This window comes from Diceros bicornis, chromosome 7 (assembly GCF_020826845.1).
Source record: "Diceros bicornis minor isolate mBicDic1 chromosome 7, mDicBic1.mat.cur, whole genome shotgun sequence".
Classification (NCBI taxonomy): domain Eukaryota; kingdom Metazoa; phylum Chordata; class Mammalia; order Perissodactyla; family Rhinocerotidae; genus Diceros; species Diceros bicornis.
The window spans coordinates 45968484-46256841 of NC_080746.1; the positions used below are offsets into that span (position 1 = coordinate 45968484).

At 43.1% G+C, this 288358-nt stretch overlaps 3 protein-coding genes across 5 annotated transcripts; 1 reads left to right on the forward strand and 2 right to left on the reverse strand.

The window, feature by feature from the left end:
* Positions 1-34189: 34189 nt before the first annotated feature.
* ME3 (malic enzyme 3) lies at positions 34190-215963 on the forward strand. Its single transcript, XM_058545451.1, has 14 exons — positions 34190-34372; positions 118046-118179; positions 121165-121314; positions 152712-152787; positions 161663-161824; positions 171149-171252; positions 193688-193797; positions 207246-207343; positions 207644-207757; positions 209429-209534; positions 210144-210286; positions 210845-211018; positions 214261-214359; positions 215732-215963. The coding sequence occupies exons 1-14, from the start codon at positions 34190-34192 to the stop codon at positions 215891-215893; spliced, it is 1815 nt and encodes a 604-aa protein (XP_058401434.1). The 3' UTR covers positions 215894-215963.
* Positions 215964-222922: 6959 nt separating this feature from the next.
* LOC131407932 (protein tyrosine phosphatase type IVA 1-like) lies at positions 222923-223435 on the reverse strand. 2 transcript variants are annotated; one of them, XM_058544524.1, is made up of 2 exons: positions 223322-223435; positions 222923-223252 (listed from the first exon to the last, which is right to left on the reverse strand). In XM_058544524.1, exons 1-2 carry the CDS (start codon positions 223433-223435, stop codon positions 222923-222925), a joined length of 444 nt encoding a protein of 147 aa, XP_058400507.1. The 2 variants fall into 2 exon arrangements, with proteins under 2 accessions (XP_058400507.1, XP_058400506.1); XM_058544523.1 differs by having other exon boundaries at positions 222923-223435.
* Positions 223436-231915: 8480 nt separating this feature from the next.
* On the reverse strand, positions 231916-272967 carry CCDC81 (coiled-coil domain containing 81). Of its 2 annotated transcripts, XM_058544525.1 has the most exons (15): positions 272889-272967; positions 260349-260410; positions 258801-258957; positions 254987-255243; positions 252145-252224; positions 250234-250355; positions 248624-248747; positions 247230-247323; positions 246660-246806; positions 244418-244522; positions 242010-242182; positions 240716-240794; positions 240262-240482; positions 234666-234791; positions 231916-232418 (listed from the first exon to the last, which is right to left on the reverse strand). In XM_058544525.1, exons 1-15 carry the CDS (start codon positions 272965-272967, stop codon positions 232277-232279), a joined length of 1968 nt encoding a protein of 655 aa, XP_058400508.1. In that variant the 3' UTR covers positions 231916-232276. The 2 variants fall into 2 exon arrangements, with proteins under 2 accessions (XP_058400508.1, XP_058400509.1); XM_058544526.1 differs by lacking the exon at positions 254987-255243 and having other exon boundaries at positions 258814-258957.
* Positions 272968-288358: the final 15391 nt, after the last annotated feature.

The following is a 288358-nucleotide window of genomic DNA, read 5'->3' on the forward strand; positions in this document are numbered from 1 at the left end:
AAGCATGCAAGGTGGCTGGGGACACAGACACAGACAGACCATTTCTATCAAGTATGCAGGTACTGGACTAGAGTTATGCGCAGGGCACTATGAGGGACACTTAGGCCAGACTTGGATGCAAGCAAGGAAAGGGGTCGAGAAATGCTTCCTGGGAATGATGTCTGGCTGAGTCTCAAAGAATGAGTAGCAGAGGGCCCACGGGAGATGGGGAGTTGAGGGCACAATATCGTGGTCTTGCCAGATCCTGAAGTAGGAGCTGAGGAGGATCTGAAAATGAAGCTGGAGCGAGAGGCAGGGCCAGGTAATCGAGATGTGCATGTGCAAGAGACATTATTACCCCCATTCACAGATGACGAAAGTGATGCTCGAAGAGCTTAAATCAAATGCCTATGATTTGAAGTCAGGCAGTCCTAAATTCAAGTCTCAGGTCTGCAATTTACTCACTGAGTGAACATCTAGCGAGTTGACTTCTGAGTCCCAGTTTCCTCTTCTGCAAACCAGAAATAATGACAATACTCACCCAATACCCAATAGGGGTGTTGTGAGGATTAAATGAGGCAGTGTACGCAAAGCCCTGAACGTGGTTTCAGCATATTGTAAGCACTCAATAATGATAAAAATTAACTTTTTAAAAAATATAAATCTGCTCAAGATCCTACAGTAAACGGTAGAGCATGGATCTGAACCCACCTGCAGTGAACACCCAGGGCGACAGTGGGAATGACCTGCCCTGTGTGCTGGCAAGAAGGGGATGCAAGCTCGGTGGAGAATTGAAAAACTGTAATAAAACTGAATATACTTTGGTCTGCTTTTTGTTATTGTCAAGCATAGAGAAGTCCAAACATCGTCAGTGATAAAAAACTCCTTCTCTCAATATCTTTTCTTGGTCTAAGAATTTTTCGACAATTGCTGTGTGGTTACTGTTGAGTTTCAATAATATATATGAAAGCTGCAGTGGCCTCAGACACATGTGGTAAACTAGAGAGCCACACTGGACCACATTCAGCAGAGCATAGTTTTCAAATGATCACTCCAGCCACTTTGTTTCCCTGTTTTAAATTTTAGAGAGAGAAACATTCCAAATGATCACAAGGGTGACAGAATTGAAGGGAGTCAAGTTCCGTTTCTTTATCTTTTCTAACACTGTGCTATCATTGTTTATTCTGAATCCATTGTTTCAACCAGGGAATATGTACTCCCATAGTGATTGGAAACCTGAACTGCACCAAAGTGTGCTCAGGTGATTGTGAACTGTTAGGAAACTATAAGGAGTTCTCCGAATTCACTTCCATGTAGACAAGGTGTTTATTAAGAATGAGGAATAAAAATGGGCTAATTTAAAGCTATTTACTGCAAAGTTTTTCATATAGAGGAGGGTGTTAAAAAGCTATCTGCTCCAGGTGTCAATACCCACCTCTGCAAGTCTACCAGGCTCCAACACCCCTGCCAGCGTTTTTCCTGTTCATTCCTGACTCCTGCAGGGCTCCAACTGTCCCCGTGTCTCTCCTTCATCCTGGAACCCTGACACATCTCTCAGTGGAGTCAGTTACTCAGGTTCAGTTGTGTCCATCTGAGGCCTCATTGAAATGCAAACTCATCAACTGAGATGGGCAACACCTTAGTGCCTAGTGGCCGTGACAGCTCAGGGGGGTTGCTGCCCTCTGGAGCAGAGAGCTCTACATGAGGCATTAGAATACGAGATGTGGAGAGAGGAGAGAGGCTGGGTTCAGAATGAGGGAGCTGATCACCTGAGGATGACAGTGGAGGAGATGACCCAAGTGGGGAGAGAGCCCAGGAAAGAGAGGTGGCTTACAGATTGGGTCGGGAGGCATCATCAATGATGAAGTTTTTCCACTTCACAGTTTTGCCCGAGGCAGAGGAATATAAATCTGCTCTTTGGGTTCTGCTATGTTGGAAGAATTCCAAAAAAATCCCCAGAGCTTTGGAACTAATTACAGCAGATGATGGGCACTCTTGTAAACATGTGAGGGATGGCATGCTTTTGAAAACAGAATTTGAGTAAAGTAGCCAAAAACCTGACAGTGACAAGATTGTGGTATCTAGGCACAGAGACCCTACAAACCCTGCTTGTTGGAAGCCTATGTATGTGCCGGATCTACCGAGTAATTGGATTTTAGGAAGAATTTCATTATGAAAGATATAGACGTGATCTACAGAATGACAGTTTACTCCTGAGTTGGCCAATCCAGCCAGCTCTTTTTAATATCTCGTGCCATGAAAATTAAGTCAATTAATTAAGTCAACAAATACAGGGTGACTTTGCCTCAGACACTTTGCCTGACCCTGGCGATGCAGTTATGAATGAGAAAAACACAGTCCTATCCTCACAGGCATTAGAGTCTAGTAGTGGTGACAGGCCTTAAACAAACTATTACACATACAATAGCAAATTAAATGATTTCAAGTGGGCCAAGGGGTGTGAAGGAGAAGTACAGAGTGAGATGGGAGTGTATGGCGGAGGAGGGTCAGAGAAGCCTTATCCGACTGCCGCATGATTAGATGGGTTAAAAATGTAATGGGTTGGAGGAATTTAACCATGGCAAATCTTAGTAGGAAATCAAGAGTGATGTGAGGTTAGAAGTAACATAGTGGGGTCATATACCCACAAATAAAATCCCTGACATTTGCCAAGGGTGTCTATAGGGAGCTCTTTGACACACTCGGACTGAGATGTATTTAGGAGTGACTTACACTCACATAACTGTATCTTGGGGAAATTAACATTGGTGGATAGAAAGTATATTTCTAAAGAGCACACAGGCAATTAACACACAATGGCAGCAATATGCATGATGGAAAAGCCAACACTGGCCGAGATACTTTCAGTGAGGACTGGATAAAATTGGTGTTAGCCTAGGGTCCCTAGGGCAAGCCAAATGCACTTATAGTGAAGGAAGACAAAATGAAGAAAGAGACTTACAAAAAGGATGTTTTCCAGGAGGAAGGGAAAGGATGTAGCCTGAATCAACAATTTAACATTTAAAAAATGGATACAACAAACTCAACAAATCATTAGATAATATGCTAGAGGACATAGACGGGCAAGACTTTGCACAACGCCTCAAGAAGGACTATTAAGTAAACTCATTCAGATGAAAACAGAAGTAGCTAAAAAAAGTAGACTAGGATTTTGGCAGCAGAAGCATAGGGAATAAATCTATGGTTTTTTAAAATATAAATATGTATAAAATTTTATATGAATATATATAAAAATATATTTTTATATGTATTATATATGGTTTATATATTATAAAAAATCTGGTTCCCCTAATCTGTGGCAAATCACAAATGGTGAGTACACTTTACGTAGGTGTTCTCTTACTGCCAACACTCCTCACTTAAAGAAAAATAAGAGATATTCAATTGTACAGTTGGTGGGAGATATAGGAAGTTTACTAAATTTGACTGAGCGTTGCCCCTAGACAGAAGATGAACCTTACTCGGAGAAGAAAATGGTAGTTCTCTCTTCATGGTATGGAATGATTTTATTTATTAGTTTAATTTTTATTGTAAAAGTCTCCCTACTCTAGTGTGTATAGTTTATGAGAGCCAGGACATTGCTTGTCCGGTTCACAGGTATAGGCCCAGCTTCTCAGTCCTTGGAGCAGAGCGAGCGCTGAAATAAGTATTTAAGAAATGACTGAGTGATATGACATCAAGACTGGGACCTAACAAACAAGACAGATTTGGCCAGGCAACGAAGGAAGCATATTCTAGGTAGTGACACAGAGTGGAGACCAGTCCACGTTACTCCACTGGGGAAACCTCTCACACTGAACAAGCCCCACACTGTAGTTCTGCACGTCTGCCCATCTGTGTAGGAGATGAATAAAGCATGAGAGAAGCTTCACTCTTCCAGAATATAAGCTGAACCTTACAGAAAACTAAAGAAAAATCAGGAATATAGTTTTGGACATGACAAGTTTGAGATTACCTATTATCCATCCAGGTGGAGTTACTAAGTAGGCAGTTGGATATACAAGTCTGGAGTTCAAAAGAGATGTTGAGGCTGGAACTAAGATTGGAGAAGATAGATATTCATTTATCTGAATGGTAAGGTGTGGGGAAGGCAGTAGTGGAAGACAGGGCTGGAAAGGTAAGTTGGGAAAACATGTTAAAGGAATTTGAAAAGAAAGATACATGATGATAATGGTGATGATGATGATGATGACGATGACGATGAGGACTAACTTACCTGCTGGACCAGAGCAGACATGAGGGTCAGCACTTGGGGTTGGGAATAAGTGCCTAAGCCCGTGGGCCTTCAGAGCTGGCATGCTCAAGCATAAGGACCTAAGGAAAGGGAAAGGGAGCAACAACAGGTGAATATGATGACACAGTGGGCAGACTCCCTGCACAGTCTATCTCCTGCTTAAAAGGGACTGGATGTGAACTTAGCTATGTAAAAACATACAGCAAGTGATCTTAAGGGGGGTATTGTGATATGGTGATATAATAAGAAATATATATTTGGTCTTGTCCCTGGTTCTTGGCATAGAGCTCCTAAAACCCTTGAAACTTCCTGAATGATAGGGGTGAGAAGAACATCTTTTGTTATTCATAATAATCCCCTTTCAACAACACCTGAGTTCATGCTAATGAGGATGGGGGCTGGCTGTCAGAGGAAACAACGTTGTGATTAAAAGGTTGAAATTTTCAGCCCTAACCTCCCCCAGACCTCTGGAGAGGGGAAAGCAGCTGGGGATTGATCTAATCACCTCTGGACAATGATTAATCAATTGTGTCTATGCAATGGGACCTCCATAAAAACTCTAGTAGTCCTTCTCTGTTCCTTTCTCCTTCTATACAGAATTGATGGTCTCTTTAGTTTGACTTCTGTCTGAAAGTTCTACTCTTTAACTCTCCTCCTCCCTCATTTTATGTTTTTGATATCATATCTAACCTCTTTTTTGTGCATTTGTATCCATTACCCTCTTATCATGGAAATAGATAATTTTTCCTATTTGCGGTCTTCTTTTTTCCCCTTAAATCAGTCCCTTTAACATTAGCACTGGTTTCTTGTTGACAAACTCCTTTAATTTTTGCTTGTCTGGGAAATTTTTGATCTCTCCTTCCATTTTGAATGATAACCTTGCTGGGTAGAGTATTCTTGGCTGTAAGTTTTTTCCTTTTAGCACTTTAAATATATCATGCCACTCTCTTCTAGCCTGCAAGGTTTCCGCTGAGAAGTCATCTGATGGCCTTATGGGGTTTCCTTTGTATGTAACTTGTTTTTCTCTTGCGGCTTTTGGGATTCTCTCTTTATCTTTAATTCTGGACATTTTGATTATGATGTGTCTTGGTGTGGGCCTCTTTGGGTTTATCTTGTTTGGGGCTCTCTGTGCTTCCTGTATCTGGATGTCTGTTTCCTTCCTTAGGTTAGGGAAGTTTTCATCTATTATTTCTTGAAATAGATTCTCTGCCCCTTTGTCTCACTCTTCGCCTTCCAGGACATCTATAACACAGATGTTAGTGTGTTTGATGTTGTCCCAGAGGTCCCTTAGACTGTCCTCACTCTTTTTAATTCTTTTCTCTTTTACCTGTTCAGCTTGGGTAATTTCTTCTAGTCTTTCATCCAGCTCACAGATCCGTTCTTCTGTATCCTCTACTCTGATTTGAGTCCCTCTAGTGAATTTTTCACTTCCAGTATTGTATTCTTCATTTCTGATTGGTTCTTTTTTATATCTTCCATTTCTTTGTTGACATTCTCACTGAGTTCATCTATTCTTCTCCCCAGATCAGTGAGCATCCTTAACACTCTTTGTTTGAACTCTCTGTTGGGTAGGTTGCTCATTTCTGTTTCACTTAGTTCCTTTTCTGGGGTTTTGTCCTGTTCCCTTACTTGGAATTTATTCCTTTGCCTCCTCATTTTGCCTCTTTCCCTGTGCTTGTGTCTACATATTAGGTAGGTCAGCTACGTCTCCTGCTCTTGGATAGGTGACCTTATGTAAGTGATGCCTTAGGCGGCCTACAGTGGGCTTCCCTCAGTTCTCAATGTTCCAGTTGTGACCCCTATGTGGGCTACGTGTGCCCTTCTGTTTGTGGCCTCTTTGCTCTCCCTGTAGGTGCCCAGGGAGGCTGAGTATGCTCCTGGCCAGCTGTTGTAATGTTCAGCTGCTTGTAGTTGTTGTGGGCCCTTCAGTCTCTTTATCAGGTGTGGGGAGCCCCAGCACAGTTGGCTGCAAGTTCTAATACCACATTTGTGTTGCAGTATTTCTTTTAAGTGAGTAGGCCCCCAGCGTGGCAGGTTGTTAGGCTCAGGGCCTTACAATTGCTATAAGCCTCCAGCCTTTAGGTCTCTTGTCAGCTCTCTGAGGATTGCAGCTGGGTGGGGCTGGCCTCAGGCACAGGAGCACCCAATTGTTTCAGGCTTTGGAAGGTGGGGCAGACCCGCTATGTGGGTCTTTGAGAAGCACGAGTCTTCTGCAGGTGACAAGCCCTGCTGCCCACAGGTCCACACACACAGTCAACACAGTCCTGCCCTGTGTGCTCGCCCCGACCTCCTAAAGTGGACCCAGTCTCTCCACAGTGGGAGCCCCACACACTTCACCACCGCCCCACACTCTCCACCTGCTCCTTGTGCACGCCCTGCCCCACTGAAGTCGGCTCAGTCACCAGGCTGCAGAGAATCCAGTCACCAATCTATGCAGGCCCACAAGTTGCCTGAGGGCTTGTTGTTGGGTGGGGCCAGTCATTAGGGTGGGCGGCCTGCCCTGGGTGAGCTGGATTAAATCGGTGCTCTAGTGGGTGGGGCAGGCCTGGGCTAGCAGGTCCCAGGGAGAACTCCAATGGCTCTGTGTCAGCACGCCCACACCAGGCCACAACAATGGCCGCCGCCAATGTCCCAGTCCCTGGAGAGGTCTCACCTCTCACTGCAATGCACTCAGAGCCTATCAGGTGAGACTCATTTCACCAAAGCACTGTGCACCTTTCTTGCTGGTGATTTTAGGTTGCTTTCCGAAATGGGTGAGTTTGTGCATGGGCCCTTTAAGAGCTGGTTTTAATTTCTTTGTGAACCAGCTTTTCTGGGGGTACTCCCCAATGTTTTAGTAGCAGGCAAAGTCAGATATTATGCCACTTGTCTCGATTGTGCTGGGTCCACAAAATGCCCCCAGCGGGGGCGTTCCCCAGCTCAGGGCCCCGCGCCTCCAGGGAGGCTGCATACCTGTGAGCTGCTCCCGGGCAGCCGTGAGGTGCTGCGGCTTGTGAAGGCGGCGTTTTTCCTTTCCAGATGGGAGTTTCTGCCTCTTCCACCTCAATTAGGATTGTCCTTTGTTGCAGGAATTCCTCTTATCCAGCTTTCAGTTCTGTCTCAGGGGTAATTTTTCCACGAGTAGTTGTAAATTGGCTGTGTCCATGGGAGGAGGTGAGTTCAGAGTCTGCTTATGCCGCCATCTTGACTTCTCTCCATGAAACTCTAAATGAAGGGGTTTGGAGAGCTTCCAGTTTGGTGAGCACATAGATGTGCTGGGAGGGTGGCATGACCAGAGAGGGCATAGAAGCTCTGCACCACTTCCCACATACTTTGCCCTATGCATCTCCTCCATTTGGCTGTTCCTTAGTTGTATCCTTTATAATAAACTGGTAATAACAGTAAGTAAACAGTTTCCCTGAGTTATGTGACGCTGTTCTAGCAAATTATCAAACCTAATGAGGGGATAATGGGGACTCCGGATTTATAGTCAGTCCATCAGACCTAGGAGAGGCCCAGACTTGTGATTGGCATCTGAAGTGTGGACAGTCTTGTGAGACTGAGCCCTTAGCCTGTGGAGTCTGCATTAACTGCTGGTAGTTAGTGTCAGAATTGAATTGAATCATTGGACACCCATTTGGTCTCTGGAGAGTTGGAGAAACGATTGATGATGTGGAAACAACCCACACATTTGGTGTCAGAAGTGTTGTGAGTAAACAAATACTTTTTCTTTTAGGTTTATAAACCTGTTCTCTCAGCTAAGAGTGAGGAACTATAGGGCCCTGCTACCATTTTGTGTGCTTCCTGCTATGACCAGACACCAAGAGTATGAATATACCAAGCACTGGAGCTTAGTGATTTCTTTGATTCAGCCGAGGGTCAGAGGCAGCCAGCCCACCAAAATCCTCTGCAGTGGTAGCCACATCTGCAGAGCAGCAGCAATAAAGGGCCCTGCAGCCTTAGAAGAGCCTGCTAACATGGCTCTGTATTAAGCCCTTTCTGCATGCCAAATCCTTGCTAAAAGCTTTATATACAGTATCCCATTTAAATCCAACAGCAAATATTTTCTGGTGGCAGAGCCAGTACATACACATCAAATCATAGTTGTGACTCCATGATCGAACCCAAGGAGTGCATTCTAAATGGAGGACTATAAATTTTAACTCTGTGAAGACAAAATTTTTCCATTAAGAAAACTTCTGTGTTTAAATTCAGTTGACAAAATCAAATCCTGCTGCTGAATTGTAGTTTGATCCATAACCCTAGAATTTGCTTACGTGCTCCCTAAGGCTATGGAACAAAGAAATATGCGTTTGAAAGTTTCCATGAAATAATTAATTGCAGCTCTAAAGATGCACAAATGTTATTTCATGATTTTTGGCCTACTTGCTCTTCGTGGGTGGGGTAGAGAAGGATGGCATGTTTTTCATTTTCAATTACTTAGGAGTGCTAATGAGTCTTTGACTCAATATGCTATACTGCTGAAAAACTGGTCCTTATTTTAGTAACAATTGTGAGAACTGGGTGAGCCGTATTTCTGCCCAAGAACTTTCTCCACTCTCCGTCTTGTGTATGACAGCATTGTTATACAGAAAGAAGAATCCCATTGCTTTGCCAGCTTAAGTCTCATGACAGGACAAGGGCATTTCTATTGCAAGCTTTTGACGTTCTAGAAAGATGTAAGAGTTTTTAAGCCAGTCTCCAGGGAGATCCATGGACCTATAAAGTTGCAAGTGATATGTGTTTGTTATAAACGTACATTTTTCTAGGATGGGTCTGTAGGTTTCATCTGAGTCTCAAAGATGTTCTTGATCTTACCAAAGTTTAAGATAACTGCTATAGAAATTTCTAGAGGCATAACTAACCAAATACATGGAATAGGGACTCCCTGTAACTGGATGTATTGTAGTAGTTTCATGTAAACACAGTGTTGCAAAAGAGTATGAAATAAGTTACATGGTCCATGTTTGTGATTCACAAGTTTTTCTCTCTCTGAAGTTCTCTAAGTCTAGCCCTTTGTCATCAGTATCCCATCTATACCCCTGATTTTATGTAAGAATGGTGTCTTTTGTTGCTGAGATGTGGTGTAGAGGTGGTATTTTTATTTTTTCCTTCCAGCAGAGAGAATGGTCTTGCTCCTACACTTGTCAGTTCCCCCTTGATTATCAGAAAGCATTTATTAGAGAGTTGATCAGGCTAAATAATGTGTGTCTACATGAAAGCATATAGATGTATACACAATAGCTAATGTTGAAAAATGCATGATATTTAACATTCGGTGTGTAACCCGTAAGTCTCAACTGCCTAGTGACTTCATCTTCGCGTGGTTTCACGTTGAAAGAAACTTGGTCCTACATCCAAAATAATCAAGGAGAAATTTAAATTTTTATTGAAGTCTTTCATATAGCACCAAGTGGGAAATATTGAAAAAAATAATTTGATATTCTCTTTTCCCCTCTCATGTCCTTTTGTCGTCTCTCATGCATGGTACCTACTCCAAAGTATTTCTCCTCCACTACTCCAAGCTCTCCAAAATTTCCCCCAATTCCGTGCACTTAAGCTCTAATACCTCCTCTCCTTTCTCCATCTTAATTCTCTGTTATATAGATCAATTTAATCTTTCAGGTTTCTTTCTTTTGCCTGTTTTGTCATAACCCCAATTCTTCCTCCTTGCCCTCTCCCCCCAAAAAGCTGATCTAGCAAGCAAGAGTCCTTTCTAGGGGGTTGGGGGAGTAAAGGAGGGAAGAAGATTTATATTTGCATCTTGAGGCATTTCTTTTGTCTCTGACGTCAGTGGAAAGAAAAACACCACACTCATTTGAGATCTAAACATAACTTCAATTTGGGATTTTATCTTTCTTAATTAACTTGTCTAATTAAACTGTTCACACCTGATTAATTTGATAAAAGGAACTATTTACACACATTAGTCAATATATAGTTGCTTTTTATCCTCAGCGAGTTCATTCATTGCGTGTAACACACACATGCACACAGACACACACATGCACACACACCCCCCACATCGTCCTTTCAATGTTTAGCTTTTTGTTTTAATTGAACCAATCTTTCACTCTGAGGACCCTGGTTGAGAGCTTGGTCCAGGAAGGAAGATCTTTAAGCCCCAGGCAAATGGAAAACTGATCTGCATAAAAGCATCTCTGCACCAGTGAAAGTCTGGCACATTCTAAATCCTGTAAGTACTTAGCCTCTCTTTTCTTTCACTATTAAAACCTGGAAAACAAACCTCCAGGGAAAACATCGTGATGGGACATGTGGAGTAAAGCACATTGGTAACTATAAATTTTGGGAGTCTTTCGTCTTTGTTCCCACAGCAAGGCAACCCTATATGCCACCCGCCATGAGGCCATGGACGTGCATACACATGAATTTCAGAGTGTGACACACTTGTGTCCCAGAAGCCAGTAATCCCAGGGATGATTGCTGCTGAAACCTGCCTGGGTTTCAAAGACAAGGAGAACAGCATAGGCCATCAAACTTGCAAATATCTCTCTGAAAATTTCCATCAGTAGTAAAAACAACTTGAACTTGAGAAGTCAACAAGTGGCCTTGGGATGACTGCATTACAAGTTTCCCATCTGAGGCAGGAAGTTTATCTTGCCAGAAATAATTATCACTCACTGCAAAGAAATCCACAATCAATCAGTCAACAGTGATGTGGAGCACACACAGAGAGAGCCTGAGGTCCTGCAATAAGCACCAGACTGGGAGTTGGGAGACAGTTCTTTTTCTGGCTCTGTTGCCAATTACTTGTGTGACCGTGGCCTTGAGGAAGTCTTCCAGTTCTAATATTCTCTGATTTGAACACCGTCATAATCCACGATGTAGAACCAATGTACACCAAAGGTCTTTGTGTAAGACAGACAGCAATAAAGACAATTCTGGCTCTGGGCTTTGAGTTTATCATTTGTAAAATGAGTGGAAGCAGAGGGGAAAGCTAAATTATCTCCTAAGGTGTGGTTCAGCTTAAATATGTGGGCCTGTTTTTACAAAGAAAACGCCATGACAGAAGCTCTGTGTAAAGACACAATAATAAAAAAAAAAAAAACTCTGCCCACAAGAGGGTTCCCATCTAGCTAACGAGAGAAAATGTATCTTCTCTTGTTAGCCAGATTGGAACCCTACATATATGTGTATATATATATACACACACCAATCAATTTATAAACAAGAATTTGACAATCTCATATATGTTAATATTAGCAAATATCTGATTGTTTGGAGCAGGCTGTTAGAAATAATAGCAATATATAAAGAAGTGTTAAATGTGTAACACAGAAAATGGTATGAAAGATGGTAATCCTGCATTCTTTGCCTGGCTCTGAGCCAGTGTTCAGGCCTCGCTAACTTTTACGGGTGAATCTTATAACCCTCATTTGCACGGAGCTCCAAGCACTGCAGTCAATCCTCCACGTTGAGGGAAATGTAAAATGCCGTGGCAGTGGTTCTCTGTCTCAGTAAGACGTTACTCCTGCCACTTGTCTCAAAGTTGCCTTGATCCCCTTGCCTTGCACTCTCATTCATTCATTCATTCATAAGAGGAGCTAGGTACTTTGTTAGGTGTTAGGGTGCAAAGGAAAGTAAGTCTCAGCTTAAACATCACTTCCTCAGGGAGGATGATCCCTCAGTGTAGGGTCCCATGGCTCCTGTATCTCTCTTGAAGTCCATTCAAGCTGTTGTATGTATCAGGAATTTGTTCTTTTTTATTGCTAAGTAGTATTGCATCATATGGATGTACCAGAGTTTGTTCAATCATTCATTCGTTGAAAGACATTTGGGTTGTTTTCAGTTTTTGCTATTATGAATGAAGCTGCTATGAACGTTTGTGTACAGGTTTTTGTGTTGACCTAAGTTTCCATTTCTCTGGAATAAATGCTCAACAGTGCAATTACCAGGTTGCACAGCAAGTGCATATTTACTTTTTGTAAGAAACTGCCAAACTGTTTTCCAGAGTGGCTGTGCCATTTTTCATTCCCACCATCAATGTATGAGAGATCCAGTTTTCCTGCATCCTTTCCAGCATTTGGTATTATCACGATTTTTAACTTTAGTTGTTCTCATAGGTTTGTAGTGATATCTCATTGTAGGTTAATTTGCATTTCTCTAATGGCTAATAATGTTGAACATCTTTTTGTGTGCTTTTCTTGCCAATCTTACCTCCTCAGTAATGAAATACCTGTTTATGTCTTTTTCCCCACTGTATAATTGGATTGTTTGGGTTTTTTACTGCTGAATTCTGAAAGTTTTTTTATATATGGTAAATATAAGACCTTTGTCAGATAGGTGTTTTGCAAATATTTTCTCCCAGACTCTAGCCTGTCTTTTCATCCTCTTCTTAAGAAGGTCTTTTGCAAAATGAAGCTTTTAATTTTGATGAAGTCTAAGTTGGCAGTGTTTTCTTTTATGAATTATGCTTTTGATATCATGTCTAATAACTCGTCAACTAGCCCTAGGTCCTGAAGATGTTCTCCTATGTTTTTTTCCTAAATGTTTTGTAGTTTCTTGTTTTACATTTAAATCCATGACCCATTTTTGACTTAATGTTTAGATACGATGTGAGGTTTAGGTGCAAGTTCTTTTTTTTGTCTAGGGATATCCAATGGTTCCCAAACAATTTGTTGAAAAGACTATCCTTCCTCCATTGAGTTGTATTGTACCAGCAATCAACATATTTTAAAATTGACTTTCATGAAAGCTGGAGTCCATGCCCTCGTGGAGCTCACAGTCTCCTGAGGGAGACAGCAGTAACCAGAGCACCTTAAGAGAAAAGCTAGAACAGGGGTGTGCACAGGGCACTGGGGAAGTGAGGATGCTGGGCCCCAGTGGCTGGCTTCTTGTCCACTTCCTTGCATCCACATCTCTTGCAGCTGAGCGTCTGGGGCCCTGAAGTTGCTTGCAGGCCATCCTGGACTTTTATTCTTTAGCCTCAGCTTAGAATAATGAGATCTAACCAGCTGCATTAGAACAATGGCCCCTGAGCTATGCTTCCCGATTTTCACTCCAGATCTCTGCTCCCTCCCTCAGCAGATTGACTAGACTCTCATTCTAGGTCTACTTCAGTCTTGGCCATCTAATGTCATCTGAGATGCTGTATTCCAAGGTATGGAACCCATTGTTTCTCCCCAGTTTTGTTTGGGGTTTCCTATCCAGGCCAAGGATATCAGGATCAAGTAAAGCACAGAGGTGTGCATTCTTCAGTGAGCTGGTGTTGTGCAGGCAACCAGCCAGGTATACTCTGACTACAGATTATAAGACAGTGAACAAAGAGAAGAAAAGGGAGTTTCTTGCTAGACTGACAGCCTACTCCCTTTGAGCTCATTGGCCCTCAGTGTGCAAAATACAGATTAACAACAGTAGTAATAGCAGCAACAATAATCCATTGTGTGGCCTAAACTACCTGGAGTGTTGATCTATGAAGTTAAATAGATTAGCCACAGAATTGCCCCACTCTCCCCATCTGAGGGTTTGTTTGGCACTAGTCACATTTAGCTATCTCTGCTTAACTATTTATGGCTTGATCTTTGAATCAAATTCTTTGAAGAAAACTTGTCCTCACAAAAGCAACTAGTGGGGGTCCTGGCATGGAGAGCTTTTCTTCTCTGGCCCGATGACTGCTAAACAACAAGGAGAATTTTTTCTTCCTGGAAATGTGATTAATCAATTAAGGGCTGGAAACACTGGCCTCTTTCATCATGCCAAATGCCCAGGATGCTAATCAGTCAGAGTCATCCTATTTCCATGGCAAACCTGGCTTGTAGTCAAGACTTAAAAGGAAAAATTCTAAACATGACCTGTTAGTACTGAAGAACTTTCCCTTTTTATAAGACCTATTCATTAATGAAGTTCTCCTGCCTTAGAATATGTGCTAATTAGTCGTAAACTAAAGAGATAATCCCTGTTAAGGTAATGCTAGCTTCTGTTAACACATAAACTCCAAAATATTAATAGCTTAATAAAATAGAAATGTGCTTCTTGCTTACTTAAAGTTCAGTAGGTGTTCCAACTTAGTGGTTGGTTCTATTCCAAGTAATAAATAAGAACCCAGGTTCCTTCCATCTTGGAGCTCCTCCATCTTCACTATGTGGGTTCCAAGATCATTGGCTTGGGAGAAAGAGCTCAGAGGATGGCAATTAGATGTTTTTATGGGTCAAGCCTGCAAATAGCTCAGGTCACTTCTGTTCACATTCCATTCATTAGAACCTGGTCTTATGGCCACACTAACTTCAAGGGTGCCTGGGAAATGTAATAAAACTGTGTCCAGGAGGAAGAGGAAACAGGGTTGGCTGAACACCCTGTAGTGTCTGCTGTAGTCCCTGAATTCACTGCACGTCAGCAATCTAAAACCAGGTAATTTGCAAAATATTTGGAGATCTTCCATGGTATACAGTCCTATATAGACTAACTTGCTGAACATGATGATAATGAGCTGCGAGAAGAGTTGTTAATGCATCAATGAATTCCTGACAAGCCAGTGAGCTCACCACCAAGACTTGTTCAGTTGTCTTGCTTCTTTAAATCTGTATATGAGCGGGTGTATAAATTGGTCAAATCTTTCCTTTACAAGTGAAATAAATTAATAAGTGGTCATTAGTACGATCTGCATATCTTCATCCAGAATTAATACACTGTCTATGAATTAAGCAATTCTTTGCCTAGAGAAGCAATATAGTGTAGTGGCTATAAACATGGCCTGGAATTATACCTGGGTTCAAATTCTGTCACAAGCTGTATTAATTAAGACTCTTCAATTGCAAGTAACAGACAAACTTGAGCTAGTTTATGTAAAAAGGGAAATTTATTATAAAGATATAGATGTATCGTGGAATTCAGGGATAGGAATACAGCTAGAGCTCAAGAAGGGATGGAAATTAGGAACTGAAAGAGCATCATGACTCTGTTTCTCTTCTCTGCTTCTCTCTCTGCAGCTGTTTCATCCTCATTTTCTCTGCCTCCTACACTTCTCCAACCATGTTACTGGAAACTGCCTCCCCAAGGCTGTCAAGTCTATGTGTTCCAGGCACAAGCATGGACTTGGCAGTCTCTGAATTTTAATTTCAGATTTCTAGGTGAAAGAATTTGATTGGCTCACCTTAGGTCATATGTTCATTGCTGATCCCGATCAATAATGACAAGGAAGGCAGGGTTCTATCCAAAAATAGCTCCCAGAGGCCAGCTCCTGTAGATGTGGGCTCAGTTCCTGGGATGGGGGTGAGGGATTGAGAAGGAGAAAGATCTCTGCTAACAATTGTCTTGGCTCTCTGAGCCTCAGATTCCTCATCTGTAAAATGGAGATAACATCACCTAACAGAGGGTTATTTTGAGGATTAAACGAGACTAGATATAAAGTCTAGCATAGTACCTTACACCAAGAAGGTACTCAATAAATAACGAATGAATCAATGTCTATAAAATAATAACACATCACTCCATTTATCAGAGGCTGCAAGCATCAAGGGATAAAGTTGGATAAATTGGTAGAAATTCTGATATGAAGTTTATTGGGTTTCAATGTTATGAAACTACGTTTTTCACGCTGCAATCCTGAAAACTTGAGATTGTTATGCATATACAATGAAAGTTTTAGGATCTTGAACCCTGATATAGGTTTGCAGCCTTACCAAATTCCACATCTGAGCTTTTAAACAAGAATTTATGGAAGTGAAAATAAGCCTATTACAACAGGAAACTATTATTGCTAACGCATGTGATTTAATGTGCTCGGGTCAAGCAGATGGATGAGAGTAGAGAAGCTAAAGCATATAAAAAGTCTACTTTGGGTTGGACTATAATATATTTTTATAACAATAAAGAAATATAAGTTTAATATGACTGAAAATAGAAAGGTAACCATTATCACAAAAAAACATAGTGGAACTCCCATATTAAATAATAGAGGAAAAAATGAATTAAAAAAAAACTTGATCAAACTAGCAAAAAGAAGAAAACAGAGAAAGAGAAAGTGACAACAAAAGAATAAATAGTATGTGTAAAATATTATGGAAGAAATAAAACTAAACATATCAATTATAATTTTAATAAATTATCCCATCAAATGACAAAGGATCAAAAATTCAGAGAAAAATCCCCCTTATAAGAAACCAAAGAAAACAAAAATACCCCAAAAATGATTTTAGAAATAGTTAACTAATATGGCATGGGAACTAACCAATCAGAATAGACATTTATTACAAGAAACTGATATTGGTGCATCAGTGAATATCAACTTCCTGCTAGACCTGTCAAAGAAACATTGAAAAATGAGCAACACGTATGAAAACCAGACAACAGCAAGGAGACAAAATTAGTATCAGCAGAGCAAAAGATTCAATAAGACAAAAGGATATTTTGAATGATAAAAAGAAGATATGACTGCCATATGCCCTTATGTACCAAAGAAAATTGTAGTGAACCGTATAAGGTAAAATCTCTTAGAAATAGATGGAGAATTTGATAAAAGGACAATCAAAACCATATTTGGGTTCTTTCCAGTTTGAAGCTATTTGTTTATTAAGAATAAGTCTGCTACGAGTATTCAAGTAAGTATATTTGTGGACAAATGTTTTTATTTATCATGGATAAATACAGAGGAGTGGAATTGCTGGGTCATATGATAAGTGTCTGTTTAACTTTATAAGAAACTGTCAGACTGTTTTCCAACGTGGTTGTACATTTTATGTTCCCATCAGCAATGTGTGAGTTCTAATTGTTCCACTTCTTTGTCAGCACTTGGTATTGTCAGCAGTTTTTTTATTTTAGCCATTCTAGTGAGTGTAGTAATAACATGATACTTTCAAAAAGATTGAACGAGATAATATTTTTAAAGTATTTAGTCCAGTATCTGGCAATATAAGTACTCAATAAATATTAACTATTAGAATTATCATGTAGCAGAAAAGGGATTAATAGGCTTACAGTAAAAAGAATGTCTATAAATTATTAAGAAAAGGATAATAGAAATATGGACCAATGAAACAAATAGTTTATAGAAAAGAAATTACATATAGATAATAAAAATATGAAAAGATTCTCCCTCTCACTAGTGAACAGAAAAGTAAAAATTAAGACAATAATGGAGTATTATTGTTTCCCATCTGGTTAAATAAAATAGTGAGACATAGCATCAGCGTTTTGTGAGTGTGGAAAGAGAGACATTTTTATATAGCACTGATGAGAAGGTAAGTTGTTATAACTTTGGGGAAAGTAACGTGGCAGTATCTATTAAAATTTTAACTGTGGATTTATTTTAAATTGGCACTTCCATTCCTAGGACTTTTGTGATTTATCAATAAAAGCATGAGGACATGATAATGTAGTTTATCATAGAAACAATGAAAAATCTCCCAGACACCCATTAATGGTAGAATGGAAGAATAAATTACATCCAACCTTACTAGGGAAACTATGCAACTATTACAGGAAAAGGTAGGTTGATATGTATTGTCTGGGGAATTTTTGTATGATATATTGTTAAGCAAGTCACAGACTAATATTTACGGTATGATCCTGTTAGCAAGAATGACCTTCATGGGCCACAAACTCAGATGTGCAAAAACTATACAATTGTTTTTATTTTTCTATGACTGAACTTAAGTACTATCTTGAGTCCCCATTCTGCCTGATGATGAAAACTGAATCCTAGTCAATACAAGATTTCTGCTCCCTCTCCATTTCTCTCTTTTCCCTGGCGGTGGGGTTGAGTTTGAGGAGACACAAGGCCTTGAAGTATGTGTGAGGGGGAGGCACAGGGCAATTGGTCCTTGGTCATCATCTGCTAGTGTGTCCTTCCCTCAAGACTGCCAAGTCCCTCAGGTCTGCCAGCAACTGGTGCCTCCCCCTCACTGATGGCAGCACAAGGGAAAACATTCTGCTGCTCACCAAGGAACACTGAGGGGCACAAAGACTGTGCATGTGCCACAGTCCTATTCTACGCTGCTTTTCCTTTGAGGCATTTACTCATTCAAAAGCAGCGAGGCGTGAAAAAGGCTGAGCAGAAAACAAGCAGAAAGCAGCAGCTGAGCAGAGATTTGACAGTCTTATGGGGAGAGCATTCAAAAATTAGGGTTTAAGGTTACCAAGGGCTATGGACTGAACAGTTCGTGTCTTACCTCTCCCCACCCCTTGCTGCCCAAATTCGTATGTTGAAACTCGAATCCCCCATGTGATGGTATTTGGAACTGGAGCTTTTGGGAGGTAATTAGGTCATGAGGGTGGAGACCTCATGATAGGATTAGTGCCCTTATAAGACAAGACACGAGAGAGTTTGCTCCTTTCTCTCTCCACCATGAGAGGATACAATGAGAAGATGGCCATCTGTAAACCAGGAAGAGGGCCCTCACCAAGAACCCAACCATGCTGGCACCCTGGTCTTGGACTTCCAGTCTCCAGAACTACGAGAAATAAATGTTTGCTGTTTGAGCCACCCAGTTTATGGTATATTTGTTATAGCAGTCCAAACTGACTAACACACCAAAGCATGCAGCCCTTGAGGGGCTGAGAACCTTGTGGGAAGGAAAATGCAAAGAAGTGAGTCCTTGAGACATTTGCCAAGTCCTAAGTGGTCTCAAATAGAAAGCAGCTGATAGGGGGCTGAGAAGCCTAGATGAGCTTGCCCAAGTGTCTTATTACCTGAAACACAACAATTACAGTTCAGGGCCCTTTAAGGAAGAGGGACACTAGTAGATATTTCAAGTCCTCTGTTGGGGCCCCAAAGGGCTATACTCTAGACATAGGGGTGAACTAGAAACAGTGAAGATCTTTTTAAAAAGGATGAGATTAAGAATTCCTTGTCTTTCTGACTTTTTTCTAAACCCTTAGCACAAGAATTTGTACCTTTTCCGTTGTGGTCAAAATTCACTTTGAAAATGTTCTTCCAAGTCTATTCTTCAGACTTTATGGACAAGAATCATATTAATTAATTTTCTTTTCATTTCTGTTGTAATAACTTTACCCTGTGGATAACCAGTGTCAAAGGCAAGTTTGAACAGAGGAAGGGCATCAGGTTTAAAGAGAAAAAATTAATTGCACAAAAATATAAATCTATATGCATTAGATGGAGATTATAAGACCTATGCAAAGCTGTTGGTAGAATAGAGATAATTAATGTAAAGTGTCTAAATGAGTGCCTAGCACACAGTAGGACTGCAATAAATTATAACTTTTATAATTCCCTCTTTAAAAGTTGTTTCTGTGAGACTGAAGATAAGACGTGTTCCTTTCAAGGTCAGCCAAGTGTGTGTTTGGAAAGGCAGACACTACAGTTGGCTCTGAAGTTTTCCCTTTAATAGCTACTATTTGACATTTTGGACAGGCATCCGTGATCAGTGTTCTTCTGGAACCAGAACCTTTGAATTTACAGCAATGTTGAATACAGCTGAGGTTCAGTATGAGAAACAGGGAAGCTTAGAAGAGAGGTTCCTCATTCTCACCTTTGCCCTCCCAGAACCTTAGGGGTTTTAGAAAGTAAAATTGAAGGTTCAAAAGCTATTTTCAGCATTAAATAAAGCTTTGCAGAAACCGAAAGCTTGTCACCCCAGCTGAAATGAAAGTTCAAGTTTCTTCAGGCTGAAATAGTACCAACCCTGTGTTAACACTGCTTAGCTCCTGCTTGTCAGTAGCTTTGATCGCTTGTTGATGACATCATTAGAATTTCTAGGATGCAATCAGTGAGTGACATGTTTTTATAGACACATATTCGGTGGTTTCAGTATTCCAACGGAATATGTTCAGAACAGGCATGACCTTGGACACAAGTATAGAGCAACAGTTGGAGTTAGGCCACTCACTGCTGATTTAACTTTTCCCTCATTATTATAATTAGTGCCACGACCATGACAGTGACTCATGTGATTATGCAATTCATAATACTAAATTAAAATGACATTATTGATAGTTATACAATAGCTGCCCAAGCAAAAAGTACTGATTGAATAGATGAACTTTTTCTTAATAAATACTGTTTACTTGGAAGATGCCCCTTTTCAAAATGTAGAATTCATAGAAGGGAGACAAGGTCTTTGGGGACCAAGATTTGAGAAATCACCCTCTTGACACACAGACCAAGACCTTGAATGGTGGAAGTTCTGAGAGGTGGGAACTCTAAGCAAAGCTTGGAGGGTAAGGTGGCATATAAATTAGGCCTTGGAGAATACCTATGATTTAGACACTGGCGAGCAAAGTGCTCCAGGAGGAGGTAAGTGCTTGAATGAAAGCAAAGCAGAGCAAGGTGAGAGCACTTATGGGGAAATCTAGAGCAGCACTCCTCAGTTACCAAGCAGAAGAGGCCAGCATCCACACGTCCCCGGTGTTCCCGCCTCAGAGAAGAAACTCCATGAAATACATTGTTCAACATGCCCTTTCTTGACAAATCTAAACTGCAGACATCTTGAAAGATAATTATGACATTGTTAATGCCAAAGCAAGTAAAGGCGGATGTTATATTTCCTATTCTGTATCTTATGCTGATTTCTAAGGCTTCTACTACTTTGGGCGGTTCATTGTAAAAGCTTTATGTACAACGAACCAATAAAGAGGAAAAACAATAATGTATAACTTGTTTATACACCATTTATTTGTACACATATTACCCACACACACACACATACACACCTATTTGTTAGCTTTTAAACACCCTGTCACCAAAGCACTGATGTTTATATTTGCTTTAAGAAATAAACAAGCTGTAAACCCATTGACATTGATAAACTTGGGTTAAATATACCCAGTGTTAAGATTTGGTTATAGTCTTTCTTCCTAAGCTTTTATAATATCCTAAGAACCAAGTAACTGTTTTAGCCTCATAAAGGGGATCACTGTTGTCTACGATTTTTAAGCATGGAAAACTTGCCCTATGTTCCTTTGTGGCAACCAAAGGCTTTAGCATTAAGAGTCATTTTATGCTCATCTTTTCTGTTTTACCAATTTTGGCATTTGGATGATTTTGCCTGTTGGGACTCACCCTGTACTGGCCGTATGAGTCAGACAAGGTCATGAGCAAATCTTCTTTGGGCTCCCCAAGGAATCGAGACTGTCTGGAAAAGTCTATGTGGTGCAGGATCCCAGGCACTGTCGGGATGTCCAGGGCAGAGGCACCCAGGGGTTTTCCTGTGTCTTCATGATGTTTCACTAATAGCAATAGTGAATCAGGAGGACCCACGCTTGGCATGGATTGTTGAGTGAGATTCAAGTGTGAGTCATATACATAGGAAGGCTGCATCCAAATCTATATTTCCTATACTCAGTAATTCTTCTTAATGCTTTGGAATCATGATGCAGTATTAATGTAGTTAATTAATTAATTGTAATCAATGTAATTAGTTGCTTCATCTCTGAACTTCATGCATTATCCACTTCTCTTGTCAGTTCTTTCTCTTGCTAAATTCTCTCTGCCCTCCAACCCCTTTCTTATCAGACCCCTAATCATCATTTAAAGCGAAGAAAAGGAGAATAGGTCAATTATACCAAAAAATCAGAGAATAGTAGTACCTGGACAACTGATTTTTCCAGCTAATTCAGGATTAAATGAATCCTTTCTGGGTTTTCACATCTCGTTGAAAATGAATTAATCCACTTTTTTTGTTTTTGCCTTGAAATTATTGAAAGTCATTAAACTGAACATGAATCCTCATTTGCAGACCTGTAACTAAAGAGGTAGAAGGGAAAGGATATTGGGCAGAATGTGATTGAGTCCAGCCTTACCATGTCATTTTTTCTTACTGACTTTGATATTATCTTATTTTGTTGGTGTTTCTCTTTCTCTGAAATGTCCAATGCTGCAAAAATAACTAAATGAGGACTTCTGAGTGTGACCTTTTAGCTGACTGACTACTAAATCAATGTTCCCCACTAGTTCACCACAGAGCTCTGTTCCATCCCAAAGTTCCTGTTAATGCAGTCCCAGAACACCAATTTACCAAATGTATTTGTTGTTAGTGCTGTCGAGTCAATTCTGACTCTTAGTGACCCTGTACAAGCAGAACCCAGCCTGGTCTTTTTGCAGTGCTCCACTGCATTCACAGGGTTTTCATGGCCAATTTTTTCAGAAGTGGGTGGCCAAGTCCTTCTTCCTAGTCTGTGTCAGTCTGGAAGATCCGCCGACCTGTCTGCCACGGGTGACCCTGCTGGTATTTGAAACACCGGTCACATAGCTTTCAGCATCACGGCAACACGCAGCTGCCACAATATGACAACAGACAGATGGGTGGTGTGTTCCCTGACCAGAAAATGAACCCAGGCTGCAGCGGTGAGAGCAAGAGCATGGAATCTTAACCGCTAGACCATCAGGGCTGGCTACCAAATGTATGCGTGATGCAAAACTATGAGCAAGAGCTAAGACTTGGATAGCAAAGTCAACATTATAAAGATTGCAATAAGCTAAAAACATGATCCCAAATAAACAAAATTACAGCTAAAAGGCATGGAAGACTAGAGAGGTACTTAGGTTAGAAATTTGCCATAATCTCAAAAAAATTAATTGTTCAAGTAGACAATTGCCTCTTCAGTTCATTTGACCTTGGGATTTCCATTAACAACAACTCAATCTAGCCAGCATTGTGACAGAGCTCTCACAAATCTCCAGTGATATGAAGCTGCATTATTAGAATTTTGATGGATTGGGGCAGCAAAGAGGCCCACTGTACTCTCCATACTAGTCCATGTCTGGAGTCGGTGGTCAGGTAGGTGAGTGAGAACCTGCTGTTAAAAGAACTACTGTTCTCACTCTTCCTGCTTCAACGATTGACATTTAATACAATTTAATAGTTTAGATTTCCATGGATATCTTTCCAAACACCTAGTCCCTTCCTAATATGATGGTCACTGAGAACATCTATTAGCATGCTTCACCTCTAAATTGTGCTTTTCTTATTGAAAAAAAACAAACCAAGGGCTTTTCTATTAAAAAAGCATAAACTATTAACTAATATTAGTGTAACTGGTTGATTGAGTATGCTGATAGGAAGGAAACGCCAGTTTTATTCCTTCCTATTATGGCCTTCAGTTATGCTTGGTCAGGTCTCCTCTTCATGACACTTGAGAAAATCTCCGGCAGATCTTACAACTGCAGAGTTACTTTGAGGTAACAAAGGTTTAATGAGGTACAATTTAAAATTTCAATCTCACATTCACTGCAAAGATTCTTCCCCCAAGCTCGAGCCTGTTTCACACGTTTGTGGGAAATCTCTGGGGGAGAAAATGGTATATACAGTTTATTGCTTTTCTTCTCTTCCTCCTCACCCTGCAAATTCTGGTCCCTACCTGGCTGGAGGAGGAAAGGGGGACAAGGAATGTAGTGGGTTGAGTTGTTATCCCAAAAAAGATATGTCCTAATTTCTGGAACCTGTGATTGTGAATTCTTTGGGAAAGGTATCTTTGCAGATATAATTAAGTTAAGGGTCTTGAGATTATCCTAGGTTATCCAAGTGGGTCCTAAATCCAAGGACATGTCCTTGTAAGAAACACACGGAGAAGAGGAAGGGGCAATGTGACCATGGAGGCAGATTGGAGTGATGTGGCCATAAGCCAAGGAACACCTGGACCCATCTGAAGCTAGAAGAGGCAAGGAAAACATTGTCCCCTTACAGCCTTTGGAGAGAGTGTGCAGCCCTGCTGACGCCTTACTTTCAGACTTCTGGCCTCCAGAATTATGAGAAAATAAATTTCTATTGTTTTAAGCCACCAAGTTTATAGAAATTTGTGATGGCAGCCCTAGGAAACGAATACAAGGAGCAAAAAAGCCTTTGTATTAAGACAGTGTTCTTTGTAGTTCTCTCATGGTTGCCAAAGCCCTCTGTGTGGCAAGTGTCCCAAAGCTGGCTGCATCGTCTGATGCAAGAGTAAGTTGTCTTGGACCCCTTTATGGGGACCAGAAGTGGGTGAAGAGTTCCCTGGCTGATCTCCTGTGATCTTCTGCTCTGTTCCTGGCCAGAGTGGTAAATCCCACAGCCTCTTACTGCTACAGTCTCTTCCCCTGAACAGGCCACCCCTGTGGATGTCATACCCTTACATGGCTCAGGCCCAGCTACTTTTTATGGTATCTCCTTAGCCTTTAAGAATCTCCACTCATCCTGGCTAGTGTGAAGAGTGGAGGTCACCTCACCCTGCCCCTGATCTCTCTCCTCTCTCACCATCACTGACTACTCCAATCAGCCTCTGGCTGCAGAATGTCCCACCTCCCAGGGCTATGGTTCAGACTGTCTTAGGAGCACCTCATGGTGCTCCACCCTGGTGACCCCACCGAGATGCACAGCTCACTAAGCATCTAGCCAGGGATTGAGACACTCTCCTGCCCTCTTATAGCAGCATTCATCTGCAGGTGTACCTGCTGCGAAGTTTCTTTCTTGGTCTACCAAAAACAACAAAAGAGCCCTGGGCCCTAGTCTTCTGCCAACGGGGGTGAGAGTTGGAGTGTCTGTTTGGCTACTCCTTAGAGCACTGGAGGCCGTGTCTGGCAGCTCCTTAGTTTCTTTACAGAATGTGGGATACTACCTATTGTCCTTAGCTTGGGGCTTTAGCTGAAATCCTGAGATAATGAGAAAAATTCTATTCAATATCCTGTCATACAATATATAGAACAGTAAGCAAGTCTTAAGAAATGCAAACATATTGTTCCAATTCGATAGCTTCTTGACTAATTCTCATCTGTTATCAATCACTCCTTATTCTGCCCAGGATTTTCATCTTCTTGGTTTGGTGAGAACTAGTTGGGACTGTTATTAGATCTAAAATCCCCAATTTAGAGTCTGTTAATTGTCATGAACTTTCTCTCTATATGAGCTCCAGTGCTCAGTATGTGGATTATTTATCAGTCCAGTCTCTCACTTTCTTCTTATAAAGGAGAAAATGTCTTTCTGCACCATGAGGCTTGATAAAAGCTGAAAAATAAGAGGAGAAAAAATAAGGCTGCTGAGTATGATCATTCCTTTTTAATCATAAGGAATGGTTTTCTTTCACAAAGGAGAGAATTTTCCCCACTTCATTAGAAACTCCACTGCAGAGATGTGTCTTCTTCCATCCAGAAAGCTGTTTCCAGGCAGCAAAGTTTCTATTCTTGGCACCATCACTGATTTGTTATAAAACCTAGATGATCTCTAACGTGACTTCCAATGCTAGAATTATGTAATTTCACATACCATGTAATTACCAGAAGTTTTAGAAAGCTTCCAGCTCAACTTCAATACTTCTCCTGGTTTATAAATAAACTCCAATCCTCCCTTCATTTCTGTCACACACATCTTGTTAAAACAAATGTTTTTAAAAGCATGTGGCAAGACATCCCGACTGGATAAGAGCTCAGAGTTGGGCCCAAGTTTGTTGAATTGCACAGCTTGTACTGGAGGGCCTCCATATGTTCTAGGCAGACAAATGTCTTAAATGTCACAAGATACTAGGGACATTTAAATTGCTGTCTGGGCACATGGCTGATTTGCATGTGACCTGACAGCCTCATGAAGAGAAACTTGAGCCTACTTACAACTGACTGACATAGATGTCTATTAAACCTGGTGGGCCTACTGAAGCTCGAGGGAAAATGCTCTCTTCCAGAAAAACCAGAATAGACAAAGAATGTTTTCAGGATAGGCTAGAATTAGAAGTCGGGATGAGAGGAAGCAGAGGTTCAGAGTACGGTATGTCCTGGAATCCACTGTGGCCCCATCTTCCCCCAGGACCATGTGTGCACTCCGAGAAGGGGAGAGATATAGTAACTGACTTTGTAGAGGCCTGTGCCAATCTGCTGGGGACCTGCCCTCTTCCATGGGGGTGGTAAATCTGAAAGAACCATGTTGAGAGGTGTCCTAGACCTTCATCTCTACCTTCTCCTGCCTCCACCAAGAGAGCTAGACTCCAGGAGTCTCTAGCAGGAAAGAAAAAGTGGGGAACCACAGAAATGCAGAGACAGGTAGAAATAGCAAAGAGTTTCAAGCAGCACCAGCTGCTTCCCTGAGGGCTTCAGAAGTGACAGTAGTCAGTCACACTAAGCACGGATCTGAACAGAGTTTTAACAGTGCTGGGGACTGGAACAGGTGGCCACAGCCCCAGTGTGCAGAGGAGAGCAGAGGAGCCATGGGCGTAGCTCAGATTATAAAACCTGCCTCTCTGCTGGACAGACTCCTAGATAATGCACAGGCTTGGGGTGAGCTGAGGTCCTGGCATTTGATAGGTGGAGGGAGATAGATCTAGCGAACTAGAGGCCAGTGGTGCAAGTGAACTCACCTGCAACATGAGATAGCTGGGGCCCAGGGGACAGTCACATGACTCCAGTTTTCATAGAACCTGACATAGTATCTAAAAGATTTATACTCTGCATGTGTTCAGATACGTATGTTCTATGATAATTAAAATATAGCTAAACCTCACTGCACATTCAGCCTCTGCCATTACCTGCCTTAGAGATATACCAATATGTCACACTGAGGCTTTAAAAGCTGCACCTTTGAAAATTCAGTTAAGTGCAATTAACCAAGGTTTATTCAGCAATTATTATGTGCCCAGAATTATTCTGTGGGAATACAGAGGAAATATTGAAATAATAATAATTAATATTTATTGAAGATTTACTCTGTACCAGGTATTTTGTCCTCACAACCACCTTAGGAGTTAAGTACTAATATTATCATCCTAACTTTATAGATAAGAAAACAGGGGTTCAGAAAAATGAAGTAAATCCCCCAGGATCGCACAGCTAGTGAGTGGCAGGGCTGGGGTCCAAACCCAGATGTATTTGACTCCAACGAGAAAGCTCTTAGCTACTATACAAAGAACTTGAAATTCATATTGACGAAAATCCGAGACAACAACCTGAAATAGTGCCCTTGGTATATCCATATTTAATCGTGCAAATTAAAGTGTTAAATAACATGCTGATGGAGCTCAAGTCTCAAAACCTGCTTTGAAACAGCAGGGTCAAGCCTGTAAAAAAATCAAAAGGTGTATAGCTAATTCTGATGCCTGAAAAGCAAAAAGGTGTCTCTCCAGCCCATATCACTTGGATGCTGCTTGATCAGTTTCTGCTTTTACCCTTTGTAAACCAGCCTTTTAGATTTGAAACCAAGCCCCAAGTTCAAACTAAGGAGAACTAAATCCACTCGCTCTGAGAAGGACGCGTATTCCCGATAACAAGTGGCCTGCACGGAACAATTGGTATGACCTGGAGGGAGAAACACGGACCTTTTGCTCAGAATCCACAGTCAGTTTCACAGCCCAGTGAATGCTTGCTCTGTGGGCTGCCTGATGACACAGACGACATCCAGTGCAATAATAAACTACACAAGCTGAAGCCTAACAGGTGAGCCCACAAAGGAAACAAATTACATCTCTTTGAGGGAAGGCTCAGTGAATCCAGCAGAGGGATTTGAGGCTGAATAGGAGCTGAGGGGAGGGGTAGAGTGGTTAAATCTTGGGAGAAGGGAAAACAAAAATCAACTGAAGTGATGAAGAGCTGAAGAGAACCCAGGTTCATAGGAATAGCCTGTCAATCTCATAAATTATACATACAAAAAAATGTACTTTAAAAACACGGAAAATAAAAATAATCCAAACTCGAGTAAGAAACTCAGGATTCCCCCAGAAAGGGAGGAATTATTATTATGACGATGATTGTTGTCCCACTGAGAAATAAGACCATCAGCAGGGAAAACCATTTTTTCCCCAATATGGAAGTGCATTGGGACCATGCAAAGTCAACGAGGAAGCGGGAGGATATGCTCATTACAGTTTAACAAGCTCGAGCCAAGGAGCGAAGGAGCTGGAGAAACAGCCCGTGGCAGGGGTCAGCGGGTGCAGGGGATGCTGAATGGGCCAGATGGGCGAATCACGCAGTGGACAAAGAGCCCTTCCCTTACCCCGCTGGGCCACCGCCCTGACCTCTAAACAAACACTGAGGGCACAAATTTGTTCCCCCGTATCAGCTGCTTAGCTCAGCAGCTGCTGTCATGGATTTCTGTTTCCACGGCTTGCCTTTTTCAAACAGTTGCGTTTTTGTCTAGCTTGTGTGTGAGGAAGGAGGAGGCTGAGGGGCCAGGAGCAGAACGGAGGATGGCGTGGTGGCTGTCAGATGACTGAGTGCTTGAAGGGAGTGTTTCAAGAGGGGCAGAAAATAGTCTTTTTAAACAACCTCTGGGAGATCCACAGGCCTAGAAAATACACAAGAAGTGCTGGTTATTCGTTCTCTCCCTGGTCACTCGGATCAAAGATATTTTCTTCTTGGAATTCCTGTTGCAGGGCAGAAGTGAGGGCATGTATGAAATGGATTATAAGTTTTTTGTGCCTAAACCAGCCATGAAAATAAGGACTGGCCCGTAGGCCAAGTCAGGAAGGGAATGGGGCCTATTGAGGATTAGCGGCAGAACTAAATGGGAATCAGGCAGGGAGTCTGATGAGAAAGAAATGCAGTATGTTGTGCCCTTCTATCTGGAAGCAATTATGTTTGGGACAACAGCTACTCGAGTAGAAGGCTGAATGAGTTTATACACAAAGATTTCAAAGTGTTTTTGTGATAATATGCAGGGGTAACTGAGTCTGGTGGGCCACCTCTATTACAAACGTGGTTACTTCAAAGGTATTCTGTTCCTGTTAAAATTGGGTATTAAAACATTATGGCAATGCAACAGAAGAATAGAGAAATCAAATGCAATGCACTAGAAAATAAGAAACATGTTTTCTTCTGCTACCCGACAAAATTAGTTTCTTTTCCCCTTGTGGCATTTTCAGAATGTCGGAGGACTGTGTATTCCCACGTAACGGGACAGGGGGAGGGTGGCAGGGAGGTGAGGAGAGGGATAGAAGAGAGGGAGAATCAGTTACCCGGAGTCAGCTCCAAGGGACGGGGGTCAGAGGGACTGGACGCAGAGGCTCTGTGGCCCCACTTGCTCCTCCACGTCCCTTTGTAACTCAGGCCCCTTTATGCCACTTTGTCCTTCGCCATGCTGTGACTCAAATTCAGTTTGGCAGGCAGGTATTGCACAGAACCCCATGCTAGGTGCCATGTAGGATGCAAGGATGAATGATGAGGATGATGACTGAACATCAGATGACCACTGTACATTAGTGCTCGCCTGCACCTGGCCTGGCTAAGCACTTCCCAAAGGTAAGCCCTAAGTGTTCTGGCAACCACCACGGCCTCTGGAACTGAGTTTAAATTCTGGCCCACTTCACGTGAGTCATTTGACTTCTCCACATGTGTTTCCTCATCTGTAAAAATGGAGATAATAATTGTACCAACCTGTACTAGGCAGGGTCAGCCAAGAAGACCAGACCACACTAGGTGTATCTCAATAAAAAGAATGTAATGGAAAGAATTGGTTTCACAGGTACTAGGAGGCTGAACGAGAAGGAAGGGAGTGCTAAGGCAACCACAGATAGTAACCGTGGGAAGCCGCTCCCCTCTCTAGGGCTAGAGGAACAAAGGGAAGAGGCCAGGACCATCAGAAGTTGGACACTTGGAGGAAGACACCCACTGCTAAGTTTGCAGGTAACTGGTGAGGCTGGTTCTAGGATGTGGAAAAGGTTAGGACCAATGGCTGTTGGTGGGTGAAGGGCTGTGACTGGGGTGGGGGCATACTGAAAAACCAAGGTGGAAAGTAACATTAGAATACCAGTTTTATCCATAAAGATGATGGGGCTTAAACAGGTCACACAAAATGCCTAAGGTCACACAAGCTCACCACTGGTGAAATCAGGTCTGTCTGAATCCAAAGCTGCTGCTTTGGATGAGCCCCTTTGAAGCTCAGAGAAGACAGGCATATAAATAAATCACTTCACAGAGAGACAGATTGTGCAAGTACAATAGGAGAGGTACCAACAACAGAGTTTGGGGAGCATGCGGGAGGGAGGGCAAGCTGCTTGGTGGCTGGAGAATCTGGGAAGACTTGCTGGAGGATGTGGTGTTTGAGCAGAGTTGTGAAGGAAGGACAGGGCTTCAACTGACAGGTGCTGGGCACAGAGGAAACTGAGCAAAGACCAGAGTGCAGGGCACGTATTTGGACTGGTGAGTATGCAGACAAGGAGGAGATAAATGTTTCTCACCATTCTCCTCTGGTGTAAACAATAGAGTTGAAATATCTCCAAATATTACTAGCAGCAATGAGAATTAAAGAGTTCTTTTAGGGCAATCATGAATATCAAATGTTGTGTAGAATATTATACATTTGTGAAGCAATGGGATTAGCCAAAAAATAATTAATTTTTAATGCACCTCCATTTTTTTTTAACCCATACGTAGGGTCATTAAAATCTGTTTACAAAAGACAAATGGTCTTGTTTCAAGATAGCTGACTGAACTAAAACTCTAATTTGAAGCTACTTTGATTCCCTTTTAACAACGTACCAAATTTGGTTTCAATCAAGTCCAGTCCTTGGAAGGTTATGCACAAATTTGATTCAGACCAATTTTATTTAATTCAACAAACTGAGGGCGTCTTTTGTGCCAGGCACTGTTCCAGGTACTGGAGATGCAAAGAATTGTAAATGATGGTTCCAGTCCTAGAGTTCCTTCAGGACTCAGATAGATATGCACATCTCTGTAATCAGAATGCAAAAGCAAAGCTACTAAGGAATCCAGAAACTCCAGTCAGGGAGGATGGGAATGGAATTCCTTCCCTGCCACCCCAGGAAGCAGCATGACAACCATGGCAGAAGTCAGTAAATGCCACGTGAAGGGAGAGGGGCCAAGACAAACTCTGGAGACTCATTAGTTCTACTTAGTGCTGGATCAGGCCGCAGGGCTGGCTAGCTAAGGAAGTCAGAGTTGCATGGAGTTGGAAGAAGCTCTGGAATGCCTTCATGGCTCTGAACCTGGCCTCTGTAATCCAGTGTTCAGCTCTAAAAGTAAGGAAGTTACCACGAAACCAGAGATGGAAACCACAGTGCCAATAATAATAGCTAACAGTTTCTGAGCATCCACTTCATGCCAAACACTTTAATGTTAAATGAGTATTGTATCTAGACTTGTAGTTACCAGTCCCCAGGAACCCTTCTCTCTTCTCCCTTTTAGTAGTAGACTCCCCCACCGAGCTGTAGTAGAGCACGTACCAGCTTTTCCCCTGGAGACAATATTTCCTGGGCTTCCTTGTAGTTTGATGCGACCATGTGACTTAGTTTTCACCAATAGAATGTAAGTAGAAGTAATGTGTGCCACGTCACTTCCCTAAAGGAGAATTCCTTGCCCGCCACTTCCTCTTTCCCCCTTTCCGCTGGCTGGGATGCTGATGTGGTATTAGTGTTTCCGTGGGGAGGAGGACAATGCCCTGGAGAAAAAACTTGGGTCCCCTGACAGCTCTGTAGAACAGAGCAGTCACCTCCTCTTGCTACTGTCTTCTGCTGCTCCACTTGAACCTGCCTTTAGCACTTCCCTTTACTGTGGCCAAAGATCAAACATACACAAAAGAGAAACAATATCGTTAGAATTATGCCTGGGTTAAGAGAATATAGGGCACAGGTGGGGACATATGAGAGACTCCTATGTAAACTGTACACGCTTTAGTGAATAGATTGTATAAAAAATATATTGGCTTGTTTGGGAACCTTTGTTGTTTACATCCTGGTTTCTAGATGAGTTTCAAACGACTGAGGTTACCTATTAAATGTCCTCCGGGTGAAAGAAAGGTCACTGTAACAAGCAAAGGCAGATTCGTTCAACAAACGGTTTTTGAAAATTTGCTTTATGTCAGGTACCAAAGATGGAAGTGTGCACGTGCACACACACACACACACACACACACAATCTCTACCCTCAAGATGTTTGTCAATTGGTGGGAACACATGCAAATAAAAACAGTGTTGAGAGGAAAGTATCAGTTAATACTCTCGGTTGCAAACAACCAAAAATCTGACTCAAACTGGTTTAAGAACAAAAAAAGATCATTTATGGGTTTCTGTAAATGGACAGTCCAAGAGTAAACCTGACTTCAAGCATTTAAACTCTACTGAATTATAATCTCCATAGACAGGCCTAGAAATCTATATTTTGCTCCCACCCCATCCCCCCACCAGGTAACTTCGATTGTGTTCTGGAAAGCACTGTTTTCTACAGATCATTAGAGCTGCAAATTGGAGACTGGACCAGAGAGGGGAGAGACTGTAGGAGGAGATGCTATTCCTGAGGGAGAGGTGGGAATCCTGAACCCAGGCAGGGGCAGCCCTGAACACGGTGATATCTGCTTTGTACTTAGAACAGGGCCAAAGCACATATTCTGAAGGCTGCTCCCACAGGGAGGAATGGAGGGGAGTCAGCAGAAGATCACGGCATCTGTCTGGCAGTCAGTCTGAGGGTTCACAATCCTTGTAAAAGTGGTTGTCACTTCCTTTCATTCACCCAACAACTACTTATTGTGCAACTACATACCAGGCTACCAGGCACTGAGCTAGGCAGTGAGGATACAGGGGTTTACAAGCAAAGACCCTTTCCTCATGAAGCTTACATTCTAGGGGGAGGCAGACAATAAACAATTAGAAAAATGAGCTAATTACTGGTTAAGTTCTATGAAGGGAAAAACCCTTCACTGTATAGTCCCTAGTGGAGTGGCATTGGATGGAGTAGAGGAAAAGCCTTTGAGCTGACAACTTTGTGGAGACCTGAGAGAATGAGCATTCCAAGTAGAGGCAATAGCAAGTGCAAAGGCCCTGAGGTGAAAGGGGAACTGGATGGGTGGAAACACAAGAAGAGCAAGTGTGGCTAGAGCTCAGTGAGAGGGAGAGTGGAGTGGGATGAGCCTGAAGAAGTTGGCAGGAGCAGGCTATAGGATAACTGGTAGGCCCCAAAAAGAGTTTGGATTTTATTCCACATACAATGAAATGTTTGCTTTAAAAGAAATCTCCTGGCTACTGTGTGGAGAAAGTGCAAAATGAAATTCAGGACTTGATAGACCTCAAGGCCCTTGTCTGCCCCCAACAATCCATGGCAGGCTCCCTTGGGTCCCCAGGAGCCCTCTTAGTAACTGTGGACCCCGTGTCAGCCATGTCCAATAGAACTTTCTGCAAAGATGGAAATGTTCCATACCTGTGCAGTCCAATCCCACAGGTACTATGTGCAAGTGGCTCTTGAGCACGTGAAATGTGGTTAGCACGACTGAGAAACTGGATTTTTTTATTTTAATCCAGATTTTTAAATTTAATCCAAGTTTATGAATTTATTTAAATTCATGGAGCCACACGTGGCCAAGGCTATTGTACTGGACAGCACAATGCAACACAGAGCACAGAGTGCCTGAGGATTTCTACTCTGAATCCTGAAGCCAGGGCCTTCCTCAAATAGTGGGAGAGTAAGAAGGTATGTAGATCCCTAAATGCTAAACCCGTCTGTGCGTTCCGCTTGTCAAGACGGAGAGGCTCAGGGGGCATTCTGAGCTTCGTTTTGTCCCTGGGAGGCACGTGCACGCGGTTAGGAAGCGCCCCACGCGCGTTCTCAGGGGAAACCCCGCACTGCGAACGAAGGTTTCCGGACCGCTCTTTCCAGAACGCACCAGACTCGCGCTCTCGCGGCCGCCGACGCGGTCCAGCTATTGGCAGGAGGGGAACAACGCACCGCAGCGTCTCGCCCCGCCTGCCCCGCAGCGGGGCCGCGTAGACATCAGCTCCGGGTGCAGCGCAGGTGGGCTGGGGAAGGAGGGGACCGAGGCAAGCCACGGAGCGGGCTTGGAGGTTCGGGGACCCCTCGCGGCGCAGTCGCCTCTTCCTCGCGGGGATAGGGGCGAGGGTGACGCGGGCTGTCACCCGCACCGCCTCTGCTTCCTGGCTTGCTTTCGCTTTGCCCGGCGCTTGGCGAGGCCTGCGCACCGCAAGCGCGCTGAGCGAGCCGCGCAGGTGGCCGGGGCGGGCTGGCGCCTTTAACCCTTCGGGACCCCCTGTCCTCTCCCCGAGCACGCGCCCCGGCTCAGGCTCGCTGTCCTGCGGCGCGCGTGGGTCCTGGCTGCCCGCAAGGCGCCCCTGACCTTGGTTTCTCCCCGGTGCCAGGACTGCGCAAGGACCATGGGCGCCGCGCTGGACACGGGCGCGCGGCTGGCTCTCCTGCCAGGCCGGGCCTGCAGCGCCGTCCCGCGCTGGGCCCCTTGCGCACCCGCCCGAGGCTGCCACTCCAAGCCCGGCCCAGCGCGCCCTGTGCCCCTGAAGAAGCGCGGATACGATGTCACCAGGAACCCGCATCTCAACAAGGTAACCGTCCGGGAGGGTAGGATGGCCCACGCCGCGATCCTGTGGCAGGCGGGGAGGGGCGCCCCGCCTCCTGGGCCTGGGAAGGATCCTCCCCGGCGCCCTTCCAGCGTTTTTCCATTTTCGCCTTGCAGAGGCTTGGTGTAACTCGGTGTGACTTTTTTTCTACCCCCTCTTCTGCGTGGAAAGAGGTGAGCCTAATTTCTCTGCAAGAACAATATAGACTGGGTAAGGTCCTCATGGCCGCTCCCACCTGGGGTCAGATCTCCGCTTGATGCTTACCATTTCTGTTGATCTTGGGCGGTTCCTTTAACCTCTGTCAGTCCCAGTTTGCTTATTTGTAAAAGAGAGACAGTTGTCTCAGAAGTGTTGTGAGATTTAAAGAGAAAATGGAGGTAGAGTTCTCAGCACGGTACCTGACACCGAGTGAGAACAAATATGAGCTAAGGTTATAATTATTATTCTAAGAGAAAGATTAATTTGAGAGCAGGGACAAGAAAGTCTAGAATTATAGAACTTTCAGACCTTGAAGGGGCATCAGAGATCCTAATTCCAACCTCTCCTTTTATAGATGAGAAAATAAGACAAAGGGAACTTGCCCAAGGTCACCAGCTAGTTAGTTCTGGCATCTCTGCTGCTGGAATCCAGATATGGATGTCTGGTGCTGCAGTCAAGTTCAGCCCACTGCTAAGGCAGTGGGTAAGTGCACACATCTGTTTCTGGGAGTAGAGTTTAGTATTATTGGTTCAGAGGATTGAGCTGAGAAAGATAGAATGGTGTTAAAACCCAGGAAGCAAGAGATCTGAATTTTGAGGCCTGTCTCCCTACACTTCTTCAAATTAACTTGGGCATCTCCTTTAATTTTTTGAGGTTCAACTTTCTCCTGCCTATGACAGAGCCACCATTCAAACCTCATTTTGTTATTGTGACAGTCAAATTAATTACTGAATTTAAAATCGTATTTTAAATTATATAAAGTCCTTGATAAATAAGTACTACAAAATAAAATTTTGTCTCAGGATTGTGAAATTCAAGTGAGGAAATATGTGTGGAAAAGGTGTTTTTGATAAATGAGAACAATTATATAGATGCTAAGTATTGTGATGGGTTCCTGCAGAATTAATAGAAGCTAAGAAAAAAGTCTTTCTTTCAGCCTCTATGTATCATACTCACCCCTGCCTCCCCCAAAAGAGACGCTAAATCCTTTGTATATTACTACTTTGGTGTATTTAAGGTGTTTTATGGATTTGAATTACTTTGGTAGCAAGTGTTAAAAAACTCAACTCAAACTAGCTTACGCAAATAAAAGCCTCCTTTAACTAAAAATATAAAACGAAATTTTATATTTTAACTAAAACTAGAGGAAGGGTTGCAGACAAGGCTTAACTCAGCAGTCCAGATGACATCCCTAAGGATGCAGGTTCTCTCTGGCTCTCTGCTCTGCTCCTGCAATGTCAGCTTCATCCTCAGGCTCCGTCTAGGGGAGTCTTTCACCTCGATGCTGCTGCAGTCCTCCATCTCCTGTTCTCACACCACACCATCCAGGGATAGAGAGACTCTTCTGGTAGCTTCTCTGGAAGACAAAAGACATTTTCTCTGAAGCCTCAGAAAAAGAACCTTTCTGTCTCATTGACTCTGCTTGGATTCCCTTGTTCATTCCCAAACCACTCACCATAACTTAAACCAGTCAAGGCCCACCCCCGGAGCTAAAGATAGGGTCCAAGTTGGGGCCACCAACACCCACTGGTTTAGAATAAAGGGGATGTGGTTGCCCCACAGTAAATCTGTGTGCTATCATCAGAAGGTGGAGGGCTAGATGCTGGAAAGCAAAACAATAAATTCCCACTACGGACTCCAATTGTTCTGACAATAACTGCCTTAGATGTACTGGCACGTTGCCAATTAGCACTTATTGCTTTATGAATAGTTAAAAAAATAAAGGAAGGGCTCGAATGTCTTTTTTTCAGTCCCAGGCTTATGGCTCCCTAAAAGCACTGTTGCCCCTGTCCCTTGTCCCTGATATAAATTTTTCCCCCATGTAATATAGATGGGACATCGTCCATAAATCTAGGGGACCTGACCTTTTCATAACGTTAAAATTTTTTTTAAAGTCAGTAGATGCCGATCTGGGGTGAGGAAGGTATCTCATGTGATGCTGAGAAGGCTGTTGGCATCCCCCGCTCACCCTAGGGAGGGAGAGGGAGCAATGGAGGAGCGGCCCTGCCTGGGAGCTGCTGCGGATGCCCTGCCCTTCCCCCCGGAGTGCTACCTCTCCCTGTCCTGCTGACCTCCAGCGATTAGAGAGTCTCCAGGGAAGGCTTGAAGCTTGGCATTTTCCATCAACCAGATGGGGAGACTTACTGAATTAAAAGAACAACTGAGATTATCACTGAGAGAAAAAAGAGACAGGCAGCTTTGAAAGGGAAGCTGTGCTTAGTGGGGGGGTCTCTGGGTGGATTTTTTTTTTACTGCGAGACTGTGAGCTCTTCCGGGGCAGGGATTGAGTTTTATGCATTTGTGGCCGGCATGGGATAGTTCCTGAAGGATCTAGCAAGGACGCGAACCTGAAAATTAACATTACGTTCTAGGATTGTGTTCACTAGATTTGCATCCCACTTTTGACAGAGCGGGAGAGGCATTTATGTTGAAGCTTGAAGGCAGAGGGTGATCAGGAGGTGGGATTCTCTGAAAAAAGAGCTACTGAACAGGCCAAGCATTGCTGCTGCTGTGCAGTCACTGGGACGGGTCCCAGCTCTGTCATACCCTTGCTGTGTGATCTGTGATGAATCTCATGAGCATCTCTGCCCATGTCACACCACTGCTGTGAGGACCATGGGAGATAGCCCCTGTGAAACATTTTGAAAACTGTAAGGCGCTAAATATTAGATGATTATGTTGACAGTTCCCAGAATCGGGGTTGGAAGGGCCCTAAGGGATGATCTAGTCTGGAATTGTTCAGACTACGGGTCACAAACTGTGGGACATGAAATTAGCTTAGTGGGTCTAACCAGCATTTTTTATTTTAAAGAAATGGATTAGAATAGAATAACAAAATAGGAAATGCGTTAAAGTTAATAAAGATAAGTATTGTATCAGGTCACCATGTGAAATGCTGATTTTTGCTTGGATGGCAGCAAAAAAAAAGTGTTTTTGAAACATTTGTTCTTATCCAACATCTCGTTTTCCAATAAAGAGACAGGCTGAGGTCAAGCAACTCCACAGATTGTCATTGGTCGCAGAAGTGGGCAGAGGCAGCCTGCCTCCTGATTTTCAGTTCACTGAGTAGCGATGATAATTCTCATTCATGTCTGGTTTGGCTGGTTTAGACATATTCTTGATGATAACAGAATTGGAACTAGATGATTCTGAGTTCCCTTCAGGAGTCTAGATTTTCTGAATGATGCAAATTCTCTGATATATCAACTTCTGTTTCCTTTTTTGCTGATATTCTGCGTTTCTTTTCAAATTTAAATAATGACCTCTTCTATTGATCAACGGAGGAAATCTTTGATTATATGTTACAAGATATCAGCCACATTTTACTCACGTTAATCAGGAAACTATCAACCCCTTTTTATAGCGGTGTCTTCATAGACAGTATTATCCCCATGCTAGTAATGTAGCAAGGGGGCCATCAAAATGTTTCTGGCCTCAGCTTGCCTGTAGCCTCTTTTGGGGAGAGCTGTCCTAGCTCCACTCCCCAGACTAGATTTGAGTCCGCTCCCATTTGTCATATCACTGTGTGTTTATTTCCTTTGGGCACTGAGCACCGTGGTACAATGGCTGGTTTTTCTTCTACACTAGACCTTGAGCACCTGGAGGACAGAGACTCTGTCTTACCACACAACGTTCTCTGTGTGTGACTTGAGATGCTCGATGAATATTTGCTCGTTGATCTCAATCGAGTCATGACCCCTTTCCTCTCAGCTTTATTAATCTTAATGTCACTCCTTTACAGGTAGCCTGATGCTCTCATTGCCAAGAGAAATGCCTACAAATGGTCCACTTGGAGGAAATACACCTACTTGACCCAAATCTTCCCAGACTTCAGGGCATTTCACTGCAGGGGTGTGTAATTTCCCAGAGAGCATCAGCCTCCCCCTTTGACCCACAGGCCAACAATGATTTTGCCATGAGTTTCCACTACCTTCCACCTGCTTTCTGCAGTTTTTTGATCTCTCGAGCTTGATAGCTGGGAAAAGAATGAATGGAAAGGATGCTTAGTCAAATCACTGTGATGATGGGCCAGTGCATTTCATGCAGTGAGGCCCTTAGCAACTACAAGGCAGTGCAGGTGACCGCCTTCCCACGTGGACTGACGCTTTTAGATCAGTGAACGTGTAGAGGCCTGGTGACCAGCACTGCAGCATTGGCTTCACACCTGAGGCTGCACAAGTTTCAGCTCAATCCCTTCCGTATTCAGGGATGATTTATTAGACTCCCACACAGCTAAGATTTGCCTTTGGTTAAAGGATGTGTTTTTGTTCCATGCCAGCTTAGAACTTGATCTTGCCTCCTTTTGGTTGGGGGAGTCTGTCATCACACACCTGGCTCATTGGTCAGTCAGGAGATGATAGAATGAGAAATTTCTTGGTGATGCTGTTTTCTGCCCCAAAGGCAGATAACATAATATGTCTTCCTGAGACCTCTGCTTCAGATGTGATGTTGGATTGGGCCTCCTTGATCGAAAGAGAAGCATGGATTGTTAAGTAAACATCAGTTCCCATACACAGCACTTTGCTCTAGACTTGAGCCTCATGTGCCGTGATTCAGGGCATTGAAGCTCAAATACTGTTTAGATATTTTAAGAACAAATGAGCTGAGGCAGGTTGGAATTAAATCTTTCCCTGTTAAACACTGTCCTAGCTTCATGGGATTGATAAGCATTTGATGGTAGGGCTTTGTGCTTGGAACAACTAAAAGAACTTGTATTAGTTAGGCTAAAAGTTAGGCAACTGTAACAAAGTGAACCCCAAATACAGAGGCTCAGAAACATAGAAGCGTATTTCTCTCTTATGAACAAGGCTGAGTCGGCAATGGAAGCTAGATATGTGGCTTGATTTTGTTACTCTGTCATCCTCAGTGTGCATCTTACATTTCATGGTCCAAGATGGCTGCTCTGGCCTCTGCCGTCAATTCCATACAGAAGCCAGTGGGAAAGGGAAATGCCTTCTAAGGTCACAATTTGGACACTGCTAATGTTACTTGCACTCACATCCAGTTGGCCAGAACTTGGTCATATGCCACCCCTAGCTGCAAGGAACCTGGGAAATGTAATCTTTAGCAAGGCACCCATGTATTCAACTAAAAATTCTACACATTAAGGAAAGAGAATGGATATTGGGGAAACTGTCACAAAATGTTTATCTGAAATTTTTTATTTTTTCTTGTAAATTTTACCCCAACCTTTAAAATCCATTCTCTACATCCCCACTACCCCCAGCCTTGTTCATTTCTTCATCATCTCATGTCTAGATTATGCAAGAGCCTCCTAATTGGTCTTCCAAGGTCCAGTCTTGTTCCTTTCAGCCCACTCCTCTGTGTCTGTTTACCCCACCTGGAGAGGCTAAAACCTTGCACATATCTTTAACCACTCTCTTTCTTTCAGACTCTGTATCCAATCCACCAGATAATCTTGTTGCTCTGTCTTCAAAATAGATCTGGAATTCAACCTCTACTCACCATAGGTCCCACCCTGACCCCTGCCGCCAACGTTTCTCTGCTGGATGACTGCAGCAGCCTCCTAGCTGGTCTCCTTGCTTCCATCAGTGCCCCTCTTGTTTATTGTCCACACAACAGTCAGAGTGATCCTTTTAAAACTAAGCTTAATCTTGTCACTCTTCTGCTCAAAACCCTGCAAAGTTCAAGTCCTTACAATAATGCCTTGCCTAATTTGACCCTCTCAGACTTCGTCTTTTGCTACTCCTCAGCCTCACTCGCTGCCCAAACCACACTGGCCTCCTTGCTGTTCCTCAGGTACTCTAAGCATGCTCCTATGTAGTCTTTGCACTGGCTGTTCCCTCTTCCTAGAATTCTCGTCCCCTAAAGAGCCACGTGGTTACTCCCTCACCTTGTTCAAGGCTTCTCGCTTTCTCATTGAGACCTACTCTGACCATCCCATATGAAGTTGTATACCATCCTTTCAGCCCTCTTGATCTCCTTAACATGGTCTACTTTTCCCCCATAGTATTTGATACTTCCTAATGTATTATTTAATTTTCTTACTTATTATGTCTCTTGTTTGCTGTTTGTATTTCCCCACTATAATGTAAGCTCCATACAGGCAGGGATTTTTGTGTGTTTCTTCGTTGATGTATCTGAGGTACTTAGAACAGTGCCTGGCCCATAGCTGGTGCTCAGTAGACAGTTATTAGATGAGTGAATCATTCAGAGAGACATCTGCTGAGGCTCCTTCCTCTTATCCCTTCCCTTCCATCTCCCCTTCCACCAAAGCCCCCTTCTTTCACTCTGGTACCACTTCTCCCCCAGTAACACCCTCTGTGAGGTTTACATGCCCAAGATCACCTCTGTCTGGAGTGTGGATAAATCTCCCATCAGTCCTTTGTGTGCCCAGAGTCTCACTTATAGTGAAGTCTGGAGGAGCACAACGCAGAGATGTTCACTCTTTATTTCCAGTTTTACCAGCATCAAACCAGCCCCAGGGAAGAAAGAGGCCCTATTCAGGAGACACAGGTGGTGCCTTGGAACCAGAGATGGATGGGGATGTTCTTGAGGCCCATAGAAAAAACAAAGGGGGGGTTGTCTAGGGATTGGATTAGAGGTAAGAAACCCCAGCTTCTGTCAGCATCTCCAACTTCCTAGAACTCCCACCCTCTACTTTGCGTCCTTGGAGTCCTACTCCTTGTTCTGAACCCCTCTGATTCCCCGTGCTGAAGCACCCATACTGAAGACAAGGGAAACCATGTTATGGACTGAGTGCCCCTCCCATTCGTATGTTGAAGCCCTAACCCCTAATGTGATGGTATTTGGAGGTTGAGCTTTTGAGAGGTAGTTAGATCATGAAGGTAGAGCCCTCATTATGAGCTCTTATTAAATGCTCTTAAAAGTGCTCTTATTAGTGCCCTTATAAAGAGACAAGAGAGGGCCGGCCCCGTGGCTTAGCGGTTAAGTGTGCGCGCTCCACTACTGGTGGCCCGGGTTTGGATCCCAGGCGCGCACCGACGCACCGCTTGTCCGGCCATGCTGAGGCCGCATCCCACATACAGCTAGAAGGATGTGCAACTATGATGTACAACTATCTACTGGGGCTTTGGGGGAAAAAAAAAGGAGGATGATTGGCAATAGATGTTAGCTCAGAGCCAGTGTTCCTCAGCAAAAAGAGGAGGATTAGCATGGATGTTAGCTCAGCGCTGATCTTCCTCACAAAAAAAAAAAAAAAAGAGAGAGACAGGAGAGAACCCTCTCTGCCACGGAAAATACAATGAGAAAATGGCCATCTGCAAGCCAGAGAAATGTTCCTCACCAGGAGTGGAATCAGCTAGCACCTTGAGCTTGGACTTCCAGCCTCCAGAACTGTGAGAAATAAATTTCTATTAAGCCACCCACTTTATGGTGTTTTCTTGTGGCAGCCCAAGTGGACTAAGACATCATACCAGGAAGCCCCTCATCTCTTAGGGGTCAGAAAATGGAGGAAGTGTGGGATGAGATGCCAGAAGTACAGGAGGGAGATTTGCTACTCCTGGAACCCAAAGCTGATGCTCAGAAAGTGTTTTCTCATAAATGTGTTGTCATAAATAGTTGAATTATTCTCCAAAGAAAGTATATTATGTGTTAGATTAGCATTTGTGTGATCATTATGAAGATTTCAGAAACGTTGGCTTATGTTTATGAATGCTTAATTCAAAATGCTAAGTGGAATCTATATCCATGAGTGTTACTGTAAAAAGATGTAACTCCGTAAAAAGACTTGGAAATAAATGTGTGAAAATGATTGTGTTAGGGCAGTGGAATTATGGGAGATTTGTTTTCCTCTTTATGTAATTTTCTGTAATGTTCATTGTCTCTTCAATTTTAGGTTACAGTTTTGGTTGGGAATTGAGTTTCTAGAGCCAAGTAAATAACATTCAGACCAATGTTTGGAAGTTGACCCGTGTGTAACACAGGGGTGGCATTCTTGTCCGGTGGAAATCTCTTTAAAATAGTCTTATTTCAAGGTTTGCCTGCATATAATTAGTTGTCTTCTAGAGGCAATATGTTTAGATTCATGTAAGAAAATGTTAACATAGGAAGCTGCCACCTCTTCTCAAAACAGTTGTAAACAGCAATATCTAGATTATGTAAGCAGCAGCCCTGGAGGCCAAATCCCATACAGAAATATGTGTTGTCTGGCTCAGTCTTGGGCCAGTTGGCATCAAAGTCAATCTAAGCCTGGACTCTCTATGTAGAGTTTCTGTGGACACCTTTTTAGGCTCATCTCCAGTCTCCATATTCCCAGTTTTGCTTGGTCCTCTTGGGCCTTTGTAGGCTCTGGGGGTTATGGCTGTATTTTACTTTGCATTTTTGTCATTTCTACCAAAGGTTTCTTTTATCATCTACCCTCTTCTTTCCAAATGCCAGTCTTGTAGTGAGAGGGGATAAAAAGGCCTTTTGATTCACATGGCCATTGCAAAGCGGTCACTAATGTGCAGCATTTTTGTCTGCAAAGACATGGACTGTAGCCAGCTTCCAGACCTTCACTTTGATGCGTAGAAAGTGCATTGGGAAATCCTTTGGGGTGGGGTCTGACTGCCTCTCTGACGCAGAGCACAAAAGATGTTCTATGATTGTGTGAAGAAAATTGAAGGGATATCCTACGATTGGGGGTGCTGGCGAGGTCAGCGGTTAAAAGCATGCATTCATCCTGTACCCAAATGGTTGCCTGGCAGCCTGGTTAAAACACAGTTCCTACCAAAGGGATACAGTAGAGAGTAAAATGTACTCAGTCATTTGAGGAGAGGGATTTTTGATGGAAAGATCATCAGCTGAGGAACTTGAATAGGAGACAATCAAAGCTGCATTTGCTTTTAAAAGTGATATTGAAAGCTAGAGGGACTATAGGGGATAGAGTCGAATGATTAGCAACTTGAGAATCTTATTTTTTTAAAAGCATTTTGTCTGGACTCTGTGTTGTTGTTGGGTAGTGATCTGTACAAAGCCCAGAGCATAATTGGTCCTGAAACGTACTCACCTGTGGTGTAGAGCTCTGGAGACGGCAGACTCTGCTAGTTCCTGTGTTTTGTTTTGCTTTGCTCTTTAGAAAACAGAACTGGGGAGCCAACACCTCCACAAGGAGGCATCCCTTGGGAATTTTTGAGCTGTCCAGGGACTTCCGCAATAGGAGAAAGGCCGCCAGGTCCCCTCAAGACTAAAGTGGAGCTGGACCTCCACTCACAGTAGACAGTCTCCATTCTCTCTTTCTCTCTCTGAAGGCGGGATTGAGGATTCCAACCCAGACTCCATTATACTGAATTTCCTTCAATAGTGGAATGCCTTATGGAGGGAATTCAAGTAATAATTATAAGAGCTGGCATTTTTTAGGACATACAGTGTGCCAGGAATTGTTCTAAGCAGTTGCTATATGTTAACTCATTAATGCAATGCCACAACCTTTTGAAGTACACTGATATATTACAATGAGAAAACTGAGGCACAACGAGGTTAGCTGGCTTAGCTAACTTGCCCAACGTCATGCAGCCGATAGTGGCAGAGCTGGGTCTTGGACCCAGGCCACCTGGTTTTAGGGCCCACATTCTCATCCTCTCTGCTATACTGCCACTTGCGGTGTGCTCTCTCACTGGAGACTAGTGCATGTAGGCTGATGCTCTGGGGTCTCGCCAGGTACTAATAGGGGACATTCCCTGCTGTGGCCCTCAGACTGGCTGTTATCACACCCACTAGCTATCTTCAATCAGAATCTGGGAGTTGTAGGGAACTTTAAAGATCATTGGATGCCTTCTCATCACCCTTTAAATATGTGTAATTCTCCCAAGACTCGTTGGTTTACTTATTATATTTATTCAGTAGACATTTGCTGAGTATTTTAGGCAGTGGAAACTCAGTGGTGAGTACAATACTTCTTTTGCCTTCAAGGAGCTTATAGTAAAGAGGGGTGGAGGTGGACACCAGTTGGTAAGCAGGCAGTTTCATTCAGCAGGTCAATGTCATGAGAGGAGCAGAGGTACAAGTGCTATAGGAACATGGGAGAGGGCTGCAAAAACACCCGTATGGCAGTGTTGTCAGAGCTGACACGGATGGAGGAGGAGCTCGCAGATGGAGGTGGTGGAGGAAAAGCTGTCCAGGTCAAACCATGAGAGAGAACGGCTCTCTACCTTAAAAGGGGCCTCATTTTCAGAGAGCTAAATAATATTATAAAATCTCTAATTCTACAAATAGTTAATGATATATCTCCGGGACTTTGACATGCTCTTTGATTTTGTTCTTTTCCTTGGTTTTGTGTTGTATAACTTCAGGGGGCACCATTAACATTGGGTTTGCGTATCAAAATCTTCATCATACTTCAGGGCTCAGTTCTCTGGGGTCACCTCTGCCACACTGCCTTCCCTGATAGTGCCACATGGAAGTGACTCGTTCATCCTCTGCACTGCTTTGGCATTTAGCTTGTGTAGTCATGGCTCTTCTCCACATTTGGTCTCAGTATACATTTATAGTGTGTATGTCTGTCTCCATCTTGATGTCATGTTCAGAGCCAGGACTCTGTCCTAGGCATTGCATGGCTGACACAATGCCGCCTTCATCGTGTACCCTCGATAACAATTAGTTACCTGAATCACTTTCACATTCTTTCCTGGACAGATCAGAAACCACTATGGTGAAGACTGATAATACACAACCCCATCTGCCATCTCTCCTAAAATGATGGTGACAATATAAATTATATTTAGATCTCTCCATTAGAGCTTGGAGAATTTTGAAAGCCAAGAGAAATCTTTTATTATGCTCATATAAATTTCAGAATCATTTTCTTAAAGAGAGTTTTCTGCTTTGATGTTGTGCCAGGTACACTTCATCCACAGAACAGCACCTTTATGGTGAGATTATATATTCTCATTCTTAAGGCTGCTTCTTTAAGAAGATTTAGACCTACTATAACTAGCAATAAATTAAAGGATTTTGGAGGTGAAGAAGGTAGTTACCTAGAATCAATTGTGTGTGACACCCCTTCCAGCCCCCAAGGGGCACAGTCCGGGACCAGGTGTTCGGCAGCAGAGCACACTGGCTACGATCTAGGGATTTGAAGTCAGAAAAGCCCAAGTTTCCAATTCCAGCTCTGCCATTCACTAGATGGGGGATCTTGGAAAGGCCACGTCATTTCTGTAAGCCTCAGTTTCCTCATCTGTAAATGGAGATGATAATAAAATACACCTACTTCATGGGGTGCTATAATGATTAAATGAAATCATGTATGTAAAACACATTATAAGTGCTCAATTAATTCTCAGTTAATCACATCTCTAAAGCTTCTGCTCCATTCCTAACACAGTGTGAATCCCCGTATGGGCTGCAGAAGAAGTCACAAACAGGGTAGGGTTTAGACCTGTTCCCTGCCCTCTCAAAACATCTAGTCCGGAAGGAGAGGGGAAGACGAAGGGATCCAGACTCATTCTCCATGGGCGTGGATACATCTGATTTTGGCAGAGCTTGATAAGAGGAGTCAGGGAAGAGGCAGAATGGGTGGAGACATCAGTGATAATTTCTCTGTACTTAATGGAGCTTAAGTCAGATACTCTAGATGTTTTTCTGAAAGAAACTTAAAATATCTCTAGCAGTGGAAAATTCAAGGGCCATTTGAAGAGCTGGTACTGCTGGAAGTTCAGGCTGGTGTTGAAGGGAGTGGCTGCCATCAAACCCCACAGAAATCTCAAGACTTTTATCCCAACTTTTTGACACGTTCTAACTAAGATTTTTAAAACTAATGCTGAAAAACAAATCCAAATTTAGCTCAATCTGTTTATCTCTCTGTCTATCTATCTATCTATCTATCTTTCTTTCACCTCTCTGTTTATCTACCCACCCATCTATCCATTCATCTATCTATCTATCTGTCGTCACTACAACACTCCAATCTCATGAGATTATGATAGCAAAACAACAAGACAAGAGAAGGTCTGATATGGTGGTTTAACATAAAAGGTAAGATGTTTCTTCAAATCCAGCTAAATAGGGCGTGGCTGGGCCCACTTCACCCAGCAGGGAGTTTAAGATAGTCCTAAAGTTTCCATACACTCTGCTGTGGATAATTAACAAATATTTGTGTATACATGTTTTAAATGAGCATCTCTCCTCTGTTAGAACTCAAGGTGAGCGTTCCTCAAAAGACTATTAAGACATCATCTTGTCCAACCCTTTGTCTTTGAACAGATAATATCCTAACATGTTACCACCATTTTACAGATAAGGTTTCAGAGGCCAGGAGGGGTTGGGTGTCCCACCCAGGAAGTGAGTGGTGGAGGAGGGCTCTGGCCCTTCTTAGGTGGTGTCCATCTCTTAGACCCACTGCCTTCGATAGGTAGCACTTTTCCTGCCACCTTGAAGTAGTGCCTGAGTTAGCCTCAGTCGACTTAAGCAGAGTGCTTTTGAGTCACTCCATAGAAAGGCAGAGAAGATGCTGTAATATTAAACATTGTCATATGTTGCAAAACTAAACATCTGCTGACGCAGTTCCTGCTGTCACTCCATGTGGGTCCATTTATGATGAATGGGCATGCTCCCAACTCCCACCTTCAGGTGTTCTGTTTTTCTCTGCAGTAGTATGATCTTGAAGACATTCCGTAAACCATCTGACAGAAAGCTCAGCCCACATGTCATACTCTCCCTTTGTATCTCTTTTATTTTTGGTCTTTTCTAGCCCTTAATTATTTGTTTTGACTGGTGAAGTCACTTCGGGTCACAGGACAGTGACTAGCAATGCAGTTGCCACCTGATAAAGCAGGAGTTGAAATAGATGGTGTGGAGAAAAACCTGTTAATAGCCATTTTTAGAAACAGGCTTTGAAAGCTACCCGTCAGAGCTGAAAGATTTCCGCTGTTTTCACACTCCAAGAGCTGCCAGCAGCTTCTCCTCATGCCTGAGGAGCCTCAGAAGCTGCCTAGCCATGCCTGTGGGAGGTGATGCATGGGTGCTGGTGGGGCAGCCGGCCAAGTGGTGCCGGGAGGGAGGGCCTGCAGAGCACAGGGACAGTCCTGCTTCTAGTAACCAGCCTCAGCTGTAGGGCTGCAGGCTCTTGGACATCCTCAGCTATTCTTTAGTTAACTGAGCTGTTCAAAGTTCTGTGACCTTTTACTAGTCTATTAGACACAGGGGCAACTGCCTCCTCTAGGACTCATAATTACTGGAATAATAATATTAGAAATAATAATAATAAACACGTATAATGCCTATCATTTATGTATACTATTCTCAAGCAGAGAAAAAATTGTGAAGAAGGTAAGTTTTGCCTACAACTCTCTTTCTTCTTGTTCCCATGGCCTTCTCTTCCTTACAGATTTCTATACAAGACATCCTGAGGGTCTTTATGATATCCCTAGGCTGCCTAGGGCTGCCAACCTAAGTGGGTCTTTTCATCTTATGGTCCTGCTTCCTGTCCTGGTTCTTGTCTCTTCTTTACTTCCTTCCTTGCCCCCCCCATCCATCTATCCATCCATCTGTTCATCTGTCTGTCCATCTGTCCATCAAATGTTTATTGAGCACCTACTATCTACCAGGCACTCTTTGGCATTGGGAGTAACATAGTAGACATGACAGCTATGATCCATCTCCTTATTGAGTATATAATCTAGTGAGAAAGACAGTAAGTAAACAACCAAAATTACAAAGATGGTTGTTGGTGGTAGGGAAAAAATAAACAGAGCAGTGTGAGAAAATAACAGAGGGTCTACTTCAGTGGTAAGGGAAGATGTCTTAAGAGGTGATATTTGAGAAGAGACCTAAAGAAAGTGAAGCCGGCCAGAGGAGAAGCCAGGGTAAGAGTGTTTCAGCAGAGAAAGCAGCACATGTAGTCTGGAGGCAACAAGCATCTTGATGAGGCAGGTTCTGGAAACTGACAGCAGGCAGTCCAATAGGAGCGTGATGAGCAAGGGGAGGAGTTGCCTAAGATGGGAGTGGAGAGGGCTCAGGAATCAGAGCATGCTAGGCCTTGGAGTGTGTGGGATGTGGGCTGGGTTTCCTCCTCTGAATAACAGGACACCGTTAAATGGTTCTAAGCAGGGAAGTGATATGATCTGTTTTGCATTAATAAAAGATCTCTCTGGCTTCGTGTGGAGAACAGATTGGAGGAGGCAAGAATGGAAGGAGGACCAGTGAGAGGCTCCTGTGGCGATGGGAGCCTGAGAAGGTGGCGGTTGGGATGTGGGAGGTGGCAGGGCAGAGGGGAGAAGTGGTTGGACTGGAAATAGAGTTTGAAGGTAGAAGAGACAGGACATGTCCCCTGTGTCCTCCTCCTTCAGATTCACCAGGACTCAGTCTGTATTTTCCCTGCCGTGCCACCCACCTTCCCTGTGGTTACCACCGCTGTTTATTGCAATTACTTCCTATCCTTCCTCAGCATACTTCACAATAACAAGGAAACAGAATGTTTATACTCTACCTTTGGAGCTTATGAAGTGCTTCCTGATTGGTCATCTCCTTTGATCCCCACAAAAGCCTTGTGAGGTGGGCGTTATGACCTTTGTTTTATAGGGGGGACACCAGGGCCCAGAGAGCCTGAGTTGCCCCTGGTCTCCCAGACAGTAAGGGGCAGCAATAAGACTCAATTCAGATTCCCTGAGACCATTCACTGGTTTATTCAGCAAACATTTATTGAGCACCTACTGGGTTCTAGGCACTGTGCTGGGTTTGAAAAATAAAGGGATGAATCAGTTATGGCCCTTGCTTTCAAGAAACTTAGAGTTCAGAGAAAGAGACAGACGTGCAAACTCATAATGTAATGCAATATTATAGGTTTTATATTAAAAGTATGTTATCAATAATGTCCTAGTAATTTTTACCTTGGTGGGGAGAAGGAAGGGTGAGAAGTTTTCTTAAAGTGGGTGACCTTTGATCCTTATATTAAATTACATAAATAATCCTTATATTAAATTACATAAATAATGTAATTATTATTTATGTAATTTAATATGTAATTACTGTAATTACTATTTATATAATTTAATATGTAATTAAATTATGTAATTTACTGGCATAAAGTAAAAAGGAAGATCTGCTCTGACCGCTCTCCTGAGGTGACTACTTATTTTCCTTGGCGTATCAGTGCTAACACCTAAAAGATGTAAAGGGATTCTCTGGATGGACAAGGTGGGGTAAAGATTTTTCAAGGAAATATAGCAAAACTGCATGGTATGTGGGTGATTCTGAAGGAGGACAGACTGTGTGGAGTGTTGGGGTCAGACATAGGTGGGAATCTGTGGTGGTTCTTTGCCTGGATGAAGAGTTTGACCCTAGTCCTGAAGGTGAGGGGAACACTGGAAAGTGACTATGGGATCTTACCTGTAGACTGACCACTCTGGCCCCAGGGAGGGGACAAGAGCAGATTCGAGGAGACTAGTTAAGAAGGAATTCAGTTCCCATAAGGGAGATGAGGAGGGCCTGTTACGGCCGATGGTGAGGTGGACACAGATGTGAAAGATGGTAAGGAAGCAGAAGACTGTGTACATTCCAAAATTCTTTGAGCTCCATAACAGAAGCAATAGGAGTACAAGATTTATTGTCAATATTCAAAAAACCTAATGGAAATCTTATATTTGTCCATCATAAATTTATACAGTTTAACCAGGATATCACATTCCTTTGTATTGGCCTAGAATTAAGCAAAATAAAACTATTAATACTGGCTATCTCATGCCAGTGTTAGAAGTTCTACTTGGCAGTTATGTGTGTCTTAAATGTTGGAAAACTAGTATAAATGCAAGATTTTTCAAAGTATGGAATTCTTTAAGGAGTCCTTTGGGACTGGTAAAAATGTGAGGAGTTACTGACTTGGGCTTTCCTTAAGTGTTTTATTGTGAATATTGGTGTCATTGGGCTTTATCTAACCACCCATCCTTGTTCTGGTTCTGTTCTCACAAAGCAGCACTCTGGCTATAATTTTATCTCTCAAAGTGGAGAGAAGGCACTGACTCAGCCAATACACGGTAGTGGTAGCAGGTATTTTTGTGATTATGGGGACATCACCCAGCTTCCCATACAGTAACTGGCATCACTGCCTCCCATCACAAAGACATGGGTGAGACACTATTTTAAATCTATAGGAGCTCAAGGGACTTCTTTCTTCTCTGTTTTCCCTCAGTCCTCTGGAAAAACATTAATTCTTTGCATTGAAAATGAAAAGAATGTTCATAGTTTGAAAAGTACATTTTCTAGATGTATATTTTCTACAAGTATATTTTCTATATTTTCCTTCCTGTTTTTTTTTTTTTTTTTTTTCTTTCCGTCCTCTATTTTTTTGAGAAGACTTAGGTGGAAGAGAAACAAGGATTTGAAGTTCATGTGATATGAGCCTTTCACAGATTTGGCCCTCTGTGGCAAAGTGTTGTCACTTTCTCCGTTGGCTTGAATTTCAGCTTGCCTTTCTCTTTACTGAGTCCTGGTTTGTCTTTATAAACCATGATTCCCGGAGAAGGAAAATAGAAAATCAGAAGCTTGCAGGAATGATTTTTTTTTGACTAATTCAACCCAGTATCAGCCACTTGTCTAGGCAAAAAGCTGTTTAAAGACTTTTTAAAAGAGGTGAAGTTTTAATAGAATCAGCAACAAGAATACCATTGTAAGTCAGCTCTTGCTTTTCATACATTTTTTTTGTTATCAGCTGGACAAGGTCATCTGTCACATGATATGACTCTAACCATGAAGCTACAGACATCATAAAGTCCAATGATGAAAACAAGTTTTCCAGAATGAAAAATTCTGGGAGGCTAGTCTTATAGTCTTTGGAAAATTGTAAAAGATCTTTGGTTTTACACCGTGGGTTTCCTAAGTCTTTGATCTTGTGTAACTTACTCTGTGTAGTATAACTGTGTGGTTGTCTTTAATTCATCTCCTCTTCAAAAGAGTGAATTTTTATAATGAAGCCTAACTCTGTAAACATTTCATAATATTGTAGCTTCAAAGAAGGAAGGCTGTAAACACATTTGCATCCATTTAGCTGCTGGTTTATAGATCTGAGAGACTCTTCAGTTCCTACTTTCCACAGGGGAAGCATTTATTTCATTGTCTCTGAAGCATAGTTCCCATAATCTCACTCGTAGAGGAAGTGCTACATTAGCATCTTTGGTCAAATAACCTTTTCTGAGGTACTCTCCTTTGGTTTTTGTGTTATAATTCCATTACTGTCTTAAACTGCTTTGTTAATTTTACTTTACTTTTTTATTTTCCTTACCAAGTAAATGAGAAAACTTTTCTCCTGCTTTCTTCTTTCCTACTTGGTGTCAGGACATGGTATTTAGCCCATTAGAGTTACATAGGGTTACTAAAAATTATACTTAATTTAAATATATGTCATGCATTCATTCTTTTTTTTTTTTAATTTTATTTATTTATTTTTTCCCCCAAAGCCCCAGTAGATAGTTGTATGTCATAGTTGCACATCCTTCTAGTTGCTGTATGTGGGACGCGGCCTCAGCATGGAGAAGCGGTGCGTCGGTGCACGCCCGGGATCTGAAACCAGGCGGCCAGCAGCAGCGGAGCGCGCGCACTTAACCGCTAAGCCACGGGGCCGGCCCTGTCATGCATTCATTCTTTTGAGATATACTAACATGTGCATTTCGTTGACCCCTGTGAAACAGAGAGCAGGTTATGTGTACTTAACTGGCTTCCCAGTTGTTGAACATGATGATGTTAGCCTTTGGGGAGTCAGAAACACCTTTTTTCCTATTCCTTTCCATCAGCACTAAGTGCTCAAGTCTGGAGGAGATATTGAAAGGGCAACATCCTGGAGATGAGATCCTGGGGGCTGGGTTGAGAGGGAGGGATGTATCCTAGAATATCAATGGTGGAAACACCAAACCAAGGAGAGAAGAAAACTGAATGGGGAGGTGGGCTACTGGTGGAGGCCAAGAATTGGATTGTGTATCATGTTGGAGAGAAAATTGAAGGTATAACATGGCAGATAGGAGGAGAGGTGAAGAAAGAGAAGAATGAGGATGGAGGTCTGCAGTAGGTGAGATGAGATAGTTCAAGATCAGAATGAATGACTGCTGGCTACCTATGGAGCATTACTACTTTGGTGGGTCTTGACACCTCTTGAAGAGGTAAGGCAGCACCTTAAGAAAACCAAACCAGGCTGGATGGCTGCAGCGTGCCCAGTTAGTGCAAGAAGGCTGTGGTCCCAGATAGTGTCATTTGAGCACATGGTAGTCATGCTAAAGCTGTTGCCCCAAACATGAGAATCATAGCCACTCATCTCCCCAGACCATGGCATTCGCCCTGTGCAGCTGCAGCTTGCAGGATATCAAGGCCCTTGAGGTTCAAGGAAATAAGACACAAAGGCCTTCTAGCTTGGGAAACCGAATACTCTCTTTCTTTCCATACTGTGGTGGCCTTTAGGGCCAGAAGCTAATATGCTCTGTGGGTCTCCACCAAGCCCCAACTCCCCTGTTGTGGGATCCTGTGTACTAGGAGAGGTCCTTACAAGAGTCTGACCTAAGCACCAAAAGGCTGTCAGGCAGTCTTGTTTTTGTTGTCTCTTCTTATATCAAGGAACTCTCAAATGATTATCATTTAATTGTACCCCTTCTTACTAGTCAGAGAATGGTAGAAGCTGGAGCAAAAACCTGTAGGTGGCTAAGGTTTGGCCTTGAGGCCGTTCTGGCCTCACATCCACTCTCTCTGTCTAGTGTTCCCATCACACGCCCAGAGGTGGGTTCTGATTCCCATCAGCTCCGCTTACTCAACTCTTTCCCACCTCCACCTAACCACACCCTGTGCCTGTTGCCCACTGATACCAGGCATAGTTAGAGGACTGTGACCCAATTATCCACCCATCTTAGAGACTTTGAACCACATGACTCGTAGAGCAAAACTACATTTATAGCTTAATTTGAAAGAATATTCAGGTCTCTTTCACTTTGAAGTTTTCTGCTTTAATGTGGAACTTCATTTGTATTCCATTTAGCATCTCAGTTTATGGAAACTAGAGGGAATTTCTGTTCAAGACATTGAAATCAGCATAACTGAGTTTATGAATTCTTTTTTTCCTCTGAGAAAAAAATAGCTTTGAATCCAGACCCAGTGGAAAGCTCGGGTCCAGGATCTAGGACAGTAATCACCACACAAGCGTGTCCTCTGAGCCCTTTTCATAGAAGTCATCATTTATATCCTGGATACGGTGCTTAGATGTGTCCTTTCTGCCCGCAGGAATCAGTCACAGCAACGTGTGGGGAGATGTTTATCCTTAGGATAAATATTTGGGTGGGAGGTTTGTGTTTCAAGACACTGAGCACTAATTATAAATAAACCATTTTGCTGTGGTTTAATCACTTCTTACTCATTCTTTTGTAGGATCTTGTGGAAGCAGATTATGCACATTAGGAAGACGCAGCTCACGCATTTCCATTGAGTAAATCTGCTAGAGGAAAAGACATTACTTCTCCAGCTCCTTTTTAGACTCAGGCAAGAATAGAAATCTCATTAGCGAAAAAACAACAAGAACATCAGACTTTCGTGGGAAACTCCTGAGACAGAAGACCTCAGCCTGATACAGCTAAAAGAACGCTGGCCAGGGAGAGAAGGGACCTTCGTTAACAGACTGAGCTGCCCTCCTTCTCAGCTGTGGGACCTGAGGAAGTGATCCACACTCATCTCCGAGTTTCTGTTTCTGGGGGACTGGAGTTGATCGCCTCTAAGGCTCCTTGCAGTCTAACATTCTCTGGAGATAGGAAACGGGCACTATGAGAGTGACTTCCTCAGGGGCTTTCCAGCCAGCTGTGGAGGTACAGTCGTTCACATCTCAATAAGGAGATAAACAGGGCAGCTCAGTGGAAGGAGCTCAGGCTTTGGGATTCGAGGGACATGGGTTTGCACTTTGCCCCTGCCACTTACTAGCCGTGTGATCTTGGGAAGTCTCCTTGATCTTTCTCTCCTGTAGTCTTCTGTCTATGGAACGAGGATAACAGTTCCAACCTCCCAAGGTCATGTTGAGGGCTAAAAGAGATAATATATATCTAAAGTGCTTGCTTAACCCAGTATCTGACACATAGTAAGCACCCAGTAAGTGCTAGCTAGCTCCCTTACCCTTTACTAACTTGCACATCATATTAGTAAGAGTTCCAGAAATTTGAAAGACAGTCATCCACCCTCACCCTACACTCCATAAGAGCTTCCATCTTTTTTCTAGTAAGAGCTTTTATTTTAACAAAGGCACGTTCAAACACTACTTATTTCTTTTGGTGCCTGCCGTGGGTTGTGGTCGGTTTTGTTTTGTTTTGTTTGCATTTGTTTATAAAAATCAATACTAAATGCTGAGTTCCCTTTCCTTTGGTAGCTGTAATTGCCGTGTTAATTTAGAGGTCTGATTGCAGAAATGAAGGCAGCTGTTCTGCTCGCGCTCTGCGCAGCCCTGGTGTGCTGTGTGTGTGTGTCCAGGCACGCAGCGCTCCCTGTACTTACAGCGTTTGAGAGGAAGTTTCCAGGACCGCAACCTCACAGGCAGTAGTTAATCACCTCAAACCCAGAGTTTGAGGTTAGCCTGGAAATGAAAGGCCATTTGGGTTTACCACAGTGGAGAAGGAAAGGGATAACATATCTAAAGTAACCCTCCCCCACCCCCGGGAGGCAGCCAGGCCTGGGGGCTCCTGTGGGAGCAGAAAGGGAGGTGTGATTCATGCCAAGGTGTTTCAGTAAAGGCAGAACCAGCTGGTTCTATCTGTGTGTGTGTGCGCACGTAATTCATCGTTTCTCATCTGGACATTTCTGTGGCCTCTGTATTTATTGCCTTATCTCCAATTTCTTCTACCCCTAGTCCAACTTCTACTTCAGTCTCCACTAGGTGAAAATTTTAAAACGTGGACACCTCTTCTTAAAAAGCTTTCTGTGGCTTCCTGCCACCTATACCACAAAGTTCAAACTCCTGAGCACCATGTCCGAGGCCCTTCTCCAGGGGAGTCTCGATCTAGCCTCCTCACCTCCACTCGCCGCCACGTGCCCTGTGCCTGCCTGCATCATGCTCGTCGCAGTTCTCAAGTGCACACCTGGCTCTCATTCCGGGTCTTTGTGCTTGCTGGTCCCTTGCTCCTCTTAGCTCTGACAGCTCCCCTGTCACTTTCTCTGGAAATCCTCCCTGACAGCTCCAACCCAAATATAGGCTTTTTCCGTTGTATCTTCATGTTTGTTCTACTGCCTTGGCTCTTATCACACTCTTGTGATGAGCTTTTTGCTTTTTTTTTTTTTTTTATCTTACCCACTGTAATAGGATCCCCCACTGACAGTGACTGTTCTGTCAGTTTTTTGTAGCCCCAAGAGCTTGGCATAGTGCTTCACACACATAGTAGATGCTTCATAATATTTGTTGATTGAGTGAGTTCATGAAGGCTCACTAAAAGCACATGCATAGATAGTAGTTGTGGATAAAGACCCAACCACTGTTAGTCCCGAAACCCACTGGATTCTGGATACAGACACCATTAGTGATTGCTCATTTTGGACTCCATTTTTTACTTCTTTTATTCCTTATGCAGATGCAAGAATGGTGGGAGGCAAACAGCAAATCTTTTGCACACCCTTGTCCAGATCTTTAGCTTCTCATTTCTTCTGTAGATCCGTTCCTGTGGCTTCAAGGCATCTGAAAGCGTAGAATTTAGACCCCACTCTGCTGCTTACCAGCTGCTGTGTAACTACAAGCAAGGCACTTAAGGAAAAACGGAAACTAACGTTTTTAGGGCACCTTCACATACCTTTCTTGTTTAATCCCCACAACAGCCTTTGATGTAGTCCTTTGTCAGTTCATTTTTTTTTAGGATGAAGAAACTGAGAATCTGAGAAGTTAGGTAACTTGCCCAAGATCACATACACAGCAAACTGAAAAGCCAGAGAACTGATGCAGCCAACGCCCAGACGTGTGCAGGTTCTCTTCGACTGCTTTATCGTCTCTGAATCTCAGTTTCCCTGTCGGCAGCCTCACAGGACTGTTGGGGAAGTAAAGAAGGGATGATGGCTGTGCAAGTGCTCTGCAGGTTGTCACGTGTCTGGGGTGTAGGGCGTGTTGTCACTCTGGCCTTTCATCTGGATGAGGCTCCTCCTGAACCCGTGCTGGCTGCATTGGTCACGCATTGCTCAGCCACTGCTCTCCAGTCCGGGCTGTGAACTTGATCCCTCTCTTTATGAGTGTTTACTCTATATCAGGCAGTGTCCTACAAGCACTTCATGGTCATTATGGCATTTTATGCTTCATAAAAACCCTAAGAGGCAAATACCATAATACCGTAATTAGTCCCATTTTAAAGGTAAGAAAAACTGAGGTGCAGAGAATTTAATAGGCATCCCTCAGATCTTACAGGGAATTAAATACAGAAAGTCTCAGGCCAGATGTCCCTCACCCTGCCCACCAACACTCTTTTTTTTTTTTTTAAAGGTGTTCTTTATTTATTTTGTGAGGAAGATCAGCCCTGAGCTAACATCCATGCCAATCCTCCTCTTTTTGCTGGGGAGGACTGGCCCTGAGCTAACATCCGTGCCCCTCTTCCTCCACTTTATGTGGGACGCTGCCACTGCATGGCCTGACAAGCGGTACGTTGGTGCCCGCCCGGGATCCTAACCTGGGCCACCAGCACCGGAGCACGGGCACTTAACCGCTATGCCACGGGGCCGGCCCCTCACCAACACTCTTAACCACTATGTGGAACTGCATCCTGTTCCTTCAACCCTCAGAAGCTTCAGGCTTCTGCAAGGGCCCAGGTTTCCTTCCTATGACCCCACTGGGCTGGTAAGTGGGGTCCGCCACCTCCGCCTGACACTGTGAGAACTTTAGCCTCAAGCCTTCCTGGGACATGGGGGCTAGCTTAAACAAAGCAGCCCCAGAAGAACCAGGGAGGGAAACAATCAAGTCAAAAGGCCAGGGTTCCAATCCTGGCTCCACCAGTTAACCAGCCTGTTCTGGTCCCTCAACCTCCATGAATCTGTTTCTTTGTCTGTAAAATTGGAATAACAACATCACTGAGCTATTCTGGGAAATGACACAGGTTCTCTATAATCTATAACGTCCTTGTCTTAGTCGGCGCAGGCTGCCATAACAAAATACCATAGACTGGGTGGCTTAAACAACAGACATTTATTTTTCATGGTTCTAGAGGCTAGAAATCCACGATCAGGGTGCCAGCATGATTGGGTTCTGGTGAGAGCCCTCTTCCTGGCTTGCAGATGGCTGCCTTCTCGCTGTGTGCTCACGTGGCCTTTCCTGGCTGCATGTGTCCATCAGGAGAAAGAGCTCTGGTATCTCTTCCTCTTCTTATAAGGGCCCTGATCCCAGCATGACCGCCCTGCCCTCTTGACCTCATGTTAACCTAATTATCTCCCAAAGGCCTCACCTCCAAATACCATCACACTGGGGACTAGGGGTTCAACATATGAATTTGGGGGGACACAAACATTCAGTCCATAACAGTCCTCAACCTGTAATTTTGTTGTGCAGATGTTAATGAGGAAGAGGAAGGGAACTGTAGGGTCAGTCACCAAGGCCTCCCAGTTTTGGGGATATATTAAGGTCACCTGCAAAGCTCTCATGGCTCAAGTCCATGGCAGTTCCTAATTTTTTAACAGTGCCTGATGACATCCAGAACAGAGCAGAGATACAATCTCACCCTTCAAGAATTGCCATGGAGAATTCTGTCTAAATTAGCTTTTCTTCTTCCTTATCATCAATCACAGTTTGTTTGTCCTAAGGGAGAAGCCAAGGATAGTGTTCAAAGGAGCCTACTGAAAGGTTTCCCAGAGAGAAGACAATGGACAAACCAGCTGATACCCTTTTATTTCCAGAATAAAAAATAAACAAACACAAAACCCAGAGCCATTTTCCAGCACGTGAATGTGATCCTCTCTCTAACCTGAGCCTTCATGCATGGTAGACAATGCCCCCCAGTGTGGGATTAAAATGCTACCAGTCACCCTTTGTGTTTTGGATAATTATCTTTCAGAGGCACGATCAGTTATTTCAAACCAAAGGCCACAGCGTTGCTAAGAGACAAGTAAGCATTAGATCTGATTGTAGCTGAGAAATCTGGAAAGTCTAGCATGTAAGGGTCATGCTGCCAATTAGCTGACACGATCATCACCATCAGGATACAGGTTTGTAGCTCATGGCTCTGCCAGCTGCTGGGGGGTTATGAGTAAGGAGAAGCCAGTCCCTGCACGGGTGAAGGTGACTCACATACAGAGGCATGTGCCCCAGGCTCTGGCCCCTGTACTCCTGGTTCACGTGGGGAAGATTTGAATCACTCTTCAGTCACTTCTGACAGGCCAGGTAGAGACTTCTCTGAACACCTCTTTCAGGTCTCCTACCTCCTTCCTCCCTCTTCTCCTCCTCCTCCTTTTTCTTCCATGTCTCATGCCCAAGATGGCTGTGTGCTGGAATGGAAGGAGAGGGGTGTATTTTTGGTGGGATTTGGGGATTGAATTAATGGAATGTATCGGGGTCAGTGGAGAATAAGTGCAAGAAGGAAATTCTGGCTCCTTTTCATTCCTCCTGTCTGGGCTCCGAAGGCAGCGTGGTGGCTGAGTCAGCACACTGCTGTGAGCTGGTGGCCCTGCTGTCATCTCAGCTCTGCCGCTGAAGGTTGGCCAGTCATTTAGCTGCTCTGAGTCCCATCTAGATGGTGCGATATAACCTCACAGCACTGCCGTGACAACCCAGTGAGATAGCAAATATGAATATGACTTAAAAGGCATAAAGTGCTCTTTATGTTAACTCTTATGTTAATTATAATGTTCACTACTGGTCATAGCACTTTCTGTGTGCTAAGTACTAATCTAAGTGATTTACATATGTTAATGCTTTTATATCTCATAATAACTTTTGGAGGTAGTTACTATTATTATCCCCCTTTTACAGAATTTGAAATTGAGGCACAGAGTAAGTAACTTGCTCAAGATCACACAGCTCGTGGGTGGTGGAGCTGGGATTCAAATCGAGCATTCTGACTCCAGAGTCCATGCTCTTAACCACTCTTCTATAAACATCAGCCACAGTCTTACAAGGAGAAAGATGCCTGGGTCCTGGCAGAGTAGACAGTGCCTCACTCCCGTCCACACTGTTCCTTCGCTTTCCTTTGTCCAGTGGCCTCAGTCCTCTCTACTGGGAGCCGTCCAGCTTCTGAGCAGCCCATCTTGTCTGCCACATCGCTGGAATGTGCTCCGTCTCCAAGATTCTAAATTGTCCCCAAACGAAATTCACCTCCTCCCTGCCTATTGCCCCAGATACTCAGGGTAGGCACCTCTGTGCTGTTGACCACTTCTATCCCTTGCGCCCCCTCACCCCACTTCCCCCGCCCACATGTCTCCTGTCCTGAAGCCCTGTGGATTCTTCCTTCCCAGTGTATCTCTCTCTTTTGGATTTTTGGATTTTCGGTGGCGACATCCCGGTCCAGGTCTCGTTGTATGTTGCCTGTCCATCATAGTGCCCTCCTGATTGCTTGCTGATCTGCTCCTGCCTCACTTGGCCACATACCCTGTCCCAAGACAGCTTCCAAAGGCTTGGCTCTGTCATACACTGTCCTGTTTGGAAGGATTCAGCTACCCATTGCCTGACAAATAACACTCAACCTCCTTAGCCTGTTGTTTAAGGTCTCCTATGATCAGACCTCTCCAGCCTGGCTTCTCTCATTACTTCCCTTCACCTGTGCTATAACCTAGGAAAACACGATTCCTCCCTCTTCCTGAAAGTGCTTTGACTTTCCTCCCTCTTTGCCTTTGCTCAAGCCATTCCACTCCCTGAAAGGAGTTCCCCAGACCACCCTCCATCCTCATTTGTGCCTAGGAAACCCTAGCGCCATGGCAGATACTTCTTCTTATGAAACCCTTCATGATGCATCGGATGGACTTGCTCTCTTCCTCCTCTGGGCCCCTCTAGCACCATTCTCTGTTGCCCTCTGCCTGGGGAAGAGCATGCATTTGGGTTTCAGATCAACCTGGACTTGTATCCCAGATACCTGTAAAAATACCTTCCTCTCCCTCACTTCTACCCCTCCCATAGCAGTGAAGTCTCAACGTCCTTTCTGGTCCCCTTGTGTTTCACTTATTACTTTTCTCCTCCATGCCCTTATTTTCTCGTTATTTTAATGTAGACAGTGGAACATGGCATTTGACAACAGGGGCTCTAGAACCAGTATTACATGGGTTCAAATTCTGGCTTTGCCTCCTCTAACAGTGTGACTGCGGGCAAATGGTTTCAGCATGTTGTGCTCAGTTTCCTAATCTATAAAATAGGGTTATCAATAGTTCCCCTCCTGTGGTTGTTATGAGAATGAAATGAGTTAATACTATGAAGCTCTCAGAACAGTACCTGGCACATGGTAAGTGACTAAATGTCAGTCTGTCCTTGGTCACATCTCTCCTGTGTCAACAAGCCGATTGGAGACCGTGAAGCTGCCTTATATGCTGCAGAAAGGAGTTTCTGTGGCCAAAGAATAAGAAACCAAACCCTCAACCAGGCCACACAGTTCTCAATGATGACTCAGTGGTCATTACTGGAATGCATATGAGAGACCCACAGCGTTCTTCTATGGGAACCCGCGATATCCTGACTCTGCGTCCCTGGGCACTGGGGCTTGTGTGATGCTGGGGAGGAGAGTGACTAAGTGGTATTGTTTGGCTGTGGTGACTGACTCATGAATGAGAGGGTTGAGAGATGGGGACTCTAAAGGGCCATGTCTCCTTGTGTGTTTCCTGTCAGTACAACCCTGCTCCAGGTCCTAGGGCTTCCATGGAGAAGCAGTTCCCAAGAGGGGTTCATGTGACTACACAGCTCCCTGGGTTGCCCTGAAGGAAACCACCTGCCTTTGCCATCACTCACACCTCTGGTGGTCACCCAAGGCGCAGGGAGGGCAGTTCTGCCCCCTGATCTCCTCGGTACCCGCTTTGCAGTGGGTCTGCAGGTTGTCACAGACAATCAGTGCATGCAGTGCTTGCTGATGGGGCACCAGGCAGCTCCTCATTTTGCAGATGTGGAGATGGATGTCCCAGGGGAAACAGATAGTTAGCAGTACAGTCAAGACTGGAACTCTAGGGACAGGTTTCCAAGTCCATGTTCTTCTCAGGAAACTCTGTGCAAGTGAAAGGATGTATCTGCTTGGCTGTTGTGTAAGGAGTAGGCAGAAGCAGTACGGGCGAGCAGGTCCCGGGTACACAGCTCAGCAGAGCCCGCTCTACCTGCCTCCACCTGGCTGGCTGGTTTCGCTACTTGGCTCCTCTGTTTACTCTCTCCCCAGCAAGCTGTGAGGCCCTGGGTGAAACAGCCCTCCCAGGAAAGGCACTCTGCTCGGGCTGCGCACACTTGCTCCCAGCGTCTCTAGAACACATCTCTGTTGGAGGTATCCGGTCCACACCACCATGACCTTGGCGTCAGGCAGGCCAGAGCTGGAATCGTAGCCACTGTGGGACGGTGGACAGGGTGCTTAGGCTCTCGGAGCCTCCATTTCTTCTTTTACAATCTTCCACACTAAAGATTAAATGAAGTCATTTATAGCCAGCCCTCAGAACAGTGTCTGGCATAGAGTAGGCATCTAATGTGCAGCACCTATTATTTATTATGACCTGTTATTTTTAAGGCTTTCTCTCAGATCGTCTTTATTATGCCAGTGTTTCCAGATGCGTCAGAATCACCTAAGGAACTGTGTAGACAATACAGCCTGATTTAGTAAGGCTGAGACGTTTTTTAAAATTCCTCAAGGGGATTCTGATGTGCGTTTGGATTGGGGAACACAGAGGCCCCTCATTGCCCACAGTTTTCCTATCATCAATGTTGCTCTGGTTCTTTCGCATTTTTTCATTCCCTACAAATTAAAGGCAGTTTTTTAGGTGGGCTGGCCTTAGCTTTGGAAAATTCTGACTGAGGTCTCTAATTTGTCTGTCCCTCTTAATGAGCTGCGTTGCACCAAGACATTGATGTGCAAAGAAGGGGGCTCTGTAATTTCAGGAGGCAAAAGAGCACAGGGATTGAAAACACTGGGCTTTGGAATTGGAAATCCCTGTGTTCAAATCCAAATACTGTCATTTACTGGCTGTGTGACCTTGGGCAAGTTGCTTAATCTCCCCAATCCAAGTCCCAGGCCCGCCGTTTTCGAACTGCTTGTTAAGCATTTTGTTCTACCCAGCACCTGCAATTCAGTACATAGCATCCTTTCCCCTAACCAGCTGTTCTCCGGCGTCCTGTTTCCCAGGGCCTTAGTGACCTGGGCTTATCTGTGACTTGGTTGGTCCATCCTCTCCGGCATCGTTTCTATTCATGCCTTTCCTGCCATCCTTGCCTCCTCTGTTGGAACAGAGGCATCCATGAGCACGTTCTAACCGGCTCCAGTCTCTCGCCCTGCCCCTTTCCGGGTTCTACGTGGCCCCAGGTCAATCTCCCTTTGGGGCTCCTGGTTAACCTCGCTCCCTCTCCAACCTCCGCTGTCTCCCAGTCCCTCCACGCACATGCAGCGCTGCACGGGCACCAGCCGCAGCCTTTGAAAATCCTGACTCAGGTCTCCGACAGATTACTCACACTCATTAACATGATTATTCAAGAAATAACAACAGTTTCAGAGGAGAAAGGCTGGAAGTTGGTATTCTGAGAAGATGCCAAGAAGCGTGTTTTCTCCAGGCCAAAGGCCTGACTTGATCAAATCTGTTTCATCCTGTTGATTTTTCTTGGCATTTGGACTTGTTTGAGGTAAATGCTGCGAGAGGTTTGGTTTTTCACCTAAAACTGTAATGTTGCTTTTGGGTTTGGAAGCTTGTGTGTGAAGCACCAAGCCACTCTTTAAGCTCTGTAGTAAAGAAAAGGCCAGAAACACGTTCCCAGTGGTCTGTTTCACAGAAACCCAGAGAGTGCAATCCATAGCATCATGAGGGACACAGGAGAGCCACTGCAGACAAAACCCACTCAAGCGTCCAGCTTGGGCCACTGGGGTGGGAGGCCGGAGCCTGCAGAGTCTGTCTGCATTTGTAAAGTGCTTCAGAGCAAATGTTCTCAGTCAGGGCCTTGTGATTAGAAATCTATCCTTGGGCTGCTTGCTCTTTTTTCCTTTATTAATAGCAGAGGTGAGTCCAAGGTGGCTCAAGGCTTTTGTTCATATGCTATTAGCATGGCCTTGAATTCTCTTCATCAAAAGAACTCTTTTGGGAAACTCTGTACAGAAAATAGATAAAAGCAATGAAAGGTTCATCAGGGGATTTAGATCTTTAATGCAAGTAAGTCATTGTTTACGGAAGCTCTGAAGTTCGCAGGTTTCTGGAGCTCTAAGACAAGTGCCCTTGCAGGCGTTATTCAGACGCAGTTTCATCTTCTGTGTGCTTCATACAGCTTCAGTGTCATGGTGCAGGTTTAGCAAAATTAAACCTCAACAGTTCAAATTTACACTGTTATTCACATCCAACTTCAATCACAGTTCTGCACCCATCAAAGCTGACTAGGGAGGCGCCTTGCAGCAGTGGGTGGGTGGTAAGCCCAGCCAGCAGGGTAATTTCTGTAAGCCACCTTATTAGGAAAGAATAATTGTTTTTTGCTCAGAACCTCAGACACCTCTGGGCTGTGTCTGGAGGGCCACGTCTGATCTCTGGAAGCAAGATTGGAAACCCAGCAGATACTCAGGACAGTGAGAATTGACTTGAGGATTGGAAGACAGTGTGGACTGGCTGATATTTTTTCTATTACAGAGGAAAACTAAAGCTTTAAGTGGTTTATCTTCATACAGTGCCTAAGGCTCCAAGTGATGAAGGAAGTTGTAACCAGTCTAAGCACACCGGTTCCTGGTAGATAACAGGAAACCCGATGTCCTTTATCCATGGGGTAGGGGAGGGTCTTGTCCAAAGCTTGACATTTGGTCAATTTTCTTTCTTCAGCTTAGGAGAGTGTCTCTCACTCTCTTTAAAAAACTGTTTTCTAAAGTTAAGGACTTCTTTAAGAAAACAGATAAATGAGTACCAGCCCTGCATCTTTCTCTCGAGTGTGTTTTGAAGCCCCATAGACAAAGCCATGCCCTTGGGAATAGTCCAGCTGCTCTAAATGTTATGACAAAAGAATACAAGTTCAGGGACATGAACTCACGATGCTAGACGTTCTCACGGCCCCTGTGAGAAAGATAGTAGGGCTCCAGTTTCCACGCCTGGTTTTTCTTTCCCCAAAAGACATATCATCATTCAGGGCCCATTGAATTCTTCATATCACCAGTTAGCTCTCACAGGAGCAAGGGGCGTTAGTGTGGCTCCCAGCTTTCTCTCTATGGAGACTGTTTAATTGGGTGTGTTAATGCAGAATATAGAGGAATAAGGTGGACTGGCTCCATGCTTGGGGCTCAGATGATGACCACAGCCACATTTTTGTTTGATTTTTTCATTCCGTATTTGCCAGTACTATATCTAGAGGCTTCTCTCCATGTGAAGTTTCTCCTGTATCAGTCTAGACCTTTTTGTAAGTAAGACTGTGAAACTTAGGCTCAAAGTCCCATTATTTAGTCAAGACTTACCCAGTGGAGGAGTTGGAACACTGGTCCATGTAAATCCAAAGTTGGTATTTCCATCTTCTATCTTGGTTATCTAACCCCTTACCTAAAAAGGAGCTGAGATCTTAGGCAGGTGATTAGAATAGAAACATTATTAAGAGCTTCCAGGTAGGACTGATCTCTGGATCAAGGAGTAGGCCCTGTTATCAAATAGCCTACAAGGTCATGGGCAGACCCACTATAGGACACTGGTTCTCAACCTTGACTACATTTTGTAGCTATTTGATGAATTTTTAAAAATATTAATGACAGGTCTTACCTCCAGAGATTCTGATAAAATTTGTCTGGGGTATGGCCTGGGCATCAGAATTTTAAAAAGCTCCCCAGGTGATTCAAATGTGCAGCCCGAATTGAGAATCACCACTTAGGAAAGATAGAAATGATATCGTAGAACGTGAAGCTGGAGCTGCTTAAATATCTGCTGTGCCAAGGGCAGGACTCAGAGGGGCTCCAGTGGCCCCAGCAGTGTTGGGGAGGGGGCTCGAGATGAGGGTGGGCAGTAGAGCTCAGCCAAGGCTAGTAACCAAACTGTCACACTAACTGCCCATGGTAATCATTGTGGAAGCCAAGGGGTTGACTCTTCTGTGCTGGCTTGTAGTTATTTTGTACTTAAATCTTAACTCTCCAAATGAATTATAAGCTCCCTCAGAGTTTGAGATGCTAGTACCCAAAAGATGTCTACCATCTGCCCATTAAACACTGTGCTCTGGAGGGCAGGACCTATAGTTATTCTTCTTGACAATCTCCCAGGCTGCAGAGCAGAGGGCCTAGCACATGGGGACTGGACATGGAGAAGATGGTGGCAGAGCTTTAGCCAGGGGCATGGTCATCCCTGCAAAGGGTAATATTTTCATGTTAATTCATTCCAGAAGCCATTCTGCTTTCATGTCTGAAATTGGGAATGTGCTTGTGCAGGGTATAACTGAAGCTACCCTTTCCTGGCGAGTCCATGGGCCTCCTGGCCCAAGGTTAGCCTCCTGTGTGTTTCTTTTGGTGCAGGTACACAGGCTTCTGCTGCGCAGTCAATCTGCTAATAAGAATGGCCTTGGCAGAGAAACCTTAAGGAGATTCACTGGGTCCTGAAGGTTGTGATTTTGAGGTTGATACTAAATCCTTCAGGGTGAGGAGAAGGAGGCAGACTTTGCAAGTCAGCAGAAAAGCTGCCAGGAATGGCTTGCCAAATGACTGTGTACATGATTCTCAGAAGCCTGGTAATTTCACTGCATGACTGGCTGAAAAATCAGATTTGTGGTCATGGGCAAGGCAAGAATAAAGAAATAATATACTTAATATTTGTATGCATATGGGCAGAGAAACTTTCACAGTTTGAAAAAGCCATTCTTCCAAAGTTGAAAATCACAGAGGGCAAGCAGGTTTGGTCACAATTTTGTCAGAAATCCAGCAACAGTCCTTGGAGGCATGATACAGAATGGGGATAGAAGTAGATAATTGAAATTCGTTGAGCATCTATTCAATTTATACAAATTGTTTTGTAAAGAGTAGATCATTTAATGCTGGTCACACTCTATATTACCCATGAAGATATTTTCAGTATACAAATATGAGCCTATAACCCATCTGCTTAAGTGGCTTTAATGGCTTTCCAGAGCTTTTAGAATAGAAAACCACATCGTTGACGTGGCCTGCATGGGCTGGTCCCATGCTACTTGTGGTCTTTCTGCTCCGACCATAGCAGTTCTGGAGTGAGCCCTGCTCCCTCCCACTGCAGGGCACTTAGACACGTCCTTCCATCTCCAGAACACCCTTTTACCACTCCCCACCCCAAACCTCCAATCACCCTGTACCTAGTTGGTTCTATTTCTTTCTTCAGATCCCAAGAAGAGTGTATCAGTCAGGGTCCAGGCAGAAGACTGAAACCACACCAGTTATTTGAACCAGTTATTTGAACAGACAGGATATAATATAATAAATTATGAAGTGCAAAGTTATTAACTAGATAACAGAAAGAGTAAAAAGAAAACTCTAAGCCAGGGTTAGAAACTGCGACCCATGAGTCAGATTTGGCTCATGGCCTGTTTTTGCATGACTGTGAGCTAAGAATGGTTTTTACGTTTGTAAAAGGTTGTTAGAAAAAAATACAACAAAGCTAGGCCCACAGAGGTTGAAATATTTACTATCTAGCCTTTTACAGAAAAAATTTGACAACCTCTGCTCTAAGCCATCACAGAGATAACAACTGTAGGACACAGCTACCACTGCTAGGTCTGTGGGAACAAAAGTTGGAATTATTAAAATTTAGAAACTTAAAGGAGGAGCCCAAGAGCCTACAACCCAGACCTTTGAGGAGGGGGCACCAGCCGGCTGGTGCTGCGTCTCTGAGGTGGGGTGTGATGAAGCTCATTCCACCAGCAGTGGAAAAACTGTACACTCTGCCGAGCTGCTGCCACAGGAAGGAAGAGTGTTGCATGGGTGCCCCTCGCACGTACTGGAAACCCACAGAAATCATTCAGGAAGTAGGCAGAAAGGAGCAGGTCCCTTCTCTCTCCTCCAGACTTTCTCTGTCTCCATTGTACCCTCTTGGTAGAGCCGAACATACAGGCAGTTTGCAAAGCAAAAATATGGTTTGCAGAGTCCCGGCCCCTAAATCACAACACAGATCATAGAGGAGTAGGTTTGGAGCATAACAATTTAATAACTGACCCAGGAAGCCTTCCTTGAACTTCATGATGCACTGAATGCCCTCTGTCATATCTTTATCATACTACGTATCTTTTCTCCATAGCTCTTACTATAGTTAACGGTAATAATAGCTAGCACTTACTGTATGCCAGCACAGTTCTAAGTACTTTTCAAGATTTAATCCTCACAACAACTCTGTGGAGATAGATACTCATCTTATTCCCATTTTACAGATAATAAAATGGAGGCATAGAGAAGTGAAATATCTTACTCAAGGTTACTCTCAGCTAGTAGGTAGAGGAACCAGACTTTGAACTTAGTTTGTTCCAGGGTCTGTGTTCTTAACACTCCACTATACTGCCCCTCAGTTTTAGTTTTGTGTTTGTGAATCTTGATTCAGTGTGTGTCTCCCACATTAGACTGGCTCTACGAGGGCAGGCACTGAGCCTCTGCCTGCTGACCATTACATCCCCTGTGCCTGCCACGAGGTCTGGCACACAGAAGGCTCCCAAGGAATATTTGTTGAATGGATGGATAAATGGATGAGAAATCAGAGTCACAGAAAAGTTAAACCAACAGTTAATGTCAGAGCTGAAATTCAAACCCAGGTCTGTTTGACTCTGGAGCCCATACTCTTCCCAGTCATGAGCTGGCCGACGAGTGCTTGCCAGCCGGTGATACATGAGGCTCCTCATGATGGCCTTGAGGCACAGTAAATTCATCAGTGTTCTCTGGATTTTGAACAAATGCTCGTGTTCCTTGTGGTCTTGGGGTTATCCAGAACGTGTGACCGGCTATAATTCTCCCTTCTGATCGTGCTGCATGAGAGAAATCACTGTACTCTGTAAACACAGTCACCAAACCCAGGGAGCTGGGTCTTCTAGCAAAGCTTTCTCAGACACATACTGTGTTAACTCTAGTTCTGTCTGGTGAGGAGTTTGGCAATGGGGGTAGAGATTCTTGTACTATTTATTCCATATACTGTTCAAGTATTCGGATTTTTTTTTACAATGAGCATACTAAAGAAAACATTTTATTTAAAATATTGAAAAAACAGTGTTTCTCTTAGCAAATTTGAGCAAAATTGAATGGTGCTCATGACTTCAGAAGAACATTCTTCCCCCTTAGTGTGTCATCTTTCAACTCCTGTCTGCCTCTCTGCTTCCGCCTTCTCTCTGCCCCACATGGCTCAAATACTTGCCGGGCTCCACATGCTGCATTTTCTCTTTTCTCGGTACCTTCAGCAGTACTGTCCACGGAGAGTAAAGCCAATGTCCCCACAGCAGTATCCGAGGCCCTCCATGATCTGGCCCTCAGAGCAGCCCGTTTGCCTTTCCTCTTTTCCTCTGATCAGAGAAGCTCAGAGGAATTGGAGGGAAATAACAGAGAAAGGCAGAAGAGCAGTAGGTTTCACAAACATTCAGTCATTTGGTTAACCTTTTAACTAACTGTTAAAATATACTCACTCAGTGTAATCAGCTGAGTTTTCTGCATGGGCTAGTTTAAAGCCAATGAAATCAATCTTAGTTCCCTGTGCTGGTTGTCTCAGATATTCCTATAAACAGAACAGCTCCAGAAACTCTATATTAGGTGTGGCCTAGGGAATAATCTGGTTGGATGGAGCATTGGGAGAGGAGAGAATAGGGGAGTGGTCTCAAAGCTATATTTGTATGGTAAGCATATTGTTTTTACCTAATTTTGTGTTTATTGAGTTGGAGGGATCTGTCAGAGAATCCACAAATTTCACAGCCACTGCTAGTGAAAGTGGGTGGCAGATCTCTGCTGGTTAAAACAGAAACAAGCTTGATCTAGATTAAGAAAAATAGAGGAAAGAAGGTTATAGGGGTGTCGGACAGACCCAGTCAGTGGCATTCAGGCAGGCCTGGGGAATACTGGAACCAGGGGCTCAGACGCCCTCGGAATCCTCCAGCTCTCTGTTCTCTTATTGCCCATAAGCCAACTTCTACTACTTCTCAATTCTCATTGTGAGAAACATGGCTGCCCCACAGCTCTCAAGTTTATATTAAACTTTCAGCCTCAAAGAGATACAAACTCAGCCATCTCTTAGTCCCAATACAATACTGAATTATGAGGGAAAGAATGGATTGGTCCAGCTTGAGTCAGGTGGCCACCCCTGGTCCAGTCAGTGGCTGGAGGGAAGGGGTCACACTATACATCATGGCTGCTGGAGGGTGAACAGGCATGTGTAGGGGGGTGATTTTTGAGCTGGGCAGACACTCCAAAGATGTCAACTGTATTAAGAAAAAGGCATTTATAACCCCCAGAGGGAAACATGTCCATGACACATCTGGACACACAGAATGCTTGATAACTGCATGCTGTTGAACTGAAAGGGCCCTCAGAGGTACCTGTGAAATGATCTGTTGATTGAGTCATGGGTTAAGCTGTTATTTCTATAACTGAATTAAGCTGTTATTTCTATAACAGTGCCTTGGTTATTTGACTCTTAATTGTCTGGTAGCCTCAAACAGTGTGAAACCAAAAATAATAATAATAGCAAAGACTTGCATAGCATCTTAATATGCCTGACCTGGTTCTCAGTACTTTACTTTTTCTTTCTTTTTTTTTTTTTTTGAGGAAGATTGGCCCTGAACTAACATCTGTTGCCAATCTTCCTCCTTTTTTTTCTTTTTTTTTCCTCCCCAAAGCCCCAGTAGATAGTTGTATGTCATAGTTGTACATCCTTCTAGTTGCTCTATGTGGGACGATACCTCAGCATGGCTTGATGAGTGGTGCATAGGTCCACGCCCGGGATCCGAACTGGTGAACCCCAGGCTGGAGCGTGCAAACTTAACCATTATGCCACCGGGCCAGCCCCCAGTACTTCACCTTTTATTAATTCATTTAAATTAATGCTCACAACAATGCCATAGTTTGGTAGATAGTATTATTATTTACATTTTACAGCTGTGGTAACCGAGGCACAGAGAGGTGAAGTCATTTACCCAAGGTCACACTGTCAGTAAGAGTGGTGCCAGGATTTGATTTACCCGGTGTCACACTGTTAATAAGAGGTGGAGCCATGATTTGAATCCAAACAGTCAAGCTTCAGAGTCTCTGCTTCCAGGGGGAGTCGTTAGGAATAGCTAAAAGACTCCAGAGACAAAGCTGGGAAGACATCCTGTGATGGATCAATTCACCAAATAAAAAAGAGGGACTCTCTTTGGCTGATGATGATGGCAGCCAGAGCGAGGAACAAGAGAAGCTGCACCAAAAAGTGAGGAGACAAGAAAATATCAAAAAAATATGGATGGAAGAAGAAAGAGACTAAACAGAAGAGGTGGTGTGACAGACAGCGTGAAGTAGGAAAACCATAGAACAGAACCGTCAGGAGGAAAAGAAATACCATCTCAGTGTTTTTCAAATTGTGGTGCGTAGACCTTCTGAGACCTTGATAAAAGTACGGTTGCCTAGGTTCCTCTGGATTGAATCAGAAATCTGTCAGATCTACCAGGAAGCCACATGTTCTAACAAACACTGTTAGGCATTCTCATCTCATGAGAGCACAGAGTGAGCAGCAAGCAACCTTATGCACCCACATAACCCTGTGGGCACCACTGGATATGGCAGTGTCTTCCTTTAGTCTCTTTACTATGGCAGGGAAGTGTGTGATTACATTTTTAAATGACTTCCATTGATAGAAGGATCTAAAATGAGACCAAAACTGCTAAGGTTTCATTCTTGCTCTGTCACAAACTAGCAGTGTGACCATTGGTAGACACTTAATTTCTCTGCAGTCTAAGATTTCTCCTTTGTCAAGGTTGTAGTGTAGACTGGATCAATAAAAGGTATCTGGAGTATGTCCTTCCACACATATCCTTCCATGTGTCCTGCAACTTCCACGTCCTCCCCTAGCCACGGCAGACATTGTTAATCAATCATGACACTCCTCACTGAGCTTGGATGTGGCTTCCCGATATTTATCACAGCACCCAGACACCCACTAACAAGTAACATTTGAAACTTACTTGTTATTTCTAGACTATATGGTCCACAAAGCTCTTGTAAACTCTGAAAATCCATAGCTCTCTTAAAGGAAAAATGTAATTTCATTTTTTGCTTTTATTTAAAGAGTTCATTTTCATTTATATAAAAATTCATTCAACAAATATTTTAATATTTTGATTTTTTAAGTCTTATACAGACTGTCCCTTTCCCAATTATTCCAATCTAGATTGTAATTATGATTTGAATATTGCTTTCCTGAAAACTCTCTGAATCTTCATTATTAAATTATGCATAATTAATTATGCATTATTAAACTTATGTGTTAGGTCAGCTTGAATTTGAATACAGCCCTATTCACAAATAAAGTTTAAAGGTTGCGAATTTCCTATTAAAAAAAGAAAGAAAGCCCTGAATTTTAAAGTACTTTAGGTAAAAAACGTAAATAAAAATGTTCTGAAGTGATGAAACCAGGCCTGGCCTGTAGATTACTTAAGAGAAATTCTCAGGCCAATTGTAAGTAATTCGAAGTTTTGCATTTTTGTTTAAGAATTCTGAGAATCATGCTTATAAATTACAAAAACTAAGGAGAAAAAAAGTTTTACAAATATGGTGCAGTTGACCTTTCTTGTTCTTAAGTCCCATGAATTCTGTGCCAATAAAATCATTGTTTTTCTTTCCATTGGCACTGGGTTGAAATTGTTGAAAATGGTGATTTTGCTCCTTTTATTAACCTCAAAGAACATTGTGTCAGGATGGTAACTGAATATTTCAATTAGGCAAACAATCTTCCCAAAGCAATTATGGAAAAATTTGGAGTTGGCATGACTAGGTGGGTTTTGATATTCTGATTTGGACTCAAAACAGAAACATTTGGGTTCTGGACACTTCTTTGTGAGGTCTGGAAGAGTTCCCTTGACATCAACTATGTCCTGGATCCAAACCTAGACCCTACTTCCGAGGAGGCCTAGTCAGAATCTTGGACTGTGTTGCATTATTTAACCAATCACAAGGCCTGAGAAACCTCACACTCGGATGGGAAAATGTACTGAGACAAGTGGCCCGAGGTCAGATGGAGCCCATTATGTAAAACCTCAGGAAATTGGACTAAGGCCCTGGAGGCCAGAGAGATTGACTGAATTAGCAAAATGTTGAATTATAAAATATTTGACGAGAAAAAGATGTATTATATTAAGATACACAAGTTGCTGGAACTAACTCCTCAAAGTGTGTTACCAGGTGGAGGTGCCTATAAGGTGACCCCTTCCTTTGTAATCGACAGAATCAGTGTGCAAATGAATCCTGTGATCAACTTCCTTAAGTGCGTGTTTACTTACATGCGATTGTCATTCTCCCTACAACTATAAGGCATGATGGAAAGAGCAGTGCATTTGCCATGTAAAGATCTGAGTTCAGATACTAGCTTCGAAATTCCCTGCATAAAGCCTGACATATTAGAAAAGAGAAGACATATATTCTAACATATAAGAAAAGAGAAGACCCTAAGGCAATATGACAACAGCTAGCAGTGATCGCTGACACCTTGACATCAAGAGAGGAGATGGAAAACTTAAAAACAAGCTATAAAAATTAAAAGATCACGTCTGAGACCATTTTGTGACAGCAAATAACCTCAGAGGACTTCACTCACATGAAATGGTACACAGTTATTGTGTTTAGAATAATGATTGTAGTTATTAAGATAAGGTTGGATGATGTTTGTTAAACGCTACTTAAGAAGGTAAGGAATATGGGTTGTACACTGCAGTTTTTAATAAGACATTTATTGAACATCTAGTAGGTGCCAGGCACCGTGCTAAGTGCTAGAGATTTAAAGGAAGATATGCGTTTGTAGTGTGGAGCGTGAAACAGATAAACAATTTCATTTTTAATTTTTGTCCAAAAATATTGCAATTTTCGCCCTTAAGAGGGTGTAATTAATTTCACTGGAAAATTTACTTATGGGGAAGAGCTCTTTCCCTGGATGAATGATTTGTTGCTATGAATTTGTGACTCCCAAGGTTGGGAGAGCATTAGTGAGCTAATTAGGCCTACACCATAGGGATAAATTTGCTGCCCTAATTAATGTATGGTGTTTAATCTAAGCCCTTCCTTATCTCCATTTCCAAAAGGTATTGTGTTGGCAAGTAAGGTCGAATTTGGCAACCAAAAGGAAGCTGATGTTAGTCCGTACCATATTTTTAACACTTAATTTAGCACTCTATTATGCAATTTCAGTATTATTCTATAATTTTTCATATCAAGAGTTTTTTCACCAACAAGATTGCAAATTCTTTAACATTGGAAATAAGATCATAAATGTGACCAGGTTTGCACTGTTTGTGTTCAGACTTTTATTTAGCTAATATTTATTTATTGTCTCCTATATGTGAGCTTTGTGCAAGACATTTTTCACACGTTATCTCATTTAATCTTTATATTCTCTCTTAAAGAATCTTATGATGTAGATATTATTATCACAATTTTTGGGGTGAGGAAACTGAAGCTAGGTGATTTGTGATCCTACATCTTGTAAATGGATTTGAATTCAGGTCCTCGACTTCAGGTCCAGTGGTTTTAGCCATACCCATCCTTAGTCTTCTACTAAAGTTTAATATCATCTCAGAATATTTTTTAGATCTTGGATTATTTATTTTCCTTTTGTCATTTGGATCCTCACTTATGCATCAAGTTTCACATCTGTGTTGTAGTTTAGCACCCAAAAAGGAAATTTTATATATGGTAGAGCCAGAGTGTATTTTTCTTTATCCTTTGGTTATTTTTCCTTTCCTACTCGCATAGCTTGTGGTTAAATTATTTTGCTTCGACTTTCATACTAAAATAATTTGCCTTTGGGTACAGGCCAAGGGCAGACCATTTTCAGTTCTCTACAAGATTGTTTTTCTAAGCAATTCAAGTGAAAGAATTCCGATGTCTTACAATAGGCGTTTGTAAATTGGCTATTTTGGGCAACCTATGCTAGAATGTAGTCTCTTTTCAAAATCTTGCATCTTCTCACTTCACCTACCCTTAGGAAACGACCCAATAACTACACAGAAAACAAGAGCGATGACCCAAAAGCTGCACCAGTTACTGTTTCCAGATTCATGTAACAGTTTGTCTCCTTTGTGTTGAGTTTGAAATTTTAATGAGGCTATTTAATTTTCCACCTTTTACATAGCTGTGCATAAAAATTCCTTCTTACCTTAGAGGAAACTAAGAATTGGAAAGAAGAACCCTCGAACTAAATAATCATCTGGTTTACATTTGTGGAGCACTCACCTTGTGCCAGGAATAATGCTGAGTGCTGTATCTGCATTATTACAGTTAAGACCTACAACCCCTTGTGGTAGATAATTTTCTTCATATAAAATAGATGAACCGAAGCTCAAAGAAATAATGCCTAAGGTTGCTCAGCTGTAACAAATGCCAGATCCAGGACTCAAAACCAAATAAGACTGGCTCCAGAACCCTTGTTCTTCATCTTTTTTAAAAATAAACATTTATTTTGGAATATTTTAGATTTATGGAAAAGGTCCAAAAATAGTACACAGAGCTCATGTATACCCCTCACCCAGTTTCCCGGTAATGTTAACATCTTACATTTCTGTGGTACATTTATCAAAACTAAGAAACCGATGTTGGCACATTACTTTATTTGGTTCACCAGTTTTTCCTCTAAGGCCCTTTTTCTGTTCCAGGATCCGGTCCAGGGTACCACATTGCATTTGGTTGCCATGTCCCTCTAGTCTGTCTGGTCTGTGACAGTTTCTCAGTCTTTCCTTATTTTTCATGACCTTGACATTCTTGAGAAGTACTGGCCAGGTGTCTTGTAGAATATCCCCCAGCTGGGTTTGTCTCATGTTTTCTCATGATTAGACTGGAGTTATGAGTTTTTTGAAAGAATATCACAGATGTAGAACCCATGTTCTTTGTTTTACTTTATTTTTAATTTTTTATTTTATTGAGGTAACATTGGTTTATAACATTATATAAATTTCAAGTGTACATCATTATATTTCAATTTCTGTGTAGGTTACATCATGCTCACCACCTAAAGACTACTTACCTTCCATCCCCATACACATGTGCCTAGTCACCCCTTTCATCCTCCTCCCTCCCGTATCCCCTCTGGTAACCACCAATCTATGTGTTTGTTGTTGTTGTCTTTATCATCTATTTATGAGTGAGATCATATGGTATTTGACTTTCTCCCTCTGACTTATTTCACTTAACGTAATACCCTCAAGGTCCATCCATGTTGTCACAAATGGTAAGATTTCATCTTTTTTATGGCCGAGTAGTATTCCATTGTGTATATATACCACATCTTCTTTATCCATTTCATCCCTTGATGGGCACTTAGGTTGTTTCTAAGTCTTGGTTATTGTGGATAATGTTGCAGTGAACATAGTGGTGCATATATCTTTACGCATTCATGTCTTCATGTTCTTTGGATAAATACCCAGCAGTGGAATAGTTGGATTGTATGGTAGTTCTATTCTTAATTTTTTGAGCAATCTCTATACTGTTTTCCATAGTGGCTGCACCAGTTTGCATTCCCACCAGCAGTGTATGCGGGTTCCCTTCTCTCCACATCCCCTCCAACATGTTTTATTTCTTGTCTTGTTAATTATAGCCATTCTGACGGGCATGAGGTGGTATCTTACTGTAGTTTTGATTTGCATTTCCCTAATAATTAGTGATGTTGAACATCTTTTCATGTGCCTGTTGGCCATCTGTATATCTTCTTTGGAAAATGTCTGCATAGATCTTTTGCTCACTTTTTAATTGGGTTGTTAGTTTTTTTGTTGTTGAGATGTATGAGTTCTTTATATATTTTGGATATTAACCCCTATGGTTTGCAAATACCTTCTCCCAATTGATGGTTGTCTTTTCGTTTTGTTGATGGTTTCCTTTGCTGTGCAGAAGCTTTTTGGTTTGATGTAGTCCCATTTGTTTATTTTTTCTGTTGTTTCCCTGAGGCCTCTTGCTCTTAACCACTTCCTGATACTGTCATTTTCACATATGCCTATATTATAGGTGGGCAGAGTATCTCTACTTGCCATTCTACCAAAGAATGAACTACAGCTCTAGTGTGATTTGAGAAAGGGGAAGTCTCATTTAAGAATATAATATAATTTAAAATCCCATGATGACTTGCTTATTTCCATGTTACCAATTAATAGCTTGATAATGTCAGCACTAGAAATTCCTAATGAAGTGATGTTTCAGGTGAAGAGAAGTTCCAATATTTTCATGTCAGAAATCTTTCCAAGAGAAGTAAGCCTAAATATGGCAAAAGCTTTATTCAGAAAAAAGCTTCTTTAGTGCTATTTATGATAATGAAACATTTTAAAAATAGCATGAATGCCTAACAACAGAGAAATGTTTATGTAAATTATGGCATTTCCTCATAATGGTATATTGTACAACCTTTTAAAATGATATTTACAAAAGATGGGTAATAGTATAGGCAATATTTAGTGGAAAAAGCAAGATACAACATTGCCTATTCTTTACAGTCACAGTTAACAATATATGCATTATCCAAAAATGACTAGAAGAAAATATACCAAAATATCAACAGTGGTTGTCTTTGGGTGGTGGGATTATGAGTAAGTTTTACTTCCTTCTGCTTTTCCATACATTCCATGTAATAGGATGTTTATGTTTTCTTTTGTTAAAGAAAAATCTTTTCAAAGGAGTGTGCCCTTAAACCACTATAAGAGTATTCTGTGACTTCAAGAGGTGGTTACACAGAAGAATTCTTGAGAGCAATACACATGAATTAGGCTTCATTCTGTTCCTGATCCCCAAGCCATAGCACCTACAAGGTCAGGATGCTAACATCCTGTGAGTATGAGGTGTTGAGACGAAGGAGGTACTCCACCATTACACACCTCACACCACCATCAACACCCCCATATACACACCCCCACACCTCGACAGCCCTACAAAGGCAAGGTGCATACCTGTAGACACTTACTGACTCTGTGATCTTGAATCAAGAAGCAGTATAAAGAAGTGGTTAAGTGAAGTCCCACTGCCTGAATTTGAACCCTAGCCACGTTATTTAAATCTCTGTGCCTTCATTTCTTCATCTATAAAATGGGAATAATAACTGTATCTACCTTGTAAGATTTAAAGGGGGGACAAAATAAGTTAATACTTGTAATACCTGTAAAGTGCCTCGCACATAGTAGGTACTCAGTGAATGGTATTTAATATGGTGGCTTGTGATTGAACAGTTACTTTCTATTCACCAGGAATTTGAGAATCTTTTTCTAAATGATTTCTCAGGTAACCTCCAGCTCTAAAATGCTGTGATTCCAATTATCCAGAGGCTACAGCTTCTCAAACTATGACTCTGAAAAATATGTGTAGGGTCCAGATGTGGCCAGAAGCTCACTAAGATTTATTCATGTGGAAGAATAGTATGTAAATTCCTGCTTTGATTTCTGAGAGTCAGAAAAGCATGTCCCCGAAGGACCTCCAGCTGAAGGCCATACATAGCTCTTGGTTTTTTGTGCTGGGTCACATAAAAAGAGAATTTGGTTCTGCCGGAGTTGATGTATTCTTACAGCCAGAACCTCTAAAAGTTCTCTTGTGGCCACATGTGACATGATTTAATATTTTAGACATTTTATACAGAAGTAGCTCATTAATTTGTTTGAAGTAGTAAGTGGTATAAAACTGGGAGTGCCAAACCCATAATGTTTAATACAATATTAAGAATAACACCAGTATAAGAGAAGTGGCTTGACCTGTTCACAGGTTAGTGGATACAGAGAAGCTATTGAAAAGCTTAATTTCCAGAGCACTTAATTCAGGGAAGTGTTTGACAAATGAAGTGAATATTTCGGGTTTGAGAACTTAGCTTTGGGAGACTACAAAAAACATCCTTCAGGACCCAGTTGGTGACCGTGGCCAGTAAGCTGCAGAGACAAAGAACTGTGTCCAAGGTCACCACCCTGGGAATTGGGAGGCCTGGGTCCCCCAGGGAAGATTCTTCTTGCTTTGGGGACCCCTTGATGTCCGACCTGGCCCACTGAGGGCCCAGACAGAAATGAAACCGGTCCCCCATCCAGCTTGTGTATTTTGGGTTTAAGTTAATCCCAAATCAGGTCAATTCAGGAGAGGATGTTCTAACCTAGTTGGGATGAGTTTATAATTTCTACATGAGCAAGGGAAATACAACATTTGCAAAGTGCTTTGCAGCCTCCCATGCTGTAATAGTCTTGGGAGCCAGGCAGACCTGAGTTTGAATCCAGTTTATGAGCTGTAAGACTGGGCAAATTACTGAAGCCCTCTGTCTCCTAGTTCCTTCGTAGAGGTGCTGGGAAGCTTACGTGAGATTCTGCTTCAAAATGCTGAGCACAGAGCTAGGCACAGAGAGAACATCCAATAAATGGTAACTGTTGGTGTATTGTCTTTGCTCTTCTCAGCAGCCCTTTAGGTGGTTGCTCTTATGGCCCCTGTTTTACAGATGAGCAAATGAGGTTTAGAGAAGCCAAGTAGTTTGTCCAAGATCAGACATTTAGAAGCAGAGAAGTAGCCAACATTCAAGACTCCATCTTCAGACTTAACTTCTAGGTCTTCACATTGCATGACAAGGCACACCTTCCTTTGAATGCAGCACTGGCTGGATACTTCTTTCTATTAGTCAAACAAGTGTTTTTTGAGCAGTTTTTTCTCTTTGGGGGTATATTTGGAAAACCAGCTATTGCACCAGAGGCTCTGGTCAAGTGATCCAGGCTCTGAGTTATGCTGTCCCAGATTTTCTGATCCAGACCACAAGCAGTTAAAACGGCCAGTGAGAACAGGTCAGCAGTGTGGCCAGGCACCGCGAGTCCCCTTAGGACCTGTAATGGGGTCGGGGAAGAGGCTGAGGCCCAAGTGCAGGACAGTGTCTGGGCAAAGTCAGCTTGGCTTGGGCAATATCTGGAATTTGGGGTTGTCCAGACCCAATTCCACAGCTGCCTGAAGCCTGGACTGTCTGAGGTCTTCCACTGTGCCCTGGACTTTCTGGGCAACCGTTGGTCCAGTTTTGTACAGCAAAACACTTATCCCCTGTTGTCAGCCAGTCACTCTCTGGGATTTGAGTTGCAGCGAGTCACCACCCTTCCTCCCAAAATTCAAAAGCAGACACTGTCAGTCATTATTCATGCTTGTGAACGCAGACTTCCACAGCCCAGCCAATCTGCCTTTGAGTAGCAGGCAAGCGCCCCCCTTCCCTCCCACCATGCAATCTGAGAGAGAGCCACAACCCGCCAGCAGATTCAAGCATTCCCAGCCACCCCTGACCACCCCTGGTAGAGAGTCAGGTGCCTCCCCGTTCCCTACTTATGGCCACAGAAAGGAGGCCAAGTAGATATTGGAGTCACCAAGTCCAAGGTCTGAGTTCCTCAGGCTGGGCCTCGGGCCTTTGAGTGGAAAGGGGAATGTCTTTGTAACAATCTGAGTCCTGCTGCACCTTCCACCTTTGTGCACAGCGTCCCTCACTCGCCCTACGCTCTGATTTCCACATTCGCTAGTCCTACCCGTAATGTTTAGATCCAACTTAAATGCTTCTTCGCCATGCAATATCAGGAATAATATTGCTTTCCTTTGAGCCCTCACAGTGTTTAGTTTCAGCTTGTTGATCACTTTCTTTGTTATAAAATATTTCAGACATAGAAAAAGTAGAAATATAAAGAATATCTATGTAATAATCATCCAGCTTGAAAAATGAAACATTATAAATACATTTGATGCTCCCTCTATCCCCCTCCCTGATCACAGTCCCCCACCTCTCACCACCCATAAGGAATCACTATCATAATTTTGGTGTTTAATGATTGCCATGCATGTTTTAATACCTTTAGTACATATAATGTATTCTTAAATTATAGTCTTTTTGTTTAAACATCTAGCAGTTATAGCGAATGTAGGTATCCTTCAACTTCCTCATTTCTAAGATGGGTTTGGTGATAGTATCTACTCTCGAAGGGTTGTTGTGAGGACTAAATGAGTTAATACACGCAAAGCACATAAAGTTGTACCTGGCACTTAATAAGTGTTAAATAAATGTTAGCTAGTACTATAGTTATTTTTTCACTTGTATTTTGAGAATTATCCATGTAATACACTTAGTTTTAGACCACTTACTTTAATTACTATATAACATTCCATTGTATCAGTAAACTGAAATGTACTTCTCCATGCCTTTGTTGATAAAAGTTGGGTTGTTCCCAGTTTTTGCTATTAGAAACAATTTTGCAATCAGCATTCTTGCACATGTCTCCTTGTACGTGGACAAGTTTTTCTGGCTTCATATAAATGAAGAGTGTGGAATTGCCAGTATATATCTTTAATATATTTTAACTTACTTCTTACTAGTATTATAATTATACTGGGCCCTGCGTATGTGTGTATGCACAAAACTTATCATTCTTAGCAGATTGTAAGCTCTTAGAAGACAGGCAGTGGCATTCAATCATTCATGATTCATTTAGCAAATATACATTCAGCACCCAGTATAGGCAGCATATAGGTCTAGGTGACAGGATGCAAAGATTAAATGGTATGGCCTGTCTCCCAGGGGTCTCTGTGCTCTGGAAGACACACTCATGGCACATGTAGTCAGATTGGTGGTCATTTCAGAGTGAAAAGTTTTCACTGAATATTCGCGATGGAGCAGGCATTGTACTCTCAATCAAGCCCCTCACTAACGACAACACTTGCTTGTTGGGTGCCTGAGACTAGTCATTAATCTGCTGAGTCCAGTTTCCTCTGATGAGAAAGCACTATTTTATTGTGTTTAGGAGCACAGACCAGAGTTCCACTACATATGAACTGCATGAACTTGTACAAAGGATTTTCCTATAAGTCCCTGCTTCCCAATCTGTAAATGGTGCTAATAATAGTATCTATCTAAAAGGGGACTTGTGAAGATTACATGACAAAATGCAACTAAAGTATGTAGCACATAGCCTGGCGTATAATGAATGCTCAACGACTGGTGGCTATAATGATGATTGTGTTGATCAAGTCATTCATTAACCAAAAGATACACGCCCTTTTAGAAGTCAGCACATCTAGGAAGTCATTAAGAATTTGTGCTTTCTTCATTGCACTGTGAACCATCAGCTTATTACCTAATTGGAAATTTTAGAATATTACCAGTTACTACCTCTTCTATATGAATGTATATTCACAATGTATTTGATTGCAGTCTTGCTTTATTTAGAGAATGGAGAAGTTTTGTTTTGTTTTCTAATTTTTTCAACCAACAGATTTGGCTCTAATTAACAGAAAGAACCGATAACTCCTTGTGTGTCTCTTGACTCCCCTCTGGACACTGGGACAGGCTTCCAAGCCAGGAGCCCTGCTGGCAGCCGCACACTTGAACCTCTAGAGGGAGCTTAGAGGGTATTGAGTCCATTGCTCTGCCTCTGGGCAAAATTGCCTTCAAACCATACCTGAATACATCACTATTGTGAGTAGATTCTCAGAGAAAAATTCCAGGCTCATTTCCCAGAATGGATGCAGACACTGCCCAGATTGCTTCCATCACACACATGCTTAATTTTACTAGAATTGGATTTCATTTCAGAGTGGTCTCCAGCTCCCCACAGTGGCCCCTCCTAGGAATTTTTCCTAAAGTAAGCAGCGTGGGTAGACTAGGAGAGACACACAGGCCTTATCGCTGCCTCTTTGTCCCTCTGGAAGAAACAGGCATAGCTTTGCACAAAGAATGAGCTGCAGCTGGACTGTAATCTGCTAGATCCATCGCAGAATGTTTGGACCTTTCCTCTCTCTCTAAGAAATACCTTCTGTTGTTTTTATTTTTCTTCATTTGTAAACTTATATTTAAGGGGTGTACTGCTTATGCTTAAATTAGTTGATTCTAAGAATAAAATCTATTTATGTTCCTCCCAAACAACAGCCCTGTGCCAAGCATTTTGGGAGACAACCTGATTGGTTAGCTCAATCAATAAGTCTGAAAGGTGATTTTTGATGAGAATATCCCAAATAAGGAGGACCACAATCGCCTTTGCAATTTAGAAAGATCACTCTAGGAGGAGGGTGGATTGCTAAAATTCTTAATGACCGTGAATGTGTTAAGTTGAATAGGATTTACTCAGCAAGTTTCAAGAAGCAATGCTACATTAAACTATAAACCCAGCTATGAAAAGCAAGCCTATCCTCAGTCCAGAACAGCAACAATAACAACAAAACCCACAGTGTGCCAAAATGAAAATCAAGCTGTTGGTCTACGGGAAATGTAACCTTATCTCCTTGTCTTGTTGTTGGTGCTATACTGGTTTTCAGGCAAGGCCTGGTTTGGCAGTGGTTACTGAGTGACTTTGCTGAAAACAGCAACCTCACATGTTTACACTTCTTTCTCCTGGTGACACATGGATTAGAAAAAGAAGTAGGGATGATTAAAACAGGAAGGATAAACATTCAGATAATCCAAAGCCAGACCAGTGACCCCCAAATCAAAACCAGGCGACCAACCAAAGTCACCACATCGCTCCACCGAAATTCCTCCACTTTTCCTGTACCGGGAGAGTCATCAGCCCCGTGGACTATCAGTCAGTTCCCAGTGGGTAATGGTGGATTTTCCATCATCCTCATGTGAGAACATGAGGCCTGAGCAGCATCTGGTGAAGATTGGTCACTGGAGTTGTCAGGGATATTTTGAGGGACTGTCAAGCTCATGGGGCACAGGAGGAAGCCTGTGTAGTGGAATGTGAGAGCACTGAAACAGCCCTGAAAATAGCTTCACTAAAGGCCAGCCACTGATTTGATTCTTTAGGGTCAAGGCCAGGGTTCCACCTGAGTGGCACTTGTGTGTGTGGCTATAAGTGGCCAGAGACACCCCCTTCCCTTTGCTGTTCACAAAGAGAATCTTATGAGGCATGTCCTCGAGATGTTTCCCCAAACTACAGCTCAAGCCAGTATGTCAAAGGCCCAGGAGGGAAAATGGTGTACTTGCACCCAGGTATGTGACCATAGGCAAGTGAACTCTCTCAGCCTCTGTCTCCTCATCTATAAAATTAATCCTCACTTAACTTATGGCATTGATGTGGCAGTCTCATAAGATAATAGACAGCAATAGATAATTGATCACTGCTTTGTAAGGGTCACATGATAGTGTTATTGCTGTTCTCAAAGGGGCTCAGATAGCTTTGGGGAGGAAGGAGAGGTGGAGTCTTCTCTCTGCAATGTGGAGTGGACCCCTAGATCCTTCTCTAGGAGGGACGCACGTGGGCTCTGGAAACTCTTAGAAAATCGGTGATGTGGAGAAATAGTCAAATATTTCTGGGCAGTTGTGGGAGGCCCGTGGGATGCGGCGGGGAGGCAGACTCAGGGAAGAGAAAATCCTTGAAAGGGTCCTGAAGGAAGGGATTTGAAGGGAAAAAACTCTGGGCTTTGGAATCAGGCTGCCTGAGTTTGAACCCTAGCTAGCTCATCCCTCTCTGGCTGTGTGATTTTTATAAATCTATTTTTAAAGGTTGTTACAACGATTTAACATAATGTAGTTAAGGAGAGCCTAAAATAGTAAATGGCAACAAATAATGACTATTATTAAGGACCACTGACTTCAGTGTAGTTCAACAAAAAATTCTTGTTCATACAAATACTGCATGGAATCACTTTAGGTGGAATCTTAAAAAAAAAAAAAAGTTGAACACATAGAAACAAAGAGTAGAAAGGTGCTTACCTGGGCTGGGGGTGGGAGAAGTAGGCAGAGGTAAAAGGCTATAAACTTTCAACTATAAGATGAATAAGGTTTGAGGATCTAATGTATAACATGGTGACTGTAGTCTAATACTGTATTGTATAATTGAAATCTGCTGAGTGAGTAGAATTAAGTGTTCTCACACACACACAAAAAGGGTAAATATGTGAGGTGACGGATATGTTAATTAACTCAATGGAGGGAATCCTTTCAGAATGTATATGTATATTGAATCATCATGTTGTACACTTTAAATATATTACAGTTTTATTCGTCAATTATACCTCAGTAAAGCTAAAAAAAAATACTTGTTCATAGAGGAAATGCCAGGTCATAGACTGAAAGGGACTCTGAGCTCTCCTGAATTAACAGATGAGGAAGCTGAGGCCCAGAGAGGCTGGCCCAGGGTCGCACAGGTCGCACAGATGCTTCCCAGGACCTGACTTGGTTACAGGTCTTTGATCCCACCACTCAGAAGCATATCCAGCCGTCTAACTGAGGCTGTGGAAGCGCATGTACAGAGGCGCCCAGGGGCAGCAGAGCGTGGTGCAGACTGGAAACCAGGTTGGCACGGCCGGGCTTGGGGCCTGTGGGTCAGAGCCGGAGAAGAGGCTGAAGAGTCAGATCACCAAGTCTCTCTTTGAAGAGGGGGAGCCACTATGGGGTTTTAGAGGACAGAGTAACACAGTAATTTGTGTTTTAGAAAACTCACTCCAGCAGTGCCAGGAAGACACCATCTGGCCTGGTTTGCCCACAGTTTATGAAGTGCTCTCGTGTGTGTGTGTGTGTGTGTGTGTGTGTGTGTGTGTGTGTGTGCGTGCTGGGAGTGGGGAAGGGTATTCCACTGATCAGAGCCCTCTGATTCCTTGATACAGATTCTCACTTTTCTCATTTGATCCTCACAACAGCCCCTCAGAGAGGCAAAGCAGATATTATCAACCCATCCTACAGCTGACTGGCCGTGAAGCTGACTCTGATTCTAGCATTTTCCCCACTACACCACACTGGATTTTGTATGGTATAACCATGTCAGTATTAAAAGTCTTCTGCTCCAAATTAAATTAAAATACATTGAAAACAAGAGACATAGTAGATGCTTAATAAATACTTGTTAATGTTTTTCTACTACAAACCACAAAGTTTAATAACAAATTTCTCTAACAAATTTTAACAAATGTAGTTTTCCATAACAAACATTTACAGTTTCAAGGATATAAGGCAACAGTACTTAGAAATATTAAAATAAACTTTTTAATATCATAAGAAGTCTCTTTGAGTAAAGAAATAGAAACTCGGCTTTAAGATAAGAAGATAACATGCAGAGTAGGAGAAAATGTTTGCAATCATATATCTGATAATGATCTAGTATCCAGGATATATAAAGAACTCTTATAACTCAACAACAAAAGGACAAAAAACCCAACCAAAAAATGAGCAAAGTACTTGAATAGACATTTCTTCAAAGAAGATATACAAATGGCCAATAGCACAGGAAAAGATGCTCAACATCATTAATCATAAGGGAATATGCATATCAAAATCACAATGAGATGCCACTTCACACCCACTAAGATGACTGTAATAAAAAAAAAAAAAAAACTGGAAGGGGCTGGCCCAGTGGCATAGTGGTTAAGTTCATGCATTCTGCTTCAGTGGCCTAGGAATCACAGGTTCGGATCCTGGGCGTGGACCTACACATCACTCATCAAGCCATGCTGTGGAGGTATCCCACATACAAAATAGAGGAAGATGGGCACAGATGTTAGCTTAGGACTAATCTTCCTCACCAAAACAAACAAACAAACAAAGAACTGGAAAATAAGAAGTGTTGGTGAGAATATGGAGAAATCGGAACCTTTGTACATTGCTGGTGAAAATGTAAAGTGATTCAGCCATATGGAAAACAGTTTGGTGGTTTCTTAAAAAGTTAAACATAGAATTACCATATGATCCAGCAAGTCCACTCCTAGGTCTATAGCCAAAAGAATTGAAAACAGGTGCTCAAACAAATACGTGTACAAGCATGTCCATAGCAGCGCTCTTCACAGTAGCCAAAAGGTGAAAACAGTGCAGCTGTTCATCAAAAGATGAATGGGTAAACAAATTGTGGTACTGTATATATATACAGTGAAATATTAATCAGCCATAAAAAAGAATGAAGTACTAATACATGCCATAAAAAAGAATGAAGTACTAATACATGCTACAACATGGATGAACTTCAGTAACATGTTACATGAAAGAAGCCAGACACAAAAAGTCTCCTATTGTACAATTTCAGTTATGTGAAATATCCAGAATAGGGAACTCTATAGAGACAGAAAGTAGATAAGTGGTTGCTTAGGTCTGGGGGAGAGAAGAATGGGAGTATGGAGAGCACCTGCTTAATGGGGAAAGGATTTCTTTTTAGGGTGATGAAAATGTTTTAGAACTAGATAAAGGTGGTGGTTGCACAACATGTGAATGCACTAAATGACACTGAATTGTTCATGTTAAAAATGTAGAAGATACAGACAATAAATTGACTCAACTTAAGTTGTGGTAACAAGTATGTTAATATTCAGTAGTAATTTTCTTAACTATCTATTAAAATGACGTTTCTGACCTAGTGGTTTTGCTACTGAAACTCTGTATGTCAACTGTCTCCCAAATTATTCACATTTTCTGTGCCACAGTTTCCTCATTGGGAGTAACAATAGTACCTGCCTCATTCAGTTATTGAGAGGGTTAAATGAGTTGAGATGTAAATCTATTTATAGCTATCTAAATCTGCTTATATCTATGTAAATCTATTTACATTATAACACATTTTTATATGTTTGTGCATGCTTACATTTATATCATATATAAATTGCCTACTTTTATCCAGTTTTCAATTTTTTTCTCAACAAAACAAGCAGTTAAGTATGCAGAGAGCATTGGGTTTATGAGGAGAAACTTTCTTTGCTCTTTTTTTCTTCTAGGAGACAACCCTTTTGCAGCAGGATATACTCTCTTGCTCCAAGGCATTTCCCGGGTAGATAATCAAGTCCTCATGTTAAAAGGTCTGGTTGTGTCTGAGGCTGCACATGTTCCACAGAGTGTACTTCACAGAGTTGGGAGGGGTTGGAGAAGGAGCCAATGACAGGCCTGTTCTCAGTAGACTTTTGGTGTTCCTTTCTCCTCCCCAGCAACAAGATCTGTGGCTTCCCTGGTCTCCACTTCCCCTCACAATCCTTTGGCCAGAAATAGTCACATGGCCCCAATCCAGCTGCAAGGGAAGCTGGGAGATTTGTGGAAGCACACAGACTATTTGGTTAGCTACTAATTGTCTCTACCACACTGGTCTGGGAGAATTTAAGGAACTCTAGGCCGGTAGTTCACCGCTGGTTGTGTCCTGACCTTGTAAACTTGTTACTTGGGACTGAATTCCAGATTCTGACTCCAGTTCCGAGTACTAGGACCCCTGTGGTCACATCCCTACCTCGATACTGTACCTCAGGTCTTAGGAACTTGAGTCCTGTCGCTGCAAGGCAATTCATGAGTCTGAGTCCCTGCTACCTGCTGCTTACCTAATCTGCTCACTACACCGCTGTGTATGATCTGATGTCAAGTTCTCTGCGCTATACATACCGCTTGTCTACCTGAGCCTCTGCCTTCTGCTGGACTTGTCAGCCAGACTTTTTCTGGATGCCTGTTGCCAGAAGCGTCCATCTGTTGCCTGTTGCTCCCTTGCTGTGGCTCTTCTCCACAACCTGATCCACTCTGGTTTGACCCATCCCACCATTATCCAAGACCTGGCTATGACAGGGGAAATGGAAAACATGAAGATAAAGGAGAGAAAGTAGAGAAAAGGAAAGCGGAAGAAAGATGCAAAGTGATGTAATGAATGAACGTAACACTTAGAATGAGGTTCATGTCTAAACTACCTACGTGACCTTGACCAAGTCACAGAACCTTTCTGAAACTTCGGTATCCTCAGCTGTAACATGAAAGAGGTAGACCAGATGATCATTAAGGTCCCTGGCATCTTAGGATTCTACATGTAGGTAAGAAACCTTGTTCAAGTCTCTTGGGCTCTTTAGAGAGTAGGTAAGAAGGAGGCCTGAGCGTAAGCACTGACTGGAAGGTATTATGGGCTGAATTTTGAGTGGGAACTACTTAGGAGTATCCAGTCCTTCTGGTTAAACATTTTCCTGGGCTTAACTGAGAAAGCCTGAAACCTAGACTTTCAAAATGGAGAAAGAGGGAGAGTTGGCTTTAAATATATTTCATCTGACTATGATGAAAGTATTAAAATTGCACAAGTAGGAAATTTATAGGGCACTTTATGTTCTGCTCATTTTTGTACTAGTCAGAAGAGACTGAAATTCAGTATGTTCTCAAATTATCTAAAGAAACCCCTTGTCGAAGACCCCTCAATCCATCTGGTTATCATTATTAAAGCATTATGGGGTGTGTGCTTTCCATAGGAAAAAAATGAATAATCCTTTCAAATATGTAATTTCATAGGTTTTGAAATATGAAGGTAACCATTAAGGGAGCTATCAAAGCAGTCTGAGGTACAGTGTGAGTTGTCAGGGGAAAAATATAAGAGAATTTTCAATAACTGAAGGTTCAACTGGTTCTAATGCCAAGGCCTAGGATTGTAAGAACACTTCTTGGAATTCCTAAAGACTGTTGTTCATTGCGTGGAGGCATCTGAAGCCAAAAGATAAATTCTGAACCACCTGGACTGTATTAGAGTGTCTGGGGCCTGGAAGGTGTGGAGAGGGGCCCACCCAGATGTGCCTTCTAACACAACACCCCTCCCAAAGCACAGCACAGCTGCGAGCTTCTGTTCCTCTAGCTGTGGCGTTTTGTCTCAAGAGCACTGTGCCCTGTGCCAGCCTTGCCTCTTACGTATCAACCCAAACAAGAAAATATTTTCCCTTCAGCAAGATATAGTAGAAAGAGTGAAGGCCTGGAGTCAGACAGGCCTTGAGCCAGTTCCAAGCTCCCAGCCCTCTCACTCATGAGGTTTGTAACCTTGGGCCAGCACTGTGCCTGGTTCATAGAAGACACTTAGTACATCCCGCTTGACCTGAGCTGTTGAACCAGGGCCATTGCTTACTTGATTTGATCATCAGTTTCCTTCATATAGGGTAATGTTTAGGAGCACAGGCTTTTAAGACAGAACAACTGGGATCAGATCCTGGCTTTACAAGTACTTAACCTCTCTATGCCTTAGTTTCTTCATCTGTCAAATGGAGATGATATTGTATGCATCATAAGCTGATTGTGATGATTACGTGAGTCAAAAGTGCTTAAAACAGTGCCTTATACATAGTAAGCACTATATATGTATTTATTTATATATGTAAAATGAGTACTCTGAAAATTTCTAACACATTTTTGGAGTGATAAACACTCCAAAAATATTATATATAATATTTTCATTTCCTTTATTTCTTAATTGATACTTTACTTATTTTTATATATCTCCATACATATTATAAACGCCTGTTAAAATCTTCAACATCCTTCAACGGTCTCCATGAGAAAGAACAAAACTCCCTTCTACTGTTCAGTGCTTTATGGCTTACCAAGTGCTTTAGTGAAGGAACATCATTTGACCCTGACCTCAACCCTGCCTTGCAGAGATCCCACCTGGCTTGTCCTGGCTGGTCCCCCAAGAAGGCCTGGCATTTGGAAACTCACTGCTGACTTGTCTCCCAGACACATCAAGCCCTGACAGGACACAGATTTGTCACCATCATTTCCTTGTGTCTTCAAGGGCTACCTTGCAAAGTATAGGGGGTGATCCCACTGTTGCCATGCCTGATTTGGGGCTGGGGTTGTTTTCTCACTGAAGGAAAAGAGTAACTTTGAAACTTGCCATTTGGATGGGAATTTAAATGTCTCTTCAGTTTGCTTGTGTTTTGTGAGTTGGTGAATACATGGGGCAGAGAGGGAAGGGGAAAAAGTCCTTAAGGAATGCAACATTACCATTAACTGTTAGGAAGTTGTCACAAAAAATTTAAACCATAATACTCAGTGCTGACAAAAATGCGGTAACATGGCTACTTCTGTCCTGCTAGTGAGGTTGTTAAGTTGCTCCAGCCTTTCTGAAAGTGATTTGGCAATATGCCTAAAGAGACTTAAAATTGTTTAGACCTTTCTAGGATGTAACCTTCATGAAGGCAGGGATATTTTGTCTGTTTTTAAAATTAAAAAAAAAATGTTTTTTTTTAATTTTTCCCCCCAGAGCCCCAGTAGATAGTTGTATGTCATAGTTGCACATCTTTCTAGTTGCTGTATGTGGGACGCAGCCTCAGCATGGCCAGAGAAGCGGTGTGTCGGTGCGCACCTGGGATCCGAACCCGGGCTGCCAGTAGCGGAGCACACGCACTTAACCTCTAAGCCACGGGGCCGGCCCTAAAAAAATTTTTTTAATGTTACCAATTTAGAATGTTGTACAGCACCTAGTGGATGCTCTTTAAATATGTGTTTGAATGTTGAATTTGAATGAATGAAGAGTCATCAGTCTCTTAAGTCCACTAATAGTAGTTCAATCTAAAGAAAACTTGGAAATGCAGACAGTTTTATGTGTGTTCATCACAGCATAATTTATAATAGCAAAATTGGAACCAATTATAATATACAAAACAGGAATTATTAGATAATCAGTTGGAGCGTTTTTCAGTTTTTAATGATGTTTTAGTTTGAAGTTTTAGTATGTGCGGAAATGCTTATCATATAGTTTTAAGTGGAAAGAAAAGAAGAGTATGGAATTTTACGTATAGTATGATCTCAACTTTAAACAGTTTTTTTTAATCATAGAAAAAAATATTAGAAGAAAATAGACCAAAATGATACAGTGGTTATCTCCAAGCGATGAGAACAGGTGTGAATTTTATTTAATTTTTCTTAACTTTTCAGTGTATAATAAGCATATATTACTTTTTTTTTTTTTTGTGAGGAAGATCAGCCCTGAGCTAACATCCATGCTAATCCTCCTCTTTTTGCTGAGGAAGACTGGCTCTGAGCTAACATCTATTGCCAATCTTCCTCCTTTTTTTTTTCCCCCAAAGCCCCAGTAGATAGTTGTATGTCATAGTTGCCCATCGTTCTAGTTTCTGTATGTGGGACGTGGCCTCAGCATGGCAGGAGAAGAGGTGTATTGGTGCGCGCCCGGGATCCGAACCCAGGCCACCAGTAGCAGAGCGCGCGCACTTAACCGCTAAGCCACCGGACCAGCCCAGCATATATTACTTTTAAATTTAGGAAAAAGATATATGTTACAAAATCCCTGGTGCACTTAGAGTCACATGAAGACCAGGCTTGTGGCCCAGCTCTGCAACTTGCTGGTTCTGTGTTGACGTTCCAAAGACTGCGCAGCTCCTATGATATACGTGAAAGTGTTGTTTTGCAAAAATCAAGCATAAAACTAATGTATGAAATGATAGCTGTTGTTCTTACTACTGTTACAGCAAGTGGCACCTTTTGAGAAAGGTGACTAGAGCGTCATAAGATCCTTTTGAGATGGGCGTTTGGGAATGACACTGTCAGTTCCTGGAGGGGGACCCTGTCTGTTTTGTATAGTGCTATGCCTGGCATATTGCACGTACTCACTAACTTGACTGTGAGAGTAGGGAAAGTCTGAGCAATTGCTGATCTGCCGTGTTAATTTGTCAGGGCAACAGTGAACTGTAACTGGCGTACAGAAGTGAGTCATTTTCCCGGCAGTGAACTAGCCCACCATCGTCATCTCCACACAGCTTCTTTGTTCTCTTTTCATACATGGTCGCACTGACTCCTCATGATAACCTTGTGCAGAGGGCTCTATATTACACCAGGTTTACCGTTGAGGAAGCTGAGGCCAATGGAAGGTTAAATAACTGGCCCAAGGTCACATACTTAATAACCAATGGAGCCAGGTTTCAAATGCAGGTCTCTTTGACTCCTAAGTTCTGTGCTCTTCCTCCAGACTGGGCCTCTTTCCAGAGGAGTGATGAGGCAGTATATTCTCCAAGGCTTGCTGAATTTGGGGGCTTCCTCCAATATTTCAGACAAGACTGTACTAATCTTTTCTGTCATTATGAGCCAGAAACAGAGAAAACTCAACATCTCCAAATCTGGATAGGAATTGGGTAAAATGCTCCTTTGTGGCTGGTTTCAGTAGCCACCCTTAGATAAATGGCTTATCTCAGATGGAGAGTCTGAGTTAGCCACATCCAGCAATTGTCTATGAAAACCATGTCTTCCCCTTGGTAAAAATGAGATTCCCCGTGTTTGCCTAATTAAGGCCGCAGGCCTCACACTTCTCTCTCCTTGGGTTTGGTAATGAAGTCACCACAGCTCGGGGAGTGCTCCTTGACCTCTCTGATAGCCTTTGCCTCTTGAGGATAGATTCCGTTTATATTGTTCTTTCAAGTGGTATTTTTTCAGCAACGCTCAATCGTCATTCTGGTTTAAATGGAATATTCTCCCTCCCCAAGGCCTAATAAACCAGCTCTGAGCATGTGCTGAGCCTTGTGAAGCAATTGACTGGCTCTTTAGAAAAAAGCAGCAGCCCACTGCAGATAATAACCCAGTGCCATTCTTGTTCAAGTGAGTGAATTCCCTGGACTCACCTGCCCATCCATTGCCATGGTGCTTAATAATGGAATTTGCCAGTGGAGAAGCGGACTGCCTAGAGAAATAAAAAGAGGGAATGTGGTCCCAACTCCCAGCCTTCCCTTATCCTGCCTAGGTGGGTCCAGGCAGCTTGGACCCCGGGTGAGATTTTGTTCACAGAAGGCATATTACCATTGTCAGGGCTGCCTTAACAACATACCAAAAACAACAACAACAACAAAACAAAATACCACAGATGAGGTGTTTTAAACAACAGAATTTATTTTCTCAGAATCCTGGAGGCTAGAAGTCCAAGATCAAGGTGTTGGCAGTTTGGTTTCTTCTGAGGCCTCTCTCCTTGGCTTGCAGATGGCCGTCTTCTCCCTGTGTCTTCATATGGTCTTTCTTTGTCTGTGTTGTCTGTGTCCTAATCTCCTCTTTTTTAAGAACACCAGTCATAGTGGATTAGGGCCCACCCTAATGACTCCATTTTAACTTAATTACCTCTATAAAGGCCTCTAAATACAGTCACATTCTGAGGTACTAGGGCTTATGACTTCAACACATGAATTTTGAGGGAACACAATTCTGCCCGTAACAGGGGACCTGTAGAGAATCCGAATAGAATGATTGGAATTGAACAATCACTTTCATGAGGGTTGATGTCAGCAACTCCTCCAATGCTGGGTGGCTAATTTGACCCCCAGGAAAGGGAAAGCATCACAGAGACTGTGAGGACCCCAGCACAAATGCCTGAGCAGTGCTGAGGAACAGAAATGGAGACCAGCCCATTCTCCCAGGCTTGAAATGTCCAGGGCCTGCATGTCTTCTGCCTTCTCTGCTTCACTCAATACTCAAGGAAGAATCATGTCTTGCTTTCTCTCCCTCTGAAGTGTACCTTGAAGCTATCTCTTCTCCTTCACTCCATTTCCTCCCCTCTGCCCTCTATAGAGCTCTTCCTCCTTCACATGGACCATGGCCACAGCCTGTCACTGCCTCATGGCCTCCAGCCTCTACCCCTCTCCAGTCCTCCACTCAGCTTCCAGAGGGCTCTTTAAAGTGAAGATTGGATGAGTACTTTCTGCTTGATTGCCTTCCCCACTGCCTACAGGATAATTAGCAATCCTTAGCATGGTACAAGAGACCATGCTTTAACATCTTCAGTGGCTCCCCACTGCCTCCAGAGTAATGTTACTAGTAAAGCTTGTAGGGTCCGTTTCAATCTGATCAGACCTATCCCTCCAGCCTGATTGCTTAACGTACCCCTGTCCCTCAGCCCCACTCCCCAGGTGATCCAACACCTCAGATCTCCTCCTCTTCCCTCAGGTGTGCCATGCCTGCCCTGCTTTCCCTCCCCTGCCTCCAGACTTGAAGAACTGTCCAAAGTCAAGGTCTAAATCAGATCTCACTTTTCTGTGAAGCGTTACCTACTGCTCCCCCCAACCCTGAAGGGGAATTATTCACTCCCTGCTCTGTAATGCCATGGCACTTAGTATATTTCTGTGTCTGTGCTTAACATCTTGTATCATTTTCTTAACTTTGTCTCCATCTCTAGGATGGGAGCTCCTTAACAAAAGGACTTTCTCTTACCCCTCTCTATGTGTCCAGTGCCCCACACATCCCCACTCATGGTAGGTGCTCAATACACAGGCACTAGGTGAGTAGATAGATGAAGTTGGAGACTCTCCATAACTTTGTTGGTGGTCCATATTGTGGGACCGTCAGGTTGTCTGATGATGTTCTTTTCATACTTGAGTGACCAACTCCCCTTTGATAGTGTCCATGACTAACCCGTCTGCAGCAACACTTAGTCCTCTAAGGGCCAAGTCACCTCCCGGTTTGGGACAGTCAGCAGAAGTGCCATAAAGTGCAGTGTAAGTTATGCTAAAATTAGACGTGAGAAAATGGAGCCGGAGATAGATGCCAAAATGCCACTTACCTCAAGAGTCCCCACACCCCGACGTTGAGATGTGGGACAGCACACACGTCAGGAGAACAAGACGTGTGGGGACCAGACAGCAGCAGCTTAGATGTTGGAGTTCTGGCCCAAGTAGAACACACCATGGTACTTGGCAAGTGAATTCCCTTATTCATGTCATTCCAATCCTGTGGCCTTCCAAGAATAAGATGCAGAAAAATGTTCTAACAGCGGTGAAAAGCAGAAGAGATACAAGTACTCACCATCACAGAAGATAGCAAAGCTGGAAGAGACCTAAGGGAAAAAAAAATCTAGCCCAATATTTTTTCAAACAATTCTCTTAGCCACAGAACCGTTTATTCAAACAAAACCTTGAATAAGGAAGCCCAATGTGTAAGGCAGATGAGTATCATAAAAGCTGGGTTAAACTGTAGTGGGGGAAGCAAGGCAGGCCCCTATTCCCATGGACTCCCCACTTGACAGTTCTGTGGAACCTCTGAGGACCCAGGGGAGAACCAAAAGTTCGGATTGGCATCTCCTAATCTAGTTGTCCCATCATGGAGAGTGATATTCACTCATTCATCCATCCATCCATCCATTCATTCACATTCTCTCTTTCTCTGCAAACATTTATTCAGCTCCTACTACAAGCCAAGCACTAAGGTAAAAATAAGTGAGACACAGTACCTGCCATAGGGAAACCTGAGAGTCTAAATGGGGAGACAGACTTGTAAACAAACACTTGCAGTAAACCTGACAAATATTTTTAGAGCTCCAGGGCTGTGCAGGTGACAGCGAGGTTACCAAGAAAGGAGAGGCCAACTGCTTCTCCAGCTGGTACCCAAAATAAGGTTGCCTGAATTCCCAAGCTAGTGAGAGTTATTCCCCACCCCGCTGCTGCTAAAGGAATAAAAGAGGAGGCTTTTCTGTTAAGAGCCTCCAAGCGGCCCAGGCCTCCCAGCTCAGCCGTTATCCCCAGTTATCCCCAGCGGTGCTGAGTGCACAGAGCGGCCCTGGGAGGTGAGGGAGGGCAGGGAGGGCAGAGGGAGGAAATCTCTCTCCAGTGCTCAGGACGCGCAGCTGCAGCCTCACAATGAGCGGGGCCAGCGCCTTGGCCTGATTCTTTTGTCCCAGGCCACTGGGGAGTTAGGAAAGCCTTTGTGCCCAGAGATCTTTAAATAACGTTGTCACTCATGAGGAAACCTTAGGGAAACCCAGGCTTGCTTTCATCAGAAATGAATTGAGCCCATTAGTAGAGGAAAGGGGCCCTCCCCTGCCCTTCATGTATTAGTGGATGGCTGGGCTGTGGAGAAGGCCAGGCCTCTGCTCAGTAGCCCCATTCCCAGGCCCCATTTGAGGCTACCGTTTTTCTTCGAGTCCTGGGACAATGTCTCACCCTGTAGCTTGATGTGTTTGCACTTTCTGCTCTAGTGAGCCAGAGGTTTTGAGGTTGAGATATGTGACTTTTCTACTGGATCTCCTTTGACTTAGGAGCCAGGAGAGGACATGAATTTAGTCACCTTGCCATGGTTTCCTCAGGGCCCTGTCTGCATTTGTGTGGGCCTGAGATAGTACCTACGTACAGAGAGCCCCTGAAAATTTCTGAAATAAGTAATTAGTATATACTAGCAAACAGTTATATTACTTTGACTGAGCGAAGTTAAGAAAGGGAGGGAACTAACTAATGTGTCTTAAGGGTGTATTCTGAGCCAGGCACCGACTTTGGTGCCTGGTTCCCTAGAATATTACACTGCAATTATTGTGATACTATTTCTGTAATGTCTCTCTCCCTCTGATCCTCAGGCTCCGGGAGGACAAGGACTGTGCCTATCTTGGGTACTGCCATAGCCCAGCTGCTAGCACAATGCCTGGCACATAGTAAGACACACAATAAATATGTTGATTGAATACATGAATGATCTTGTGTGATCTTCAATACCAGTGGGAATTGGTATTATTATCCCATTTTACAGATTAATAAATTGAGGTTCTAAGAAGTTGAGTAACTTGCTTAAGAACACACAGCTAGTCATTAACTGAGACAGTATTAACTCCGGGCTTTCAAACTGAACTCTTGTTTATACTTGAACCTGAAGGCACTCATTTTTCTTTTTATAATAGAATAGAAAAGAGAAGGAATCCTTTTTTCTTTTCTTTTCTTTTCTTTTCTTTCTCTCTTTCTCTCTCTCTCTCTCTCTCCCTCTCCCTCCCTCCCTCCCTCCCTCTCTCTCTCTCTCCCTCCCCCTCTCCCCCTCACCCCCTCTCCCCCCTCCCCCCCTTTCCCTCTCTCTTTCTTTCTTTTCTTTCTTTCTTTCTTTTTTGAGGAAGATCAGCCCTGAGCTAACATCCATGCTAATCCTCCTCTTTTTGCTGAGGAGCTAACATCTATTGCCAATCCTCCTCCTTTTTTTTTTTTTCGCCCCATAGCCCCAGTAGATAGTTCTGTGTCGTAGTTGCACATCCTTCTAGTTGCTATATGTGGGACGCGGCCTCAGCATGGCCGGAGAAGCGGTGTGTCGGTGCGCGCCTGGGATCTGAACCCGGGCCGCCAGTAGCGGAGCGCACGCACTTAACCGCTAAGCCACAGGCCGGCCCAGGAATCCTTTTTTCTAATGCTCTAGGAACAACTCTTATTCTGCCTTCTTTCTAGATGAGAGAGCCAGGTTACTCTGTCATAATTATAGTTGTATGTCCTACCAGGTCTCTCTTTCTGGGTAAGGAGGATGCTTGCTAACGCAAATGGTGAATGATGGCCTTTTCCACTCTCTTTTGGGGTATGATTCTAACTGTAAGAATGAAAACATTTTGGGAAAAAGAGGAAGGTGTGGACTGAAGTAGTCAGGAAAGGCTTTATTCCAGGGCTAATTATTGAGTTAGGGTTTAGGGATGAGTAGGATTTACCCAGTGGGTTAAGGCTGAGCTCTGCAGGGACAGTGTGAGCCAAAGCATGGGGGGGACAATGAGGAGAGCAAAGAGACCCACCCTTCTGGAGCAGAGACACTCAGGGGTCAGGCCGTGGTCCCAGTTAAAGCCTGCGGGAGCTCCCTAAGCCACCAGTCTCCTCAGCTGGACCCTGAAGCCCTCTGTGACCTGGCTTGCCTGCCCCATGTCTGCGCAGGCCTCTGGCCTCATCACCCACCACTGCTCTGCCCAGCAGCCGCCCTGAGGCAAGCCGCACTGGCACTGAACAGCGTGCCTCCTGGGCCTCTGCATCTTTGTGCATGCTGATCCTTCTGCTGTAATGCTTTCCCCCTCCTTTGCCCACTGGTGGAACTTCTACCTGATCTCTGCTTAGATATGACCTCCTTGTAAAACCTTCCCACCTGCCTCCTTTGTAACCCCAAGCGATTAGCTTCCTTCATTACACTCTCAACTCCCCCTTTATTTGCATCTATTTCTCTATTAAACTTTCGTGTCTGTTGGTCCTTGCCCCTGACCCAGCCTTCCATTCTTCACCCCATACCCTTCCATTTCAGGAATACCAACCTTCTTTTATATCTTCAGTTTCTTCCAGAATGTTCTCTCCAGCTCCATCTCTTAACTAAAACCTACTTCACCCTGAATTGACCGCTTCTTCCAAACCCCTCTCTTGGCGAGGTTGTTTATCTTTTCACGTTCCTCAACCCTCCAAGGGAGGACATGGGTAATTATCCTTTTATTTCCCAAGGCCACTTTTACAAGTGTGCTGTCCTATCCTCTTACTTAAACAAACAGATAACTTCCATAGCAACAAAACCTGCTTCTCTGCTCCTTTTCTAAGAGTTGTGTTGTTTAGAGATACTGACCTTTTCTCCTTTTCGTCACTGTCATTTACCACCTTTTAATTCATTGAGGACTTTGGCACCAGCTTATGGACATTCTCCACCCCAATCCTGCCATCATCTTGGATGACTTCAGCATCACTACAGCTGGCTCCTGCAACACCCTGGCCTCTCCCAACTGGAATACTTTTCCTCTCCATTCCCCCTTAGCTACTCCCAGAGTCACACCCTGGACCTTGGCATTGTGTGAAATTCCTCTACGTGAATCATAGAAATCATAGAATGATAGAAATCAGTGATTCTAATGACACACTCTGACCAGAGATGCTGCTTGGTCAGCCAGGCCCTCTGAACTCACCACAGTCTCCAGTCCACACAGCCCTCTACTTTACCCATCCATTTATCTATTCCAGGCATCGCTCCTATCCACTGACCTAACCCAGTGCAGCTTGGATTCCATGGTCTGTCATTCCCCTTCTTCCTGACAGTACTCTGAACTTTTTGCCCCTATATCTGTTCATTGCGTTCTTTTGAGAAAAATCATAATCCCGAATAAACCCAGTGTTTGCTTTCTCCATGCCTGTGGCAGGCAGCCCAGCCATGCCAGAGGAAAAGATGCAGCAGAAAAAAGTGTGCAACTGTACATTTATCACCAGTCTCACTGAGCCCTTATCAATGGCCAGAAATCTCATACGTTTCTCTGATCACCTTACTCTCACACTCTCCACAACTTCTCTTTCAAACTTCTCTACTCTGACGTCTCTGACCCTCACTCCCAGCAGATAATTTCCCCATCGAGCCTGTAAATACACAGGCCCTCCACTTGTCCATTCCTCCTTCCCTCCTGTTACAGCAGCTGACATGGCCTCCTCTGTCGAAGGCCAGTCTCTAACACCTGGGCTCTGGCTCCCATCCTCTCCCCTCTTGAGGAATCCTTCCCATCAGCATTTAAACGTGCTCAAGTCCCTCCACCTTAAACCACTCCCCTTTAGTAGCCCAGCTTCTTGGAAGAGTTGTGTGCATTTGCTGTTTCCATTTCCTCACCTCCTGCTCTATCTTCAGACACTGCAGCGTTTGACCTTTACTGGCTTATGGAGAACCTCCGCTTTGCTAAATCCTGTGGACAGTTTTCAGTCATCATATTACTTGACCTTTCAGAAAAATTCAGCAGTGTTGACCACTCTTGCCTCCCTGAAACACTATCCTGCTTAGCCATCTCGTGACAACCATCTTCTGGTTCTCCTTCTACCTCTCAGCTCTCCCTTCTCAGTCTCCTCCACTGGCTTATCCTCCTTTATCCAGTCTTCCAATGTGGAGTTTCTCAAAGTTCAGACCTAGGCTCTTCCTTCACTCTCAACTCTCTCCGTAGAGTTGCAGTTACCACCTGTTTGCTAACAATTTTCAAATTCATTCCCTAGCCCTCTCTCTAAGACCCAGACTTACGGATATCCAGCTGTCTACTTGACATCTCCGGATGGATGTTTGAAAGCCTGTCAAGCTCAATGTGTATAAAGTACAGTTTGAGACGCGCTCTTCTCCTTCCACCCCCACCCCTCAAAAATCCTGGTCTTCATTGTTTAGTGTCCCATCTCAGTGATGCCACCTCAGTCATCCATCCATTTATGGTGGCAGTGATCCTTGACACCTACCTCTCACTAAACCCCCAAATCTCATCCATCATAGGTCCTGTGCATCTTATCTCCTCCATACATCTCTTATCCTTCCACTTCTCTCCACCTGCACTCCACTATCCTAGTCCAAGCTACCACTACCTTTCACCTGCAAAGTAAATTACCTATTACAGGAAACTCTGTATTTGTCAGCACTTTCTTAGTCCTCTCCAAAAATTCTCCTCACTGTAGCCAGTGATCTTTTGCAAAAAAAAGCACAAAGTGAATTATGTCTCTTCTGTTTAAAACCTTTCTGTGGTTTCCCATTGCCCTGAGGCTGAAGATCTAAGTCCTTAGTGAAGGCACCCGCATGCTGTACAATCTTGGTCCTTCCTGTGCTCCTTCTCCTTTCTGAGCCTTTGAACATGCTGTTTCTTGTCCACTTAGAATGTGTCTCTGCTCAGCTCTACCCTGGCACTTGGCCTGATTAACTCTTTATTTATCTTACATATCTCATCTCAAATGTTACTTCCTTAAGGAAGACTCTCCTAGTCACCCTCTTCCAAAGGAAACTACATCAGGGCTCCCAGTCCCTCCCGTGCTTTCATAGCATCCTCTGCACCTGCTTTGTAGTATTTCTTATCATGAAATAATTACCTTCTCTACTGGAATGTGAACTTCTCTTTTTCACTGCTGTATCCCCACTGCCAGCACGCGACCTTGACAGAGTAGACACTCAATAGATTTTTACCAAATGAGTGGTATCATTGTTTTGTAACTTTGAATGAATGACAAATCACTTTGTCTTGTATCTTCTGTGTTAATTTCCCCTAGTGGAATGTGAGATTTGGGCTTTTTTATCTGTTTTTCACCTGTATCTAGAATTGTGCTAGTTGAATGAATGAATGAACGAATGACGATTAGGTTGAGTAAGAAGGTTGGGCCAGATTTTGGACAGCTCAGCAGAGACAGCAGTGAGAAACACGTTCTAAGGTCCTTATCTGCAAGCCTTGGGTTATCTGGTTTGCATTAAGTTTCAGCCTTAAAAATCCTTCAGAGATTTGTTCCCTATAAAAAGTCAGGCTCTGATTCTGATTTCTCACCAAGGTTTAACTGCCCCTAAAGCCTAGATACTTAACTTGAAGCTTCTGTTCTTTTTTGGTTTTTTTCTTACTGTGGAAAATAGCAGAGAAAGCCCATTGTTTCAGACTTGATGGAAACAACTCGACTTCTGTCTTTTCCTTGGGCGCAGCAACTGATTTCCTCTCTGTTACGAACTTACCCAGATCCAGGACTCTCATTGCCATATTCCCCTAGAGACAGAGAGATCTTCCTACAACAGCGTGCGATGATTGGTGCCATCATTGTGCTTTTGCAGTGTGCAGTCTTCACATGACATTAATAATTATATTAAAAATCAGTAGTTTTTCTTCTTGTCATTGCTGTTCATTAAAAAGATACATCTTTACTAACAAGTCAGCATCCACCTCCTCCCCTCCTTAGGAAATTATCCTAATTGAATCTTTATTGAAATATTTCCCAAGGACGAGATACCTTGACTCCTGAATTTGCATGTCATGGATGAGAGTTTGTGCAACGCTCTGATCTCCCCTTCCAGTGCAGTTTCTCGCAATCACCAAGGGTGCAAGTGAAAAGCCATGGCCTTGCTGTAACTAACGTTTGCACGTAGAGGCCTAGGACTTGAATTTTAAACCAGGTGCGCCTAATGTACACTGAATTTTGAGAATCAGAGTACTTAACTGTAAGTTTAAGCCAATGTCCTTTTCATCCTTTAATGCACTAGAGTGGTTAGCAGACAGGCATAGAAGGGCATTCCCAGCAGAGGAACTTGCACATGTACACACAGAGATAAGAAAACGCCTGCTTCCCCTAGGCATGGTACAGGAGTTTGCTATGTTGAAGGCTACCCGTGGAGGGTGGCAGGAGGTGAAGCCAAAAATAATGCATAGCTTACGAAAAGCCTGGTAGGCGTTGCTAAAGATGTTTTGAGTTAGAAAGTGAAATGATCAAATTCGGTTTTTGGAAAACGTCAGTCTGGCAGAAGTTCTAAAAGGTATATTCCAGGGGCAGAGCAATGAGAGTGTGGGGTGGGAGGGGTTAAGACTAGAGTCCAGTTGTTGCAGAACCATTAGTTTATTAGCAGACCAGGGATGATGTCCATATGGAAGATAACAGGAAGATGAGAATGAGGAAGATGGATAACAGAGGAAGAAATGAGAACTATTCAGGAGACAGAAAATTAACTGGCCTTAGCAATGACTGCACACATGGATTGAGTTGTGAGGAATCCAGGATGACTCAAGTTTCTACTGGGCTACTGGGTGGTACCGTTGTTGAGTAGAGAATGCGGGAGGGAGGTTTGGTGTGGAAGCTGAGTTTGGTTTGGAGCATATGGTATCTGACAGGCCTATGAGACATGCAGGTGGGATGCCCAGGAAGCAGCTGGATGTGCACCTGGAATTAAAATGATTCTGGGGACATAAAGCAAAGCGTTGCTCTTGCTTGCCATCAGCTTATCACCCAAACTGCTTTACTTAAAATAACAATAGCTGGGCCGGCCCCGTGGCTTAGCGGTTAAGTGCACGCGCTCCGCTGCTGGCGGCCCGGGTTCGCATCCCGGGCGCGCACCAATGCACCGCTTCTCTGGCCGTGCTGAGGCCGCGTCCCACGTACAGCAACTAGAAGGATGTGCAACTATGACATACAACTATCTACTGGGGCTTTGGGGCAAAAAAAAAAAGGAGGAGGATTGGCAATAGATGTTAGCTCAGAGCCGGTGTTCCTCAGCAAAAAGAGGAGGATTAGCATGGATGTTAGCTCAGGGCTGATCTTCCTCACAAAATAAAATAAAATAAAATAAAATAACAATAGCTGAAAATTAAGTCTCTGCATCCTTACTGAGTGTCAGACACCCTGTTGCACACGACACACGTCATGAAGTAGGAATTGTTATCATCTCCGTTTTACAGAAGAGGAACCTGAAACTTGAAAAGTTAGAGTAATGCACCCAGGCCATGTATCTTGTAACGGTCAGAGCTGGGATTCAGACTTTGGCATTCTAACTCCATCACTCATCATTTCACTCGTGATCCTTATCCTGTGCTACAGTGTTTCTCAAAATGTTTAAAAAACAACCTGCAATTAAAAATACACTTTACATCACAAGCCAGTACACAGATATACATTACACATGCATGCATGTGCACACACACAGACACTCGCAGTTAGGCAAAAGTTTAGCAAAACAGTACTTATCCTTACTAAATGTGATGCAACGTGATATTTTCTACTCAAGTCGATATCATTTTTTAAAATGTTGTTTGCTCCCTGCCAAGTTGATTTCACAGCCAGAGTTTGATTGTGTTTGACAAACACTGCTGCATTTTATTCTCCCGGGGAGATATTTCGCTTCTTTTCCCAGCCCTTGTCATTCCCTCACCTTTGGGGAGAGAACATGAAATGTTGCAGTAGGCTTCTCCCTTTTCCCTCTAGAGAAGGTATTAAAGGTAAAAGGCTGGGTTATAGTGGGATAAGGCCATCCGGGAAACATTCACTTTAGTAGACTGATCAAACCCTGTCTTTAATGTGGCTGACAGAGGTTATTGCAAAATGTTCAAAATCACAACAAAGAATGCGAAAGAAGCCTGCAAAATCGTGATTATGGGTATGAACTTCAGCAGCACACAGACCTGGCTTCGTATACCAGCTCTATAACTTGTTAACTGTATAATCTCGGGCAGGTGTTTTACTTCATAGAGATGTTGTGGAAGGATAAAATTGAAGTAGTGCATTGGTTCATTCAACATCTACCACAGCCTGTCCCTTAGGAAGCGCTAAATAAATATTATTAATATCTTTATTAATTTGTTATAAAATATAGACTAACCCACAAAATGAATATTCATCTGTAAAAGCAAATTAAAATTTCCAAACTATTCAATAATGACGCAGTCAACCATTCAATGATGTATTTAGTCAATCAGCATTAATTTAGAATACGTTATTAGTGTGTCATTTAAAGGAGATTTTAAATATTGACTTTATGTATCACAGGATATAGGTTTTAGAAGAGCCTGGTAGCTAAATGGCACTAAATATAGCCGTGGGCAAGGAGTTGTTTGAGTCATTTGGAGGAGAGGTCACGCTGCAGTTCTCTGAGAATGTCAACATCGCTTCCTTCAGAGTAGGCAGTGTCAGTGTTACTCTAGAACAGCCAAGCCACACTTGCAGGAATTTCAGTGGCCTTGCAGGAAATCATCAACGGAAAGGAGAGATTTGACCAAGTACATGTAGTCCCTAAACATATAGATCCCAGAGCTAATCACGTTTATGAAATGAGAAGTTTTTTAAGAGACTCTCAAATCCATTAAGTACAAGGATTAGATTCAGTCTCAGGAGAGAATGAAGAAACAATTCCATGTTGATTATATAAACTAAGCCCTGGGAAGAAGAAAAACTCACACGGTTGGAGGTTCTACATTTTCCTTCCCCTTTCTTTTTGTATAAATCTAATTTAAAAATGGAAATACAGTTCAGACAGCATTCCTAGTACTTGAACCTTTAACTTTCAGTCCAGTCCCCTTTGAATTTCTGTCATTAATTTTAGATTTGCATTGTTACCATTACCAGTTGAGATTTATTGAGCACCTACCATTAAATTCTAAGTAAATGGTATCCCAACTATGACTACCAAGGAAGATGAATAGAATGGATTGAGGATAGAGGGTAGGGAGGGAAGAATAAATGGGATGAGAAATTCTAAGGACATTCTAGGCTGCTGTGCCTCTCAGGAGCTCGAGGTTCATGAATCTTTGGTTCTCCACTGTACTCAGCATCTGGTAAGGACCCGGTCACAGCTGTGTTTACTGAGGGCCTCAGATGTGCCAACCACTAGTTAGGCACATCACAAAGGGAGAGGAGGGCAGTTAGTTCTAATAGCAATCTTTTCAAATGAGTATTACTATCTTTTTCCATAGATGAAGAAATTGAGGATCAGAGAAGTTAAGAAAGTTGTCCATGATCACACAGCTGATTGGGACAGAGCCATATTTGAATCCAAGACCAGCAACTTCAAAGCCTGGTCTCCCTCTCTGTGGCCTTTTATGGGCAAATCTGCACCGAAAGCCTGAACTCCAGCAAAAAGACCTCAAGTGCTATTTTGCTGAGCACTCCAGCTTGCCAGGCTCTAGACTAGGCTTCATAACTCCAGATTCATTCCAAAATATACATGGGTGTAAAGGACACTAGTTTGAATGAAAAGATCACCAGACTGAAACTCCATGGAGGCAGGGGCCATATATATAATTGGTCCCTCTTATGTATGTCCAGTGCCTGGTACATGGCTGGTACTCAAAACATACTTGTTAAATGAATGATTATGTAAATTAATTAGTGAGCCAACAACTTGAAATGGAATTCAAGTCCCATTTCTGTAACTTGCTAGGGCCGTGATTTTAGACAAATCATTAAACTCACTTTGCCCCAACTTTACTATCTCAAAATGGGAATAACACCTCCACAGCCTTCCTCATAGGGCAGTGGTTCCCAAACTTTGCTGTACATTGGAGTCACCTGGAACCTTTAAAAACTACTCATCCAGACTCCCATCCCCACAGTTCTGACTTACTGGGCGTGGAGTGTGACTTGGGCATTTAAAAGCTCCCTAGGCGGTTCTAAGGGGTAGCGAAGTTTGGAAACCACTGTCATGTGGACATTCTTTTTGTTCTTTGAGATTGCCAAATATAACAAAGGAAATAAAACTGCTTCGTAAAATCTAAAGAGGCAGTTAAATATAAACAGTTTTTATAGAATTAGTCCAAAATGACTCTGGACCTAGAACTTCTGTCTCCTGATGTCATGACAGAGAAGACGACTGATTACTCTGATGCCCAATGTGCCACATTAGTCATCTGTCTCCAGGGAAAAGTGACCTCCTTCCCATTCACCTGATGGGTGGCAGAGTTGAGGTCCAAGCCCAAGAGAAGGAGGATTTAGTTAACTTCAGGGCTGGAACAGGTTAACAGCGATCTGCAGGACAATTGCCCTGTCCTGGACAATTGCCCTGTCAGATGAACTGTCCTTGGTCGGTCTCACGTCCAGTTCCATCCCCGCCCTCTCATCTGCACGCACCAGGCACACATGCAGTGCCTATGCAGAGACCCTCCCAAACATGTCTGTTTGTTTTATTCCTCCTGGTCATAGTTCACTTTTTGACCCAATCCTCCCAGGCTGGGCACGTCAAAGAGCTGTTGTGTTGTTGGAGGAAGGAAGCGGTACTCCCTTGTCCTCAGTGGCTCCCTTGCCTATCACCTTCCTCTGCTGTTACCCTATTGAGGTTTAGCTGAGTTAGAGGGCCATCAGGCTGCCAAGAACAATATTATTAAATTTTAAATAATAGTCTCTTGGGAAGAGAGGGTCATGAAGCATTCAAACTGCCACGGGGAATTTTGCCAAGAGAATGATTCATAAGCCTTTCAACTATCCACCTCTGTTCCCTTGATCGGTGAGGACAAAATCCTAGAGTCACCAAGTATTTCAGGATCAGATCCTTCCATTTCTCTTGCATGTTGGTCCTTATGCAACAACTTTGCATAAACTGATCTTCACTGGCAAACAATTGAAATAGCCATTATTCTCACATGCTTTTGAATAGCGTGTCCTAGCTACATGCTCTCAGCATGTCATTGACCCATCTGAGCCTCAATTTCCTCTTCTATAAATTGGGATCATCACACCTACCCTGTCTAGGATCAAATGACATAAACCACATGAGACCATTTTAGAAACAATAAAGCAGTAAAAATATGCAATATGTGCTAGGCAAAAGGGGCACACAGTTCGTTTAGATGTAGTCCCTGCCATCAAGGAATTTATTCTGTTGAAGGGAAAAGAGACAAGAAAGAAATAAATACCATAAAGTGCAATTGCTAAATTGCTTGTAGTTCTGAACCTAGAGGGATTGAAACTGCAATGGTCACAGCCTTTTTTTAAACCTTTCTACCATATCTTTGAGTTTACGAAACGATCTCAGCATCCATGTTCTCATTTGATTCACACAACCACCTAGTGAAGGCAGCAGATTCAGAGAGGTGAAGTATCTTCCCCAGAATCACACAGCCCGAAAGTGGAGGAACTGATTGTAGAACTTTTGTCTTCCAGTTCCCTTCCCGCTCGCCCACACTAGCGCCTCCATGTCCTGGTTGTTATCCCATGGAAGGAAAATTGAATTATCTTCCACTAGAACAAGAACTTCTGTGTACGTCATAGGTGGAAAGGTCACAGGCAGCCTCTGTACATTTGTAGCCCACACCAAAGTTCAGTCTTTGAACTCAAAGCTGGTTTAGGGTTGGTTCTGGGCAGTAATGAGCACTGTATCCTCCACTCCCCTTTCGGGAATTTACGATGTGTTTCTACATCTGTAATTTTGCAGCTGATCACAGAAGTATGTCTGGGAGGAAGGCCATTCTCAGGTCTGTCTGCTAAGACGTCCTGATGCTGGTGTTTCTAAGACCCACATATATCCATCCCAGGAGTGTACTCAGCGGCCCTCATAAACCTGAGGTTCAGTGAGAGAACAACAGCCTCAGTAATCCCACTTCCTGTCTGCAACCGGAGTCCACATCACCCTAACTCATAAAAATCCCAAACAAAGAGAACCATGAAGTACTGTGCAAAAGAGGAGGGAATGCCTTCCGGTCCCGTAACAGCTAATCAGCTCTGTCCGAGCTATGGCACCTTGGCTGTAGCGGTTGATTGATGGAGGAAGCTAGTTATAGCATTAAGCCGTCGGCTTGGAGTGTGACGTAATGGTGTTGGAAACGAAAACCTTTACTGTTACACGTGTGTCTGCTAATCCTTCCTACCAGCAATGATGCCGGTCGGAGGAAACATGGCTGCACGTGTGTCATGGGCCAAGTATGTAATCGCAGAGGTACAAGCACACCTGTTTGCAGATGGGCTAACCGGCCTGGTGCTAATGCAGAGGAGCACTCAGCAGTAGCTGAACTGTGAAGGTCACTGGCTCTATTGGAAAAGCATAATAATTTCATCTCTAATCAAGTAGAAGCCAACTCAGTCAACAACCTGTTTCATCTGTTAACTTTCAGGACCAGTAGACTAGCTAAGAGGAAAAGTATGAACTTTGGAAGCCTGTGGACCTGGGTTCTACTCCTGGTTCTTCCATTGATTTGCTGTGTGACCTTGGGCAAGTTACTTACCCCTCTGGCCTCAGTTTCCTAGTCCACAAAATGGGGATAATAATCATAGGATTATTAACCCAGGGTTGCTGTGAGGATTAGAGATGACAAATATAAAGTGCCTATCTCAGTGCCTCACCAAGCCCAACAGGTGCTCAATAAAAAGTAATGGTTGCCGTTGTTATTGATGGTAATATTATTGTGCTACAATCCTGTGTTAGGTGCTCCAAAGTGTCTGCTTCCCACAACCCCAAGTTTGTTATCTACTAATTAATGTTCAAGAAATCAAACAGAAAACACATTTCATGTGCTAAACTGTTTGACACTGACTCCGAGAGAAAGGGAGAACTATGTGAAATGGGGTGTCAGGGAAGGCCTCCTGGAGGAGGGGGCCTTGACTGTGGATTGGAAGATGGAGGAGGGAGGCTGGCAGAGCATGGTGGGCAGGGATACCGACGTGATCAAAGCATGGTAGCCAGAATGAGTGCGTGGGGAGAATGCATGGGGCTGTGCTTTCAGGAACCTTGTACAGCCATGGACGAGCAGTTACATTGATGTGGTGACGTCACCTCGGCCCCTGTTCCTGCAGCCCTCTTCTGCCAGACTAGCTCCTGACCACTCTTCAAGGCTTATCTCCAGCATCTGCTCATGAGCTCTTTTGTGCCACCCTGCCCCATGAACAAAATAGTAATAGTAATAAGGAGAGCAGCTGGCGTTCATCGAGCGCTGCTTCTGTGCCAGTCCCTGTGCTGCGCGTTTCACATGCATTCTTTCATTTAATCCCACAACACATGAAACAGGCGGCACTCCATTTTACAGGTCGGAGAAGTGGCTTGCTCAAGGCAGAGGCCCAGGATCGCCATTCTATATTAATCCACGTATCTCCTCCAGTAGACTCATAAGTGCAGTGACCAGTACCTGTTCCTTTTAGGACTCCCCATTGCCTAGCATGGGAGGCCTGGCACAAAGGAGGAACTCCTAAGTGCTTGTGGAATGAATGAGAAAAGATTGTCAAGCATACAGTAGGGCTCTGGATGTGGACCACTAGGCAGATCACCAATCAGGACTGGGAGACATCCCCTCAGAAAAGTTTAGTTATAAGGAACAGGGCCCTGGAAGCCTGGGTCTCTGAACAGTGGGAGGCTAGGACAGGGGCACAACCTGATGGGCTTGCTGCCTCTGAGCCCTGCCATTTGATAGAGGGCTCTATTCAAATACCTTCTCTCTGATGTCAGTAAGTTTTGTCCGGGGAACTTGGGCAATGCTGAGCCCACCATCAGTGGCTGGGCCAGAGATGATCATTCAGGGAAGATGATAAACTAGGTAAAGTCAGGGGTGACAGTTAAAAGATTAACACTGGTCTAGCATAGGCACTGACCAATGGAAACAGTCCCAGGCCTTTAGTGCTGGAGCAGGGTCTTGAGGCCCCCCACTTTGCCAGACATTAACCCATTAGTTCTTGGATCTTGGGGAGATCCAAAGGTTCCCTGGGAGAAGCCAGAACAGGTTGGGAGGTATATTCGGCTGCGGAAGTGGTCAGAGCAGTGGCTCTGTAACAATTGAAACGTTTCAAAAGAGTAACAACTCTTTTGCACCAGGTCCCTGCTGGTGTGTCCTGGCTGAATAGCACAAGGGTATGGAGTTGAAATATAACTAAGCAAGTCATCCATTTTTCAAAAGCCACTTGTCCTATTTTGAAGGCTTTGTTAAAACTAGATAATATGATCCATAACTCTATCTAACTAGGCATACAGAAACTGTAATTTCTCAATGTGGTAAGAATGAAAAATGGCCACACTATCAACTCTTCTGTGTTGTACAAACCCTACTCTTCTTGCCTTAGGACTCCTACTGTACTTCATGGGAATTGTGACAGACCAAGAGCCTGAGTGCCAATTAGGAAAGTTTATTTCTTTTGTAGAGAAGTATAAGTTCTAATACTTTTTCCCTACACCCTAGTGAATCATCTCGTGCCTATCCTATTTTGGACGCCATGGTGCAGCTAAAGTGCCTGCATTTTCTGCTCTGCACACTTGTAAATCTGAAGTTGCCTTAACATTAGCTTCAAGATGAAAAGAAGCTTCTAGAAGTATTTTCTTTAATCCCTGAAATTACCAGTTGCCAAGTAGTCGTACTTTTTCCTGAAATACAAAAGAAATTGGTGGCAGTCAGCCAAGAAAAACACTTTGCCTTGTAGAGAGAAGCAGACTGTTATTAAAAGCCGCAGTGGTCATTAACAAAGATGATGTCATAACTGAATGCCTAGGCCTCCCTGGGATCCCAGGGCCAAGGAGAGACGATCACAGTCTCTACCAAGCTAGTCAACAGTCACCTGCCTAATGGTGTTTGGTGAAAGTGCCCAGTCTCCAGGGCGAGGTGGTTTCTTGCAAAAGGATCAGGGACTGCGGTGTTGCACCACGCTTGCGAAGCTAGTGGCCAGCACAGGGGATTTATGAACTGGTGACTTTGAGTTTTCATGAAGAAAACGTTTGGAATTTTGTGTGTGGAGAGTACTTTCAGAAGTCTCTGTGAGTCAGACTTTCAGACAGAGTCAAGCCTGTCTTAGGGTAGATCTTTCTTACAGTTCCAGCAGTTCTTCTGAGAGGAGGAACAATTCTTCAGCATTTTCTTGAGTCATCGCTATTACTTTATAAAAACATAAGAAGAGCCCAGGATTCATAGTTTTAGAGATCCCCAAAGTACAAAACAAAAACAAAGACAACATTGGGAATAGTCAAGGAGTCTAACTTTTGTTCACTTTTTTCTCTGTTTCTCTTTTTTCCACTCCTCCCTTGCCACCCCACACCCCAACTCACATTTTCTGAGGTCCATCTCTCCAGGGTGCTGGCAGGGTGTATAGTGTAGTGGCAAGAATGCAGAGCCTGTGATCAAATCTTCTGTCACTTACCTCTAGTCAAAGGAATCGTCAGGAAAAAAATTATCACACTAAATGTACTTATTGATTATAAGATGCATCCTGGTTTAAGAAGCAATAAAATACAGAGTAATAGCTGTGGAACTTCAGGAGCATTACATAACCTCTCTTGCTTAGCCTTCTCATCTGTAAAGTGGAGGTTTTCCTCACAATGTGGTTGTAAAGAAAGTATAGAGTAAAGTTGGATATTCATTAGACTGCCTTCCTTAGAGCTGACAATAGCAACAACTCTGCAGTGGGGATGATCAGTATGTGGGCTTGAGTGTCCCTGTCGTTAAGTTGACTCCGTCTAGAAGAGCTTGTAATAATTGTGGATGAGATATTTTTCAGCTGGTAGAAGAATGAGGGCGCTCTGATGCTGTCTACCTTTTCAAGTTTCCCTTCCCCAAGGGAGTCTGGGGGAAGCTAGACTGCCATCAGCATCATTTAGGTCTCACTTATCACCCACACAGCCTTCTTCACTTCTAGAAGGAACCTCGTGTTACTTGGGGGTCATTACAAATAGAGGGCTTAACCAGGGTTGCCGCAGGTATCATCAGCCTTGAATACAGTGGGGGTCATATTAACAGTATTGATTAATTAATTAGTTAATTAGAAACTGTTCTTAGCCCCCTACACAATCCTCCCCGTGGGAATTTAGTCCCTTCCTCGTTGATGTCTGCCACTCATGGAGCCACTCAGGGGCTCAGTACTGTCACTGTTGCCAGGGCCCTCCATGAGAAAGCTGAGAAGCTGAGGGAGCTATCTCCAGGAGCTTCTGAACAGAGCCGGAGCAGCCCTCGCTTCAGCAGAGCCACCCTGAGTTCTACACGGAAAAGGTCTCTCTTTTTCACCATGTGTTGCACCTTATCATTTCGGGATAAGGACGGGGCAGCTGTGTGGTTCTCATGTCTCACAGTGTCCCTTATGAGAACAGTTCCTGCAACTCTGCCAGCAGACCTTGTCTCCACAGGGCTTACCTGGGCCGTGGAGCAGATTCAATGACGTCCTACTTGTTCCCCATCTCCCCTGCCAGTGCCCAAACCAGAAAATGCTATTCTGTGAAAGACACTGAGAAGAGAATGAAAAGACAAGCCACATACTCAGAGAAATATTTACAAAACACGTGTCTGAAACAGAACTTGTATCCAAAAGATGCAAAGAATTCTAAGACAGCTTTATTGAGTTATAATTCACATACCATACAATTCACCCATTTAAAGTGTATAATTCAGTGGTTTAGGGTATGATACATTTTAATTTTTTTAAGTTGTGGTAAAGTATATATAACGAAATTTGCCATTTTAACCATTTTTAAGTGTACAATTAAGCGGCATTAATTACATTTGAAGTGTTGTACAACCATCACCACTATTTCCAAAACTTGTTCATCACCCCAGATACTCCATAACCATTAAGCAACAACTCACCACTCCCACTCCCCCCAGCCCTTAGTGATCTCTAATCTACTTTCTGTATGTATTTGCCTATTCTAGATATATCATATGAGTGGAATCATACAATATTTGTCCTTTCGTATCTGGCTTATTTCATTTAGCATAATGTTTTCAAGGTTTATCCATGTAGTAGCATGTATCAGAACTCCATTTCTTTTTATGTTTGAATAAATTTTCATTGTGCATTTTGTTTATCCTTTCGTATGTTGGTGGACACCTGGGTTGATTCCACCTTTTGGCCATTGTGAATAATGCTGCAATAAACATGGGCGTACAAGTATCTGTTCAAGTCCTTGCTTTCACTTCCTTTGGGTATATACCTAGGAGTGGAATTGCTGGGGTCATGTGGTAGTTCTATGTTTAGGTTTTTGAGGAACCACTAAACTCTTTTTTGTTTTTTTTGTGAAGGAGATCAGCCCTGAGCTAACATCCGTGCTAATCCTCCTCTTTTTGCTGAGGAAGACCAGCTCTGAGCTAACATCTATTGCCAATCCTCCTCCTTTTTTTTTTTCTTCCCAAAGCCCCAGTGGATAGTTGTATGTCATAGTTGTACATCCTTCTAGTTGCTGTATGTGGGACGTGGCCTCAGCGTGGCCGGAGAAGCGGTGCTTCGGAGGGCTCCTGGGATCCGAACCCGGGTCACTAGTAGCGGAGCTCGCGCACTTAACCGCTAAGCCACCGGGCCCGCCCTAAACTCTTTTTCCATAGAGGCTGCAATGCTTTCCATTCCTACCAGCCATGTACGAGGGTTTCAATTTCTCCACATCTTCACCAGAACTTGTTATTTCCGTTTTTTTTTTTTAATAATTTTATTTCTTTATTTTTTTCCCCCAAAGCCCCAGTAGATAGTTGTATGTCATAGTTGCACATCCTTCTAGTTGCTGTATGTGGGATGCGGCCTCAGCATGGCCGGAGAAGCGGTGCATCCATGGGCACCCGGGATCCGAACCCAGGCCTCCAGCAGTGGAGCGCGCGCACTTAACCGCTAAGCCACGGGGCTGGCCCTACTGTTTTTTTTTATTTACTGTTTTTTATTTTGAAATTACAGCCATCCTAGTGGGTGTGAAATGGTATCTCATTGTGGTTTTGATTTGCATTTCCCTAAAGACTGATGATGCTGAGCATTTTTTTCATGTACTATTGGCCACTTGTATATCTTTTAAAAATATTTTTATTTTATTTTTTTTATTGAGGTAACATTGGTTTATAACATTATATAAATTTCAGGTGCGCATCATTATATTTCGATTTCTGTGTAGATTACAACATGTTCACCACCCAAAGTCTAATTACCAGCCATCACTGTACATATGTGCCCTTTTATAACCCTTGTGCCCTCCTCTCTCCCCCCTGCCCTCTGGTAACCACCAATCTATTCTCTGTATCTATATGTTTGTTTGTTGGTAGTGTTTTTTTTGTACGTTCCATGTATGAGTGAAATCATACAGTATTTGGCTTTCTCCATCTGACTTATTTTGCTAAGCGTAATGCCCTCAAGGTCCATCCATGTTCTCGCAAATGGCAAGATTTCATCTTTTTTATGGCTGAGTAGTATTCCATTGTGTGTGTATATATATATACGTGTGTGTGTATATATATATATATATATATATATATACACACACACACATATATACCACATTTTCTTTCTTCATTCATTCATTGATGGGCACTTAGGTTGTTTCCAAGTCTTGGCTATTGTGAATAATGCTGAAATGAACATAGGGGTACATGTATCTTTGCGAATTAGTGTTTTCATGTTCTTTGGATGAATATCCAGAAGTGGAATAGCTGGATCATATGGTAGTTCTATTCTTAATATTTTGAGGAATCTCCATACTGTTTTCCATAGTGCCTGTACCGGTTTACCAGTTTTTCATATGCTGTTGACCATTTGTGTATCCTCTTTGGAGAAATGTCTATTCAAATCATTTGCCCATTTTTTAATTGAGTTGTTTTTCTATTTGTTGTTGTGTTGTAGCAGTTATTTATAGATTCTGCGTATTAAACTCTTATCAGATAGATGATTTCCAAATATTTTCTCCCGTTCTGTAGGTTGTCTTTTCACTTTCTTGATAATCTTTTTATGCACGAAAGTTTTTAGATGAAGTCAGTTTATCTAATTTTTCCTTTGTTGGTGGTGCTTTTGGTGTCATATCTAAGAATCCATTGCAAAACCCAAGGTCATAAAGATTTCCCCCCATGTTTTATTCCAGGAATTTTATGATTTATCTCTTATATTTAGGTTATTGATCCATTTTGAGTTAATTTTTGTGTTTTGTGTGAGATAGGGGTGCAACTTCATTCTTTTGCATGTGGAAATCCAGTTGTCCCAGCACCATCTCTTGAAGAGGCTATTCTTTCCCCATTGAATGGAGTTGGCATCTTGTCAAAAATCAGTTTACCGTAGATGTATGGGTTTATTTGTGAACTCCTGATTCTATTCTGCTGATCTATATGTCTATCCTTATGCCAGTACCACAGTGTTTTAATTACTGTAGCTTTGTATTGAGTTTCAAAATTTTCTTTTTAAAAATAGTTTTGGTTGTTCAAGGCCCCTTACTATTCATTATGAATTTAAGGATCAGCTTTTCTGTTTATGCAAAAGAGGCCATTCGAATTTTGAGAGGGATTACATCGAAACTGTAGATCAAAGAACTCTTAAAACTCAACAATCAGAAAAAGAAATAATTTAAAAAATGGGCAAAAGATCTGAACAGATACCTCACCAAAGAAGATATGCAGATGGAAAATAAGCTTACGAAAAATGCTCAACGTCACATGTCAATAGGGAGTTGCAAGTTAAAACAATAATAACATACCACTACGTATCTATTACAATGACTAAAATTTTTAAAACTGACAATACCAATTGCTAGAGAGGATGTGGAGCAACAGAAACTCATTTGCTGGTGGGAATGCAAAATGGTACAACCACTTTAGAAAACAGTTTGACAGTTTCTTAACAACCTAAACATAGTCTTACATATGATCTAGCAATTGCGCTCCTATGTATTTACTCAACTGATGTGAAAACTTATGTCCACACAAAAACCTGCACATGAATATTCATAGCAACTTTATTTATATTCACCAAAAACTGGAAGCAATCAAGATGTCCTTCAACAGATAAATGGAAAAACAAACTGTGGTACAATCAGACAATGGAGTGTCATTCAGCGATAAAAAGAAATGAATTATCAAGCCATAAAAATACATGGATGAACCTTAAGTGCTTATTGCTAAGAGAACGACGCCAGTCTGAAAAGACTACATACTGTATGATTCCAATTATATGACATTCTGGAAAAGGCAAAACTATAGAGACAGTAAAAAAATCAGTAGTTACCAGAGGTTCAGGGAGAGGAAGGAGGGATAAATAGGTAAAGCACATGAGATTTTTAAAGCAGTGAAACTATTTTGTACGATACTGTAATGATGGATACGTGACATTATGCGTTTGTCAAAACTCATAGAACTTTACAGTACAAAGAATGGACCTTATTGTATCCATATTTTTAAAAAGTCACTTCATAGGTTGGAGGATCCCAGGAAGGAATGCGGACTCTGAATCTAACTGTATTACAAATGTATGATACAACCTCAGTGAAGGAGGTGGAAGGAAAAAGTGCTGACCTAAGTAACTTTGGAAATGAGTGGAGTTTGTAAGACTAAAGGCAAAAAGAACTGCCCATAAGCACTGCTTTCTAGTTAATAAAGTTGTTTCCTGTTGTGGTGCAGGTTAACAATTTTGATGCTGCTATATGTATATACAGAAATTGAGTATTTAAGTAAATGGATGGCAGATGTTGGGAGCTAAGTCTCTCACTATGTGAGTGAGAATTGACAGATCAGCAAGGTGATAAGCCTAGAATGATCCATGCGGTAATGGATTAAAGTTGGAGACATTAATGTAAACTTATGTTTAGCTTAGTATAGATTGATTTCTTTGCTCTGTCAGCTGAGAGGGACTAAAATCAATGAAACCTCAGTAGTAAGGAGCACAAGTAATATGTAGAGCCCAGATCTTGGTTTCTAATACCATGCTCCAAAAAAACAATCAGGCCTCCTTGAAAAAGTAGCTGATTCTATGACTGGGGCAGGCAATATACAAGATGAGCCTGGAGCCTCTTGTAGTGCCAGAAAGTAAGTACTCAAAAAAAAAAAGAAATTATGGGATATGTCAAAGGGACACAGGAGCCAAATAAAAGAGTTCCCAATGGCCAAAGCTGGAACAATTTGAGCAAGAAAATAAATAAAGCAGTATTGGATTATAACCAAAAGTATAAAATAAACACCCATGAGTTCATTCTAATATAAGTAAATTATTGAATAAATAAATAAATGGGGGAGAAGAGATAAGTCTCCCATACAGAAGAATTCCAAAAAAGGAGTGACTTTACAGTGGAGAAAGCTGACTACTTCAGCCAGGTGACCAAGTGAGAAATCGTGTTGGTAGTATGTATATTGATCTGATGTGATGGAAATGGCACTTCACCCCTGAAGTCTTCCTCCTAAAAGCCCATAACCCCAGTATAGTCATGAGAAAAACATCAGACAAATTGCAGTAGAGGGGTAATGTACAAAATACTTGACCAGTACTCCTCAAAACTCTCAAGGTCATCAAAAACAAGGAAAGCCTGAGAAACTGTCAGAGCCAAGAGGAGCCCAAGGAGACATGATGACTAAATGCGATATGGGATCCTGGCACCAAAAAAAAGGACGTTAGGTAAAATCTAAGGAAATATGAATAAACCATGGGCTTTACTTAATAATAACGTATCACTGTTGGTTCATTAACTCTAATGAATGTTCCATACTGATGTAAGATGTTAATAATAGGGGAAACTGGGTGAGGGGATGTATGGGAATTTCTGTACTATCTTCTTAATTTTTCTGTAAATCTAAAATTGTTCTAAAAAATAAACTGCATTTTAAAAAACAAAAACAAACCAGAAAAACCTAACGATGCAGATATTTTCCCCATTTTTCCAGGAGGAAGCCGAAGCTCAGGAGAGACCAAGTCACTGGCACAAGATTGCCCAGCTGCTTAAAGGGCAGAGGTGGGATTGGAGTCCAGGGCCCTTTCTCCTGAGTCACACAGACTTTTGCCTGTCTGTGGATGGAACCTCTTCTGCTCCTTAGTTTCCTGCATATCCATTTATGAATGTGTTTCTCGTTCTCCCCAGGGGATGGCCTTTACTCTTGAAGAAAGACTGCAGCTTGGAATCCACGGCCTCATCCCCCCCTGCTTCCTGAGCCAGGATGTCCAGCTCCTCCGGATCATGAGATACTACGAGCGGCAGCAGAGTGACCTGGACAAGTCAGTGCCTAAAGTCTACCGCCTCTACCCGAGCCCTAGGCTGAGCTGGCTGTTTCCTGTGGTCCACAGAGGGTTTTCTGGATACTCTGGAGCTAGCAAAGGCCAAGAGCCCTGAGAGATCCCAGACCCAGCCCTCCCTTCCATAGGGTGATGGTCTCCCTGAGGGACAGGTCTTGTTATGACTGAAGACTGAGGCACAGTTGACACATCCTGGGAGAACTGGGAAGGGAGACTGAATTCTACCCAGTGGAATCTGGTTGGACCTCTGGGAAGTGGTGGGATCTGAGTCAGCCCAGGAGGCACTGATAGAACTCCAGCAGACAGCAGTGGGGTTCACGGAAGGCCTTTCACTCAGCGGGAAGAAGTGGAGCAAATATATAGGGACAAGTGTGTTAAGGAAGTGGTCTGTGGCCCAGGTTCCTGGAATAAGAGGAATGTGGTGGAGAAGAGAGGAAATGGACAGGGACACCTTGGGAAGGACCTGGGATGTCATATGCTGGAGGTCTATGGGGAACACTTAATAACCCTGCCACCCCTCTGGATTTTCCCCAGTGGGCATATATAGACTGAAGAGCCAAATGGGGGATCACAGGGTCAGCTTTCCTAAAGAAGATGGTGACCTCCCAGGTCACATGGCTATGGATTGGCACAGCCAGGATTTGAACACAGGCAGCTGGCTCCAGAGTCTGTCCTTTTAACCTCTCTGCTATACCACAGCTAAGAGGCATTGGAGCTTAGTGGTACAAGACTAGACTCTAGTACTAGACTGAGTTCAAATCTTCATTCTACCACTTAATAGCAAAATTACTTAGCCTCCTTGGGTCATTCCCCATCTGTACAAGGAGTATATCAATGGTACCTAACTCATAGGGTTATGATGAGGGTTAAATGCATTAGTATTTGTGATGTGCTTAAAAGAGTGCCTGGCACATAGTAGGCACTATGTAAGAGCTTATTAAATAAATGTCTCCTTGCTATGGGCTCCAGCAGAAATGTAGGGACAAGATAAGGGTTCCCGCTACATATCTATAGAGCTTAATGGCCAAGACTTTGGGTCTTTGAGGATGTGGCTGTCCCACTAGGGGCAGAGCTCAGCAGCATGTCAAGGTCATCCTGCACTCATCTTCCTCTGCTCCCCCCATACGATCCATGGCTTCTGAGTGGTAGTGGACAAGGAAGCCTCTGCCTACTCCGCCTTACTCCTGAAGTGCTAAATTCTGTGCATATTACTTGTGGTAACTCCCAGGCCATACTGCAGCCCAGGCCAGATATTCTGTCCCTTTTGCTTATCCCAAGCAGATTGGGTCTAGCCATGTCACCCTGAAGAGCAAACCAGAAAGCACACAATTAATCCAACTAACACCATAAAACATGCTCTACCTTTGAGCAATCTGAAGCTCAGTCTTTTTGTTCAATTTACAAAGAAGAGTTAAAGTCCGAAGTGACATCTTCTCTCCTAAAGATATTGAACTCTAAAAATTATAAAGTCCCAAATGCTTTCTTCCACAGTTCTTTTAGCGAGATGGGCCTCGCTCATTTGCCAGGAAAGACATGCCAGGCTCAGGAGGCAGGGGATGTGCGGTTCCTGGGAGCTCTAGAGGGCTTGCTCCTGATGCTCTGTTAACTGCTCTGACCCACTCATTCCCAGGAGTCCCTCATTTCAGCAGGTGCTGGGGGAAGTGCTCAGGAAGCTCCCCAACTTCTTTTGGGTAAGGGCAGTGGTGTGCTGGTAAATGTTTAATAACTGGTTCTCCAGGAGAGGCAGAAGAAGCCCCAATCTATAGCATTCACCAATTTCCATGGTGTAAATATTCCTTCCATGGCCAATTTCAAGTTACCAACTTGACATCACCGAATGCAGAATTGGGAAGAGATGGGTACTGGGTAGGGAACCTTACACTAGTGATGAGTTGAGATCCTGGCTATTCTGAGCATAAATCCTCCCTTCCTAAAAGCACCTTCTAAAACATAATTTTCAGTTCTGCACCAGTGCCTTTGGTGGGGAAGAAGAGGCTGAGGCCCCAAGAGGTCAAAAGACTTCCCCAAAGTTACATAGCTAGTAAATGGCAGAGCTGGGATTCAAAGCCGGCACCCTCATGCCACGCCTGGGGATCATTCTCCTATCAGAGCATGTCTGTCATCCCATTCTGTGTCAGGGCCTCAAGTGCCTCCATGCTTTCTCCCAACTGTTGTCCAAAAGGGTTATGATATCAGGGGTCACTAACACCTCATTGTGAATTTCAACCCCTGGGTTTTTTCTCCCAGAGGTTTTTGCATTTTTAGGAGTGTGAATGAAAGACTTTTTTCCTGGCATAGGGATTTCAGGCTTCAGGGAATAGGTGAGAGAGAGATTTTTTTGGAATTTGCCTCCTGAGATCACTTGGAGGTCAGCCACTTGTGAACTCTGCTTGTGACGGGAACCAGCCCTGTGAGGTGGGAAAGACCAGTTCGTTCGTACATCACTGGTATGCCCAATATTTTCCTTGACCCTACTCTACCCCCAGAATATTATTATTCTGTTGTCATCCATTAATGTCCATATAATAATAATAATATAACTAACCATCTTGCACCGTGGTTGAGAGCACAGACTCCAGCATCAGATTGCTTAAGTTCAAATCCCTATTCTGCCATGACACCTTGGGTGAGTTTTTTCATTTCTCTATGCTTTGGTCTCCTTGTCTCTAAGATAGCAAGAATTATAGCCCCTACCTCACAAGCCATTGGGAGTTTTAAATGAGTTAATGTAAAATATTTAGAATTGTACCTATACCATGTATAATAATAAGCACCATAAGGCAGGTGGTATTCTCCACATTTCATGGATGATGCGACTCATGCTAGGGCAGATGGGTGCTGTGCCCATGAATGAGCCATTGTAAGTAGCAGAGTGGGAGCCCTCAGTCTTTGTTTGCATCAAGGGCCTCCCCTGCTGCCACATAGGGTGCTCATGTGATCAGCTTAGTTCTTGTCTCCCTTTCCAAGGTACATCATTCTCATGACACTCCAAGACCGGAATGAGAAGCTCTTCTACCGAGTGCTGACATCAGATGTGGAGAAATTCATGCCCATCGTGTACACACCCACCGTGGGGCTGGCCTGTCAGCACTACGGCCTGACCTTCCGTAGGCCCCGGTGAGCTGTCTTGGGGGCGGGTGAGGGCTCAGGAAGGGGCTGACTCACAGAGGGGAATCAGTTCTTTCTGCTGGCCTTGCTTAATGGGACTCTGGAGGCTATTCCTGATTGGGCCATCGGCCCAACAGTGAGACATTTGATTTTAAGCACTTGCTCGGGAGAATGACCCCATAAGCAGAGAAATGAGCTGAGAGAGTATCTAGTAATACTCTCTATTACTGTGGAGTAATGAGTGGAGCTTCTCCACCTCCAAATAATAAATGCCCAACATGTTCAGATTTGGCCTGCGAGGTATTTCAGATTGTTTTTCTCTCATTATCTACCTATCGCTTCCCCTTACTTTCCTGGTCATCTCGAAAGGGCCGACAGCTCTCCTGCCAGTTTGGGCCAATGAATAATGGAATGTTGGATACCAAAGACTGAATTCTTCTGCTGACTCAAAGAACCAGTATTTCTTCATTTAGGCCTGACTCAGATTCCACTTAAATGTCATTTTATCAGGCAAAAATTTGGCACTACGTTTTCTTTCAGAGCCAAAGAATTTGGGGGCAGTTTTCCAAAGAGATCGCTTGGTTTTTTTCATGGTGAGTTCAGAATATATATATATTTTTTTTTTTTTTTTTTTTTTTTTTTTTTTTTTGTGAGGAGATCAGCCCTGAGCTAACATCCGCCAATTCTCCTCTTTTTTTGCTGAGGAAGACGGCCCTGGGCTAACATCTGTGCCTATCTTCCTCCACTTTATATGGGACGCCGCCACAGCATGGCTTACCAAGCAGTGCGTCGGTGCGCGCCCGGGATCCGAACCAGCGAACCCCGGGCCGCCGCAGCGGAGCGCGCGCACTTAACCGCTTGCGCCACCGGGCCGGCCCCCAGAATATATATTTTTAAAAAATAGAAAAGGAAAAATGGAAAGATTTTCAAAGGGTTTCCCTGCAAGGTGTCTGGTAATTATCAATACATAGTTCTAGAACTAAGGAGAAAAGAGCTGCCTGGGTTTATCATATGTGATGGAACAATGTTTTAGTCTGTCTGCGTTAGAATATGTAAACATACAGCGTACTGTGCACAGATGTGTAATTTACGTTTATGTAAAATTTATAAATCTGTCTTTATAAATCATGTGCTATATGAGGAACATGTAATCATGGATCTAGAACATCTTTTGTTAATTTGGAACAACAGTCTTCCAGTTCTGAAGCCAGCATTTGGGATGAGCATTGCAGACCCATCGCTAGAATCCCTGATGCCTGTTCTCTTCCTTTCCTGGTCACACTGTTGCCCTTGGCAGAGGGTGGCGCATCAGACCTTGTCTTAATGGGGATGTCCAGCTGTTGAAGCAGACACGTCCTCTTCACTCAGAACAGCTATGCTTCTGCAATCCTCTAGGGGGTTTGGGGGGTGGTACTGCGCTGTCTTCCAACAGAGACTCCTGTTCTTTTATTGTCATCCCCAAAACCAACAGTGCCAGACACATTGGGACCTGATGGTACATTTCTGAAGGATACAGGGCCCTATTTACCTTCAAGTTCCTATTCAAAATGGTCCTTCCATGTCCTCCCTCCTGCACAGTGCAGATCAGCTCGTATCATTTCCCTCCCCTAAGGCTATAAGCAGCCGCCTAAGGCTTGAAGAAATAAGTCCAACACTTTAATGAAACCAAGGCTGTCACAGCCAGCTTGTATTCAGAAATCCTATGTTCTTGCTATGCTGATCTATTCTCCGTGCCCAAGTACGTCTGGTGTTCTCCTCCTCTGTGCCTTTGCGAATGTGGTCCCCTCTGCCTCAAACTCCTGCATTCTCCCCTTTCTTCGTTCTCTACCCATCAAAGTCCAGGTTATCCTTCAAGACCCACCCCAAGAGCTTCTCTGTGGAGCCCTCCCTGATCTGCCCTGGGCTGAACGGATCGCTCCCTTCTCAGCATCCCCACAATCCATTACATACTCCTAGTCTATAGTTTTATTTTTTGTGCTTTCTGTTTTTAATTATTTGTATGTCAGTCTCCTCTACTAGAGCACAGATTTCTTGAGGAGGCAGGAAACCTGTCAGATCCATTTGTGTATTCTAGACCAGTACTTGTTGAGTAATTGAAACCTGGATGGGAAAGTAGCATTGTGTGCTGACCGGGAAGAACTAGGTCTTTGCAGTCAGCCCTGAGTTTTAGTCTCCTTGACCTTGGACAAGTTTCTTATCCTCTCTCAGCCTTAATTTCCACATTTATGAGATGGAGGTAATAATACTCCCTACCTCAAATAACCATTGTGAGGGTAGAATATGATAGAGTGGATATGCTACCTGGCATAAATGTTGGTGTCTATTTTCCTTCAGTAACTATTGTACAGGAAAGAAGGTTTGATAAATGTAGAATCATATTGTGCAGATGCACTTATAATTTCTTATAAAGAAAATTGAGTCATTGAGTATAATGAACTAACACTTCTAACTGCAGAGGTAAACCAAACCCAATGTTATGCAAACACATGGTTTGGCTCTTCTAGAACCCACTGTTTCCGAAGAGGTCCTTTAGCCCTTACGCATGGCTCACTGCCTCCACTGGCTTGCAGCTTAGATATTATGGAAATGCGAGGCCATCCCACTCCTGCCCTGACTCCCAAGCTGTGTAGGAGCCCTCCTCCACAGATGTTACGGACTAGATTGTGGATTCAGTTGTTGGTTCCAGATAAACTAGTATCAGGGTCAGGACCCTGCTTATGCAGCAGGCTCATGACAGTAGAATTTGCCTCCAGAACCCACTCCTGAATTCAGGGAACACCCCAAGACTGAATTTGAGTTAACAAACATTTATGGAGCAAGTACTAGGTGCTGGGCATCATGTTAGACACAGTGAATTACCTCACAGAGCAAGTATGGTTCTTGACCTCAAGCAATTCACCAGCCCAGTGAGGGGCCAGGCAATAATAATATAAGTTAAATATAATAAAAGGTAAAAGAAAATCAGAGATTTAATAGAGCCAAAGAATTACAGGTATATAAGGGAGAGGAAAATTTATTTTCCCTAAAGCAGCAGGAATGCTTCACAGAAGAGATGACATTTGAGCTGGTCCTTGAAGGTTGAATAGGAATTCCATAGGTAGAGGCAGGGGGAACGGCCATTCCAGGGAAGGGCTTGATTTTATAGGCTTTGTAGACACCCAGGTAGTCAGCTCACTTGGGTATCTTTCCATCTCCTGTGCCTGGCAAGGAGGACAAGGGAAGGGGAGCTAGGCCTTTACATCTGTTGGCTTATAATGGAGCCTCTCCATGTCGTAAAAGGTTGGTTTGGTAACAGTATCTCCATTTTACAGATGAGAAAATTGAGGTGGGCAGAGGAAAGGAACTTGTCTGAGGTCACAATTGGAGAGCAATTGGTGAAGTCAGAATTCTGACTGGGAGTTGAGGAAAGTTGCACCAAAGAGGTGACATTTGAGCCAGGCCATGAAAGATGATTGCAAAGAATTGAGACAAAAAGTATTTGTCTGCAGTGATCCAAGCACACCCATCTCCCCCTTGCTAAAAAATATGACCTCTGGGACCTCTTGGTGGGTGAAACAGGAGAGAAGAGGGGCTGGGTAGGAGAATTGGCCAGTGGTTCTGCCCAACAAAGAGGAAGTGCTTGGTCTCCTTCCCACCACCCGGGAGGCCAGATTAATGGGGAGCTGTTTCAGACTCAGGTGCAGGCCCCACTGGCGGTTCTCCAGTGGGTTAGTGATGGAGAGGGACGTGGCAGCAGAATGGGGGTCCATGTGGGTGGAAACAGGGCCCTGCCACCCACTTGAGACCAGAGAACCAGGTCAACCTTGAGTAGGTGTAGAGAGGATGCTGCAGAAGCTGGGCACATAGCATGGAAACAGGCGTGCAGTAGTCCCAGCAGGGACCCTATAGTTGAACTGGAACCAGGAGAAAAGCATAATTGTAATAACTGCTTGCTAAAGGCCAGGTATTAGCCTAAAATATTTACATGTATTAACTCTAAAGTATCCCAGTCTCCCTAAGAGGTAGGTACTATTATCCCATTTGTAGATGGGGAAACTGAGGCACAGAGAAATAACTTGCCTAAAGTCACACAGCTCATAACTGGCAAAGCCAGGACTCAAACCCATGCAGTTCTACACCAGAATGTGGACAGGTAACCACTATACTACACTGCCTGCTATAGTTTGGGACTGTGCACATTTGCTGGACATTCAGGGAGGGGTGCCCTTGTAGTTCCAGGAAAGTTTGATTGCCCAGGGGTCTAAGGCGGGAATTGCTAGGTACGGCTTCCAGAGCCTCTCCTGGGAGGGAGTGATCCAGCCAGGTCCTGGGCTCGAGGCTGGGTGGGGCTGAGGCAGGCGTGGACAAACAGAACTGTCTTCTTGGATTCGTCCCTCACACTCTTGGTACAGACTTCCCGGGTATGTTTTGCACAAACCCCTCTTCAGATGATTACCCAATTAAGTTATTTGACATGTGACGTTCTGAGCTGTTGCTCCAGGTTTCCATCTGGCTGCCTTCCAGGTGTTGATTCCACACCTGCTTTGCTCCTTCGAGAAATGGGAGTTTGGGCTCCACCCCAGAGCTTCATCTGACGCCTGGCTTTGAATGGTTTTATGGATTAGGATCTGAAGGGAGGACAGCCCCAAGGCCAAGAGGGAGAATCAGCTCCTTCTCAGTTTCTGAAATGATAAACATTCCTGCCAGGTTCCCCGGGAACAATGGAGTTCTCTGTGAAAGGGCCTGGCCCCTCACCAAAACTAGTTAGGTCCAGCTGATGCTAACATTGAACCTCCAGCGTGCCTGGGGCTCTGCATCACCCCTCAACCTTGAGGGAGATGCCAGAGTGTCTTGGGGCACCTGAGTACCCCTGGGCAGATGCAGAAGGTTCTGGGCTCTGTGGAGCCTCTTCTGCCCCTTCCTGCCTCCCCTTCCTGCCTCTCCCCTGGCACACCCTCTGCACATGCTTCCCTGGGCCATGGATCCTGGCTAGCCTGCCATGAAGGAATGCCCCCTGAAGGTCAACAGTGTGTGACTCAGAAGAGATAAAAGCCAGAGGTGAGGCCAGGCAGGAGGCTGGAATGCAACTCAACCAGGGAGGGAGTGTGGGGAGGAGGCCAATACAGTGTGGCTGGCTGTCAGGGGGAGTGAATACTCTCCGTTCCCCAGGCCGCCTCCCTCTTGACCAGCCCTGTCTTCACCCTCCTCGTCCTCTTGAGCCCCAAGCGATGTGCACGCACCTGTAGAGCTAACATTTCCCAGCCTGTGTGTGCAGTCCAGCCTGTATGGGTGACGAGGGCTGGGTTGTGGGTAGTGGAAGGAGTATGGACTTTGAAGCCAGGCCAACTTGGCCTCCAATCCTAGTTCCTGATGACTTTTGACAATTAATTTAGCACCTCTTACACCTTTCATGTGTAAAATGGGAATAATGCCCATTCACGTGAGAATTGTGAGAATTCCATGAGATTCCACGTGTAAAGAGCCCAGCCCTAGTAAGTGCTCTGACCTGCCTGACCCATCACCCTCAGGACCTGTCATCTGACTCAGTCACCCTACCCAAGAATCTAAACTGTAAACCAACTGAGGGCATCTTAGTCCGCTGAAATGCCACCATACTCTGTTGTTGAGTCAGACCTTAAATGATCTGTGCTTAACTAGCAAATCCATTAGCAGGTACATGTGAGGAATTAGAGGCTGTGATGAGTTAGAAAGGTGAGGGTGGGAAGTGGGATTTGGTTTCACTAGTGGGAGGCTCTGCGGAAGATACCTGAAGACATATTTGGATTTGGACAAAGCCAGCAACCCTTGGCCCTGAGCCAGGCTGTGGTCCCTCCTGACTGCACACAGGTGGGTTTCTACACACAGGCCAGTAACACGTACACGGAATATTAACAGCTACCATTTATGGAATGCTTCCGAGGCTCATGGCGGGCCCGAGGCTAGGTACTTTGTGTGCGTTATCTCTGAGCCCTACACCAACCCCACAAGGTGCTTGTTCCTTTACCCAGATGAAAGCTAAGGCTGACTTGCCTACGACATTGCAGCTGACTCAGCGCCAATTCCCCATATTTTCCCTGCGTTCACAGTCCAGCTTCCTGTGGTCCTGGTAAACATGGCGCATCAGAGGTAAACACTTGCCTCCTTACCTTCACGTGAACTCCCTTGCATGACTGGTCTGCACACATGAGGGACACACACACACACACACACACAGGCACACAGGAGGGCAGTATACCATGGTGGAGAGAGCACTGGGGCTGGAGTCCGGAGGGAGTGGGTCAGCTCCCCCACTAATACCCATGTGGCCTTGGAGCCCTGCTATTCCCCAACCCCAAGGCTAGATCACAGGGACTGTCCACCTTGTGGGGTGGTTGTGAAGGTCAGATGAGTTAAGTGTGTGTGAACATGCTATATCAATTGTGAAGTTCCCCACAAGCTTAAAGGGGTATTACTTTTCCTCTTTTCTTCTCCCTTACCCCAACCCCCATAAAAGGGTGTGGTTAAGGCTCACACTCACCTCCTTGGGGTTTCCTGCTCCCCACTCACTATGTCTGATGAGCACTTGCCTCATTTTCTTTACATTAGAACCTTCTTATCTTCAACTACCTCCACCCACATATACACATAATACATACAGAAGGGCCCCTAGGGCACATGCCTCTGCTTCCTAAATGCCCACTGAAGCCATACATAGAACCAAGGGCTGCCAAAACTTGACCAAAGCCACTCTGGAAAACAAAGACAACCTTATCTCAGCAAATGTCAGAAGACCCCTGACCCCCAGGGCACAGTCTTTGAGCATATCACAATGTGGCCTCCAACCCAGCTGTCAGTCAATGGAGAACACACACACACACATACACCCCACCCCCAGCATAATTGAGAGGCAGGCAGAAAGCAAGGATTAACATCATCAAACCAGCTGCCTCTTCCCCATCTTCAGGGTACCAAAGTGCTGATTCCTGTGGCGGAGCCTGTTCCACATCTAATTACGGCCAGGTTCCTCTGCCAAACTTTTCCAGCTGTGCTGCTGGAAAGGCTCCCTGGAGCAGAGCAAGCACAAGGTCTGCAGCTGGGTCTGCTTAGCTTCTCGTCTGGCCCCTGTGTCCTCCAGCCTTTTGTTACGGGCAGAGCACTGGGTTAGGAGTCAGGCAGACCTGGGTTCTAGCCCTTGCCACCCTCTTTCTGGCTGACTTCTTAGGCAAGTCACTTAGCTCCTCAGTCTCAAGTAAAAGTGGGAGGGTTGGAATGCATGGCTTCTGTGATCTCTTCCAGCTCTAACCATCTTTGATCTAATAATCCAAACTCTATAACCAAGTTAGGAATGAGATCTTGAAGTGAGCCCGAGTCACATTATGTAGCTGAGCCTGTTTCCCCACCTGTAAAATTAACAGGGTCAAGTTCGAGCAGTGGTTCTCAGGGACAGCTGTGCATGGAAAGCATCTGGGAAGCTGTAAATCAGAATCCCTGAGGTGGGGCCCAGGCAGCTTTAGTTTTCAGAAGCTCGCCAGGGATTCTCATGGGCAGCCAGGGCTGAGAACCGCTGTGCTGGGTGATCCTCGAAGTTCGTCCAGCTTGGATCTTCTGTGACTTTTAGGAAGTTGATAACCTGCAGCCCATATTTTCCAGGCCACCCCAGCCTGGCAGTCTGTTAAAGATTAGGGTCATGATAATGTAACAGAACCTTCGTATCCAGCTCAACCCTCAGCAAGTTAAACTGTTGAACCCCACTGCCGAGTTCCCTTATGAATCATTCACAGGGTTAGTGGGTGGGCGAGGGGATGGGAATGACCCTCATGTATGCTTTCCTCCTCCCTTCCCCGATTTCCTCCTGAGCCTCCATCACTGCACAGAAGTCACTCCTCTCCCAAGCTGCACCCTCATCCCATATCAGCAGTTAATTAGACAGGAAAAAGCATCCAACCAAAGGTGACTCATCATTTGGGTGAGCATGTGACCAGTGTGGCCTGACTCAAAAGATGAGCTGGGCCGGTTGGAGTCCTTTTCAGGAATTCGGAGCAACTAATGGGAAAAGTTATATGGAAAGACTTTTCCAGTTAGGAAGGGAAATTAAGGCAAAAAGGATGCTATGATTTAAACTTGAGAGTCAGGTCATAGTAGACCAAAAGCAAATGCTAACTATGAAGGCATAGAAACAGAAGTAAGAAATAAAGAAACGAGTCTGTGGAGAGAGAACAGGGAAGATGGAGGAGGAAGGAAAAAACAGGCAGAGCAAGTGGTGGGTCCCCAGGGCTGCCTCAGTTCATGATAGCAACCCATTCCCTTTCCTGTTCACAATTCACAATAAATTCTCTTTCTCCGGAGATAACTTAAATGAATCTCTGCCTTATGTAACTAGAAGAGCCCAACTGAAAAAGAGCTATGGCATTAGATGGATCTGATTTGTGCCCTGATCCCCATGTTAATAGGGTGGGTGGGGGCTAACAGATTAAAGTGCGGCATCTCAAACTTCAGTTGGCATTAAAATCACCTGCAGGGCTTGTTCAAACAGACTCAGAGAACTGACATATCTAACAAGTGCCCAGGGATGCTGATGCTGCTGGTGGGACCACACTTTGAAAACCACTGGATTAAAAGCTGGTGAAAAGTTGCTCAGTGAAAAATGAATAGAGACCGCCTGAAGGAAGCAGGAGGAGTAGATACTTCCAGGCCCCACTGTGCATTAGCAGAACTAGCTGGGAGTCGTGAGATATGGATTCTGGTCCCAGTTTTTGCCACTAACTAGCAGTGTGACCTTTGGTTAATCCTTCCCCCTTTCTGAGCCTCAATCTCCTCATCTATAAAACAAGAAGAATTTACTAGGCGATCTCGGGACTTCCTTCCAACCCTATAGGCTCTAATTTTTTGAGCAGATTAAAGTACTGTGGCTATAAATTTGCCTCTGAAGTTTCTGGTATGTAAGGGAGGAAAATGCAGAAGTAGATGAAAACACATACTTTTCATTTCTGACAAGAAAAAGCTTGCAGGCTTATCTGCAGAAGTGTCATGTTTGCTGAGAGCTCTGACTCACATATGGGCACCTTCCCAGACAGACCAGCTGGGCGGTCCAGGGTCTGTCATGGCTTGTTCGGTGCCATGGCTTGGGAACCGATGCTGGTAGATCTCAGGAAGGTGGCACAAGGAGTCCTTTCAAAGCCTGAGGTTGTTCAGCTGTTTAACAGGAATGTCACGTGGAGTAAGTTAAATTGTATCTGGATCCCACATCACTGCAACCCTTTGGAACAGAGAGATGGAGGAGAGAAGGATCATTTATTTTTGTGTCTGCATCACACGGGTTTCAATCACTGCAGGAATTGGCTTATTCTTTTTTAGAGGAAGTTTTGAGATTTACGTACAAAAAGGTGAGTTTGTACTTAGTTGCATGTGACCTGCCTGGGACTTGAGCATCCAGAAGGAGCAGGTTGCTGTGTGAGGAGGACAGAGGACCCCCCTCAGCCATCATGAATTTGGGTGTAGGGGGCTGAGAGTGAGGGTGGGGATGGTTGAGCAGCTCCACACAGATGCAAAAGTTATATTTTCCTGCTCAGGCTGGAGGCAGATGAGCTTTATTAACTAGAACAGGATGTTCTGGGTTTGACTTCCTTTAGCCCAAGGCAGATTTCCCTGACGATTTAAACAAAGTGATTTTTGTTTCTTTTTTATCTGGCTCTGTCCTTTTCCTCCCTTGTCCCTGGCAATCCTAGCCATGGTAATCAAAAGAATAGGTGTGGGAAAATTTCCTTACTAAGAAGGAAATACGTACATACAGGCAGGAGTAGACCTTTCCTCAAATAAACCTTAATCTCCCATTAACCTGTAAAATGCACTAAAGCTTGTGTTTGCTCATGCTAAGTTTAGTCCAAAAAGAGTGGCTTCTTAAGAGATGCTGCAAGCAATGCAAATGTTTTGAAAGGTTCTAGACTGGAGGAAGAGTGAAAAATCATTGTTGTAAAATTTCTTAAAGAAAAGTGAAGGCTGCCTTGCCAGAAAAGAACCCACCCCCCACCAGCTGGCCAACCCCTGAAATCCAATATTATTTTGACATCCTTGTGTTAGTCCATTGCACCTACAGGAATCTCCTCAAATTTCCCATGTGCCCTCAGGGGTAGCATTGAAAACTTTATGAACTGGTTTCTTACAGATTAATCTTAAACCAGCATTTCCCAAGACCGTAGGGATTTGGACTTAGGAAGGATAGGTTTTGTTTGAATAGGAGAGGAATGGGAAGGAATAGATCAAGAAGATCTTGTCTAGGGTGCTGGAGATGGAAACAAGGCTCAGAAAGGGTGTCCCAGTGTGGTGTCAGCATTTTCCAGAAGGTTACTGGCGGGGAGCAAGTGGAAAAGCTAAAAGGACAAAAAATAAGGTGGGTGGTGGAAGACGGACTTCTCCAACTCCACACAATTTATTATATGAGCTCCTCTCCTGGATCACAAGCTTTAGCAGGGAGGAAACTGTGTCTTGTTCTTCCTTGTCTTGTCTTCCATGATGCTGAGCACCTACCAGAGAGAGCACTTAAACACTGCCTTCTGATTAGGTTCAACAAGCATTGATCATGCATCATCTTTATGGTTTGCCATCATAAGTACAGGGAAGACCCAAATGGAATAAGATAGGTTATTCGTGGTTCCTGTCCTTGAGGAGTTTACAGCCCAACTAAGGAGAAGAGCAGCTCTAAGGTGATATAAGCCCATTAGTAAAGTTTGTTGTGGATTATCTAGTTTACTTTGAAGGCATTGAGATAATTCATTATGGTAACAAATCTCTCCACTGAGTTGTTGGTTCTTGATCTAAACCTGGAGAGAAGGATTTTGATTCACAGTGGGAAGATGGCCCAGCACAGTCCCTGGCATACAAAGATTTATCCGATGAGTTCCAAGCAAGAGGAACTGCATAAGCAAGACATGTAGCTGGAACAGCCAAGAATCACAGATTCTCAGGACTGGGAAGGCAGAAGACACTGCTGGTTGCCCCTTCCCCCTTCTCAACAAAATCCTGGGTTTTTTTTCAGTTATCTTTCTTCCCCCAAATGGCCATGTGCTTTGAGAAAGTCTTGGCCCTTCCCAGAACCAAGCAGTGGGTGTTAATTAATCTCCACCAAACATAGTGAAGTCCCCTTGCCAGTGACAGTTCTGGTCAAAAAGACGTGAGGGTAATCTGCCCGAGGACTTCTGGGGAGGCATTTCTCATCACAAGAGAGCTCCCTCTTTCCTGGACATTTTTATGTGTGCCGGGGATGCCTGGAACTGTGACAGTCATTCTACCATCATGAGGAAAACAGCCCCGGGACCAAGCCAAGGATGTAATGTGGGGATCCTGTGTCCTTAGTGACATTGTTGAGTCACTAAATAAACAAATTCTGAGCCACCTTCCCCTGGGCTTCTTGTCATGTGAAATAAATTTCCTCTTTCCGGCCAGTCGAGCTAAAGTTTTCTGTTACCTCCAGCTGAAAGCAATTCCCCTTCCTGAAAGGAAGCTTGAATCATCTCTGTCATATAACAGTAGCTCACATTTATTTATTCAGAGTTTCCAGTGCACCAGGCACTCTTCTAGGTGCTTCACTCATTTAGGCCCCACAACGTCTCTTTGTGGTATGTAATATTATTGGGCCCATTTTCGTGAAGAGAAAACTGAGGCACTGAGAGTTAAAGTAAAAGGTTACATAACTAGTACATGGTAGAGCCACAGTTCAAACCCAGCCTCCAGAGGGTACATCCTCACTGCTGCCTGTCATGTCCTCATGAGCCTCTTCTCTCTGGGGATTGAGCATCTCCAGGACAGAGGACTCACTACCACGTGGTCCCACGCACGTGTAGGGTGTGTGAGGAGATCACTCCACTGATGAGGTGGGAAGTGAAGGCCGATGTGAGGCATGGTGAGGAGTTTGGATTGCATTAGTGAGAGATCATGCTCCACTTTTGAGAGAGGGACTGTAAGGAAAGCATTTTTCAAGGAGGATGATTCTCGAAGGACTGAAAAGGAGAGCCCACAGAGAACTGTTGTATAACTGAGGTATGCGGAGACAAGAGCCTGACAGGGTCCAAGATGTGGAGATGAAGGGTGAAGACCCAGGATACTGAGAAAGAGGAATCTGCAGTACTTGGACACTAGTGGATGTGAGGGTGAAAGTGAGAGGAAGGATTGTCAGATCTGAGCTGTGTTGGGGTGTAATGACAGTCGTGGAAAGTGGAGATTGGACTCCAGCTGGATTATAACAACAACTACTACCCTTCCTTTCATTCACCATGAGAAGTCATATTACCTTTATTGTCTTTGAGTCTCACAACAGCCCTAAGAAAACAGAATGTGTTATTGTCCCCATGTCACACAGGAGAGGTTCAGAGGGATGGGAGACTTGCCTAGAGCCATATGGCTAGTCAGTGGCAGGATTCAAACCTGACTCTATCCTATTTCAAGGCCTCTCCTTCCTTCTGCATTGGAACCCTCTCTAGTCCTGCATTGCAAAAATTCAGCATTTCTGAATCATGCCTTTACAAATATGTCCTCTCCGAAACAACAACAAAGCACACACGTTCCTCAGACTGAATGAAATTAGCAACAGGTGTCTGCAGGACTCCCGTGTGCATCAGTCTGGGCTGGAGTCCCCTGCGGGCAGATGGGGTGAAGTGGGGCTGAGTTGCAGGTCCACGCCAAGGTGCCCAGTTAGAGAGCCTCAGGAAGAGAGCCAAGGCTTGCACCCGGGCAGGTCCTTCACACCTGCACAGAGCCTTTTCGGCACGTAGCAAGGACACGCCAAGCATCTTGTGGCTCCTGCTTCCATGATACGCCGTGGAGTTGGTGCTGGGATATTTAATGTTCTCCACATTTTAAACCTTCCCTCCCCGCTGCCCCACATGGCCTGTGGTGCACTCTAGCACACACACGTGTTTCCTTTGTGTCCCCTACAGCCCACTCCCAGGAACTCCCAGATAACTCCCCGCAGTGGGTTCTAAGACAGGCTGAGGCATTTGCCTCCTAAGAGGACTTTGAAAACAGTCACATCTCTCCAGGAAGCTTTAGGTGGGAGCTTGTCAGTCAAGAGATGGAATTGCTTAGCTCTTAAGAGACCTTGAGCTCCACATTTCTGTAGATTTGCCTCCCTTTGCAGCACAGTGACAGGATCATGGAGATATAAATCAACCAATTCACATTGGGGCCAAAAGGGGACCTGACACCCTCTCCACCTGGGGTCCAACTCAGTGGAAATGGGAGGACTAGAACTCAGGTCTCCTGCCTCTTTACTTCCTTCCACTGTGCATTCAAATCAAACAGTTCATAATTATTACTTATATTTATATAGCACTTTGAAGTTTTAGAGTGAATTCAGATACAATCCTACCAACTGCTCTGTGAAACAGACAGGGCAGTTTCACATGAGGAAATGGAGGATTCCAGAGATTAAGGTACTCTCCGAGGCTGTACAAATAGTGAAAGATAGAGCTGAACCTAGAGTTTGGAGCTTGCTCTTTGCCTTTCAGGATTCTTTCCACTGTTGGACTGTAAGTTTCCTACAGGCAGAAGCCCTATTTGTTTTGCTCGCCATTGGATACCCAGCACCCAACACAGGGTCTGGCACACGGTTCTTGTTAGATGGAAGAAGGATGGATGGATGGATCAATGGATAGATAGAAGAAACCTGGAGTCTTATTTTCCTGATGACTTCTAATGGAATCCTAGAGGAGAGAGCTTCTGTTATCAGTGGCTCCTTACTTAAAGACAAAGAGCTTTAACTCTATAACTTTGTTTAAAATGCATTATGTCTTAAATTTTTTTTACATTAATGTAAAAAGTGGTTTGATTCCTTTAAGAATCTTCAGCAAGAAGACTTGTACAGGGCATAGGACATAGTAAGCACTCAGTAAATGTTGCTGGAATTTAATTAAATTTAAAAGCTAGGTTGGGGAGATAAAAGTAATTGCCAAGAGTTTCTATGTTACTGGGATAATTAAAGAATTGCCTTCATCCACCTGCAAAATAACCTTATCCCCAAATGCAGGCCTGTCAGTTGGGAAGAAATCAATGGCTAGAGTGGAATAAGTTCATGACCTGCATTTCTAGAATCTTTGGTTCCAGAGGATCAATAGCAATGTCCAATCCTCATCACAAATGAGGTGCAGTAGGTTGCCCTTGCCTGCCAGGGCAGGATGGACCCTGCGTGAGCCAATTGGTGCTTCTCATGTGCAGGCAAGTGGAGGGACATAGATGTGAAGTTGTCATGGTAACTTTTTTATTGATTGAAAGAATAGATGAAGCTAGAGTGAACCTCCTTGGATTGTATGGGGGTGGGAGGGGGGTAACCAGCAGTGGGAAGCAGAGAAACTTCTCTCTTCCTAGACAAAGATGGTGCAGGCAATTTGAATTCAAGTAATAGAACAAAATCAGGTAAGGTTCTGGCTAGAATAATTAAGATAAATAGGTAATTAAGTGATTTTGATTATCAAAGCGGGAGGGCAGTTTTTGAAAATAAATCTCTACCTAGGCCAGTGGTTTTGAAATTTCATAAGAATCCGTTTATTAAAAGTTACAGACTCCAGCTCTCTTTCCCAAGATTCTGATTCATTGTGTCAGGAGTGGGGCTCAAGATTCTCCATTGTAAAACTATCCACAACATATTCTTCTACAGGAAGTTTGTGGTACCAGTGCTACCCCACTGGTAGCACGTGGACCATATTTTCATAAAGGCTACCCTGGGTGAGCAGAGAACATCAGAGAGCAAACCCAAGCTGGAGCCAGCTCACCTGTTCTTACCTGATGGGAAAATAAAGACTGTTTTCCACTTAGTTGCAGTTTAAAAAGAAAACAAAAAACAGAGTTTAATTAGTCAGTGATTACTAACAGTTGAGTTTCTGAAATAAGCTACTTTAGTTTATACATTGTACTTTCTTTTAATCTTACATTCTACCAAATATTAATTCTTACTAAGTATTAATCTTACCAAATGCTTCACTAATTGACAGAAACCAGGAGATGTTCGCTCTGCCTGCCGCCCTTTCCTCACCTTACCCAAATGACAAACTCCCACTTACCTTTGAAAATCCAGTCCAAATGTCTTCATCCCTTGCCACCTCCTTAGCCTCTGTCCTCTCTCCCTCGGTTGTAGAATATATTGCTCCCTCTTCTGTGTCTGTCCACAGTGCCCTCTGCTAATACTCTACTAATGAATTTACTGCGTTATAATCCAGTAGTTATTTACAGATCTGCTCCATCTCTTTCTTGTCAGAGCTTGTCAGACAGCGTGTCTTATTTGTGTTTGCATCTTTGTCCTTTCCTTTGCCATATACTAGAATGAATGAATGAATGCATGAATGAATGAAAGGATATAAGCTCCATCAAGACAGGGATTTTTGTCTGTTTTCTTCACTGAAATAAATATCCCAAGCGCCTAGAACAGTGCCTGTTACATAAAGGGGTCTAATAAATAATTGTTGAAATAATTCATGAATGGGTGCTTTTGTTTACGCAAGCCAGTAGAAAAGAAAGACAGGATCTGCTTTGTTTCTCATCATAACAGTAAAAATGTTTCACAGCGGCACCAGTATTGTCACAGTCTCCTGGACTGATTAAGATTGAGATCCCATTTGATATTTCTGATATCTGATGGTTTGAGGTTTAGCTGTATAGACCAAGATACCTAATAGAGAAAAAGCAGTAATATTGCAAGCAGACAGCTCATACCTGCATCATTTAGATCAAGTTGACTTTTTGTTTGTTTGTGTGTGTGTGTGTGTGTGTGTGTGTGAGGAAGATCAGCCCTGAGTTAACATCCATGCCAATCCTCCTCTTTTTGCTGAGGAAGACTGGCCCTGGGCTAACGTCTGGCTGATCTTCCTCCACTTTATGTGGGACGCCGCCACAGCATGGCCTGACAAGCGGTGCATCGGTGCACGCGGGATCCGAACCCAGGCCGCCAGCAGCAGAGTGTGCGCACTTTACCACTACGCCATGGGGTCGCCTCTCAAGGCGACTTTTTTTAGCATTATTCATTACATTCTCCTACTAATGGTAAGCCTGGAATGCAAAGAATTCTCCAGGATAGTTTACATTGAATAGTAATAGTAAAATAGCTTCCACTTACTGAGCACTTACTAAATGTGCCAGGCATTGTACTAACCGCTTTTCATGTATTATTTCTTTTGTCACATACCACTTTATTAGAAACGTTTTATTATCCATATTTTACAGATGGGGAAACTGAGGCTCAAATGTACACATTTTCCAGGGTCACTCAGCTAGTAACCAGAAGACCTGAGATCTGAGTCTGTCTGTCCGAGCCTCTGCTCTTGAGCTTCACAATTACACTGGTGTTTTCAATTGAATGGGTCCAGTGGGACTTCTTCCTGACCAGACAAGCACACATCTTTTCCGTCATTTCAGAGCAAATAGTTTCTTGGCTTTGAACATTCCTAATCTTGAGTTTTCTGAGATTTCTTCCTTTAAAGAGATTTATAGTTTGGAGACTAAACTCAGTCAAAATGACAAATTAAGTCGAAAGTTCCCCCCACCCCCTTGCTCCTGCTTAATGACACCTGAGGAGTGGCCCTTTCAGACATTTGGTTCCAGGCATTTAGCTGTCTCTTACATTTGCTTCCAGTGATCAGGGTCCCTGAGGTTTACACATGTGTTTTCCCAGTGAACTTTTGTCCTCTTTGAAAATTGCATTCTGTTCTCCTTTATTAAATTCCACCTTTCATGACTAACATGCAACAATAACTCCAGACATGTTTACATGATAAATTAAAGTGGGCAGAGTCTTCCGCTTACAAATTGCTTCAGGATAGGACTCAGATGCCTGCCCATAGAGTTGTCTCATAAATGCTAGCATAAAATGGATGTGAACTTTTACAATTTCAGCTTGGCTTAGGGGCCTATTGTTTTGGTGAATCTTGACAGAGTTCCGAGCTCCTAGCCTATTTCTCAAACTGAGGTGCAGAGATGTATGACTCAGTGGAAGAAAATACGTGTGACTACTTCTCAGACCTGCTTTGGGAAACTAAACAGGATGTTTTTCTCTCCCTGTCTTGCACATACCTGTAAACAAGCGGCTCACTGGCAGGGCCTCTGAGTTGGGGGTATAGCGATTTCAGACTCATGCTTGTTAATTATTTGCTTTGGAGATATCAGAAGTTTGTGTTAGAGCCACGTTCCAAAAAACTTATTGCTCAGAGACCCAGATTAACTAGAGGCTTTCTAGAAGGCAGGGTGTTCGTTTGTTTTTTCTCCACATAAAGTGGAGGCATGTGTGGGTCTGTGCCATGTTCACAGCCATAAAAGAAAGTGAAGAGTGTTAAGTGTGACTTGTAAGGGAAAAGGAGGCCTGAAGCCTCTGTGATTATTATTTTTGGAGGAGTAAATATTTCAGTAGAAAAAGAAACTCCTTTGTACCAACTCTTTCTGAGTTTTCTTGGCATATTTTAATATTTTCAAGTAACAGCTGAAACCACATTAACCTTCACTGTTCTAATTGGAAGCATCTGCGAGTTGCAAAATTAGAATTTTCAGATTCTGAAGTGATTTGCTATTTGGACAGGGGTGTCAATTTCAGCTGAAATTTCCATCTCTGGGGCTTGTTTTTCCTCCTGATTATAAATTGTTCAGTCAGCTAATGGTGTGATGGAGACATTCTTTGTCAGCTTTTCCATGTACTCGTGCTTTTTTAATGAAAACTGCACTTTCTTCAGCTATTTGTACACCTTATCAGGATTATTCTTCTTCGAGAACAGATGGAGAAATTCCCAACCTTTAGAATTCACCTCGAATAGTTTCCTCCTGCCAAAAAACATCTCATAATCAAAGATAGTAGACCAGTATATGATATTTGTAAATTCCAGGAAGAAAGAAAAGTAGTAAAAGCAATTAGAAACCTATTCCAATTTTTCTCTATGTTAATAGAAACCTGTCTGCTAAAGGGCTTGCATTTTACAAATATCTCCTGAAACTTCAACAAGAGAGCCAGGAAGGTACAGTGGCCTCTCACCTGCTTGCCTCTACTGCTTAGGCTGCTTCCTGTCTCAGCGATGTTCTCTCATCAAGCCTCAGTACTCTCAGGTGTAAATAGGACTATTACCTGCCTCCCAGACTCGTGGCAATGAGTCAATGGTGGAGCATTTATAAAATGTTCCCCGTGGGAACTGTCTTAGTCCGTTTGGGCTGCTGTACAAAATACCACAGACTGGGCAGCTTATAAACTGCAGAAATTTATTTCTCAAAGTTCTGGAGCCTGGAATTCTGAGATCAGGGTGCTGGCAGGGTCGGGTGAGGGCTTTTTGGTGGCAGACTTCTTGTGTTCTCACATAGCAGAAGAGGTTAAGGAGCTCTCTCTTGGGCCTCTTTTATAAGGATCCCATTCATGACCTAATCACCTCCCAAAAGCCCCGCCTCCAAATACCACCACATGCGAATTAGGATTTCAACATATGAATCTCGGGGGGGGGGGGGGGGGGGGGGGAGCACATTCAGACCATAGCGGGAGCTAAGTAAATGTTCACTTCTTTTCTTTCTTTTCTACTTTTTACATACGGCAACTGAGGTAACAATGACATGACTTATCTGAGGCCAAAGATTAGGTCCCCAAGGAACCAAGATCAACCTGAGGTTTGTGGTCTACCACCTTCAAGTCTCCATCCTTTGTCTGGGTTCAACACCACCTCTGCAGAGTTTGGCACAGACGACATTGTAGACTGCTCCAAAAAGTTAAGGAGAGCAAAAAGGCTGTGGGTGATAAAGGCCACTTCACAGATGCTAGATGTTGTTACTAGGATTAAAATTAATTTGACTACATAGAGAAAGGATTCAAAATGATGCCACCAAAAGACTAGTTTGACTTTCCGTAGTGGGCACCCCATAAATGTTTGCAGTGTTGAATTTAATAGACTGGACCTGCAGATCAGTGAGTTTTTGAGAATGCAAAGGAAAACAAATAGTAATTGTGTCAAGATGCAAGTGAACTAGAATATATGGTCATCCTGTAAGGCATAAAATTCTGTCTCTTGGAGGGGAACTGACATTCATTCCTTTGGCAAACATTCCGTAGGTTCCAACTTAAGATTTATCAAGAGGGTACTTTGTGCCTGACATTGTATTATTTTATTTAATTCTTACACCAACTTGGTGAGATGGATTTAATTATTAATTAGAACTTCACTTTAGCAATGAGCAACTGAGACTCAGTAAGGTTAAGTAACTTGCCAAGGTTGCACAGCAAATACACGGTAGATCTGAGATTTGAACCCAGGTCTGTCTAGCTCTAAATTCATGCTCTTGCAACTATTCCCCAGACACCTGTGGATCTTGCTAGATTATGTCATAGAATCACAGATTTTTAGAGGTAATCTGATCTACCGTCTACATTTTTCAGAAGGGGAAACAGACTCAAGAGGTCTGATAAGTTTCTCAAATCGCATAGCTAGATGTAGGAGTATAAAAACTTTTATTGCCCTTGTCCTCACCACTCCATTCCCACATTCAGGGAAGGAGAGAAAGGAATAGCCCATCTATTCAGAAATCCCTTTCTGAAGTGGATATGATGTTTATAGGGCTGTATTAGGGGACCCATGGAAACCAATGAAAGTGGAGGATGTGGTCCCTGCCCTCCTGATGCTTCAAGTCTACTTGGGGAAAAGCATCCCACAGCAGCAAGAAGGAGGAAGAGTGGGAGGGAGGGCCAAAAGGCCCTAGAACGGGGGTTCCAGACCTGGCTTTGTACTCTCTCCTCTGTGATTTAGCCATCCTGGGCCTGCTTGTTCTGTGATTCTCCCCGTCCTCCTATAATGTCTCTGTTATACTCAATTGTACTATATTTTTTTCCAGTCTGCCTAAATCAGAAAACCCCCCTGGATCAGAGGTAAAGTCTTGTTCATCCTGGTTTCTCGTGTGCCCAGCACAATGCCTGGCACAAAGCAGAATGCATAAAGGCTGTGCAGGGGGCAAGGCGGTTGTTAGCCTCAAGCACAAGAAATCCAGGAAGCTCTGCCCACTCCGATGTCCCCCTGAAGGAGTCACTGGGGCAGACGTCAGTGTCCACACCTTTTCACCTCACTCCAAAGACAGGAACAGTTCACATCACTTGTCATCTGGGAGGGTCAGAAGGAAAGGGGGCTTCCACAGGAGGGGAGGGGGCACACTCGCTTTGTAACATCCCACCTCAGAGGGAGACAGAATGGAAACAGGATGGGCCATCTAAGATACAGGAAATGAGCTGTGGTGGTCCAGTGGGTTAAAATAATCAAAACGTTCCTCAAGATAGAAAATAAAACCAAAGAAGGATTGTGAGTGACCTACGACGACTAACACGTCCCCCACTTTAGTCACACTGCCCTGAGGGATTTCACAGACCCAGGGAAAAAGGTGATTTTTCAGTTCCCGCGAGGCCTGGCAGTCGCCTCGCTGCGGCCCCCGGCTCTGCCTCACCAGGTGCTGGGCTGTGGACACCCTTGGACTTCTCAGACCTGCTTTCTCCCGCTGTGCCGTTGACTCTGGGAGACTGCTTCTGGCCTTTAAAAATCGCCTCTTGCGGGTTTCCAGAGGACAGGTTCCCTTCCTGCCAAAAATGTGAGGAATGGTGGTTTCGTGGCAACAGTGAGCCTTTGTTCCAGAGTTGAAAGTGCACGTCCCTCCTCCTGAGCCAGGCCGCTGCGGTTTGCCTGATGTCACTGACCCTGTTTTAATTAAGTCTTCCTTTTTTGTTGGACTTGGTGCCAAGAAGCCTAAATGAATGTTGTCTATTTGAGTGGGTTTTGTTGGTTTTTTTTTTTCCCAATTCTATTTTAGGAAACTTCTGAGGGTCACTCCTCTGCAGGCTGAGATAAGAGTTGAGTCTTTTTCTCAAGAAATAATAACATTCTTCTAAGTGAACATTATTTTTGTTTTTCTTTCTCTCTAGTGTAACTGAATTCTAAGATTCACGGGGATTTTTCTGGCTCCTGATGGAAACTGGAGATAGTGATGTAATTTACAGGCCTTTGTTGGATGGAGGAAACTTCACCTGCACTTGCCCTTATGAAATTCCAACAGACTGAGTTTTAAGTAATATACAGGGAAGGAATTGTGATCACCACTGCTTATGGCTATTGCACAAAAATTGAATAGTTGGTGTATCAGCTTCCTAGGACTGCCATAACAAAATACCACAAACTGGGTGGCTTAAAACAACAGAAATTTTTTATCTCACAGTTCTAGAGGCCAGAAGTCTGAAATTGAGATGTTGACAGTCATGCTCTCTCTGAAATCTGTAGGGGAAAATCCTTCCTTGCCTCTTGTAGTTTCTGTTGTTTGCCAGCAATCCTTGGCATTCCTTGGCTTGTAGAAGCATCACTCCAATCTCTGCCTCCATTGTCACATGACCATCTCCTCCCTGTGTGTTTCTGTCTTCACCTCGTATTATAAGGACACCAGTCATATTGGATTAGGGCCTTCCCTAATGACCTCATCTTAGCTTAATTACATCTACAAAGACCCTATTTCTGATTAAGGTCACAGGTACTGGAGGTTAGGATTTCAATATATCTTTTAGAGGGATACAATTCAACTCATAACAGTTGGCATGGAATTTTCTCTTACCAAGAATATATTTGGATATTTGGATATGTTATCACTCTCTAGCATAAGTAACCAATATCAGCTACCACTTATGGGGCCTTTACCACATGCCAAGCACTGTGCCACATACCTGATACATATTATTTCATTTAATCCTCACAGAAGCACCTTGAGGTAGAAATTACTATATACCTAGTTTATAACTGAGAAAATCAAGGCCCAGGTCTGTCTGATTTCAGCACCCATGTCCCGAACCACTCAGCATACCCAACACATACATTGCATATGGGGTGCCTGTTGTGTGCTTGGCACCATGCTATAACACCCTGGGTTATAGCAGTGAATAAGACAGATGCTGTCCTGCCCTCATAGAACATAACAGTCTAGTGGGAGGGGACATGCATTAAGGGCATAATCTCCTAAATAACAGTTACTAACTCGCAGTGCCATAGCACTGTCTCCAATCAGGAATTCTTTTCCTCTGCTGTCATTGCCTGAGCTCTGTTGTAGAAAAAATGACTGCTGAGATCAAGAGTGGTGAGAAGACTCTCAAAGTGGGAAGGCCCTGCACTCTGCTTTAACCAGAGCTCCAATATTTTGTTTTACATAAAGGGCATCTGTGAAAGATTTTGTTGAACAGAGTGTAGCGTGGCTAGGTTATGCTGTGGAACAAACAACTCTGAAATCTCAACACTTAAAGTTTGTTCTGTGCTTCCACATCTTGTCTCTTGCGGGTCAGCTAGGGGCCGGGCTCTGTGTCTTCCCCACTCATCTGCTTCATTTGCTACATGTCGCTGTAGCAAAGGAAAAAGAGAAGATGGTGAATCACACCCTGGCCCTCCCTTAAACACTTCCACCCCTAAGTGTCATGTCACCCCAGTTCCAGGAAGAACAGCCCATAATAAATAGGGCTTTCAGGCCAAATGGGTTAAGTATGTGAGAGAATAGAGTAGGTGCTCAGTGCAGTTTTTGTTAAGCATGAATCCATCCCTTCTCTTCTCCACACACTACCCCAGAGCTCCATGCAGGAGGGGGCCACCCCACTTCTCTGGCCGCTCCTTCTCAGCTTTGGTCAGTGGGCCCTGAGGACCAAACATCAGCTAAGAGAGAACCTGGGTTCTGTTTCTAGAGACTGAAGTAGGAAAGTCCAAACTTGTGAAAGCCATAAATCAGAGGACAGTGATTTATGTTCCCCAACAATTCTCTGCAGGTTCCCTTTAAACAGCAACCTCCCAGGTAGACGTACAATATAATTGTTGGCATGTATATTTTATTTGCTCACAATTTGTCAGGAATATGCTGTATGTTATATAAAGCAGAGTGTATATTCATTTAAGCCCTGGATCCCATAGGTTGGCAGCGTGCCATATTTATATATATATTTTTTTCTTGCCTCAAATTCCAAAATTGCTTCCCTGAAATAAACAGGAAAAACTTGGGGGAAGTAATCAGTGGCCAAAATTATTTTTGTTTTTTTCCTGTTCCAGTTAATGGCTATTAACAGCTAGAGATTCCCCGAAGTACCTCCATCCAAGATGCCCATCTTCACGGCACCAGGAGCAGTGAAGGACATTCTGTTCTAATTACTCAGAGGAGTCATTAGCCTTGATGAATGCTCAGGTTACTGTGGCTCACTGCAGGATGTTCAGCGCCTTGGGCTCCCCGGGGCAGCCTATAATTCACTCAAAAGCTGGAAATGCCTCTGTCTCAGCAGAGCCAGCCCAGGGCTTCCTGGAGCTTCCCACCTTCCTGCCTCCCTTTGTGCCTCAGAACAGGATGATAACATCACACCAGCTGTCAAAGGCAGTGCCTCATGGGGCATCACTCATTCTGGGGAAGGGGGGAGAAGATTGAAAAAGACCCAGTGTGGAGTATAGAGCGCTCTTTGGCACCTACATCACTGCCCCATTCATCCGCAAAGGGCCACCAGGAAAGCAGAGAGAGGATGTGCTCTCAGAGCAAGCTTTAACATCCCTTCTCAGACTCACCATATTGGACCAGGTCAGACAAATATTAAGATTTGTGTGTCTACAGGGCTTTACAGTGTGCAGCATTTTTGTGAACTTGCCTTGTTTGATCCTCACTGTTGCTCATAATGGAGAAGCCTTTGTTCCCATTTTACTGACGAGAAAACTAAGGCATAGAGAGATGAAGTGATGTGCCCCAGATCACACACCTACAGGGGCCGTGTTTCTGGGATCCAGGAGACCTGTGTTTGAATCTCACCTCTACTTTTACGTCTCTACCTCTAATCGCATCTATAGAATGGTGATGATGCTCACCTGATAGTGCTGCATGAGAATTAAGACAGTGTACATAAAGGGCCTAACAGGATCCCTGGAACAGAGATATTCAAACACGACTATTGAATCAATGAATGGAGGGATGGAGGAATGAATGAATGAAGGAGTGAATGAAAGGGTGAGTGAATAAATGAATGAATATATGATTGAGTTGAATGCATGAATATTGCACTTTTGTGGCTTGTTTTCCCTTTCAGGCTGGCCTTGATCTTACTCTCATTGAATATTAGCTCTTGCAGGGAACATGGAAAATATTTAGTCCCAACTGTGCGTCACCAAAGACCCTTTTATTTTGCTGCCATTCCATGACCCACATAATGCAAGATTTTCTGCCAAACTCTGTGACTGCCTTCCTGTTTCACCAAAGGCACATATAACTGTCAATCATGGCTCCTGACAAATGTGCACATTGACCTGGTATAATTCTAGTTTATGAGTTAATAATTAGCTGCTAACATTTACTGAGCACTAACTCTGAGCCAGGTACCTCACTGGGCATTTTGGCAGCATTGGAACCCAGGGGGTCTGACTCCAGAGCCTGTACTCTTAACCACTGAGCTAACTCAGCAATGCTAAGAGATGCCATTTGCTGAGTGCTCACTGAGTGCCAGAAGAGGCTGTCATAAGCTCATTTATATGCATTGTCTTAATTAATCTTTATAACAAAGGTATGAAGCAGCTGATGTCACATTCTCCATTTTACAAATGAGGAACTGAAGCTTGAAGAAGGGGAGTAGCTTGCCCAGGCCACGTAGCTAGTGAGTAGCAGAGGCAGGCTCTGAGCCTGGGTGCTGTGGTTGCAAAGCACACACATTTAACCCCTAGTCTGTGCTGCCTGCCGCCTGCCGTTTCTCTAAAACATCACTTGAGTCAGCTGCAGCCTCATCACTTTCAGCGCTTGGTATTATTGGAAGTCGCTTGACAGTCCCCATTCAGGAATTCCTGTGGGTCTGAGGTCTCGGGGTGAGACTAAGCAGGTGTAGGTAGGAGCACCTCCCACGGCCTGGACATTCTTCCTGAAGGATGGAATGCAGAGGAGTGAGTGTCAGCATTCCTCACTTGATCAGAACCTCAGGAAGCAGAGATAAGAACCAACCCCATCACAGGTACTGCTGGAGAAAACAGTGTCCCCTGAGTGACAAGTGGCTAAACCTGAAAATATGTTGCTCAGGGCATTCAAGAGGTTTTCTTCCCTGGGAGTATCTTCTTTCTGGGCTGGTCTAAATGCAGTTCTGCCAGGAAATGGGTGAATGAGCCAGAGACCCCCATAGGATCCTGCTGGAACCTGTAATCCATTTGCTTATTATCATAATACTTCCCGCTGCACATTTTACTTGCTCTCTAACATGCATCAAAGAAATTTCATTAGTGGCCCCAGTGCACATCTCTGTTTGGTACATTTCACTGTGCACCACTAGCTGTTTGTCGGAAACTAGAGCCCCGGAGAGAACAGCAGCCTGGGTCGGTGGAGTGAGCACTGGACTCAGGACCGTGGTTCAAGCAGGTTCTGCTGCTTATGAGCTGTGTGACCTCTAACAAGTCACTTCACCTCTCTGGACTTCAGTGTCTTCATTTGTGTAATGAGATCTTTGGACTAGATATCTTGAAATCCCCATCCAGAGCAATCCTTTTGGGATCATTTGTAGCTACAATATAGATAATAGAAGGAAAAGCGCTTTGAGAAGTGATTAAAAGCTCTTAATGCGCTTCAAAAGGTGTTGTTTTTGCAGTGTGATCTCTGCAGAGCGTAAAATTATATAGCAAAAAAGAGAGAAAAGGGTCTTTTGGAATTTTAGTAGTTTGAACTTAAATGTAAAAATATTCATTTTTAGTGTCCCTCCTCCCTCTCCATATCTTCAACAAAGAGGGCCTATTTTAATGTACCAGATAATTTCCGTAATCACACTTTTTCTGTATTTAGAATTAACCACACCAGAGCTTTGCTAAGGTCTAAAATAGTGCCTGGATCTTACCCCTTAATACGTGAGCTTTTTGCTAAGTTTTATTAGTAAACCTCTATCTGGTAAGGGGGATGTTGAGAACCAGAGTTGTTTGAGTGAGGGACATTTCCAGAACAGGGCAGGGTTAAGAGCTTCAAGAGGCCAGGAATGCATCATTGGGATTAATTACTGTGGGTAAAGGACTTTTCCAAGGTCACTTGGTGAGTCGTCAGTGCGCCTGGGGCTGGGAGCTGGTTCCTCCAGCTCAGGAGAATCGGCCTCTTTGGGAGCATTATTGTTCCATGTTGCTAGCTCTGGATGACCTGGGGGGAAATTGCTATGGATATTAGAACTGTAGCTATGGAGACATAGAAACTGGCAAAGATACCCCCCTAATAAGACTTCCTCAGGCCGTGCCTCAGAGCAGCAGCTGGTTTGGAGGTAGAGAAGGTGATTCTTCAAAGGTTCCAGGTTTATGGGCTCAACTTGGCCCATTGACCCTTCTCTGCCACCAAGGCAAGTACCCTTATTTAAACTTCAGGATGCCCACATGCAACTGCTTTTCTCATCCGGGGCAGTCCTTGAAGTTCACTGTTACCAACACAGTGTGATTTTCCAAACTCAAATTGCCTAGAGATGATCGTTAGAAAAAAGTCCCAAGAAGGCAATCTGATGCTTAGTTTTTGTCTTGATTGATGTGACTGAGCGCCCCATGGTTGTTTCAGAATGGCACATCAAATACCTGGAACTTGCTCTCAAACCTTAGGTGTAAGTTAATTCAAACACCCACATTGCCCCACATCAATGTGATGGAAAGAGCCTGGCAACCCCCAAGTCTTAGGCTCTGGGATTTTCTTCTTCCCTGGTCTGTCCACCTGCCTTCTTATGTGCATTTCCCCAGTCCAAGCCACAGAGCACAACCCAGCACCACCCACCCCAGCACAATGACCCCTTGAGCATGACACAACATAGCACATATGAAAGTATCCTTCACTTCAACTTTATTCAACAGCCTTCATCCTCATCCCTCAGCCTTCAGTCGTCATCATAGTTCACTTATTCACTTCTCCACTTATTCAGAAATTATGCATCGAGCATCCGTTTATGGACTAAGCCTGGGCATACAGTGGTGAACAACAACAGCAATAAAATAATTGCAGACCTTGTTGTGATGCTTACAGTCTAATGGGGGGAAAATATATTAACCAAATAGCCACACAAATAAATGTGTTAAGTTTGTGTACATAGGGATGGGGTACTTTGAAAATATGTTATAGGGAGCCTTAGCTTTGAGTTGGAAGTCATCAGAAGAATGAGTAGGAATTAATTAAACAAAGAGTGAGGAGAGGCAGGGTATGCCAGGCAGAGGGAACAGTATGTGAACTGGCCCTGGGGTAAGCAGACCATGGCACATGGAGGAGTGGAAAGAAGGCCAGTGTGGCTGATGACTGTGGAAGGAAGTAAGGATGCAGTGAAGTTGAAAACGGTCTTGCAGGTAGGCCATGTTAAAGACTTTGGTTTTTATTCTAAGAGCTGTGGGAAGACATGAAGGATATTTAGAACAAGGAATAACATAGTAAGACTTTGATTTCAAGAACATCACTCTTTCCAGCAAGCCCTGATGGCTTAGCCATTAAAGTTCAGCACGCTCTGCTTCGGCGGCCCAGGTTCGATTCCCGGGCGTGGAACTACACCACTCGTCTGTCAGTAGCCATGCTGTGGCGGCAGCTCACGTAGAAGAACCAGAACTTACAATTATACACAACTGTGTACTGGGGCTTTAGGGAGGGGAAAGGAAGAAAAAAGGAGGAAGATTGGCAACAGATGTTAGCTTAGGGCGAATCTTCCCCTGCAAAAAAAAAAAAAAAAAGAACATCATTCTTTCTACTGTATAGAAAATAGACTGAAGATAGACAAGAGGGAATGTTACAAAGTTATTGTGGCACCTTAGGGAAGAGATATCAGGAGCCTGACCAAGGAGGTGATGTTATGGATGAAAGAAGTGTATGAACCAGGAGCTATTTAGAAAGTAGAATTGGGGCCAGCCTGGTGGTGCAAGCGGTTGAGTGCGTGCACTCCACTGTGGTGGCCCGGGGTTCGCCGGTTCGGATCCCAGGCGCGCACCAGCACACCGCTTGTCGAGCCATGCTGTGGCGGCGTCCCATATAAAATAGAGCAAGATGGGCATGGATGTTAGCCCAGGGCCAGTCTTCCTCAGCAAAAAGAGGAGGATTGGCAGATGTTAGCTCAGGGCCGATCTTCCTCACAAAAAAAAAAAAGAAAGAAAGAAAGTAGAATTGAAGGGCTTGGCAGTGGGTTGTATAAAAGAGGAGAGGAAAGTGTTAAGGATGATTCTAGGGGTTTGGGATTGATAAACTAGATGTATGGGGGTAATTTTCACTGAGAAATGGAGCAAGGGAAGAGAATCAGGTTTGTCTAAGGTCTTTGTTTTGTCTTGTCTTTGAGTCATAGTGCTGGAAGATTAGATCATGAATTTGGTTTTAGACGTGTTAAGTTTGAAGTGCTTTTGAGACATGCAAAGGGAGGTGTCAGCAAGGCAGTTAAATATAAAGATGTAGAACAATGACTCTAAATCCAGGGATAACTTTGCCCCCCAGGGGACATTTGCCTGTCTAGAGACATTTTTGTTTGCCACAAGAGGATATGGGTGCTGCTGGCATCTAGTGGATAGAGACCAGGGATGCTGCTAAACATCCTGCAATGCACAGGACAGCCCCACCTCTCACAGCAAAGAATTATCCAACCCAAAATGTCAGTAGTGCCAAAGATGAGAAACTGGTCTACAGATATTTGAGAGTCATTGCCCAAAGGCCTTGGGCACTGATGAGATCACATAAAGAAAGAATAAGAGTAAGAAGGCAAGTGGGATAGTACACATTTTTTAGGAACTATAACACCTAGTAGCTCTATGACCCAGCATGGGAGACTAAGGAGGAGCAGCCAGAGAGGAAAGGAAATCTGAAAGAGAATAGAGTCACAGAAGCCAAAGGTTGGGTGGGGAGTGGTTAAAAGTGTCAGATGCTACTGAGAAGCCAAAGGAGATGAGGACTAAAAAGCTCCATTGCATTTAGGGACGTGGAAGTCATTGGTGGCCCCAGCAAGAGCAGTTTGGGCAGCATGATATTGAGAAAAGACGTAGCGCAATGGGAGATGAAGAAATGGAGCAGCTAGTGTAGACAACGTTTTTAAGAAGGTTGGGTATGGGAGGGAGGAGAGGGAAAGAACAGTCTTGGCAAGGACTGTGGAAGTCACGAATAGTTTGGGGTTTGGCGGTGTTTTTTGTTGTTTTATTTTGTTTACATTTTTTTATTTTGGAAAATGTCTAACATATATAAAGTAAGCAGAATATCATAAGGGCCCTCTATGTACCATGGATGGATTTTTTTGGACTCTGGATTCAGTTTTGTTTCTCAGAAGAGTAATTTTTGTTCTAGGAGGGAGTTAACTTGGCTGGACTCAAATTCCAAACTCTGCCTCTGCTAATTGGCAGCAAGTGAAATCTCTGCTCAGTTCTCTCAGTTTCGAGCCGCAGCTGTGTTTGCCAGGCCCTCGTGTATGCAGAGTTGGATGGTCAGCCAATGATTTGGGTGGGGTTTATACACGGACTTGGGGGTCCATCCTCTCTTGCAACTCTTTCCCTTCCAGAATTTCTCCCTTCACTTCCTGATTGCTCTTCCGGCCCCAACTCCATTCTCTGATACCTCAAACTAGTAAGGCTTTGGCTTTCTGCGGCTCGAAGTTGCTTGCAGACTAGACTGCCCTCAGGCAAAAAGCTGCAGATTTGCAAATTTCAATAAGTAGATTCCCCTCCAGTTTGGGCCTGCTTTTGGCCAACCTCCATTGCTTTAAAATACAAGTGTATATATATGTGTGTGTGTGTGTATATATATCCAAATTTTATAACATAATATAAATTATTAAAAAATTAATAATTTTCTCGTTGTTATCTGAAGAAAGGTTATTCTGTCCAAGCAACTCTGTCACTACCAGAAGCGAGAAGTTTTTAAGATGATAAAGACTTGGGCATATTTTGGGCTGATGAGAAATTAATGGAAAGTCTAGTAGAGTGAGTGAGAGAGAGACAAGGGATAATCAACAGTGTAAGGCTCTGCAGTATTCCCAGCAAGAGGAGGAATGAAGGGATTGGCTGCAGACACAGAAGTTCATTGGCTTGGTGGTGGGAAGCTGACAGAGACACCATCCCAAGGTTTCATGTGCCATCAGAGGCAAGATCACTAAGGGAATGGTGGTGGGAGGGGGGAGAGAGGTGAGGCGGTTGGAGGTTTGAGAACAGAGAATTTTAAAGCAGTCTTTGCAAAGAGTGGGAAGAGTGGATTTTAACCAGAGAAACACTGAAAGAACGAAGACTGGTCAGTGTTGAAAGTCCACGTGGGTTAACAGTGATGACTTCATGGTGGTGCCAGTCGGTCTGCCCAGTCAGTCTTTTCAAGTAGCTGACTTTTCATGAGGAAAATAAACCAGAGACACAAATCAGTGGTAGGATTTTCTCCATCTGCCTTCGGCTGCCTGGGTGGAGGCACACAGGTTGCAGAAAGTGGGTTTATCCAGGGGGTTGGGGGTTTTACAAGACTTCTGAGACCAAAGAGTAAGGCCAAGGGTGTTTACAGCGTTGACTAAGGCATGGTTTAAATGATGGATACAAAATCTGAGCACCCCATGAAACCATACAAAGCATTGTTTGGAAGTCCTCTCTGATTTAGCCAGGGCAATTAGAACAGGGAACTGTTCTCCTACAGCTCCCCAACCACTCACATTGGCCAAACAGATTGAGCATTTGACCCTGGCACTTTATAAGCAAAAGGATCCTCTCTCTTAGGTGCATTGGACAAAAAGGGAGAAGAAGGAAGTGGCAGGAGCTAACTTGCCATCCTCTGCACCCCACCCCCATGCCAGGTACACATATTCCCTCACGTCTGATCCCAAGGCAGAAGACTCAGGTCCACGCACCTAGGTCAAAACATTAAAAGTTCTAAATCAAGCTAATAAACTGTAAAGTAAAATGTGTTCCATCCTCCTGCCTTTACAAATATACCTTCACGATGGTCTGGAAGGCCAAGTTTGAATTGAGAATTCTCAGGCTCTGTTGGTGCAGAGGAATCTGGCTCACAGCTGGCAGCCCATCCTTCTTCCCATCCCCAGCTCCATCCCCCACTGCAAGGTGCTTCATGTACATGTGTCTGGACACCCCAAACCACATGTCCAATTTCCATTCACAGCCCCAGGTTAGGGATCTGCCCACCACAGTGTGGTCTGTACTTGGAAGGAAGGACCCAAAGAGGAAGCCCACACAGTCCCTGGAAGCAGCCTCGGAGCCACTCAGAGAATTCTGGAGTTCTGTGTGTTTGGTCTAGATGGAGAAAGGGAGGGTGCAGGCTCCAGATGGGTGCATCCCTTGGCCCCGTGGACTCGTTTCCCTGTGGAGAGGAGCAGTTAAAGGAGGACCAGGGCAGGGCCCACTAAACTGGGGGGGCTTTGGGCAGGGACCCCTCTTCCCAGGCCTGTGGGCAGTGATACACGTGATGCAATGATACATGGTACCTGTGTTCTTTGCTCTGTTCCTGGTCTGACTGCCTGGTTTCTCTGTATGTACATGTCTTGTTTCTCCTAGTGGGCTGTTTATCACCATTCATGACAAGGGCCACCTTGCAACAATGCTGAACTCTTGGCCAGAAGACAATATTAAGGTATGATCCTGTTTTCTTTGCTATTGTTCTGTTATTTGGTGAATCCATTCAGCCTGGACTAGAGTCGTTCCCAGCTATAAAACGAGCCATTGCAACACTGAAGGCAGGACGCTGCACCCCTTTCCCAGGCCCAGACCATAGACCTGTTACAGCCAAGCATGAACGCACCAGGAGCAGAGGTTTGCATTAACCAGGCACCCGTGTGAAATTGCCCTTTGCTATTGCGAGTAGTAGTAACAATAGTCTGAAGATATATTCAGCGCATATTGAGTACCTACTGAATATTCAGTGCCAGTTTCCATGGTGGGTACAGGGAAACATCAGGCATAGACCTTCTTCTCAAGTAGCTGACTTTTCGTAAGGAAAATAAGACAGAGACACAGAAGATGAACAAGATGGAACTTGATAAACAGGCACAAAGAAAGAGCTGAGGGTGTTCAAAGAGATTTCTTTTAGCCTGAGGGGAATCTGGGAAGACTTCATGGGAGAGGTGACATTGGAACAGGCCCTTGAACTGAGGGGTAGAGTTTGGACACTTAGGCATTAGAGAGACTGGGATGTAGGGCAGGGACATTTTGCACAAGAGAAAAAGCTTATGATGAACAATACCGTCACACCTGGGTGCACACAGCAGTGTGTGGGTGGGTAGGGGGATGTATATGCAGAGTGACAAAATAAACCTGGCACTTATTCCTGGAGTATCAGTTTTACTCAAAACATTTAAGGAGAAAACATTTTTATATAATAAACAGGATGAAATATAGAGTGCAAAATTTGTGTTAATTTTAAAATACAAAACATGTAGCTCTGTAGAAATTAGTTAGCCTCTGGCTACATCCCCGGGTCTCCTCCTCCTGTCATAGGGACTTCTATGGAAGAGTATGAGGGGCTCTGCCATCTAAGTAAGATTGTTGTCACTTCTGCAGACAAAATGGGTGAAGCAAAAATGCAAAACATCTGCTGGCTGCTTGGTGAGGGCACTCCTGACACCCGAGCTGCGAGGAGCTGGAGCTGACGAAGCACAGTATTAGTACCTCTAATGCTCAGGGCCGATGCTCACACCACCCTGCCTCGATTGGGAGGCTGTGGCACTCAGTATTGTTTCCTCTCCAGGGCCTCCCTCTCTCCGTCCCTCCCAGTTCCCTGAGCCACCTGTCTCCACCGGGCTCCAAATGCAACTTCTCTCCCCGCACCTCTGTTTGTGTGTCACCCACTCTGGCCCTCTCAGGGGAGTGGTAACATTCAGAACCAGAGCAGGTGGGGCAGGACCTTGCATCTCAGGAGCGAGGCTGCAGCCACAGCCAAGGCCCTTGGACTTCAGTGCCGGCCATGGTGAAGAGCTCATTTCGTACACCTCAGTCTGGGTGTGATTTTGCCCTGTGGTTCTCCTTCCTGCTTGTCTGCTTAGACTCCAGTTACATGCAAGCCTTGGCCCTGCGTTGGCCCTGCAGGTTTTGGTCCCAGTCCCAGAAGAAGCAAGTTTTCAGGGCATGTCTAGGATGAATCTATAATTAAGGGAAACCAGCTCACTCAGTGGGAGGTTAACTCCAGCCTGCCCTGTGGGGACGTGCTGCTGAGGTCCTACAAACTAATCTTTCCCCCCTTCCTGGATAGTTCGACCACAGTGGAACCTCGTACATTGTAGGCGCTCAGTAGATGCTTACCGAGTTGAATGAACTCAGTCAACAGAGGTGATGAGCATCTTCCATGTTCCACATACTGTGACGGGGGCGGAGAAGTGGGGTCTCCACTAGCACGTATGGTGCCTTTGTGCAAGTTCTGAGGCATTAGCAAGAATGACAAAAACACACGCCCACTTAACCAGTAAGAAAAAGGCACTCCTTCCTCCAGGCTGGCCCAGGGGCTTGGTGAGGGGTTCATGGGCTGGATCTCAGGTCCCAATTGCTCCTCTTGTCAAGGCACAACTTACAAAACTGCACCCGGATCCCTGCTTCAGGGAATGCAGAATGAGAAAAATGCAGGCCCTGACCCCAAATGCTTCGTTCGAGTTGGGAAACCAAGATATGAATTCAAAATAGAATGTTAGCTGCTAAATATCTGTTGACTTCAACAAACATATTTTGAGAACCTTCTAAATTCTAAGTGCTAATTACCAGAGAGACGGAGACAGTAACTGCTGTGATTTTAGAGGGAGGGAAATAGGAGCTTTGGGGTGACCATGGAGGTGGGACTCAAGCAGGCCTCAAATAAAGAGAGACATCCAGAGCCTCTAGGGAAAGCGTGAGTTATGTGAGCAGATCAGTTGCATTCAACAACCAGTTAGTAAACATCTGCTCTGCGAGAGTTCCCTGGGGGCTCCGGGATCAACAGGGTGTACAGGCCCAGCCTCAGGGAGCTCACAGCTAGTCAGAGAGACTGACCCTAAACAGTTCTGTGTTTGTGCTGCCAAAGAAAGGAGCCTGCAGATGAGGAGCAGACAGTGTAACTGGCTGACCAATTGCCCGGCGGTACCCCAGAGTGGACGAGTGCATGCCCAGGGACACCTTCTGCCCTCAACTTTCTATTCCTGTCTCACTTTGGAGAAACCTTGAGATTAGTCCCAGTAACTATGGAGAAGAATCAGCCCTGGCTTTGCAATCAGACAGACCTGGGTTCTGGTCTTAAATCTTCCATTTACCTATGTGTGCAGATAACCTCTCTGAACTTTGTTTTCCTGTCGTGAGGATTAACCATGATAAAGTCTGTACAACACTGAAGGGCACTTGAAGGAATGGTGTCGTTGCTGGAGGTGAAGAGGCGGCTTAGCACGCACAGCAGTGCAGGGACGAGACTGCAGAGGCCTAAGGGCAGCCGTGGAGGGGCCCCCTTACCTGGGAATCACAGGCTACAAATGGGCAGCCAGTGGATTTGGCCCCTAGACATGTCTGATTTGGCCCTCAGTGGTTTTTGAAAATTTTGAATTTGTAGGCAACATTTTAAAATCAGGAGATTTCATTAAAAAAAAAAAAAAGCCCTTGGATTTCTGGCTTCTCTGGAAAAACCAGGAACTCTGAATATTGGGCCTATAATTTGGCCTGTGAACAAGTCAATTGGGGCTGATCGGGCTGCTCCCACTTTACCCCACTTCCCACCCTGCCCCATTGACATCCAACCGGCTTTTTACTGGAGGGTCCTTCCCCCAGGGCTACCCTTTCAAAGGGTCAGAATGTTCCACGCTGCAGTTTTTCTTGTTTACTGATGTGTTTTCTTCAGTTGCCTTAAAAAGAAGAGAGGAAAGTCTCCCCACCTAGGTAGGGATTCTCCGCTTATCCCTTTCATGGTACTTTGGAGCTGACACAGGCTTCCTTTCATTATTTCGTTTGATTCTCACAGTCAGTGTGATCACAGTGGAGTAAGGAGTGCTTCTGAAACCGCTGAGGTGAATCCTGAAGAATGGGTTAAGGGTGTGTCTTTTCTCAGAGGAACAAGCTGAGGTTAAGTGACTTGCCCGTGGTCACCCACAAATAAGTGTTGATGCCACCGAGTCCTGCTGCTGAGCTACTCTCCCTCCACCTGCTGAGTAGGGGAGGCAGAGCTTTTCAAGGCACAGGTATCTTTGGCCCCTGATGTTTTTGGCCGCTTGGCTGGAGGGGAGGGATGGTCTGGAGGAGCTTCTGAAGCAACACAGAAGATAAAAGATGACTTTCCGGGGGCCGGCCCAGTGGCTTAGCATTTAAGTTCGCGTGCTGTGCTTTGGCGGCCTGAGGTTCGCAGGTTCGGATCCCGGGCGCGGACCAATGCACTGCTTATCAAGCCGTGCTGTGGCGGCGTCCCATATAAAGTAGAGGAAGATTGGCATGGATGTTAGCCCAGGGCCAATCTTCCTCAGCAAAAAGAGGAGGATTGGCCAAAGATGTTAGCTCAGGGCTAATCTTCCTCACCAAAAAAAAAAAAAAAAAAGACTTTCTGAGGTTTCCTAGCCAGAAAGCAGAACTGCAAATGGAGATATAAGAGAGGCAGGCTGCGAGGGAAGCGAGGCCAAAGCCCAGGGCTGGAGGGCCCATGAAGTTTCATGGGCCTCTCTTGTTCAGGGAGGAGGAGGCAGGCCAGGCCGCTCAGAGCTGTCCAGTGTAAATCACAAAGATTTACAAAGCTGCTTTCCTGACTTTCCCACAGCAGCCATTGCCCGGAGCCTGGAGGAAGGCTCAGCTGAGAATACCTTTCCTCCCCAACAGTTTTCCCAAGCTCCTAAATCTCTCCCTCATCCCAGTCCCAACAGCTTCGGGAGGAGGTGCTGAGTGCAGCTGGGTAATGGAGCCAAGGGAGCATCCTCTGCCACTGGGCACCAGCCATTTAGGCATTTCAGCTTGCACTAGATTTCTAGTGCCAAGTGCCTCCCTGTCATGCACAGGCTCATGATACATTAAACTCCTCTGTACTCAGTGTCAGAACTGGATTACCTGGAAAACTGTCTCTGAGGTGGAGATTAGCATATTAGGGAGTACTCTTGGGATCAACACTTCTAGAAGGGAAGGAAGCAGGATAGAGCAGAGGAGAGGCTGGGCTGAGTAAGGTTGCAAGGAAGACATGGGCATGAGGAGGCTCTGGAGCTGGGATGGCCCTTCAAAGTCATCCCAAGTTGGGGCAAGGGAGCCAGGCCTTCAGACTCCTGCATCATTGGTCATTGCTTGAGGGCTGCTGCCCTGACAGTGGGGTGTGACTTTGGGCAAGATGGCTCTCTTCAGTCAAGAAAATTCTCAAAGTGGGCTGATGGGAGAGGAAAATACTATGGGAACTCAGAAGAGGGAATGATAACTTCCAGAAAGGAAGCTTCATGGAAAGAGGTGCCTTTTGAACTGTTCCTGGAGACATGCAAGGTTGGTAGGATTTGAGTCAAGAAGGTATAGGGATTGAGGAATAAAATGGCATGTAGTCAAGAAAGTACAAACCTTATACAAGATTGGAAGTAGTATTTTAGTTTGGATGGAGCATGGAGTGGAGAAAGGGGAAATTCAAAGAGCAGATTGGGCCTAGATCATGGAAGGCCACTCGAAGATGTTTGAGCTTTATTTTATAGGCATCAGAAGCCATTGGAGATTTGGGGGCAAGAAAGTGACAAACCTGGGCATGCTTCGGAAAAATGAAATGAAACGGGGAGAATCCAAGAGTAGAGAGACCAGTCAGGAGATCACTGCAGTGGTCAAGTGAGAGAGGAGTGGGCTGATCCAAGGGAGTAGCAGTGAAGATCGCGGAACTGATGGGAGAGATATGGAGCAGTTCAGATCGGCAGAACTTGGTGACCAGTTGTTTGTGGTTGACTAATGACAGAGAGGAGTCAAAGCAGATTAGACAGTTTTGAACCTGGAGGTTACAGAGGGAGAGAGGACAGCACAAGTAAAAGATTTAAAAGGAGTAAAAAGGAAAAAGAGGATTCATTTGGTTAAGGACTTGGGGAATTTGGGGAAGATTATTAGACACCCCAGTGGCAATATCCAAGAGATAGTTAGCTATAAATGTTATCTGCTTGGAGATGACAGTAGAAGCCCTCGGAATGGATGAAGATATCAAGGTTAGAATGCCGTTGAGCTTTGCATGGGCAGATTTTCTTAAAAGCTGCATTGCCAAGGTCTCCCTTTGGTATCCCTTTATTTTCACTCATTTAATAGATATTTATTGCATGGTCTTTCTGTGGTGATGCTGAACTAGAGAAGGATTAAACAATTGCAAATTCTAATGTGTAATCTTTACCCCAAATAATAATCATTGTTATAATCATAAGAGCGGTGACCATTTACTGATCACTTACTTTATACAAGGCACCTGGTTTTGAAAGGAGACATACATTAATTCATTTCATCTTTACAACAACCTGATGACTTAAATATTATTATTATCCCCATTTTATGGAAAATTTATCAGAAAAATTATCTGTTTACCAAAAATTACATATAGTATGTTATCAAAGGCCTAGATTCAAATACTGGTTATCAAACTCTAAAACCCCTACCATTAACCTTTAGGCTGTTTAATGAGATAAAATTTGCATTTTTAAAAATGTTAAATAAGAACCCCAAGGCTGTCACCATCAAATGTTTAAGTAGCACCTTATGCAGGGCTTGGCAAGCAGTAGGTACTTAATAAATATTTGCAGAAGCCAGGCAGGCAGGCAGGAAGAGTGAACAGGCTAGATGTATGATAGGAGAAGTCACAGTCAATTGTAATGGGCAAGGTTTGCACTGCAGGAGAAAGAGAAGGACTTTCGAGGAGAGAGGAATTTGATGGGTGAGAGATTATAGGTGAGTTCAGAATGTATCTGGCAGGAGTGAGGAGGCCACTGTGGCTAGAGTAGGGAATTGTGCCAATGAGTAGCACGAGATAAGTTTCAGAAGGTATATTGAATTCAGGTCATTAAAGAGCTAAGCATTTTGGACTCTATTCTATAGTTAGAAGTCACTAAAGGTCTTTGAGCCTGGGAATGGCATAATGAAAAAGGGCTTTTGATACAACGAATCCTTCATTGGTTGGTAGGAGAGAATGAAAGGAAGAAAGATGAGAGGCAAGCAGTCTCACCTTTGCAATAACCCAACCGTTAGCCCAGTAGGCTTGAGAGTGGATGACAGATGAAGGTGAGACATTGATTCCTTCAGAGGAGCCAGGCATGCAGTAGGGTGCCCTTGGACATCTCCAGGCTGGGAGGGCAGCTCTGCAGGGCCCCATCACCATCTTGAAAGGCCGGAGAGTTGTAGGAATAACACCCTGGAGTAGTAGCTGATTTCGTCTGTTTAACTCCATGTCACTCTCTGCCCCTCAGCAGAGAGAAATTCTGAGAGGATGGGAACCAGAATAAGGAAGCTTTGACTAGGACAGATGGTAGAGAAATGTTGGGGCACCCAGAGGTTGCTTGAGGACACGGGCTTCAGCAGGGAGAGCTGCCAGGAGGAGATCAGAGCCAGGCCGCAGAGAGGGTGACACTGAGGCAGGGCAGAACTTTGCCAAGAGCACAGGTGGCTTGACTCAGCCCAGTGGGGTGGTGGAAAGAGCCCTGAACCAGGAACAAAGCCTGATGGGAATCCCTACCTGCCATATACACAAGCAAGGTAACCTAGGTCAGTCATTTAATCTTTCTAAGATAACTGATGTAGAAACATCCAGACGAATGCCTGGCACATGGCTACCCCTTAACAAATATGTATAGAACATGAAGGTCTTAGATCTTCAGTTTGCTCACCTGTGAGACGGGATAACAATCTCAGACCTTCCTCCCTGCCAGGCTGTGGAGAAGATGAGATGAGCTGTCGGTTTCGAGCACTCTCCATAGAGGCAGGAGACCAATCTAAGGGGAAATATCATGATCTTCATGGGTCTGTTAAACTCTCCAGAGCCCCCTTTCCAGAAGCGGAGGGGTGTTTTTAAGAATCTCTGTACTGTACCTGTTTCTACCAAAAGGCAGCACCAACCCTTGTGTGCTCTCCCGCCTGGAGAGAGAGAGAATAGGAGTGAGACCCACCATGGACCCTTTGGGTGCTGGATCATAAACTCCTCATCCCATGCGTCGAACTGACCCCTTTTGGTGCCCATGGACAAACACTTGGGGCCAATCAGGACATTCATAGCTCAGAGCTGATCCTAAGTCCTGACCCAAATCCAGGTTCCAGTGGAGGAATGGGTGGCCTTTTAAACTTAACTCATTTAGAGGTGTAGGGACCAGTGATGGTGAGCAGGTTGGGGTGACCTGTAAACAACTTCACTGTCACCCTGAGGGGTTCTCCTTGGCCTTACATTCAAGGCTCTTCACAGTCTCACTCCTGCCTGACTTTCCATTCTCTCCTTTCATGCGACCTGCAGCTCTTTGTTCCCCCCACACAGCCTACATGCCCTCCACCTCTACCCTGGACTTAATTTCCTTTTGCATTAAATGCCTTTCTCCCCAGCCACACCCCCAGTGCTCTTCGTCTGTCTGAGGTCTGGCATGCATATCCCCTCATCCATGAAGGGTTACCCTACAGGAAGTAACTCTCCCTTCTCTCAATCTCCACTGCCCTTGTGCTGTTCCACTGCACTCACGCTTTCCTCCCAGAGTCATGGTTATAAATATATGTGTTCCATCTCTCTTTTCCCCACTTAGTTCTTTAAGGGCTGGGTCCATACATGCTTGTTTTTATGGATGAGCAAACTGATACTTCCTCCCCCAGGATCTGGCACAGTGTTTTATGCAAAGTAGGTGCTTCATCAATATATATTGAAGGAATGAATAAATGAATATCTGTCATAATCATATAATAACTTCTGTCATCAGCTTCACAGCATCTGTGAATTCACAATGGTAAGCCTGGAACTAGCACTATGTCTAGTACCTAGTAGACCCTCTGATTACTTGCCAAAACACAAAGGTAATCCCAGGACAGCTTGAGAACCCTTCTGGTTTCATGTGAAATAGTGACCCTAACAGATGTCCTTTGCAAATTGGATTTATTATACCAGGAGCAGGCCCGAGAGCACTGACACTGGTCTCTAAACCATGGGGTTATAGCACGAACACTTGTTTTTCGTTACTCTTTTCGTTATGTCCTTCCCTGCCTGCCTCCCAAATCTCAAGCTGATAGTGTCTGCTTAGTTTCTTTGAGGGAGAGTGACCAGACGTCGTTTTCCTCCAGCTGTTGCTGCAGCCCCCACCCGAACCTCAGAATGCAGGGCAGGTGTCTGTCATCTCACCTCAGTGGGGTTTCTCACCAGCCTGTCAGAAAGGGGAGGATGGTTGGGAGAAAGACCCACCACCTGCAGCTGAATGAATCCTTATCCCAGTCAGGCTGTTTCAGCCCCCAGCAGAGGCAGTGGACGTCCAGTTGTCAGGCCTGATGTGCTAGGGCTGTTAAAAGGAGCACTTTGTCCCAGGAGATGCTGTCCTTGATTGATGGCACCCTGCTGTGTTTTTCAGGCCGTGGTGGTGACTGATGGGGAACGGATCCTGGGCTTGGGAGACCTCGGCTGCTATGGCATGGGCATCCCTGTGGGCAAGCTGGCTCTGTACACGGCATGCGGAGGGGTCAACCCGCAGCAGTGCCTCCCCGTCCTGCTGGACGTCGGCACCAACAACAAGGTAATAGGGAGCTCTGGGGCCAGAAAGTGGCAGCTGGGATGGGGTGAGGAGCACCTTTGTGGGGTGGTCATATCTACACAGCATTGGGCCATTTCTTTCCTGGGTCCCCTTCACGAGGGCTCTTCCCCTACACAGCTGTGAAGTGGAGGACCTTTCTCCGCTCTGCTTGCCCACCCAGCCCTCCCAGCCCCATTCCCTTCCCCCCACCGTTGCTGGGTCTCCTTGCTCCCATATGACCCCTGCTTGGTCTTTCTTTGCTTCCTTGCTCTGTGACCCCAGGCAGCTTCCATTGCCCTCAAGGCCTCTCTCTGATCCATTAGAGAAGAGGGCTGCTGATGAACGTGGGAGGTGGGAGTGGCTGCCAGGCTGTGTTGTTTCAATATTTTAGAGGCACGTTGCCTCAGTGAAAGGGTTAAAACTCAAAGCACCAGGGCCAAGGGCTGAAATGTCTGAATCAGGCAGAGGAGGGTCCTGCAAGCCCAGGGAGAGAAACTGACCCAAGCTGAGATCCACCTGCAGGATTCCAAGTGGTTTGGGGTTTAAGGAGCTCAAACCCCAGTGAAGAGTTTGTCTGCTCTGGGTACCATCACCCTGGGACATGGTGTTTGTGCATGTCTGTGGTCTCAGCTCTCTGTCTCTGTGTCAGATAACATGGAAAAATATCCAAGAACTCCTTCTTAATGACAGTTATCTCTGAGTTTAAAATCAGTGCATGTTCATCTTTTAAAAATTGAGGAAATCCAGAGAAATGTTAAAAATAAAATATCTGTCACACAACCAGTACTAATCACGTTTACATTTTGGTATATTTCTTTCCAGCCTTTTTTCTCCCAAAGCATTCATAAAAACAGAATTGGGACTATATTGCATATACAGTTTTATATTCTGCTTTTTTAAACTTAATATATGTCATGAGCTTTCTCCCAGGTCGCTAGCCATTCTTCCACAGTGTCATTTTAATAGCTGCCTGATGTATTATAATTTACATAAGAAACCCCCCACTGTCAGATACTTAGGTTGTTTCTAGTCTTCTTGCAAATATAATTGTGCTCTGATATCCATTTTTGCAAATCAGCCTTTGTTTCTATCTCTGATTATTTCCTTAGGATAAGTTCCTAGAAACAGAAATAGTGAGGCAAATGGAATGGTCATTTTTTAGATTCTTGATTCATGTTGTCAAAAAGGTTGTACTCATTTGCATTTGCATTCTCCCTCAAGAAAACTTGCCACGACTCTTTGCATGGCCTGCCTCCTCCCTGGACACCATACATCCCCATTTCTAAACAACAATGAGCACTGTAGCTCCTGGTGAGGAATGCTGCTTATTCATGTTTCGTCCACAGCACAAATGAGGGCTCAGCTGCACAGACCTTGCTGAAGAGCTAGGAAATCATGGGGTGGAAGTGGGATGAGGGAGCATGAGGGAGAGGGAGAAGTACTGGACTGGGAATCAGGAACCTGGTCCCGGTACCACTGATAGCAGGTGAGTGCCTGCACCCGTCTAGACTTGATCTCTTCAGGTACAATGAGGGACTGGACCAGAAGGTTTCTGAGTGTTCTTCCACCTCTCAAGCTCTTCTCCATATGCCTCCCCACCAGCCTGGGAGATGGGAGGCTGGATGGTGGCACAAGCCTTGCAGTTGCTCATCAAGACCAGTCTTCAAGGTTTGCTCTGCACAGTGGTTCCTTTCCCCGGCCAGATGCCTGGGTTTTGCTGAAATTGTCCATTGGTCTCAAAGAACGCCTGTGGAATCACGCATGTGTGGATGAGTGTAGCAGACTTTGTTTTATTCTTCCCTTCCAGCACCTCCTGCTGAGTTCCAACTGGATTTAATTGAGACCTTCACTCTGTCTCTCCTAAAAGCTGGCACTAGGCAAGAAATGGAACAGCTTGAGTCTGATTCTGAGGCGACTGCATCCTCTGGAAGGGTGATGGTTGCCTCTAGTAGGTGCATTAAGATCCTTTGTTGTTGAAGGTGCAGCAGCCAGCAATGATGTGCTGAAGTTTAGAGCTGGCCCCAACTTGTTAACGAACCCACCAGAAAAGATGGCAGGAAACTATGAGTAATCATGGCCAGGCCATTTTCGCAGACCACCCTGGTTAAGCCTGACAGTAACCCTGTGAGTGGAACATGGATTATTACCCTCTTTTTAGAGTGGAGGAAACTGAGGCCCAGAGAGAGAATTTGCCCAAGAAGATCTGCCAGAAGTGGCAGGGCTGGGATCCTGCCCCACGTCTGAGGGCTCCTCTCCCCACTCCACACCCACACTGCCTGCTAGGGTTTCTGTTGCTTTTTAAGTAAAGGTCATTTCTTGATTTTTAGAATTTTTCTTACTAAAGTAACTTTAAAACATTATTCAAGATTTTTAAAGAAAATGGAAATGGCATTTCTCCCACAATGCTACGTTTGTGCTCCCTTCCAATATATATCTATGTTCATACATAGATGTAGTTATTACCTGGGTATAATCATAATGTGCTTGCAATTTTGTCCTAATTTTTTCTATGAAAATTTTATTTTGTGAACACTTTCTCTTTACTTACTTAACAAAAGTTTATTGAGTGTTTAGTAGGTGTTGGGCACTCTGCTAGGCATGAGGGAGATAAATGAGAGCCAGACGTGGGTGGAATATTCTAGCTGTCAGTGTTTCAACACTGTCACCTAATTGATCATTTTAATGGCTAATGTGTTACATCTACTCAAAGTGTCTGCTTCTCCCACTGGGCCTACTCCCTTCTGTCAGGAAGGACCAGAGTATTCCCCAGCTGGGAGGAGGGAACACAGCCTGACCTGCCCTGCAACACCATGGGGGTGAGAGAAAGCAGTTCCCACCCAGTCCAGCAAGACCACTACTGGCATCTGCAATGTGCCAGGCATAGCTCCAGGCCTTTAGACATTTTAGTCTCATTTAATTTTTACAACAGCTGTGTGAGAGATTGTTCTCCCCATTTTACAGATGAGGAAACTGGGACTGAAACATGTTAACTATTTACCTCAGGTCCCACAGCTCTAAGCGTCAGATCTGGGGTTGAACCCAGGTCTCTCTGGCTGGCCTTGTCCGCCACGGCGCACTGCTCTAAGAGGTCGGGTATTGGTTAATGAAGCCTGGGAAAGTAGATATTTCACACGGTGGGGGTCCATGGACACTAAGGATCAAGTCAGATGTACTAATGCTGTTTCCACGGTCCTCCCCCTCCAAAGAAAGGCAAACTCGCACCAGACCCTCTTCAAAAAACCCAGGACACAAAAATCCCGAGTTATACAGTGGGAACGTTGATTTATCTCTTTTCAGATGGAGTCACTGTGTGATCTCCCACACCACAGTTCTTTTTAAAAATGAGTCAGTTTGCAAGATTTTCCCCCTAGAAGTCTTGGGGCGCGTCTCTGCCCGAGAGCAAGAAGGGAGGGAGGCTCAGCCCTGCAACTTTCATCTCAGTGTCAGTGCAGCAAGGGTGATGCTATGCGGCTTTTGGGTGTCAGAATAACTGGATCATCTGTGTGTATGTCTCTACAAAAACTCCTGCAGCAACAGCAGCTTTAATCAGAGTCAAAGAAAACATCCCTCCAGGTTTCCTGTTGCGGGAAAACACCTGCTGTTTGCAGCCCTGAAACTCTGAGTCACTTTACCTGCCGACACCAAGGAGGTGTGGAAAAATAAATATGTGGGGCAGTGATCCCATGAAGAAGGGACATCCCATGATTAAGTTCCAAAGGGGCAGGGTGAGGGGGCCCTCTCAGTTATGCAGAGCACCTGTCTCGGCCCTCCTCATCATGGCCGTGTAGGGATTGGTTTGTGCATTTTGTTGCATCCACACCCAGCAGATAGAGTCACAGACTGTCCACATTAGAAGGGACCTGAAATACTTCTCATTCAACTCCCTAGCTTCACATGGGAAAAAGGTCCCAGAGCAGAAATGGCTTCCCTTAGGTTTGAGTCCAAGCCCAGTGCTTGTCCCACTCTATGCTAAAGGTCCTGCAGGGCAGCCCGGGGGGCTTGGCTTTAAAATGACGTCCTAAGCCCTAGAGGTCTTCTCCTGGCAGAAGTCTTGAGCCTCAATGGCTTCACTTCGCAATGAGATGCTGTGTGAGTCTCTGTGGAACTGACTAATCGGGGGTTGGAGGGGAGTTGTCTTGGCTTGAGGAGACAAACACAGGCACAGATAATCGACGGAGCCTGGTAAATGGTGCCTTGGGTTGTTACTGGATGGCTGAGGAATCGTGGGATTGCCAACAGAGCTGGATGTTGAAGGGCTTCTTCCACCTTGCAAGATGGTCATTACTGCAGCCAATAGAGTCAGCATTCACCACGTGGTGCTATCAGAGGCGCTCGCTGTCCGTGCACATGTGATAAATGAGGGTGTGCTACCTAGGATCTTTGTAGCTTACCCTTGGGCTTAACTGAGCTCCCAAAGAAATGCCTGGTGGACAGAACTGCCGCCCTGAGAAGGGAAGTGCACTGTGTCCACGGCATGAACCCAATCCCATGACCTCCCCAGACCTCAGATGCTCTCTGAGTAACATCTTTGTGTGCCTGTTGCTACGGCAAGATAAATATTTTTCGGGGCCAGGAGGTTCATCTCTCTTCCAGCTTAAACCTAGTGGTCACTGACATGGCAAGTGAAGAGGAGGAAACCCGTTTTGTTTGCCATGACATTTCGTCTCCAAGACAAACCTTGGAGAGCTGGGCAGACAGCCATAGAGGCATATTCAACACTCAGGCAGAGGAGAAAGTTCTAGTTAACCTGCTTTGGATAAAGGCCTTAACCCAGAGTTATAGTTATAGACTTAGGTCCAAAGGGACCTTGGCGACTATCTAACAGAGGGGAAGCAGCAGGGCTCAGAGGTGGGTAAGCTGGGAAGACCCTTGGTCTAGAAGCCATTGTTTCCACCCTGTTGCTCCCACCAAATTTGTTTTGTGACCTTGGCAGCTCATTTAACCTTTCTGGGCCTCACAAACTCATTTGGAGAAAACTGAAACAAGTGGTTTCTAAGACCTTCATAGTTCTTCATTGAAGATGTCCTTCGCCCAGTCCTGGGACTCATGCAGTTCACATCAATAAACACTTCTTAAGGGCCTGCCCTGCGCCAGCATTGTAGAAATTACTGGCGAGACGCAGGGGACTAAGGACGCTTTCCTCAAAGAGCTGGCATTATGCCGTAGAGATCATTATTATCCCCATTTGACAGAGAAGAGAAATGGAGAGAGAAGTAAAATACCTTGCCTAAAGTCACAGAGCTAGCTCAGTGACAGAGCCGACATTCAAACCCAAAGCGGTCTGATTCCAAAGCCCAGAGCACCCTTCTGATTCTAAAGCCAGGCCACACTAAGGGTGCTCAGAGAGAGCATCCTGACCAGGGCCGCCAGGCCGGCAGTGCCCTTAACTATGCAGTACACTGCCTCCCAACTTCAAGATTCCTTCTGTCGCTCTTCATAGGGCTACCAAATTTAGCAGAGAAAAATATAGCACACCAGTTAAATTTAAATTTCAGATAAATAGCTAATCATTTTTTTAGCGTAGTATTACATGTTCCATGCAATACTTGGGATATATTTAGACTAAAAAAAAATTATTGCCTATTTGAAATTCAAATTTAACTAGGTGTCCTATATTTTATCTGGCAATACTACCTGCTGAAAACTTCTCTTCTTAACATTTTTGTGAGGAAGTCAAGGATAGAGGAGGGCTGAGGGAGAGGGTCCGGGCTAGTTAACAGTCCCACACTTGGCTTGCACTCATTCTTACAGCTGAATTACTCTGTGGGACACTGGGCAGAATGTGGACTTCTTGTCTTGGAACAAGACAACCCACTACTACCGAACTCTTCCAGGAGGACCTGGCAGAGGGTGAGGAGCCTCCCCCAGGTTTCCTGCTCCCTACAGTGTCGAATGATGAGGTGGAAAGGACGCTGTCATGAGACCCAGTCAAAGCAAGGCTCAATTTCAGCTTAGCCACTTTCTGGCTGTGTGAGCTTGGGCAATTTATTTAAACCCTTGAACTCCACCTTCCTCATCTGTCAAATGGGGATAAGAATATGTCAGACAAAAGGATCAAATTACTTTAGATTCAGAAGGAGTGAATTATTTGAAAGTTCTATACAAATATAAGCAGCTGTTTTTTAGTGTCATCTCCATATAGATACTTTTGTTCCAATTTGTGTGTGTGCTTAGTTTTAAAGCATAGAATGTTTTAGTATAAAGGCAAAATATAAAGACTTTTAAAAAGTTTTTATAGGCACCCTTATATCTCAGCAGTACCTCATTATGGTTGACCTTTGATCTTCAATGCAGATACACTGAGAAGTTTTTGGAAAATCCTAAAATTCTTCAGTACCACTGGAGAATGTGCCTCGCTCCAGAAACCTCATATGCAGCACTGAGGAATTCACTCTGTGTTGCCTGATGCACAGCGAGTGAAATCTGTGACTTGGCAACATTTCAAATTATAACTCACTGTGGACCCTTTAATCTCTATAAGAACTAAAAAAGTGAATATTTTATGCAAATGCCAAGAGTTAGACTATTTTTGTCATTTTTGTGTATGCCCTTCCAGGCTGTATGTGTGTGTGTTTCAGATAGTTGAAATTATATCTGTGCAATCCTGCTTTTTTTCACTTTAAATCATCTCATAAACGTTTATCCAGGTGGCTGCACAATCTTAAAAACCACCAGTTGTAATGACTGCCTAGCTGTCTGTTGAGTTGTTATACCATCATTTACTTTATTGTTCCCCCTTGGCTGGATGGTTGCTGCCTCTAAGTGGACTTTAGATGGTCACTTTGAAGGTGGCACGTGGAAGGGTAGGCACCATATATGTCCCACTCTCGTCCTTTAGTCGCCCTCCCAGCCCACACACACACAAGCACCAGGGCAGAATGCTAAAGAATCTCTAGGATGTATAATCCAGGGGTGAGGAGAGTGAGAAAGAAGGTTAGCACCCACCCTCTTTCTAGTGTAGACTTGTGGTGCCTTGGAGAGAGCGCTAAACCCACCTCCAAGTACGTGGACCCAGGACTGGGTGGAGGTGGGGAAGGCAGATATTTCCTGTTCTTTTCTGTCCCCTACACCTTTGCCCACGCACCTCCTACAGCACCACCAAAACAATATGGACTTAGAGCAGCGTCTTTAACAAAAACAATTCAATTCTGGTTGATGCGCAAAAGAGGTGCCTAAGCAGCGTGGCTCGGAGGTTAAGGTCATAGACTCTGGAGCAGGCAGCCTGAGTCTGAATCCTGACTCCTCCGCTTACCTGCCCAAGGTCTGGGCATCTCATTTACCTCTCTGTGTCTTGTTCCCTCATTTGTAAAATAGGGGAACATAATAAGACCTACTTCTGTCCGGTCAGGTCCTCCAGGAGACAGATGTGTGAGAAGTTTATTGGGAGGAGCACCTGTGAAGAATAAAGGGAAGGAGCAGGAATAGTTGGTGGGTGAGTGGGGCCTTCAGACTAGGATGCAGGTCTGTCACTTGTGAAAGGAGAGAAGGAAGGAGGGAGCAGAGTAAGAAGAGGTCGCCTGCAATGCAGCCCTGGGAAAGTATCAGGCCAATGGGAAGTCCTTGAGCAAAAATTGCCTGAGAGGAGCCTTGGCTGGGCAGGACTGGCCCACCCTAGCAGCCTGCCATGCTAAGTCATTAGCTGGGAGCAGCCCAGGGAGAGTGTGGCAGCTGAAGGCTGTCCACCAATTACCCTTCCTCAGCAGATTCTCTTAACGGAGTTTTGAGCCACACACCTCCGTGGCTGCATACCTCATAGGGGAGATTCAAGAACCTGGAATATTTCTTAGCACGTGGCACATAGGAAGTGCTGTGAAAGTTAAAGCTGCTGCCATTACTTTATAGCATATGTTATAATTCACAAAGCTCTTTCACATATATTATTTTATTTAATCATCGCAATGACCTTGCGCAGCTGGTATTTTATCCATATTTGACAAATGAGAAGGCTCAGAGAGGTTACGTGGTTTGCTCGAGGTCACACAGCTAGTCAGTGGTGGAGTTGAAGATAACACAAAACCTTGTCCTCAAGGTGCTCATATTTTGGTGATATAGACATAAAAAGAGATAATCTCTGGAGACCCTAACACATGGAATTACTTCCTGTTTCCTAACCACACCAGGTACTTTTTCCTCCTCTTTCTCCAGCCCCCAACCTTTCTTTGTGCTGACTTCTCAGCCTGGGGGCCCCAGCTCACCTGTCAAAATCTGCCCATCTTTTACTGCCTGACCGTTTCCTCCATGAGACAACCGTCACCATCCCACAATTGGAATTACTTCAGTGCTTCTCTGTGCTTCCACGTGCTTCATTCCAATGCAATGTCACTCTGCCCTGTAGTAGAGCTTGTTAGTTTACTCATCAGCCAGTGCAGTAGATTGTGAGCACCTTAAAGGTAACAGCCATTTCTTACTCATCTACAAATCCCTCGCAGGGCCCAATGTCAGCAGTGATAGATGATCGGTAAATGTGTCATGCATGAATGAGTCCACTGATTCTGTGCAAGAGTGTGTCTTTGGGGGCGGTATAGAAGACATGGAAAGTTGGCCAGTGGGAGTGGTCATCAGACCAAAGCAGACACAGAAGGTGACCAAACAGTATGTGAATGCTGTGACAGAAAAAGCTACAGGAGGTGGAGTGGGGGGGTGACCTAATACAGGCTGGCATTTAGGTGGACATCTTTCTTGAATTGAAATTTCTGGTTATATCATTCTATCCTTGTATCCCCAGGGCCTAGAACAGTGCCAAGCACATGGTAGGTATTAAGATTTCATTGAATGAATGAATTAATGAATGAATGAAATGTTTTCTAATTCAAGTCCAAATCAGTCGCTTTGGACAAGAACCAATATCTCAATCCAGATGCTGCCTATGGCAGATCTCAACCAGAAACAATTCTGCCCCTAAGAAGACATTTGGCAATGTCTAGAGACAGTTTTTATTGTCACAACTGGTGGTGCTACTGACTTCTAGCAGCTAGAGGCCAGAGATGCTGCTAAATATCCCACTATGTGCAAGTCAGCCCTCATATCAAAGAATTATCCAAGCCAAAATGCCGGTAGCACCACTATTGAGAAACCCTGAAATAAATCCAGAGCCTGCAGCCAAAGGTTGGAAGACAGTGCCTGAGAGAGGCTTGCCTAGTTCAAAGCATTCTTGGTTCCTAAAGTGGAGACCACCTGGGAGTCAGTGGCTTAGCCTCCAGACCCTTCCAGAGATGACACTTAGGGAGGTGGGAGGGCAGCCGGCTTTCTCCTCCCTTCTCCTCTCCCACCCCCTGGTCCTTCCTGCTAAACCAAGACACTTGAGGAAATGGATGCTGTCTGTTCCAGGAGCTGCTCAGAGACCCTCTGTACATTGGCCTGAAACACCAGCGTGTGCACGGGAAGGAATACGACGACCTGCTGGATGAGTTCATGCAGGCCGTGACAGACAAGTAAGTGGGTCAGTTTGTCCCTTTTAGAAGAGGACTTTTAAGAGATAGCATGACTAAAGGCAATACTAGTTTTGACAGATACACAAACAAGAGGCAGTAGATGCATGCTTTTCCAGGTGGTCTGAAAATTCCAATCTTGACCCCCTGTACTTGGAAGACTCAAAGCTGAATGGGCTCATTCTCTGGGAGAATCTTTGGGAGCAGACAGAAGAGGGCAGAGGGTTGATAGCTGAAGGACTGTGATCTGGATTAGTTAAGTATCTGATGTCCCGGAGGAAATCCTCCTTGGCCTGAGCTCTTCTGGGATGTTGACATGAATAGGAACATTGTGAGTGATGAAAAAAAGTGTGCCCTTCTGACGAAATGGCTTTGGAAGGCAGCTTGTCACGTTAGTCATCATTTTCCACCTCTATGTGAGGACCAGGCAGTGTTAATGAGCAACCATAGCAGGCCACATGGGCTCTGGGCCTGCGAGAATTATGAGGTGTCATCTCTGCACTAGGGTGTGCAATATTGTTGGCTTCCATCCCCCTCGCCTACCCCATCTGTCTGCCATCGTAGCCACCTGCTCACCTGCTGTGGCTGACATGCTGCTGGGATGGCATCCTGATAACAGCCCCCCAACCCACCTACCTTTAGTCTTACAGGCAAGTCAGTCAAGACAGAGGTTCAGCAGCTCAGCAGGCCCCTGCAAACCAAGCAGGTCCCCTTCTCGCTTGAAAACCTCCAGCCCTTCTTGCTATCCCAAGAGTGCCCAGGTATGGCAGAACCAGCCTGGATGTCCTTGGCAAAGTACTCCCTTGCCCAGTTCAGCCACTCACGCCAGAGCAGTGGGCTGAAGTGGGAGCTGCTCTGGCCTCTGCAGCCCATGAAGTCTCATTTGGGTGGGCTTTGGGGGTGGGCAAACTGACCCCACCACTTCCAGGTTACTGAACTTTTAAGTCTCTTTATCTGGTATCCTTCTCTGGGGATAAGAAGAAAGCATTTTATTATTGTTGTGTTTTTTGTTTTGGTTTTTTAAGATGAGAGAATATAATATTTAGTTATATGGGATGGGAATGATCTTGTAGAAGAGGAAATTAGTAATGGGGTGTGGGGGCAAAAATTCTCGAGTAAGCGAGAGGCAATCTAGTGCACACCTGGAGAGCATAATCTTAGATAAGAGCACAGAAGCCCATCCTCAGGGAGAGAGGGAAGGCAGGGCATTGGGCACAGATGTGGGCAGGTGGGTAGATGTGGTGGGGGAGCATGTGGGAGCCCCATCGGAGGAAGGCAAGGTCATCCACTGAGAGAGAGGATGGGACAGAAGTGGTGGAGGTTTAAGGATGGAGGAGGTATGACCTAGAGTGTCCAACTAGAGGAATCAACTAGAGAATGATTGCTGGGTAGCTTCATGGGCCCCCCTGAGGTTGCTGCTCATGAGTGTAACTTAGTTCAATTAACCTATTTCTGTGTTTTTCTCTAGCCAGTTTCAACTGGATGCAGGGCAGGAAGAGGCAGAGAGTAGGATTTAATCAGGCTTGGGATTTTTGCCAGGCAAGAGAGAAAGAAATTGAGAGTGTATTCCACGGGATGATTATAATGATGTGTCATGAGATCTAGACTGGATAAGAAGGGACATGAGGACGTGGTGGAGGGGAGGGGTAAGGGACAGTGGTATGGTCAGTGGACGGGAAGTCCTGATGAGGCCTAAGAATTACTGAGTTGGGTACTAGGTGGAATGAGCTGGAAAGAAAGGAAATGGTAATGAGAAAGTTAGGTGAGAAGAGGAAGAAGCTGAAATCAGAAGCTGAGATTGTGGAGGAAGTGCTGTTATTGAGTATTGAGATGTGACCACCAAAGCAGCTAATTCAAGGGTCAGCTGCGTTAATAGAGGCATATCATCTAGAACAAGACAGGTGAATGTCCCACTTAATTCTCCCCATTTCAGACCATCCTGAATATGACATTCAGTTCCAGACAAGATACTTCGAAGGTCACAAATTACCTAAAGTGCCTCTTGAGAACAATAATCATGACAGTGACGGGGACCAAAGGCTTAGCCTAGTGGAAAGAAGACTTAGGGATTGCTGTGTCCATATCAGGGGTGCAGTACTCCCTCTAGATATCTGAAAGCTGTTCTTCCAGAAGAGGACTGGACTTGTTTCCTTATACCCATATGGAGAAGAACTAATTGGTAGAATGCCAAAGGAGGCAGTTTTCAGCTCAAAATAAATCAGAGCTATCCCACAGTGTACTAGACTCCCTGTGGAAATGAGTTCCCTGTCACAGAAAGAGTTCAAGGGTAGGTTGCATAGCTTATTATAGGAGGTGCTATTATAAGAAGTAATTTAAGCATCAGATGCTCAAGATGCCTTTCCACCCCAGTATTCTTTTGGATCTCTTAAGAGTCCTGCATGGGTGGCAGGATAGGTATTATTATTTCCATTTTATGGAGAAGGAAACTGAGGCCCTGAGGGGCTAAGGAACTTGTCTCAGGTCACCCAGTATCTGGCAAGACTGCAGGTTGAACCTGGGTTTGCTGATTCCGAGGCCAGACTGCTTTCTACAATGCTGAGTTACCTGTGAATGAAAAGACAAGGGAATGAAATTGGCTTTGAGAGCCCATTTTTTGCTTCCCGTTTTCAGGGCTGACTGCTTATCTAATGAGTCAGTAGTCACTCTGTGATTACCCGCAGAGAAGTCTTGCTATTCGTGTGAGAAGGTTAAAAAAACTAGGATGTGAGAGGCTCTTCAAATTATCATCAAACTCAGTTCACAGACACACGGGCAGTCCAGGGGTGAACCCTTGGGGAGAGGCGTGCGTCAGCCAAGAGGAATGTGTCCTTAAGTGGAAAAGATGATGGGCTGACAGTCGGTTGTTTTGACTTTCTAGTAAGCTAAAGCAGATGTTGCTGTGGATACTGTAGGTGGGGAAAGAGCTGGTCTCCCCAGGCGCTCTCAGGAATATAGTAGCCCCAAGATGGAATGCCCGGCTTAGGGGTGAGTCAGCAAACCTGAAGCCAAACACAAGGTATTTTAAGAAAGAACCTTGGGAAACAGTGACTCCTGCCTTCAACATCTTTGTCTCTTTCCAACATCCTGCTAATAAAAAGATCCACCTTCTTGCCCCTACCCACTAATCGGGGTGTGTCTTAAGATTTTTTGGTGTGAAAAAGAGTCACTATGGCTTAGTTAACATCCTGGGGTTTGGCCACTGGAGAGGGCCCACGAGGGCAGAAGGAATCTCCATGTCAGTCTGTGAACCCAGCAACAGATGACTGCGAGTGTCCTACTCGCAGCTGAGACAAAGCCTGACGTTCCCGTGATGAAGACTAGTGGTTTCATTCTTTCTGCTTGTTCCCTGCCATGCAGTGGGATACGGAGCTTGCATCTGAGTGACAAATCTTCCCCGATGGTTTCCACTTACATTGTTCATTTCTGTTACTTACAGTAGAATGGATGAGAATGGTCTGATTAAGTCTGCACCTGGAGCCCTCGCTCTGTCTGATGCTTGGCCTGGGTTGGACAGAAGTTTGATGTCAGCAGCAGCTTCAGCCTTTAAGCAGGCCAGGAAAGGAAACCACCCCCTTTCTCTCTGTCTCCCCAAACCCTAAAGGTAGAGATTGCTAATCTGCTGAAATAAGAGTGACAAAGAAGGGAAATGATAGTTTTAAAAAAAAATGTCATCTGCTTTTTAGCTCCAGGAAAATTTCTTTCTTTTTTCTTCATCTTTCTATCTCTGATTTTCTATTTCTCTCCCTCTCTCTCTCCCCCTCTCTCTCCCTCTCTCTCTCTCTGTCTCTCTCTCTCACACACACACACACACACACACACACACACACGCACGCACCATCTTACACTTGATACCTGAGGCTCACACTGTAGTGGGACTGGCACAGTATAACTTCCACCACATTCTACTAGTTAAAGCAAATCACAGGTCCATACCAGATTCCAAGGGAGAAGATAACACACGAACATAAATTCTAGAAGGCATGGTTCATTGGAGAGCCGCTAATGTAACAGACTACCACACCCTGTCCAGCCTGGGAGGGACAAGGAATAGGGCAGCCAGCATTATAGGAGACTGTGCTCTGGAAATGCAAGAAGGGCAGAGAAAAGAATAATGGTTACTTATAGAAGCAGGGAAATGTATCATATAAAATTGACAGTCATCTACCAAGTGCCTGCTGTATATAAGATGTTTGCCAGGCATGGTCAGCAATCCATGGAGAAATAAGCAGTCCTGCTCTCAAGGAGCTTTTTACGCAAAGACATTTTTATGTATCTACTGGAATTGAGAGCTGATCTCTAAGTTTTCTTACCCTCTGAGTCTTTGTCTAAGTCTGGAGCTCAAGAAGAGTTCTAGGGTAGAAATATAAAGTTGGGAGTTGCCAATTCATAGATGGTATTTAAAGTCAAGGGAATGATTGAGTTCACCTAGAGACAGAAGAGAAAAAGGAGATTGTGGCTCACCACCATTTTCTGAACTGTGCGTTACGAGTCAAAGTGTTCAACAAAATTTAGGATTAGACTAGGATATTGTTGGTAGGAATGGCAAGGAGGGTAAAAAGGTTTCATTCCTTGTGCCAGCTCTGATTGCTAGGATTCCAAGGCCTCTCTAGGTTCAACAGGGCAGAGTGTCATGGTTGATTAGCAATGTCTGCCCTGAGCAGGGGAATGAGGCATGCAGCATGTGTGCTATGCTTTAGCAGTCCTGGTTCTGTGAGGAGCTAGTGGCCTAAGCGTCTGCTACTCTATGAGCACTCACACTTGCTGGTCCTTCTGTGACTCCTACAGCATTTCAATAGCAACTCAGAGGCCAAAGGAACTTGAAGGTTGAAGATTTTTCTTCTCCAGGTGTTCAGGATATTTCAAGAGCTAAACCAAGCCTGTCTGTTTGGTCCACATGAAACTGCAGCTGCTGCTTCTGAGTTACAAAAACATTCAGGAATACACTCCCTTGGGTACACCCCAGCCCCATGCCTGCCCCCAACCCACTGTGGAACAAAGCAGTGGATCAAATAAAAATAGGCATGTCAATACTGGACTGTGGTTCCCAAAGCTGGCTTGGCATCCAAATCACCAGGGGAGTTATCAAGAATACAGACTCCAGGCTCCTATGCCAGTAGGCCTGGATTGAGGCCTGAGCATCTGTATTTTTGATGCTTTCCTGATGCTTCTGATAAAGGTATGCAAAGATTGAAGTTCGAGAAACTCTGATGAACTATATCCCCAGAAGAGGTGTGTTTCAAGTGGCCCTAGTTCCCCCAACTTTCAGAGTCAGACTGGAGCCTGAGGTGAAGGTTAAGGCCCAAGACACAGAGACTTTCCACATGTCTTTCCACCAGGGATCTACATGAGGAAAGACCCAGCACATTCTCTGAGCTAACCCTACCATGGCGGTCCATCTTGACAATGCACCTGCTGCTCTGACAGTTTCCTTCCAGTCTGAAAACCTCCTGAGCAGGGCTGTGCCTGCTGCTTCTGCTGGAATCCCCTTTGCCCTGAGGAACGTGAGCTGCTTTCAGGCCTGGCATAGTTACATTTCCACATGTGAGGAACGTGCTCACACATCTGGGCACCCCAGCCTGGAAGACACATCATGGGATGGGATCAGACCTGCCTCTCTCCACTAACTAGGCACAAGCTCAGGCCTGATTCCCCAGCCTTACGCTTTGACTTTGTGACAGCTAATGAGTTTGAAAGAGGGAGATGGCAAATGTATTAGTTAGGTAAAGACAGTTGTGACTGTCTTGTTCAGGGGATTTCTTATAAAAAGCTTGCTGTGGAAGTACAGAAACTCACATCATCCTCCCAACAAATATGTCTATTTTTTGGAATTTGATTTTTCAAACTTGTCCCACGAGGGGGTGCATTTTTCTGGCGAAGAGACAGGAGCAGCAGGGACTGCGTCCAGCACTCTGGGACCTGAGCTTTATTTTCACCACTGAGGTGAGAAAACTCATCATAGAAGCTCTTAGAAAGCTAGGAGCAGCACAAACAAATAATGTATCTAGTCACGCTTATCCGGGGCTTTTGAATAATGATTACATGCCCAATATCCTACTAGGCACTGAAATGAGATTCAAAAGAAAGAAATGATGTGGGCCATGTCCTCATGAATCTTACAGACCTTCCGAGAAGACAAAATTTTGAACAGGAAATAATTAGAGAAGAGTTAAGTACTCAACTGTTTGGTGTTGACCTTCGATTCAATGGGAATTCAGGGAAAGGCACAATCAGAGATGACTGGGAAGAGATGGAAATTATACAAATTCAGGGTCAAATTTGACTAAGCAACAGGAGAAAGAATGCATTCCATATATTCCATATAGATGATAACATCATGAGAAAAGCAAGAACACAAGGAGTATGCAGAAGACTCTAGAAGCTTGGCCCCAATAGAAATGAATGTTTATTGGTTCAAAATAAGGTTAAGTAGGAATGGAGCAGGGTATAATAGGCCATGAAACCCAGGCAGAAGTTCATAATTATTAGAGCTCAAAAGAGGAAAGGGCTTCAGCCTTCTCATCCAGTGATTTTTAAACCAAGCTTCCCCATTCCCCAGGCCTTTACAGAGGTGTTTCAGGGGTGCTCTAAATGAAATATTTCTCACCAACCATATAAAATTTAAACACTTGAAGAAACACTTCATTGTTTTTAATTGCTTTCTGTATCAGGGTTCTGCTCAAGATTTCATTAATTAAAGAATTCTTCTGCTAAGAATGTTTGAAAACTACCGAGCCACACAAGACCTTATTTGGGACTTGATACAGAGAACAATAGTGAAGGTTCTTGAGCAGCAGGAGTATTGAAATTGACGGGATGTGGGAGAAGATTAGAACAGAAGCCATAGAAGTGCCCCAACTGGAATTCTGCCCTCTCAGGGAAAGCTGCGCTGACAGCCTGGCTTGAAACTCTTTCCCTGTCTGTAATCATAGAGTAACTTATTGGTCATGTAATTCATTGGGTAATGTATCCTGCACTGCATTGTGACATCTCTTCTTTAATTGTCTAGAGCTTTTCTTTAAAGCTTGTTTGGTCTTTAACTTTTCACAGTCAGAGCAAGACGTGCCTGGACTGTTGTAGAGGGGATCAAGCCTCAGCATGGGCCAGACTAGATGGACTTTGTGGATCATTCCTTCCCCAGGTCCTATGACTCTGTCACTTCTCTACCAGACTGGTAGTTCCTGGGGGGCAGGGAGCATGATTTTACTCTTGGTGGGCCCACAGTAAATGGTGAGGGTAGGAGTTGGGTGGTTGATTGGCTGGTTGAGGGATTGAAAGCCTCCACCAGGCTACCTATCGATTAGAGTGGACTGGAGGTTAGGAATTTGACCACATCTGAGGAAGCTCAGAGGACGGAACTTTGGGACTCCTTCCAGCTTGAAGAAGCAGTACAGTTTTCCAGTCTCAGCCTGTTGTAGTTAATTGTTGCCAGTCCAGGTCCTACAGGGTCGCATCAGAATAGGAGGCGGATTTTGCATGACGATGAACTCTTACGCCTGCAAGGAGTCTCTCCTGGGTCACAGAAAGGGCTAGAAGGGCGTAGCAAGATGCAGGCCAGCACCCGACTCTCTAGGACCTTTTCGTTTCCATTGTGGCCAAACCAACTGAATAATTGAGAGGGCGTGCAGTTCGTTAGTCAAGGTCCAGCCTCAGGCCTGAGGCCAAAATGTGCAGGAGGAAGTTCACTGACCGCAGATGTGGATTCAGTGACACTAGCTGACTATTTCCTTTTCATTTTCCCTCAGCAGCCAGACTTTGTCACGTGGTGTCCAGAATAGGAACAAAATCATGCTCAGGCATGAAAGTTTCTGATTATGGCAGAGGAGATGAAGGAATAGAAAGGTTTTGGGGTTTTCTCCTGATTTTCCTCAATGGATTAATAATAATAATAACAACAAGAACCCTTTTTTACTTAATTGCTTACTATGTATAGACTCTGATATGAGCCCTTCATTCAATATTAATTCATTTAATTCTCACAGCAACCCTCTGAGGTGGGTACTGTTATTAGCTCCATTTTAAAGGATGAGGAAAATGAAGCTTATAAAGTTGTTAAGACCGCCTAAGAAAGGGGATCCTATTAAGACCCCACCCACTAACAACAATGGTTGCTAAAACCATGCACTCTAGAGCTGGACTGCCTGAGTTTGAACTTCTTGCTTGCCACTTATTAACAAGCTATTTAATTTATCTGTGCCTTAGGATCCTCATTTCTAAAATGGATTTTTGAGACTTAACTTGTAGAACGCTTATAATAGATAAATGAGGCAATTCACATAAAATGCTTAACATTGTACTTGGACAATAGTAAACACTTAGATAATCTTTGCTATTATTATTATTACTATTAATTTAGGCAATTTCCAAAGCCACTCTTCTTTAGGCAGTGCTGTGATGGTGCCCCCAGTCATGCATTCACACTTGAGTTAAATAATCCATTAACATATCCATCACTTCCTCCCATGGTCCCCCACTCATCCACCCCCTCCATTCCAGTAATGCTTTCCCTCTCATCCCCAATTCTTCTTCCCCAGTGCAGTATTAAGAAGAAAAAACCAGCTTTAGAAGTACTGGTGATCCAGCTCCGTTTTCAGATCTCTGTATGTGCGATTAGTAAATGCTTGGTCTTCACCCCCCACACCTATTCAGTTTAACTCTGCCCCCCACCCCAGGTGGTGAGGCGTTGTGTATATTCGTGTGTACACGTGGGGGTGAGATCTCATATTTTCTGCAGTTATTTCAGCTGAGTGTTATTAGGCTCTTACAGAGCCACCACCCTGAGAGCATTGTCCCCTTGCATAACCTAACATCTTTTTGTGGGACACATTTCTCAATACAGAAATGAGAAACAGAAACTTGCCCAGAGATAGAAAGTTACTAAATTGCCCCAAGATCAACCCACTGACACCAACTTATCAAGAGGCTATGCACGTAGCACTCTCGTCCTTTGCTCCTGGGGCTGGGAGGAAGCCTGTGACAGCTTCATCTCCCACCACCCTCCCCCCTGCTCTCTCAGCTCCAGCCACCCTGGCCTTCTTGCTGCTCCTTCAACATGGCGTTTTGGTTAGAACCACGTGCAGAGCCTTCATGTTGGCTTTTTCCCAGCCTTGAATGTCATTCCGTTTTCTTGGCTGTTTCCTTCTTATCATTCAGGCTTGGAGATGGGTCCACACCCAGGCAGGATCTAGTATTGAGGCCTGTACAAGGCAGGATGTTGGAACTGAGAGTCTTGCAGAAAACTGGGAGCATCAAATGGCTGCACCCTCCACAAAGAAGAAGTAGGCTCTGCTCCCCAACCCACGGAAATGACGAAGAGCTTGTGGGAGGGAAAATGTCTCTTGGAAGAAACCAAAACACCACGCCTTCACCACATGTGGATGTAGAGTCCACATTATAATATACACATGGTGCAAAAATTCCCAAGTTAAGAAATGAGTATAAAATATTGTCCCCCAGCAGTGATGTGGCTGGAGAACCTGGCAGAAGGAAAAGTAAAACTTCTCTGTAGGGACACTCCTACCACCCATGCTGTGTGGGATTCCTTGAGGGGAAAAACAATTCCCCAGTGAAAATAAATTCATGATTCACAATAATCCACATGTGGGCATCTATAATGTGGGAAAATTAGATACACAGCTGATAGAAGAATTAGAACCCCAAGAAAAAGGATATTCTGAGAAAGATTATAAAGCAGCTACACTTAAATGTATTAAAGAGATATTTTTTACAAGAATGAAGTAAAAAGGAAAGTACCCAACACTGAAAAAAATAGCAGGCAAATTTGAAAAAGGACCCAAAAAACCTTCTGAAAATGACAACCAGAGTTATGGAAATCCAGCAGAATGTACTAGTGGTAGGGCAAGACACCATCAGAAAACCGAGATCCTCAAAAACGACTGCCTGTGGGCATTTCAGAGACCATCCATTCCCACTCCTGATTATCCAGAAAGGAATTGGAACACCTAGGTGTTTTATCAGGAAGGATTTTTCTGAGCTGCTAACTGATACATTTCTCTAGGGAAAGAAAGGATGGATCAGGCTGGAACTCCCAAATCCAAGCCTCATCATTCCATGCCAGAAAAGATGTAGCAGTTCCAGACAACTCCATGGCATGGTATATTTACTCTCATTGTCTCTTTGTCTCTCTTTCGCCATGTCTTGCTCATTCATACACATACACAGTCTCTTCTTATTCTACTGCATTCATTTTTTAGGCTTAACCAGATTGTTTTTTAATAAAGTTGGATAACTGGAAATAGATCCTAAAAACAAATAATTCCGTCAAGATAAGTTATGTAAAGAAAAAAATTTCTGGATGTATCTCTACCAACTTGTTAACAGTGATTATAGTTAAGGGATGAGCTTGCCACAGATTTGTGCTTTCTAAGCCATTCGTTTCTATAATGGTTGATCGTTTGTGTGCAGGCGTTTCTTTTGTAATTAGAAAAACTAATGGGTTTTTTATAATGAGTTAAGCAGCAGTTCTTTCTCAAAGACTGTTCCTTGTGTTAAAAAAAAAAAAAAAAAAGGCCACTCAGGAAATAAATAAATAAGCAAGCAAGCTTCACACACTTCACCCTGTGGAAATTGAGTGCTGGGCTAACCTAGGCGCCTATGGACAACAAAGCAATTCACAGATGTTAACTTATTTAATACAATAATCCTGTTAAGTAGCTACAATGATTGTCCTGTCCCGCTAAAATAGAAGTTCTAGGAGTTGCATCTTTGACTCTTCTGCTCACTGCTGTATCTCAAGCACACAGAACAATGCCCAGTACAGTGCAAATTCTCAATAAACACTTATTGAATGAATGCACACTTTACAGATGAGGAAACTGAGGCACAGAGAGGTTAGGGAACTTGTCCAAGGTCACACCTTTAGTAAACGGTGGAGCCGACCTGTGAACCCAGGTGATCTAACTCCAGCACCCACCCTCTAACTTGGATACTCTCTATTTCTGTTCTTCTACATGAAAGAAAGAACAGTCCAATGTATTCCAGACACCTTCTTGATACAGTAGGCAAGGAGGATAAATGGGAGGAAAGTCTTATGAAAACTCTTCTACTGAGCATATTCACGTCTTCTCTCTCCAGCTTGTTCCCGTGCAGGGTTAGTGCCCCACCTGTCTTCGCCATAGCGGGACTATGGAGGGACCAGCCATCAATTCCCCTTCTCAAAAATCTAGCTACCGATAGTGAGGGAAGCATCCTTTTTTTGTTATTTTTTTATTTTTATTGAGACATAATTGACATGTAACATTGTGTAAGTTTAGGTATACAATGTGTTGATTTGATACGTTAATATATTGCAATATGATTACTACCGTAGCATTAGCAAACACCTCTATCACATAATTATCATTTCTTTTTTGCGGTGGGAAAATTCCCCAGCATTTGGGTCAGTTGGCTGGTGCTTCCTGGTTCTTCCTTAACCATCTAATGGCCAGTGCCCCCATTTGCCCCATCATTCACCAGAGCTGGGCGCCCTCTACAGGCCTCTCCACAGACTACAAACCCAGCCAGTGCAGTCAGTCCCCAGGAAAAAGCTGAGGCCCTTTGGCTCCAAGCTTATCCTGGTAGTTTTAAAATGATATAAACAAAGGAAAACCCCTAACCTTTTGGCATCCAGACTACAAAGAAAGTTTCAAGATCTTATTAAAGAGCATAACTGTTAGCTCTAAGACCTGATTGTAATGTTTTGAGGGAGCGTTCACATTTTGAGTCCCTCTCAGCAGAGGTGGTCACTGCTCAGTCATTTCGTGGACACTGAATTTTAGGAATGCCTTCTGTGGCTTAATCTGTATCTTACCTCATTTTCCCACCTGGCCATCCCTAGGACTGTAATCTCACAGTCTTAGAAAACCTGAACAAGAAACAACCTGCTCATTTGAACCACCTCTGTCACTTTATAGGTGGGGAAATTGAGACTCAGAGAGAAAATAATTTCCCCATGGTCAGATAATGATAAAAGCAGTGGGAAATTAAGGGGAATCTATCCAATCATTTGTTCTCATTCACATAATTCATGAAATCTCTTCCAAGTTTCCATGCAGCACGTATTTATCTGTGCCCCAGAGTGTGGCCAATACAAAGAAAAGACTTGTCCGGAAGAATTCGGTTCCTCCTGAGACTGTAATGTGGACACATTAAATAATCAGAAATTAGTTCAAGGGGGCCGGCCCGGTGGCATAGTGGTTAAATTCATGCACTCCACTTCGGCAGCCCCGGGTTCGCAGGTTCAGATCCCTGGCGCGGACCTACATGCCATCAAGCCATGCTGTAGCAGTGTTCCACATATAGAGTAGAGGAAGATGGGCACCGATGTTTGCCCAGGGCCAATCTTCCTCAGCAAAAAGAGGAGGATTTGCAACGGATATTAGCTCGGGGCTAATCTTCTTCACAAAAAGAAAAAAAATAGTTCAAGGCAGCATTCAGTTAATTGTTTATTTATTCATGTATTCATCCACATATTCATTCGTTTGATAGGCAGATATTTATTGAACGTAGCAATAAGTCACAAATAGTCTTTGCTCTCAAGGAGCTTATAATTGACTAGGGAAAAATAGAGATATGCTCAAATAATTGCTGCTGAGTTTGCATAGATTTAATGTGTGCCTAGTTAACGGCCCTGCCTGTGGTGCCAATCAAGGTTGATGGAGGAATACGGGGTTGAAGGGCCTGGGACATTTAGTTGGATTTAAAGTCATGGCCTCTTCCCAAGAGAGAGTTAGCACTCACTTCTACAGGGCACCTATTCTGTGCTGGGTACTTTACATCTAATTATCACAGCAGCCCTTAGAGATAAAGAAACTGAGGCTCAGAAAGGTTAAGCATCTTGTCCAAAATCACCCAGCTAGAAATTGGAAGAGTCTGCACTCACCCTAAGCCCATTTGACTCCAAAACCTGAGGTCGATCACCACAGACCCTTTGCTGCCCACTCTCCGGCCAGCTGGGAAGCTATCCCTACCAGTGGCCTCATTTGTGTTAACTTGAATCCTTGGGGGTAAAGGAAATGGCCTGAGCTCTTGTGATACAAAGATGCTTTGCTGCTGTGGCCCCTGGAAGAGGAGAGTGTGCTCCAAGGGGAGCTGGTGAGTCAGATGGGATGTGTACCACTGGACACTTCTGTGGAGGGACTGTTCCCTGGTATTCATTCATTCATGCTGTCATTTGCTCAACAATACTTATGGAACCAGGCAAGCACAGGGCCCTGGGCCTACAGCAGCACGTTTGGTGTTCTGACGTGGGGGTCTGAAGTTGATTTGTCCAGAGCAGGGGGGGCAGGAAAGGGGGTCAGTTAAAGATCCTTCCTCAGCTGTCGTGCCATACAGCAGTGAGTGAGACACCTCCCTGGCCCTCCAGGACCCTGCCGACTGCTGGCTATGATCTAGTCTGTCCCCTAACCTGGCTCAGTCTTACCTTTCTTCCCCTCCCCAACTTTGGCTCACTTTGGTCCCCAAAGCCCACAAACACAGACTGGGTTTTCCGACCTTACTGTCTTTCACCCCCAGACGAACTGTCATAATTCAAGGTAGAATGTAGCCAGTTCTGTGAGAGAGGGGCAGTTCAGACTCTGAGGAGGTTCTAGATACCATCGTATGACAGCCTTTATGGTACAAATACTGCAATGGCACACCTGAATGGAGAGATCAGAATGGGCCTACTCATCAGAGAAGCTTCATGGAGGACATCAGCCACCTCATGACAACTAAAACATACCATCTATGGGCAAATCAGAGATGACGTAAATGCTGACGCCCCCAAGCCAGCCTGTGGGTTGGTGCCTGGGAAAAGTGCGAGTGTATAAGCAGAAGGCTGAGGAGTGAGTTCCTACGCCCTAGAGGAAAAACTCAGTACTGGCCTCTGACCTTTGAGAGGTCTAGAGATCAGCGGATCAGCCGCCATCCTCTTCCCAGCACTGGGCTTTTTGGCGCCATTTGCGTGCTTGCCTGGGAACTCAGACAAACAGGGAAATTGAGGAGGAAATCCGTACTGTTCCTGAAGTGTTTTCTGTCTGGCCTGGGATTGCCGTCAGCGCGGTGAGCAATGTGAGCAAGGGCCACACTATTCTGGGACTTTTGCTTAGAAGTTGGTGCTTCCTGTGACTGTCTTGTTACTCGATGGGAGTTTTCCCCATTAGGCCAGAATGCCGGCCACAGGAGCCCACCAGTCTGGCTGCCAGACCCAGGCACACCAGGGGAATCTCCCAGTGTGGGACCTGGGAAGGAAGGGCCTCAGATGTCCACCCTCAGCCCCCGTCCTCAGCTGGAATCCCTTCCACAACTTCCGTGCCAGTCGGGGCTCCAGCGACCACGGAATGGCTTCCAGTGACCAGCAGTCTCTTTCCATCCAGTGTTTGAAATCTCTGCCTTATATGGCCTTGAAATCTGTGTCCTTCTGACTCCCACCTGTTGGCTCTGCTTTTTCCCTCAGGGCCACATAAAATAAATCTACTTAATTCCATAACCACTGAACAGTCCTTCATGTCTTTGAAGATAATTATTATGCCTCATTCCAATTGGCTTTCTCTTTTTCAGGCTCAGTATTCCCGCTTTCTCCATCCAATCCGTGGTTTCCAGTTTCTTCACCTACCAAATACTTTCCCTGTCATCCTTGTGGATCCTTTCCCAACCCCTGCCCCATCAGAATGAGTCACTCCCTCTACATGTCTGTGGTGGAGCTGTGGTATGAGGGCTTCATATTTGTCCCTCCACTAGGCTTTGAGGTCCTAGAGGGAGGGACCAAGTCTTCTTTCCATTCTAACTAGACTCTGGCTCCCACCTCCTCCCATCTACTTAGGATCTCCCCCATCATTACTCCTCTCATTTCTCCTTCATACTGGCTCCTTTATCTCATATGTACACCTTCCATCTTGAAAATGAATCCATCCTTCAGTCCCACATCCCCCAAATGCTGTCACCCTCCCTCTACTTGGTAGCCAAACTTCTTGAAATTCCGAATCACTGACACTTCCTCGCTTTCCGTTTGCCCTTTAATCCCCTGCCGAATGGTTCCCTTCCCACCACTCCACTGAAAGCAATCAAGCAAAGGTCACAAATGATCTTCTAAACTCCCGCTCGCATAGACACTTGGAGATCCCTGTTTCACCTGACATCTCAGCAGCATCTGACACTCCTGCTCTGCCAGCCCACCTTCCACCTCGCCGGTTCACCTGCTCGCTTTCCTTTGCTGGACTCTCCCTCTGCCCCTCTCTGCTCCTTGGACATAAGTGTGCCCAGGGTTCTGTCCTTGGCCCTGCCTTGTGCTCACTGCACATGCTCTGCCTGAGACCCTCATCCAGTCCCATGACTTCAACTACTCACAATACCCTAAACCTTATATGCCTCTCTGCTGAGCCTCATGGAGAGTCTGCTGCTTCGTGAACATGTCCACTTGAACACCCCAGCACCTCAGACTCAGCACGTGCCAGCCTGTCTCACCGAGTAAGTTTGTCCTCGCTTATCCCCAACCTCAGTGAACAAGGGACGCCACCATCCCCCATTCTGGGCTCCTCCTCCTCCTTCATCTTACACATCGGGCCTGTTATTAAATCCTGTCCTTAATAACCATCACCTTCATGGGCTCAGTGCCTACAACGTGCCAGGCTTTTTGTATACATTATCTCATTTAATTCTCACGACAGGACTGCAAGAGAAGAATTATTATCCCTCTCTATGATCAGCGAAGACTGATATTTAGATTAAATAACTTGCCTAAGGGCACACATGTAGTAAGTGGTGGAGCCAGACCCACTCGATCTCAAAGACTTCTCCAGTCCCCCACACTCTGCCTGTCCTCCTTCACTTCTTTTATCTGGCCCCTCGTCTCCCACTCTGTCCCCCTTGCCTTGTGCCAGGACTTATGATTTGTCCCTGGGGCTACATGTCTCCTGTCTCTGATATGTCTTCCAGCTGTCCATCCCATCACCCACTCTACTGCCAGAATGAAATTCCTAAAACACATGCCCCTTTCCTGCTGAAAGCCCCCCAGTCAGTCCCCGCTGCCCTCCAGACTATCTAGGTTCTTTACACAGGCACGTAAAGGGATGGGCCCTGGACTCCACCCAGCTTCATCTCTCCCCACCTCCTCTCCTTCTTCACTCCCCTCTCCCAAGCTCCAGCTCTGTTTATTTTGCTGCAGCTCCAGGAAGGCCCTCTCCTCTCACTCCACAGGCATATGCTGCTCCGTCTGCCTGAGCTACCCTTCTCCGTCCCCCACCCCATGTGTACACAGTCTGCCCATGAATGCTCATCCTTCAGGCCACACTGTGAAGTCCTCACTGCCTCTCCTCCAGCAGGGCTGCCTGCCCTCCTTGTGGCTCCCATGTGCCTAGCACACACCTTTATTATTACCCTGGCCACAGTTTGTTGCAACTGCTTTTTTTATTTTCTTGTGTCCCCATCAGACTGTGAGATTCTTGTGCTTGTCTTTGTAATCTAGCAGGTAAGACAGTCCCTTGTTCACAGTGGACACTTAGAAATGTTTTGCTGAATTGAATTTTTATATCATACCTAGGATAGTTCCTGGCACAAAGAAGATACCCTGCCAGATATATTTCTTTAATAATTGAAACAGAAATGTCAATAAACAGTTGTGATGCAGTGTGACATATGCTACAATAAAGGTATATCCAGAGTATTGCGGCAACCCAGAGAAGAGAAGAATTACTGCTGCCTGAGGGTAGGGAAAGCCATGGGTCACCCTAAAGAGGTAACATTGCAGCTGGGCCTTACAGTTTGAGTAGGAGTTGGCCTGGGTGAAAGGGGGCCTTCTAGGCACTTGAGCAAAGATTTGGAGCTGTGTGGTTGGGAAGCAGCAGGATGTGCCTAGGTGTCGGAAGACACGGGCAGGGGTTGAGTATTAAGTTTGGGACAAAGTAAACACCCCCTAAGGAGTTTGGACATAATCCCAAAGGCAATGGGAGCCCCCTTTAAGGATTTTCAGAAAATAAGTGGGCTGCACAGATTTGTGTTTTAAAAGATATGGAGGATGGATTGGGGGAGGGGGAGTAAAGCTGGAAGAGGTGAGATCTGTTACTGTAGGATCTTGGCAAGAAGCAGCAATTGCAGTAATCCCAGGGAGAGATGGCTGTGCCCTGAATCCACCCAACCCCACCTGGTACAAAGTTCTTTCTCTGGAGAGTTGTGTCTGTCAAAGTGTGCTCCGCCATAGGTGGGGAGGGCGGGACACAGAAGGATAAGGTCTCTTTTCAAATAAGTTTAGAAAACGCTGGGTTAAACAGATTTCTTCATGCAGGACTTTTCAGAGCCTTTAGTATACATTGCATATGTTATATGTGACATTCAGAGTTTCCCTCTGTGACTAGAAGTTTTCAGCCATGGAACCTCTTTCTGAGAGCATCTCAAGGGACTAGAGTTTAATGGAATATGTACAAGAGAAATGAAGACCCTTTCATGATTCTGTCAGCTCTAATTCCTGGAAGGAAAAAATAAATAAAAGAAATAGTTTTCCACTGGGTCACAATGACGTTCTCACGAGCACTCTGCCGTGGGAGTCTTGTGTGTGTGGTTTGTTGCGGGAACAGAGCGGGCTCCCATGGAAATATGTGTTGCTTTTAGTCATTTGGTTTGGAGACAGGCTGAGCAAATTCACCTGCTCTTCCCAGGTCTCTCATGTTTGTTCAGCCTGAAAGAGGTCAGACCCAGGTGTTTGAAAGAATGGGAGGTCCTGACCCACGAAACAGAGAAGCCAGGTCTGCAGGCCCTGGAATGTTCTGCTCTCACCACATCCCTCATGCAGCATTTGGTCAGCTTGCTGGGGGAAAGGGCAGAGCAGCCACCTCAGAATCTCCTTATCCTTGGGAGGCATGTTCCAGGTGGCAGGTACCCAGCTCTGTTGGGCCTGGGCTGGGTCTTGTCACATTGTCACACACAGCTTACTAGGGCTCCCAGGCACAGGTAGCCATTCTCAGGCTTCCTCTTGCCTGAGCGCTGGCGGTATAAAGATTTAAACATCCAGCCATCGGCCTTGCGTCTTTAGGTGAGTCTTGGCCTTGGAATGCCTTCCCTGGAGCTCCGAGGCCATTTCCCAGCTGAGTCCCAGGGTTGAGAAGTCTGGGCAGCTCGTGTGTGGCTTGGGGAGGTGCCTCTTTCTCCATTGCAGGAATTCTCCACTGGAGAAGCCTCAGATGTTCCTCAGCCCCTGCCAGGCTTCAGGGTGAAAGGTTCAGAAGTACAGAAGGGGACAGATAGGCAGGAGCCTCCCCGGTGAGGGGTGACTTCTGGTGGGAAAGAAGGTCAGCGATAGGCTGCCAGCAGGAAAATCAGGGAACTGCCCAGAGCCCTGAGCAGGCCCCCTCGGAGAGGCTCCTGATGCTGCTTCAGCTGTGTGACCTGGAGGGTGGCTGCCTTGGCTGCCCTGCTCGCTCAGCTGGTCTGCTGTGTTTCAGCTCAAAAAGGACTCTAAAATGCTCACTCAGTATTTTCCTGTCACATGTTGCTCTTACTCAGAATGGTCAGACCTCCCTACTTTGGACTTGTAGAAATATCTGAGTGAAGCTCCTGGTGTAGCTACTCCAACCCTACATTAAGTATCTCATGCTACTCCTCCAACGCTCTCAGAGCAGGAAACTGAGACCCAGAGAGAAAGGGGACTCACCCAAGACTCAGAGCTTGTGTCAGAGACAGAGAGAGAACACAATTTTCCTGTCTCCCAGTTCAGTGTTTTCTTTACCACATGGCACCGTTTTTCTCGATGGAGAAAAAAACTCAACTTTTTATCATCTACTTAGTTTTATCTTTTACAAATTCATATTGCTATTAAAACTAAACTAAGGTAAATTCTAGAGTCAGAGCAGGATTTGGATTCCAGCTCCAGCACTTGCCAGCTGCAGTAGAGTAAATTACCCCGGGCAAATAACTTCACACCTGAGGCTCAGGATTCCTTCTCTGAAGTAGCACCTCCTTCCTAAGGTCATGTGAAGGTTAATTGAGAGAATGTTTGTAAAGAGCTCAGCATGCTGTCCAGAAGGTAATAAATACTCAGTAAAGTTTTTGTTACTGTTGTTATTAGTACTAGTATTTTAATGAATATATAAGACAATTATAATGAACATTTAAATTGATATTATGGTGAAAGTCCATTACCTGTATTGGAATGTATGTGGATGAATTGATAAAAGTATTTTTTCCCTGAGCCATTTAAATTTTTACTTTGAAATTTTGTTTTTGTCCTTAATTGGCTTTTAATTAGTTTAACAGGTGGGCAAACTCAACAACCCTAAATTTCTACCAACGCCTTCATGTATCCACCCCTTCCTAAAACGTTTATTGAACAACTATAGTTTCAGCTTATCATAGGTGCTCAATAGATGCCTTGGATGGATGGACGGATGGATAGATGAAGCTAAGAGAGCGAATGAAGTAACCACCCTTGGTTCACACTGGATAGTTGTCTGGTTTCATGAAAAGCCATAAAAGAGCGGCCAAGGAACTGGGAAAAAATGGTGAAGGGCCCAAAGCTCTCAATGGAGAGAAAGAACAGAGGTACTGGAAGTGAGGGAGGTGGAAGGAGAGGCTGTGGTCAGAGACTGAAAGGGGCAGTGTGAAATTCTAGAAGAGAAGTGGTTCCTGTTGAGGAAAGGTCCAGGGAGCAGCCGTGTGGAGGGGTGTCCAAGATGGATAGGGTTCTGGAGGTCCTTAAATCCAAGGAGGTCTAGAAACTCTGAGTCTCTGGATGGGCGATACGCATAGCCTTTTATGCAATTCCAATTTAGGGTTACAGTGACCTGAATGAATGAAGTTTTACTCAGTATCTCAGCAAATTGCTCCCTGAGGAGATTCTCCTATATAAAACTGCATTTAATATGAGAAAGTAATAGTGCACTGACCAAAGGTACTTATCCATAATTCTTGCCTTATTTTTGCCTCAGTGTGGTGTTGCTTAAAGGTCAAGTGTGCGTGTGTGTGTGTATGTGTGTGTGTGTGTGCGACAGAGACAGAGAGAGAAAGGGGAACGTGCATCACATTGTTTTGTTGTCTGACCTTTTCAGCATTTTAGCTCCAGGCCAGTCGTGGAGCAACACTGGGAGTCTTGTGAGGATTATATATAGCAAAATGTCACCAGCAACCAAAGACATTCTGTTCCCCGCTCCCAGTCCAAATGCTTGAAATTCACACCCTGAACAAAAATTCACAGTAAATTTTGGCTTGGGGAGCATAGCATATTTGTGCATGGGAGGTTTTATTTATCGTTTCTATCCATTGTACAAAGAGAAGGGGGCTGCATGGTGGGTCAGGAGATGCAGCGAGCCCCGCACCCCTAACCCCATCAGCACTTGCTCTGTGACTATGAATAAGAATTGTGGCCAGTATGACATGTGTGTTTAGCACTTTGTAATTCAGAAGTCACCCTCAGCTTTTAATCCTCACAACAGCCCACAGAAGTTGGCCAGGCAAATTTTATTGTGCCCCTTGACAGATGGGGAAACTGAGGCAGAATAGAGAAGTGAAGTGACATATGCAAGATTGCAGAGCCAGGTCAGGCTCGCAAGCCTCCTGACCCAAGCCCAGAACTCTTAGCCCTGGGCTGTGGCAAGTCACCGCCTCTCCATTTCTGCCCCTATAACATGAACCCATCTTCAAATCCCCCCACCAACAGTTCCAACTCACTACATTTCTGGAAGGACCATGGTAAGAGCAAATATTTGCTTGCCCACTGGCATTTCTACTGTACAGGGTCAGCCATGCACAAAATTATAAGATTGGAAAAAATGTTTTCTGGGCCATTTCAGTGCTACTCACCTCCTCATAGTCACCAGCCTCATCAGACAAATGCCCCCAATAGCACAAAAAGCCCACACAGAAGTGTGTGCCCCACCCACTCTAGCAAGGTCATAAATGTTTCTTTCCACAGCTGGTCCCAAGCTGGTCCCAAGCCTCTAGTTCACACCAGGTTGGGATGGCAGGCCACTTTGCCCTATCACGTGCCCTGACACTCCTTGCTGATCAGTCAGGACATTTTTTCTCAATGAACATGACCTCAGATACTGTTAGTCACAAATTGACCTGTGAGATGAAACCTATTTGTCTATGTATTAGGTAATTTTTAATAATTCATACCATGCTTGCTTCCAGCAAGACTCCAATGAGAGACACAATACAACAAAGCTGTCAAAACCAGGATCACAGAGCAAGAATGGAGTAAGGGGAAAGGTGTGTGCAGAAGGCTGAGGCTGAGGGAACCTGCCTCCGAAGAGCAGAAAACTGAGCTCTCAGCTTCCTCACAGCCAGTGTGAATGGGAGAAGTAGGTTACGAATCCAGTCATCTTTTAAGATATACAGACTTTTCCTGACCTTGAAATCTGGGAGGCAGTTCTGGTGTAGATTTTAAATAAGGCATCTCAAGCAGCTGAGTGGGCATTGTCTTCACCCGCCCAGGCAGTCTTTCTCAGAGTTCTCTAGACTGTCAGAGTCAGAACCATCTGGGGTGTTGCTAAAAATGCAGATTCCTAAACAGCATAGTGACCACAGTTAATAATTAATACTGTATTGTATGCTTGAAGTTTGCTAAGAGAGATCGTAGAAGTCCTTACCACTCAAAAAAAAAAAAACGGTAACTATGTGAGGTGATGGATGTGTTAATTAGCTTGATTGTGGTAATCACAATGTATATGTATATAAAAACATCATGTTGTATACCTTAAATGTATGCAATTTTTATTTATCAATTGTACCTCAGTAATGCTGGAGGGGGAAGAATGCAGATTCCTGAGCCCGGCCCCAGACTCACTGAGTGAGAACCTCTGGGTGATGAGCCTGGTGGTCTGCATCTTCAGCGGGCTCACTAACTGATTCTTCTGTACCAGCAAGTTGGAGAACGCTCTCTCCCGGGTGTTAGTGCATGACGGTGGCTTAATATAGTGGCCTTTTCCAGCCTTCTTTGCATCCTATCATGGAACAATGCCTCAACCCAGAAGAGTCTCTAGTGGAGGAACTCCAGGCCTCAGGATCCATCCGCCCAGGGAGATACTGGGAGGCTGCAGAGGCACCCCAGTCCCCAGTGGTGGGGAAGCCGGGCTCTCTGCGTGCACTTGGGTTTGGGGTGAGATTTTGTCTGGGATTTCAAATGGACACAGGCCACAGAGAGGGCATGTGGGCTGATTCCCTCAGCCCTTCCATACCTCTAGTCTCTGCCGTTTATAGCCCATGGGAACCACCAGCCCACGTTAGAGACAATGATGTGGGCTCAGCTGACCACCAAGCCCAGTGCCCTTCTCTCTCCCTTCCCCATCTTCATCCATAATGGGGCAGGCAGAGCCCGGGCATCCAGGAGTCAGCCAGGTGGCAAAAACCTACCTGAGCCATGCCACACACCCCCACCCGCTGGCCTGCTTTTGCCCACTCCCCAGTGCAGACTGGGATCTGCCAGAGATGGGCCTCCAAGAGGCAATCATGTGTTCTTTCCTCTCCCTCCACACAGATTTGGAATAAATTGCCTCATCCAGTTTGAGGACTTTGCCAATGCCAACGCCTTCCGCCTGCTCAACAAATACCGCAATAAGTACTGCATGTTCAACGATGATATCCAAGGTAGGTTTTCACCCCATCTGACAAAGCCACCAGGACTAACGCCTTCTCACAGGCTCACTGGGATGCCAAAGACGGGGCTGCTGGTTTGCTGCCAGCAGCTGATGATGAAAGAGCATTAAACTTGGATTCAACTCCCAGTGGGCTAACTCTTAGCTCTGTGGCCTTGGACAAGTCCTTTAACTTTCCTAAGCCTCAGTTTTCCCATCTATAAAAATGGAGACCATTACTGCTTCAGAGGGAGGTAAGAATTATGTGATTTAATATATGAAAGAAATACTAAACAATGCAGTCATTTTCTAGCTGGTTGAACTTAGATCACATCTCTGAGCCTCAGTTTATCATCTACTCAGTGGGGATGATAATAACTGCCTTGGAAGATTATTATGAAAATTGAAAGAGCTAATATATGGAAACTACTAGCATATAGGACTCATAAGACCAAAGCATCAATTATCATAAAAATGGCCTTTCCCAGCCACAACAACTTGCCCTTGGATTTTCCAAACACAAGGTGGATCCCTGTCAGATATTCAGGACAATGCCTTCTCTTAACTTAGCTGGAATGTGTGCTACTCAGAATGATGACCCTGAAAGACATTGGCCCCAGGGCCTCAGAGTGCTCCAAAAGCCAATGGGAAGCATCTTCTAGTTCAGGCTCAACTTGGTTGCCTGTTCTATGTACCATAAATACCTGAAGGCACTTGCTTCTTGCTGTGGAGATGCCAGTATATGAAACTGGAGTGGAAGGGACGGTCCCTCAGGGATTATCTCACCTGGTCCAGGAGTTCTCAGCAAGGAGCACTGTGAGCTCTTCCTAGTGTTTTATAAAGCCCAAGAGAAACCTGGATGACACATAGGGTATATTATTTAACAAATGAAGTTTGGCAGGCAAAATCTTTTAAAACCAACGATGCATATCAGGTAAAAAGGACAAGTTGGTGGAGGACAGATATTGGGAGTAGAAGATTGGCCAACATTTTGCAGATGAGGCCCAAAGAGGTCACAACTTTTCATCAAGTGAATTAGAGATAAACCTAAGAGGATGCCAACCCGGGTAATAATAGCTAGGATTTAGAGCTGAATATTTATTATACATCAGGCACTCTTCTAGCACTTTACACATTTAATCCTATGAGATATTATCATTTGTCTTATAAATGAAGAAACTGAGGCACAGAGAGAGTAAGTAACTTATGTAGCCAGTAAGTGTAGAGTTGAAATTTGGACTCTAAATTCCAAGTTCATAATCACTCACCATACTGTTCCAAAATCTTATACTCCTGTTACAAAACCAAATGCCTCCTTTCTTGTGGTCCACATTAAGGGCTCAAGAAATGTGATAAATTTTTTTTTTGTAGTGGTCATAAGAGTTTGCAAGAGGCAGGATAGCACAGTTAAGCATATTGTTAAATCATTAAGATCAAAATATATGACTTCAGTGCCTGAAGAGTGGATGCCCAGAGAAGGGAGACCCAGAAAGGGAAAGCTGACACATGGCAACCCCCAGCCTGTCACCATTCTGTCCCCCTGGGCCCTGATGCACAGCCTGGGAGAGATTTTCTACTAGGCCAGCCTCACCCAGACAAGCGGGGCACTCTGCACAGACAGGGCAGTACAGTCCAGGAGCACGGACTGGAGGAGGGTAGTATTCACTCACTGCCCGCGGGTCACCTCGCTGTCAGCCCAGGGGGCTGCCGTGTGCCTGTGGCCCTGGAGGAAACACCTGCTGGCTAGCCCCTTACAGGCTCCCCCGTCATGGCACTCACCCGTGAGTCAGCAGCAGGATAGCCATCCCCCTGAGCACACTGGGCTGCCAAGGCCAGAGGGTGGAAGCGGAAAACAAATCCATGTGGGCAGCACACCTGGTGCATGGACCCAGATGTGCAGACATACACAGGCACATGTGTATACATCCTCATAAACACAGGCACAGGCACACATCTGGGCCCTGCAGTCCATCCACCCCCACTGCTCCCACACTGCTGCCAGGACACACCTCTAGGATGAAACTACAGCTATTGGCCCTCTCTTCATGAGCAAGTTCTCACTCCCTCACTGGCAGTAGAAGGCTTCAGAGATCTGCCTACTTGTGCCCCACTTCTACCCCACTAATCTCTCTCTCTGTCCTCTGACCTGCCTGCACTTTTCCTCCTATGACTCCTTCCCAGCCAGTTCTCTCTGCAGGTGGAAGTTCCGCTCCTCAGCTTGGGACACCCTTCCCCATCATCTTCGCCTGAATAACTCCTACTCACCCTTCCAGACTCAGCTCAAGGGTCTCGATCCCAGGGAAGGCCCCACATCAGCCTCCTCCTCCCAATCTGAATGTTGTGCCCACCTGGTGCTCCCACAGCCACCTGTGCTCCCCTCTGTCCATTTTCTTAGTACATTGTACCCCAAACGCCTGCATTGGGTTGTCTGTCTCCCCGGGAGACCATAAGCTTCTGGAGGCAGGAACCATGTGTTCTATTCCCATTCCCCAGTTCCCAGCATGGTGCCTGGCACATTATAGATGCTTCATAAATATTTGAAGAATGAATGAATAAAGTCTACACACACAAATTGACATTCTCATAAGCACACCCACCGGTTCCTGTGGGTGTGTCTATACTGGACACATGCTCCTGCAGCCCCTCTCTTGTCCAAGTCATCATATGTATACTCACGTAGAAATGCACCCCATGTGTGCTCATACTCAGATGTACACGTATCTTCACATGCATACACCCTCACGTATACCCACACGTAGCGTTTGCAATTAAATCAATTCATTGTTAAATTCATTGGTTTTTATGTCCTGCTTATAGCCAGTCCCAGTAGAGTCTCCTAGGCATTTCGTTCCCGGGCCTTGCTAAATGGAATGCTTCTCTGGGTCCCACAGCAGACAGAAGAGGAATTTCCCATTCTTTTCTCAGAAAGTAAAGACTGAAGTCATTAATCTAGAATGTATGAGGAGAGCTGGCAAATAGTCCCAGAATGTCAGAAGCTCCATAATATCAAAACTTTGATCAGGATAGCCTGACCATGAGGTGTGACCATATAATTAACAGCAGTAAAGATGTGGGCATGGAGATGCACCGCTCAGATCTTCCTTCAAGAAGAGACTTGTTGCCCAGCTGCCGCAGGGCTGTCAGCTGCATCAGGCAGAGCCTCAGCTACAGAGAGCCACCTGGCCCACGGTCCTGCCCTGCCAGGGGCTGTCCTCAACCCGTGATGAGGGAATATAAAAGCCCAACCCTTTTGGCCCAATGCAGGACAACTCTGAGGGTACATTTTAACTCCAGAGCTCCCCACAGGGTTGGCTGTGGGGCTACCTGGCAGCCCAGCTCCTCCCTGTGGCCCAACCTGCTTCCTTCCCCTCCTTTCGCCAGGTGTTGATCCCAAGGGCTCTTCTTGATAACACCCTGAACTTTTCACGTGTCTCAGGATCTGCTTCCCAGGGAACCAAAGCTGTGCCAAATGATGACATTTTGCACGCACATAGAACTTTAGGTTTGAAAAGTGTTTTTCATTCACGCTATCTCACAACTTCCTGGCAACACCCCCCTCTCCCTTGTGGGGAGGACAGACGTTGCTGTCCCATGTCACTGGTGAGGAAACTCAAGTTCAAGGGTTAAATTTTGCTCCAAGTCACATAACCAGACAGGCACAAAGCTGGGACTAGAACCTAGTTATTTCTGACTTAGAATTCTGCGCTCTCTCTCCATGACATCAGGCTGCCTCTTCTCCCATGTGGGTGAGGTGGTGCAGCCAGTCTTCTTGCTAAGGATTAAATTCCCACATAAGTGTCGGGTCACTGCTCTACAGCATCCTGCTGCTCTCATGATCTTTCCCATACCCTTCTCTAACTCCCACAGTTTACAGATCTGCAGATGAGGCCCGGAGAGGGGAAAGTCTTGCCCACATCACTAGTTGGTTAGTGATGAGTCCAGGACCAGAAGCCTGTGATGTGTACTCTCATTGCTAAGTGGGGAGTTAGACGACTGGTGAGGAATTCCAGGACTAATGGGGCAACATAGCTCGTTCTAGAATTGTCCCCCCTTTACCTCCAAATACAAAGTAAAGAGAAATGAAACATAAAACTACATAGCCATGCTTTAAAATAGAAAAGGAACACCTGTGTGCACAGAATTGGAGAGAGTTTGGAGAAAGGGAGGGAGCAATCACAGTGGTAAACAGATACCAAAACCATGCCACATGTGGTTGCTGGGGACAGGCCTGGTCCACCCCAGCAGGACCCATGGTCAGAATCTGCCTGGAACCCGACACATGGGGCTGGCTGGGACCAGGCTGCCCACATGAAAATGAGACTGGGGCCATGGTGCCTGCTCTGAACACCAGCCCAGCCTCACATCCTTGGTGGAACAAGGAAAGATATGACAAAAAGCTTCAGGATACCACCAGACCGAGCTCCATGAGGACAGGTCGGTGCCAGGCGCTGAGCAAGAGCTGGGGCACATGATTTGAACTGTCTCCCAGCTATCCTGCTGTACCACACTCCCCCACACCCACACCCCGCCCCAACTCAGATTCAGGAAAGCCTCAGCCACCCCAGGCTGGTTCCCAGTGAGCAGGGCTGCCGGCGCACTGACTCATCGCTAGCAGCCTCTTCAGGAATTTTGGAAAAGGCAGAGGCTCAGGTGACTTTTGTTGTTTCAGCTGGGACCAGGGAAGCATCCCTGCTCTCAGGGGAGGAGAGATCTGGAAGGGGAACAGCAATAGGAATGGTCATGCTGGAGCCGAGGCCAGCTGCGTCCTCCCAAAGGAGCCTAGGACGCTGCTGGCCTAGTGACCGCGGGCCCCCAGCCCCCACTGCTAGCTGCCCACACGGTGTAGCTGGGCACAAGAAACCTCAGCTGACTTGTCAGCTCCAGAGCATCCTCCCACCCCACCAGCCTTCCCTGGACCTGCATTGCCCCCAAGTCCTGCCACATCCCTGGGGCCAGACGGCCTATCAGGGTGCCTCTGTGGTATGTCAGGCCATTGTCACCCCTCATACTTTGAAATTTTCATTTGTGAGCCAGAGTGCTTAACAGTCAGATATTAGATTGAGACAAGCCTAGGGCTGAATCCCCACTTTTCTGCTTTGTGGCTTTGGCCAAGTGGCTTAAATCCTCACAGTCGTCTTTTCTTGATCTATAAAATGGACATAATAGTATTAACAGCCATGAGTGATTATCACCCACTGCCAGAATGACCAGGATACTTTTATAAGGCCAGCATCTATTCTGGTTGGCCAGAGCCTAAGCCAATTCATTAAGTATTTCCATCATCACCCTAGTTATGGCACCAGGTTGTTGTAAGAACTGTAGTGACATATAGGCAGGGACAGGCACGTAACAGTACTCAGTTCTGGTACCTAGTACTAACACCTCTGGTGCATAGTAGGCTCCCAGCACATAGGTATGGGAGGGAGGGAGGGAGAGTTGAGACCCAAGACAGAGAGGGTTTGGTGGAGATGAGGAGAGGGATCAGTGTGAGCACAGGACTGGGGGAGCCTGAGGAGAAGGGAGGCAGGGCCCCACTTCACCTCTCTACACTTCCCACATATACCCTATTCTTCCAGCCCAATGAATTATTCACTGTTCTGTGAATTTTCTGCCAACTCTGATTTTGAATGTGCTGATCCCTCTACCTAGAACTCTCTTCTGCTCTTGGCTAATTTCTCTTTGTCCTTAAGGGCTCAAGTCTCACCTACCCCAGGACACTGCACCCAGACCAAGCCTGTTCCCCAGGCACCTAGATGATCCCAAGCCCACGAGTGACGTTGGGCAGTGGTCGCCCTCTTCGCAGAATGCTTCTAAGTTCCCCAGAGCTCAGATGCCACGGTAGGAAAGGGGCAGCTGGGAGGAATGGCCCAGCACTGAAGACTTTGTCCAGCTGATTTGTCCTGTTTACAAGACACCAGGGGTTATTTCCGGCCCTCAGGGGTCTGCTGCTCACCAGCACACCCCATCACCACCACCACACACACTGAGCAGCAGTTCCTGGCCTTTCCATTCTCTCTCCCTCACAGTGAAACTTCCTGTCATCTCTTCACCCTGATCTCTCCCCAGGCCCCAGAACCTTCCTCTTCACTAAGTCCTGTGTTCCCAGGCTGTTCTTCACTTAACAGGGTACTCTCAACCCTCAGGTTCCTGTGAGTCTCTTGCTTCTGATCTTGGCTCCTCTGAGATCTCTCCCTTAGCCTGTTGCATCAGTTCAGTTAAAACCCCAAAGAGGCTGAGAAGATGATAATTATTCTCTCTGGTTCCTTCCAAATTGTGGCAGAATAGGCCTAACCCTGCCTTCTCCATGGGCCAGGAACTGCCTTCCAGAAAATTCCCCTCATGACATAGAAATAGGGTCGAGGTAATCAAGAAGACCTTTGCCTCGTGTCCAATAAGGAGAACTTGAATTTTCTGAATATTTATGCTGTTTAATCCCTGTGAACAACACTGTTTTATTCATTCTTATATATCCAAGGCCTAGCCCAGTGAAGGCGCAGAACAGGCACTCAGTACATGCTAATGTACAGATGAATGACAGTAAATCTGTGGTTCGTGGAAGCTGGCCTGGCCTTGCAGTATAGGATGTCCAGTCCCCCCATGGCCCCAGGCCTCTAAAGCCACCTGGGCCAGACCCTGACTGAGCCTACTCATTGTCCTTCTCACTGCCTAGGACAGCAGCCTTGCCTCACCTGATAAACAGCTAGTTCTTTCTCTTTTCTCCAATAATCTGTTGTTCAGCATGGAAACTCCTTTAACTTAGTCAAATGTGTCTATTAAAAGCAGAATAGAATCTACATTTTCAGCTTGTCGTTTTGTGCTATTTCCTGAGCCTACAACCTCTAGTACTCAGTTTGCAGGGAATGTAATTATGGAAAGCTCCCTCTGAAAAGGAAAACTTGTTTTTCTTTCATAGTGAATGGGGAACAACCTGTCACGCTTTCGTCTGCCTGTGGCATTTATGGGCACAAGCTGTTTCAACACATCCCTGGTCCCCTGGGCTTCTCCAGGTGGTTACCTCCAGAAAGCTAAGCAGCTTCCTTCTTCTCCATTTTTAAATCCCTAACACATTACCCAAGAGCCCCCCAAAATGAAAGGTAATGATGGAGAGAACTTTATTTGCCAAACTTTGTAATATAGGGTTTAAGAACTGCTGTTTTTCCTCTTGAGTTCCGGTCTGTAATTAGGGTAATTTGCCACTTCAGAGGATAGCCTCAGAGGAAGAGCCCAGGAAGAGACCATGAAGAAGTAGCCAGCAAGGTAACCAATGAGCATGGGGCTCCAGAAGCCAAATGCAGAGAGAGTTTCCCAAAGGGAAGAATGAGCTCAAAGGAAAGAATGAGCAACAGTATCAAATGTTGCTGAGAGCTCAAGGAAGTGGAGAGCTGAGGACTGATTGCTGAATTTGGCAAAGTGGAGGCACTGGTGACCTACTGCCTAAGTTTACTTCCCTCAACCTCCACCACCACCCGCCCCTTGGTTCTCCCCCAGGGAAACCCCATAGCACTTCTCCTGCTGCCTTTGACTCCGGTGTCAGGAAAGGTTATCTGAGCTGCACAGACCATGAAGGGTGGAAGCAGTCCCCTCTTTTCCCTGCTTTGCTTCCAACTGGGTGACTGACAAGGGCAAACCACCGCCTCTCTCTGGCCTCAGTTTCCTCATCTGTACAGTTGTTGGAGGTCGTGCTTTCCAATCCCCATCCAGCGCTGAATTTCTGCAGGTAAGCCCAGTTACTCAGCCTGCTGGTTCTAACCCCAGAAGAGATTTCACACCCAAGAAGGGAAAAACCCATCATCAAGAGTGTAGAGTCTTTGGGAGTTTCTCTGATGAAATATCTTGGGCACCATCTGGTGGAGTATGCTTGGTGCATCTCATCCTCTCAGGAGGCAGAAAGCTGTCCTGAAATAGAACCTGCCGAGCAGTAAACTCCCTCTCTAACCAATGGAGGGAAGCTAGCACTCCACCTAGATAAGCCGTCTAGTTCAGTGCATCTCAAACTTAGATGGGCAGATAAATTATCTGGAGATTTTTTTGAAATACAGATCCTGACTCAGTAGAACTAAAATGAAAGTGAGTTTTGGGGGAAAGAGAGTAAAATGGATGGAGTTGTTTGTGGGGAAACAGAGAAATGGAGAGTAGCTCACATAATAAGTGGACTTTCAGAAAATGATGGACAAAGAGGATTTGGGGATTTTGGAGGAGGGTCATAGCATGCAATTCTCACAGCCTCTGTAAATGATTTAAATAATTATTTAAATTGCTTTTTGATGCTTTCTCGGATGTCAGTTCGGTGTTTCTTCTGAATGCAGTACAGTGCTGAGCCTGGCCCTGATAGAGCCCAGCTTTATCAGGTTAGACAAAAAGTAGATATGGGAAGAGAAAGGGTGGTTAAAGATGCCTGGGGAAAGCAGAGAATGCCTGGCAAAGGAGATCATTCAGGCTGAGTCTTAAGAAATAAATAATGAACTGCAGTCAGTCCTATAGATGGTGGGAACAGCATGGGCAAAGCACAGAAGTGTAAAAATACATGGCATGTTAGGAAACAGTGAATAATGTGACTGGTACATAGAGTCCACAGGGAGGTGTGAAGCTGCAAAGGTAGATTGATACTGATAATATACTTTCTACACATAAACTAACAAAAAGTGTATCATGAACAACTTCTTTATAACTGTCATCAGACTTGTAATCATTTAACAACAACTTTCTTTACAAAGCAGGAATGAACCTGGTCTATTTTGTTACCAGTGGTATTATCAGTACCTCTGGAGTCTGGTACATAACTGAAGCTTAATAAATAAATGAATGCAATGATTTCCAAACAATGACCTCTGACTGCCGATTGTGTTAGAGTGATTTGTGCCCAGACCTTGCTAAACTGGGAGTTCCCTGAGTGCAGGGACCATGTTTGATTCCTCTCTGTCTTCTGCAGTGCCCAGCATGGTGCTTGTCACCTGGTGGTCCATCAGTAAATGCACACTGAGCTCCTTGGGGACCCTCAGAAGGATGTCAGGAAGCGCCAGAAGTCCTCATCCCTGGCTCTGGGACCCTGCTGAATGTCAGCAGTCTCTCCAGGCCATAGCTGTGTGAAGACAGGAAAGCTTATACCCCATCTTCTGGGGAGTGTGTTCGTGCCTTGGGTCCTATCTTCTGATGTCCACAATGATGAATGTGCATTTATTAGGCTCCAACCATTTGCTGTGCCCTCTATCTTGGCCCAATAGGTGGCCTCTAAGCCTGGCGCAAATCCAACCCATGTTCCAGGAAAAGGCCCCACCCCAGAGCTAGCAAAAAACAAACCCCCTGGAAAACTGGAAACAGAAAATGTATGTATAAAATTTATTATACTCCCACCCTGCAACCATTGGTATTTTGTAGTTCCTTCCAGATTCTGTGTGTGTATTTTGTTATAGTTAGAATCAGGAGATGTAGACTGTTGAAGGTTCTCTTCCTTCCAGCTAACTCAGTGAAGCCTAGTTTAGGGGTAAAGACCACACACCGTGGAGCCTGATTCCCTGGGTTCAAATCCTCACTCTGTTATTTGATCTTGGACAACTCAGCAAACTGCTCTGTGCCTCAGTTTCCCAGTCTGTAAAATGAGGATGATAATAGGAGTAAATTTTAAGACTCTCTTTACTTTAAGACATCTAAAGCACTTAGAACAATTTCTGAGATTAGGGACTAACTTCATAGCATTTTCTGTGCTGCTATATCATCTTCAGAATGATCATTTTTAATGGCTGCAATATAGTCCACTGAGCATCTACACTAGCCAGTTCACGAAACCATTACTCCCATGTGAGATATTTAAGTTATTTCCAGTCATTCTGTGTTATAAATAACACTGTCATAAATATCCTAGGACATACATTTTGCATTTTTCCATACGTAGATTCCCAGAAGTAGAAGCATAAGGTCAAAGGGCAAAAACATGTTATGCCTTTCGTCTATATTGGGAAATAGTTTTCCAAAAAGAGTTGTGGCTCTTTAAAATGCAGTGTATGCTGGAACTTCTTACTTTTCACTGCTCCCTCACCAGCCTTAGATAACATCAGTTTCTTTGATTTGTGCAATTCTAACAAGCCATAAATATCCCACTATAATTTCCTTTTCTTTGACCATCAGGGAGGCTTAGCACTGCCAGTTGCAATTACTTTATTGTGAACTCTATCAGTCAGGATCTAAACCAGTTGCTTTAACAGAGAAAACTTGATATATAAAGAATTGTAAATTATCTATTAGAGAACTGAAGAGTCAAAAAGAAACACTAAAGATCTGCCGCCACCCTTGAGGCTAGGGGAACAAAAGGAAGATGAGGGGGTGGCTGGCTGGTGTTGGTGTCTCTGGGGGGCGCTACAAGGCTAGTTCTGTAGTTGATAGACAAACCACCAACTGATTCAACTGTTGCTTCTGGAACAAACTGCTGCTGTAGAGGAGAGAAACCAAGGCTCTAGGGTTGCCAGATTTAGCAAAAACAAAATGCAGGCTGCCCAGTTGAATTTGAATTTCAGATAAATAACAATTTTTTAGAATATTTATGCTAATATTGCATGGGACATAATTATACTAAAAAAATTAGTCATGTTTGTCTGAAATTCAAATTTAACTAAGTGTCCTACATTTTACCCAGCAATCTTTCAAGGCAGGATTGATGCTGGAAAAGAGTGTTTTTTCCCGCTTGACCTAGCCTTTCAGTCTCCCTTTGGCACCCCCTATTGGCAGAGCCCAGCATAAAGCCAGTTGGCAAAGCCAAAAAGTGGTTTGCAGACAAAGCACAGTAAAGAAGCACAGGTTTGAGCTGAGAAACCATTACCCAATAATTGACACAGTCCACCCTTTTGGCTATTGAGCATCTGTACACACCATTCTACACATTGGTACTTCCAGACAACAACAAAAAGAACTCTAACAAAATGTCTAATAAAATGAAGATATTCTCACCTTCTCCCTGAAATGGGGAGAGGCAAAGCCTCAACAGTCATTTTATTTATCTCTGGGAGATGTCACACTACCCATCTCTGGGCAGGATTAATTATTCTTGATATTCAGTCACAGTCATGTTTGAAAATTCTGTTACCTAAAGACTGAATTGTAGAATTAACCTCAACAAAACTTATATAAAATATTAAGAAAAAGGAGAAAGGAGAAGAAATTAGCTAGTATATACCATTATATATAAGCACATAATAATCAAGGAAGAAAATGCATGGCTGCTACATTTTCTGTAACCAGTCATGAGGCCATAGTTAATGTTTATAAATTTCTTCCTCAACCTCCCATTCTATGTTTCTTGTCCTCAGACAGGACCTCAGCTGGCCAGGGTTCTTTACCTAGTAGGATGACCCAAACTTTTATTTCTGAAGGATATGAATCCTCAGTAGTCCTGCCTTTCTTTAATTGCAGTAGTATTCATTAATATTTACTTTTGAACATGGAATTACTAAGACACACCTGGGCTCAGATATAATCCTTCCTGCTCCAGTTTCCTCGTGGTTATCAGAATGAATAACCACAGCCAGTAAAGTACCGTTCTTCTTTGCCCACTGGTTCTGTGGCATAAAGAGCACCAAACGGCCAGGTGGCAGTCTCAACTCCCAGTTCAACAGAACCATGTTGTGAACTCCAATGGAAGCATTTTTCTCTTGGGAACTAAGACTTCCAGTCCAGAGAGCTCAAAGTTGAAGAGACAGGAAGCAAAAATTCTACAAATGAATTATTAGGTGAAATGGTGAGAGGAGCCACTCTCAGTTCAACCCTTGATTTCCAGACCTAGATAATCTGGCCTTCAGAGAAAGAATACAATGTATTATTTGCTAAGTCAAATCTTATATTGCATCCTGTAAGAAAGAACCTCACCATCCCTGCAGGTGTTACCTCAACTAAGTCTTAAGCAGTTCTTCAGTAGGCCATTCTACTGATCTCTCAGGCCAGTTGCTCCTGGGTGGTGGAGTACATGCTAAGACCAGTGAATTCCATGGGCATGAGCCTATTGCTGTACTTCTATTACTGTGAAATGAATTCCTTGGTTAGATGGCTTGTTGGTCTGGAATATATCAGGATGGTGAATAGGCATTCCAAACCTCCACAGATGATGGTGCTGGCAGAGCATTACAGACAGAGAAAGAAAATCCATATCCAGAATATGTGCTTATTCCAGTAAGGACAAATCTCTTTCTCATCTATAATGAAAGGAATCCAATATAATCATCCTGCTGCCGGGTGGATGTTCCTCCCAGTGATGGTGTCATATCAGGAGCTCAGCGTTGGTCTCTGCTGTTGACAGGTTAGTCATTCAGCAGTAGCAGTAGCAGAACAGCCTTGATGAGAGGAAGTCCATGCATAGCCTCCACCCTTGCCATCATGGCTACTTTGTATGTAAACCCATTGACCAACTCCCAGGTGGCTGGGGAAAGATGCTGACTGACATACACAGAACATGCCATTTTGCCCACCTGACTATTGAGAGCCTATTTTCATTATGCCCTTTGGTGAGCTTTCATATAAGGCACAAATATCTTCCTACTTTGTACCTATTCCAAGGGGTCCATCCACATACCCCCTCCCCAGACTTCCTTATCACCAATCTTATTATTTTGGTCTTTCTAAGTCCCTCACCATCCAGCTAAACCATTAGCAACTACCCGTGAATCAGTTAGATCTAGCCATCTCTAGGACCAAAGTGGACAACGAAATTTACCTCGTAAAGTCATGTCCATTGGGAAGATTTCACCGTTACCCATTACCTTTCATTGGGGCTGTGAAGCTGCAACCATACACTTCTAGTTGGTGCCAGCATATCATTAAGAATAATCTGTAAACCAAGCGTAAGTTTTTTTCTCCTTGTTCAGCTGATCATAAGGAATTCCTAGTGAGGCCTTAGGTGTGGATTGAGGGAGAGGAAGTCATGCAGCAGGAGTAGGTGTTGAACGAATCTGAGCCACCTGCTCATGCAACTTACCTGTACGTTCTGGACATGCTCAAGCCATTTGGTGATGGTATGTTACTGCGCACATCCAACCTCATGACTTGGTGGATAAGATAGCCAACTCAGATCACATGGTCCCTTAATGTCTCATGGTTAGTTTGTGGCTTCATTTTCAATATGTTTTTTATCCATTTATCCCTTAAACAAATCATTCTATGAGGCTCACACTTCTTTTTAGCTTCCACTATATTTGTCCTTGTCATTTCATTTATGATCGTGGTAGCAGCGCCTGACTCTCTGATCCTCTCTCCCAGAGTCAAGCAACAATCCAGGAGCTGTTTCTCAAAATAACGGTTATCTGCAAAAAAGTGCATGCATTTGCTTCACAACCTGCATGCCTACAGGCTTGACTTGTATGAGAGCTAAGGAAAATTCCTTGTTCTGCCACAGGTTCTAGGTGTGGGGAACTCTTCCAAGGGTCTTCTCTTGGGGGTTGGGAGCCAGTGCCAGAGGTTGATCTCAATCCACTCTAATTACAGGCACAGCCTCTGTCGCTGTGGCAGGGATCCTGGCTGCTCTGCGAATCACCAAGAACAAGCTCTCCAATCACGTGTTTGTTTTCCAAGGTGCGGGTGAGGTAGGTGCCATCAAGGGCTATCTACTGTTGTTCCAGTAAGCAAATAAGAATAGGTAAAGGAGCATCAAGGAGGGGAGGTGTTCTTGGGATTCTGAGAAGAGGAAGCAGAAACACGTGCACTGTGATAATTGCAGCTGCCTGGGCCTCAACATTTGGGTGTCTCAAGGCAAGGACTTAACTGGGCCTCCTGGAAGTGAGGGGGGAGGGGTGGAGAGAAGAAAAGACCTTGGTAAAGTATCTGATAAATTCTGAGCAGCTATTTGCCCTGTGCCTGAACATCCACCATATGGTACCTTCCAGGCAGCCATGGGCATCGCCCACCTCCTTGTCATGGCCCTGGAGAAAGAAGGTGTACCCAAGGCAGAGGCCACGAGGAAGATCTGGATGGTGGACTCCAAGGGGCTCATCGTCAAGGTACTGTCAGTCTGGAGACCTGGAGATTTCTACAGCTACTGGAACTGGACTGGAAGAGGTCTCCAAGGGGAAAACTGTTCAGACAGAATAGAGAACAACAGAAGGGCAGTGGCCTGACCTCCAAAGCAAAAGACTCATCCCACAGTAGCTTTAATTGCTCTTGTCCAAAAGCTTTGAATATGCCTGCAGGTGTGTTGTATGTGTGCCCCTTCCAGCCTTATCTCCCACCACTGCCTGCCTGACACTAACCTCCAGCGATATTGAATCATAGTTGTCCAAAAGTAACACGCTCTGTTCCACATCTTTGCACATCTTGTTCCTTTGCCTGAAATGCCCTTCTCTTTTTCACACACCCACTCTCAACCCCATCCATTTCCTCCTCATCTTCTGATTGAGCTCAAGTGTTACCTTGTCCAAGAAGCTTTCTCTGGGCATCTAGGTCTCAATTAATTCCCTACATCTGTGCTCACATAGCCCCCCAAACCCCGTGCTCCATACAGCACACTTACCACATTGTAGGGCAGTTGCCCCTTTACTTGTCCATCTTCCCACTGGGCTATAGTCTTGATGTCAGGCTCCTGGCACATGGTAAGTGCATAATTAACGTTTGAGGTGTGAGTGAAAGAATGAACGAGAGAGAAACAGTCCAGCTTCTGACCGGAATGTAGTGAGGGGCACAATTGGATGACCTCCCTTAGGACTCCACTCAGAGCTCTATGTTTTAATTCCCAAAATTCCACTAACATAGGATGTCAGTGAGAGATGAAAAAGACACCAGAGATAGGAACAGGAGAAGTATGTGGGGCCATCGACCAAGAATTGCGGAGACCCCTCAGCAGAAACTAACCTTTCTATTGTTCCATATTACAGCCAGATTACCACTGGAAGGAACTGAGGTCTGGAGATTCCTCCTCCTGCCCCAGGCCATTCCAGAGCATAATCCAGCCACAGGTAGAGGCCGCCAGAGGCTGCCACACTTCCCTCTTGCCCACCTTTCAGTATCATTTTGCTCACCCCATTGAGTTCACTCCTACTCAAAGATCTCTCAAAGCTAACGTCTTCACTCTGGGTCTCATGAGGCCAGCTGACCCAAAGGAGTCATCAGAGACACTTGTACCCATTTACCATCGTGTCACCCACTGACTCCTGTTTGAAGAAATGGAAGGAATCTGGAACATTGGGTGCAGCCAGCCATTACAAGCCTGTCCTGAAGCTCAGCTTAATGTTATTCACAGGGAGGTTAATTGCTCTTGTACATTCAAATTAGTTCCCTGACCCTGGGTGGCTCAGGCCCCCATCCCTCAATAGCCTGGATGCTGGATGTCTAGGGCCAAGGGTCTTGGTCAGACTCAGGCATTTCCTGAGAGCCTTTCTGTCCTGGCCCAGGAAGCCATGACCCCAGCAGCTCAAAGAAAGGCTTTATGGATTCTCCATATGTGGTTTGGGTTAAGAAACACACACACACACACACACACACACACTAAAAATCCTTACATTCCACTTTAGGTTCTATCAGGAAATCTGATCAAGAGGATGGGCCCCAAGACTTCTGATAGCTCAGACCAAAGCACAGGGCTCAGTGGGGAATGCTCTGAGTGTCCAGGTACATCCGTGTCCCTGCCTGGTGGTTTGTACCACCACAGCTGTTTCGTGTTCTTCCTTTCCCTGCAGGGGAGGAGCCACCTGAACCATGAGAAGGAGATGTTTGCCCAGGAACATCCTGAAGTGAACTCCCTGGAGGAGGTGGTGAGGCTGGTGAAGCCCACAGCCATTATAGGTAGGAGGCTCTAGAGAGATGGCCCACTGCCCAGCCCAGCTAACCTTCTTGACTTGCAGGTGGAGACTGAGGCTCAGCAAGGAGACATAAGTAACCCATGGAAACACAGCTCTTTCCCCTGTCCCATGTCCAATTCAATGCCACAAACCTTTATTGAGTGACTACTATATAAAAACCATAGAATTCAGGCACCAAATCCAGGCTTAGTGATGCAGAATTATACAGTGCAGTGGAATAGCTTAGGGCTGGTCTGTAACCCAGATGAAATGAGCACTCCTCCCCCAAGGTGGGAACCCTGGCATCTCTCGCTGTACCAAGAGAGCAACCCATTCTAAAGGACAATGCCCAGGAATGCCTTCACAGGTATATCTTAACTGGGTAGGGACCTGATGTGGACCAGTGGTCCCTTAGGGATTAACAGGAGGTCTCAGCCAACTCAAGCAGGAAGACCCTTTTCTCTTCTGCTCCCTCTGTCCCTATGGCAGATGCCATCCCCAAGACTCCTGAGTCTCTCATGTTGCACCTAGTTCCCCACCACCATCACCACCAGGAGAGGAATGGGTTGTTTATAAAGAATAGGCTTCCCCACTACCCCCCTTTTCCCTGTAGGTGTTGCCGCCATCGCAGGAGCCTTCACGGAGCAGATTCTGAGGGACATGGCCTCCTTCCACGAGCGCCCTATCATCTTTGCCCTGAGCAACCCCACCAGCAAGGCCGAGTGCACGGCTGAGAAGTGCTACCGGGTCACCAAGGTCAGCGGGGAGTCCTTCCTTCCCCAGGCTGAGAGGACATAGTAACAATAAACTATGAGTAACCCTGTGAGGGTGAAAAAAGTCCCCACATTGCTGATGAGCAAATTGAGGCTCAGAAAGATGAAGTAATTTGCCCAAGGTTACAGAGCGAAAAAGGAGTGGAGCTGGCCCTCAAACCCAGTTCTGGGTCCAAAGCCCATGCTTTTACCATTGTGCTACACTGCTCAAGATTTCCCTAATAACATAGAGCTTTGACCAGAACCTGAGGCAATCCTAGACTCTAGGCCACTTGCATAGCTGTCATGTCCTGAGTTGGCCCTCCCAGGAGGTGACAGCTAAAAAAGGTACACCTTCACCTTTCAGTGATTTCTTGACTGCCAGGTAACTGAGTGGGGCTAAGCTTTCTGGTCAAATGAACAAGTGCAGTGTGCTCAGTACGATGCTGAGCATCTGGGAGAGGATGATGAAGGGTCCAACATTTGGGAGATAAGACTAGGCTACCATTACTGCCCAAAACTGATCTCCAAGCTCCATCTCTGCTGTTCTTCCTGCTTCCAGGGCCGAGGGATCTTTGCCAGTGGAAGTCCTTTTAAGAGCGTGACTCTGGAAGATGGCAGGACTTTCATTCCTGGGCAGGGAAACAACGCCTACGTGTTCCCTGGAGTGGCTCTGGGAGTCATCGCTGGTGGGATCCGGCACATCCCAGATGAGATCTTCCTCCTGACAGCAGAGGTATGACTGTCCCTGCTCCCTTGCAGGGACATTGGATGCTTCCAATAGAGCCTGTGATCTACACTAGGTCCTACACTGGGCCCCCAAAGATTCCTCCTCTCATCTCTTCTACCCACCAGCCCCCAACCCTGGCAATGGATCCCCAAAGTGCATGAACCTCAGGCTTCTGTCAGGATCACCTTGAGGCTTGAACTTCTCTCAAAACATACACAGGGTTTTTAAGGGCAGATAGGGAATAGTCAATGGAAGGGGGTGTTGGCGGTGAGGGGACATACCTCGTACCGCTCCCTGCCTCCCAGCAGTGCCCATCCAGATGCCTAGAACAAAGGAGATGCCACTAAAGCCACCTGAAACTGAGGGCTCATGGACCATGACAGGCAATGGATTCTTCCAGCCACTGGTCTTGGCCACATCAGCAGGGTAACTGGTAGCAGAATAAGCCCCACTAGGGCAGCTTTCTGTAAGGAAGGAGGTGGGTTGTATGTCTGCTCTGAGTACTTGGATCTTGAGCACAGTGGGGCTATGGGGATGCATCTGCTCCAGGTATCTTATTAGAAAAGCTCCTAGAAGGATTCTTTACTGGACATGATGAAAACAATGAGAGAATTCATTAAGAATGACAGGCTACACTCGTAATAATGGTCATTAATATAACAGTTACAGTGGCTGACATTTATCAAGTGGTGATGAAATGCCAGGCACTTCACATTTATCCTCACCCTGAGGAAACAGGCATAGAAATGTCTCTGTTGGGAGGTTAAGCTAATCAAAGCTATATACAGATATTAAACATATTTATCCCCCATGAGTTCCAAAGGCTCTTCTGTGATGTCTGACATCCATCTGCGTTTCCCCCTCACCATGACACTGGTGAGAGCCCCAAATCAGCAAGATGCGGGAATGGCTTCCATACAGCCCTATCCAGCCCCGCTTCTGAGTCCCACAAGAAACTGCCTCATGCACCACGTTCCTTCTTACTACTTCTTGGTCTTTGAACACCGGCTCCGAAAGGCCATGCAAATAATGTCTCCGGGAGGTTTTCCCACCTTCCCCAAACAATGTGCACACTAGCTGTGGCTTGGTGCCATAGTTCTCTGTCCCTCTTGGCTGAATATTCTGTGTTTATATTTCTTCTCATTGCTATGATTGGTGGTAGTGTTGTCCTATGGCCGTGGATGGAGCTGTTTGAAAACCCCATTGGATGGGAAGAGTCATTTCCTGCTTGGAGTCGGCCTGAAAGCAGATTCCCCCATTGTGCAGAAAGATGGTTGTTAGAGCCTTCCTATGTAACCCCTAGAGACGTCCGCACCCACCTCCCAGTGCTGTGGGACAGTTCAGCTCCATCGTCTCATGAACAGTGTCCATCAATTACACAGGAAACTCTCCTCAATCTACTTATGAGTCACCTGCTATGAGCAAGACAAGGCCCCTCCCCTCTAGGAGCTGACTGTCTGGACTTCAAAGACCTGGGAAGTTATACTTCTGAAAAGGGTGCTTTTAGTTAAGACAATTTAAGTTGAATTTGATTTTCCTACAGAAAAAAATAATATAGATTTTAGGAGATTTATATGCACTATCTCATTTCACCTTGACAACTCTGTAAAATAGGTATAGTGATTATCGCTATGTTACAGACAAGGAAAGTGAGGCACAGAGAGTTTAAGTAACTTGCTCAAGGTCATAGGCCTTGTGCAACAGCACCAAGATGGCCCCAGGCAATTAGACTTCAAGCTGCCGCAGAGCATTACCAGTGCCCAGCATCTTAGAAGTGACCACACATGCCATGATATATCTCCTCACTCTCCAGTATGACCTTTCTAGATGCAGATCCAGCCATGGAAATTCTGCTTCCCTCTAATCAGTCTATCTTCTATATCTCCACAAAGAGAATCCTTCAAAATGGAGCAGACCAAGTCTCTCTCCTAATTTCAGATCTTTGTATGGCTCCTCCGTGCTTACAGGGTAAAGTCGGAAATCCTTCACACAGTTTCCGTACAAGGCACTTCATCCCTGGGCCCTCCTGTCCTCTCCAGACTCACCGTTAGCCTCCCCCTACCATCCGCCCAGCCAGTGTTCTTTTTCAGTCTCGCACTCATGCTCTCTCTTGCTCTCTCACCTCCAAGAATATGAATGTGCTAGTTCTTCTCCCCTTTTCAGGTAATGCCTACTTTGTACTTCAGGTCTCAGCTTATGTCACTTCTTCTGGGAAGCCTTTCCTGTACACAGCAGACTGGGCCCTGCCTCCTCTATGTCTATATGTCCCCTGTCCTTGCACTCATCTCACTGTATTATGCTTGTTGTAATTGTTTAATGGTCCGCTGACACCAGTCTCTAGGACAGAAAAACCATGGCTTCTCCACTGTGGATCCTCAGCACCTAGCACAGAGCCTAACGTATCGTGGAGCTAAGTGAATGCCTGACTGACTGAATGCAAAGGAGAGATGGGAGCATGAGAATGAGGCAGGAGACGGGGAGGCCCACTTCCCTAATGTCTGCCAAACTCTGAGGCGAGACCATCTCCTTTGCTTTGTCCATTCTGGACACATAGTTCCCAGAGAGCACCAGTGACTTTTCCCAAATTTAAATTTGATGCAAGAAGATTGAGTTGGGGTGGATTCAGAGCCACCACATTAAAGAGGCTGTTCTGCAAGGCTGGCTGAGCACCAGCGCCTGAAGCTGGAAGATGAGGCTTGCGGGGGAGAGCTGTCCCTCAGAGACAGGCTCTGAACTGGGGAGGGAATCTACGGGAGGTGCTGTTCCCAGGATAATGTGCTTAGGGCATTTATTCAGATAAGGCATAAGGCCTTAGTAACCCTGAATACAGAAAGATAAGATGGCACCCAGGATGTTATTAAGCATGTGGGAGAGCCTGGAACTCAGGAAGTGAGGGACTCAGGGATCCCTAGGCAACAGGCTAAACCAGCCAAGTGAGATCCCAGAGTCTGCTTTGCAAGTCATGAGTTTATTCAAGATGGTCTTAGTGATTTTCGTTTAGAATTCAGAGAGCCTCATGTTGTTTTAAGCCTCAGCCAGTCAGTCTTACAGTACAGAAAGGGTGTGTCCTTGCTTAAGCCCAAGCATTAAGCTCCCCAGGGGCCACATAGTGGCAGAGACAACAGTGGGAACCACAGTGATTGGCCACCTATGAGGAATGAGGTGAGACTCTGGGGTAATGGGTTGGGCTTGTTCTGGGAAGGCAGAAACTCAGCTTATTCCTCTGAGTTCTCTCTCTCTCTCCCCAGCAAATTGCCCAGGAGGTCTCTGAGCAGCATCTGACCCAGGGGAGACTGTACCCACCACTCAGCACCATCCGAGATGTGTCTTTGAGAATCGCCATCAAAGTAAGGGGCATCCTACCCACTACAGTATGGGTAGTGAGGCTTATCAACTTTCTCTCTTTGTGACTTTAGGAGGGCTAAGGGAATGGCAGCCATGGAGACATCCTGAGCTCCTTGGCCTGCACTGCATGCAACCCAGAGGTTGGGTGACAAACTCCTGCCTGCAGCTTGAACCCCACCCCCAATGCCTACTCAGGCCAGTTCTGGGAAAGTTCCTGGATTTCCCCTAAAACACCAGGCAGAAAGGGCACCAAAGTCCATAGTTTTGTGGACCAGAATGTGGGTGGAATTTTTAAAAAGTGAATCATAAGTGCCCATTTATAGAGAAAGGTCAGCTTGCATGGCATCATGGAAAGAGCTCAGGCTGTGAGGTCCCAATCAGCAGCAGAGTCACCTTTGGCCAATCACTTCACATCCTGAGCTTCGGTTTCCTCCTTTTCCAAGGGGGCCAGTAATTCCTCTCTCCCAGTGAGAAAGCACCACACTCAGTGCCTTTCTGGCCAGAATAGATGTTCATTCCTCCCTTTTCTCTCAGAATGGCTGGGCCATGGGGTGATCCGGTTCATGGAATATTCCAAGTAAAAATGTCACCCTAGAGACAACACAGATCTGATGGGTTTTCAAAGAATCCGAACACGGTGCAATAAAGACTGGCCCAACATTGATAATTGTTGAATCTGGATGATGAATACATGAAGGTTTATTATACTATTATTTCCATTAGTATATATATATTTTACATTTTCTATAATAAGATTTTAAGATAACTTTAGAAAATGCATTGCACAACAGCGCACACTCCCCATGAGGTGTCCAGAGCAGGATCCAGAATCAGCCCTCAAGACTAACAGTCCAGCTCCACCCTGTCCAGTTTCTTCCTTTTTGGGATATTTAGATTCGTACTCTTCTGAAGCCAAATCTAATACCCAAAGAAAAATGTCCAGGCTGTTCTTCCAATTCATCCCACATTTAGGGGGGAAAAAATATCAGCTACTGAACACTTTTGCCTGTTACCTAATTTTATCCTCACACCACTCCAGAGAGAGGTCTCATTACCCCCACTTTACAGATGAGGAAACTGAGGCTCAGCAAGGATAATGTCATTGCTGAGGACTCAGAGGCAGTTGGAAGCAGAGGTAGACTTTAGTCTGAGGCCTCCTGACCCTAGCCCAGTGTTTATTCCACTGTGTCACAGCTTCCTATCTAGGCAGAAACCTCAAAATCCTTCCTATCCAGTGGCTTCATGGGCCACAACTCATGAAAGAAACACATCTGGTTCTTTGGGGTATATTCCCCTTCCATAGGAGCCCAAGCAAGGGCCTTTAGCAGGTTCCTCCTTAGATCCAGTTCCTCAGCCAAACATGTTTTTCCCTAGGTCCTTGACTTCGCGTACAAACGCAACCTGGCCTCCTACTACCCAGAGCCCAAGGATAAGGAGGCTTTTGTAAGATCCCTGGTCTACACTCCAGACTATGACTCCTTTACGCTGGACAGCTACACTTGGCCCAAGGAAGCCATGAATGTTCAGACGGTCTGATGCAGTCTCAGAGGCTGGTGTGGGGCTGGATGAAGCCCAGAGGAATACTGACAATATAAATGGGTTCCAAAATGGCCATCCTTGTCACTGTGTTTTTCCTTTGAACTTTCTGGTGTGAGTGGGGATGCCCAGGCATACAGTGAATGAGAGCCTTGTCCCTGAAGGCCCTGAGAGTTCACTTTTCTATAAGCCTCCTCTGACTTCCTTCCCAAGATTTCTTCATCTATTAATTGCCAACGATTGGCTAGACCTTGTGAGGGATCTAGAATCTTGCCTAGAACTCTGCCTTTACAGAGCTCAGGGTCTAGTGGAGGAGATGAGATATAGACAGACACAATTCATTTTACCACAAGGGAGAAAGTGGTAAGTTCATGAAAGAAGTGCAGATAAAGGTCAAGGGTGCTCAGAGAAGGGAGAGGATACTTCCTATCAAAACATAAGAGAAAGCTTCAGGGGGAACAGTGTTTGCATTCAGCCCCAAGAGTGAAGGATGGGTAGGGGTCATGGGAAAATGAGAAATATGAGAGCAGTCGCTGGCCAGAAAGCAGGGCCCACCCATCAGGGAGTTCTATCCCCATTGGAGGAATACACACCCTTCAAGACTCAGATGCGTGCGGGGGTTGAGTGCTTGGAGGCAGCCCACTAACTAGTCAGAAATGGTCACCGCCCTGTGGCTTGTTGAGTATTAGGCATTCCTTTTTGGTTATTACTAAAAGGAAAACCAGAGAAATGTGGGTGGAGAGGGTCAGCAAGCCAAGAAGTGAGGAGGAAGAGAGGCAGTGAGGAGAAGAGCACCATGGGCAGTTCTAGGGAAGACTTGATTTCATTTTCCTGGCTCTGGAACACTCTGTCTCTTCCACCCTTCACTCTCTGAAGTAATTCAGCAAACCAGATCAGTTTCCTTCTAGAATGGTAACAGTCTGTCCTAGGTGTTTCTTAGACCAAATTCAGCTGTAGCCTTCACCTCCCTCATGTCCAGCAGAGCCCACACCATGGGACGGGATGGGGGGGACAAGCCTGCAGCCGCTGCAATCAAAGACCCTGCTAAATTGCTAAGACCTATTGGGATGGCAGCTTCCAACCTCTAATTTCATTGTATAACAGGAAACAATACACCATGCTTAGGGACCTACTGCTGCCCACCCCTGCTGCCAGCTCAGCCTCAGGACCCCCACTGCCCACACTGAAGAGGTCCTATATGGCCACCTCTCAGAAACAGGGTAGGTGGACTCTTGGGCTCCTAGAAGAGTAATTAGCAGAGACACCAGTCACCCCTTACCCAGGTCTTATTCTTCCAACATCTGCTTCCTTTGAATAATATCCCGAGAAAGCATCCCTATAATTCCTGGGCTCAAAGAATGAGAAACTCTTCGGAAGAGAGTGTGATGAGTGAAGCTGGAATCTGAACACCAGGGAACCTTTTACACTATCTTTTCTACATCCTATCCCACAGCTTCCTCTGTACCCAACTACACTTCCCTTATACTCAATGTAATAGAAAAGAAAAATAGTAGAGAAAAATCCATGAAACAAAACCAAGTTCTTTGAAAAGATCAACTAAATTAACAAACTTTAGCTAAACTGACCAAGACAAAATAAAGAAGAAACAAATTACATTTCCTTTGTTCCAACCACGGTGAACATCTTGCTGGCACTAAACCTATGACTTTCAGGCCTGTGCCCTTCTACATCTTTGGTCTCCACCTGGAAAGTCCTTCTGTCCACTTCCCTGCCTTTTCTCAATTACATTTGAGTTCACCCTAGCTTTCTGCCTGGAGACATCATTCATCTTTGGAGTTCAAATGCAATTGGCTTCATGAAGTCTTCCTGGATGGTTAATAATTACATTAGAAATCAAGAACAGGAAAAAATATGGGAAATATCCAACTATTTGGAAATTAAACAATACATTTCTAAATAACCCATGGTTCAAAGAAGAAATCACAAGATAAATTATATATGTTGACTTGAATGAAAAAAAATCAATATTAATGAGTTGTAGCTAAAGCAGTGCTTAAAGGGAAATTTTATAGCTTTAAATACCTGTATCAGGAAAAAAGAAAGGTCTAAAAGCAATAACATGAGCTTCTTAAGAAACCAGAAAAAGGATAGCAAATAAAATCTAAGGCAAGCAAAGATTAGAGCAGAAATCAATAGACAAGTAAAGAAATTCAACTAGTAATTAAAAAATCTTCCTACCAAGAAAAGCCCTGGGCCAGATGCCTTCACTGGCAAATTTTATCAAATATTTAAAGTAGAATAATACCAATCCTTCACAAACTCTTTCAGAACACAGAGGAGGAAACACTTCCCAAATCATTCTGTGATACTGGTATTACCCTGATATCAAAATCAGATAAAGACAACACAAGAAAAGAAAACTACAGACCAATATCCTTCATGAATATAGATGCAAAATCCTAAGCAAAATATTAGCAAACCAAATCCATCAACATAAAAGAATCACACTAAATGAATAAGTGGGATTTATCCCAGGAATGCAAAGTTATTTTAACATTTAAAAATCAGTGTATTACATGATATTAATAGAATGAAGGACAAAAACCACAAGATCATGTCAATGGATGTGGAAAAAGCATTTGAAAAAAATCCAACACCTATATATGATAAAACTTTTTTTTTTTAATTTGTATTTTATTTCTTTATTTATTTTTGTGAGGAAGATCAGCCCTGAGCTAACATCTGATGCCAATCCTCCTCTTTTTGCTGAGGAAGACTGGCCCTGGGCTAACATCTGTGCCCATCTTCCTCCACTTTATATGGGACGTCGCCACAGCATGGCCTGACAAGTGGTGCATCGGTGCACACCCGGGATCCGAACCCAGGCCGCCAGCAGGGGAGCGCAGGCAATTAACTGCTACGCCACAGGGCCAGCCCCATGTGATTAAAACTTTGAACAAAGTAAGACTAGAAGAGAACATCCTCAACCTGATGAACCAACAGCTAACATCATACTTAATTGGGAAAGAATGAATACTTTCTCCCTAAAATCTGGAATAAGGCAAGGATGTTGTTTTCACCACATCTGGTCAACACGGAGGGTCTAGCCAGTTAAAGAAAGAAAAAGAAATTAAAGGCATTCAGATTGGAAAGGAAGAGTAAAACTTCCTTTTTTCACAGATGACAGAATCCTGTATGTGAAAATGCCAAGGAATAGAATAGCATTCCTCTCTCTCTCTCTTTCTCCCTCTCTCTCCCTCCCTCCCTCCCTCGCTCCCAACTGAATTTAGAAAGGTCATAGGATGCAAGATCAATATACAAAAATCAACTGTATTTCTATATACTAGCAGCAAACAATCTAGAAATAAAATTAAGAAAACAATTCCATTCAAAAAGAAAAAACACTTAGAAATTTAAGTGCAAGTCTTATACACTTAAAACTACAAAACATTGCTGATAGAAATTAAAGAAGATCTAAATAAATGGAGAGGTTCCATGTTCACAGTTTTGAAGACTTAATATTGTCAAGGCTGCAATTCTCTCCAAATTATCTATAAATTCAACACTATACCTATCAAAATTCTTGCAGGCTTTTTTTGGAGAAATTGACAGGCCAATCCTAAAATTTATATGGAAATGCAAAGGACCTAGAATAGCCAAAATTTTTGAAAAAGAAGAACAGAGTACACCATCCAATTTCAAGACTCACTATAAAGTTACAATGATCAAGACTGTGTGCTTATGTAGATCAATGAACAGAATCGAGAATTCACAAATAAGTCCTTACATTTACGGTAAATTGATTTTTTAACAAATCCACCAAGATAATTCAATGGGGGAAAGGATAGTCTTTGAATAAATGATGCTGGGACAAGTGGATATCCACATGGAAAAAAAAAGTGAATTTAGACATTTACCTCACACCATACACAAAAATTAACTCAAAATGGATTACAGACCTAAATCTTAGAGCTAAAACTATAAAATTTCTAGAAGAAAATAGAGCAAAAAAATTTTTGCGACTGATTGAGGAGAGTTCTTAGATACAATTTAAAAGCATGATTCATAAAAGAAAAAATTGATAAATTGTACTTCATCAAATTTTAAAACTTTTGTATTTTGAAATACACCATTAAGAAAAAAAAATGACGAGCAACCGACTGGGAGAAAATATTTGCAAATTATGTACCTGATAAAGGTACTGGATCCAGAATATATAAAGAACTTTTACAACTCAATAAGAAGACAACAAAAAACCCAATTAAAAAAATGGGCAAAATATTTGAATCAACATATTACTAAAAAAGATAAGCAAATGGATAACAAGCACTCAAAAAGATGCTTAACATCATTATTCATATGAAAATTAAAACCATGATGGGATACCACTTCACACTTACCAGAATGGCTATAATAAAAAAGACAGACATAAGTGTTGGTGAAGATTGGAACTTCTTCTAGCAGGACTTTGTTTCCTAAGCACTATGAGATTAAGGGAGATTTCCCTCTGTCTTTTAAAAGTCTTCATGCTAACTCCCCAGCCTCATACATAGTGCCAGAGCTCAGCAAGTGTCATTTAGTATAGTGGATGCAGTGGTTGCACCACCCAGATCCCTTTTCACGTCTGAAACGCTCATTCTCCCAGCTGTATTTATCATCTGAAGGCTCACAGCTGCATCCCTCCCTGAGAATTGCATTTGACTAAAGGAAGATGTTTCATCCAAGGTACACCCTCATCCCCAGGGACAGCCTGCATCCAATGACTGGTTGATTCGAGTCCAAAGGCCAACCCCCTTGCTTCAATTAGGGACATCTCTAAATGGCCATCCCAGCTTCAGAGCTCCCTGGAAGATTGGCTGAGGCCACTGTTGAAATTGTATGTATCACCATTCAACTTCTTCTGCCATATCCTGGTGCTCTTGCTCCCTCATAGGTGTTGTTGGGACAACTCCACAATAAAGCTCCAAATGCAAATCTCAGATTCAGTATCTGTTTCCTGAGGAACTCAACTAGCAACATGTGGAGGAAACTGGTCAAGCTTCTCAGTTTTCCAATCTGTTGCACCAGTCCCACATGACCATCAAAAGCCTTGCTGAGTTTCTGTTTCCCTCAGTAGAGACTCTCTGCATGCACCAAGCCTGATCCTTAGTCCGTGTCCAGAATCAGTAAATGCCCCCAGCAAACAAAATGGTCACTCATCTCAGGAGAGCTTCTCCCTCTCTGGAATTCCTATTCACCTAGTCCTTGTTACCTTCACAGCTCTAACCTGTCTTCAAACATATGACTCTTGTAATTTATCCATATTTTTCTGGTTGTTGCAGGGAGGGTGTTGGGCTGCCGTGACCTACTACATCCTATCTAGAAGTGGAAGTCTTTAGACACAGATTTTCAAAATTCCAAATGTATGGATATTATTAACTTTTGTTCCTAACTTAATTATATTCAGTGAAGTTATTTGTATTATTCAAATATTTTAAAATTTGCTGAAATTTTTTTTGGTCAAATACATAGTCAAATTTAATAAAATATTTCATGTACTCAGAAAGAATATGGATTCTCACTGTTGGATGCCATGCCCCTTATGTTTATGGAATCAGGCTTGTTAATTGTTTTATTCAAATCTATATCCTTACTGATTTTTGTCTACTTGATCTGTTTCTGAAAGAAGGACAGTAAAATTTCCTACCATTAAGGTAAACATCAGTTTTCCTTGTAGTTCTCTCCATATTTGCTTTATATATTTTGGGCCAATGTTATTTGATGCATAAAGTTTAGAATTATTATAAGTTCCTGGTGAAGTGAAACTTTAAGTAATGATTTTCATTATCTCTAGTAATGCCTTTGCTTCTACTTTTATTAATATTAACACAGCTATACCGTCTTGCTTAGATTAAGTCTTTCTCTCTCCTGCAATTCATTTTTTATTTAGATGTTTAAGCTCTTGTACTAGCTGGTGAATGGTGAACATTGACAAATTATTTCCTCTGCAGAACCATATTCCCAGATAGTACGAATATATGGTTAAACTAACATTAATACATATTACCATTTTATCAATTAAATAATAAAACAAAGTATCAACTATCCAGATATTAAGTTAATTCAAAAAGCGTGTAAAATATTTGATTTGTGATCAATTCATTGGTAGAAATCCACTTCTTTTTTGGTGGGAAAAACAAGGAAAAAATATCACACTTCAAACAAAAATTAGTTAATAAACAACTTCCAATAGGTATGGCAAAGAATTACAAGATTTTCAGAAATTTTACAATGAAATGTTTTAACTACAAAGGATCTCTACCTTTAAAAAAAAGTTTACTAAATAAAAGGACCTATTCTATACATCCTGTACAAAACAAAGGCAACATTTTACTAGAATATTTCATAGCCTCCTCCCATTCTGTCTTCAGGCCCTCCCCTCTTAAGTTGCACCCCAAGTGTAAACATTAAATTAACCGTAAGACTTTTTTGTCTGAAGACATTACACACATGTGCTTCTGTAGATTGTGTTTTTTACATGAACTTTCAACCAAAGATTTGTGATTTTTCAAAATGGAGGTTTTCATGGCAGCACAAAATGAGATTTATAGAAAGACATTAAATAAATCACCATAAGTCTTGCTAAGGATCCAACAAATCAATTGTTGCACAAACCTGATGTATACTGGTACACACGTGAGGTGGTAAACATAAAGCTGCAGACCAATAACCATATAGGCCTTACTTGCAAAGTTTGAAATGACTGAAGGAATAAACCACATATGGTTTACAGTGCTGTTCATAATTCCTAGGATTTTAATTCTGTATGATACTAAAAAATATACAGGTATTGTGCTGGGTATTTTGCCACCTAATCTCTCAATTTTTTACATATTGTTTCTGATGTGGGAATAGGAGTAAGCCAAACATAGAGGGTGCAGTTCTGTCAAGTTTGTGGCTTTTCAATATTGCTATGGAATCTTCATTAGACTTGTCATTCATTAAGCCTACATGCTGGCGAATATGTATGATCAATTAAGTCCTGTCTCAAGTTCCACTTGCAAAGCAACAGCATCAGGCAGCCAGGTTTTATTGAATGGAACAGTTGTTTCTATGGCTGGAATCTTTGAAGTGTAGCAGCATTGTAGAACGATACTTCTCCAAATACAAATACGAATCGCTTGCTGTTAAAGCTCCGTGCCGCTTTTGTCTTACAAACTGTACTGCATCTTCACTTTTCATTCCACCCTCAATTAATGCTAGGGCAACAAGCACTGGAGTTCTCCCAGGACCTGCAACACAGCGAACGGCGGTACAACAACCAGGTTCTTCACGAAATTTAATATTTACAAGACTTAACCAGTTGTCAACAGTCTGGTTAGACGGGGATGAACCATCATCAAAAGGTCGGTCCAGAACCTGGATGCCTTCTTTCTCCACAAGAGCAATGTCATAAGTTGTTTCACATACTCTTAGTGTTGTGGTAACTCCATATTTCTTAAGTTCCTCTAAAAATTTGTTTAAGGTTGCACTGGTTGGATTGTGTGTAACAAGAAATCTCATGTTCCTGTATGTGACTTCCATAGGGGCTGGGCGGTGCATCGGAGCCTTGTTAATTTAGTTAAAAAACACTCAATACAGTTACAAAAAATTTTTTAATATAGAAATGATGTAAAGGGGCCAGCTCCGTGGCTTAGCGGTTAAGTGCGCGCACTCCACTACTGGCAGCCAGGGTTCAGATCCCGGGCGTGCACAGACACACCACTTCTCCGGCCATGCTGAGGCCACGTCCCACATAACAGCAGCTAGAAGGATGTGCAACTATGACATACAACTCTCTACTGGGGCTTTGGGGGGAAAAAAAAAAAGGAGGAGAAATGATGTAAAGAAACTGAAGTCTACTCCAATATACTCGAAATTCTCAATGTTTTGAATATTTTGAAATAGGGGTAAGAGGAAATGAAATGCACCTCCTAACAAGAGCAATCCTTGTTCAGTAATAACTGAGTCAATGGAAAGGAAATGTACCTAGATTTACTCCATCAGGTCAGAATTCTTGTGAAATGCGCTGAAGATTTCAATTCTACCCGTCTGTGCCCAGGATAACCGCTCCAGGGGGCTTCTTGGTGGAGCAGTAATGGATGCCTCCAGTTCACTTGTCCTCATAAAGGTCGTGCTGTGCCTGGCAGCAATCTCTGGGGCCCTTCAGAAACTCCATGAAGGCGTGACCAAGAACACCACAGAAAGGAGTCTGTTTACTCACTAAACATTGTGGCCCAATCATACAGCCGGTCCCGCGGCATGGGCACAGGCGGTGGAGCAGTAGCAGTCGTCGCGAGGCGGCGGCAAGGCAGCAGCCTCTCACGTGCGCCAGCCTCGAGAGAGCCACTGCGCGCGCGCCGAGGCGTTCTTGCGTCACAAGCCCTCCCTTTTATAGCCGCCGTGACGTGCGCGCCTCTTCACCAATCACGGCCGGGCGAACCGAGGACCTATGAGCGATCGAGGGCGTGAGGCCCACCTCCCGCAGACGTCACCACGCCGGCCGCGAATGTGAACCGGGGGTTGAAGGCGGAAGCGTTGGCGCCCAAGCACGCTCTCCTCAGTGTGGGGAGGAAAGGGCCTGAGGAGGGGCACAGGGTCGGAAATGGTGGGGGAGCAAGCCCAGGAGAGGCTGAGGAGAGACACGGGGGTGGACTGAGACGGGCTGGGAAGGGAAAGTAGTGGAAGAAGAGTTCCATCCATTGACCTTGACGTGTCTTTTTCTAGCGGCGTCACGTTTTAGCGTGACTCTTAACAACAACATATTGCTAGGCTTTTTTTCAGTCCAGTCTGACAAACTTTGTCTTTTAACTGAATAACTTAGTCCATTTACATTATATTTTTTGTTATTTTATATTACATTATGATGTTATTGCTATATTTGTATCTGTTGTTGCTCTCATTTTTTACTGACATATTTCTCTTTTTATCTTTTCTTGATTTCTTTCAGATTAGGGTTTTTCCTCCCGTAAGTCCATATTTTGCCTCTACTGTTTTGCAACTTTGTAATTGGGCTTAAAACTTAGCAGTTATTATAGGTTAGACACTGTTCTAAATCTAAATGGCTTTATATAAATTCATTTGACACAACCACCCCATGAATTAGAGACTAGTATTATTTCTATTGTTCTGATAAATATTTTTTTAATACTAGCATTCCCTGAGGATTTCCGTAAACACGTAGCCACCAAGCTAGAGACTTCATTTCCCAAGCTCCCTTTCAGCGTGGTGTGGCCATGTGATTAAATTCTGGCCAGTGGGACGTGGGCAGAAATAATGGTGCCACTTCTAGGTTATACTCCTGAAAAAAAAATACACAGTTGCTCCCCTTCCCTTTTCTTCCTACTTGCTAATTGGGAGATGATGAGAACTGGAGCAGTTGCCTTGACCCAGTGGTGGAAACCACAGGAGAAGCTAGTAGAGCCACCCTTCTATCTTGGACTGCTTACCTGTAGGCTGTTTCTTGAGAGAAAAATGCACTTCTGTTTTGGTTAAGCCACTGTTATTTGATCTCGGTTAAAGCACTATTCTAACTAACAAAATTTAACTGAAAGGACTGAAGTGCCGCCTGATTTGGGGAAAGGTGAAAGGAGGAAGAGTAAAGACTCAAAACCACAATGAAACACTTCTGGTGCCGGCCAAGATGGAGTAAGCCCACTACAGCATTTCTCTCCAATTGATTATAACTGAACAGAACCTAAAAAGCAACTACCTGAGAACTCTGAAAAGTAAACAGTAGCAGGGGGATTGTGTCAGTAAGTCAAAACTTGAAGAATGACTAGCATAGTGATGAATTTACTGGTGAATTAATTCCTCTTCTGGCTTTGACCTGAGGACAATCCGAGATCCAGAACCACGCAGACAGCATAAACTCGAGAGAAATCCTCTCTTTCTGGCCAGAGAACCAGGAAAAGAGTTCCCTGTGAGCTGGAGAGTGTGAAGGGAATGCCCTTTTTTTTCCTTTTTTTCCCCTCCCTGGTGTGCCCCAAGACCAGCTGCAGTTATGAATCTGCATAGGAGCAATAGTGGTGGTGGTGGAATTGAAAGCACCCAAGACCCTGAGAGAGCCTGTCTTCCTGACCAGAGGAACCAGGAAAAGGGAATCCTGTGGTCAGAAGAGTGTGGGAATATCTGTTATTTTTTTCTGTCATATGTCTCATTGCTTCACCCCAGGATCAGCCCATCATGTGGAATGTTGAGAGACTGAAGGGAGCCAAAACTCTGAGAAAAACCCTCTCTTTATAGCCAGGGGACTGTAGAGCATATGAGAAATTCCAGAGAGAAGAAAGCTGAAGAAAGAAATCCCCTAATTCCGTGTATGAATGAATATGTCTCAGGTTTACTCCGAAAGTGCACACTTGAAAAACAGATCCAAAGAAACACAGCCTTTGAGAAATTGAACTGACATCATAACTACTACCCACAGAAGGTGAGACAGATCATGCATTCTGAACTTCAAGATTTTGTTTGCTTAAAAAAAAAAATCTACATTCTCCAGAGGATTTTAACAGGACCCCGAGTTTCATAAAATAATGTTCAAAATGTCCAAGATACAATAGAAAAATACTCAACATACAAAGAGCCAAGAAAATGTAACTAATTCTCAAGGAAAAAGACAACAAATACCAACCCAAGATGACCTCAATATTGGAATTCTTAAATAAAGATCTTAAAGCAGATATAACCATACTCCATGAGGTAAAAGTAAACACTATGAAATGAAAGAAAAGATAGACATTCTCAGGAGAGAAATAGAAACTATAAAAAAGAAGCAAATGGAAATTTTAGAACTGAAAAAAATATAATGCAAATTCACTAGATGGGTTCAATAACAGAACATAGATGATGGAGGAAAGAATCAGTGAATTTGAAGATAGATTAATAGAAATTATCCTGTCTGAAAAACAGAAAAGAGGGTGAAAATAATAATGAATAAAGCCTCAGAGACCTGTGGGATTATATCAAAAGATTTTACATGAATTTCATTGGAGTCCCAAAAGGAGAGGAGAAAGATACTGGTGCAGAACAAACATTTGAATAATGGACAAAACCTTCCCAAATTTGGTGAAAGACATAAATGTAAAGATTCAAGAAACTCAGTAAACCCCAAACATGATAAACCCAAAATAGACTCACCCAAGATACATCATAATCAAACTGCTGAAAACCAAAAATTAAAGAAGAAAATCTTGATAACACCCAGATAAAAAGAACACATAACAAATAGGGAACAATGATTTAAATGGCTGAATTTTTCATCAGAAACCATGGAACCAGAAATAGTGGAATAATACCTTTAAAGTGCTAAAAAAAAAAAACAGAACTGTTCATTCAGAATGCTATTTCCAGCAAAAATGCCCTTCAGGAATAAAGGTAAAGACATTCTCATATGAATGGAGGCTAAAAAAGATTCTCGTGCCACTGTTATGGACTGAACTGTGACCCCTCAAAATTCATATGTTGAACTCCTAATCCCTAGTACCTCAGATTGCGACTATATTTGGACATAGGTGATTAAGTTAAAATGAGGTCAGTAGAGTGGGCCCTATTCCAATATAACTGTTGTCCTTATAAGAGGAGGAAATTAGGACACAGACACAAACTCAAAGAAAGGAAAAGAAAAAAATAATAAAGAGCAGAAATTACATTGAGAAGAAAAAAATAGAGAAACATTAATGGAACCAAAAGCTGGTTCTTTGAAAAGACCAATATATTTTTAAAAACTAGCCAGACTAACCAAGAAAAAAAGACAAAAATTAGCGATATTGAGAGTCAAAGAGGGGATTTCACTACAGACCCCACAGACATAAAAGGATAACAACTGGATGCCCGTAAGTTCAACAATAATTGAAATTCCTTGATACAACCTACCAAAATTGAATTCATCATTTAAAACTTGCCAATAAAGAAGACTCCAGGCCTGGATGGTTTCATTAGTGAATTCTAGAAAGTATTTAAGAAAGAAAGACTACCATTTCTTCACAGTCTCTTCTAGAAAATAGAATAAAAGGGAACATTTACCAACTCATTTTATGAGGGCATCTTTACCCTGATATCAAAACTTGATGAAGACACTACAAAAAATAAAAGAATGTTACAAAACATGATAAGAACATTACAAGAAAACCATAATAAGCCTTTAACACTTGAATTGTCAAGTGTCCTTCCTTCTCCACCTCAAATCCCTCTATAATCCTGCAAAACCAAACTCAACCAAACCCCAAAAAAAGAGCTCTCAGATACATCTATGCACCCCAAGGAAAAATGCCAGCAGCCTCAGGTCACTTACCGCATGCCCTCTGATGCAGGGCTCGATGAGTAGAGTGGGACTTGGGCTGAATTTTGGATCCCATTCACTCTGTGGTAGGCTGAATAATGGCCCCCAAAATATCCAGAGCCTAATCCCTGGAACCTGTATTACCTTCTGTGGCAAATAGGATTCTGCAAATGTGATTAAAGATCTTGAGATGGGGAAATTATCCTGAAGTATCAGGTGGGCCCTAACGGTAATCACAACTGTGATTTTGAGAGAGGCAGAGGGAGATTTGACTGGAGTAGAAGAGAAAGCAATGTAACAACAGAAGCAGAAAGACATTTGAAGATGCTACATTGCTAGCTTTGAAGATGGAGGAAGGGGCCATGAGTCAAGGAATATAAAGAATGGCTTTAGAAGCTGGAAAAGGAAAGATAAAAGGATTCTCCTCTCAGAGCCTTCAGAAGGAACCAGTCCTGCCAACACCTTGACTTTAACCCAGTGAAACTGATTTCAGATTTCTGGCCTCCAGAACTGTAAGAGAATGAATTTATGTTGTTTTAAGCAACTAGGTTCGTGGTAATTTGCCACAGCAGCAATAGGAAACTGGGAGCTGGGAGCCTTTGTACAGAGCCCAATCTGCACAGCTGTTCAAGATGGCCTGTGTGTAGTCCACTTCTTCCTCTTCTACCCATAAACTAATGTATTAACATATAGGCTGAAACTAGTTAGCATTTCTTCTCCTTTGGATTTCTGAGGCCTCTCTCAGCCTGCAGCCTAGGCATTGGGGCGTATGTTGTCACGTGTTCTATCTCTGGCTCTTTTCTCGCTCATCCTCAAATGTATTGGAAGTAGAAGTTCTGGACTTAGCTTTGGGAAGTGGGGCAAATAACTACCTGCTTTTCTTGGGGTACTTCAGAAGGAGGAAGTCTGGTTACAGCAAGATAGGACCTAAACATTCATGTCTCCTGGTCGAAGACCATTATAATATCATCTTAACCACTAATAAATTCCACCAAACTACAAAGTACTGAGAGCATTGTAGAGGGAAGAATTAGATTAAAACTATGTTTATCAAACTGAAAATTATCTATTTACATTAGTGGATTGTTAAATCAATTTTGTTCAGTCTAATCAGAATTTTTTAATGAAATAAAATAAAATAGAAATTATCAGAATGCATTGTAGATGGATGGGATAAGTATAGCTCTGTAAAACTTTTGTCTCAATTGTATGTGTGGGCACAGGTTCTGTGTTGTAATATGAAATGTATTTCTTTTACTGAGTCTTACTCAAAAATGTTTGACAAATACTGGAGTATGTGCTTCCTAACAGCTATCCCAACTCTCATCTCACTCTTCTTATGAAGAGTCAAAGAGGAAGACAAAAATGGACATAGTGCTCTAGAACTGAAGGGCATTTTCAAAAGCAGAGTCCTTCACTTTACTCACTTTTGATAGCTTAAGCTTGTAATAATATTGAAGGAAAGCCATCTAGAGCAGGATCTCTTAACCTGGGGTCCACGTCCAGAGATCTAGGAAACCTCTAATTGCATGCAAAATGTTGTATATGAAAGTGTATGTATTTTTAGGAAAGGGTCCATATTTTTCATCAGATTCTCAAGAGCCCACAACTGTCCAAAATTTTAAAAACCACTGAAATGGGGAATCCTTTGATACATTAAGCTGGTCTAGTAGTGCCATAGTTCTGGGAATGACAGAACTTAATGACAATAATTCAAACTGATTTAGAAAAAGCCATGCTAATAGAGTCTGGCCTAATAACAGGGTTGGACTCATACAAGGTTAGCCATTAAGATCAGTGAAGAAGATACCAAATTATGAAGATTTGCTCAAAAAAAAAGAACATCCATTCTTTATTTTATGAAATCAGCTGTTTTAATGAAGGACTATAATGAATTTTGATTCTTAAAATAGTTGAATGGTAAAAAAATATTAGGTTTCATAACCTAACTCACATAACCACATCTCCATCTTAGCATTGATAGGTACACAGGGCCTTGACATATGTTGCCATGACCCCTTGTCACTCTTCACCCAGTTATTTCCTATTTCTCCTTAAAAATTCAGCTTAGGCCTCATCTCCTCCAAAAGTTTTCCTTCTCCGTGCCAGGATAACTGCCTACAAGGGCTCCACCTTGCTCTTCCCTAACAACCAGTGCACAGCGCTATTAGGTATTGACCTTGTTACATGGAGATTTTCTAGTCACATCTCACCTCTGCATCACACAGTAAGTGCTCTAAAGGCAGGCAGGGACTGATGAGGTCTTAATCTCCAGGTCACCATAAATTAGCTTGGTGCTTGGCACACAGAGTCAGTACCACGGTAATAAATTATAAGTTCAGTTCCTACAGTAAAAAATGTCTATGAAGTTAAATCTCTTCACCTAAAGATATCAAAATTGCCTAAAGTCTTTTTTTCTTTAACAAGGCAGTCTATGTTTTTTAAAAATATTAATACAACACTATTATAGTAATTTATTATATATTAGAGACAGAAATACTCCAAGGGTGCATCAAATATGACTTCAGGCCAGTCTGGCAGTCCTGGGGAAAGGCTGTGTGTTAAGTATTGGTTGGTGATCATTGGACCTGCATGGAGTGGTCTTCTGAGGAAATGAAAGGAAGTGGCAATGTAGGAAGCTTGGGCTGAGAGGTTCCAGACAATTCTAGTCACCAGCAAGCATACTTGTTTCCATAGAAAAAGATAACATTAACAATAAAATTTGCCCAACATCAATTTGACTAAATAGTTCCCCCTTAACTATTCAAGGCTCAAAATGTTCTTATTTTTTATTTGTAGCAGGGCAAAACAATGTTTTGGATGTCTCCCCACATATATTTTCCCCTCTTTTCTAAGAAAGATATGGCAGCAGAAAGCGAATATTCAAAGGGACTTTCTTCCTAGCCTTTGTATTTCAGAAATCTAGACTTCACTCTTCTTTGTTAATTTTTTACCTGAGGTGGTAGGACAGGACAGAGAGAGGAAAGATAAAGGGTGAAGATAAATGAAGAAAGTTTTTGGTTGAGAACACCCACACCTTAACTGAAAATCAGTCCTTTGACAGGAAGATATTCCTCCTCCACAGCACATGCAGCTTAAGGATGGATGCAAGTGAAGCAGTGAGAGAAGAAGGTGGCACCTGGCAGGCCAGCCAGACTCCCCTCACAGTACACACTTATCCCAACAAACCTCTGATCGTGGTGTAGAAATGGCTGGACAATGGAATGATTAACCAGAAGATCACCAAGGGAATGATATCCCCTGAGGTCCCAACAAAGTCCCAGGTGTATCATCAACTAGAAAACTCAGGCAGGGCTGGCCCCGCGGCTTAGCGGGTTAGTGCGCACGCTCCACTGCTGGCGGCCCAGGTTCGGATCCCGGGCGCGCACCGACGCACCACTTCTCCGGCCATGCTGAGGCCACATCCCACATATAGCAACTAGAAGGATGTGCAACTATGACATACAACTATCTACTGGGGCTTTGGGGAAAAAAAAAGGAGGAGGATTGGCAATAGATGTTAGCTCAGAGCCAGTCTTCCTCAGCAAAAAGAGGAGGATTAGCACGGATGTTAGCTCAGGGCTGATCTTCCTCACAAAAAAAAAAAAAGAAAAGAAAAGAAAACTCAGGCAGCATTGCTCTGACCACCCGAAGTAAATAGCCTAACCTACCTGAAGGATGTTCACACATACGGTCATCTGGAAAAATCTAGGACTGGGGGAGGGATGGTAAAATTTACCATTATGAATTGTTATGCACAGTCAGGCATGTAGAAAATATTTATTATGACATTATTCGTTATAGATGAAGAAAAGATAAAGTTTCTTACACAAAGTCACAGAGAGAGTGGCAGGGCTGGGTCAGCAACACCCCTGCAGCTGGAATGAGGCTGGGTCCCATTCCCAGCCCCGAGGGCAGCAGGGTTCTGTGGGGATGGGAGGAAGACAGGATGGGAGCACTCTCTACGGGCATTCAGTAAGGGGCTAAAAAGCAATCTATTCCTGAAAGCACCAAAATCACACAATAATTTTTTTCCTCTAAAGTACAAATATGTAATTTCACCATCACCCCTAAACATTTGAAAACTAGAAACCTTCCCCAGGAAACACAGGTCCAAACTTTGGGTTTTATACAAACAAGCGGGAGCCATACAGGTACTTGTTCAGGGGCCACAGGTTGCTCTCGCCCACATTGGAGGTGCTGCGCTGGCACTGCTTGCAGCGCCGATACTTCTCACATTGGTCCAGGAGGAAGAGCTTGTCTGAGGCCCTGGGGAGAGGTGAGGAAAAGCAGTCATTAGCAGGCGTTCCCTGAGTCTTGGCTGGGGGCCTGGCTTGGAAGCCAGTGGGGATACAAGTGGAAGGGATACAAAAGGAAAGTAACACTTGATGCCTGCCCTCTGGGGGCTTACCACCCACCTGTGATCTCCCACCCACAGTCTCTCCCCGTCCACGCTGCTACCTGCAGCTCACCCCAGCTTGGCATCTCCTGCTTCCAAACCTCGGCCATCTCCTCGTTCTTCAGTAAATAAAAGGCTCTGATTCAGTGCCTTCACAACAGTGTGACCCCAGCCTTCCTCTCCAGCCACACCCACTCAAACCCTCAGAGAACAAGTAACTTGCCCACAGGTGGTACAGCCTGCCAATGGTGGCTCCAAAGCCACTGTGTTCACTGTTTTGCCATGTGGCTGCACCTTTACCTGTCAGGCTCCCAGGAGACAGAATTTGAGAGGGAGATTAGGCCATTAAGCTGCTGGTTAACAGTGAACACCCCAGCAGACAGTTAAGAGTAGACTTGCAATGAAAAGTCCCAGGAGGCCAGAGGCCTCTGGAGAGTTAAGGGCAGGAGAGAAAGTGGAGACAAGAGGAAGAGGGCAGAAACGGCTGGAAGCAGAGCTCAAGGGACAGCAGTGACTGATTTTCCTCTCCAACAATTTTTCTTGATTATGCAGGACAGTCCCTGGTGTGTCCCCCTACCCTATCAAAATTTCTACATGGGTGGAATTCTGTGGAAAGAAGCATCAACCGCAGCCTTAAAAGGAAAAAGAACAGTCTTGGCAATGGGCAGGGAAAACCCACCTGGCTTCCCTTGGTAATGGGACAGAGTATCACATGGTAACTGCGTACACGTGAACCTTGTTTTTGCTTTTGCTCTGTTTTCTTTTAAACACCAACCAATTCCTTCTTCCTACCTGCTGCCTGCTTGAGTCCCTGCCCACAACTGGGCCTAGGTCTTCAGGTAATAGGTCCACTCTGCCATGTCCCTGGAGCAGCTGTGATATCCTGCCACTCAAGGTTATTTTTTGTCTTCTCTACCCTTTATCACCGTGGTGTCCAAGCATTCTTCCAAAATCCAACAAAAATCTCCCTGGCATTGATCTCACTGCCTTTTACCTGCTTTCCCACAACATTGAGAAAATGGCTTGAAACCCCCAACTCACCTTTCCCTTCCTCTTCTCTAGGCCAAACAACCCCACTACTCCTTTGGAATCTATTTCCATGTCATCCCTCATACATTCATTCTCACAAAATATGGGTTCTACCTGTTAGACACGTGAGAAATGCCTTAAAAGAAATCTAAAAGGATAAGGAGAGTTACAGATCAAGATCCATTAGAACGAATTTTATCCATGATAAAAATTAGTTGATAATTGGCAATTTAAAATATTATTTTGATATATTCAAGTTTTAAAACATTTGATTGTGTAGGCTTGGTCTGTTTCTTCAAGTTTTTAAAATTCTATGAAAGTATACCTTATATTTGTAAAGTATTTTAATTTTTTTTAAGTGTAATACTTTTCCATCTCTTTATGTGATCCTAAAACTCCTGTGTTAGCTAAGCCAGACAAGTGTTTATTTTCTCCATCTTACAAATAAGAAAAGTAAGACAAAAAGATTAGCTGCCTCTCCAAAGTTAGTGTTAATTCTCAAGGCCATGACTAGATTCCCTGACCCTAGATTGTAAATAGATAGCTGTGGAGAGGTGGGAGGGATATTATAATATGTTTCAGGAAGATGTTCTTGGCTGGTTCCATCATGGGCATCTCACTTTTCCAATTGCCAATCTGACCCACAACCCCTTGACTGTGCTCTTAAAGGACCATTCTGTAAGCTGTGGATGTGTTCAGATGGAAACTCACTCTCCTAATTTCCAACTAGTTATTTCCAAAAAGAATTCCCACCCTTCCCCCCCACCACACTTCCTCACCCTCCACAAAAAGAAAATAAAGCTACTTTACACAGAGGCCAAGATTAGGGCAGAGATGGCAAATATATAACATACAACACAGCATTCTCCAATCCCCTATCCATAACAGACATTTCTAATACGTCGTACCAATATTTCCCACTAAACCCAGAATTCTTTTCTCCACAAAGCTCTCTAGGCAGCCACTCCCCATCAACTGGAGCTGGCACTGGAAACCTATCTGCCCTCTCAGGATTAGAGGAAAGTAAACAAGGAGCAGAGGGGATTTCCTTTGCAAACAAAGAACCTCTGGTTCCAATCAGGTATTACCGCTCGAAAGCCTTCTCCTCCAGGTCCCGCTGCCTCTTCATTGCAGCACTCCTTTCCCAGTCCTCCTGTAAGCTTTGGTTGATTCTGTTCACTCTCTCCAGCTCAGCAGTTCTGTCTGCCAAGTGCCTAGGGAGAACAGAATAGTCTGATTTCGTTCACAGTATTGGGAAGGGCATGCACCAACCTTGGGAGCCCCATTCCTTTTATGGTAAATTAAACAGAAGACCTTCTGGTTTTGTTCACTACTCTTTGAAATAAAATAAAAGGCATGAACACTGCAAAAACCTAGTGAACTCCTAGCTCTCCAATAATTTATGGGTCTAGGACCTTTCATCTTCCATCCTGGTTTAAAATAGCAGGATTGAAACCTTTTTCCAATTAACATATTCAGCTTTTAAAGCCATTAATTTCCTTGGAGGCTAATTTAACTGATCTGAAGAATCATCTCAAATGGATTTCCTATACTTTATGTTTCTTTCCTTTTATTCCAGCCTCTCAGCTGTCAGTAATCAGCCTACAGGTTGCTACAGACAATTTACAAGACAAAGTAGACAGGAGTACCAATGAATGGTTAGAAAGGAGAAAAGAAACAGAAATGACTAGGCAAAAGAAAATGAAATGGAGAAAATATCTAACATTGTGAAGAAGGTAAAAAAAAAAAAGTGTGTGGTGAAGGTCATGTCATCGAAGAAATGACCACAGTATAATATCTCTCTTCAAGTACAATGTCCCAGAATTCACAATGTTTAAGTGTTTCTATTCTTGGTCTCCAAACATGGGGTCACTGCTGTTGTACATCACCTTAAACATGGTTTATGTGTGTCTATTTGTTGCCAAACTGAAACTCTTAGCATCAGTTCTCATTAAGGTCTAGAAGGGACTTCACTAAATGTGATGGCTGAGTTAGCCTGCTATGAAGGGTTTTGTGTTACAGGTAGTAACTGCCACTAGGTATCAGGACCCTCCAAGAAAAATCAGTAATGTGCTCAGCGCTGGTTCACTTTTCCTAAAATAGTATGGCCACATTTTCCTCTAACAAGCATTGATTCAACAGCTATTGTATGGGCATTATAAAGATTAAATGAGATAATATACAGAACGTGCCAATGCCTATCACACAATGAGAGCTCAGTGACTGAATGGTACCTATTATATATATTTTTCATAACCTTTTTTCTTTTCATAGTTTTTTCTTAATTGTAGTAAAAAACACATAACAGAAAATGGACCATCTTAACTATTTCTAAGTGTACAGATACATAGTGTTAAGTATATTCACATTGTTATGCAACCAATACCCAGAACTCCTTTCACTTTGTAAAACTGAAACTCTATACCCATTAAACAATACATCCCCATTTCTCCCTTCCTCTACTCCCTGGCAACCACCATTCTATTTCGTTTCCAGGCATTTGACTGCTCTAAATACCTTACATAAGTGAAATCATACCTTTTTTTCTTTTTGTGACTGGCTTATTTTTCACTTAGGATAATGTCCTCAAGGTTCATCCATGTTGTAGCATGTGTCAGAATTTCCTTCATTTTTAGTGCTGAATAATATTCCATTGTATGTGTATACCACATTTTGTTTATCCATTTGTCTGTGGTTGGACATTTAGGTTGCTTCTATTTCTTGGCTATTGTGAATAATCCTGCTCTGACCATGGATGTGCAAATATCTCTTCATGATCCTGCTTTTAATTCTTTTGGATATATACCCAGAAGTGGAATTATTGAGTCATGTGGTATTTCTATTTTTAGCTTTTTGAGGAACTGCCATACTGTTTTCCATAGTGGCTGCACCATTTTACATTCCCACCAACCGTGCACAGGATTCCTATTTCTCCATATCTTTGTCAACACTTACTTATGATTTTATGGTTTTTCAATAGTAGCCATCCTAATGGACGTGAGGTAATATCTTTCTCTCTCTCTTTTTTTTTTTGCTTGCCTTAGTTTCATTTTTCCCCTTTACATCATATCATATTTGCATCTTAATAGTTTTGTCTGCAAAGAATAGACAATTTTCTTCCTTTTTAATCTTTTGAATAGTGTAAAAGAAGTACTTGTTAAACGTTTCATGGTGTATGTGGTATAATAAAAATGTATAATTGTTCTTGATTTGGATATTTCACAAGGCAATCAAACGACAGATATTATAATCCAAGATAAATGATAGCACAATTTATCTTTGCGTTTGTAAAATCTTATTACACTGTTCTGCAAATGTATAAATGTTTTATTTTCATAAGGCCCTAGGAAAAAAAATACAGCCGTCTTATCTGTATATGTTACACTGATACATACATCTTAAATAGTAAAAGACTTTTTCCTATATCTCCATAAGCAAGTTGTAGGAGACAATGTGAACAATTTGCTAACTGCTTACTCCGTTCATACTGTCATAGAGTTGAAACTCCAGGATATACATATGATTGTAATTAAATTATTAAATTTTGTAATATAAAACACAGCTACATCTTAAATCCCACCTTCCTACCCTGCCATCTTTACTCACTGGAGTGGAGAATCTCTGTATCTCAGGTTCACGTAAGTAAATATTCAATAAAACATGAAACACTTCTTATCTTGGAGAGGCAAAAATGTAGTTAAATGCTAAATGACCTCTTTTTCAAACAATGCAAGCTGATGGTTGAATAAGGCTCACACACATGTTTCTCAGAGAATGAAAACCATTTGTTAATGAGCAGCTATCTCATTGTGGTTTTGATTTGTATTTCCCTAATGATTAGCAATGTTGAGCATTTTTTCATATGCTTTTTGGCCATTATTATATTATTTTTTAAAGGATAGATTAAAAAGTCAGTTTAATTTAAATGCATAGAAAGTAATAAAAGGAAGCGAGAATAGAGGGGAGACAACTAGGATTCTCACAAGAGTGCTTGTGGAAGCAAATTGCTGTGCCTTTTTAGAAAGCAAACTGTCAGTATCTGGTAATATTTAAAATGTGCCATAAGCTTGATCCAGCATCCCCACTTCTAGGAATTTATCCAATAGAAACAAAAGAACCAGTAATAAAAATACATATTAAAAATGTTTAATGCAGAATTGTTGTAATAGCAAAATATCTGGAAACAAAGTGAATGTTCATCAATAGTGCAAAAGTTAAATTACAATAACCCATATTATAGATATTTTGCTGTTATTAAAGAAGAATGAATCTCGTATATATGAACTGACCTAAATATAAATTAATTACATATTATTAGGTTAAAGAAAGGTTGGGTTGCAGAGTAATGAATAAGTTCCCATAGGTCTCATTTTCATTTACAAAAATAGAAGGAAAATATATATGTGCATATTGTTTGAATATATTTATAAAGAACAGGAAAAATGTAGAAGGCTACATATTAACCTTAACACTAACTACTTGGTGGGGAGATTATTAACTTTTTTTTAATCTCTCCACCAATTGACTTATTTTAATGAGCATGAATTGCTATATTTTTTAAAACAAAAGCAGAAAAGTTTAAAGAAAAAAAAGTAAAACAACTGAAAATACTTTAGCAGCCTGTTTGGATCACACTGACTAAATTATCCCCTCCAAGAGAAAGTGACCTTCCATTTACCACAGGAAGACCCAAGATCACATCCTGAGGTGGACCAGAGGGCGAGGGAGTTGGAAAAGATAACAGAAGTGAGAGTATCTGGAATAACTGGTAAAGGATATAGAAACGGAAGACAAGGATATGCCCCATTCAGAGAAGAGGGTCTATGACCAGAGCTCCAGCAAGAGAGAGAACCAAGTAAAGACCACAGTTTGTATTTGTTTAGAGCTTTGCAGTCTCCCAGAATGTTCTCACATACATAATCTCATTTAGTTCTCATAGTAAGGATAGCTAGGGCAGGTGTGATTATCCTTATTTTTCATAGGAGGAGAAGAGGACTCAAAGGCCTCATGTGTGATTTGGCCCAGGTCATGCAGCTTGCAAATAAGCAAGTTTAACCCTCCTAACTCCAAGCTCAGGAGATCAACTAGAGAAGCTAAGGGCTAGAAGTGAAGGAGGAAACTGCAATAATCTCTGTGACAAATGTGAAGGGTCCCAGGTCTGGCTGTGGCAGCATGCATGGAAAGGCAGAGCCACCATGGGACAAGTGATGGCTGTTTGCTATATAACAGAAGCTATTTACAAAAATTATTTCATTTAACTCTCAGCCACCCTGGAGGTAGATACTAGTATTATCCCTAATAACTGATAAGGAAACCAGTACCCTCAGAGGTATGTAACCTGCCCAATATCACACAACTAGTAAAATGACAGAACTGCCAATCAATCAGAATGGACACTGGAAGTGATCTTGAAGACCCCAGGTGTTCCTCCATTAGATGAGAGATCATGGAGAGGTGGGATGGGGGATCCCAAGGAGAGGCTGGGGGCAGCCTGGGCAGCAAGGGTATACTTGTGGGGCTTGAGGCAACAGCTATTTATCAAGAAGTATGGAAATATTTCAGTATTTTAGCAAACAGCATAGACATAAAAGTATACATTGCCCTGGGTAGATATAAGACTCTGTCCCACATTTGACTTGATTCCAAAAGCCATGCTTTTAACTACTCTCACCTCTCTCTACCAACATTCCAACCCCTCCCTTATCACAATATCCTCCATCTTCAACCTACTATTCTACTCATATTTCCATGTCTGAGCCTACTTGGTATAGAACATAACGGATCTTTGCACCACCCCACTGACCATTTATAAAATTTAAATAAAATAACTTTTTGTCTTTTTATAAGTACAAAAGAGGAGATTCCTTTGAAGAGAAACCCTTTTGGAACCCCTGAGCACTTTGATGATTTTATAATTCTAATCAAATATCTGAGAATTGCTGACCATCTACAAAGAAGAAACTGGAGTTCTCTGTGTCAGTCTGGAGTGGAGGAGGGAGAGTAGGAGATATAGAAATGGGAAGGTGAGAAGGAGCCAAGGAGAAGTTGTGAGGCTGAGAGCTGGTCAGGACCTTTCAAAATTCCCCATTGGTGGGGTGACCAATTAGGCATTTTAAGAAACTAGGTGTTTAATGTTTGAATTTAAAGGTATTTGCATTGATATGGCATAAAGTCCTCCTCTGCCTACCCTGCCGTCTTCACCACCCCGTCACCAGCAATCATCAGTACAGCTTACTATATGCACCGTTCTTTGAAGGAAGGGGCTTTAGTGGAAGTTGAGAATGGACCTGAGTTTCATGTCTGTCTACTTGAGCACAACAGCGCATTTGTGCCTCATGTTGTATTTCCAATGGCTAGTGCTGGTATGGACAACTCTTTTAAGAAGTTGTACTGCAAAGGAAAGGAAAAATATGGAGAAGTAACTGGAGGAAGAAGTAGGATGAAGAGTTTAGTGGGTTTTTTTAATTTAATAATTTTTCTTCATAGCGTGAATTGTGAGGATGAAGTAAGATGAAGCATATAATAAGCTTAGAACAATATTTTGCACATAGTAACTCCTCACTGTGTTCACTATTATTATTGCTTCTCTGCTGTTGTATGAGGAAGAGAGAGAGAGAAAAGAGGAGAAATAAGGGAGAGGATGAGGAGGAGGAGGAGTAGGAAGAAAGATCCAGGGTCTCTTACTCTTTTTGGGTCCTCTGAAGCATCTGCAAATCCCGCTTTTGGTCCACCAGTTGGTGCAGGATGGCTTTCCTCTTGTGGCTAGCAGCGGCCTCCAGCTGGTGCTTCATGTAATTCTGTTCTCGCTTTCGCTTTTCCACCATCAGCTTACCCTCATTCTCACCAAAGATGGGCTCAAAAGAGTCTGGCTCAAACATGGGCAGCTGGGGGGGTTTGTTCTTTATCTGAAACAGGGACACACATAATGCAGATTATAATTATGCCAGAGAATAAAGTTTATGCACAATGCTGTAGCATAGTAATATACCAACACATTAGAGGAAGGAACAAGGGCCTCTAAAACCACCAAATGGATACCAAATGGATAAGGATATTCATAACATTACAGTATATTTACATATTTTTAGAATGGTATTGAAGCACTGCATAATTTTTAAAATAATAATTGTCCCCTTACCTGTGCATCCAAAGCTCTCTTGTAACACTGTGTTTCTTCCATCTTATCTTTTATATATTTGGCTCTTTGTGCAGCAAGTCTGGCAGTTAAGAATAAGAAAAGGTAGGAGCACAGTTTGTTACAGAGTCTTTAGTAATACAGATTAATATCATCACAGCATGTTTAGTAAGTATTAATAGGAATGAGAGCCTGGTAAATAAAAAGTGATATTTCCTTCTAGGAGCTTTCGTTTAAATAAAAAAAAATGTAATTCAAATCCATAGGCTAGTGGACAATGTGTTAAGCACAGTACAAACAGGAAAGGTATAAGCAGGTGACCGACCATATTGTCCAAATGCACTACCACAAAGACAGGCACCCCTTCCCCCATGCTTCAAAAAAATCTATATAGGAAAACAGCAAGTGTCTATGCATTTTATAAAATGGTTCATCATAAGATTCCTTTTTAAGAAAAGTGATCTTTCCTATTATCAATTATGATTCTACTATATGCAACCTACAGGGAATACATCATGATCTATAAAGTGAGTAGAATGGAACATACACATTTTATAGAAATATAATTTTTGGTGATAGAAGCTAGCTTATTATACGTTTTAGGAGTCTTGCTCCTATAGTAGCCTCCTTAATTGCTCTCCTGATCTCAACAGCACAAGTGTGGCCCCCGTAGGCATGTTTGAACTCTGTGGCTCTGACCCTATCCCAGGCCTCAGATGACCCAAGCAGAACCAATAAGATTCTCTTTCCTGAAAATGTGGAATTGAGACTAACATTCACCCAAGTCTGAGCTGGAATAAAGACGATGTCAACTAAGAAGTTGTAGGTATGAGCAGAGGGAAAGTCTTTTTTACATGACTTTTTAGTCCCTGGTTCCAGTCCTCCTGGGTCCCCCATACAGTCCTGCCCTCTAGTTTCATGGAACACCACTACATACTTATGATAAAGCCTCAGCTTTGCCTTGAGGTTACCTGAGAATAGCTGGGAATGATGCCTGCTCAAGAAAAATCTCTTCCTCCATCTACCAGTATTAGTGATCACAAAACAATACAAAATGATACTCTATAACTTATTATAGATTGGCAATCCTTACTATAATGATAATTATAATAAAGATGGCTTTTTCATTTTTCTAATGGAAATATTATGCTGTGGTACTGGCTACTAGCTGGGTTAGTGTGCTCAGTTGGTTACAGTTGTACTAATGAAACTACTAATGCTGATTCAATCCCACATGGAAATAAGCATCACATGAAAACCCTGAATCCGTTTTCAGAGTGTGTCTAGCTAGACTCACTCCTCTGTGAGTTGCACTTGTTCTAGGCGGTCCATCAACTCTCTGTTTTGTCTTTGCTTGATTTCCTTTTCCCGTCTGTTATCCATTTGTTTCAGGAGATTTTGGAAATATTCCTCTTGCTTAAAAGCATTAATCTCAGGACTGAGTGGCCGTTTATCAAATAGGAAGGATTTCTAGAATGAAAGAGAAGCAATTCATTTATTCTAGAATACCAAAAAGCAACAAAGAATAAAGTTAATAATTCAGAAGACAAAAGTCAATCAGAAAGTATTTATTAACTTATAATATTTGCCCAATCCTCAACACTAGGATGTTGAGTAGCTAGTGTTGAGGTAACCCACAGAATAGTATGAGTGTGCTCAAGGATGAATCTGAGCAGAACTGACCAAAGCCCCATATCTGAAAGAAAGATGAAAAAGGATTTCATGGAGCAGGTGCTGAGCTAGCACTTACAATGTGCAGGTGGAAAGAAGAAGGAATTCTGAGTGAGCACAAAAGTATGAGCAATGACTGAGAGGAGGCGGGAAGAGAGAGAATTGAACACCCACTCTCAGCCTGGCCATTCTAGACACTGGTGATTCAACATTGACCAAGAACAGAGATCCACAGAGAGCCTCGCTCTCATCAAGCCTGCATTCTGGGGCAGGAGACAGACAGTGAACAGGTAAACAATACATCAGATAATTTAATGTGGTGCTAAGTGCAATGAAGCCCTTATAGCGAGTGACTGGGTGGGAAGAGGGCTAAAGTGGTTGGTTATTAGCGAAGGCTTTTCAGTGGAGGGGACTGAGTCACCTCCACTGCAACTATCAGGGGACCTGTGTCCCATACAGAAGGAACAGCAAGTGCAAAGACACTAGATGGAAACAAACTAGGCATGTTTAGTGAGCGGAAAGAAGGTCTATGTGGCTGAGGCATAGTGAGCAAGAGGAAGTAGCAGTGGGTGAGCTCAGACAGAGGGGCAGGGGCCAAACCATGTAGGACCTGAGAGATCAAGGTAAGCAGTTTAGATTTTATTTTAATTCAATGGGAAGCCATTAGAGGCTTTAAACAGGAGAATGATATGTTTTGGTTAAGAGTTTTGAAAGATTGCTTTGGCTGCTGTGGGAAGAATAGATTGTAGGAGGGCAAGAAGGCAAGCAGCAGCAGCGAGCCTAATTAGGGAGGAATTGCAGAAGTTGAGCCTATACTGTGGCTTGGACCAGGGGGGTAACATTGATGATGAAGGGATGTGAAGAGATATTGGATACATTTTGGAGGTAAAGGCAACTGGACTTGTGGATAGTTGGATGTGAGGGGACAGAGAAGGAGGAATCTGGGCTCACTCCTAGATATGGGGTTCGTGCAGCTGTCTGCCTGGTGATGCCACTTGTTAAAATGGGAAGGCTGAGAGAAAAACAGGTTGGGGGGGAATCAAAACTTCTGTTTGGGTCTTTTTAATTTTAAGACGTCTACAGATATATCAAAGAGGAGATACAAAGTGAGCAGTAATAAATATAACCTGGAACTTATATATCTAAAAGGAGAGAGTGATTGTGCCTAAATCTCAAAAGCACCTTGCTCTCCCTCCCTCCAACCCTGCTGCCCCTGCCTGGAAGGTTCTTCCTCCATTCGCTTCCTTACCTAACCCTGTATACCAGGAAGTCTGCCCAGATCTCTGGTCTGGGTTAAGTGGCTTTCCTCTTTGCTCATGTAGTGCCCTGTTCAAAGATTGATCATAGCATTTAGTATACCGCACTCTTGTCTCTTCAAATGTTTCCCCCATGATCCTCAGACTTATTAGAAGAGGGACCTTGTCTTATTCATCTTTGTAGTCCTACCCACCAGCACAGTGGCCAGCACATAGGAGTTCAATAAATGGTTGATGAAGGATAAAGAAAATATATTTTAATAGATTTACATCCCAAGTGTCACACTACCTAGATAGTAAGGTGAAAAGAGAAAGATTTAGGCAGAAATAAAGGTAGGCACATAAAGATTGAAAACATTAAATTAATGGTGAAGTACGTGGCTCACCTCCACCTGAAGTTGGGCTCTCAAACTTTAATGCACCTACAAATCACCTAACTATTTTATTCAAATGTAGATTCCCATTCTAGAGGTCTGGGGTGGGGCCCTAGATTCTGCATTTCCAGCAAGCTCCCAGGTGATGCTGGTTCTCTGTTTAGATTGGCTCATCCTGGGGCAGTACTTTAGTATACTCCCCCTCACCCCTCCCAGGTCCTGGTTGAGAATTAGTATCATTAATAAATCCTGTAGTGACTAATAAGAACTGTATTGTGAATGTGAACGGTGTGGAGGCCAACTCTGGACTACTCCTGCTCTAGAAGGAAGCTTCAACCTTATAAAATTCAAACACTCACAGATAGGGCAGGTATTAGCAACAGAAATTTTGAAAAGACTCTTACATAAAATTCAGGTTTCTCATTCTTGTGGATTCTTATAGCTTCAGCAACTCCAAGATTATAGGCAGCATTTTTTTGATTCCGTTCTCTATTAGCCAGACTTTTCATCTTTGAAGAAAAAAAAATCACATACTGAAATAGAGCCTTTAAAAAATTTAATTTTATTACATTAAAATAATCCAACCAATGGAGAGGATGTGGAGAAACAGAAACCCTCATACACAGCTGGTGGGAATGCAAACTGGTGCAGCCTCTATGAAAAACCATATGGAGATTCCTCAAAGAATTAAAAATAGAGATGCCCTATGATCCAGCTGTCCCACTACTGGGAATCTATCCAACAAACCTGAAATCAACAATCCAAAGAGGCTTATGCACCCCTATGTTCATTGCAGCATTATTCACTATAGCCAAGAAGTGGAAGCAACCTAAGTGTCCCTTGACTGACAATTGGATCAAGAAGATGTGGTATATATATATACAATGGAATACCACTCAGCCATAAAAAAAGAAAAATCGTCCCATTTGCAACAACATGGATGGGCCTGGAGGGTATTATGTTACGTGAAGTAAGCCAGAAAGAGAAAGACAGACACTGTATGACCTCACTCATATGTGGAATATAAACCAACACATGGACAGAGAAAACTGTATTGTGGTTACCAGGGGCAATGGGGGTGGGGGCCGGGCACAAGGGGTGAAGGGAGACATATATATGGTGATGGACAAACAAAAATGTACAACCCAAAATTTCACAATGTTATAAACTATTAAAACACCAATAAAAAAAATAATAATCCAACCAAGGTAGAAACCAGCTTTATGGAGGCAATGGTACTTTCTGATGTCTTCATGTATTTACAAAAGTGGGTTGGGGAAGTTTTTTTATTTCCTGTTCTTGGGCTATAGGCACCACCTCTGTAGGGATCATAAGAAGGAATGGAAGTGGGGAGTGACATCAGCAACATGTCAGAGTGAGCTGTTCCCTTTGTCTCTTCCCCTCTGAAGTACAACTAAACAGACATTCATTGACTGACAGAGGATACCTACACAGCATAACAGGATACCTGAGAGACCCATGCAGCTATACATCTGAAGGTAAATGGACTGGGTCCCCAGGAAGCGGTGGAGATATATGAAAAACATGTGGAGATAAGGTGCCGGTGGGAATGCAAACTGGTGCAGCCATATGGAAAACAATATGGAGATTTCTCAAAAAATTAAAAATAGAAATACCATACAATCCAGCTATCCCACTACTGGGTATTTATCCAAAGAACTTGAAATCAACAATCCAAAGAGACTTATGTACCTCTATGTTCATTGCAGCATTATTCACAATAGCCAAGATGTGGAAGCAACCTAAGTGCCTATCAACTGATGAATGGATAAAGAAGATGTGGTATATATATAGAATGGAATACTACTCAGCCATAAAAAAGACAAAATTGTCCCATTTGCAACAACATGGATGGACCTTGAGGGTATATGTTAAGCAAAATAAGCCAAAGACAAACACTGCATGATTTCCTTCATATGCAGAAGATAAACAAACACATGGATAAAGAGAACAGATTAGTGGTTACCAGAGGGGAAGGGGGTTGGGGGTGGTCAAAAGGGGTAAAGGGGCACATATGTATGGTGAGGGATAAAATTTAAACTATTGGTGGTGAGCACGAAGCACAGAAACTGATAAATAATAATGTACACCTGAAATTACACAATGTTATAAACCATTATGACCTCAATAAAATAATTGGGGAAAAAAAAGAAGGAATGGAAAATTTCTTAAGTGGTTACTTATGATACCACGAATGCAGGAAAGGGCAGTAGCGTCAATTGTTGGAGACCACAGAAATCTGGAGAGAGCAAATGTGAAGGTGCTACTGTGTCTTTGCTTGCTTGAGATAGGCCATAAATTTGAAGGGAAAAGCCTTGACCACGATTATATTTTATCAGAAATCAAAAGTAAAGTTATATAAATCCAGGACTTCCACCTTTAAATCTCAGTCCTTATGGGGGGAAAAAATCAGTGACATGTGCAAACATTCAGCTGCATGGATATTCATCCAAGAGTTGTTTATTATTAGTGAAAACTTGGACACAACCTAAGTTTTAGTCCAGCAGTAAGTAAATGATTAAATATAGTACAATACAGACATATGATGGAACATTTTAAATGGCGTTTCATAATCATGTTCTACTGTCCCATGTTAAACACTCTTTAATCAAGGTGTTGAACTACCTGCTGTTTGAAGAGAGCCTCTTGGTCCTTCAACATTTGATATTGCTGTATGAGTTGCTCATCTTCCATCTCTCTCCTCCTCCTCTCCTCACTGCAGTACAGTGGGGAATTTCGTTGTGCTCGTTGCAAACACACATAACACATTTCCTACAATACCAAATTTTAGGACAAATCAATTTTTACCTCTTACTTTTTTGCCTTCACATTCCCTTCACAAGCTCGCCAAAGGCTGGGCATATCAAGAAGTATACTTTATAAAAGGATATATTAATTATATTAGCAAAATGAGATTTGCAGAGTGACCCCCACAAATATTCAAAAGGATTTACTGAACTCTTAGTGATCAGAAGTGTTTATAGCAATTGAAAATGAGAATGAGATTTCCCAACTCTATTTCTGTTAACTAGTAGATTTTGACTAGTAGCTAGATTTATCAGAGTCCAGTTTTGGGTCCTGAGTACTTGAGCCATATCCATATATGAAAGAAAGAGCGATTCCCAGAACTCTCTCTGAGAAACAAAAGTCAGAGGAAGAGTCTGATTGGGTTTTGTTTGTTTGAAGACACTGTACCTGTCCTGCCTTATTATGATCCTGGCAAGCAGGGGCTGGAGAAATTTTAGGCTTCATTTCATTATCATTTTTCAGACAATCTGGAGATGATAAGCTATGAAAACAAGGCAACATTAATGTTTAATGCAGTCTGACATCTAGAGCAATAACTTTAGAGACAAGGATAAATATGAGAAAGAAAAATATCTCAGTGGTTTTCTTTAGAGCATCTATATGTATAGAGGTTAAGAACCAATGCTTTGTATCAGATAAACCTGGAATTGAATCCCAGCTTTTTTGCTTACAGGCTGACTGGCATTAGACAAGCTGGGTAATCTTGCAAAGTCTCAAGTACCAATTCTGTGAAAAGGGGGTAAAAGTTATTCATTCTACAAAAATGTATTGAGTGCTTACTATGTGCACTGTTCTAGACATGGGAGATTCAGTGAACAACAAAACACACAAACAAAAAAAATCCCTGGGGGTGGCCGGCTGGGTGGCACAAGCGGTTAGGTGCACACGCTCCGCTGCGCAGCCCAGGGTTCGCCGGTTCGGATCCCAGGCCCACGCCGACGCACCGCTTGTTAAGCCATGCTGTGACAGCGTCCCATGTAAAGTGGAGGAAGACAGGCACAGATGTTAGCCCAGGGCCAGTCTTCCTCAGCAAAAGAAAAAAAAAAACAGGAGGATTGGCATTGGAGTTAGCTCAGGACTGGTCTTCCTCTCAAAAAAAAAAAAAAGAAAATTCCTAGGGGCTGGCCCAGTGGCACAAGCGGTTAAGTGCGTGTGCTCCGCTGCGGTGGCCCGGGGTTCGTTCGTTTGGATCTCGGGCGCACACCGAGGCACTGCTTGGCAAGCCACGCTGTGGTGGCGTCCCATATAAAGTGGAGGAAGATGGGAACGGATGTTAGCCCAGGGCCAGTCTTCCTCAGCAAAAAACGAGGAGGATTGGCAGAGGTTAGCACAGGGCTGATCTCTTCAGGAAAAAAAAAAAAAATCCCTATCCTCATGGAATTACCATGCTGATGGGGACAGATAGCCAATAAACAAGATAAATAACTGAATAAGTGAATTCTATAGTATGTTCATAATATCCAAGCACTCAGAAAACAAGAAGGGAAGTTTTCCCAAATCCACAAGGAAAGTTAGATATTCCCTCCTCTGTGCTATTTCGTTTCCACCTCTGTCATAGCATTTATCCCAGTGAAACATAACTTACCGCTCTATGTATGTCTGAGTTTCCTGCTAGATTGTGAGTACTGGTCGTCTTTATTATCCCCGTCACCTAGCCCATAGAATATACTCAAGAATACTGAATGAAGGAATGAATGAATGCTTTTTTAAATTCCCTGCATCAAGATATGACTCGAAAATATATTTAGTAAAGTGCAACATGAAAAATACCAATGCATTACCCTTCAGGGTTCATATTCTTCCCACCACTCCCACTTCGCTCCAACTTGTTCAGCAAGCTGGCACTTGTCACTTTGCCAGGGGAGAGAGCTTGTCTATCTTGAATTCTCTTGGGTGATAAGATCTCTGTAGAATGAACGAAAGCGAGTTTCTTTTCAACTTTAAATGGATGGTTTGTACTTAAGACAGATTTTTAAAACTCATAATTTTACCAGGGAAATTTTTCACATAAGATACACTTTCTTATCTTTAAATTATTGTCCCTTGCCCTAGTGTGGTTAAAATATATATATATATTTTTGCTGTATACTCATTACATGCAAAGCACTGGCTGGGCACTTTAGAAAATACAAAGAGGCAAGTCTTTGGCCTTAAAGATCTTTCATCAGATATAGTTGAAGAGAAAAATAAGATACAAACAAAAAACATGAGAGCTCTCATTTGTGGAGGTCTTCCTACACGTCAACAGTGCTAAGTGTTTTACATACATTGTATAAATAGGAACTCAGGACAATGATGCAAAGCGTCTAAATCCCAAATGAATGGTGCACTCTTTAAGGGTCTGACATGCTCAGAGAAGAGAGAAGCCACTTCAGAATCCAGTGATGAGAGAAGTCTTCATGAAGGAAGTGAGATATGAAAAGGGTGCTAAGAGGTCAAGTGGGATTAGGATAGACGGTAAGAAAAGGCAGAGCATTCCAGGCAGGAGAAAAAGAGTGAACAAAAGCGTGAAGTCCGGGAAAAGCAAAGCATGTTAGAAAAACATGAATAGACAATTTTGCTCAAAGAAGGAGTCTGTAGGGAATAGTGACAGATGAGGCTAAAGAAACGAAAGCAGGTGAAGATTAAGCTACAAGTTTATCTGTAATCCTCTAGGCCACACAATGCAAAACCAAGCCAATGTTTACCCGTTGATACGTTTTGTTTGGCCCAATCAGCATTTTTTTGTTTCAGTATCAATTAGTTGTCAACATTTAACAATCAACAGATTTCAGGATCTCCGCTTCTCTTGAAAAATCAGAAAATTTTATACCACCCTGCCCACGTTTCCACAAATCAACAATCTTCTGAGGGACAGTCCTCAAAAAGTAGTCTGGCAACCCCTGGGGATCCCTAAGAACCCTTCAAAAAGTCTTTGAAGTCCTAGCAGTTTCTTTATATATTTCAGCCAAACCAACATATCACAACAGATTAAATGAAGACACAGATATGAGAATGGAGCTATCTTCTATTAGGCCAGATATCAAAGATGTAAAACTACCACTCTTCATTTTTCATAAAAATTATTATTTATGCTAACATGTCTCTCTATCATGTTATCTCCAGCCCACTTCATGCATTTATGTCATCTGCCTGGACCCTGTAGGCATCTGAATTTTGACCCTTTAAGCAATGCGGAGCCAGCAAAGATCATAGTCTAAGAACCTGAGAGTAATAAAGTGGTAAGGTGAGATACAAGATTCCAGGAATAGAAGATGTTTGTTAAAAAGAAGAATACAGTGATTATTCATGAATCTAACTTTATTTACTTTGGGCCTAGGAGTTTCTAAGCAATATGGCTGGGCTCATAAGGAGTAGAGTGACAGATTATACCCAGAAACCATTGGCCTACCTCTGACGCCTTCTTCTTTGTCTGACTGGTCTTTTAATTTGTACTTCCTTTGTCTGTTCTTTCTACCTTCTTCTACAATGGTTTCCATAGGTGGTTTGTTCTCCATCTCCCTGAGCTCAATCCTAGGAACAAGCCAAGATGTTTGTCCATTGTGCTGGACCAGAATAGGTGAATATGTGAACTCTCATTCTGAGAAGCACCCCGGCTAGCTCACTGATTCTGAAATAAGCCCACTTCTCTCAAGGGAGCGAGTGTTTTGATTTGCTGAGTACAAATCATGGACTCACTCTCTTTAAGGCTAAGTCTGGGAGCCAACCAAGACCTTCCCCTTCCTTACTGAGGGCTCAAAGGCAGCTCTTGTTTGATACATTGCTTTGAAGGCCTAGATTTATGTTTTTGGTTTTGGTTTCAGTTTGAATTTATCTGTCTTTTCTAGTTCTGTAACCAGATGCAGTAGGGGTGACACAGTGAAAAGTGGTTGTTGGATAGCTTGAAGGCAAGGATTCATAGTCTAGTATGCAGAGTATGCCCAGAAATAACCATTTCTCTCCTCCCTCTTTCTCCTTCCCGCTTCTCCATTCTCCCAGACAAGAGTGAGGACTTGCAAAGGCACAGTGGGAGAAGCAGTTTTTCTTTGGTCTTAGGTATGGAGCGCTGGGTTAGAGTTGGGAGTAGGGGGTGGTTCCAGTAAATTCAGGGGCCAAACTTCACATAAATAAAACACCTATAATTGTTTTGAGTATTTGAGTCTTCGTGTCTATTTCTAGGCTCTGTAATTGACAGGAGCCTCCCTCTCTGTTCCTTGACTCACTGCGATTATTTCCCTCCTGGATTGCTCAAGCCAAAATATGTCCAAAGGGACAGCCAAATTTACCTTCCAAAATATAATCAAAATAAAACTATTTTGAATCCATTGATTTATTTTTAATGAGTAAGGCAACATGGTGCAATGGAAAGAACACTGAAACAGTCAGGAGCCATGGTTTTATTTCTGGCTTGGCCACTCAGTTGTGTGGCCATTTCATCTGCAAGATGAGGGAGTTCACCTAACTAATCTCTAAAGCTTAATCTGGCCCTCACACTGATGTGTGGAAAGATGCGTCATACAGGCCTTCCAGGAGGGAGTTATTCCAAACTAGCAAACCAAGAGAATGTCACAGACTCGAAAAAACGTGAGAAAATAATACTCTGGGAAGCTGGTTATTATACCCCAAACTTCCTCCATAGTAGTTAATGGTACAGCTATTAAGATTAAGAACATGATTAAGAGCACAAAATTTTTACATCTCGATAAAATTATAACACATATCTCAAACAGTTGCAGTGAAGATTAAATATAAGAATATTGAGAAAATGCTTAACAATACTTGGCATCTAGTAAGTGCTCCATAGATTATAACTATTATTATCATTATCATTATTGTTATCATTATAATTATTATAATTATTGTCAGCAGCAGCCACCAGTAACACCCACTGCGTTCTTGGGGTAAAGCTGTTCCTTTATTCTACCTTGTCTTTCTAACCCCTTCAGTGGTGAAAATCAGAGCTCACACAGGAGGTGGCTAGGCTACAGACAGAGGAAGAAGCTAGATCAGAGGAAGTGGTGGAACGGAGAGGAAAGCCCAGCAGGTGAGAATAATTTTACTAATATTGCAGGGACTAAGGTTGGTGGGAGGTAGTATCAGGGTTTCCAGGGAGCTAAGAGTAGTTTAAAAAAGGAATATTCTAAGTGCCCAGTGTTTTTTAACTTAACTACATAAAGCGTATGCAATAAACTCTTCTTTGCTGGCGCACTGAAAGAGAGAGAGAGAGAGAGTACTAAAAGGAGCATGAGCTAGGAAAGGGTGTGAAGCCCTGCCCGGTTAGATCAATAGGCCAGCAAGGACTGCTGTGGAGCAAAGCACTAACCTTGGAAATGCAAGCACACTGTTCGGCCGCTTCCCCAAGGCTTCTCTGCTAGACAACACCGAGTCCACAGTGCCAGGCCTCTGGAGGACAGGAACAGAGAAGGGTTATACCTGGGCTGTGGTCCAGGACACAGACAAATCAAAGCTATAGGCTGTCTCAGAGGCAAGGCTACCATGATACTCTTTATTGTTAATTTTGTTTAGTGCCTAAAGTCCACAGCTTAAAAACCAATGAGGAATGATGTCATTTATCAAAGTAGTCACCCTGGGTAGTCACATACCAATACCATCGATGCTGTCTTTTCTCAAACTATTTCCTCTTTGGAAATTGCTTTCAGAGTTGATTGCTTCTTTTAGACATCTTTAAGAGGATAATTGACTTATTGAAACTATCAGGAAAATGAGCATGCTAGCTAATTCCACTCTTGACCCAAATAACTCTAAAATTGGGTAGTTAAGAGAGGCTTTGGAGTCAGGTGGACTCATGCTCAACCGCCCACACTGATAACAACTATGTAGCCTTACACCTTAGGTATGTGGGGATAATAATTAGATCTAATTGACAGGATTTTTATGAGATACTGTATGTAAGTGGCTAGCTCATAATAAGCACTCAACAAATAGCAGCTATTATAATTATTACTACATTATATAATAATCACATTATTACATTGCACTAGTACAGAATGATATATAAAATTATTATTTTTGGATTTAGGATATGGCTTACAAAAGGCTTTGAAGGGAATTCCCAAAAAGAGGTTTTAAAAATGTTTCCAGCAAAAGCAGCATCAGTGAAATAAGCATACAGCTTCCCAAGAGAACTATTCTGCAGGACAGCACTCAGGTTTAAGTTATGGGACATTTGGGGAAAAAACAGTCACTCTCACCGCTTTACAGTAGTTTCCCAAAATGTGCTTTATAGGTGTTAATGAGTATTGGATTAGTCTAAAGTTCCATGATTAAATACTTTCAGGCAGTTAAAGTGGCTTCTTTCCAGCCAGACTTCTCAGATCCTTTAACATGCCAATGTGCTTTGTGCCTCTGCCCCTGAGGGTAATATACGCAGCAGTTCTCCATCTGCTTTGGCCTCCAAACCCTTTTTTCATAGAATATCTCTCAGAACTAGTTCTTTTGGAAAATGCTCCTTAAAACTTATATCTTAGAATGCAGTAGGCCAATTAAAATGTTATCTCCTCTCTCTCTCTCTCTTTTTTTTTTTTTTTTTTTTTGCTAAGGAAGATTCACCCTGAGCTAACACCTGTTGCCAGTCTTCCTCTCTTTGTATGTGAGCCGCCACCACAGCATGGCCGCTGACCCAGGAGGAGTATAGGTCCACGCCCAGGAACTGAACCCAGGCCGCCTAAGTGGAACGTGCCAAACTTAAACACTAGGCCACTGGGGCTGGCCCTATCCTCTCTTTTAAACACATATTGAAGCTACCAAGTTCTGTAGAAGCGTGAAGTTTAGAGATGGGCCAGTGCTTTGGCCTTGCTCTGGTTTTGCAAACCTTGCTTTGTGTTTTCATGGAAAAGAGAGGTTATACCTGTGTGTGTTTCCATTTTCCACACACAGAGTTGGCATCTCTCTTAAAAATCCTGTACAAAGCCAGATTGTGGAGAAAACACCAAAAGCCCCATTATATACAACTCCATCTCCTAAATCCCCATCCCAGAGCTCCATGAAAGGAGAAATTAGAGGGTAGGATTAGACCATATTTATAGCCTTTCATTTTATAGCGTTTTCACAAAATTCAGGCTTTTGCTCTATGGGACACAGGATTATATAATATATATAATATATACCAATTATATAATATATACCAATTTTGTTAGTTCCCAGAGCTGCACCTAAGGCACATTAAGTATTCAATTAGTCCTGTTGATTGACTATTCCATTGCCTCTTTTTTTTTTTTTGTGAGGGAGATCAGCCCTGAGCTAACATCCGTGCTAATCCTCCTCTTTTTGCTGAGGAAGACCAACTCTGAGCTAACATCTATTGCCAATCCTCCTCCTTTTTTTCTTCCCCAAAACCCCAGTAGATAGTTGTATGTCATAGTTGCACATCCTTCTAGTTGCTGTATGTGGGACGTGGACTCAGCATGGCCGGAGAAGCAGTGCGTCTGTGCGTGCCCGGGATCCGAACCCGGGCCACCAGTAGCAGAGTGCGCGCACTTAACCGCTAAGCCACCAGGCCGGCCCTCCATTGCCTCTTAAACTCTGCTATGTCCAACTTGGCATGAAGGTCACACCAGCTACTTAATGGTTAATAACGGATTATGAAATTTCTTCCACGACATAGCAAATTAAAAGCTAAAGATACATTTCCATGACTTGAATTAGATCTTATTGTAGACTTTCATTAAAATAAAGTAATATAACCAGCAAAAAAAGAGTAATTAGGAAGTCTGGCTTGAACTCCAGTCTACCACTTATCAGCACCCTGACTTCAGGCTTCCCACATAACCTCTCTGAGCCCCCATTTATCTCATTTGTAAAATCAGGATGATAATAATACCAGTTTTATGATGTTTTGAGACTCAAATGAAATAATGTGTGGAAGGACTTTTTAAACTACAAGGTACTATAAAATGTTCAGAATTATAGAAGTGTCTATTACTATTTATATTTTTCAGTTGGCATTGACTCAAAACTTAGTCAAGTTCCTTTGCCCTTCTAACCTTTTCATCAAAGAGTTAAGCATCTATAAACAAGCATTTCTTTGCACTTGTGGTAACTGCCCTTTAAAATTTGTCAACCTGAGTTTTTATTAATGATGACACAATTATAGATGATTCAGAACTACTCGGGAGAGAAATTAAGAAAAGGAAACATTAATTTACATTTGCTAGGGCTTTCGCCAACGCCCCACTTCCATCCATTGTACAAAGGAAGTCCTTATAAAATCTCATCTTCACTCTGCCGTCTCTGATCACGAGGACCCCAATTCCTTTGAATGTAAACTCCACATTTTGTTTGACGGAAATGGATCGAGATAAAAAAAGCAACGTCTCCTTCACACATCCTTCCACTGTATCCCTGTTAAATGGACCCTCCAGGGATATCATGACAAAATTAAGCGGAACAATTGGGATATCACCTAGAGGAGAAAAGGAGAGTTGGGGTGGGGGAAGGAAGTGGAAATTAAAACAGAGACATATCATATACACGCACAAATAATTTTCTGATTCTCACTCAATACACAAAAATAGAATTGTCCATGTGAAGCCTTTAGTTGTACCCAAGGTAACATTATTCCTACAGACAACTGACACTGCTGGTTATTAACAGACAGTAATCAATATGATTTTCCCTAAAAGTATAATGTTTTTTGCTCAAAATAAGAACAATTAGCTTTCTAAACAATATTCCAGACAAGATTTTTATTTTCTCGTGGAGACATAATAATAGCTAACTGCTTCTCTTCATCAGAGGGTTTTCTGAATTTTTCAGCCCCTTATCTTTCAGGACATGTTGCAGCAATACTTGCCTATCTCCTCTAGTTATCATATAATTTTTAAATGATTATAAATATCTACAAATGTTAAGTGTGTTGAAAATATAGTCATCTTCACTAGAAGTTACCTTTCAAATGAAATTGGGTCTTATCAGAGGATATCAGACTGGATGACTTGCAGAAAGCTTTTCCTCTCTAATGAGCCCATCAATGACATTGCGATAGAATAGGACTATATCTAGCTTGAAGGAAGCACATGGTCTATTCAACTAGAACAGATATAGACGCTATGCAAGGCCCACAAGTCAGAAAAGGAGGTAAATAGCAAAGATGATCAACATGATAAATCCAAAGAGAGACAGTAAACAAGGTCCACTGATAGAGGAAGAGGATAGAGAGAAGATAAGAACATTCTAAACATTCATTCAGCAAGCATTAATTTATAGCCTTTCAAATGTCCGATACTGCTGGATGATGAGGATTAATAGGTCTACACTACAAGAGCTCCCCTATATTAGCCCAGGTCTCCTGCATAATTTAGCAGTGATTCTATACCACCTCCCTCCATTTCATTTTTTAAAATAAATTTCCTAAAAGAGAAGGCTATATTGCTTGCCTCTAGATTCTCCCCTCCCATTCGCCCAGTGTCTCTCTGCAATCTCTTCAGTTCACTAATCTCAGCAAGAACACTGTCATCTCATGATGGGCAAGCCAATGAATACGTTGCAAATCTTTTTCTCATGACCTCTCTTAACTTCTGTTGACCATGCCCTCTCTCTTCTCTTGTATCCATGGCAGCACTTCTGGTTCTCCAGTTTCCTCCTCCTTAGTCTCCTTTGCTGGCTTCCTTCCTCTTCTACTTCTTATAAGACAGTGGTTGGTTTTGTTGTTGTTGTGTTTTTTTTCCCACAGGATTTTGTCCCTGTCTATCTCCTCTTCTTACTTTATATCATCTCCTGAGTAAACTTATCCAAATCTTGACCTCTAGTCTCCACCCCTCTCCTGAGCTCTGCAATCATCTCTACCTAAATATCCCTATAGGAATCTCAAATTCAACATGTCCAGAAGCAAACTTATTAGTTTATTTGCCCCCACAAGCTGCCTTTCCCCCTTCTTTCCCTATAGCTGTTAATGGCATGAGCATCCGTCTATTCTCCAAGAAATCTGAGTCATCCTAAATACCTTCCTTCCTCTTGCTTCCCAGTACTCTCAGCTGGTAACCGAATCCCATCAGTTCTACATATGAAATGTCGCATGAATAGATTCCTTCGTCTTCCTCCTGATTGCCTTGCCTTCATTCAGGCTTTTACCATATTTTACCAAACTACTGTGATTAAAAGAGCTATCTTCCTAAACTAAAAACTGGACCAGGACAGATAATTCCCTGATCAAAAACTTGCAATGGCTCCTTTTGTCTACAGGATGAATTCCAAAGTCCTTATCACACCATTTAAGGCCCCTCACAATTTGACCCCTACCAACCAGTTTTGTCTTACCTCCCTCCATTTGCCTCCACAATCATATGCCCTGACCACACAAAAGTACTCGTTACTCCATTAACAGAGCTCACTCTTTCCCTTATTCTTCACTGTTCCTGAAATATCTTCCATAGCTTCTCTGCCAGCAAAGTCCTATCATCCTTTAAGACCTCCTGGCATGTCATCTTCCTAAACCTCTCCAAGCAGAGTTAGGCCTGCTCTCCTCTGGGCTCCCCTGGCATTTGATGCAGTTCTGATCAATGCTACTTTCACAGCATTTAATCTCGTTGCATCATTTGCTTATATATTTATCTCCTATGCTAGATTCTGAGCTCTTCAAAGCAAGGACCAATAATCAGACCAAAGCAATAAGACCAAAGCAAGGTCTTAATAGTCTTTAAGAATCACTGTATAATGTTTGATTAGTTATCTAGTTAATTAATGATGAAGAATCATAACCCCAAAACTAAACTCTGCACAGAATTGTTCTTGTGAATGAATTCAATCCTATATGTTTAATTCTGGAATTTCCTCAACCTTGTAAAAAAATTAATTATAGATCTAAACTACTTTTTTGGACTACAATACAAGATCCAAGATTGAAAATAAGCTCAATTCTAAGGCACAAATGTTTTTGCAAAAAAAGTTGGCTTTATTTTCACTTCATTTGGTAGGTTTTTGATGAATTAGGATGTTATATTTCTTCTCTCCTAAAACTGTAAGTAAAAATGGCTGAAAAGTCCATCAAGCCCACCATACAGAATATATGTATAATAACTTCTAAGTATAGTTAGTTGGTATTTGTTTTTCCAGTATATCATTTTTTGGTAGAAAGTTACTCTGACAATTAACTTGCAAGGAAGTTAACATAAAGGGAAGTTTTAGCCTTTTCACCTGCCGGCATTAGGGGTACACCGTCTCTCTTCATCCAGGTATGAGTCTGATGCAGGAGGGGATGATAAGGGAGATCACAAGGGACACAGCCAGAAATCAGGAAGGAAGCCCCAAAGGCCTCTAAGTAACCAGGGCAGGTGTCACAAAGTCCACACAGTAATGCTGGAATGTCAGCGTCCTGTGGCAGGCATCACATCTGTTTTGTTTACCACTATATCTCAAGCGCCTGGAACAAGGCCTGACACATAGTTGGCCCTCAGTAAATATTTGTGGAAGGAAGGAAGGAAGGGAGAAAGGGAGGGAGAAGAAAAAGAGAGGAAGGAAAGAAAGAATGATTTTACAATGTGAGAAGTATACAAGGTATTACATCTTTATGGAATTATTAATCTTCTAAATTTTGAATTTTAATAATTTAAATTATATATATGATAGAAACACAGTGATCTTTTTCACAGCTGATACTGTGAAAAAGTATTGTCATTCTCCCCCCGTCATTCTCCTAAACAAAGGCCCTAATTAACTTTCTCTTCTTTCTAACTACTTTTAATTTCTGACAATCTGAAATATGAATAAAGTCTGCACAACTCTGTGATGTGGCTTTGATATAAACTTGCCTTTATGTCACATAAGGTCTTCTCATGCCTGCCTCTACAGGAAGACTGTATATTATTTCCTACCTCAGACACTCCTTCTGCCAAGGGTCCACATAAAAAGTGCGCCCCTCAAATCAGAAACGAATAAAGCAGCAACTGGCCAAGCTTTGCCCTTTCATTTTCATCTCCAGGCCAGTCACCTTCTGGGAAAGCCTTAAATATTGAAAAGATTTACCAGGAGTATATACTTTGTTTTGTTTGAGCCCATGGATCTGTACTAACTTCTCTGCCATGATAAATATGGGCCTCTGAATTAGGATAAACTTGTTGTTTCCCACTTCCAGCTTTTGTCTCATGAAAGTAAAAGTTCCAAGTCCTGGAATCTGAACCCCCTGAAACGCAAAAGAAGGGGGAAAAAAAGAACAACAAACAGAATTCACTGAAGGGGTAAAGAAAAATAATCCTTAGTACTATTATACAAAAAGCATGAAGAAAATTAAGCTTAGGCCTTAAAAATTCAATGATCTCTATGATCTCTTATAGCTATAGCATTTTATGACTCTAAGTTTTCAAGTAAGTTTAGTATAAAATGTAATATATTAATCCATGATGCTTTTCTGACATCAGATCCCTCGTCTCCATGTCATTCAAAGGCTGTAAGGACTAAGAAAACTTAGTCCTCAGCTACTTTCAATCTATATATAAGATTACTTTTGTCCTAAATTTTGTGACACTCTAAATTTTAATCATGTGCCATTGGAGGGAGGGAATTTAAGGAGTCATGAGAATGTCTGCTTTCTCATTCCCTCTTTTAGGTTTTATCCCTCTCACTTAAAATCAGACAGCCCAGCATTCAAGGCATATGCTGCAGTGTGGCGTTCTTCACTGATAGGTAGAAGCAAATGCTTTTGGCTCTCAAACTGGGTCTCTGTCTTCCTGGAACTATCAATACACCAAGGGTTACAAACTCAAATGCCTACATGGGCCAAGAAAGAAGTCAAGGGAGTGATGGTAGCCAGCAGAGACGTGGCGGCTAGAGAGTGCGTGCCCCGTGGGGGCATGGGGAGAGGAGAGCCCATTGTCAGCTCCAGCCAAGCCTCACTACACAGCAATGGAAAACTGGTATTGTTAAATCTGCTGATTTTTTGAGGAAAAAATCCAAAAATTTATATAAACTCTCCCAATTTTAAGTAGTGATGACTAATTCAAATTATCAGACCAAACAAAATAAGTCTGAAGGATAAATTCAGCCCAAGGGCTAACATATTGGGACCTCTGAGTAGGGTATAAAAGTTCCACAATCTCCCAGCTCCCTCCAAACTCCACAGATCTCTGTCCAGTCCTATGGCACCAAACTCAAAACTTGACATGAGGAAACAGCCCAGCCCTGGGCAAAGTTTCTCATTTTTGGCGAGTTGAGTTCAGTCCTTGTCTTATATTTCAGTTAAAATCCATTCCCTGCAAGGAGGCAAGACAAGAAGCATTATATCCTTCAATAGCTATGTCGTCTCATCTAGTTCCTCTACACACGCCCAGGCTGAGCAGTGCTACACTTTGTATCACTAGAAGAGCAGAACTTACAAATCCATTACCTAAGGACAAAAATCCATGTTTGTTAAATCTACTAGCCACAAGTTCTAAGCATGAGCATCATAAAATCACAGGACTGAAAATTAAACTGGGTGGCTCTAAAGTCTGCCATCCTGCTCCCAGCAAAATTATATGAGACTGAGGAGGAAAGATCCTTTGGACTCCTACATTAAAATTAAAGTATAAATCCTACCTTATGTAGGGACAGCTGCCGTTCCACAAATTCTGACACATTCCCCCAGATAGTAGAGACTTCTGAAATTCAAAGAAAACCAAAAATAATTTATGTAAGCACCCATGCAATAGTATCTTAGTGCTAATAAATAAAAATGTAAATATAAAATGCAGAATCAAATAACAGTGATTCCTAAATAATTTAGAATTAACGGAAAATAAGGTCATTCCCCAAAGTTAATTTTTATGGTAACTAAAGCTTACCCCTTTAAGTTCCAAAAATGTGATTAAAAATAACAATAACATGGGGCTGGCTTGGTGGCACAAGTCGTTAAGCGCACGCGCTCTGCTTCGGCAGCTGGGGTTCACGGGTTCGGATCCCGGGCGCGCACCAGTGCACTGCTTGTCACACCATGCTGTGGCAGCGTCCCGTATAAAGTAGAGGAAGATGGGTACAGATGTTAGCTCAGGGCCAATCTTCCTCGGCAAAAAAAGGAGGGGCAAAAAGGAGGAGGATCAGCATGGGATGTTAGCTCAGAGCTGATCTTCCTCACAAAAAAAAATAAATAAATAAAAAATAAAGGATTTTTAAAAAAATAATAACAATAATAAATTTTTGAAGGAAATCTTTCTAGAATAAAGGGAACTTTGTCACACATTTCCCTTTATTCTATAAACAGAGTTAACCAAGTATAATCTAGCCTTTTCTTAATGACCCATTCAACAAGCATTTATCAAGTATCTACTCTGCGCCATCTGATTAATATGAATATTCATTCTTATACCATTCTATAACTCAAAAATTAGGCCAAGGGCCCCAAGGCATGAAAGGCTGTTGTCTGTGCATTAGCTGTCTCTATACTTCTATTTTTGTTTAATTCTTTTTTGGGGGTGGGGGTCCTCTTTATAGAGACTCTGTGTGTGTGTGTGTGTGTGTGTGTGTGTGTGTATCATCATTCTGCACTGCCCTGCCCAGATGATACACTCCATGAGAGCAGGGACGTAAGCTGTTTTGTGCACTGAACCTTTGTGTACTTTGAACAGTGAGTAGCAGGTAATAGCCTTCAATATTTTTTAAATGTCTTATGCCCATATGACATCATTACTAAACCTATGAAGCAATAATTTTTTTATTGAGATACAATTGACATATTATATTAGTTTCAGGTATACAACATAATGATTTGATATTTGTATATATCATGAAATGATCACCATATTTTTGCTTAATTCTGGACTTACTTTTCATTCTCAATTGTCACTGTTAAACTACCAGCTGTCACCTCTCTCTGCTGCTAGTGCTCTGCAGGCCTCCTGCCCACTCCTAATTCACTGCTTCTGATCTGCTGTGTTCTTGATTTCAACAAATATACTAATACTATGTCTAAAATAATCATTTTAAAAACCAGAAATTTGGGGGGGCTGGCCCTGTGGCATAGCGGTTAAGTGCATGCACTCCGCTGCTGGCGGCCTGGGTTCGGATCCCGGGCGCGCACCGATGCACTGCTTGTCAGGCCATGCTGTGGCAGCAGCCCATATAAAGTGGAGGAAGATGGGCACAGATGTTAGCCCAGGGCCAGTCTTTCTCAGCAAAAAGAGGAGGATTGGCATAGATGTTAGCTCAGGGCTGATCTTCCTCACAAAAAAAAAAAAAACAACAGAACTTTGGGTAGGGGCTCAAGGGGCTTTCCTTTGAATCAGTGCATAGACTTAGCATTATGTGCTTTGAATGACCAGAGGGAGGCCTTCTATGTTTATTTTCTTGTTCTGAGCTGTGTTCCAAAAAATGGGTAGAAAAATAAGTAGTTGCCAATGACTAAAGTGTTAATGTATGATAGGAAAGTATACTCTAGGTATAACTAATATTTAGAAATACAGAAAATTATGTCTGTGTTGACATCTCCATCCAAAGCCTAATCATGTGTATTAAAGATACTTTCCAATGAGGAACTCTTTGCAAATCAAGAGTGTTATGTTTTAGTTCTCAAAATAAAAGATCAAGAACAGTGACATTTCGAACCAGCCCTGATGGCCTAGTGGTTAAAGTTCAGCTAGCTCCGCTTCAGTGGCCCAGGTTCTGTTCCCAGGCGTGGAACCACACCACTCACCTGTCAGTAGCCATGCTGTGGTGGCCACTCACATAGAAGGACTTACAACTAGAATATACAGCTATGTACTGGGGCTTTGGAGAGGGAAAAATAGAGAGAGAGAGGCAGATTGGCAATAGATGTTAGCTCAGCGTGAATCTTGGGGAAAAAAAAAAGAACAGTGACATTTACCAGGTTGCCACTTCAGGTCATAGATGCAGTCAGTGACAAAAGACCAATTCTTTCCTCACTTTGAAAACTGCTTAATTTATTGGTATAACTTTTTTTTCTAATGGTTTAAACCAGTACCTAAAGCAGGGAAATTGCAATCTTTTAATTCCAGTACATCAGGGTTATAAATATTTTCAATAATATGCCAGGGAAAGAGCAGATTAGGCAAGGAGAAGTTGTAGGGACTCTCATGGGCATCTGGGAACAAGTTGGGTGATAGGAATTCACTCGTCCACCAAGAAAACTAGGGCTGCGTGCTATGGTGAGCCAAGTGACAAGATTCTGCCCTTCGCTTTAAATCATGGATATACGGTTTACTATAATCAGGTAGTTCCTCTATTCTGCCTCATCCTACTCTAGTCCCTACTCCTTCCCACCCCCATAGACAAAAGAATTCTACTGCTGGCTGCTAAAATCTAAGAAGGTCTTTCAACCAGTCCCAATTGTATACTGAATTAAAATTTTCGTCGTGACCAAAATTGTCATTGATTCACTAATAAAACAGAATCTCAATATCCAGATTTACATGGAGACCTTTCGAAGTTATTAAGTCAAAACTGTTAAGTCTTTCACCTAGACTCATGATATGCAGCTCAAATTTCAGGAAAACAATCTACACCAAAAGGAAATGATTTAATTAGGGCCAGGAGAAACTATATAGCTTGCAACCAAACCCTAGTGAAAAGACTTGACTGAGCTTAATTGGAAATTTGAGGATCATCTTTCTTCATTTGAATGATACAGTCAAGTCTACCGCATTGTTTTACTCTATAAAATCTGATAGGCAAAGTTATATAACAGCAGAGTTTATTATTCTAAACTGAAATTTGCTATTTCTTAATGAAGAAAAAGGAAAACATGCACGTCATTCCCTTTAGGAGGTTATAGGCCCCTGCAATTCAATTGGAATAGATTTGGAAATCTTACAGACTATGATTTCTAACTTTGACTTTTCTGAGATCCCAAAGTGTCAGAGAGACTATCACTAAATTTCAAAACTAAAAGAATTTTAATCCAGTCTAAAAAGCAAATTAAAAAATATGCTACTTTTATATTTTAAGGAAAGCTGGGGTTATTATTTATTTTAATCAAACACTGAAACCAAGAATCACTATTATAAAGAAATAATCCCTGGATATACCTTCTATATTCAGTTCAACCTTCATTTGTCTTCAAATTCTAAACATTTTGTGCATTCAAAACCATATTTTTAAACACTGCCAAGTAGCAGGAATGCTGTATCTTATATATGATCATTATAAAAAAGGACTAAATGCCCATTACATAAATTATAGAATATAGGCTTGAAATAGATATTAATATCAAAAAATAAAAGGTAAGTTCCCTGACTTTATAAAACATCTTCTAAAATTAAAATACTGATATACAACAGAGCAAAATATTATAGAGTAATGTGAACACAGAAACCTATTCCCAGAGCATAGTGCAGTGGAAAGATCAGTTGCTAGCTCTGTAGTCTTCAATAGTTTCACCCAGTTCACATCTGTAAAATGATGATGGAACCTTCTAAGTACTATAATTAAATAATATTAAACTTTGGTGAAACATACCGAAGCAGCAGGATTTAACATATACAACGAAGAAAAGTTAATTTATGTGTTTTGCTGAGATGGGGGTTTATCCTTATCTCCTTTACAATGAGTCACTTGTAAAAGTTAAGAAGTAGTCATTTGCCTTCTGCTTCTGTCATTCAACCAATAAAGCTCTTGCTGAAGTAACCAGTGGTCTCCTTGTCAATATATTCAATGGACATGTTTAATTTTCACCTCTGTGACTCCTCAGTCATATCTGACGCTGGTGACCACTCCCTCCTCCTTTAAGCACCTCTCCTCTTGTCTTTTGTGTCACTACTCTCTCCTGGGTTTTCTTCCTACCTCCCTGCCATTTCTTCTCAGTCTCCCTTGCAGGCTCATCTTTCTCAACCAGGCCATCAAATCTTGGAGTTTTTCAAAGTACAGCCCTAGGCCTTCTGTTTTCATTCTATACTCTCTACTTAAGCAGTCACATCCGTGCTCAGGGCTTTAATGACCACCAATATGCAAAGGACTCCCAAATGTTTATTTAGAAGCCCAGACACCCTCTGCCTTTTGAAGTTCTGGACATGTGTAACCAACTGCCTATTTGGATATCTTACAAAGACACTTCAACTTGCTCAAAACCAGGATCTTCCTTCCCTTAAATCTTGTTCTTTATTCAGGGTTTCCATCTCAGTGAAGGGCACCATTATCTATCCAGTTACATAACCCAGGAACTCAGAAGTCATCCTTGAGACTTCCCTTCTCTCTCACTCTCCACAACCAGTTCATCACCATAATCTGTAATTTTTAACTCCAAATAGCCTTTCAGTCTGTCCACGTCTCTCCATTTTGCCAATTTAGACCAAGCTAGCTTCACTCTCACTTAGGTTACTTGTAGACATGCTTTACCCTCCAATTCATTCTCCACATTGCAACCAGAACAATCTTTTCAAAACACAAACTTGAGAGTGACGTCAGCATCATGGCGGAGTGAGCTTTCCCGTGAATTCTTCCCCCACAAAATACAACAAAAGTAACAGCCACAGACCAACAACGGAATCCCAGACAGTCAAAAGCTGGAGCGGAGGGATCCACACTGCCGCACGTCTGAGAGCGGAACGTGCTGGGCCCCCGGAGGAAGTGGGGAGAGGTAAGGAGAACTCCACTCCCTCCCCATCAGATCAGCGATCCGGTCCGCGCGGCTCCCAGAGAGGGGGGAGGGGCGGCCCTCGGCGGGAAACTGTAGCTCTTCGGGCTCTCTCAGCCAGTGGGAAACTCCCGCACAGAGGGCTCAGAGGAGCCACAGGGCTACCATCAACATCTGAGCAACCCAGAGAGCGGATAAAGAGGGGCAAACGAGAAGCCTCCCACGTCAGGGACCCAGAGGGCAAAAGAGAGAGCTCCCCCCTCCCCGCAACCCGGAGTCTGCAGCTCGACCAGATCTAGCGGTCCGAGGCAGACCTGAATAAACTGGACTGGACCCGTGGATCGCAGTGGGGAAAAGAAACAAAACAAAACAAAACAAAACTGCAGATCGCAGTAGAAAAACTGGGGCAGAGCGCAGGGGGCTTAGACTACACAGCCCTTTACCACCACACAGTGGCGGCAGGTGGAAATTGCAACCAGAGACTTCCAGGATGAGGAAAATCAAAACCAACACAGGAACCACAATGCAAAAATATATGAAATCACCAGACCAGAAACAAAATGACAAGCACCCAGAAATCAACCCCGAAGACACAGAAATCCATAAACTAAATGACAGAGATTTCAAAATAGCTATCATAAAAACACTCAACGAAATACGAGACAACACAGACAAACAATTAAATGAGATTAGGAGTTTCTTCACAAAAGAGATTGAAATCATAAAGAAAAACCTATCAGGGCTGATGGAGATGAAGAACACAATGGAGGAGATAAAGGAGAATCTGGAATCTTTAAAGAACAGAGCTGACAATATGGAGGAAAGAATTAGTACTTTAGAGGATAGGAATACAGATATACTCCAGATGGAAGAAGAGAGAGAACTAAGACTAAAAAGAAATGAAGAAAGACTCCGAGAAATATCGGACTCTATTAGAAAATGTAACATAAGAATTATAGGTATTCCTGAGGGAGAGGAGAGGGAAAGAGGAACAGAGAGCCTATTCAAGGAAATAATAGCTGAAAATTTCCCAAATCTGGGGAAGGAGCAGGAAATACCAGTAAGCGAAGCCAACAGGACTCCTATATATATTAACAGACAAAGGCCTTCACCACGACACCTAGTGGTAAGGCTAGCCAGGGTCAACGACAAAGAAACAATATTAAGGGCAGCTAGACAAAAACAAAAAATAACGTACAAAGGAACTCCCATCAGGCTCTCAGCGGATTTCTCAACAGAAACTTTTCAGGCTAGAAGAGACTGGAATGATATATTCAAAATACTAAAAGACAAAAACTTTCAGCCAAGAATACTCTATCCAGCAAAAATATCCTTCAAATATGATGGAGAAATAGTAACTCTCCCAGATAAACAAAAGCTAAGGGAGTTCATGGCCATGAGACCGCCACTACAAGAAATACTCAAGAAGGCCCTCAGGCCTGAAAACAAGAAGAGAAAGGGAACACAAAGTTTGGAGTAAGGAGAAAAGTAAGTAGACAAAATCAGAGAAATAGTAGATCTTTACCGGAATAGGTTAGCAACCACTTAAATACTAAACTCAAAGATCAAAGGAAGAAATTCACCAAAAATAAATTTAACCTCATCACTGTAAACACACTGCCACAACACAAGATAGAATAAGGTATAACAAGAGCAACTTAGAAGGGGAAGAGGAAAGTGACTGAATTGACTTAGTATAAGGAAATAGGAGGCTATCAGATAATGGACTATCTCATACAGAAGATTTTTCGCCCAAACCGCAAGGTAACCACTAAACAAATAATCAAATTAAAACCACAAATGATAAACAAAGAGAAAACTAGAAGAATCATAAGACAGAACAACCAAACTGAATTGGCAGTCCAAAACAAATGGGACAAGAAACAAAGGAAATGCAAAAGAACCAGAAAATAAGTGACAAAACAGCAACATTCAACCCTCATATTTCAATAATTACCCTAAATGTAAATGGATTGAACTCTCCAATCAAAAGATACAGAGTGGCAGGATGGATTAAAAAGCAAGACCCAACAATATGCTGCCTTCAGGAAACACATCTTAGCACTAAAGACAAGCACAGGCTCAGAGTGAAAGGATGGAAGACAATACTCCAAGCTAATGGCAAACAAAAGAAAGCAGGTGTTGCCATACTCATATCAGACAAAGTAGACTTCAAGATAAAACAGGTTAAGAAAGACAAAGAAGGGAAATATATAATGATAAAAGGGACACTCCATCAAGAAGACATATCACTTATAAATATATATGCACCCAACATAGGAGCACCAATGTACATAAAACAACTATTAACAAACCTAAAAGGAGAAATCAACAACAACACAATAATAGTAGGGGATCTTAACACCCCACTTACAGCAATGGATAGATCATCCAGACAAAAAGTTAATAAAGAAATATTAGACTTAAATGAAAAACTGGACGAGATGGACCTAGTAGACATATACAGAGCACTCCACCCAAAAACAGCTGACTACACATTCTTCTCAAGCGCGCATGGAACATTCTCTAGGATAGACCATATGTTGGGAAACAAAGCAAGCCTCAATAAATTTAAGAAGATTGAAATCATAACAAGCATCTTTTCAGACCATAAGGCTATGAAACTGGAAATGAACCAGGAAAAAAAAACTGGGAAAGTGACAAAAATGTGGAGATTAAACAACATGCTACTGAACAACCAATGGATCATTGATGAAATTAAAGGAGAAATCAAAAACTATCTGGAAACAAACGAAAATGATAACATGCCATATCAAACCATATGGGACGCAGCAAAAGCGGTCCTGAGAGGGAAACTCATAGCGATACAAGCCCACCTTAACAAACAAGAAAAAGCCCTAATAGGCAACCTTAAATTACACCTAACAGAACTAGAAAAAGAAGAACAAACAAAGCCCAAAGCCAGCAGAAGGAGAGAAATAATAAAAATCAGAGCAGAAATAAATGATATTGAGACCAAAAAAACAGTAGAAAGGATTAATGAAACAAAGAGTTGGTTCTTCGAGAAGATAAACAAAATAGACAAACCCTTAGCCAGGCTAACTAAGAAAAAAAGAGAAAAGGCTCAAGTAAATAAAATTAGAAATGAAAGAGGAGAAATTACAACGGATACCATGGAAATACAGAGGATTATAAGAGAATACTATGAGAAATTATATGCCAACAAATTGGACAATCTAGAAGAAATGGATAAATTCTTAGACTTATACAACCTCCCAAAATTGAACCAAGAAGAAATGGAGAATCTGAATAGACCAATCACAAGTAAAGAGATTGAAATAGTAATCAAAAACCTCCCAAAAAATAAAAGTCCAGGACCAGATGGCTTCTCCAGTGAATTTTACCAAACATTCAAAGAAGATTTAATACCCATCCTCCTCAAACTATTCCAAAAAATAGAGGAAGATGGAACACTTCCTGAATCATTCTATGAGGCCAACATCACCCTGATACCGAAACCAGACAAAGACAATACAAAGAAAGAAAATTACAGGCCAATATCGCTGATGAACATTGATGCAAAAATCCTCAACAAAATATTGGCAAACCGAATACAACAATATATTAAAAAGATCATACACCATGATCAAGTGGGATTTATACCAGAGACGCAGGGATGGTTCAACATCCGCAAATCAATCAACGTGATACATCACATCAACAAAACAAAGAATAAAAACCACATGATCATCTCAATAGACGCAGAGAAGGCATTTGACAAGATACAACATCCATTTATGATAAAAACTCTCAATAAAATGGGAATAGAAGGAAAGTACCTCAACATAATAAAGGCCATATATGACAAACCCACAGCTAACATCATACTCAACGGGGAAAGACTGAAAGCCATTCCTCTGAGAACAGGAACGAGGCAGGGCTGCCCACTCTCACCACTCCTGTTCAACATAGTACTGGAGGTTTTGGCCAGAGCAATTAGGCAAGAAAAAGGAATAAAAGGAATCCAAATAGGTAACGAAGAAGTGAAACTCTCACTATTTGCAGATGACATGATTGTATATATAGAAAACCCTAAAGAATCTGTTGGAAAACTGTTAGAAACAATCAACAACTACAGCAAAGTTGCAGGGTACAAAATCAATCTACAAAAATCAGTTGCATTTCTATATGCTAATAATGAACTAACAGAAAGAGAGCTCAAAAAGATAATACCATTTACAATTGCATCAAAAAGAATAAAATACCTAGGAATAAATCTTACCAAGGAGGTGAAGGACCTATACAATGAGAACTACAAGACATTATTGAGGGAAATCTACGATGACATAAAGAAATGGAAAGATATCCCATGCACGTGGATTGGAAGAATAAACATAGTTAAAATGTCTATATTACCTAAAGCAATCTACAGATTCAATGCAATCCCAATCAGAATCCCAATGACATTCTTCACAGAAATAGAAAAAAGAATACTAAAATTTATATGGGGCAACAAAAGACCCCGAATAGCTAAAGAAATCCTAAAGAAAAAGAACAAAGCAGGAGGCATCACAATTCCTGACTTCAAAACATACTACAAAGCAATAGTAATCAAAACAGCATGGTACTGGTACAAAAACAGACACACAGATCAATGGAACAGAACTGAAAGCCCAGAAATAAAACCACACATATACGGACAGCTAATTTTCGACAAAGGTGCTAAGGACATGCAATGGAGAAAGGAAAGTCTCTTCAATAAATGGTGTTGGGAAAACTGGACATCCACATGCAAAAGAATGAAAGTGGACCATGTGCTATCGCCATTCACAAAAATTAACTCAAAATGGATCAAAGACCTGAAGGTGAGACCTGAAACTATAAAACTCATAGAAGAAAATATAGGCAACACACTATTTGACATTGGGTTTAAAGGAATCTTTTCGGATGACATGCCTACCCAGACTAGGGAAACTAAAGAAAAAATAAACAAGTGGGACTTTATCAGACTAAAGAGCTTTTATAAGACAAATGAAATCAGGATCAAGATGAACAAACAACCAACCAGCTGGGAGAGAATATTTGCAAAACATACATCTGACAAGGGGTTGATCTCCATAATATATAAAGAACTCACACAACTGAACAACAAAAAAACAAACAACCCGATCAAAAAATGGGCAGAGGAAATGAACAGACACTTCTCCAAGGAAGATATACAGATGGCCAATAGGCACATGAAAAGATGCTCAACATCACTAATCATCAGGGAAATGCAAATCAAAACAACACTAAGATACCACCTCACGCCCGTTAGAATGGCTATAATCACCAAGATAAAAAACAACAAATGTTGGAGAGGATGTGGAGAAACAGGAACCCTCATACACAGCTGGTGGGAATGCAAATTGGTGCAGCCTCTATGGAAAATGGTATGGAGATTCCTCAAAGAATTAAAAATAGAGATGCCCTATGATCCAGCCATCCCACTACTGGGAATCTATCCAACGCACCTGAAATCAACAATCCAAAGAGGCTTATGCACCCCTATGTTCATTGCAGCATTATTCACCATAGCCAAGAAGTGGAAGCAACCTAAGTGTCCCTCGACTGACGATTGGATTAAGAAAATGTGGTATATATATACAATGGAATACTACTCAGCCATAAAAAAAGACAAAATCGTCCCATTTGCAACAACATGGATGGGCCTGGAGCGTATTATGTTAAGTGAAATAAGCCAGAAAGAGAAAGACAAACACTGTATGATCTCACTCATATGTGGAATATAAACCAACACATGGACAGAGAAAACTGGACTGTGGTTACCCGGGAAGTGGGGGTGGGGGGTGGGCACAAGGGGTGAAGGGAGTCATATATGGGGTGATGGACAAACAAAAATGTACAACCCAAAATTTCACAATGTTAGAAACCATTAAAATATCAATAAAAATCAAAAAAAAAAAAAAAAACACAAACTTGATCATGATATTCAACTCCTCCCTTAGCTCCACTCAAAACAGTTAATGGCTTCCCATCAGGCTTATCATAAAGGCCGACATCTTCAATATGACTTGCAAGGCCCTGCATAACCTGACTCCTCCCTTTCTCTCCAGCCTCCTTTAGAACACACTCCCTCCTGCAGCTATAGAGCAGCCATATTGACCTTTCAATTCCTAAAGCACACCATGCTCCCTCCCACCAAGAGCTTTTGCTCTTGGTATTCCCTCTGCCAAGAGCACTCCCACCTCCCCTCCACTCCCTACCCCACAGATGCGTTTCACCTACTTAATTCCAACTCACTCTTCATATCTCAGCTCAAATCTTCCTTTCTTTGGCAAATCTTAACACACACCCCCATTCTCACCCTCATTAAAAGTTCTCATTGTGGGGCTGGCTGGGTGGCACAAGAGGCTAAGTGCACGCGCTCCGCTGCAGCGGCCCGGCGTTCGCCGGTTCGGATACCGGGTGCGAACTGTCACACTGCTTGGCAAGCCATGCTGTGGCGGCATCCCATATAAAGTGGAGGAAGATGGGCACAGATGTTAGCCCAGGGCCAGTGTTTCTCAGCAAAAAGAGGAGGATTGGCAGATGTTAGCTCAGGGCCAGTCTTCCTCACAAAAAAAAAAAAAAAAGTTCTCATTGTACCACACACCTCCTCCTTGATAGCACTTACTTAATTGTAAATTTATATTGATTTCTGTGATTATTTGGTAAATGCGTATCTTCTCCACTATATTGTAAATTCCAAGATTCGCTCACCATCAGTTCCCTAGTGCCCAGTACATAGTAGGTTCTCAAAATTACTTGAATGAATAAATTATATATAAATTTATAAATATGGCAAATATTTTTTAAATCCATAAAACCATTATCTTTAATGCTTCTTTTAGAATTATTTTAACAGGAAAAAATAGGAGTGATTCCAGGAAAGAGAAAGAAGAGGCATCTACTCCTATTTATTTTGTCTCCTAAAATCATTTGGCTAAAGCCTAGGCAACATTCCTATGTTACAATGACTTGACAGTAATAATAGCTTCCATTACTGGAGCACTTTTCTTCCCAAGGGCTCCTATCACTTGCAGACAGACCTCAGTGTCACTTTGGGGTGACTCTTCTAAGAAACTATGCTTTTAACTAAGGCTAGTAAGCTTTCTATGAGAAGCTGACAGGTCTTCTTCCAAACACCAGTTCTTTTTATGTTCATCTCACTTTTGTAACACAATCCCAAGATATCAAGGGGAATAAAAATAGCCGTGTTTTTTCATGAACTCTGAGAAGGAGCCTGTTTGAGGTGGTTGTTTTTAGCTAACATTTATTGAGCACTTATTCTGTGCTAGTTCCCAAGCTAAGAGCTCTATATGCATGATCTCGTTTAATCAAAACCCTCAGCTGGCCGCTTTCCCTAATTAAGGCAGTCAATAAAGAAACTGTCTCTGGGCATCCAGCGTGAGCCTGCTGTGATTATCAGCTGGTTGCCAAGGCAACACGGACAATCCAGGCCAGCCAGAGCCAGGCGATAGGAAGGAGGTCTTTCGCCTCTTCTCCGAGCAGGTGAAGGTTCAGCCCCCCGGGCCTTGCCCCATGTCGCTTACCCTCCTGGCTCAGCGAGGGCAGTGTGGGCAGCACCTGCCTGCCCAGGTCCTGCACTGAAGGGGCGATGGTGTCCAACATCTCCAGTCCCCCGTCGGCTCGGTGCTGGGTCCTCAATGGGTCTCTTTTCTTCCTTCTTTATACGGAGTTTGTACAGAAGTGATCTTCCCACCCTCCAGCCCCCTCTCCCCAGAGCTTTGGATGTGCCTTAAAAATAAAAATTACCAAATCTTAATTTTTTTCTTTCTTAAATTTAAACGTTGCTTCTCGCCGTTCCTCCCCACGCTCTGCCTCTCCCTAAAAGGGTCCCACCGCAGGAACCCGGAGAGCTGTCCGGCGCCGGAATCGGAGTGTGCAAATCCAAGCCCTGGGGGCCACTGAGCTCAGTGAGAGGGTGAGTCTGAGCCGCGGGCGGAGGAGAGGCGCCAAGGGAAGGTAGGCCAGCCGACGGCAGGGCGGGGCGCGTTGCTAGGACGCGGCAAAGGCTCGCTCCGTTGCTAGGGCGTCAAAGTAGGGCCTCAGCCCCGCCCCCTAAGATGGGGCTGGGCCCCAGGTTGCCCGGGTGATTTGGGAGCTCAAGGCAGCGAGGTTGGGAAGTAACTTAATGTTTTTTAACTTTGTTTTTTCTCTCCCCTCTTACTCTGGGCAGCGAAGAGACTTAGTGGCTTTTGTAATCACCTTGGACAAATCTAGGAATACCTTTTGCCCCGAGTGATGGACATTTGAGTCTCCGGATCTGTTTGAGAGTTTGAGTTTGAGCTAGAATATGTTTCTCGGGTTTGGTTTTTCCTGGGCTCCCCTCCTAGGAAATGGAGGGCTGGAGGATTGGGGAGGGAGTTAACTTTTTTAAAATTACAGTCATGTTTTTTTTCCTCCCTATAAGCTTCACGAATCTCATCCTGCAGAACTGTTTTCATACTGTCCTCTCTGCTGATGATGAATTATCACAAAGTGAACACACCCATCTAAACCCCATCCAGGTCAAAAAATAGAACTCTTTCAGTACGACAGAAAGGCACATTAACCCCTCTCCAGGCATTATTCCAACAAATACTATGAATTCGTTTTGCCTGTGTTTGAACTTTGGGAATCATACACGTAGTGTGTCTTCTTTTGTGTGTGGCTCTGTCACTCAACATTACATTTGTGAGATTCCTCCCTGGTTTCTATAGTAGCAATTTGTTCATTTTCACTGTTGTATATTATTCCTTTGTGTGAATATGGGACTATTTATTTATCCATTCCACAATTTGTTCATTTTCACTGTTGTATATTATTTCCTTTGTGTGAATATGGGACTATTTATTTATCCATTCCACTATTGAGGGGACATTTGAGTTTCCATTTGGGGCTATTAGGAATAACGTTGCTGCAAACATTCTTGAACAAAATTTTTGATGCATGTATGTACTCATATTGGATGTGTTACTAGGAGCAGATTACTGGGTCTGGGGAAATGCAGATTTTAACAGATAATGCCAAGCAGATTTCCACGGTGGTTGTTGCAATGGTGATGGGAGGGAGGAACTTCTGGCACTTAAGTGTGGACAGACACCGGGGATGTGAAACCACCTGCAACGTACAGGACAGTCCTGCACAGCGAAGATTGTTCCACATTCTGCACCATTGTTGAATATCTCATCAGACTTCCATATAAGAAAAAAAAAAAGGGCTGCTTTTGGGCCTAGAAAAAAATCCACTTTACATGTCAAGACAAAGAAGTTATTGCACAATTTCAATATCACTTAATTTCCTAGGAATTCAAAATCCAAGTAAATTGGGGGAAGAGTATGCTTTTTTTCAGGATTTAAGAATTCTTTCTCATTTAGGCAAATTATATCATCACCGTCAATGAGGCTGGTGGTAGTTGAGTCGCCAGCACACCGGAACGAGACTGCATTTGTAGCTGTTGCATTCATAGGGATTCTTCCTATAGATATAAGCATGTGGTGACTTCATTTGCCTTCCAGCATAGTCATGCCTGGACAGATGTTAAAACAGGTATTATTTTACTATACATTACTTACCTTATTTTCTCTATTATACTAGACTTATGATTTTATATTTACTTTTAAAAGGTGTAGGTAGATAAGCTGTATTATCCACAGACCTCATTTCAGGATAATAACAAAGCAGTAAAAAATATTTGTTATAAAAAAGAATCGTGTCTAATAGGACTGAAAACCTCTGTGCTAGAAAACGGCAAGCTCTGTGACTCAGCCTCTTTTTCTCTCTACCTTGTCTACTACGAAGCTCAGAACTAAGTTTTGGGTCTTTCTTAAGCTAGTTTCTTGGAAAAATAATTTCCTCCTACTCTCCATTTTATCGCCTGCCTTTTGTCCTTTTGTCTATCGATGGTGTCAGTCTTGAAGCACTTGTCCTTGCAGAGCGGGCCGTCTCAAATCCTTCAGGGAAATAGGCCGAGAATATTGTTGAATGGATCAGCAGCAAGCAATGGCAAACTCTTTTGTGACAGTTGTCCTGATAACAATTGCCAGACCAGCCAATTTTTAGTGGCAATGTCAGGAATATTTTTCTATCTTAAGATAATAATGGAATTGTAAAAATGTATTAGTTTCTTAGAATGATAGACTAGATTTTGAGTTAAATATGGTGATGACACTTTTAGTCTCTAGAAAAGTTGTCTTCAGTTTCAGAAGACGGTTATGAATGACTGCCAATTATTAGTGAATTGTAGATGGCCAAAGGAGGATTGACAAATAATAAAGACAAAGACCTTTCTCTCAAGGTCTTGTTTTCCTTTTGTCAAAGGTCTCTTGACAAAAGAGGCTGTGGAGAAACATGTGACCCTGTGTTTACTAGCAACTTCCAATGAGCTATAAACATTATATATCCTGAAAATACATTACCTTCAGTTGATGACAAAGCTTGGGCAAACCATGCGATTCCAGTGCTAAGAATTTGCTCTTTGGGTATACCTGCATGATACATGCAAAGATATATGTATAAGCAACATTGTTTGTAATAATGCTAAGTCTTAGACTTAATCTAAGATAACCATCACAAGGAACAAGTTAAATTGTAAATCTGTACTTTGGAATACATTTTTAAGAGTTTGCTTAAAAGAAAGCTGTACATTTATGTGCTGATATTTAAAAAGTTTCAAGATATATTAAGTGAAAACCTGTTGCAGAATAGTATTTATAATATGATCCTATTTGTTTCAGATATACATATAATGTAAATATATATATGCATATTCATATATATGTTTGTAAATACATAGAATATTTGAGGAAAGATACACAGAAAATATCAGCAGTGGTTATTTTTGGAAGGTGTGAAATTGTGTGTAGAGATGGAGGAGTTCAGAGAACTTTTATGTTCACTTTTCTCCTTTATTTACTGTTTACCAAGAGCATGGCTGACTTTAATAATATTTTAAAGATAATTTACCAGAGAAAGAGAGACAGAGGGAGAGGTACAGGCAGAGTGCAGGAACTTATGCAAACGTTGAAAGAAACAAACTGGGCCAAAGTTTTCCAAAGTACTTCAATGTACATATACTTTTCTGCAGGCTCCAATTTGCCTTATAAAACCCACATTGAATGGGCAGTCACTTTTACCCAGGCCCCAAAGCATACACAATAGTCAGTGGCTCATATTAAGAGCAACTTGGAAACCTATTGAAAAATAAAGCATTTACAATACTGTTGTTTTGATATTGCACAACACCAGAATAAAAATTTCCAATAAATAATTTAATCCACATCTATTGAGTATCTAATTTGTGTCAAGCACTTTGCTATTTGCTAAGAGAAATACAACAGTAGAAAATCCCTACACATAAGAAGTACACAATTCATTCACCACTTAATAAATATTTATTGAAGAAGATTCTAAAACTAGGATTGGGTTCCAAAGTCAAAGTGTAAATTGGAAATTGGATACAGGAAAATCACTCTAGAAATAGCTTCTTAGGAAGGCACCATCTTGGAGAACCACATTTCATCTCTTGGTTCATAGACCCAATGCAGCCAGTCTTTCTCTCCAGCATTGGATCAGAGCACTTTCTTCACGTGAGCATGTAATGAGGCAGTTGGCTTGTGATTAGGAAAGCAGTCTTCTTCGAAAAATTCAACCAAATAGTAGAATTGTACTCAGCACTGTGAGATACTTACACTATGAGAGGTACTTGGTAACTGAGACAGACTGAAAATATACCCGATGCATATCTTCAATCCCTTGCTAACTCAAGATCTTATGCAGAAGTGCACTTGTGGGGTCTTTGTACCCTGTCAACTTAGCTAAGATGGAACTGCAGTTCCCAGAATTCCCTTCCCTGTAGGCTTCTAGGTTACGGTTAAAGAGAAATTTGTGTGAGATTTGGAGGGAAGAAGTAAAGCAGCAGACGTTTTTATACTCTGAAGATCATTTTAGGGCTAGGCGCTGATCTGCGGGCTCACTGCGTAGGCATAGGCCAGCAGCCTGGCCTGAAGCTCTCCAGCTCCCACCAGATCTCCTCCTTCAGCTTCTCTGAATCCTCAACTAGGTGCATGTTCACAGCGGTGACAAAGCCACTACCTTATCCTGCAGGTCACTCATATCGCTGAAGTTGGATGCAATGAGAGACAGATGCAGGTTCCAGTTTGTCCCGCCTGGGTTCTAGTTTGTCCTTGTGGGTTGCAGCTGTCCTCAACAGTTCCAGTCTTTCTTTACTCTCCCCCATTTCGTGACCATCTTTCCTTCCTGACTGTTGGCCCTGCTGACTGTAGGCCCAACGCTAGACAGAGGCCAACACCAGACATAGACTGCTTAACCAGTTCCTACATTCTGTAAGGGCCAATGCCCATAATAAATCCCGTATTCTCTGTCATTCATAGGGGTTCCGCTTCTCTTATTGAACCCTAGCTGATAAAGGACTAATGGTTAAAAATGAAATATTTTAATTCAAATTATTCTCTTTCAGCTTTACTTAGACTTGAATTCACATAAAATTAAGTTCTTGTCCACTGCAACTCTATTGTAAAGATATGTTAACTCTCATGTTAGAGGTACTAGGACAATGTAATGGGAGTACAAGGGGAAGGAGATTACTTCTAACTGAGATGATTGGTCTGAATGCTAAGCAAAGAAGTTTGGGCTTTTTGGGGGCACTATAGATGGTTCCTGAAGGCCTTGGAATAAGAGGATGATCTGATCACTTGAAGATTATTATACTCTTCAGTATTGTATTAAAATGGGATTTGTGTTTCATTACATGGTATAAAGAATCCTTATGTCAGATGGCAACTATAATCAGAGAAATTTCTTAGAGAAATGAGGGAAAGCTACCAAATAACTAAAGGATAATTGCAGCCATGGGAAAGCTGGCCACAGGATGATTAATGTTGTTGAGAGTGACAGCTGTTTATAAACTTTTAGTGGATGAAATGGGAAAGGTGCAGCACTATTGAAGAAAGGTAAATTAGCTAATGTGACAAATGAGAATACTTTGAGACTAAGCTATAGAATGATCTCCCAAGGAAGAAACATAAGAAAACTCATCAAGCTAGATTATTTAAAAATAGACCATTTCAAGTAATGGATATAGCACACCATCATGATTCTGCCTGGACTCTCTACAGGATAAGAGTCATACAATAGGACTTTCCCATGTTTAATAGATGTGGCCTCAATGAATAATAAATATGATAATGATACCCACGTATATAACATTATCTATTTATGAATAGAAAGTTAATATTTATGCTGTACTAATCTGACTTGGCCCTCTTATAAACATTTTACATCTTTTTTCCGTTTCACATGTGCTGAACAAAAATTCGATATTTGAAGACCCGAGTTCATACCCAATATTAGCATAAATAATTTGTATGACTGAAAAAAATATTAATATTTCTGAGCCTCAATTTTTCATTCATGAAATAGGAATAATGATGATAAATGCTAACAGAAGAAATTCCAGTATACTTAAAGAAACAATGTGAAAAGTTAAAATGAGAAAGATTTTTTTGGCTTCCAAAAATTCTAAACCTGCAGTTATTCACCCAGTGTCACCATTATATTATACCATTCTGCATAGGCAAAACAAAATGTGTATTCTACAGACAAAGGAATACCTCTTGACTATTTTTTAAAATGGAGACCACTGATAAATAAACATACTCTGAAAAAAACTGAAATGTAGATGATTTTAAGCAATGTGTGATAAGTTGTCAGCCAACTCACCTCATACAATACACAAAGATTAACTTAAAACGGATCATAGACCTAAATCTAAAAGTAAAAACTACAAAACTTCTAGAATAAAACATAAAAGAAAAATCTTGTGATCTTGTGGTTAAACAAATATTTTCTCAGGACACAAAAAGCAGGAATTATGAGAGATAAAAATTTGAGAAGTGGGACTTTATCAAAATTAAAAACTTTTGCTCCTCAAAAGACACCTTTAAGAGATGAAAACAAAAGACATAGAACAGGAAAAAATATTCACTATACAAACATCTGACAACTGGTATACAGAATACATACTTTTTCAATCTTCCTAAAACTCAATAATAAGTCCAGTTTTTTCAAATGGGGAAATTTTTGAACATACATTTTATAAAAGCAGATATAGAAATGGCCAATAAGCAGATGACAAGATTCTCAACATCATTGGTTATTAGGGAAAAACATATTAAAACCACGATGAGATACAACTACAACATAGAATGGCTACAATTAAAAAAACTGATAACACCAAGTGTTGGTGAAGATGTGGAGCAATTGGAACTTATATTCTGTAGATGTGAATGTAAAGTGGTTCAATGTACTTTGAAAACTGGCCGTTTCTTACAAAGTTAAATATACATCTACCACATGACTTAGCCATTCCAGTTCTAAGCATTCAACCATTTTTAAGCAAAAAAATAAAAACATATGTTCATATAAAGTGTTATACACAAATATTCACAGCAGCTTTATTCACAATAGCCAAAAATGTGAAATGACCCACGTGTCCATCAAATGGCAAATGGATAAACAACAGATAGTATACCCATACAATATAACAATGTTCAGTAATAGAAAGGAATGAACTACTGATACAGGCAACAATGACAACAAACCTCAACATCTTTATACTGACTGATAGAAACTAGAAACAAAGAGTACATACTGTGTGACTCCATTTATATAAATGCTAGAAAATGCAAAGTAATTTAGAGTGACTCAGGCAAATCAGTGATTGACTGGGGCCGGGATCAGAAGGAGGGATGAACTGCAAAGGGACATGAGAAATCTTTTGGGGGTGATGGAGATATTCTGTGTCTTGAGTGTGGTGGTAGTTTCACAGGAAAATACAACTATCAAAACTCATCAAAGTGTACTCCTTAAATGGGTGCAGTTTGTTGTACATAAAATGTATCTTGATGAGAATTTTTTTAAAAAAAAAGGTAACCCAGAGTTCTGGGGGAAGTAAGCTTAAATAAATAATTCATAAGTAAACTGAAAAATAAAGAGCTCATGGGGAGATTTTAACTGCAGACTGAAAATGGCATCAGTCAGGATTGATGAATTTGAAGAAATTATCCGAATTGAACCTCAAAGTAGAAAATGGGTAAAAAGAACTTAACAGAGTAAGAGAAATGTGAGACAAATGAAGTTCTAGGAAGAGAGGGAAGAGAGAATAAGAAAGATGCAGTCATTTGAGAAACAATGGTTGAGAACAGTGGTTGGAACACTGATGAAAGACATTAACCATAGCTTCAAGATCAGCAAGCCCCAAAGAGGATAAATACAAAGGAAACCACACCTAGGTACATCAGAGTCAAACCAATGAAACTAAAGACAAAAAGACCATCTTAAAAACATACACAGAAAAAAGACAATAGCAAGAAATACCACTAACTTCACAACAAAAACATCAAAGCATAAGTCAACGGAGTGATAGTTTTAGAGGGCTGAGAGAAAAAACTGCCCAACTAGAATACTATACCCAGGAAGTGTCCTTCAAAACCATAGAAAAAATTTTTTAAATTTCTCGGATAAATAAAATCTAAGAGAAAAAATGAGGATGTACTTCAGCTTAAAGGAAAATGATCCCAAATGGAACATTAAGGTACAGGAAAAAATGAACAGCTCTAGGGAGGATAAATTAATAGATAAAAATAAAAGATTATTGACTGTTGAGAGCAGCAATAATAACTATATAATCTGAGGTTTATAGCATGTAGAAATAAAATATATACAAGAAAATCAAAATAAGGCATTAGGCAACAAAAGGATCCCTGAGAGATGGGAAACAAATGAGATAAATCCAACTATTGCCCCAGCTTACTGCCTGGAGGAAGTTTTCAGGCCACAGTGCAAAGAGGGGAGAGAGGCAGGGAGAGAGAGAGTTCCAGCGATCTTTACAGAGTCCTCTGAAGTGTTCAGTTGAGTACTGATTGGTGCATGCATGTGAGGAAACTACCTGAAGCCAGGGAAAGAACCAACCAAAAGGATCACAGGGAACAGTGTCCACAGATCACACAGGCCCAACAAAAGTGCCTGTTCCCAACAGTCAAAGTAGAAAACCTCATAACTCGTGGGGCACTGGGTAGACTACTAAGAAGAGTCTTGCCTCAGTAGGGGGAAAATTAACCCTGGACTAAATGCTGCTCTGGTTCTGCTCAACAATGCTTAAAAGGGAGACCCAAAAAAGTCAACCTGTTTTAAAGTAACTTAACTTGCGTCCCAGAACAAAGTTCAATATATATAGGAATACAAAAGTATCAAGCACCAAACAAGTTAAATTCACAATGTCTAACATCTAGTGAAAATTATCAGGCATGCAAGGAAGCAGGAAAATATGATCCATAATGAGGAGAAAAATCACATAATTGAAACTGACTCAGAAATGACAAAAATAATAGATTTAGTAGACAAGAACATTAAAACAGTTATTTTAGTATTTCATATATTCAAGAAGATTTAACATATTAAATCATGACATTGGAGATATATTAAAAAAAAAAGACCCAAAATAAACTTCTGGAGATGAAAATTACAATGCCTGAGATGAAAAATACATTGGATGGGATTAGTGGCAGAAGAAAGTTCAGTGAACTTGAACACACAGCAATAAAAAAAATCCAAAATGAAATACAGAGAAAAAAAAGACTGAAAAAAAAAAAAAAAAGAACAGAGTATTAGTGAGCTGTGAGGCAATTTCAAGAAGGCAAATATAGCTGGAGTCCCTGAATGAGATAAGAGAAAGGTGGGGACAGAAAAAACATGTTAAAAAATAATTAGCAAACTTTTTCCAAATTTAATGAAAATGATGTACTTACAGATACAAGAAGCTCAGTGAACATCAAGCACTAAAAATATGAAGAAATTTACATTGGGATATTGGGGTATATCATATTCAAATTGCTTAAAACCAATGATAAAGAGAAAACTTGCAAAAGCAGCCAGAAAGAAAAGACTACTTACTGACAGAGGAATAATGATAAGTATGACCACGAATTTCATGTTGGAAACAAAGTAAGTTGGAAGGAGCAACATCTTTAAAGAGCCAAAAGAAAAATCTGTCAACCTAAAATTCTTTATCCATCAAAAATATCTTTCAAAAATTAAGGAAATCTAAAGACTTTTTTCAGAGACACAAAAGTTAAAAGAATATTCACTAGCAGACCTGTGCTATAAGAAATATTAAAGGAAGTCCTTTAAGTAGAAGGAAGATAATACCAGATGGAAACTTGAATTTGTATAAAGGAATGAAGAGCACCAGAAATGTTAAGTATGTGGGTAAATATAAAGACATTTTTCTTTTCTTTTCTTTTTTATTATTATTATTATTTTTATTGTGGTAACATTGGTTTATAACATTGTATAAATTTCAGGTGTACATCATTATACTTCTATTTCTGCATAGATTACATCATGTTCTCATGTTCATCACCCAAATACTAATTACAATCCATCACCACACACATTTGCCTAATCATCCCTTTCACGCTCCTGCCTCCCTCTTCCCCTCTGGTAACCACCAATCCAATCTCTGTCTCTATGTGTTTGTTTGTTGTTGTTATTATCTACTACTTAATGAGTGAGATCATACGGTATTTGACCTTCTCCCTCTGACTTATTTCACTTTGCATAATACCCTCAATGTCCAAACATTTTGTCACAAATGGCTGGATTTCATCGTTTCTTGTGGCTGAGTAGTATTCCATTGTGTATATATACCACATCTTCTTAATCCATTCATCCTTTGGTGGGTACTTAGGTTGCTTCCAAGTCTTGGCTATTGTGAATAACGCTGCAATGAACACAGGTGCATGTATCTTTACACATGCGTGTTTTCATGTTCTTTAGATAAATACCCAGCAGTGGAATAGCTGGATCTTATGGTAGTTCTATCCTTAATTTTTTGAGGAATCTCCATACTGTTTTCCATAGTGGCTGCACCAGTTTGCACTCCCACCAGCAGTGTATGAGAGTTCCCTTCTCTCCACATCCTCTCCAACACTTGTTTCCTGCGTTGTTAATTATAGCCATTCTGACGGGCACGAGGTGATATTTCATTGCAGTTTTGATTTGCATTTCCCTGATAGTTAGTGATGTTGAACATCTTTTCATGTGCATGTTGGCCATCTGTATATCTTCTTTGGAGAAATGTCTGTTCAGGTCTTTTGCCCATTTTTTAATTGGGTTGTTAGTTTTTTTTGTTGTTGAGAAGACTTTTTTCTTTTTATTTAAATCTCTTTAAATCAGCTGGGGGCCAGCCCCGTGGTGTAGTGGTTAAGTGCGCGTGCTCCACTGCTGGCGGCCCAGGTTTGGATCCCAGGAGTGCAATGATGCACCGCTTGTCAGGCGATGCTGTGGCGGTGTCCCATATAAAGTGGAGGAAGATGGGCACGGATGTTAGCCCAGGGCCAGTCTTCCTCAGCAACAAAAGAGGAGGATTGGCATGGATGTTAATTCAGGGCTAATCTTCCTCATACACACAAAAAAAGGCAATCAGCTGGAGACGATTCTGGAAAACTGATGGAGTAGGAAGCACCAGGAATCTGTATCCCCACCTATACAATGCAGAATCTATCTGATGTAACTATTTTGGAACTCTGGAGTCTATTGAAGGCTTGCATCTTCCCAGGGAAGGCTTGGACAGTAAGTTGTGGTTAATTTCAGTCAATTTCAGCTCTTAGCACAGTAGCCACCACCCATTCCCCACCCCTTGCCCCATGGCAGGAAGCTGTACATGTGTTTCCACAGCAGCCTGCACACAGCCTGTGGAAGCCAGGGTGTGCAAAAAGGACCCTGTCCTCTAAAAACCAGGGTTCTGTGCTCTGATTGCTGATTGCTGCTTCTGATCACAAAGGTGTGGAGGAAGAGGCAGGCAACTGTTACTGTTGCACCTTCCTTCGTTGTTGCAAGTCCCTCTCCCTCCAGCTGAAGTGATTTCCAGGAGATTTAAAGGGCCAGCATCCTGTTTTCCCCCTTTCAATTTTCTCCTTTTCCCATACATTAGGAGCCATACATTAAAGACTAGGACACTCAAAAGCAACTGCATTTATGGGGGAAATCAGAAAGTCACTACACATGCCCAGGGAAAGGCAAAGGCTCAGAAAAGACCTGAAAAGACCTTAAGTTTGCACTAGCCTGATCCTCAGCAGAGAAACAGCCTACAACAATCAAAAAAACAAAAATAATACATGAAAACAAAAACACAACAGAAAACCCTGATAAAGGAAGGATAATCTGATTTCCAGAGTTACCACATTATTATATTCAAATGTCCAATTTCCAACCAAAAAAATCACAAGGCATACAAACAAACAGGAAAGTATGGCCCATTGAAAGGAAAAAATAAATCAACAGAAACTGTCCCTGAAAAAAACTGATGGCAGATCTACCAGACAAAGACTTTAAAACAACTGTCTTGGGCCAGCCTGGTGGGGTAGCAGTTAAGTGCGCGCACTCTGCTATGGCAGCCCAAGAGTTCACAAGTTTGGATCCTGGGTGTGCACTGACACACTGCTTGTCAAACCATGCTGTGGTGGCGTCCCATATAAATTAGAGGAAGATGGGCACAGATGTTAGCTCAGGGCCAATCTTCCTCAGCAGAAAGAGAAGGATTGGCATCAGATGTTAGCTCAGAGCTGATCTTCCTCTCACACACACACAAAAAACTGTCTTAAAGATGCCCAAAAAACTAAAGAAAGACATAGAGAAAGTCAAGAAAACAATGTATGAACAAAATGGAAATATCGATAAAGAGATAATAAACCTAAAAAGAAACTAAAAAGAAATTCTGGAGCTGAAAAGTATAATAACTGAAATTAAAAACTCACTAGAGGGATTTAAAGGTAGATTTAAACAAGCAAAAGAATCAGTGAACTTGAAGATAGGACAATGGAAATTATTGAGTTTGAGGAACAGATAGAGAAAAGATTGAAGAAAAATGAGCACAGCCTAACAGGCCTGTGGGATTCCTTCAAGCAGACCAACATAGGCATTATGGAAGTCCCAGAAGGAGAAGAGAAAGGGGCAGAGAGTATATCTGAAGAAATAATGGCTGAGAACTTCCCAAATTTGATGTTAAGACATGAATATAAACATCCATGAAGCTCAACAAACTCCAAGGGAGATGAACTCCAAGAGACCCACACTGAGACACAATATAATCAAACTTTTGAAAGACAAAGACAAAGAGAGAATCTTGAAAGCAGGAAGAGAGAAATGACACATCACATACAAGGGATTCTCAATAAGATTATCAGAAGATTTCTCAGCAGAAATCTTCTTGGAGGCCAAAACACAGTGGGCCAATATATTCAAAGTGCTAAAAGAAAAAAAAACTGTCAACCAAGAATCTTATATCTGGCAAAATGGTCCTTCAAAAGTGAGGGAGAAATTAAGAAATTCCCAGATGAACAAAAGCTGAGGAAGTTCATTACCTTTACACCCGCCCTGCAAGAAATGCTAAAGGGTGTCTTGCAAGTTGAAATGAAAGGACATTCAACAGTAAATGGAAGCCACATGAAGAAATAAATATCTCAGTAAAGGTAAAACATTGGCAATTATAAAAGCTGCTACTATTGTAACAACAGTTTGTAACTTCACTTTTTGTTTTCTATATAATTTAAGAAACTGATACATTTTTCTAGAAAGGCAATCCACTGTCTAAAGCAAAAATAATAACAATGTATTATAGAGTTTATAAAATAAGTGAAAGTAAAATGTATGTCGACAACAGCACAAAGGCTGGAAGGGAAGAAATGGAAGTAGACTTTTGTAATGTTCTTATACTATACGGAAAGTAGTATATTATCACTTGAAGATAGATTGTGATAGGTTAAACATGTATACTATAAACTCTGTTCTTAACCACTAAAATAATACAACAAAGAATTATAGCAAATAAGCCAACAAAGAAGATAAAAAGGAATTTAAAAAATCAATTAATCTAAAAGAAGGCAGAAAAAGAGGACAAAGGGAACAACAACCAGATAAGGCAAATAGAAAATGAGTAGCAAGATGGTAGTTTAAACCCAACAACATCAATAATCATGTTAAATGTAATCTAAATGGTCTAAACAACCCAATTAAAAGCCAGAGATTGTCAGAATAGTTAAGAAGCAAGACCCAACTATAGGTTGCCTACCAGGAACACATTTTGAATATAAACAAATAGGCTAAAATGAAAGGATTGGCAAAAAGTGTACCAAGCTAACACTAATCAAGAGAAAACTGGAGTGGTAATATTAATATCAGACAAATTAGATTTCAGAGCAAAGAAGGTTACCAGAGATAAAGAATGTCATCTTATAATGATAAAGGGGTCAATTCATGAAGACAATATAAATATTCTAATTATTATATCCTAATTATCCTATTACATTTATGATCTTAATAACAGAGTTTCAAAATACATGAAGCAAAAACTGATAAATTGAGGATTACCAGTTTTAGATTTTCTTAAAGACATATCTATAGCTTATTATTTTTATATAAACTTTTTTTTAAAAAACTTTCCCACAAAGAAAATACCAGGCCCATGTAGCTTTAATGGTGAATTCTTTTAAATATTTAAGGAAAAAATAATACCAAATTTACATAAACTCTCCCAGAGAATAGAAAAAGAGGGAACACTTCTGATCTCAGTTTTTAAGACCAGCAAAACATTGATACCAAAACCTAAAAAGGACATTTCAAAAAAGAAAAATTACAGGCTAGTATCTCCCTTGAATATAAGTGTAAAAATCATAACAAAATATCAATAAGTAGGATTCAGGGATATAAGAAAAATACATAATACATCATAACAAAGAGAGATTTATTCCAAGAACAAAAGGATAGTCTCACACTTAAAAATTTCATCCGTGTAATTCACAACATTAACAGAATAAAGAAATGAGGGGAAGCACAATCATCTCAATAGGTGAAGAAAGCACATTTCATAAAACTAAACATGCATTCACAATTTTAGGAAAAAACAATCCTCAACAAAGTAGAAATGAAAGGAAACATCCTTGATCTTAAAAAGGTTATCTAGTAATAAAACCCTACAGCTGCATCATTCTCAATGGTGAAATAGTCAAAGCTTTCTCCACAAGGTCAAAAACAAGATGAGGATGACCACTACCACAGCTTTTGTTCACCATTGTGCTGGAAGCCCTAGACAGTGCTATAGACTAGAAGGAGAAATAAAAGGCATAAGATTGGAAACAAAAAGTAAAACAATTTTCATGTACATATTACATGACTGTAAAGACAGAAAATCTAAAAATGCATCAACTATTAGAATCAATAAATGAATTTAGCAACAAGCTCTCTAATTTTAGGATCAAAATATAAAAAACAATCATATTACTATATACTATCAAGAAATGACCAGAAAATGAAATTTTTAAAAATACCACCTACAGCAGAATCAAAAAATCAAATATTTAGAAACAAATTTAAGAAAAGTTCCATAAGTCTAATATTGAAAACTATAAAATATTGCAAGTTTGTACTATAGAGAAAAATTAAAGATGACCTAAATAAATGGAGAGCTATATCATGTTTATAAATCAAAAGACTAAATATTGGGGGCTGGTCAGTGGCATAGTGGTTGGTTTTGTGTGCTCTGCTTCAGTGGCCTCGGCTTCACAGGTTTGGATCCCGGGCGTGGATCTGTGCACCGCTCATCAAGCCATGTTGTGGCAGCATCCCATATACAAAATAGAGGCAGATGGGCACAGATGTTAGCTCAGGGCTGATTTTCCTCAGCAAAGAGGAAGATTGGCAGTGGATGTTAGCTCAGAGCCGATCTTCCTCACACACACACACACAAAAAAGACTGAATATTGATAAGATGTCAATTTCCCCCAATCTGATGTGTTGATTCAATGCAAACCCAACCAAACGCCCAGCAGGAATGTTTGGTGGTGATTGACAGGCTGAATCTTTAATTTATATGGAAATGCAAAGAACTTAAAATAGCCAAGACAATCTTAAAGAAGAATAAAATCAGAGGACTTATACTGTCAGA

Coding starts and splice junctions, on each gene's coding strand:
- LOC131407932 (XM_058544523.1), bottom strand. CDS start 223,435: ATGCACCGCCCAGCCCCTATGGAAGTCACATACAGGAACATGAGATTT.
- CCDC81 (XM_058544525.1), bottom strand. CDS start 272,967: ATGTTGGACACCATCGCCCCTTCAGTGCAGGACCTGGGCAGGCAGGTG. Junction 247,324..248,623: donor AAGAATATGAACCCTGAAGG/GTAATGCATTGG, acceptor TTGTTTTCATAG/CTTATCATCTCCAGATTGTC. Junction 240,795..242,009: donor CAAGTGCAACTCACAGAGGA/GTGAGTCTAGCT, acceptor CTTAACTGCCAG/ACTTGCTGCACAAAGAGCCA.
- ME3 (XM_058545451.1), top strand. CDS start 34,190: ATGGGCGCCGCGCTGGACACGGGCGCGCGGCTGGCTCTCCTGCCAGGC. Junction 161,825..171,148: donor ACGTCGGCACCAACAACAAG/GTAATAGGGAGC, acceptor TGTCTGTTCCAG/GAGCTGCTCAGAGACCCTCT. Junction 209,535..210,143: donor GAAGCCCACAGCCATTATAG/GTAGGAGGCTCT, acceptor TTTTCCCTGTAG/GTGTTGCCGCCATCGCAGGA.